We start from the raw sequence: 288,358 nt of genomic DNA on the forward strand, positions 1-288,358 counted from the left end.
CAAGATGCACTGCTGAGGCGAGGACACCAGCCCTTGTACTCCCGTGCAAGTCTCCCCTTCTTTTCCGTTGAAAAGGTCTGCTAGGAGAGAGTGGGAGAGAGCGCCCGCAACAATCGTGGCAGCCAACGCAAACTCGTGATGCAGGTGCCGGTTGGTTGTTTACAAGAACACCAAAGGCGCGTTTTGCGTGGAGTGGCGCGACGCGCACTTTAAACGTGATTTTAAATATGTTCTAGGCTATATTATCCGTTGATATTTCGTAGATGATGCGTGTGTGTCCACACAAATCGATCCCACAGGTTATCTCGCCTTCGAAATTTTGTGTCAGTGCTCCTTTAAATAACGACCGGAAGTCACGCAATGCGAATTTCGTAACTAGTGGGTCGTTTAAAGATTACAACCCATTACAAAGGACTCAGCCATAATTATTCATCGTCATCAGCCGTGGAATCAGCAAAGTGCACATAATGCCTCAAAGATGGTACCTCGCTTCTCCGCAGAATAACGAATAATGTCCTGGTGGGTGCTTCCCAACTTCACAAAAATTACGATTTGTGCCGTAGTGGGTACGTTGCTAGTGTACATTTATTAGTAGCCACAAGAGAGTTTATAACGGGCTCCAGAAATGCCGCTCATCCAGCTATCGCTGTGACTGTGCTGCGCTTTCCGCTTGCCGCGCAGGTCTGGAGTTTTTTCTGCGTCGACCCTGTGAGCTTATGCAAGTAGAATCTCACCCATGTCATGTGAGCTGTTGGCGTAGAAAATCCGCAGCCATGGGTTTCTTGGTATAGCGTGAGAAGTGCGGCTGTATACTTTGTGTGCACAGTAAAAATCTGCATGCCGTGTTCACCGTGTTCCCCTTTCTTCCTTAACGCTGTCTTTCTTTGTTTTTTTTTTAAATTTAATTTCAATGCGTGCACCAAGAACCTTCGCTGCTTCTCCAGAATACAAAGGTTTTCATTTTTCAAGCTTGTGAGCAGTGTCCTGAACTTCACTTTCAATGCAAAAGGATCTTAACTGCAACACAAATGCATTTATTGACACGCCTAAGAGAGCGGTCTAGAAAGGAGTACTGGTCTCAGGAATATCTCTTACTAACATCATTTCGGTAATCTCGAACAGCAGTTTTGCGAAAACGATTTAGATATTCGATCAATGCGCCGAAACTCGTTGTAATACGTAGATAAAAATCACGACTTACCGATCATTTGATACCTGCATCTTTGTGGAACGAACCCGAAACTGCAATACAGCAATATATTGGAAAGTAGAATTAGAGAGGTAATCGATTGAGAAATAGTTGATGATAAAGCACTGCGCATGTAGTACTTAATATATTTTATTCAGAGTAGTTCACGAGGGCTTCTCACAGGGGCGTAGCCAAGGAGGGGGGTTGGGGGGGTTCAAACCTCCCCCGAAATTTTTCAGTTTTGCTTGCATATATAGGCACGCACACATACAAACGCACGCACGAACATACATAAAGTATGGTTGAACCCCCCCCCCCGAAAAATATTTCTGGCTACGCCCCTCGCTTCTCAGCTTAACACGTGTGACCGACACCACGCACTGCTGCCAGCCGGTGCTACTGATTCTTTGTCTTTGATCTTAGCAATCACGTTTTCTCCGCCTGCTACTAAATTCTTCCAGGTGACCGTTGACGGCGAGCCGCTGATACCTGCCGGCGACGTCAACAATGTGGTAGACTTCACGGTTTTTTACACTAACAGCAACTTAGACTACGCCCCGTTCGTGTTATTTGAGACGCACTACAGTATGGACGATGTGGCAGCGATAATACAGGTACCTCATCATTTTCTCCACAATTCCTCTAGATTATTTTTTAGTCGGGTGTACACTTTTCAACGTGGTGCAAAGGTAGCAGCTTGCTTGACCAAGTGATTATAAGCTTCAGAAGCGCGAAACCACTTACTGCTCGAGATGTATTCAGATTCTGTAGTTTGTTCAGTGTAGGCCTAGTAGGCCTAGTAGTCACTACCGGTTACTTAAAGGGGCCATGACACGGTCGCCCAAAGATATGTGGTTTTGAGCGAAAACTAGAAGTAGAGAGTCTATTTGCCTATACAGATTTCAAAAGTGGGCCGTAAAAGGATACTTCAGTGCAAATCAAGCCCTAGAAGTCGCCGGCTGTAAACCTCGCCCATCGCCGGCGACCGCCATCTTTCAATGGCGCGTGTGACGTCATGTGCAGCACGGAACGGAACCGTCGTCTTCTACCAAAGTTTCAGCCGCTGCAAATCGTTCAATTTCAGTGCCAAGCTGAAGAAAGCTAAAATATCTCGATATCACGCGCAGCTGACCATGGAACAATATCGTTCGCCGCAATGCAGACGCTTGCGCAGCTAGCTGCTTGTTACGTCACGGCTCGCGAGTGCACCAGCGTGGCCTGACTCGCGGGCCGTTCGCGTGTTTATAAATATATTCGATTATAAATTAAGTGCTCGACCAAATGCGCTAAAATTTCGTCAGCTTTTTTTTTGTGAATGCAGAAGGATTAAGCCACATAACACAGATTATGGTCGAAAACTTGGTGTCATGGCCGCTTTAACAGTTCTCACCTATGTTAACCCTTTGCGGTCCGTTGTCGGGCAGCGCCCGACAACGCAACACGGCCGTAGCGGTCCGCTGTCGGGCCCCGCCCGACAAGGGTGTTCGTGGTTTAAATTTTGCTGTTTTCTCACCGCGAGTCGCGCGCATTTTTTGTATACATGAAGGGCCATCTCTTGAGGAATAAGTGAGCTTTGTTTGTTGAGGTTTTACTTTTTTGACACTAGGGTGCAGCACTATGATCAGCACGGGGCCTAGAGCGTACCCACTCGCGCGCGCGGTTCGCTGAGAAGCATGGCCACGTTTTCACCGCGTGCGTTTTACGGCGGTGCTTTTAGCGAAAGCGAGGATGACTTTAGTGAGGAAGAGAATTACGTGCCTCCACCAGACAGTGATGACAGTGATTCGACAGAAGTGAGTGACGAAGACGACGACGGCGGCGGTGGAAACCTGCAGTAATAACCCTGGCCTGCACACAGGGGAATGCTTTGAGCGGTATCATACGTTGCCCAAATATCACTAAAAGAGTTGCCTGCAGAATGCAGGAGCAAAAATAAATATCCTGTGCGTTTCTCTTCCACAGCTTGTGTTTTTATTCGCGGCGCCAGAAACTGGCGAAATAGTTTCGGACCGCTAGAGCCGGAAAGTGGGTAAAGGTTTTGGACCGCAAAGGGTTAAAACTGCGTTTGCAGCTGCAGTCAGTAGCGCTGATGCCAGTATTACTTCATAAAAAGAAAAGGTAGTAGCCGTTCCTAACTGAGACCTTGTAGGAATTACTTCTTTGTGCTGTCTGTTTTCTTCTGGTCACTTTTCCACCAGTAAGCTATATTGTAACATCGTGGGAAATCTTCTCTTGAACTATTTTGTCATTTCTGCAATAATCAACTAGACTAATTGATATAAGTTGAAGTTCGAATACATATCTGTGCGAATAAAGTTATTTTATACGTCGCTGTAATTTACTCCCACGCCAACCAGATTTCTTAATATGAACATAAAAAAAATTACGAAGCTCGCACTAAGTCGGCCAAGGTTTGAAAAACGAAGCTCGACGATTCTGCAGTCTAATCTTGTTGCTTGTAGGTTACTGCTAGGCTTTAGCTAGGTGATGCTAGGTTTTTTCTGGGTTGCTTCTAGGTTGTTGCTAAGCTTTAGCTACGTGATGTTAGGCGGTCTCTGTTGTCGTAACACAGACACACACTCGATGCCAACGAAGGAATGCCGCTTTATTCCCAGGACGCGCGCGTTTAAGTAGGTTTCCCTTTTGCCTGCGGTGGCGCTGCTGCGGCCGTTGATGTTGGCGCGTTGACACAGCACTCTTTTCTCCCCTCCTTTTTTTTTTAAATTGTAACCTACCGATCGGGCTGCCGTTGCTCTCGTGTGCTTCTCCGGAGAAAGACCAGTCGAGGGGGTTCCGTATCGCCTACGCCTGGTTCGCCGTGGTCTGGGCGTTGAGATGGGGCCGTCTTAGCTGCATCGCAAGCTGGGCTTGTTGCTCGCGGCGTTGCTGGCTCTGGCGCGCTGTCTTCGACAGGGGGAGGTGGTGCAGACTCGCGAGGTAGGTCCCGTTGGAGTTGAGTCAATGGGCCTGGCGTTCTCACTTGAAAGTGGCCACCGAGTTCTGGGCAGGGGCACTGGGTGGCGGATCTCCGGCTCTTCAGCGACAGGAAACGTTGCATCTACTATATGATCTGCGCGAACGAAACGCTCTTGCTTTTCTACTTTCACCACTTATGTCACAGCACTGATTCGTCTGATGATGACTCCAACCATCCATGCAGGGTCACGTGGTCTAGTTCCTTTCACCCGCACCCTGTCAACTTCGCTGGACTCGCGCCAGCGGGCAACCGGCGGCTGGGCTTGCCGTCACTCGCGATTCTCCAGGCTGTTGTGGAGCTCAGGGTGCAGCAAAGTCAGCCGTGTCCTAGGAGCCCATGACAAGAACAACTCGGCCGGGGTTTTTCCAGTTGCAGCACATGGTGTGTTCCGGTAGTGGAAGAGAAACTGGTCTACGCGATGTTGAATGGATTTTGAAACTCCCATTCGTTGTTCATCCCTCAACTGTTTTTCCAAGTTTCTCTTCACGGTCTGAACCAGGCGTTCTGCAGCTCCATTAGACGCCGGATGATACGGTGGTGTCGTCTTGTGGCGGATTCCGTTGGATGAGAGGAAAGCTGCAAATTCCGATGACACGAACTGCGGGCCGTTGTCGCTGACGACCTCTTGCGGCAGGCCAAAAGCCGCGAAAATAGTTCGTAATTTCTCCACCGTTTTGGCTACAGTTGTAACAGACGTGCAGATCGCCTGCAGCCATCTCGAGTAAGTGTCCACAAGAACAAGCAACCAGTGAGGATTGCAGTACGCAAAGTCAAGATGAAGTCTCTGCCATCGTCGTGTCGGCCACTGCTAGCAGTTAACTGGCAGCTCTCGCACTCCCTCACAGTTTTTTCAATGTCCTCGGTTTGATTAGGCCACCAGACATGGCTTCGTGCAAGCATTTTCATGCGCGTCTCTCCCAGATGCCCCTCATGCAAGAGTTTCAGTACCAAGCATTTCAAAGAATTTGGCACGAACACCCGGTTGCGCCATGTGATACAGTCTTTGTCAATAGACAGCTCATAACGTCTACACAAATAAGGCAGAAGAGGTTATTCTGTTACTTTAGAAGGCCATCCGTGCTTCGTGTACAGCAATACCTTCGACAATACTCGGTCCCGGCTAGTTTCCTTGCGGATATTATCAGGCGATACAGGCAGCTCGTCTGTCACGGAAAAGAACTGGACGTAGTCCAGTCCCACGCCAACCAAATTTCTTAATATCAACATAAAAAAATGAAGCTTGCACTAATTCGCCCAAGGCTTGAAACAACGAAACTCGACGATTCTGAAGTCTAATCTGGTTGCTTGTAGGTTGTTGCTAGGCTTTAGCTAGTTGATGTTAGGCGGTCTCTAGGTTGCTTCTAGGTCGTTTGTAGGCTTTAGGTAGGTGAGGTTGTTTCTAGGTTATTTGCAGGCTTTTAGCTAGGTGATGCTAGGTTGTTTCTAGGCAGCTGCTAGGCTCTTAGCTACGTTATTTTCTAGGTTGCTTCTAGGTCGTTCCTGGGCTTTGGCCAGTTGTTAGGTTCTTTCTAGGTTATTGGCTGTTTTGCTAGATTTCAGAATCGTCCAGATTTGCTCTTTCAAGCCTTGCGCGACTTAGCGCAAGCTTCGCCATTTTTGTCTCTTTCTTTCCATCGCTCTCTTTCTCTCTTTTACTTGTTTCAAATGCTCCCTTTCACCGAGCAGAGTTTTCGTTTAACGCTCGCACCTGCTGTACTCGGTAGTGGGGCTTGGCCGATTCCAGTGGCGCATACCCACCTGAGGAGTTTTTTCACGACGGAGCACAAGTTATCGATAGCTTAAACAACTTCTCTGTAAAGAGAATGAAGAGAGCGCGTGCCGGTTCATGGTGATGATAGTTTTTTTTGTACAAATTGTACACACCAAAGCTTTACGGCCGGCTTCAATAGCTTCGCTGTTGAAATTCGGCAATTCAGTAAAATAGTCTCTAACAAAACAGCTGTGGCTTAGTTTCCACGCGGTACTGAGCCTTAGAAGAAATCGACGCCGCTTGTATTACTTTCTTGAAATCACATTTCTTCTTTGAGTTAACCGCCGCTAAAATGACTTGGTCTGATCGCACGGACTGGTAGAACTCCTGGCGGGATTGGTCATAGTTTGCCTTTGCCAATATTTCGCCCTTTAGCAAGTTCACGCCACATCGGCTTCGTTCCCTGCTCCAAGCACCCTTCATGAGTGAGAAAAGTCAGTCGACGAAAGCGTTAGTCACTGGAATGCTCAACACAACTGACAGCTATGCAGTCGGAAGCATTCGTCGCTGCCGTGTACCGCGGGAACCTGCTGACATTTTCGGAAGCTGGAGTGCTTGCTGCTAACACATTCTCAAACAGGGTGTCCAGATGCTGCTGAACGCAACGCGTTGCCGAATAATAATAGCAGCTAAAGTACGAAATGTGGAACATTCTTTAACGTTTTTTGCCTGTCTTGCTGGACGCGGGACAACGTCCCTCAGTGAGAGACAGTAGACAGTTATAGTTAGCGGGCGTAGCGGAATAGCGAGACCGAAATGCCCATGCGCAGCCCGCTAACATACCCGTAGCGTTTACCGTACGCACACTATTTTTCACATTTAGCGTTACCGTGTTTGCGTGGTTATCGTAGTGTACGTAAAACATGGCCGCGGTTTTGCACGCCCTCTTCGAACTGAATTCAGCGATAATCTGGACGGATCCACGTCTTTCGTAGCAAACGACTGTGTAAAATGGCTTCGCTTGCCTTCAGGTAGCTTCGACGATCCAGTAGTACGGATAACTTAGCATAGTTTTTGAGATCGCTTCCCATTTCGAACGTCCCTATGCCTAACTAGAAGATCGGTGCAAACAAATCTGCAACATAAAAATTTTCGCTTTTGGTGCGTGGTTCATATTTCTTTACTTTTATTGTTACTAAAAAAAAGTAGTAATATTGCTGCGTACGGGAATACAGGCGAGCATTCTCGGTTTTTTCTTTCAACTTTTTTTTAACGCATTCACCCTCCTCTAGGTGGCACCACCGTCGAGCTTGGGCACATATATGCTATCCCGCTAAACTAAAACACGCTGTCCGCAAGCAACGTTTGCGGCCCGGTAACGCTATTCCCTTAACCCCCGCTATCACGCAACGCGAAACTATAACTGTCTAGTGTGGCGGGACGAGTGGTCACCCTACACTAAATGATCATACCTTTTGTATGAAAGCCCGAAAACGTACACGCTTTTTCTTTCCTGACAGATTCCAGCCTGGTACAACAAAAGCCAAGAGTACAATTTTCATCACACCGGTGTATCCGTCACTGTAGGAGGCTACGCACTATGGAACGGAACGTGGACGCCGGGAAGCAAGTGAGAACCAAACACAAAGAAGATAAAGCAGAAAGTACAGGACTCACCAGACAATTGCTTGGCGGCTTACATACCGAGTTCTAGCGCGTCTGGTGTTTTAGCATACGTAGGCCTTTTGCGTAATGCCGCGTTAAGAGTTGTTGAACGAAGCAGCGACATTCTGAGGCGCTTCCTTTCATATCAGCGCCGTCGGGCACAATTGCGTGTTCGATGATTGGTCTTGTAAAAAAAAAAACTGCGTTGAACTGCGTTGCAGTTATGGCGCTGCCAATTATGTACGCCAGAAGGGAACTAGAATGCACTTGGCAACTGCAACAAGAGCTTTGTGTCTGCCTGGTTCGTCACTGCTCCGCCGGACTATGCCACCCTCCCGGCCACTCACGTTTATGCCGCTGGTCAAACAGCAATCCACAAATGCTAAGAAGCCTGCGGAAAAACCAAATCTTTCTGCTGTATCTCTTTGGATCTGCAAAATGTCCAAGCAGCGAGGCAGTGACCAAAGTTCTGTTTTATAAGGGAGATACAGCGTTCGACCGGCCGTCGGCTTTTAAGTGTCAGTGAAGAAGGCGTGCTGTTACCGTGTTAACGAATATGCCGCGAACTTTCAATGCGATTTTAGCTATGCCAATTTTACTCCTTGCCAACTCTGCCAAATGTTAGTTCCACTTCGTTTATTGAAAGCCACTTTTATTGTGATAGCAATTATATAGACACTCTCGGTGGGTTCTTGCGGTAGCCGTCACCGTCATGTTCAGTATAACATCCAAATCGATAAGGTCGCACTGCGCGTCGTATGTTCTACGCATTAGTAAAAGCGCGCGTGCGCTGTGAACGAGCGCGGCTGAAGCAGAGAGGAAACAAACCGGCCATGTTCGTCGCACGAAGGGCAGATGCGATAACGTCGCCCGCGTGCTTGGCCTGGAGTCGACGACTCCTCAAGCAGAGAGGAAACGCCTCGCCCGTCTTTATTCGGGCGAAGGAGCGGGAAGGGAAGCCGGTGAGGGGGGGGGGGGGCGGTTTGCTGTGTCGCTCGACCAGCAACTGCGAACTTTATCATAAGGGCGTGGTCGCGAGCACTGGCGTGCCCGCTATCTCAGCAGACATCGGTAGACGGCTCGTATATGTGCTGTGCTCCCACCACTTCTCGTTGAGATGAGAGACAGCACGAAAACTGCTTAAATCTCAGGAGCGGCCGCATTCGCTTAAGCCAGCGTTTTGTACAGTTATGCAAGGTCGAATCCAGAAGAGTTCACTGCTTGTCATACTTTGTATAACATTCCAATTTGTCTCTATCGCATTCATTGCTTCGCCCTTGTGGCGAAACTGTGATTTTTAACAGCGAAGCCGTTTAAGTTATCGGCAACTCCGACGCGAAGTTGGTATGCCGCCTTTGGTTGGGCGTTGCATTCACAAAGGCGCACTATTTTCCCTTCGGTATGGCGGACTGCTCTACATGCGACACCTGCGGAACCGAAGAGACAATCGAACACGCCCTGTGCAGCTGCGCTTGCTATGAAGCCCAGTGATGTCCGCTCTGGATGCTTTTGGACCAACTGGACTCCAGACCGTTTTCTGTTGACAATATTCTAGGTCCTTGTACAGGTGCTTCGAGAGCACAGGAGGCAACTAAAGCGCTACTGAAGTACGTGAAACCAACAAATCTGAGCGACCTAGATTGCATGCGCTCCCCCAAGTGTGCTCGTGATTGTGTACATCCCTCTTCTCTTCTCTTCCTCTGTCTCTCCCCTCATCCCTCTCCCCCAGTGCAGGTTAGCAAACCGTACGTGAGTGTGGTTAACCTCCCTGTCTTTCCTTGCTTCTCTCTTTCTCTCTGTGTGTTCCGTCGCTCAAAACTCCTCAGGTGGGTATGCGCCACAGGAAGTGGGCAAGCCCCACTACCGAGTACAGCAGGTGCGAGCGTTAAACGAAAACTCTGCTCAGTGAAGTGGAGCACGTGAAACACGCGAACGAGAGAGAGAGAAAGAAATAAGGAGAAATAAAGACAAAATAAAGAGAGAGAGAGAAAGCGATAGAAAGAAAGAGAAAGAGAAAAATATAGTGAAATGAAGGGGTTAAAGACATAACAAGCTAGAAAGACAGAGAAATAGATTGAAAAAGAGAGAAGGAGATAGAAAGACAGATAAAAAAAGACAGAAATAGAGAGAAAGATAGAAAGACAGAGAATGACATTGAAAGAGAGAGAAAGAGATGGAAAGAGAGAGAGAGAGAGACATAAAAATAGAGAGAAAGAGATAGGAAGACAGATAGAAAAAAAGACATGGAGATAGAGAGAAATATAGAAAGACAGAGAAATACATAGAAATAGAGAGAAAGAGATAGAAAGACAGATAGAAAAAAAGACATAGAAATGGAGAGAATGACAGAAAGACAGAGAAACATATTGAAAGACAGAGAAAGAGATAGAAGAAAGAAGGAGAAAGACATAGAAATAGAGAAAAAGAGATAGAAAGAAAGATAGAAAGAAAGATAGAAAGAGAGAGACATAGAAATAGAGAGAAAGATAGAAAAATAGAAAGACAGAGAAAGGGATAGAAATAAAGATAAAGAGATAGAAAGAACGGTAGAAACACAGAGAAAGAGAGAGAAACAGAGAGCAAGACAGAAAGAGAAATAAAGAAGCAGAGAGAGAGAGACAAAGAAAGGGAAGATAGAGAAATAAAGACAGAAAGAACGAGAAAGAGAACGAAATATACATAAAGAAACAGAAAGGAACAGATACAGAAAAGAGATACAAGAAATACAGAGGAAGAGAACGAAAGAACAGATCACAGGGTCCCTTGTGCATTCACCTCAGACGGCTCAAAGGCGAAAGCCATCTTTTTCTTCTTAGTCGATGTATTAGGGAGCCTATATGAACGGCCGGTCACGTGGGCTCCCCAGATGTATTTATCCTGCCCGCCACCCTTCGAAGGCTTTGTGCATCTAGCGTGGCTTCGCACTGCCTCCAGGATATGAGGCGCCTCACCTGGTTTTGCATTGCCTCCGTGATCAGCCCACCTTTGACCAAGCTACGATGTCATGTGATGACGGTGTAGGCTCCTGCCACAGGAGTGAAGGAACGAGACGGCTGAACGAGAATGGACGCCAGCAGGGAACACGAGCCGTGGCTTCACGTGCCACCGTGAAGCGCCGTCTGCATTTTCTTCTCTTGAGGTCGCGTGCTCTCCGGTTTTGTTCGCCGCCCAAAAGAGGGCGCGAAAACGGCATTATGTGGGGTTACATCACATGACGTCACGCCAGAATTTGTGACATTACGATGAAGTCACATATATTTGCGACCTGTGACGTCACGATGACGTCATCACCTGATGATTTTTTGCACCGCTCGTCCCCGACGCCGCCGGGACGCGAGACACCAACGGTCAAATTTCTTGTTTAGGGAGGCATATAAGGCTATTGCCTTAAAAATACGGAGCAACAAGGAAGGCCACCCAGCTCCGCTCTTGCTTCAGCCTTGGCACCACTACTGCGACGCTGCCATAATTTTTTAATGAATAGAATTACATGGCGAGTGGGTCGATCAGTCCTGTGGGAACCGACTCGGACCCAGCACTTACGAGAGGAAATTCCGTGAAGGATGCAACACGAGACTCACGTAACAAGCAAAGAGAACACTAACAAGGTTCATCTGGTGAATGCTAAAAAATCCCTAAGACAGGTTCCTCAAGAAATGGAAGTGATTAGATTAAACATTGTCACGCCATGGTGACGGTGCCCAAAGAGTAACACAGGTACACTACGCACGTATTGAAACGCGGACATTTAGGACTAAGTTATACACGTACTTTCGTTTTCTGCGTCTGCAGTCCGTCGGCGCAATTTTCACTCGAACACATAGATCAGAGCCTCATTCATCGGCCATGTGCATTCGCAGTGACATACTTAAAAAATAAAAATAAAAACGAAGTCGCGTTTTTTTCCGTGAATACTGTACGCAGGTTTCGGCGAGCAATGAGCTGTCACTATTTATTGGGTGAATTGATGCTTGAACAAAAACTCAGCAGGAGCAAAAAAATTCGGGAAGTTTGCACTAAGTTGCGCAAAGCTTGGCATAGCGAAGCTGGTTTTTCCTCAGCTTGTCGTGCTGCAGCATGGTAATCACAACGCCGGCGACGATTGGATCCAGCGTGCTTGGCGAAAGAAGCGGCAGCCAAGAGACGGCGACGGACGGATCCGAAATACACGCAGAGCTTGCCACTATGAATGTGTTGAAATCGCTGTCTCTGAACCACGGTGTAAGAGACTGTGGCGGTTGCTATGGCGACGGTTCGGCGGCGGCTGCTCCTCGCGCGGGGACTTCTTGGCTATATTTAGCACATGTGGCGCGCAGCTGTGGCGGTTGCTATGACAACGGCGCAGCAGGGGTTTCTTGTTAACGGACGTCTTACTGCCAGCTTTAAAAAAAGCTTCGCTGTTAAAAAAGCAGGCAGATCCCACGCATTGTGGGAATCGATGTAATGCGAAGCATTACATCGATTGTCTTGTATGTCTCTAAGGAAAATGCGTTTCATGGTTTTCATGTTAACTCCTATTATTTATGTTCGTCACAAAGTAACGTCACGCTATACCAACTTCGGGGTAGATCAAGCTAGCGAAACGGCCGCCAGCGCACCATGAGCGTGGCACGTAAGTCATGCTGTACATGACATGCGTGTCATGATTTTCATGTTAAATCGTGTTATTTATGTTCGTCACACAGACACGTCCCAAGATACCAATTTAGGTGTATATCAAGCTAGCGAAACAGCCACCAGCGCCCCATGAGCGTGGCACGTAAGTCATGCTGTACATGACATGCGTGTCATGATTTTCATGTTAACTCGTGTTACGTTCGTCACACAGTCACGTCCCAAGATACCAATTTAGGTGTATATCAATCTAGTGAAACGGCCACCAGCACCCCATGAGCGTGGCACGTAAGTCATGCTGTACATGACATGCGTGTCATGATGTTCATGTTAAATCGTGTTATTTATGTTCGTCACACTGTCACGTCGCACGATACCAATTTTGGTATATATAAAGCTAGCGAAACGGCCACCAGCGCACCATGAGCGTGGCACGTAAGTCAGGCTGTACATGACATGCGTTTCATGATTTTCATGTTAACTCGTGTTATTTATGTTCGTTACACAGTCACGTCGCAAGGTACCAATTTTGGTGTATATAAAGCTAGTGAAACGGCCACCAGCGCACCATGAGCGTGGCACGTAAGTCATGCTGTACATGACATGCGTGTCATGATTTTCATGTTAACTCATGTGTTATTTATGTTCGTCACACAGTCACGTCACGCAATACCGATTTCAGGGTAGATCAAGCTAGCGAAACGGCCGCCAGCGCACCATGAGCGTGGCACGTAAGTCATGCTGTACATGACATGCGTGTCATGATTTTCATGTTAACTCGTGTCATTTATGTTCGTCACACAGTCACGTCACAAGATACCAATTTTGGTGTATATCAAGCTAGCGAAACGGCCGCCAGCGCACCATGAGCGTGGCACGTAAGTCATGCTGTACATGACATGCGTGTCATGATTTTCATGTTAACTCATGTGTTATTTATGTTCGTCACACAGTCACGTCACGCAATACCGATTTCAGGGTAGATCAAGCTAGCGAAACGGCCTCCAGCGCACCATGAGCGTGGCACGTAAGTCATGCTGTACATGACATGCGTGTCATGATTTTCATGTTAACTCGTGTCATTTATGTTCGTCACACAGTCACGTCACAAGATACCAATTTTGGTGTATATCAAGCTAGCGAAACGGCCGCCAGCGCACCATGAGTGTGGCATGTAAATCATGCTGTACATGACATGCGTGTCACGATTTTCATGTTATGACTTGTCATTTATGTTCGTCATACAGTCATGTTACGCCATACCAATTTTGGTGTACATTCGATTAACCAAGCGACCAGGAGAGCACAAAGTCGTAGGCGGCTAGATAGATAGATAGATAGATAGATAGATAGATAGATAGATAGATAGATAGATAGATAGATAGATAGATAGATAGATAGATAGATAGATAGATAGATAGATAGATAGATAGATAGATAGATAGATAGATACGCTCAAAGTCGCAGAAGTTCGCTAAGAAATGCTTCGCATTTAAAAAGAAAACGGTGGAGACGTGGAGACGAATTGATGTCCACCACACCATGACACTGCCCCCGGGGCTGTAAAGTGCACGAGTTTCAAAAGCTTCGAAGGTAACGTTCCTGCCCCCCGTCTCCGCTACAAATGTTATGCGCAGTGGAGCGTTCCACGTGCTTGCCATGGCTGGAATAGATGCCAGGCGCCACGCGCGCGAATGAGAGCGTACGTGGCGCTCTCATCCCCTCCTTCACTGTTTTTACAGTGGAGAGGGGGAGTGCATCATATTATCTACAGCAGTTAGCATTGGTTGGAGGCTCGAAGTGGTAATATCCGTATATATATATATATATATATATATATATATATATATATATATATATATATATATATATATATATATATATATATATATATAAGTGATGATTCTAATGCGGGCGACGCAAGAAAGCAGCTGCCCATAGGCACAAGCTATCGAGCTAATTGCAATGATGGTACCTGTGTCAAATAAGTTGTACTTATTCCATAAGCGAGCTTCCCTCATTCGCAGCTTACGAACAAACTTACTTTCTGAATCTTGACAATGGAATACCTCTTCTGAACATTTTCACCTCGTCAGCACTGTTTAAACAGATGGAATGAACTTCGATATTACTCGCTTTGCAGTTCGAGGCTGAACTTCGATGAAGTACTGTACTAGCGCGCTTCAGGGATATCTTTGTCATAATGTTCCCTAGAGGTGTGCACGGGCTCCGGGTAGCCCGAAAGCCCGAGCCCGACCCGGCCCGCGGGCCGGGCTCGGGCGGGCCGACGTACTTTCACCTCGGGCCCGGGCCGGGCTCGGGCTACTTGGAGCTTTATCGGGCCGGGCTCGGGCCCGGCGCCAAGCCCGACTCAAGCCCGAAATATAGAGAATGAGCGGGAATTGTTTTCCAGCACGCATACAGCGCCTTTTCCGCGACCGCCCTTTGCCGCTTTTCCTTTCCATTCAGTACTTTAAACAAAAGGGGAGCAGGTAAAGCACCGCCTCTGTTGCACTCCGACAAACAGAGAAGTAGCACCACCTGAGCTAGTGACGGCGCCACGCGACTGTTCCGCGTTAGATTTAAGGCCAAATCCCATATGAGTGAAAATGCACGCGACAGCGACGAGCGACCCAACGTAGATCGCCTTCGTGCAAGCTGACGCTTGCACTGGCATACCCCATACACGTGACGGCTTTGGCGAGCGAACTCCATTGTTGCTGGCATGAGGCCGTCTACTTGTATAGCAAAAGTGCCGCGAACAGTCTCTATTAGAGACTGTTTGTCGTGTGCTGTTTGATCATATTCGATATGCTCAATAAAATGCCAAATTACAGGAAAACGATGTCTTGTTTTCGCCGCGAACCTTCAAAAAGCCGGGTCGGGCCGGGCCGGGCCCGGGATTGTGTTTTCGTACGTCGGGCCGGACCGGGCGGGCTCGCAGCCCTTTGCTGTCGAGCTCGGGCGGGCCTTCGACAAAGTCAGCGGGCCCGGGCCGGGCTCGGGCTCGGAAATACGGCCCGTGCACAGCTCTAATGTGCCCCATTAGTTCCCGCTTGAGTTGTTCCCCAATTCCAAGCTTAGTTGGGCAGAAGTACATCGAATAATGACATTACACGTACCAAATAGTGCAACCTTTTATAATATTCTAAACCGACGGCACGCAATTTTCTTTCCCACATTTGTTTTTAAATGGATCCCGGCAGACACCACGCATTCTGAGAATCGACTTCATGCGACGCAGTCGGCGAGTATCAGCCTATGCCAGGTTTTTCGCTTCGAGTCAAGCTTTACGAAGCGGATTGACGTTTTTTGGGTAAATTTAGCAGTTGCACGAATATTGTGTACCTGCCAGGCACGTCGACTACACTGGCGTGTAGCCGACTTGCTCATTGTCCGATGTAGCGCCGGCACTCACGTTAAAGCAGCATCACTTATATCGCGACGAAGTACACGTTAAAGAATGATGAAGCTTATATCATAAGTAGTGGCCGTCGGTGAATTCGAGCAACGCTTGACTATATCTTTCGGAATCAATGTTTATTACAATATTATAAAAGCGGATAGCCAACACTACAGCCGCAGTTGGCGCTGCGCCGATAGGACGCTGGTACAGGGCCTTTTTACGAAGCAGCTTGAAGCACTAGCGTGGACAAGTGATACAATACTTGCAGCCATGCAGCATGCATGGATTCGATATCGTGAATCGTGTTCGCCCAGGCCCGTAGCCAGGGAAGGGGGGGTGCGCCCCCCCCCCCCCGAAATTTTATGATACATGGTTTTTTACCGAAAATAAATAATGAAAATGGGCGTTTTTCTCAAATAGTCAAGGCTTTCAGCAAGTGCCCCCCCCCCCCCCCCCCGAAAAAAATTCCTAGCTACGGGCCTGTGTTCGCCATACAGCGATCTCCTTCTGTGCCAACTTTGGTTCATACTAGGACAAGGAGACGACCACGAGAGCGCCCAGACATAGATAGATAGATAGATAGATAGATAGATAGATAGATAGATAGATAGATAGATAGATAGATAGATAGATAGATAGATAGATAGATAGATAGATAGATAGATAGATAGATAGATAGATAGATAGATAGATAGATAGATATAAACAGTCAAAGTGGCTTTGGTCGGCTAATAATCCTTCGCATTTAATAACAAACACTAGGTAGCCGATTCCATCTTCCAATGTCGCCTTTTCTAGAGCATTCGCATTCCACTTGATAGTGGAACACTTCTGTTCGACTACGCTTGTTGTATAACAGTAGAAACGAAGGCTAGTTTGTTTTGCATTGCTGATTCTTAACGTCGTGGACGCCGACAAATGTTTAGGCGCACATGAAATATAGATACATTTGTCGAATGTACAAAAAAAATTCAGCGCTTGTGTTTTTTTTTCTGGTGCCTATGCTTCCGTCCAGGTAGATGACGCTATTTCCACCGAAAAAACAAACAAACAATGGTATAACGCTGGAGTGAGCTTATTCTCTTTTCTTATTCTTTTTCTTCCAGGGTCATAGCAGTAAGCTCGTCATCCGGGGTCGGCGGCGAAGTGGAAGTGCCGCAGTCGGGGAAAATGGTGGCACTTCTGAAATTCTACAGGAACGGTTGCACTTTCGCTGACGCCAGGGACTCGTCGAAGACACCAACAGTGTCGAACGCGTTCTACAGTGTCCGCATGGCTGTACTGTACATACGGCCAAATCCGCAAACACTCGTGGAATTTAGAGCCGTGAGTATGACGCCTATTCGTACAGCCAGGGCTGGGCAAAGATACTTTGAAATTGTATCGCGATACGATAAGATACTCAGGCAAGAAGTATTGGAGATACAGATACAAGATACAGTCACAAAAAATGTATCCGATACGATACTTGGCAATTTTATCTTAAGATACTTCGATACATTCTCAAATGTTTTACTATAGATCCATATGATGTAGCAGCAAACGCCTATGCACGAAAATGCCTGCTTCAAAATTTCTTAACTGTGACCTATTTTGTTTCACTTGAATGTAATGTATCTCAAAAGTGTTGCCCTTCTTGCTCAAAGTACATTAGTTTCCTTCCAAAATAACTTATTGGGGTTTGTTTTAGCTTCTTCACAGGACAACTCTTTGTACACTTCGCTGACAGCGGTACTTGCTTTGCACAGCTTGCTGACCATCTAGCAGGTTGCCATGTAATCACAATAACTTCAATAAGAAGCCTTCTCACGACGGCGCAAATACCGGTGTGGACTTTTACCATGTCCGTAAAAGACAGCTTGCATAATACCGCATTCAGAACAGGTGTACAGCGGCAACAACGCTGGCAGCGACATTATTCTTCTTTTTTTTTTCGGGGGGGGGGAGGGGACGTATGGTGTATACTAGGGGTTTGAGACCTTTCGCTAGCCGCCCGGCCCGCACACATGATCGTCTTCGTCTCATTTGTTTTTATTTTCTAAATAAGTATGTTCGTGAGCTGCACAGACATGACTGATCTCAAGCATTCCTTTCGTGAGGAACATGTGGTCACCGTGTGCTAAAACATAACTGTGGAACAAAAACTCTTTCAGAATCCGCGTCCAGATATCCGTCATTCTGTACATCGGTATCGATGTTTCTCGAATCCTGACTCCAAATCCCCTTCAGAAATCACCTATTTATGAGATATGGGAAAGGTTTCCTTTCAAACGTCATTTTGTTGAAACTCTCTGCCACCATCTTCACTGTCCCGGCCCTTGCAACTAAATTTCGCGACTGCGGCCCGCTGGCTATAAGCTCAGTTTGAGACCCCTAGTGTATACGTAGATGACGTAAAACTGCAATGAACTGTCATATTCTACTTATCTGCTGGCCTAAAGGATTCTTTATTGATATACCCACTAACGTGCAATCCTTTCAGCAATTTTTCTTCAACGAGAGAACATGTGCAACACAGAAACGTCTCAGACGTATCGTATAGTTCCATAAAGTGTAGCAGGCACACCGCCGCTATTCGCGCAATTGCCACTTAGAGCTCCCATTACGTGGCGATTAGTAATACGAAAAATATATAAGAAGGCCTCAGACAGGAAAACAATTATAAGCAAAATAGAGGGGTGGTTGTGTATCAAACATTAACATTGAATGAGTACAGAAACACAATACAGAGGGCGCCCTTAATAGCTATGAGCATGAAGTATCGTCAACTTACCTGTTGAGACAATAGAAAATTCGGTGCCTATGGAAAATTGTCCGAAACGGCTCGTTGGGACGCTCATGAGCAAAACAGAGCATTCAGTAAAACAAAGTTTCTCGAATCCCCTTCCTACCATCTTTAAGGTGACTCCTAATGATTTGCATTATTATAATGCAAACTCAATTTCGCTATTTCCTAAGCGGTAAGCAGAATGTTTTGTACTGTTTACTCAAGGTACGCCCACATAATTATATATTTGTTTTCAAAATCGCCTTGGCGACGTGTAAATGTGTAAACAGTGGTGGAAATAAAGTACACAAAAGAATGAAGCAGAGATCTTATTTTGGGAGCGCGTTACAAAAGACATACTGCAGTGACCTGACCGGAAAAACAGTGCAGAGACTTAGGTAATGTAATGGATGCAAAATAACAGCTAAGAAAGCACTTGTGCTAATAATCAAATTATGATTTCCTAAATTCTTTGAATAAATGTAGCAAGGAGTGAAAAATACGGTACGCCAAGATATTTTCTGTTACGTAAACGCTTGCTGTTTTTAGAGTAGCGAGAAAGAGCAGAGGAAGGCAGGGAGGTTAACCATAAGTTTGCATCCGGTATGCTACCCTGCACTTGGGTTGGGGAATATGGGGTTGAAAGCGAGAGAGAGAAAATAAATAATAAGAAAAAAAACCAATCACAACCACACGCACACAAGAGCGTTCCGCTCAGAGGCGCTCTGACAGGCCAGTGGATCGCAGGAAGGCGAGTAGTGCTTGTAAAGCCTTCTTCTGCGACGTTATATCCGGACGATGGCGTAAAAGTCTTTCTTCTGATAGAGGCTGGTCGTCTAACTTGTTGAGAGCATGGCCAAGAGATTGTCTGTGTGTTCTATACTTCGGACAGTCACACAGAACATGCCGAATCGTTTCTTCGTCGCCGCAGTGCTCACAGGCGGTGGTGTCGGCCATCCCTATGCGAAATGCATACGCATGGGTAAACGCGACGCCCAGCCATAATCTACAGAGAACGGTAGCGTCACCTCGGCGAAGTCTTGATGGCAGTCGAAGGCTTAACGTGTGATCAAAGGAATGTAGTCGTGCATGCATGAAATGTGGCTAATTCCAATTTGACATGGTGCATTGGCGAGCGAGCATGCGGAGCTTCTGAGCAGCGTCTGTTCTAGAAAGAGGTATCGACAGGTCGCGGTCCTCTGTATGGACTGAACGGGCAGCTTGATCGGCCCGTTCATTGCCGATAATCCCACAGTGACTTGGTAGCCATTGAAATGTAATGCAGTGTCCTTTCTCGGTGAGGTGGTGGAACATCTCGGCAGTCTCAAATACCAACTGTTCGTGCGGACCGCGGCGTAAAGTCGACAGTAGAGACTGCAGTGCCGCCTTGGAGTCGCAGAAAATCGTCCACCTTTTTCTCATTTGGTCGTTAATGAAAAGCAGCCTGGCGCGAAGCGCTGTGAGCTCTGCTGCCGTCGATGTTGTTGGGTGAGCCGTCCTGAACTTGATAGTTGTGGCGATCGTTGGAATCACGACCGCCGCTGTTGAACTGCTCGGTAGGACGGAGCCGTCAGTGTAGACGTGAGTCGAGTCGTGATACTTCTCGTACAATAGAAGTAAAGCGAGCTGTATAAGAGCTGGTGCTGACAGATCTTGTTTTTTCTGGACGCCTGGTATTGTCAGGTTGATGACTGGTTGTTTCAGGCACCATGGAGGAACCGAAGGTCTCGCCGCCGGTGTGAAGCCAGTTGGTAGAGATTCGCCGTGTGTGGTTACTGCTCGGCAAAAGGAGGTGCGTGGTCTGTCCGCTGGTAGAGAGGCTAGGTGGTGGTGTGGTGTCCGGGCAAGATGCCTTATGTGGGTCCTCAGTGCTTCAACCTTAATATGAGTCTTTATGAGGTGGTCCTTGGCGATGGCTATGGTCGCCGCTGTTGAAGCACTTTGAGGCAGGCCTAAACAAATCCGGAGGGTCTGGGCCTGAACACTCTGTAGCATGCGTCGACTTGTCTTGTTTGCGTTAGTTAATGCAGGCAAACCGTATCGCAGGAAACCGAGAAACAGCACCCTGTACAGTTGTAACATAGCACTTGGCAACATTCCCCAAGTCTTTCCAGCGAAAAACTTGAAGAGGTGAGAAATGCCTGCCAACCGCTTTTTCAGGTACGAGACGTGAGGACTCCATGATAGTTCTCTGTCTATTATGACGCCCAGGAACTTGTGTGATCGACAATACGGTTTACTTTGACCATTGATTGATACACTGTAGTTAGACATTGGTTTGCGCGTAAGTGCCAGAAGAGCACACTTTCCGGTAGAAATTTCCAGGCCTCGATCACGGAGGTACAGAGCAACTTGAGTGGCTGCTCTCTGGATTCTCGCTCGCAGCTGCAGGCGAGTTACCGCAGATGTCCAGATGCAGATATCATCTGCGTAAGTTGACAAACAAACAGTGCTTGGCAGGTGTGCATGGAGAGCAATCAGCGTAAGATTGAACAGCACAGGGCTGAGCACACCGCCCCGGGGAACACCACGATAACTGTTGTCTCGACGTCAAAGGGGCCTATGACAACGTTACTCATGAAGCCGTCCTTGCCGCGCTAGAAGACGTCGGAGTGGGCGGTCGAATGTTCAAATGGATACGCAGCTACCTCTGCATGCGATCTTTTTTGTGATCACGGAGGACGGAGACATTTGCTGTTATAGATCTAGCATCAGTAACAGTGGTGGTAACGATGTTAGATTCTTATTTGTATATAAGTTAATTCATGGCATGCAAGTCAAACTTACATCCACGAGATCCTTCAAATCGCTGATATGTAAAATCTACGCGGCGAAAAGTAACCCCATTCTTGCGCGCATCACATTTCTTTACGGAGCAAGACGCAAGACGAAGAGAATCTTCAAGAACGACACGGTAGCAACATCAGAATTTGCCCGATAGATGCGGCGCAGAACAGTGGCTAAGAGCAAGTGTCGCGGCATTGGCGCAACTAAAAAGAAAATAAATCGAGCAAACAAAAGCTACGTGGGCTGGGCGTAGACATCCGCGCGCTTGTCTTCCTCATCTTCCGCTCTCACTGGGGTACTCTCGTGGAAAAATAAAATTGCGTCACTGCCGTAAGACTTATTCAGATGGCTTAGTGGCACCAGTACCAGCGATTATTGTTTCGTTGCGATAGAAGTATCTTGTATCTTAAGATACACGATACATTATCGAATGTATCGCAAATACAGATACAGATACTCGTCTTGTGAGAAGTATCGCGATGCAGATACAAGATACCCATAGAGTATCTAAGATAGTATCTAAGATACATGTATCTTCGATACTGCCCAGCACTGCGTACAGCTGCACCCCTTTGTGATAATAGCAGCACTTCGTTTACAACGAAGCACCGAATTGGGAGAGTTATTCGTTCATAACAGCTGCTTACGATCGCGGGACAGGACATACGCGAGATATAAGACAGGATGTCCGCTCATTTATTCATCCGTCCATTCATTCGTGAAAACGCGTGACGCGTGTTTCAGGAGTGCCAGCTATCACGTACCGATATATTTGAAGGTGAAGAGCCGAGCGGGGCGAGGGAGATTCATTTTACGCGAAGCAAACCTAGCACACATTTGAGATGCGAAGCAGCTTTTGCTTGGGGCTGTGTCCTTCGTCGGTGGTGGCGTCCGCGCTCCACTGCGCATGCGCCTACTCTCTCTCCCACTCTCCTTCTTTACGCAGGTGTTGGGTCCCCTTCTCTCCTCTCCTCCCCCGCGCTGCAGCCGCGGCGCAGCCAGGGGAGTGAAACTTCCTATACCATCCATCGAACGCGATATTCGCTCGCAGCGCCGGACGAACGCCTGGTGTTTGGGGGCGGTACTAAAACATGGCGGCGCATTGCAGACACGCATTGGGCGACGCCATCTTGATGAGGTCTGAGGATCCGAGTGGCCGGGGGGGGGGGGGGGGCGATTTAGCGCCAAATTCAATTGGGATGCAGCAGCAAGCCAAATTGAGCGAGTGGAAGGTATTCAGACGGCGAGAACGCGACCTTCTTCCTGTTGCACAACCCGCCACATGATCAAAACGGCAATCGTTGCGTTCTGATTGATGAAGGTTTGCCCATCCACCTATTTTTGCACCACTTATTCTAAGTAAGACTTTCTTTTTGTTTACGTGTACACATAAATTAGACAAGAATAAAGAGCAGAGTTTGTTTGAATGCTTTATTGCCTAAACGTACCATTCAAATAGTAAGAACAAAACTTGAGTGTTTTACGCTACTGCTGCAACCGCATCCTGAACGCCGTGCAAGCGCAGAAAAACAAAACGAGCAGCATGCAGATCGTACCTTTCGTCCGCCGTGATCCGAAAGAATTTTATGTCGGTGTGGCGTGAAGAATTTCGACACCACACAGCATAGTACGATTTGTGATGACGGCGCGAATCAGTTCATGCGTCTGTTTCGCTGAGGCTTGCAAGGGTTTCGCCAGTTTCGCTGAGACAAACCTTACGGTGGTGAAAGCGGCCTTTGGGACACCGTAGGCCGTAGCATACATGGGCGCAGGACAAGAAACGCCTCTTCTGCGCCGTGAGAGATAGGACGACGCAGTTCCCGTTTTCCTCTCCGGGTGGCGCTTTTATTTTCGCAATCTCGTACGGCAACCTCTAGGTTCACTTGCGTATTAAAAACTGCGGAATTAATAACTAACCTGGTAATAAATATAAAATGGAACAACAACGTTCATTTATGCTCGTAGGTAGTACAGCCCCCAAACATTAGTGTCGCTGCGGTCACGGGACAGAAAAACCGCGAAGTTTCATCCCCCTGGCGCAGCCTCTCCTCTCCCTCCCCCATTTCATGTGTATATAAGCGCGTGCGCTCGGTCGGCTTCCGTCATTCTCGCTTCGCTCCCGTTCAGATGAGTTGTAACGTCAACGTCGGCGCCACTCGTTCACTCGGCGCTAACGGAAAGCAACGCACAAACATAACGTAATGATAACACAAACACTAAATACAAACTTCATACACTAACGGAAACGCCGAGTGAACGTAACGGAAACTTGGTGTACGCCCCCAATTCTGCTTCGCATCCCCTCATGGTTCCCTTGAGTGGGAGATGGTGTAACTTTTTTTCCACTGGAGCGGTGGTAGTGTAAACTTATATTAACTGTACTTATCAAACTCACTTTCGCAGGTGACTGGCGAGATAAATTACTAGCACCGTCGAAGACCTCGGTACTCATCCAGAGGAAATGCAGCCACGCCAACTAATGTGCGCACGTTTCCGCCTCTGTTTGAAGTTCGACTGAAAGTGTTATTAAATTTGGTGTTGCAATTGCACTTGTTTTTCTACTTGGCTTTGTTCGTGATACAGGAAAGCATTAATGTAGTGTCTTACCAGCAGAAACCTTCTGCTAGAACTTTCTATTCATCTCTCGAATTGAGCCCAAAATATGGCGTCTCTGGAAAACAGAAGTCACCATGAGATACGCGCCTAGGCTCCCCAGTGCACTCTACAGCACTTGCAGGACTATTTGCTTCTATGCATAACTAAACTAAAACATAACTAGTAAAAATGCTTGTAATCTTTAGCAACTAAACTATGTACGCCGATTCTGAAACATGCAGTTTTTAAATGCGAAGCATTTCTTCGTGTACCTCACACACTTTGGCCGTTTCTATCTACGTATTTATCTATATATCTAGCCGCCTACATCTGGGCGCTTTCCTGGTCGTCTACATAACCTGTAGTATACCAAAATTGGCATTACAGGGGATCAGTGTATGATGAACACGATTCACTGGCTTTGACATGAATAACCCAAAACGCCTGTCGCGTACGTCATTAAATCCTTTCCCTCAGTCACGTGTGGCACATATCCGCATACCACGGTTCATGTTATGCTGGTATGTGCCACAAGTGATTCACAGTCTCAATCAGCACAGTAACCGCGAACATACACATTGAAACGCAAGGCAAGTGAGGGAATTGAAGGCAGAACTCCCCTGGAAGGCGCTCGGCTGCCATGCACTCGTCCATGTGGTCCGCCAGGATGACGCAGTGTTCTCTTCATTTCTTGTGAGGCTGAGCGATGGCCTCATGCTGACCGAGTATGACGTCAGATTGATTGAGAGCCGCTTTGTGAGACGCGAAGAAGCCGCCGCTCAGTGCCCCGACGGCATGCGGCTATACTACAGCAATGAGGACGTCGACCGCTATAACGCACGTTACCTCGACGCTGCGGACAACGTATTGTGTCATCCCACATCCGATAACATTACTGGCTATAAGAACGAGCAGGTACACAGCTGCACAGGGATGCTCTGACCATGTTGACCAACATCAACTCAAGGGGCATGAGTAGACTGCCGGCCTCAATTTATTTAACTGAGCATCGCCAAGCCATACATAATCACGGCCACCATCGTAGGAAGCGACGGCTGCGTTAATCGAATCATGGACACCTTGTGGTACATCGAGCGTGACGAACCCGGCAACCTCTTGCGACTGTGGCTTGAATTTCCAACGTCCACGGTAGGCATTGTCGTCCCAGCCAGGACCTAGCACATCACTACCGCGCACCCTCAATATAATTGAAATGAGTGCCCGTGGGACTGCGAACCACCACAAGCACGGCAAACGCCAGAAAAATATGTCGTGTTAGAGGGCACAATTTTCCCTTGCGCAAGGAAACGCCATAACTATATATCAGTCACAAAGGGCCACATACACCCAGGTAGTCTACGGATATGATATGCGCCAACCACTGAAGTTGGTCTACGTAGCACTCTCCAGGGCTACCAGCCTCGACGGCCTATACATCACCAACGCAAAAGGTGACTTCAGGTTCCGACATGTCGCCGGCTCTATCGACAGACAGTTTGTCGACCACATGACCCGGCTAGCAAACAGGCCTCTAGACATTGTCTTAGACCGGGCTACCACCTTGATTCGATACCACAGCCACAACAACCACCTTACGCTCGCCGCTCTCAACGTACAGTCTGTGCACGTGCATGACCTCAAGAGAGACGTTCTGCTCACAGAAACTGGCGTGTTAGCACTTTCTGAAACCGGAGCGATGAGCCCACTGCGTCGTCCACAGCAAGCGGCTTCGTTGCAAGTGCGGAGGCGTGGGCACACATAAAAACACGGCGATGCGCAACTTCAACGCAGGCCGCATCCCACTTTGCCGGCCGCCTGACGCAGAAAACGCACAGACAAGCAGTGGAATCGGCGAGGTCTGCGTTGCGCACATCAATTACAATAATAAAGAAATTCCGCGCGCCGCCATCTACCTGAGAACTCCCAAGAACCCCTTCCACACATGCACACGGGTTCATGAAAAGTGCGTGCGTTCTCCATCATAACGGATAAGTATAAGCACTACATATCGGCTTGCCACGTCTGGTGTTGTTAATACCCATGTTGCTGTTGGCATTGTTACGCAACTATAAACAACTGGTTATATAACACATGCGCGACTCTTCATATGTGTGTGAGTGTACTATTTGTGCCTATCTTTAGCGTCATTTGGTAACGTTTCGCTCAATGTAAAAAATTACGCCACAGTCGCCTTCCCGCGGCACGCTTTGAATTACATCGATTCCCACGGTACTTGGGATCTGCCGCATTTGTATGCATTGCTTCATATAATGCCTATGTGCTTACATTGTTGTCCTAGGCGATTGTTTCGTCTTGTTTGTTTTCTTTTCGTTTTCACGCCAAAACACGTATCGTAGGCGATCACATTTTTATATTATGTTCGTCGTCTCTTCCATTTGTCCTTGTTATGTTCCTGCATCCATGATCTCTTCCTTCCTCTTGCGCCAGCGCTCAGTACATCGCTCGAGAAGTCACCTCAGGCCACGCTCACTACACTTGTCATAATTTTGTTTCTCTATTTTTATGCGAGTTAACGTGAAGGTTCAAGCTAATTGGTACTCCACGCTCAAGCACAATAACTTTTGCACAGAGACGGTAACAAACACGGACGAGCGCTACGCGAGGATGCCAGTTTGATGTGTACAGTACTTTATGCGATAGGTGGTTCGTGCGCGGAGTTATGTATATTAAATCCTGCCGATGTGTCGCGAAATTATACTACGATTACAATTCGAAAGAATTCGCAGAAACGGAGCTCATTTTCTTTTTATTAATGTTGTAGTTCAATCACCAGACCGATTCCGTACTAAGAACAGCTCGCGAAAGAGATCGACATATGGCTGCACCAGGCGGAGCTAAATTGTGGGGCTCACCAAGAGCTCTCTGAAAAAAATTTTCATCATGAGCAGTGTCGCGGCATGCGCCGGGAAAGGCGCGGATCTCTTTTTATTTGTGTTTACCAAGAAATACAGTTGAGCACTTGGATTTCACGCGCATAAATACATCTTAAACATCTAACCGAAAACATTGAAATAAAAATAACATTGAAAAACCTGCTAAAAGGTCTTTTTCGACAAGAATCACAAATAATAATGAAAGAGAAAATATGACGCCGAAGAGAATAGCAGGCTCAGTAGCTAATGGCGAATATCACAGACACCTGTTGCCTGAAGCCTGTTCAATACTTCAAGCAAGTTTTCGTGCAGGAGCACTTAAATGCAGAACTGTGCAGGGCTTTCCGACAGCCTTTATTTAATATATAACGCCATCTCCTCGGAGCCCGTTTGCTTGGCATTATACTCGGCTACCGAAAGGCACAACATTCGACACCAGAAAAATCTTCATGGTAGAGTTCATGTGTCGCCTGGCGGTAAAGTGCTCCAAAATTTTGTAAAGCACAAAGTGGGTACTCAATAAACTCTCGATATATCAGCAAAACTGCAACGCAATCGTTGTCAATTATATTGCACAGCGTGTAGCTTATCTGCCGCTCTTCGCAAAGGAGAGATGTCGTCACCTTGTTGGTCTTCAGACTCACACCGGCTCGCAAAAATTCCGAACCAAGGTTTCTAAACTTCAGTGCTGACAAGAATATCATCATACATAAACAATGGGCGACAATCACTGGCTATGGAGCGAGCACTTTCAGACAATTGCGGCTCGGTAATAACGAAGAAAAAATGTAATCTAATTATGACAAATCTAATTATGATTTTACATCACCATGTCGTAATCTAATTATGACATGGTGATGTAAAGACGAAACGGTATTCTACGGAGCTAGTTCGTTCATAGCCAATACTGGTTCGAACAGTGAAAATGACAGCGAGGCACAAAGAGGACTTCGCTGTCCCTCGTTTTCAATTCCGCTGCTCGAACCAGCGTCAGGTGCAAAGATGTTCATATCCGTCTCGTATAAGAATATTTACCGTCGTCCAGTACACTCAGAACTGCTTACTGAATTGAGCAGGCGCACTTTTAAACAGTGTCTCTGTTCTTCAGCACTACGTTTGCGCCCATAGCTAAGTACGTTCGCATTTTAACTGAAACTTCACGAAGCGCACGTCGTGAGAGAATACACTATGGAATAACAAGTCGAGTTGAAAAATTCCACGAAGGCATGTATTCTACGGCAGGAATTAATAATGGTCTCCATACGTTGGGCAATGATGGAAATAGCGTGATTGGTTTTTTCGACACACCTTCATTGGGCAAATATGCTAAACACATGTCACACGAAATAATGTCACATACGATGCTATCAGCAACAAACCTGTCACTAAACATTCCCCAGTTTCCTTGTGGACTCTGCTGCTTTCCGTATATTGAGCATTGTTGAACAAATCATAGCTGTTTTCCGAACACCTTCATTGGGCCGTTATGCTGTTCTGCAAGTCACACACCATATTGTCTGCAAAGACTGCATACTATGGAGTGCATGGGCGTAAAAGTCTTGCCACTGGACGGTTAGAAAGAGCGCAGCACGCGGCAACAGCAGAAGTGCACCAGGAACTAAACACCAGCATTGCTTGTTTGCCATCTTCCGGTGCACTCTGGTGCCGGTGGTCAACACGCAGGGTCACCGCACTGGGCTGTTCGTTGTGTGGCGCCGCTGTCGATGTTTTTGAGGACAGATAGGGCCGCTGGCCTCGCGATGGGCCCGGTTCCTTCTACTCGTGCAGCAACCATTGATTGCTCCTGACGTCACGAGGCGTCCTTGGGCGAGGGACACGCGATGAACGTGGACGCGTAGCACGACGCGAGGGCGCACACTACGGCGACGGCGACGTAGGACGCCACCGTGTGGGTCGCCGAAAAGATGTAGCCCATGAATAGCGTAAGGATCACTTGGGACAAGTACTCGGCGGTGGCCAGCAGTGCTAGGCACTGTCCCACGCCGGGAGTGTACCGAGATCCCTTGAAGTACTCCTGCGAAAAGAAAAATGAAATAAACAAATTGAAAAGGGTACTGCTATAAGTTACTGAGACATTCTTGCGACAGAAAGCCCATTCTATGGACCTCTGTTGAACGGGCAGCTGAGGCACTCTTTTGTCATGTTGACGTTCGAGTGAATATCTGTACGCATGGGCCACTGCCGTACTTTATGCGATGCATTTAGGCAAGCATGACACCGAGAAAATGATGACCAGTAACACAAAAAGCCAAATAATGTGCATTTCGGTTTTTTCTGTCTGTACGTGTTTAGTGTTGTCGTTTGGTTTCATGCTAGCGAAATAGTTAGCTAAACGTGAAGAGGCACCAAATGGACCCTTTCTAGAGCTTGCGCATCCAAGTCGTTTCGTGAGAATTTTATCCACTCTTCCGTGGTCACGTTTACCGCTACAGTTGCCTGCCGAAGTGATAAAGACATTGCTCAATTGCTTTCTGCCGGAATGAAGCATTAGCTTGCTAAAGAGGATGAAGTGAACAAAACGAACGTTGGTTTCAAGTGGATTACAGACTACACGGATCATGTACCGTGTAGTCAATCAATTTCTTTTTCGTCCACCGAGTAGACCCAAACTCTTGCCTTTGAATACAATCTTCCAGTATTATCCGGTAACATTTTTATAGCATGATGAAATAGACAGTTGAAGGAAATCATCAACAAGAAAGAGAAAACATTTTAATGATCTGATGACAAGTGACGATATGCTACATTGTGTGATATCATTTTTATGGCCGAATACAGAAAACAATGTACAGTACGCGTCTTACCTGCGCATGGAGCACATGTTATTTCTCTAGAGAAGTCGCATTTGGAATTCGTTTCAAAAACAATAAGGAAACAACGAAAAAAGGCATCTATACGCGACGCGTCAATTGAAGGGCTCTAATTAACGTGACTTTTTTCTGATCAGTCAATCAATCAATAGCTATTATCCACAAAATACAAGCATAGACTACTTATTCAGGAGTGCTCTTAGCACATAGCTGAAGCCCCGGGGACCTTCTGCTAAAATCTTATTGGAGGCGAGAGTGAGAGACCGTATTAAATTTTATTTCGTAGATCAGGCTGTTCACGCCCGAAGGTGGATGGCCACCTCATTCCAGATAGCCGTGGACTTTGACGCATACTTTGTAGCTATAGCCCTGTTCACCAGCTCCAGCTGGTCTTTGGGGCGAATGCAATAATATAGCAAAAACAAAACACGCCTTTACTTAACTGTAACAGGAATATCGTACATACCGGTATGTAACATACATACCGGTCGTAATATCGGTATGCATAATACTTTCACTCTCCGTGCGACTTGAATTTACATCTAAAACAGGCTTAGCGAGAAAGAGCTGATCTCTACAAGCTGCAACGTCTAAAGGCAAAACGTAATGTAATAGTTTAACAGGAATTGGATTGTATGGTTTATGTTAACATACTGGTATGCAATAAACAAAAGAGTTCGTCCTTAAATGTCAAACGTCTTCTCACGTGTAACGACTGCTTAGCGCTTCGCACGTCTCCTTAACACGATCGCGGCCACATGCTCACCCGACCCCTCGTGTTGGTTACCCCTGTTATCGCGTTGCCCTGAAGTAATGCAACACGAACGCCATTACTAACCATACTGGTAGGCTCCGCAGTTGATATAATTCTATGATCTTGTGCCGGCGTCCCCTACAAGGGAACGTCGGCTCTCCCAGGCTAACTAATTATATTATGCTGACTAAATTATTCCAGGATAAAAGTCACTAGATCACGCCAACTGCGGCTCCGTTTCAGGCTAATTTCTCACCTGGCTGTTCTCGCAGTAGAGGCAAGCGAGTGCGTATGGAATGGAGTCGAGGGCGGCGGCCGCGATGCCCGTCATGGCGGACAGCGAAAGCATGCTGGCCAAGTCGGTGAAGACGAGCAAGCCGGGCATGGCGGCGGCGAATGTGCCCATGCCCAGCAGCAGGCCAAAGCGCTGGCCGAAACGACTCGTCACCCGCCACTGGATGGTCAACGAGTACACGGACGCTGCGAACGAAACAGGAAAATGAACAATGCGTACGCGATAGAACTCACACGTGTGGTCGGCGATAGGAGAGGGTCTGTTCCAGGACCAAATCCTGGCTCTACCAGAATGGGAGTATTGAAACAGCACGAAATCTTTGAGGCTAATACTACTAAAAATAGGCTTCCTTCGTCACGTCTAAAGGTGGTAGAGGCTGTAAACTGCAAAATTTATACTCAACCTTGGAAGGCACAGGCAAAACTCGCGCTCACAAATGCAAGAGCTCGTGTCTGTGTACGCGGCACAAAATATTTAGCTAGGAGCGATTAAAATGTCACTGAACTCTGCTTATACATTTGTACACAAAGTGTCACAGTAGAAGAGTTCAAACTAAGGTCTGTTGGGTATCCTTGTAGTCTGGTTGCTTTGCTTTCTTTACGGCTGCGAGAAACTGTGACGATAGCCGCTTCTGAATGCGTTGAAGCTCACCAAAATTCTTAGAATTGATCTTACACCGATTATGTGTACGAAACGAGTGACTCACAGGCAATGCAGTTGACTAGTAGCCCCCAAGAGCCAGCTCGAACGCCACGATCGTAGCGGGAACGGTCGTCATTACTGGCAGTCTCCTCGGGCCTTCCATGATAAACCACCTGGACGAAAAGAAAGCACCACTTAGCGAAATGCAAAGCATGTACCGAAATGATGCAGCAAAGTGTTCATCTAGGTTTCTCTCGTTTTACAGTCAGTCAATATACCTACGCGAGCCCAATGCCAGATACATCATTCTTATGGCCACTTCTAGCGCATGGTACAAGATGCTTGCTTCCTACCGGCGCACAAGACCTATTAAAAGTTGTTAAGGTCATCACACGCCAAACGTATCATTAATCTAATATATGTAATGTATTCAATCATTCACGAAGTTCGTGTCATGCATGCCATTCATGCACTTCATGTTTTGTACTCATAGCACCTCATGCTGTCAGTGCCTCGTCATTCATGCCGTGTTGTTCCTATGATGACAATTCGTTGCCTTCAATTGCCCTAAGACAACCCTCGCATGAGAGAGGTGGCTACCTCACAATATCGGAATGCAGCATGGACTACCTTTGCGAAACTGAGCGCTGCCACCACGTTGAAAGCGTCGCTTCTCAATGCGTGGGACTGAAATAATACATTCAACGTTCGCAGCGCCAAGGTTACTGCGCAAGCACTCAGACCACCGCGTAAACCTCAGTGTTGTGTGGTACGGACACAGCTGCGCACCAACGCTAGTGCAGAATCAACGTCAAAAGTTCAGGGACCACAAGACACAAGGAAACGCTGAATGTTTCCACTGCTTCAGCAGCCATCCTTGAAGTTAAAGGGGCCCTGCAACACTTTTTTAACAAGGTCAGAATACGCTGCCGATCGGTAGCCGAGGCTCCTGCGAACATGTGAGTCAGACATTATAGCGGAGCAGCACGTGGCCTGGAATTTACGATTGATTCTCAAAGGCAGCTAGAAATCGCCCGCTCTTCTCTCAACGTATCATGCCATAAACCCAAATAACCGCGCCATAAACCCAATGTCCGCGGCCATTGGCTGATTTGAGCTACGTTAGCTGCATAGTTACCGCGGGATGCCGCGATGTACCCGCGCCTGGCACGCGATCACACTGAAAGTAAGCCGCTCGTCCGAAGAAAAGAAAATTACACCATCTCCCACTAAAGGGGACCATGTGGGGATGCGAAGCAGCGCATGAGTCGACTTAAAGTTCCGCTCATCACGGGCACCTTGCCCGATGTTGACGTGTCCTTGCAAGTGGAGCACACCGTGGATTTACTGTAGTTGCTGTTGCTGTTACTCGTCCCGAACTCTTGTTGGAGCACGCCACGCGGGAGCACGTGCGTTCATCGCGCGTCTGCATAATATCGTTCCCCGACGCCATCACGTGATTGCTGAGAGAGTGTAAAGGGAAGAAGCCACAGCGTCTTACCCAGCCCCTTGCACAGGCCCGAACGCGCTAGCGCGTGCCAGCACACATGGCTCCCGAGCGGACGGTCGCCAATGGAAGGACGGACGCAGCCCCGAGCAAAAGCTGCTTCGCATCTAAAAAAAAAAGAAATGCTCAAGGTCATGATGCGTGCTGACGAACGGATTTGCCCTTTCGGGCCCTTGTTTGGCCACATTGTTGCACTTGCTCCTGCAGAGAGCGGCAGCCAGTCGTCTGCAGCTGGTCGTCAGCAGCTGGTGAAACGGGCGGTACAAGCAACCAGAGTAGTCTGGTAACACTGGTCTCCCCCTCCGTTCGCCTCGTCCGTGTGAGTGGGGGACATTTGTGCGGAATCCTACTCGCGAGCTGACGTCGCTAGGCTCCGCCTTTATCCCACGAGGATTTGTCCCCCGTGTGAATACCGCTTAAAGCTTGCGACAAGTCCCTATAACTCCGCCCGCACTTGACGGATCCTAAAATTTTGTGGCAGTCGATTCGTGAGGCAATGAACTCCTTTGTGAAGCCATTCGATGATTACTAAGAAAAGTGTTCCATGGCCCCTTTACATTTCAGGCCTGTGACGCGCTAACAACATGTACTGTGCAGTTCGACCAAATACAGTCACAAATTGTTGGAAAACTCGGAGTTTTCCCAGACCTAGTGGTCTCTAAACTTTTGACACCGACCGCACGTATCGGCCGCGCTTATGCCAGGAGTTAAAGACAGAAAGCTGGGGAAGGTTTTAACGAAATCAAGGCTCCTGCGGATCTGTACGCATTGCGAGAATCGGTCTAAGCGAAGCAGTGGTGAGCCGGAAAGACCACGCTCGGCATCTCGACAAGGCATGCGCTGTGGACATGGGATACGACCACCAACCGTAACTGTGCCGCTGAACAAATCTAAGTTTCATTATGCGCAATGGCACACTTAGGTGCCATTGCGCATAATGCTGCGCGTGCTAAGCGTCACTTCCCGACAATGGGCGCGAAGATGCCGCGCTTTCCTGCATGATTTCTCTCGATTCCACAGCGCATAGACGTGCGCACCGGCTGGATAGGGGAAGCAGTATTACAGTTCAACGCAATATAACCTCTCGCGAAACGTCCACGCAGATTTCGAAACAAATGCAAAATATGATAGTGTTTCACGGCAAAAGATTGGCATTATCACTCTAATATATAACACAGGATTGCTGACAACCATTCCTTGAGTAGACTGCGGCGAAGGCTCGGTAAATCATATCCCCAAGTTGTATGTAGAACACGTATTCGATCTCCAGCTCATTATGCAGAACTTAATAAATTAGGAGGCATATTAAATCTGAGGTGAGCAGCGCGACAAAAGGCTCATTACAACCAAAGAAAAGAGCACACTGCGCTGCGTTCGTCTTCCTCCGTCCTTATAGAGGGGTCATGAACTATACCTCTCGGGCTCGGTGAGAAACACATCTTGCGGATAGCAGACACTGCTACGAAAATCTCAGCCAAGTGTTGCAGTCGTCCACGGCAAAGAGAGTTTAAAAGAAGAGCGCGAAGCTGCCATTTGCTCAGGCACCCTTTTTTCTTGCACGGGCCTGTGCTCACTCTCTTCGGAGCTGCCGGCGCCTGCTGCTTGACGTCGAACAGCAGATAGCATGCTATGGGCCAATAACCGACATAAGTCAAGAGTGGCGTTTGGACCACGGGTTGCCGCCACGTGCCCACGGAGCCCTGCAAGGTCAGCTACTAACGTTACAGAGTAGCCACACTCGTGCGCACAGGAATCACAACGGGAGAGAGCAGCGAAGCGCTTGTCCTGTGAATCGGTGTTCTTCCTCTGTCCTGTGTTGAATCCGCGCTGTCCATTATCTAAGATTACGAAACAACTAGCCCAGCAACGGACTTTGTTAAGAGCTATTGTGTTTGATCACGTGCGCTCAAGGTCGCAACGCGCGCTGACGTAACTTATTGCCCCCGTGCCGTCCCTCCCTACTTAGTTTCCAGCGCGCTCGTCTCGCCTGGACGAGAGAAGACAGAAAACGCTCAAAGCGCGCGACAGACTCCTCTAACTCCGCGCGTTCACGATGAATTCGAGAAATTTTTGCGGCAATAATTTCGTGAGGCGATAAACTCCGATACAGAGGTCATCCGATGATTACATGGAACTGTGGATGATGGCCACTTTAATAAGCCTTTTTCTGTGCGCTGCCCGCCTCATGGATGGAACACCAAGTCTACCAGTAGGCCTTCTTCGTGATGCACTTTAACGATTTTCACAGGACTCTGGTATTTCGCTATGCCTTCGAAGTACCTTATAAATTTTGCGAAGAATATTGCAGTCCTAAATGTTATTATCTAGTACGCAGTTGGAAATAGGAAGTATTCACTAGAAGAGGAGAACAGAGTGAAGGAGAGAGAGATATATATATAGTTTGGATCAAGTGCAATTGGATTACCTCACCCGTGAAGTCAGTGAAGTAGACGTAGTGCGCAAACAGGGCCATCCAGGAGAGCAGTTGGAAGAGGAAGAGGCGACGCAGGCTGCTCGGGATGCGGCCCAGGAAGGAAGCGGCGCGCGCCGGAAGCATGACGAACACTCGGCAGAAGGCCTCGCACACGATCACCAGGAGGGCCGACGACAGCGCGCGCACAACCTTGGTCGGACTGGCCTTGGCCTTGCTGCTGCCCACGTGGTGCCACGTTATGAACACGCCGGCGCCGTGTAGCGGGCTGTGGTTGTGCGATGGTGTACCTGTGACGCAGAACACAGCTAAGGCGATGAATGAGAGGAAAAAGGAACGATCAAAAGTCACACTGTCCCTTGTTCATTTACCAAACACGACTAGAAGGCGAGAGCCATCTGTTACTTTTCTTCGCATTCGTTTGTATCGATACCCCACCCCTTCCCCGGCCGAAAGATTTCTGCACTCAACGTGGTTTTACACTTCCTCCGGGATCGGAGGCATTAGATGATTTCTGGACATCCCGTGGTTTTGCAGTGCGTCCGAGATCGGCCCACCATTCACCAAGCGACGACGTCATGTGGCGTTACGTTGGAGACTTCTTTCGGGTAATTTATGCTTGCAGGGGTCGGCAACCTGCGGCCCGCGCGGCATTATTATGCGACCCCGGCACGACGTCAGCACCACACCCCTCTCTTTGTCACTGCCTATCTCGAGGCCGACATGGCAGTTTTAACCACACCCCTCTCTTTGTCACTGCCTATCTCGAGGCCGACATGGCAGTTTTAACCACACCCCTCTCTTTGTCACTGCCTATCTCGAGGCCGACATGGCAGTTTTAACCACACCCCTCTCTTTGTCACTGCCTATCTCGAGGCCGACATGGCAGTTTTAACCACACCCCTCTCTTTGTCACTGCCATCTCGAGGCCGACATGGCAGTTTTAACGTCAAATGGGGTTACACAGGAACAAAGAACAATCTGCACACCCACTTAACCAGGTAGCGTCTTACGACTATTGATAATTCGCCTACTGTGCTGACTATAGATAACAATTATATTGACTGTTGATAAATATCTATAGCTACTGATTATAGATAACGATTATTGCCAGTTCGCCGATATTTCCTCCGTTTCCCTGCAGTGCCCCCGCCCCTTCCCCACCTCCGATTTCCCATGCGGCACCCGCCGTGTCGCCTTCATGCAACTCGGCCCTCCACCTCCAAATGTTGCCGACCCCTGCTCTAAAACATTTCGTAGTTTCCACGGAAGCAGGCAATGTAATCGAGGTTTTCCTGTACTCAAAACTCTCATTGATAAAGAGGTACTCGTGGTGCATGGCTGTGCACAGATCAAAATGACAGTGCCAAATTCAGCGGAGAGTGAAGACTGATTAAAAAAAAAAAGAGTACTGATGGCGAGCGCTTGGCTGACTCAGGCTGACGTGATGACGTCATGTGCATCGAATTGACGCCGCATTCGCTGTTAGGATGTAAGGACCAAGAAATTACGCGAATGTTCAGTTTAGTTTGGTGAACACGTGCGATTCTTTTGTATAACTCAGATTTGCCGCTCAACGAAGAACGTCGCTGGTAAGCTTTCGTACCTACATGGCTACTATGCCCAGGTAGTCATCCAGGCTCTCATTTGGAGCCTTATATATCCGTCTGCACGGCTTTCCATCCGTGTCATTATCTTTCTCTCTCTTAACATGGCGCATATCACTTTTTTTTTTCTGCTGCTCGTTGAACTGTCATTAGCTTCCTGCCAAGCTTTTGTTTCGTTCTCCGATGTTCAGGAAGTTTCGCAGTGCTGGGTAAACCGAATTACTCCTTTTTGAGATAGCGGGGCGCTGCCAGTCATGATTTAGTGGTGACTGGGATACCTCCTGCTGCACATTTTATTTTTTATAGTTTTATTTCCGCGGCCCACGTCCATCGCGACTACATCGCCTGGATAAGTGCACTTCTGTACTTTTACGGGCGCAGCACCTTAGGGTCTCGTTGTCACTCTTTTTATTTTTATTTCTCTTTCGACCCTTTCTTTCTCTCTTTTTCTTTCTTTTTGAAGAGGTTGGTCACCTTGCATGAACTCTTTCGCGCTTTTGTGAAGTAGAAAACTGTGCGAGTTGGAAATAACCCGCGTTTGTAAGAACGACCAAATTATACGGGAAGAAAAAAATAATGTAATATGAAAAGAGTCCAATATGCATATTCGATTTTTTTTTTTCATTTCATTGTGCCGCGTTTTCAATGAGTTACTGAAATTCTCTCTTGTCGGGATATAGATTATTGTCTTCGATTAACCATAAAGCATGCGCAATGACATACAAGGTTCTATGATCTCGATGAGCTGCTCACCTGGTTCACCAATGGCGGGACCATTGCCGTTGCAGGCGACAGGTAGACCGTTGCTGGTGACGCCACCTTGGGGTGTCTTGTCGAGAATGACGAGAGTGCACGTGGGCGGTGAACGCACGGCGTCCCCATTCGCCACACTCTCCGTGGCTTTGAGAGGTGGCAACGGCTTTTCCTTCGCCAGCACGGACGTCACCGCCAGGCAAGTGATGAGCGCCACCAGCATGAGTAAGAACACGGCACGTTCCTGCACGTTGAATGACAATGCGATGAACGAGGACACACAGAGACGGCATCTGTGCTCTTTGCCTTCAACATAGCGTTATTTAAGGCCTTAGATGCCTCGTCAAACACTAAAAGTGACCGTCGGCGTCAACGCAAGTGATGCAAAAAACATGGTTCATCCCTCCGTCTTAGGAATCGGTACAACACGAAAGTAAAACGTGTCTTTAAAGGAGTGGTTGAATGTTTACTGTACATTGATATAAGAGAGCTTGCACAATGTCTATTGGCGTTTGGTAGCTATTCGCCGCGAGATCGAGCAGAGTCGGTACCTAGCGGCGGGTGGACGAAACCCCGTGGTGTGGATGACTCCTTGCGTCGTCTGCTAGCCACACCGTGTTCGCTTGTGTGCGTACATCATGCACGTCCTCAGATTACAGCTTATAGGCTTCCCAAGCATCGCTTAGTGGCACTGCTGCTCTTGACAGGCAGCGCCATCTCTGGCAGAAACATAGAAACTGGGAGCATGCAACGAGCGTTCTCCGTTCTCGACGCCGCGCCGCCGCTCGCTTCTGCGCACGTGCAGAGCTCTCGCGGCACATTCGCGTCGCCTCACACACAATCTACCGCCTGCAGCGCGGCTTCAAAAAGATCTCCGAGCTGGACAGGCACTTCCGAAAAAGCGAACTAGGCTCGTCAATCACGTTTAAGGTGAAGAGCAGACGATCGACGACAACGACGCCCGACTCAACGCGAATTCCATTTTCAAAGTCGCGATAACACCCTGTAGGACGTATACCTCGATGTACGACTCATTCTGTCATGTTGATGATACGTAATGGTCCATATGAACTGCGAAGTGAAGCCGTGCACGCTATCGATGTTGTGCGTTGTGGAGTATGAAGCATATGATTCTTGTTTTGATATTGCATGCTTGCAGTAGCAGCCGTGTACTTTCGTGAAGAAATGTTTGCGGCGTGCGAAAAAAAGCAATTATACGGCCATGGTACTAGAAAAGCCTGAGAAAGTTAGAGTCAAGTCCTCTGTGCCGCTGGAGCATCACCAGCCGATATAGACGCGAGGCAGCCAGCTGAGCTTTAACCGCTGCGAGGAAAGTTGAACTGCTCGCCTCATTTTTTCGGCTCTCGCGTCATGCTTGCACTCTCTTTTTATGAGAGTATTGACTTTATAGGCGTATAAAACTTGCTACACGAACGCGTCCGTTCCGGCGTGATAAAGCAGCCTTCCCGAAGCGTAAATTGCAGGCGCCGAACTTTTGACAATGTGTCGAGTTCACTTGAATTCAACCAACCGCGCAACGCTAACCGCGGTATAACGCTAGTGTGAACGTTCGACAACGGCGGGTAGGTCTCACGAACACGGGGAATCAAAACACAAAGTTGTTTCAGCTGCAACCGTAACTGAACTTTCACAATGCGAGAAGACAGCGAGTAATCGTTACTGTAGTCGTTGTGTGCATGCGCCGCGTTACGTACTGATACAGGTAGTCGAAACGAACGAAAGCGATGAACTGAGACAGCCAAAACAGAAGGCGAGACAGTGCTATCAACAAGGACATACTTGATTCTCCTTACTGCGGTGATCCACGCTTGTCGCCTTTATTGCTCGTGCGACATGCCCGGGAACCGATACAGTTACACACGTGAATCGCCTGCCTTGGTGTTGTCTGCAATGTTGTGGCAGCCAACGACACAGCAATACTTCGGACCTCGCTTCCGCGGGGTCGCTTCTGTCAACGCGGAAATGCAGCTTTGCACAGCAAGCCTCTCGGTTCAGCGTACCAAGCTGCCGGCACGGCGCCCCAGTTCTCCGCACCGACTCAGAAGCGCGCGCGCGTGCGTGTTCCTGCTCCCGACAAACAGGCTGAGTCGGCCGCGCATGCCCCCAGTTGCACCAGAGCTTCTCCCCAGAGCCGCAGCGCGGCGCTGTCATCGCGCCGCAAACTTGAGCTTGGGTTCTCTATTCCGTTGTGCTAGCACTGTATCAAATGCTTGTACGTATGCCTACACGATATACATAAGCGTTTCGCCTTACGAGACTTGTATGCACTCTAATAAGTGAGTGCATGCAAGTGTCGGTATGGCGCTAGGTCCATTCGCCAATCGCCAAAATCATTTTAACGTGGGCACCACTTTGTCGTTCAAACACATCACATAGAGCATTTGGTGTCGTCCTAAACGAAAAAAAAAAAGTACTAAATGTCGAGGTGTGGCTGCAGAATTTTAGCGCCACCATCTCGTGAAGTGTTTGCGATTTGGAAATCCTTGTGATACCGCAAAGCATGAGCAGTAATAATAATTGCTGGCGTTTAACGTCCCAAAACCACGATATGATTATGAGAGACGCCGTAGTGGAAGGCTCCGGAAATTTCGACCACGTGGGGTTCTTTAACGTGCACCTAAATCTAGGTGCACGGGCCTCGAACATTTTCGCCTCCACCGAAAACGCGGCCGCCGCGGCCGGGATTCAATCCCGCTACAAAGCATGAACTAGCGTCCGCAGAGGACGGTTAGCGGTAAAAAAGACCTGAAGCCACGCATTTCTATAGCAGTACGCGTACTCATGCGAACAGAAAAGCAGAGTGCACAAAGTACTACTTCATCTAATTACGCAGAAATATAGGCTTTGCTCGAAAGTAAGAGGACGCCGACCAAAAACACTTAAAAATAACGAAGACGTTTCGGCTCCCATACGGGGGCCTTGTTCACAAATGAAGCAATGAAAGAACGGGGGTTGACTATGTACGTGCAAATAGATGGCGCAAACAGCGTGCGTAAACAGAAGGAAGGGTGCAGTCATTGCGATTTAGAGTGGTATCAGTGGTTTGGATTAGTAATGACTCGAGATGAAGTCGCGAGGTTAGATTTCTTTCAGTGGCTAGCACATGCGCACTGGCCCATGCAGTCAATGTCATGTCCCTTTGACACAGAATGCGCGAGTGCACTTGAAGACACTTTTTCTTTTTTAACGTCGTAACAATGTTCCTTCAGGCGCCTTTGAAAATCGCCTGTCTCGCCGATGTACACATGGTCACAGTCTGCACAGGGAATATTGTACACGACGCCTGGGAACTTGTCTTTAGGAAGCTTGTCCTTCACGACTGTCAGCATACTTTTCAGCTTTTTCACCGGCACATGCGACACGTGTACATCATAGGAACGGAGCACGCGTGCTAAGGCCTCACTGGTTCCGGGAGCATACGGTATCGCGGCACGGAGGAGGCACTAATAGGCGGACGGGATAATTGGCGCTGCACAGAATTAACAAACGAAGCAGGGTAGCCGTTGCCTGAAAGTTCAGCATGCACCAATTCCAGGTCTTTTTGCAAGTCGCCTGAAGAGCTACAGGTTTGATGCGCGCGTTGTATGAGTGAGGAGGCGACGGAGCGTTTGTGGCAAGCAGGATGAATTGAACTGAAGTTGAGGGAGCGACCTGTGTGTGTGTGTAGCCTTTCGATACACGGTAAAACGAAGTCCTGTCTTTTCACGCTGCACCAAAACGTCAAGGAATGGAAGGCGACAATCCTTCTCCAGTTCGACTGTGAAATTTATGGCCGGTTCAATTGAGTCTAAGTGCGACGAAAACGCATCAAGGGCATCCTTCTTTATAAGGGAGAAACAGTCATCCACATGCCGAAGAAAAATTCTTGGTTGAGGCATGAATGCTGCGATAGCCCGGCATTCGACTGATTCCATCGTTAAGTTTGTAGCGGTGACCGAGAGGGAGGCACCGATGGGCGTTCCTTGAAGTTGCTTATAGAAGCAGTCTTGAAAAACGAAGTACGTATTTTCGAGGCAGAACTGCAGGAGCTTGCGCAAGTCCTGAACCTCAAATGGTGTCCTCTCGGTAAGCAAGGCGTCGTCTTGGAGGGCAGTAGAGCATACTTCGACAGCGACGTCAACTGGGGCACACGTAAACAAGGACGTACCTTGTTTACACGACACCATAGCGTCGTCATCGTCAAGCTTGAGATCGCGCACTTTGTTAATAAAGTCGGACGAGTTGCGTAAGCGTGTTGGACTGCATCCCACAAGTGGCGATATGATGCGGTGCAAGTACTTTGAAAGGCTCAATAGTGGTGACCGTCTGTAATCCACGATTGGCCGCATCGGTACATCAGGCCTGTGTATCTTGGGCAGTCCGTAGGGAGCCGGAGCGGAGCCATTGCGGCAGAGGAGACGGTAGTACAGATGCTTATGCCTTCCTTCTGTTTACGCACGCTGTTTGCGCCATCTATTTGCACGTACATAGTCAACCACCGTTTTCTCATTGCTTCATTTGTCAACAAGGCCCCCGTACGGGAGCCGAAACGTCTGTTATTTTTAAATATTATTGGTCGGCGTCCTCTCACTTTTGACCATGATTGTTCCCGACCAGACTATGCTTCGTCGAACTCTTGATTTCAGAAATACAGACTCTCTTGTAGTCGCTAGAGCAAGAAGTAAATACTTAATTGGATCAGTCGCGCAACACAATTTATATTGTGGTATAGGCAAAACACAATTTGAACACGTGCAAATAAAGCAAGATAAAACATCGAGCACAGTGCAAAACACGAATGTGACCGAAGGCCAGTACCCCATTGATCGGCAGATTGCGCTTCTCTCACACGTAATAAGATCGTTAGGCCGGTTCCGTGCATTAATGTGGCAATGGAGGGCGTATACATCACCATTAGGCTGCAGTGAACGCGCTTTATTCGCCGACAATCGACTCAAACCGCCTACGACGAAGTGCCACTGCGTACATTTGTATACGCGCCGCCGACCGATTATCTACACAAATGCGGCGACGGTGCTGCCACTATAGCCCGTACTCGCGGCAAATAGCCCCGTTTAATGTGGATGCACCAACGTTGCCGCGTGGTGGTACATCTTCATCCCTACGACTAACGTCCATTCTCAGTTGATTCAAGAAACCTTTGTGGTAGCTGTAGCAGTCAACGGTGAAAGCATAATCCGAGAAAGCGGCGTGACAGCCAGAAGAGCGTCGCTGATTGGACGCAGAATCCGGGCTAAGGCCGCCATCCCGCCGCATGTTAAAGAGTTATTGAACACCACAGCGGGACTAGAGGGAAACGCAACGCGCGTCGAGTCTATCTAGCCCGGCCGTGATTTTGTAGCGTTAGCTACACTTGCCTAGCCGGAGCAGGTTTCGCGGGGGTCAGCATGAGCCGTGCTGCGCATGCGCTCGCGACTCGCCGCTGCTGCTCTGCGCATTCGAGTAAGGTGACGTCGTAGCCATGGCGCGCGCAGCTATTAGATGCGAAGTATCTTAAGGCGGAGCTCAATCCGGTGGTGGTGTGCGGCGTGACCACCCTTACTGTGCATGCGCATACCCTCTCCACACACCTCCTCTCCACTCCCCCTCTCCATTCCTCCTGTCATCTACCCTCTCCCATTTCCCCTCTCCACTCACTCTCCCCCTTCCCCTCTCCATTCACCCTCTCCCCTTCCCCTCTCCACTTCCCCTCTCCACTTCCCCTCTCCCCTCCCCCTTTCCACTCTTCCTCTGAAACGCGGGCTAGACATGCCGAAATTCTCTCCTGCGCAACGCCGCGATGAGCTCGAGCGCATGCGGCGTTGCCCCTTCTCTCTCCTTCTCTCTCCTCTCCTACGCTGCCCCCTCTCGCCCGCCTGTCGACCGCGTTCCCCGCTCGCCCTGTGAGAATTAACGGCCAGGCTAGATGGAAGATACGACGCGCGTAGCGTCGCTCTTCGCGTTCCACGACGCGAGCTCGGTAGCATGCCCAACGAACGCCAACGGAACGCGATCGTGCAAGTGCTCCGGCTACGCATCTACTCATGGTCCCCTTTAGCATGAAATGGTGTATTCGCCTTCGCTGTGCAGTCGCCGTCTGACAGTGCGCTGGTGCCGCTTGATAGCGCCTCTGACTGGCGTTTGCAGGTGGGTAACGCCATGGAGAAGGAAAGCGCAAATGCTGCTCAACGGCGCAGAAAAGCCGAGAAGCTTATGTCATGGGATCCCGAAGTAGTTGCCTGGCAATTAGCGCGTCAGCGTAAGAAGAATGAACAGAGGAACGCTAAACGTGCTGCGGAAAGCTAAACGTGCTGCGGAAATCTGGAAAGCTCAGAATAATCAGCTGAACCTTTGCTAACGCTACGTATATCCTGGCATAGCCGAGCTAAGCCACTGCAAATTTTTTATCGGAGCGAGTGTAAGCGGGGAACGCGGTATTACAGCCGGCTGAGGCAGGCGCGCGTCGCAAAGCTATTTTTGGTGTAGATGAATGCTATGAGCGAGGACGCCGCTTGGGGTAAGGTCGCCACCTCGCGGTATGTTAAGGCGTTGACATAATCGCACTTCTCTTGGAAACACGCCGAATGGGACGGACGCGCAGCAACGACGCGTTGCAGGAGCTAATCGTGGAGGCCACGGTCATGATGCATTACTTTACTTTACAGCTCCCAGAGGGCGACACCACCCCGTCGACCAAGAGCATTGTGGAGGAAAGTGCGAGATATAAAAGGCGCGTTTGTAAAGCCTCCAAAGTGCGTGACCGTGGCGCAGTGGACAGCGTGCCCGGTATCTGTTGTCACGGACCGAGAGGTCGTGGGTTCTATTGACGGAAGTTGTTTCTTTACCATCTGCTCATGTGCATTTTTTCTACGTCATTTCCGTGACAGAAATACGCCACTGAAATCTTGGTGGAACCCGGCATAAAACACTTTCGTGTTAAAAACTCACCTGTCCTGCGTTTCCCAGGGCCGTGTCGGTCCAGTCGAGTGCACTGAGCAGGTACCCGAACAGGCCGCCCAGCGAAAGCGAGAACGAGTACACCGAGAATCCGTAGTCCACATCCGCCACCAGATCGTACAGCAGCGACTGAGACGGGTTCAGCAGCGCCTGCAAATGCGCCGTTGGCATAAGAGCCTATAAAACGAGCATACATGCCCAAACCCTTACAGAAATAATGCACGATAGTGCAATGGCTCTCAAGCGACATTGTCAATTGAAACAACTCGACCTTTCATTCGAATAAGCATTGGGGATTAATCTCTTTTATGACTGAGATATTGGCTCGTTTGGCCAGTTGAAGCGATTCTCCAAAATCTACACAAGCCCAACAGAATCTTGCTGTTTTCCTTCATTATTTACTATGGTCTGCTATTCGCAAATCGCACGCATATTTCGCTCCGTGGCTAAAAAACTCACAGGGTCCCTTATGCATTCTCCAAAAACCGCTCGAAGGCGAAAGCCATCTTCTTTTTCTTCTTAGTCGATGCATTGATCCTCCCCGTCCCCCTGCGAAAGCTTTCTGCGCCTAACATGGTTTTGCCCTGCCTCCGGGATCGCAGAAATTGCAAGCTTTCTGCTCTTCAGCTGATTTTGCACTGCCTCCGTGATCGGCCACTTTTCACCACTCGAGATGTCATGTGATGACGTCCTCAGGTGACCTCACATTATGTAACGTCATGATGACGTCACAAATTAACGTGATCTGTGACGTCATTATGGCGTCATATGGTGACGTCATCACGTGATATTTTTTGCATCACCCGTCTTGACGCCGCCGACGTTGGAGGCCGACGCCGACGGTCAATTTTTGCGTTTGGTGAGGCATCTAGGCCTTAAAAATCAAGGAATTTTTTTTTTTCAGATTTTAAGGTATCCGCCGCGTTTCGCATTCGACTATAGTCTCTCACCTGCGTCGCGAAATCAAGGACAATGGTGGCCACCGCCAGCACGGGGCCGTGCGCAGACGGGCCGAAGATGAGGTCGGCGAACGCGATGGCCGCCAATGCCAGGCCGAGCAGCGCCCCGAGGCCGAGCAGGAAAGGGCGCCGGCGACCTAACCGCGAGCGACACCGGTCGCTCCAGGCTCCCACGAGCGGCACGCCCAGGATGCACAGGAAGGGGCCCATTCCCAGGATCACGCCGCGGGCCTGCAAAGGACGTGGGCGCAGTTCCGTCACTCTTTCATCAGGATCGCCACGCACACAAAGTAAGAAATCAAAAATAAAATTAAGCCGAAATAAAGGAAGCGATTGAATGACCGAGTGGCTAAAAGGACAAAGAGCTTGACAAACTGGTAATCGCACAATTTCATGTGGTATATTCTAGCGGTACCTATATTACCGAACCGCTAGCGCTACAGTATTACCGTTCGGTGTTATAGTGTACACGATACAAGGTTTGTAGTAGAGCGAGTGGCTCGATACGAACAGTAACGTGATGAGATGATTATTGCTGGTAATACAGGTCTTGCAGAATAAATTGTTACATGCCGACCTCGACAGTACAGTACGGCGCCGTACTTATCGAACGATAAACGAGCCCTACTAAAATTTATAATTGCGATGTCACCTTCTGCGACAGGGTATCAAGTCTTTCCATAGGCGCTGCACCCCCTCTCCCTCTCTGCTCCCCCTCACCCTTTCTCTATCTTTAAAACTCCCCGATCCCTTTCCGTGTAGCATACCAGCTTTTTCTAGGCTATTGTTAATGTTCCTGCCTTTCCTTTCTCTCCTGTTCCTTCCTTCCTTCAACAGGTGCTGAGAATTTCTGCACATATGTAGCTTTCGCCCAAGAGTCCATAAAGCAACTTACAGAAAAATCCTAGCAGTGGTTCAGTAGCACACTGACCTTAGTCGCCCTTATCGTAAAAAGAAAAGAAAAAACGCGTACCCATAACCCTGCACGCTAAAAAAAAGACATGAATGGCCCGACTATGTAAAGATATAAGGCAGAATTGGCGCCCCCCTTTGGATGATTAGAGGAGGTGGCTGTCACTCTTTGTCATCTTTTATTTGTAATCTTTATTTTACTGACGTATATCCGTGACGGAAATACGTCAGTGAAGTCTTGGTGGACATAAAACACTTTCGTCATAAAAAAACCCATCCTTGATCCCTCCGTCATAGGAATTGGTATAACACGAAAATGAGCCGTGTCTTCACAGAAGTAGTCGATTGTTAGATGCGAAGTATCTTAAGGCGGAGCTCAATCCGGTGGTGGTGGTGTGCGGCGTGACCACCCTTACTGCGCATGCGCATACCCTCTCCACACACCTCCTCTCCACTTTCCCTCTCCCCTTCCCCTCTCCCCTTTCCCTCTCTCCACTTTCCCTCTCCCATACCCCTCTCCCCTCCCCCTTTCCACTCTTCCTCTGAAACGCGGGCTAGACATGCCGAAATTCTCTCTGCGCAACGCCGCGATGAGCTCGAGCGCATGCGCGTCCCCTCCCATTCTCTCTCCTCTCCTACTCTGTCCCCCTCTCGCCCGCCTGTCGACCGCGTTCCCCGCTGGCCTGTGAGAATTAACGGCCAGGCTAGATGGAAGATACGACGCGCGTAGCGTCCCTCTTCGCGTTCCACGACGCGAGGTCGGTAGCATGCCCAACGAACGCCAACGGAACGCGATCGTGCAAGTGCTCCGGCTTCGCATCGCCTCATGGTCCCCTTTAGCGGAAGATGGTGTAATTTTTTTAGTGTACATTGATATAAGAGAGCTTGCACAATGCCTGTTGGTGTTTGGCAGTTACAGCACCATTTGAAGTGGATGCCCCTATGTTGACGCCTAGTAGCACTTCTCCAGCCTGACGACTAACGTCTAAGATCGTGATTAAACCTTTGTGGTAGCGGGGATAGTTAACAAACACCTAGACACAGCTGATGGTCAATTCTACGCAAAGGTGGCATGCACCGTACACTGACCAGAGGGAGCTGCGTTGCTCGCACTGGCCCGTCCCAAGTTCGCTGGCATTGGCCGTTAGGGGCACGCAGAAAACAGACGCGCGAACGCGTCCCCCGTGTACCCCGGCCGCATTCCGCCCACTCATTCAGAGAGGGAGACGAGCACTTCGCGTTCCATTTTGAGCAACCCCGTCTCATTATTGCGTTTTTTGTCCGCTAGGTTTTGCGTTCTGGCGCTGAAGTCGCACTGGAAAACTCGACTGTACGGTGCCTATAATAAACACTCGTAGTACTCGATATGCACTCATTCAAAGCGTCGTCATTTGAGGCTAGAAGTGCCAAGATGTGCGTTCACTAGGGTAATCTGCACCTGTGTCCACACAGCGATTCAGGAACGCGAGAGGCGGAATTGGAAGTTTAAGCCGTGAACGCGGAGGGCGTTAGGCTTTCCGCTGGCGCGTCTCTCGCTTCACCAAAGCACTCAATGCGCGACATTCGCCCGTCGAGGTGATGCATATAGACCACGGCCGCTACATAAAAAAAAACAGGTGTGCATAGACTTTCTAGGGCACTAATTGCAGCAGCTTTATTAGTCAGTCGGTGCTATCCCACTCGAAGCAGTAGGCGCCAGATAAACACTAGTGCGTCCGCTATTTGCTTGGGACGCTAAATGCTCGCTCAACTCTTTAGCGTGGAAAACATGGCAGTACCCTCGGAGTGACGGGTGCCCGCTGCGTGTCGTGCTTCTGCCTTCGAGAACTCGCAGGTTCACAATAAATGATGCTGCTGGTTCGCCCTTCAGGTATTCTTGCTTCGTTGATAGACTACGGACGGTAAGACAGCGTTGTTTTCGATACCGATGCTCAGGATAGCGCACTCCTATGTCTAACGAAAGCGTCCCTGAATTTCTGTAAACACTCGTGAGACTGCAGCAGACGCTAGTGCCGCACCATTTGTTTTCTTAAGAATTGTTTATGTGCTCTAATTGTTTTGAACCTAGAAGGAGGTTTAAAAAAGATGGTTGGTCCCTCCATCATAGGAATCGGAATAACACGAAAGTAAAGCGTGCCCTTATAGAAGTAACTGAATGTTTACTGTACATTGATATAAGAGAGTTTGCACAATGTATATTGATGTCTGGTAGCTATAGCACCGTTTAACGTGGATGTACCCACTTTGATGATTGGTGGTACATCCCCATCCCGACGACTAACGTCCATGTTAAATGATTAAACAAACTTTTGTGGTAGCTGTAGTAGTTAACGGTGAAAGTGTAATCAGACAACGAGGTGTGATAGCCAGAAGAGCGTCGCATATTGGACGCAGGACTTGGTCGCCATCCTGCGACATGTTAAAATGTGATTGAACACCACGGCCGGACTTGGAAACGCAAAGCGCGTCGTGCCGCCCCGGTAGCTCGGCCGCGATTTTTCTTGAGGCGAGCGCGTGAGCGGGGAACGCGGTGTTACAGCCAGGTGAGGCAGGCGCGCGTCGCAGAGCTATTTTTGGTTTGGATTAGCGTGATGCTATGAGCGAGGCCGACGCTTTTACGACGCTTGGGCTAAGATCGCCACCTCGCGGTGTGTTAAGGCATTGACAAAATTGAACTTCTATTGAAAACGCGCCGAATGGGAAGGACGTGTAACGCGTTGCAGTTGTTAATCGTGGAGGCCACAGTAACGACGAATTACTTTACTTTACCGCTCCCAGAGGGCAACACCACTTCGCCGACCGGGAGAGGGGTAGATATAAAAATCACAGCATATCCACGGAGTGAATGATGATGAGTGGGCGAAGCTGCGGAGGTTCATCGGTAAACCGTGAATCTTCCGTGAATTCTGCCCAGTACATCATCACCGACGTGAGATCGGGCGCGTTTATACTAAAGGTTCGATGAGTTATGACGACTTGCAGCTCACTTTAATTTTACATGTACGCTGTAATTTTCATTGTTTAAAAAAGCATTGCTTTAGAAAACATCTGGCGTCTTTCGTTAAGCAGCTGGCGTCTTTTCGTTTTGCTTTAGAAACATCTGGCGTTCTTTCGTTTTGCTTTTAGAAAACATCTGGCGTCTTTCGTTGGTTTATTTCATCAATCAACGGCGCTTTGAACAAATTTTTTATTGTTTAATCACGCACAGGAGAAATCTCGCCAAGCACAACCTTGGAGGTAAACAATGGCTGCTAATGGGAATGAGAGACAGAAGAAGTCGGCTTTTAGCTAACACTTACACTTCTACTTCTACTAACGTTTCCTACTGGAACATGCCAATGGCTGCTAATGGGGAATGAGAGACAGAAAAATTCGGCTTTTAGTTAACGCGCACGCTGCGAATTTTTTATTGTTCAACAACGCACAGGAAAAATCTCCCACCGGCACCACCTTGGTGGTCAAGATCTGGTACTAACGTTACGACTGGTTACGCACTACGAGGGACGAACGGGTGCCGCTTTAAGGAGCTTCGCCCCTAAAAGGCGCGTTTGTAAAGTCTCTAGAGTCTGTGACCGTGGCGCAGTGGATAGCGTGCCCGGCATCTGTTGTTGCGGACCGAGCGGTCGTTGGTTCGATGCCCGTTGACGGAACTTTTTTCTTTGCCATCTGATCGTGTAAACTTTTTCGACGTCATTTCCGTGACGGAAATGCGTCACTGAAGTCTTGGTGGAACCCGGCATAAAATACTTTCGTGTTAAAAAAAATTCTGGAGTGGAAGCTCTCGCAAAGGCTTGCCAACAAAAGTGAAGCCAGCTTTTGTCCACCAAAGAGCTCGGAAACATACTCTTTTCTGGTGATGCCTACTTATAGATCAAATGGCTTTGATGTGTTAGTGTAAACACTACGTTAATTATAAAATAAAACATCGTTCTTGCCAACAATAGTAACCCGTCGACAGGAGTAGTGGCGATTGATCTCCAATAAAATTTGCCATGAGTTTGTGGCTTATTTACAAAAACTAGTAACACAAAGACACACTTGGAGCAGTATCGGACCCGTAAAAGTTGCCATATTAAACTCGTCTGGCGTGCGAGGAAAACGCTCGCTTTCCTTTGCCAAACGCCGATGGTTTATCGTGCCCCTACTAAGATGGCGGGAGCAGCCGCCATCTTTTAGTGGGCACGGCTTTACTCTTGCGCAATAATCACCACTCCAACCCACTAACAGCGTACGGTGTACCGAGCCAATCCGTTTTTGGAGCTGTGACGATTGGCGCGCAGATGGCGCAGGGAAATTTAGCGCTTTGCTGCGCGTTTTTGTTCTACGTTGTACTAAAACTCTTTCGAATAGCGCGTTACGCTGTTTTTTTAGCTAGCGGAACACGCTAAGGTTAACGCAAGCGTTTTACGCTATACTAAAACTGTTTAATATTACACCGAAAGGCTGCGTTGCGCTAAACTACCGAAGCGCTCCCTGTCGGCGCTCGTTTGTGTCACGACGCAGTACTTTACTGCACCGCTCCCAGAAGGCGAAATGCAAAGACACCGGTGTTAGGTGCGCGTTAGGAAACCCCAGATGGCCAAAGTTTAATCTGGAGTCTTCCACTACGGTGTGCCGATAAGTCTCATTGCGTTCATGCACGTAAATTGTTTTTTTTTTTTTTGTTTTTTTTGGCGTCGTCGTTATCGTTGCTGCTGCTATAGAAATGCACTGCAATATATGCAAATCTTTACTTCATCACTGCATGACCTATGAGCATTCGAATTTCTTGCGCAATCTCTAGATGCTGTCGACTCGTACATGAGCAGAATAATTAAAAAAAAAAAGAAAATGGAAATAGAGGAAACGAAATTCTATCGCTAAAATTAGGAGCTCCGGAACCATGACAACGTCAGGTTCCTGCGCCTATCCCGCAGGCAGCCTGAATTCCAGCGTTTGTAAATGGTGACTGCATTGAGAAGTAGTCTGCATGTTTTCAACTGTATGCGTCGAAACGGTGGTGTGCGTTTACATCCTCGTGCAGCGTTGATGGTTACCAACTGAAAGGTCACAACCGGAGTTGCCAGATTCTACCGAGCTAACAAGCATATATTCCTCACAAAAGAAGCCGCCCCCCCCCCCCAAAAAAAAAAAGAAAAAGCGGCGCGACTTTCACGAAGAAGTTCAAAAGAAGCGGAAATTTAATGAATTTTCCCATTCTTGCAAATATTTTAAATTGTAGTAAAAAAATGACACTCATGTACGAAGGGGAGTTGCAAAATCACTAATTATTTTGTACAGCGAAAATATGTGCAGCTATGAACGAAAGTACATATTTACTTTTAACATTGTCTCCAGGGTAGTCTTCATTCGGTTGAATGCGCGTTTGCCAGTGGATGATTAACGTCACTTGTTGATTACCCGAACGTATGTTTGACTTCAACACTCAACTACTCAAAGTCATCGACAAACGCGCTATTATTGAACGACAAACGCGCTATTGGTGAACGTGCTGATCCACAAAATAACTACAGTTGTTCGAAAAATGCAGATAAGCCCAAAAAACGCAACAAGCGACAGCAGAATTCTGCAAGCGAATCGGCGAAAGAAGAAGCCCAAATCGGCTTATTTAGGCGAAACTGGCAACTCTGGTCACAACGTAATCATACGACATATTGTCACGACGTCAGAACAGAGGTCGCAACGCGCAGGTCGGTCTTTTTAATACCGCGCGCCAGAGACTTCTTTGCCCTTTGTGCCGTCTGTATAGAGCATATGCGTATTTGCGTTGCCTGTCTCGCAGCGTGCACGCGCCAATATTATGGTAACACGTCAGACTGTCCGCAAACGACGTCGAAATGCGAAAGAACAATGTGAAAGCTGTGTCTTCAGAAGTGCGTAGCACGGTCTGTATGAAAGCAAGGAAGTTTCGGTCACCTTTTCCGAGAATCCGGCCTTTCTCAGCATGGGCGGCAGGTAAACGAAGCATCCGCAGGCGCACAGGTGCGCCCCGAACGCCACCAGGTTGATGCCCACGGTCCAAGGCAGCTGTCGCCATGACCGGGAGCTCATCGCCTCCGGCGGCACGCTACCTTCACTGCTTGTGGTAGTGGCGGCGGTGGCGGTGGCCGTGCCGTTAGTGCTGCGCAAGAGGAATCGAAAAAAAAAAAAAAAACGTGTGTTATATGTCTCGTTGAACGGAGCGAACGCCACTCAGTCAGTGGACAGTATATTTGCGACGTGATCTCAATAAGTAAACAGTTCTTTGTACGTTTCATTGGCGAGGTTCTTTGAGTGATGCATAGTGTTCTCACGACGTCCGTTCGTTAAGTGAGCCACAACATTTAAAATCATGCAGATGTTCCTCGTTCCAATCACCACGATGCAGCTGTATGTTATGCATAACGCTTGAGCGTCAGGTGCGCGCCAGGTGTTCCGAGTTGAACGACCGCTTTTTCATTGACGAATGGTACATGTTGAAAGAAGTGCAAAAAAAAAAAAATAAAACGGCTATTTACGAGCGCTGAATAGAGTGTGGGGCCATCATGCATCACTGAGCATACGAATCGCTAACTTCACCAGCAAAGCCAGTAGTCTGTTTTGTTTTGTTTTTTGACATTGTGACTAGCAACCACTACAACTGTGTCCTTGTTCTAAATGTACGTCATAGCACGACGTGAAGGTCGTACTCCGTGTGCAGATAAAACGGAAGGAACGGGGTTCGTTAATGAGTACTTGAAATGCTTCCATCGCAATAAACGGCGCGAAAAACGAGAGGAGGCACAAAGACAGGATTGACAACAAGCGCTGACTTTGAACTAAGTGTTTTTTTTTAATCAGAAAAGACGGGCATATACACAAAGCACATGACCGTACAGCGCGTGGACCGAAACAAATTTGCCGACCCTCGCTGGCGCCAATTCCAGATCGCACTCATGGCACACTCTCCATGATATCCCAAGAGACGATATTTTTTTTTATCTTTATACTTATTGTCAAGCTTTTCTGTTTGCATCGTCTCGATATTTTTTTATTTTTTTTACCCGCTGTTTATTGCGATGGATTCATACTAACTAGCCCAGCTAACCAAATGCCTGTCATGCTTGTCAGGCGGCACAGCGAGTATGATACTCCAAGTGAGTATGTTGAGGAAAGAGGTGATATACAGACAGTCGGTCGCAAATACTGAATATACACGGAGCACGACACAACACTGAAGAAACTAACGTATAACAACTTCAGAAGTGCTTTTGCTGCGTGTAAAAGCATAGGCAGTATACTTCCATCGAGAGATAACGCTTCTTAGCCCAAGACATTATTTTATTTGGTGACTTCAGTTCGTAAAAAATGCGGAACACCTTACGTAACCACGTGTATGTTATCGCTAAAGAGCATATTTGCTGAGGTCTATCTTTCAGCTCAGTCTGTCTGCCCACGCAATGGTGAACGATATCCGTATTTCTTCATAAAGCATGCTGATCAGCATGAATCAAACGAGGCAACGCTACAGAACGAATGTTTCAGTTAAAGTGGCATCGTTATTGTCAGAAAAACTGCTTCTCTCGAAAGCGTTTACGTTGCTCTCTCTCCTCCACATACAAAGTTGGAGGAGAATGCGCGAGTGTGCGACTTCCAGATTACTCATACCATCATATTACGAATGTTCACCTTTATGCCTCCGTTAAGTGACCATACACGGTAAATGTACAGCAAACTGCGGTGAATTCAAGCTGCGGCCACAGACCGACGCTGCGCAGTACGCTGCATAGTAAATACAGTGCGTCTTGTCGTACGACGTGTCTTCTGGCGCGCACATGTAGGTAGCGAAATGCCTTTGCACGGAGCCGCCCTCGTCACCTGTACACCTCGCACATCGCGCATACAGGAGCTGATATTGTTGGGAGATAGACGTGAGCATAACGCGTACCCAAGCAAAAGAGAAGGCACATGAAAGCTTCGCTTTCGTACCAATTTTCGAGAGCGAAACTCTCTTGTCCCTTCCGATCAACAATGTTAATGACAGAGCGCTTTGTTATAGATTAGAGCTTAACTCTTTGTAGCTTACAGCCAACGAAGTTGCGCAAGTAAATGTTTCTTTTTTGCGTATATGCAATAATAATACATGCGAAAGTGTTAATGAACCGAAAACCTGGTAAATTTAGCTTTAGTTCTAGAAGGAAACAAGTGTCCACATATGTGGACGCTGGGAACACCGGTTACCACTAGGTCCATCATTCTTCTTCATTCGTACATGGGAACTCTGCTTGCAGACGGCTCTGTTTCAACCATTAATCGTTATCATCATCACTACTTACCATAATAAACGCCTTCATCATCAGTTCAACGCGTTCATAATTAATATCATCATCATCATCATAAACGTTCACGTGGCCGCTATTGCTAATGGCTTTGATTCAAGACTTTCATCATCGTCGTTCATTATCGCCGTCATCAACGCGTTAATCATGCTCAACGCTTTCATCATCGCCATTATTATCACCATTCAAGGCCCATTTGCTTACCCACAGCTATAATTCAGCGTGTACGTCATCATCTTTATCGTCGTTGATCATCATTACGAATGCGTTCACGGTTACGTTTCAAACGGAACGCTCTCATCATCAGCAGTAGCATTGTTCAAGAAGCCTTTTCTTGTTGATGGCTCTGCTCCAGCGCGCTAATTATCGGTGCTCTCCGAATCGGAACATTCACTTCCGCTAGTCAGCTCGAAAATTATGGCATGTATGACTTGGTCACTTAATCCGCGTCCCGAATAAAGCAAGTAAATTCTATACATAACTTCTAAAAGGCGTATTTAGCTATATTACAGATAGTGCTTTGTGCAGAGCAGCACGGCGACGAAGTGGGCCCTGCTGCCATGCTGCGTTCTATCAGCTTCTTACGCGAACTCGGTATGTCTGGCGCCCACAAACGTGGACGCCGCAGCGACAACTCAATTGACGAAACTTAGTCGGCCACAGTGCAACAGAACTCACACAAAAACAAGATATACCCCTACTTTTCTCGAATAAAGCCGAATAATTTAGAAACCCCTACGGATTTAGAGTGAATTTATCAAAAAAAAAATGTAGGCGTACACCTCTATACAGGTGACTTGAGAAGAACGTAAGTGTTCTGTGCGCACTTATCGCTGTTTGTTCACGGAAGCGGACACATATAGATGTTTTTGTGAAATGCTGAAGTAATATTGACATTTCAAATCGATTTTAAGCAAACGCGTTGGCTAGCTTGATCCCACTTCACTGATATGTTTTGTCCAGATATGTGGACGCTAGGATACGAAGGGCTAATTATTTTTTTGGTTGCAAGCAGCTGTATACGTCTTCTTCACAGCACGAAGAGTTATTTAACTTTGCCACTAAAAAAAATATTAATCTAAAAGGTATACAATATACTCTGGCATTAACAATGTTGTACGTCACAGCCGATGACAATATACATACTAAAATAATGGATAACGAGAGAAAAAAAAAACATTTCACGAAAGGTGCACATATTCTTCAGTGATTAGCATAAAGATACGCATTTCGTTCGAGATCATTCACTTACTATGACACGTGTGCTTGTTTGTGCGCAGGCGTTCGCTTGTTCTCGCATATTGAGTGTTTTCCTGAATAAACGATTATCCTCGTTATTCAGCGTCGACACTGTCGCTTTCGCGCGCGCGGGTGCGTCGACACGGTTTCGTTGCTCACGCTGCGTTAGGAAATTGAATCCGCAACAGCAAGCTCGCTCGAGCGTGTGCTCGTAATCATTACGTTTAACGACAGCACATCCGCAGTGAGGTCAAGGTGGACTTATTGCGCACATTGAAGCGCAACAATTGGAATATCACGAAAGCGCTAGATCGCCTAACGACACGGATAGAACGCTGCCTACATGAAACAATAAGAAAGTTTTCACCGCTTCATTGCTTTTTGCCGTTTCGCCACGGTTCTCTGGCTATTTTCTAAAGTACACGACAGTTTTATTAGCGGCGAAGCCAATAATAATATAATAACATCTGGGGTTTAACGTCCCAAAACCACGATATGATTACGAGAGACGCCCTAGTGGAGGGCTCCGGAAATTTCGACCACTTGGGGTTCTTTAACGTGCCCCTAAATCTAAGAACACGGGCCTCAGACATTTTCGCCTCCATCGAAAATGCAGCCGCCGCAGCCGGGATTGGATCCCGCGACCTTCGGCTCAGCAGTCGAGCGCCATAACCACTAAACCACCACGGCGGGGCAGCGGCGAAATCAAGTCGATATATAAAAGAGCTTAAGAAAATCGCAAGCAAAGCTTTATTTAGCCGACAGTAAGCTGGCGCTTGTGTAGCGTCAGCACGTACGCGCACAGTGTGAGTCTTGAAAGGCGATTGTATTCGAGAGGCCACCGACCCATTGCTCACATCACTTCTTCTCACTGATTCTGCGAATGCGTTTATATGCATGTACTCATTGTGACTGACTATATTATTGCGATAGCAATTATATGGACACTCGAGGCGCATCGCTACCATAACTTTCAACGTCATGCTTGGTATAATGTCCAAACCGATGACATCGCCACGCTAGTCGTATGAACCTCTGTCAGAGTGAAAACGTGAGAGAGTTGCCTACGCTCGCGGCTCAAGCGGAAATGAGACGCGCCGGTCGTCTCTGTTGCGCAAGAGGAGCATGGTGGGGTGCCCAGGGGAGGGGGCTGCGTGGATCCGGTAGGAAGCGCGTGCCTTTTTTAAGTGCGAAGCATTTCTTTTTTGTTGTTTATTCATATTGACTGATTGCATACACACAATAATGTCCGGACCCATAGCCTTGGCGGCTAGTTTGGGGTCCAATAAAAAAACGGACGTAAGAAGAACAGGGTACGTATTATTGTACGAGACAAATTAAACAAACGTGACAAACGAACTTTTAAGCAACCAGCTGAAGTTCTGTTCAGTATGGCACCATCTCCAGGGTTGGCAGACATCGTAGCCGGCGCGCCCACTGTGCGGACAGTTTCACAGCAATGTGGGCCGCTCCCGTACATAACGCGCGTGACGTGTTCCCAGTCTTCGCACCTGTACACGTTTATGAAATTCTTTTTAGCTGCGAAGCTGCTTAAGTGTTTCACATTTGCGCGTATGCTTACCAAAAAAAACACTATCATCATCACAAACGGCCTGGTAATGCATTGCAAAGCCTTAGGATGCTTCATGCGCAACAGACAGTGTGTACGCGACATGTAACGCGTAATCACCTGACATGTTCGCGCAAAATCACGTAACACTAGTCTCGTGAGGTGTTTCCGCCAAATTCACGTAACAGTAGTTACGTGACATCTCCTCGCCAAAGTCACGTAGCACTGACCACGTGACATGATCCCACCCGAAAAATCACGTAACACTAGTCGCGCGACATGTTCCCGCCAAACCTACGTCGTTTAAGCGGTGCAGAGCCACGGGCTTGTCGTGGCAGCTTCTTCCTCGGGAGTCCGAACACCAGCTCCACGGTTGGTTTTAGCTAGCACAATTAGTGCAAGCTGCGCGCATTTTCTTTTTGTTTGCACCGATAACCTTTTTGCACTACTTTTATTCTGTTTTTAACGCCTGTTCCAGTAATCTGCCCTATCCCATCTTCCACAGCGCTTCAAAATAAGCCATGCGAAGTTTTGATGACTACAAAGCAATAAACGGCCTTAAAAGAAAATACCTACATTCACCTTTATGGTGTGCAGTCTACATTTCTGCAGCATCAATAAAAAAAAAAAGAAACGCCAGCTGTTAGCGCCGTGTTGTGTGCACTCTTTGGGTATGTGATCAGATTGCTCAACGATATAATATACTCCCTCCAATGTCGCAAACTGTAGTTCACCTAGACGTAACTACATCGCCAGTGTAGCGGAACCAATCAACGCAATCAGTTTAACCGCAGTGACTGCTCAAAGGTTGCGTACAGTCGCTTCAACGTGCAACTTTCTTTTCGCTTTTTATTGCCTTCCGCAGTTTAGCAGAGGTCACTGCAGTTACATTCCATTGCGAGGAAAACAAGTTTTACGTCACATAACCATGGTATGACTGACAGACACGCCGTTGCGGTGGACTCCGGGTAAATGTTAACCAGCTGGGGTTATTTAACGCGTACCTAAATCAACGTACACGCGTGTTCTCGCATTCAGCTCTCATCAAAATGCGGGCCGCCATGGCCGGGGATCCGATCCGCATCCTCGGGCTCAGCAACGCAACGCGGTTCCTCTGTATGCTACCACGGCGACTCCATTGGGATGAGACGAAACGTGGTTACGTCCGTGCGCGGAGTTCAACGTGCACGTTGAAGCGACTGCACGCAACGAGAAATGACGAACTCCACGCATCCCAGCGAAGCTGTACACGGATGAAGTTTCGTGTATTTTTTTCGTGTCCATGGATCAAGAAGAAAAATTAAGGCAACTTTGCACCAAGCCTGAAGGAAGTGCGGAGCTGGGCAGCCTTGTTTGTTTCTCTTCGGCTTTCTCTTTCTTTCTTTCTTTCCTCCTCTCTTCCTCTTTTCTCTCTCTCTCTCTCTTAATCAGGAGCGAAACTGCTTAGGCCCGCACCCCGCCGTCGCCTTCGAAGCTCCCTGTTGGCAGCAATCCTGACTGTTGGCAGTAACGTTGGCAGTAATCCTGACGTCGCGAGAAGCTGGCATACATGCAAACTTCACAGGCGCGTATCCTCGTGTCTATCGGCTTTGTTTTCTCGCTGAGAATGCCTCCAGTGGCACCGAGCGTGATCCTCGCGTTACCAAAGCAAATTTATCTATTTTTATATTGCTATCCAACCACAACGTAAAAAGACGCCGCAAACGCATTAAATAATTTGGCACTGTGAACTACGGAGTCTGTAGATTGTGAACCATGTCTCTCCTTGTGGCGTTCCGCAAGACCGTCATTCAGTGCAACCTCCTTATGTCAGACTGACTATTTAGTTCCTAAGAAAAAAACCGAGTGGGCATTGCGTGCTTTGACGTTTTTCTTTCTTTTCTCTAATCTCTTTAAAAGACTGTAAAGCGAAACACGGTGAGTTTAAACCGATATACTATTTTTTTTTAGAATTACACTGCCACTAATTTCTACCTTGACTGTTTCGTCAATAGAAGACAAGACGAAGGTCAAAGTTTAATTGTTTATTTTGGCGCCCAAATCACTGCTGCACTTGAATGTCAGTGCGACGTGGGAGGTTTCAACGTTTCCTTCGTGTGTTGGCCACATGACTCAATAAAATTGCCTGAATCTTAGTATGTTAAGTCGATGGCTTCCCTAGAGCAAAACAACGTAATTCTTTACCACTAAACGATTACTATGTAGATCCTAGCAGACGACTTCGAAATCTACGACCTCAGGGCAAAGTCACCACTTGTTCTTTTTTTTTTTCTCGGCCACCAAACGTCTGCGAATTGCAAGAGTGGTATTACTGGTATTAAAAACGCCATCCGACTAATGCATGAAAAATTGTTTTCCTCTTTAGTGCGCTTTAAGATAACTTAATTAACAAACCCAAACACTCCTCCCCCCCCCCCCCTAAATTCGCTTCGTACCCTTCGAAATAATTCCATTCAAAGCTACGCTCAGATAAGAACATTCCTATGTGTGACAGAAATGGTTTTCTGCGCAATACACAGCGATCCAGCTCACATGAATGCTGCCGTGGTCATAAAAATGAGAACGTGGGTTACATTCTTGTGGAATGCGTAAAGTACGCAAATGAAAGAAAGAAGTTCGGGGAAAAAACTCGCAAGTTTGAACAGACGCACCCTCACATTACAGAAATTACTTTGATCGTGGCCTGGAAAGCATCTTCAGCAAAAGGCCAACATCTTCTCGAAAGACTTAGCAAACAATGGACTAGACAAACGCGTGTGATGAACTGCTATGATGAACTGCTATGGGAAGTGATTTGTTAGTCCGTATACTGTGGGCACAACTTGGACAGATATGCATGCGTGTGAACGTAATATTGCAAAGCGAACTCCTCCAAGCGAACTGTCCATTGCCATGTTATGTTCTTTTAATGACGAAGCTGTTTAGCAAATCGTTCCTTGTCCAACGAAAAAAAAACTATCATCATGATAAACGGGTATGTGTCACAGGAATTGGGTAAATCCCACTACTCGCCACTGGTCCACTAAAAATTCAGACGTGCACAGCTCGCGCCTAACCATGCGCAGCCATGGGTCGCCCGAAGCAAAATCGCATACTCCCGAGGAAAAAGCCGCGATCTGAGAAGAGAGGCTTTCCGCTACGCGAGAACGAAACCGATGGCGCCGAGAAGGCTGCGGTGGTGGTGGGTGGCACGACTTTGCATTCTGCCTTCAAACTGACCCGCTCTAGTACGCCCGATGGAGGTTTGAGCATAATAAGAGCAGCATTTTGGGCAAGTTGGTGATTCATAACTTCAGAACGACTGCGCAACGAAAAAAAAAAACCACGGACGTGTTTTTTTTTTCGTTTTTATTTTCGTTGCGCAGTCGTTCTGAAGGTTTGAGCAGCCGCGACTTGACTTCGTTCAGGCTCAACAACTTTGCAACCAAATTCAAGCCAAGTTCCACTACCAATACAGCGAAGTTCGAGGCAAGTTCAACCTCGCTACAGCCAAGTTCAAGCCAAGTTCAACCTCGCTACAGCCAAGTTCCTCCTAGATATAGCAATAAATCAGCATAGGAGCGGCGAGCTTCGCTGCGTATCGATATTTGCGCGGCATAATGCAAGCTTTGAGACATCTTTTATTTGTTTCAGTTTGCGATGTTTTTCTTGTTTGTTTTTTTTTTCGCTACTTGTTCATTTTTGTTTTTGCGTAACCTTTTTCTTTTTTGCGCTGCAGAACTTATTCAAATAGAGTAGCCGAGGGGACTTAAACCTTATCTCCACAGCAAGCCAGCTAGAACGAAACTGAACAGAACGGCCACTTCTTATTCTCCGTGACACGAGTAACGCACGCCATTTATGTAATGTCGTAATGGGAGGGCCTAACAAGTTGTTTACCACAGGGAATTGTTGTGACAACTGCGACGGCGCGCGTGAGCGAGGAAAACAAAAACGTCATAACGAGCTTGGAACTAGCTGTCACACAACAAATTCTGCGTCGACTCACTGGGTTGAGGCTGCAATGACTGGGACGTATACGCCAGGTTCTTTTCCTTGGAAAGTGAAGGAATCCTCCGGTATATTCTGACTCGTTTCAGTCGTCAACGGCTTAATTATGCAGCTAATTAGTGCGTACACGCTTTTAGTAGTGTAACGTCGGCAAATGACACCCTAGACGTTCTCGCTTCACATTTAAGCTGCGGCGCCTTGGAAGTGAAATAACTAGAAAAAAAAAGTGCAATGGGAGCTTCACAAAACGCGGGAAACAGCTTAGTGCACGATTTGCGCGATGCTCCGATTTGATGACGTCAATGCAACACGAACCACCAAAGTTGGGGAAAGTACGCACGAACACAAGCGCTCACTATGAACAAATAGAGTGTTCCGAAACCCACGTCATATATTGCACTGATGAGGCAACGATGGCGGCGCTGCGAGCGGCGCTCCGGTGACGTCAGCAGGAGGGAATCAGTGAATCTCATTCATTCAGAGCATCAGTCTAATTCATTGAGGTAGTTTTCTTTCAGCACACATTAACACATAAGCAAGTGCACGCGATTCGTGGGCTAGAAGGGGTGCAGAGTCGGTATTCGAAGAATAAACGCGACCGAACGACGACGGTTGCACGACACACACGCATCGCGACGCTCACCTCTTTTGTTAGGGTCAGTGGCTTTCATTGGTTCCGCGGCAACGCGCCAACAGGCAAGACCGAACGAATGTCAGCTGACATCGCCGCCGGGCCTCCGAAAACGGCACCAGAGGAGACGAATGTACATCAGAGACCCCACGTGACGGACTAGTTGGTCTCACTCGTGCACGCGCTCGAACATGCGAGCAACTGTTACGAGACCGCGTGGCGGTGACGCGCGAGCGTCATGCAAATGAGCAGCGCACGACTCAGAAGTAGCCAACGCACAGCCGAAGCGAGAGGCTGCATAGAAAAAAACGAGCGATGTCGCAGACGCGAACACGAAAGAGTCGCGAGCCGCCTCCTTTTGAATCTGGAGTAAAAAAAAAAAAAAAGAAAGCGTCGCAGAAGCAGGCGCGCGCGCTGTCCCCGCGTTCAAAGCGCCGGCGTCGGCGTCGCGCACACAGGCGAGCGACTGCGAAAGAGAAAGCGCGCGAGCAGAGCCAGCTGCTCGCGTTGGAAACGATTTTCATGCCGACGGTCGCCTCCATTCGTATCTCTTCACAGTTTCGGAAGCCGCAGCAGCAGCGAGTGGAGAAAACAGCGGCCGTTGCGAAGATTCCCTCTCCCAAGATGTACGGCTTCGTTCAGAAAAAAGAAAGTGCACCAGTTGTTCCCTGTCACGTGACGGTGAAATCTCGCTGCAGAATGCACCTTTCGGTATAGAGACTTCACGAAGCGTAAAGGCATACCGACTTCTACCTAAATTTGTAACTGAACGCGTCAGCAAAACTGAAGAAAGAAATACGAAGGCGTCCGCCGCGGTAGTGCAGTGCTCGGCTGCCGGCCCGAAACACGCGGGTTCGACACCGGCCTCAACGGTCGCAGTTCGATGTAAGCGAAATGCTAGAGACCCGTGCACTCAGATGTCAGTGCACGTTATACAAAACGAGGCCCTTGCAACCTCCGGAGCCTTCCATGCTCTACGGCGCGATTATGTCACATAAAACCCAGGATTTATTTGAAATACGAAGGCCCAAGGCAATCGGAATAGAAATAAACAACGCGTGAGAAAGCGCGGGTCATACGCGTTTCGCCGCTAAACAAATCGAGATGAAACATTTAAGTAACTCAGCTATGCATGCTCACTCCGCTCATCACTAGGCAAGCGTCGTAATCTATAAAACAAAGCTTGTATTTTTCTGCTTTGACATTTATCAGGGCGCACGCCCACATGATGTGGTGAAGATCGACAGTACCTGCGTGTAATTTACATTCTGCTGTATGTAGCGCTCCACAGAAGTGACCATGTACCACAGTGTTTGAAAATGCCGCCAAAAGCGCGAGGCCTGGCCGCCGCATAACGAAGAAGACGGGCCCTCCCACTCCCCGGCAAAGAAGAGAAGGGACCCGTACACTCCTCTCCTCCCTAAACACAATCTTGGACAAAAATAATGTTCTTCTTCTACTACTACTACTACTACTACTGCTACTACTACTTCTACCACTACCACTACTACTACTACTGTCAGCGGGGACTCGAGTTCACACGGTCGCTATGTTTACAACGGGCCTCGAGTTCCCGCGGTCGCTGTGTTTACAACGTGCGTCGAGTTCACGCGGCCGCTATGTTTACAACGTGCGTACATGGAGCCCAAACATAGACGATGGGCTAAGGTCCGGGAGGCGCTGGCTGCCGCTCGAATTCACCTGGAGCATTTCGGCCCCGCACAAGAAACAACAAAAAGTGTGACTGCGAGCCGGGAATGCGCAGCAACGCCTCACCCGAGAAGAGAGAGAACCGAGACACGAGCGGCGTCGGACGCAGCTGAACGAGCTCCAGCACCGAATCCCGTTTTGTCCTTTCGCATGTAACCCCGCCGTTTCACTTGTAATTTCAGTTCAATACAGCTTTCTTCTTTAAATCGAACTTGCCTTATATCCATCATTTGGTCACCGCTGACACTACTACCACTACTACTACTGTTTTGACAGTAATGCTTACAGCCATGTTTCGTGATCTTCCGCGCCTTTTTCATCTGAGACTCGCTTACGCCGTCTCAAGTTCGCGCTAAAGGGTAAAAACTTCGAGTACGCTATTACATTCGAATATTTCAAATACGAAGTATTAGCCTATTAGCCTTACATTCAGCACGAGGTCGTGCAACTTCAAGGAGACGTGAAACGCGGGAACCAAAATATCTGCCGTAATTGAGACCGCAACGTGCCCCCCAGCGCGTATACACAGTGCGGAGGCGGGCGACGTCGTACGAACACATATCCGCACGCGGTCCGGCGCCGCACAGTCCAACGTGGTCCTTAATATACGTTTCGCCCGCAATCCACGCCGCGAACCCGAGCGTGGGCGCCGCTTCAATCACGCCCAGACCATCGACTCCTAAAAGTTGGCTTTCACCGCATCTCCTCACCTTGCAAAAACTCGGGCCGACACGATAAGCTCCCTCTCCACTGCAGGCTCCGTGAGTATGATCTACGGGCGTCCCGTAGACTGCGTAATGCCGGTAAATGGGAGAGGTCTGCACGTCAAATGAAGTTCTTTGCCACGCGGCGGCCGAACGAGAACCGGTCGGTGCCTGAAGGCACTCGAAAAAAAAAAAGAGTAAAAGTGGTGTATCAAACTAGAAAGAGAGACACATACATATGAGTGCACCGCGTGCGCCTTTGCTATCCATTAATACTTGTCCCCGGTCGAGTTGGAGCAGCTGCTACTGTACTGTCGACGCTGCCATCCCACACGATAAAGAAGTGCGTGGGCAAAGCTATGCGAGCGTGGCCGCCCTGCACGAACTGACCGGCCGTAGATCATGCGGGCCATGGTCAGGCATGGACACTGTCTCTATATGTTTGCCGCAATGGAACCGTGGTTACGGTGTTGTGCTGCTGACTTTTCCGTTTTTCTTCTATTTCCCCACCATATTACATGACCCCAAGGTTGTTGGTTCGATCCCGGCCGCGGTGGTCGCATTTCGATGGCGGCGAATTGCTAAGGCCTGTGAACTGTGCGATGTCTGTGCACGCAAAGAACATCACATGGTCGAAATTTCCACTGCGGCGTGCTTCATGATCGTATCGTGTTTTTGGCACGTAGGGCCGCAGATATTATTATTATTGAACTGTCACTTTATTGTCCTGGTCGCCAGAACTGAAAGGCACGTAGAGTGTTCGGCAAATTCACCACGCTGTACGAAAATCATCACGTTATCAGAGCACCTTATCTGCTTTTGCCGTTGCGTTCGCAAATCGGCCTGCAATCAGTGTTATTTCGTATCAAGATAAAAGGGCCAGCTGTCATCAGTGACTGCTTACTTGGTCTTTTTCCTCAGAGCGTAAGAAAACGGAACGCACACAGACACACACAAAAGATGAAGATTCGGACACAACAAGATACTGAATAACGCAATCACGTGTCGTTAACACGTCTGAATGCTTGGCCTCACACTAAGCAGCTAAGATGCTCGCTTTGGTGAATTGGCCTATAAATTAGCGGAAATGAATTCAATTGAATGAATGAATGACTGAATAGACAGTACCTTTATGCATAGTGGGGTATAACAAACGATTCCAGTTTTGCCACTGGAAAGCTTAGATCCCGCTTTGAAAGAGACGCGCCGCAATGTGCTAAGTAATCGAAACGGAACATGTCCTTTACAAGCATCTCTTGCCGAGCAGTGTGCACGATACGGCGTGTCCTAGATCCTCCTTGTCGTAGATACGCCTTGCGTGTATGCAGCTACGCTGACGTCGGAGGCACTATTCCAAAATTGCGTCATAAAATTCACCCGCGTTCTGTCGAGCTATACTCACTTTCACGCAGAAGCACGCCGGAATTGCATCACACACACACACACACGCGAGACAGGTAACGGGCATAAATAATCGAGGGTGGTATGCAAATACTGCCAAATGCATAAGAGCGCAGCGAGACAGCTTTCATGCAATCGCTTTCGTGCCGGCGCGAACGGCACCCGATGCTTTTTTTTTTCGACAACGAGCTAAGGCATACACGTTGTGCCTCGAAGAAATAAAATGTGAAAACACACTTCCATGTGAACGTTAGCAATGTACAAAGACATGACAGTAACGAGGGCGTGTAATGTATCTATAAAGATGAGCGAGGTGGGAAATTTCAAGTCTCCTATAGGTTAGACAGCAACATTGCAAAGCTTGCGCTATACTTACACAGAATACCTCAATGGGGACGGATAAACAAAGAAGCACACTGTGTCGTGCCGCACGACAGTTCCTGTACTATTAATGCCGTTTACCTTTTATTTTTATTTTTATTTTTCTGCCAGGACGCTAGGTAAGAAAAGAGTTGATTCGCGTTTTTGTGCGCACCTGCGAACTTGTTAATCTGACTGAGGTCTTTCGCAGAGGCAAGCCGCAACAGCTAACGAGCGAAAAATGTTTATCAGCAGTGGCAACCGTTCCATACCGAGACCGGCCGGTGACTTCTATAAAACCCGTTGCATGCGGCTCATCGTGTTCGTTAGCGAAATTCCCCAGCCGTAAGACTGGCGCCTCTGTAGTGTCACAAAAAAAAACAAAAAAACACTATATTGGGTTGACATCGTGTCAGCACGTGTTCAAAGGAGTGAGTACAAGCTTTCTTTCTTTTTCATGCCACATCTAAGCAACTTTTCCTGCCAAGAACACAATACTTCGTTTCTATGCGGTCATACGACGCACTCGTTAGCCCGCTCCAAAAGCTTCAGCTTCCGAAAATCAGCACTTCATTACGGCGCACATGAAAGCTAGAAAGTTCACTGTTGCCTTCACACGGGATGTATAGTTACGGTTCGGGGCCGTTGTTCTATGTACCGCTGAAAAGCTACTACAAATTTTGTTTGGCTGCTTCATTCTCCCAGAAAAATTGTCAAGGGTATCACGTCCCTCCATGCTAACAACGGTGTCGCAACTTGGGTTTGATCCACAAAATATCTCCCGCTCTTCAAATCAGTATCCACACGCGCGCCTATATACGCAGCTGCACGCTTTGTTGACGCTTTTGCTGATGATAATGGCTAATTATGCCTGAGCGCTTTGTAATGGGTGGGTCCTCGAACCACCCGCTCGTGGCGCAGTACATACGGTGTGACGACTGGCGCGATTCTATAGGCTGCTGACACGCAATACTGCATGTTCTAACGCGAGTCCTCACACTATATAAGACCTGTACAGCGATATTTTTCCGAAAAAAGTTATAAGCATTGGTGCGGCTCTGTGGTAGAACACTCGCGCAGAAGGCGTGGTTTTGATTCCGGTTGGAATCAAAAATCAAATCAAAAATCTTTTTTTGTCGCAAAAAAAAAATATATATATATATATACACGCATTGGGGTTAGTATATACAGAAGGAGGTCCCATAGCACAAGGCTGAAAATCCCACGATTTTTATTATCTGCATCTATACCGCAATTTTCCGCTCACAACCAACGATGTTTACACCGACGCTGACACCGGAATTTCTGCGAAGCGAGCTCTTTATTGTATGGCCAAAAGAGATCATCAGCTGTAGCATCTTTATTTATCTACGTTTATTTAGCAACAAAAAAAGAAAATCTTTTATGAATGTTCGTACATGACATTGAGTAACAATAAGAATACAGAGACAAAAATGAAGAAAGAAAACATTGTCGCGTGCGCTAACGAAGGAAACGCGCTAAAGAGCCGAGAGCGTCTTTCTTTTGACCTGCGCGCGAGGGTGTGCCCTTACGTAATTAGCTACGTCCCCAAGGGCACGTAACGCGAAAGTAGAGCGACACAATATATGTGAGAGCGCGATAATGCAGCCGCCTGTGTACGAAGCCTACGCGACAGCAAAGTCAAGAAAGGCAACCCCTTTTGGTCGTGCGTGTTTTGACAGGCCCGACTCGTATATATACTTTGCGGAGTCACGACACAAGTGATTCTGGGAAGAAATTCATTCGCACCGGGCGTTTCTTGGCGAGGAAGTCTGATTGGAACAGTCGTACGTAGCCTCGTATAGCTGGTCGATTAAGTCGTCGCTCAAAAATGAAGCAACAGGAACGTCCTTACCGTCACGTGTTGTGAAAAGGCGCGCGCTATAACGGTATACGCAGGCGATTCCGAGTGCGCTTAAAATGCTCGCTTCGGCTTGCAAGCATTCCGCGGCTTTACGCGCATTTATTGATTTCTTTTTTTTTCGCTCCCCCCTCTCTCTCTGTCTCTCCCATCTTTCCACTCCCCTTCCCTTTCCCCCGCTGTAGGGTAGCCAACCGGACTGCTGTCTGGTTAACCTCCCTGCCTTCTCCTTTTCGTATTCCTTCCTTCCTTCCTACGCGCACTCCTGTTCAACGACTGTCCGTTGAAATGTCGCGATAAATCACGCATGTACGCAGTGACGTAGCTATTTCTTCCTTTACATTGCCTTCATGGAAAATCAGCGAACAACAAATGACAATTGCGTGTCACGGTGCACCGTTGTTGTGCGCGTTTATCTTGCATGTACTACATGAACTGTGTGCGTGGACACCATGTCTTGATACAGGCTGTGACAGCGTCCACTGGCTTCAATAACTGTGCATCGTTTATACTCTATTTTGGTGCCCCTTCTTTCTCCCTCTCCAGTATGGATGGGGTAGCCAACCGTAGCGAACCTAAGGTTTTAGCTCCTATTGAAATTTCATAACCACACGCAATGACGTTCCTGCGACGAAACGTGGTACAGAATTTGCTGAATTCTTCCTTCGTGTAGTTGATGCGCGAGTACGTCCGAAATGTGACAAAGTTAGGAGGGCAGGTGACGTTAAGAAGTTTTCGGGGATGGTGTGGCCGCAGCAAGCACAGGACCGGGTTAATTGGCTGAACGTGGGCTTCCACTCGCCACTTCACGTGGGCATTTGCCTTGCATTGGGCGTAGTCAGGCTGATGATGACAGAAACTGGAAGCTTAAGACGTGCGCGCCGATCACAATATAATCCTTCGGAGTGATGGATGGCTTCTTTCCGAAGCAAAACACACTCATAACGTAACGACAATCAGAAAAATAATTACACCCTCCCGTCTAACTGGAATAACTGTGCGGGAGTCAGCCCCCGTTCAATTATGAGCCAAGAGAGTCTCTCGGTGGTCTCACCTGAGCGCTTGTAACGCATGAGGTGCACTGACGTGTAACCGGTAAGTCCACGTCACTGGCCGAGAGATGCGGGAGGCTGCAGTTGACGGTGACACCGTGTGCATTGAAACTAAAATGACGGATGTCTTTTCTTTGGAGAACATCATTACTGCAGACATTCGGAAACAGTGTAGGTGATACGCGCAGTCTTCCGACAATGCCGTGATTGACGTGCATGACGCAGCGCTGCGTGAGACGGCTTCAGTTGCAGACAAAGATGTGAGTTGTGCTTGTCGCTCACAACGGGGGTCAACGCGAGGGAGGAGCTGCGCGGTTGGCAGGGGTGGGAGCAGTCATGGGTTGCAGCAGCAACAAACCATTTTACGCATGATGACGTCTAAAGCATTTTTTTAAAGAAACTCCGTGCATGAGCATGTACAGGGGAAGAAAAACGAACAAGTACACATCCTTGGCCACAGTGGCTGCTCTGTGCCGTCGAATGGAATGTCGACTCCTCATGACACCGCGAGTAGACAGAAAGTTATCCGACTAGCTAATGACTACAGGCTTCGGTGGAATGACACAGGCGTCTGTATTTATGGTCTACTTATTTCATTCATTTATTACTATTGCTCTGACAATGCATGGGATTTCACGACTCCCATGGCACTGGAAATCAGCGCGAAGAAACACGCGTGATTAGGATCCAAGCGCCGTAGTTGCACTTGAACGACAGCCAGAAGTAAAGTAGCCATAGCAAAATAAGTAGCCATAGCCATAGCAAATACAGGGTGAACGGCATACAGCAACTTTTCGGAACACGTCAACGTCTTCGGCTAACGACCTCAGAACAACAGTTTTTCGCAGCAGCCTTCGATAGTTCTAACTTTTTGTTCTCGCTGGTCGGCGCGTGGTTTTGATGTCCTTGATAGTATTTTATCAAGTTATTATTACAGCACTCTTAAGTTCGTATCCCCGAAATATCGTCGATGCGAAGCTATTCCTCCACTTCATGATAACGATCGTTGTTAGCATCGAACTCGCCACCTAGCCTGTTGAGCATAATTGAGCACAGCGCTGCCATACGACTGAAGACAGACTTCCGTGTTTTTTTAACTCGCCGTGGAGGATCAGCGAATGGCAGTGACGAATTCTGCAAGACGCTAGCAGCCGCCTTTGTGTGAAGCTGCACTCTTAAAAAAAAGAGAGTCAAAAGGGAGTCACGTCTGCTTGACTCTCTTTGTGGCAGCCGATGACCACCTTTTTTTCTAAGGGGAGTCACAATGCTCTGGTCGACGCTCCTGAATGAAATAGATGACTCCCTTGCTCCAAGGGAGTCAGTGATGGTTCTGCATATACAGGGTGGGTTTTTTTTAAAAAGAAAGCTTCACTGGCTGCGACCAAGATACAGTTCGCTTCTTTGGCTTGTGGTATACCGAAAAATTTTGGTTGAGAATATATAACATGGATTCGTAAAATGTGGAATTACGCACGTATTGTGTTATGGCTTCAGTTACGATATTGCTGAAACGGCGCTTCGAAAACGTCTACAAGTAAACAGGGTTCTTAAAAAATCTTGCCCCCAAGCGAAACATTCAGAGTTATGACAACGTTTAACAATGGCAGCGCTGACAAATTTGCGAATCTTCGCACGTTTGCAAGCGAGGTTTGTAGATTCCTACGACAGTATGTATGGCAGAAAACATACATTTATTGGTGAAATGGACGTGCATGGTGTTGAACGCACTGGCGATCGGGAACACATCTAACTCGACGGCCGTAAAAACATGTGCCGCAAAGCTGGCATGATAACCGCGCAGACCGGTTATCAAGGCGACGCTTTACCGCGTCTCCTAAAGAGCGACAATACTACCAGAATTATAGCTCGCGTGGTCATCATTTCTGCCCGCCACAGCTAAACTATATCTTCACGATAATCCGCGCGGGCCACCAAATCGCTCAGCAAACGTTGAGCACAGCTAGGCACGCACACACGGCCTCACCGCACTCTCCCTAGCCCCTAGAGCAGGGGATGCACGTTCACCTGCGCCCCCTCCCACCGTACAGCCCTTACAGACACACACAGGGCACGCTTCGCCTCCTCCACCCTGATATTATTCAATAGAGCTTTAACTATGCATGGATGTGTGTTCTATAGCACCAAAACAAAACCGAAACCATTTAGGCGTTCGTGGAGGCTACTTTAATCCAAAGCCGAAGCCATCAATACGAGACAGCCATTTTGGCCTGGCGTCGTTAGACCGCATTGTTCGTGATCCGTCTCGTTGTGGTCGTTCTTTAGTCCGCCAGAATAATCTGTGTCGTCAGGCGTGATTGCAAGTGATTGTTTTGCGTGACTTTCTTCGTGCTATGCATTCGTGGCATAGTATCGTATCGTCGGCTCGCTCTTGCCGTGTCTGGCTGATCGTTTTGCGTGACTTTCCTTCCGTGCTATGCATTCGTGGCGTAGTATCGTGTCGTCGGCTCACGCTTGCCGTGACTGGCTGAAGCAGTGTCACTCAGTGTTTGGGAAAAGCAGCCTCCGGACGGAGAAGTCCCTGCAGTAAGCTTCGTTTCGTCGTGAACTTGCCTGAGCAAGATGGCAGCGCATGACGGATCCCAGTGGCACCGACAGACGAAGCCTGTGGACGACGCTCCTACGGTCGTTATAGATTTCAGGTGAGTTCTGCCGGCTTCTGCCTACAACTCTTTTATTCGCTTCACACGTAGCTTTGCCACTTGTCTTTCTGATGTTCCAGTTGCACGGATTTTGCTATCGTGTTTCAATGGCTTGGCAACGACGAAAACCGCACTGGACTATCCAGTAGCGGGTAAAACGGAGTGGTGCGCGCCAATATCGTGTTTCCTTATTCCATACATGCCAGAAAAACATGAAATTGCGAGTTGAAATCTCGGTTGCAAGTCGAGTGTGGTGACACGTAGAGCAACGTTGCACCGATATATATTTGAAGGGTAAGTAAGATCAGCTGATCAAAATCAATCTAATGCACCCGGCCCGAACATGCCTGATATCCAGATCATGATTTTGGCTCGTGAAACTCTAGAATTTAGTGTTTCTTTCCTTTGCTACCCAGACGTTGAAACACGTTTAATACGTATTTATTCGCTGCATATTCGAACTTCTCGCCGTGTTTGCTTGTTTGTTTGTTTGTGTGTGCGTGCGTGTGTGTGTGTGTGTGTGTGTGTGTGTGTGTGTGTGTGTGTGTGTGTGTGCGCGTCCGTGCGTGCGTGCGTGCGTAACTGCTATAAAACTTTGATGCAATAGCTTTTGTAGCACGGTTTCATTTAATTGAAACAGTGGTGACTTGATCTTATGATGCTAAAAATTATCATGCATCAAACGTAAATGTGAGTTCACTTCAAAGTTGTAGTTTTTTTTTTTTTTTGTCCACAAACTGCATACGAGCATAACCTCATCCTCCTGTGATACTTGCTTTGTCTAATGTGGTGTGGTGCTAGTACCTAATAGTAAACACAACACCGGCTAGTAATAATGGCAGTAAACATACTGCTCAAACGCTGTGTTTCGTGGATATTGGATGCCTTTGTTATACCAGCCGTGGTTCAGTTCGTTATTATTTTCAACACAAAGATACAGTCTACAGTGATGTTGTGGGCAGTGGACAAAAATCCTTTAAAATGGACTTGGAAGCGTTACGCTGCGAAGCCCAAGGACGCGGGTTCTATTCCTTACCCCGGCAGCTGCATTTAGAAGGGGGCGAGATACAGAAACTCCCATGCCCTCTGATTTGTGCACGTTGAAGAACTCCAGGTAGTTGAAATTAATCCGTGATCTCCCACTATGTAGCACCGCTTAATCGCATTGTGCTTTTCGCTCATAAATCTCTAGCAATTATTGCTTCGTCATTATACCTCGAAACACTCGCTGTATCCTATTTGAATTCTATTCGCCATAGTCTGCAATGAATATTTAGCACTTTTTACAGCAGGGTACCTCATTTGACATTCTTTTACAATGCACCTTAATTGTCCCAATTTCGTGCCATAATCAGCTGTTGTTTTTAATATGTATATAAGTCACTTCAGCACTGTTCCTTTTTGTTTGACCGCTTCTCATCACCTCGATTGTTTGCGGTTTGAGGTGATGTTTGTGCTGCACAGTTTGCCCGAGTTTGCTCCCAACCCTCTATACTGGTCAACGCTGGCTGGTGGGTTGTCCTTCCAGACAAACGGAAAAACGAGACCTTTGCCTGTTGATATAGATCTGAAGAAAAAATGGCACATTAGGCCTTTAGAATAGCTGCACCTTCGTGCAGCTGTTCTGAAGCCAGGCACTAGAAGGGCACGCTCACAATGATGCGACAGAAAGAAGGCAGTGAAGGCAAGCCTAGTCTTGTCGTACATTCGCCATATTTCGTGTAGCTGTATACACATTTTGCCGTTTTCTTCGTTAAACTAATAATAACATTTGGCGTTTAACATCCCAAAACCACGATATGATTGAGAGACGCCGTAGTAGAGGGCTCTGGAAATTTCGACTACCTGGGGTTCTTTAACGTGCAGCTAAATCTAAGTACACGGGCCTCAAACATTTTCGCCTCCAACGAAAATGCAGCCGCCGAGGACGGGACTCGATCCCGCGACCTACAGGTCTTCGTTAAAATACTGCTAGTCTAGTGGTTATGGTGCTCTACTGCTGACCCGCAGGTTGCGGGATCGAATCCTGGCTGCCGCGGCCGCATTTTCGATGGAGGCGAAAATGGTTTAGACCCGTGTGCTTAGATTTAGGTGCACGTTAAAGAACTCCAGGTGGTCGAAACTTCCGAAGCCCTCCACTACGGCGTCTCTCATAATCTTATCGTGGTTTTGGGACGTCAAACCCCAACAATTATTATTATTATTAAAATACTGCTGCCATGCTATACAGGGTGATTTTTTTTCAGACAGTACATATCTTTTATAAAAAAACTCTATGGCAGTCACGCTCCAGTAGTACTCTAGTTCGAGGCGGAAATATTCTGCCGCAACAAAAAATGCGTTGACGGGACTAATTAACAAAAACCCGTTAACTAATTTTTATTTATTGACTTCAGGGCAGTTTATATTAGAAATTTGTAGTGCGTGCCGCTTTATGGTATACCCATTTTTCAGAAATCATGAAAGCTTTACATAACTCGAGATATTTATTGTGAATTTTTAAGGGCTAAATCAAAACTGATCGTGTCCGGCACACAGAAAACGCGGTGTTTCTGTTACGTCAGACCGGAGCTGCCCGCGACAAGGGAGTGACGAAATTTGAATGAAGGCGCGTCGTGGTCGTACCTTTTCGTGAAAACTGGCAAGTCATCTAACTTGCGTCAGCGGATCGCCTTAACTTTGCATGTGGCGTTTGGTGCTCATTTGTTTCTTTCGAGATGCGCGCATCCGAAACGGCAGTAATATCAACCTTTTCTTTCTATGTTTACAGATAAGTACCACACATCGCACCCAAATAATAAGCTGTTTACTTGTGTATTTCTGAATGCTTGCAGATTTTCCTGATCACATTCTGCTTCGGCCCACCTTCATTAAGCTATCATCACCTTCTTTTCACGTGTAGCTCCGAGCTTACGTAATAGAGAAGCGACGTTTCCTGCACGTCAGGCGCTATCAGTTTCGATTTCGTCCTTGAAATTCAAGGATGAATATCACGAATTACGTGTAACTTTCGCGATTAAAAAAATGTGTATGCCATAAATTGGCACGCGATACAACTTTCTAATATAAACAACTACCTCCAGGTCAGGAATTAAAAGTTAATTAATGAGTTTTTGTTAATTAATCTCTTCATTGCCATTTTAGTTGCAGCAAACTATTTCCTTCTTGACATAGAGTGTGTGCGCGAAAACATCTTGAGCGTGACTATTATACAATTTTGATAAGAAATATGCGTTCTCTAAAAAAACATCGTTCTAATTGTACGGAGGTCATGCAGCGGAAACAGTTGCAGCTGGCTAAGGGAGTAACAGACCCTCAAAGTACAGCAAAGTTAATGAGTATCCCTGGTTTTGTTCATTGCCATGACACTTCATGGAATCTGGTGTGTGAGCGCTGCCCTTGTCAGATTAAAAGGTGATCGATCTGTCTGTCATCATGTGTTTATTTTTGTGCACTTGACTATTTCAGGTTGCTTCAAGACTGCACATTGAAGCTCTACAGCTGCATTTGACCAGGAAGCCTCCTTGGAAACTTCGTGTCTCGAGGTAGTCAAGATGTGTCCAAGAATTCGGAATAGCCACGCTTAAGGTCTGGCCGTGAGTGGTCTCGAATCAGTGCAACCTGCTGTCCTTTTCGCCAGAATGCCACCTGACCCTGACATGGTCTGGGAACACGACACTGCCAAGCTCATGCACGCAAGCTGTGTCACCTATTGGGGTCCTGTATCTCAGATGACTACATGAGAATCCTGTACTACATGAGAACTACACATGTTGCATGTTTTGCGCTGTATGCCACATAAAATATGTAATGGATGTCGCAAAGAAGTGCTTGATGGCTGGCCATTGATTCCTATTCATAAAAACTGACTGCTGGCTATGCTAATGTTTATGCCAGGTCTAGTATATTGCCGCATTTGACAGTAATGAACGATGTTAGCGAAACTATTGCTTTTCATGTCTCACTCATTCTGACAGTAATGTGTCTCGCTGTATTTCTGGACGGTGTTTCTGTATTTCAGTTTTGTACAGAACTCTCCATACCACCGCTAAATATATATATTTATATATATCATACCTTATATATATAAGGTACTTGACACACGACGTACGTTTTAGCATTAGCATAGTGCTAAAACGTACGTCGTGTGTCAAATGCCTTCCTACAGTATCAGGACCTTCGTGATCTTTCTGTAGCTCTTATATTTAAGGGTCATTCCATGCCAAGTGTCCCAGACGTGGCGCTCGCACATCGCAGCTTTTGCTGATAAAATTTGTGCCTTTTTCCTGTGCCACATGGAGTATTGTGGTAAAACATTCTTGCTCGAAAAAATTTTTGACGGTCCTGGCACCCCCTCGAATTTCGCTTCTATTTATTAAACTGTACCTAATAGAAAAATGTGTATAAAATCTACTTTTGTGTGTTGAGCTTCTAAACTGCGCTTGCGCTATCGCAGAGGTTCTGTTTAGTTGTCCCATTCATTATTTCCGAATTTTTGTGTTTCACTACCAGCTACGTAGCTTCAAAAAATTCAAAAATCTTCAAAGTTCGTGAATTTTTCTTGAGCTATCTGGAACTCACCCTAACCAATATTAATAATAGCCTGATTTCCAGGAAAGTGTATTTTAGTACTGAAATGTTTAGGGGTAAAATAGACTTCAGATCTTTCCGAAAAAAAATTGTGAAATTAGAGAAAATGTACGATTTGTTGCATGTTTGACCATATTTTTCATACTGATGCGGTCAAAGTAAAAATCCTCGTCATGCGGCGTTTGATAAAAGACTTCATCGTTAAGTAATGAAAAAAGTCTTATCAAATCATTTTTTTCTTTTAAGGAAGAAAATAATTTTTGAATTTGGCCCTCCGAACGCGCCGTGCATTTCATTTTGTTGCCACTTCGCCGCAAAGCACGTGGTAGCCCTTGCAGCTGACACTCGTCACAGGCAACGGCCAGATGCGAGATGTATGTCAGTGGCTCGTGAGTGGTCGAAAGTCTTGTCACGTTGATGTCAGGGCGACGAGTAATGAATTCGCGTTACAATGTGAGCTTGCTTGGCGGGCCCAATGGGAAGTATGGACGCCCGAGAGCAGCCTATGGCGTCGTTGGCACATTGTGCTAGAGGCCGTCTGTACAACATGTATACCCTGAGAAAGAAGTGTGTACAGTGTGCATTATTTCTTTCAGTATGTGTATGCTAGTTGTGCAGACGTCCCTCTAGGACATTGTGCCAACGACTCCACATGCTGCTCTCGGGCGTCATTATTTCCCATTGGGCCCGTCTAGCAAATGCTCATTGTAACGCAAATTCATTACTCGTCGCCCTGACAGCGCGACAAGACTTTCGACCACTCACGAGCCGCTGACATACATCTCGCATCTGGCCGCTGCCTGTGACGACTGTCAGCTGTAAGGGCGACCACGTGCTTTGCGGCGAAGTGGCAGCAAAATGAAATGCACTGCGCGATCGGAGGGCCAAATTCAAAAATTATTTTCTTCCTTAAAACAAAAAAAAATGATTTGATTAGACTTTCTTCGTTACTTAACGATGAAGTCTTCTATCAAACGCCACATGACGAGGATTTTTACTTTGACCGCATCAGTATGAAAAATACGGTCAAACATGTGACAAATCGTACATTTTCTCAAATATCACAATTTTTTCGGAAAGATTTGAAGTCTATTTTACCCCTAAACATTTCTGTACTAAAATACACTTTCCTGGAAATCAGGCTATGATTAATATTGGTTAGGGTGAGTTGCAAATAGCTCAAGAAAAATTCACGAACATTGAAGATTTTTGTAGTTTTTGAAGCTACGTAGCTGGTAGTGAAACACAAAAAAAATCGAAAATAATGAATGGGACAACTAAACAGAACCTCTGTGATAGCGCAAGCGCGGTTTCGTAGCTCAACACAAAAAAATAGATTTTATACACATTTTTCTATTAGGTACAGTTTAATAAATAGAAGCGAATTTCGAGGGGGTGCCATGATTGTCAAAATTTTTTTCGAACAAAAGTGTTTTGCCACAATACTCCATGTGGCACAGGAAAAAGGCACAAATTTTATCAGCAAAATCTGTGATGTGCGAGCGCCGTCTGGGACACTTGGCATGGAATGACACACACACACACACACACACACACACACACACACACACACACACACACACACACACACACACATATTGAGAGAGCGTAGGCATCGGCAAGTTGGTAATTCATGTTTGACTTTTTGAGCGCGCAACAAAACAGGGACGAAAAACGACGCAGACACAGCGCTGACTTCCAACATATTTTTTATTTTCTACAGTGGTACATATAGATATATAGACAACAAAAAGCAACGCACGCAGGTGCATTGTACAGGAAGGCTTCATTTAAAACCACAAATAAGTATGCATGATAAGCAATCAAACAACCTGATACCGGATTTTTTTCTTCTTTAAGAGATCAAGCGGTCATTCCTGACTACCACTATCGTCTAGTCACCCTGTGGGCCTTGCTTAGAAAGTCTAGTTCTTTTTGGATAGGTCAATTGAAGGTGCACTAATGCACATGTCTCCCAAACTTGCAATCTTCGCCGCTTCAATTATCTCGCGTGTTGTTTGTGCCTGGCTCCTTCCTGTCGCAGTGCACTGCGAATACATGTGATCGCACCCACACTTCCTGCAGTGGAAAGCCAAATGTCCCACACCTCCAGTTCGCACGTTATTTGCGTGCTCACGCAGCCTGTCATTGGCACACCGTCCCGTCTGCGCTATGTATTTCTTGCCACAGGACAGCAGTAACTCATAACGATGTTGTTCTCACATTTAACAAAGCTTTCTTTGTGCTTTTTTTGGCACCTGGGTTTTTCAGAACCACTGTAGGAGGCCTTGCACAGATTATAAAGCTTGTTTGGTGCTGAAAGGACGACTCTTACGTTGGCGTTGTTTCCTATCTTTTTCAGCCTATGTGAGACATCGTGAAGGTACGGTATGACGGCGCATTTCTGCTTGACAGGCTCCGTTTCTGGTGAAGCCTGCTCCTCACCCTTGCGAGCATGTTTGACAGTCTTGAGAAGACCCTCCGCCACAGATGTGACGACATACTGAGGAAACCCCGCCTTTTTCAGGCAGTCAGCTTGCGCCTGGAAACTACACGAACACTTGTGAGGACATGAGCGGCGAAGCGCATTCATTAGGGTTAATTTTGCAATACCCCTTTTAACTAGCTTGGAGTGGCCCGAAGAAAACGGCAGAAGCGGCTTATTGGCCCTAGGCTCGTACGACCAGCAGACCTGGTCTCGCTCGAAGAACATTCGTAAGTCAAGAAAACGCAAGGCGTTGTTTTGCGGCATTTCATGCGTGACTGCGAGCGGTTGCAGGAAACGCGTGAACAGATCAAGTACGTTTGAAGAATCATTGCCAAATTCGCCTGGACTTGATTCTAGAAAGACAACGTAGTCGTCTACATATCTAAACACCTTCTTTACATTTGTGCCTGTTACTAGAAACTAGAAACAGAGCTAACAGGCACAAATGTAAAGAAGGTGTTTAGATATGTAGACGACTACGTTGTCTTTCTAGAATCAAGTCCAGGCGAATTTGGCAATGACTCTTCAAACGTACTTGATCTGTTCACGCGTTTCCTGCAACCGCTCGCAGTCACGCATGAAATGCCGCAAAACAACGCCTTGCGTTTTCTTGACTTACGAATGTTCTTCGAGCGAGACCAGGTCTGCTGGTCGTACGAGCCTAGGGCCAATAAGCCGCTTCTGCCGTTTTCTTCGGGCCACTCCAAGCTAGTTAAAAGGGGTATTGCAAAATTAACCCTAATGAATGCGCTTCGCCGCTCATGTCCTCACAAGTGTTCGTGTAGTTTCCAGGCGCAAGCTGACTGCCTGAAAAAGGCGGGGTTTCCTCAGTATGTCGTCACATCTGTGGCGGAGGGTCTTCTCAAGACTGTCAAACATGCTCGCAAGGGTGAGGAGCAGGCTTCACCAGAAACGGAGCCTGTCAAGCAGAAATGCGCCGTCATACCGTACCTTCACGATGTCTCACATAGGCTGAAAAAGATAGGAAACAACGCCAACGTAAGAGTCGTCCTTTCAGCACGAAACAAGCTTTATAATCTGTGCAAGGCCTCCTACAGTGGTTCTGAAAAACCCAGGTGCCAAAAAAAGCACAAAGAAAGCTTTGTTAAATGTGAGAACAACATCGTTATGAGTTACTGCTGTCCTGTGGCAAGAAATACATAGCGCAGACGGGACGGTGTGCCAATGACAGGCTGCGTGAGCACGCAAATAACGTGCGAACTGGAGGTGTGGGACATTTGGCTTTCCACTGCAGGAAGTGTGGGTGCGATCACATGTATTCGCAGTGCACTGCGACAGGAAGGAGCCAGGCACAAACAACACGCGAGATAATTGAAGCGGCGAAGATTGCAAGTTTGGGAGACATGTGCATTAGTGCACCTTCAATTGACCTATCCAAAAAGAACTAGACTTTCTAAGCAAGGCCCACAGGGTGACTAGACGATAGTGGTAGTCGGGAATGACCGCTTGATCTCTTAAAGAAGAAAAAAATCCGGTATCAGGTTGTTTGATTGCTTATCATGCATACTTATTTGTGGTTTTACATGAAGCCTTCCTGTACAATGCACCTGCGTGCGTTGCTTTTTGTCGTCTATATATATATATGTACCACTGTAGAAAATAAAGCATATGTTGGAAGTCAGCGCTGTGTCCGCGTCGTTTTTCGTCCCTGTTCTTTTGCGCGCTCAAAAATGTCAAACACACACACACACAGATATATATATATATATATATATATATATATATATATATATATATATATATATATATATAAAATGCTTAACAATTGTGGTGACGTGGCTAAGGACTACGCATTATTCGCAGGATGTTGTGCCTATAGTTTAGGTGCTTACTGATAAAACAGTAGGTTGTCATTACAATGTGAACATGTATGAAATGGCATGAAGTGTTTAAAACCGATTCAAAGAATAATTTTACGAATCGTAGAAATTTCAGTTTGTTTATACGATGAAGGCATGCAGACGTGAAAGAGAAGACACAGACAAACCAAACGCTAGCGTTTGAGCTGTCCGCATCTCTTCTGTTTCCGTGTTGCATGGCTTACTTTCTTCTAGAATCAACATTTTTTGTTGTTTTACGCGAGCGGAAATTGTTCTGAGACTCATCTATATAAACTTCGAGTAGTATTTTATTTCCCCCAGAGGAATCGAGTGCAGCACTGTAAAGTTGCTACAAAAACTTGTCGCGGCTGTCATGCATCCACCACAGTGTTCCTGTTTGAGTAAACCCGGTGGAAGTGCCTTGTTGAGTAACAAGAGGTAGCGGCACCAACTTTCGTCGATTGTCAGATAAAAACCCTAATGGTGTTCGCTCTGATTTGAAGTTCTTTTGAAATTCTTGATCAATCTCTATAAAACTTGTTTAGTTTATGTGTATTTGTACGCTGATTTTGAAAATGCAAATATTTTTCTACTATTATATGTCGTGTTAAGTATATCAAACATTTCATGTGCCATGTTAGGCCTGCACGAGTTACAAAGTAAGCATATCACAATAATATGAAATGGGAACTGTATGCAACATAACCAGAATGCATGTCCTAAACCCACTTAACAATAGTCATAGTATGCTGAACATTGACCAGTAAGTGTATGTCTAGCTGGTGATTCGCTCAAGAGAGTTCAATATTACGTAACTTTTAACTCAAATGGGTTTAAAACGCGAGTTCGTATGTGGGCTAGTGGGTTCATGAACATTATGCCAGAACAGCGCAGTAAACTCCTTTAAAACTATTGCATACAGTTTTTATCCCCTAACTATAGCGATATGTCGATTTACTTTGTAACTCCAAGTTTGGAAAGGCTTGCTCATCAAGACACATGAAATTTTTATGTGTAAAAACTGCGTTTTCTTCCAGATAATTGCATATTTGAAATCGCCACATAAGTAAACCTAAACTCAGCAAGTTTCATCAATATCGACCAAGAAGAAAAATAAACGCATTATTTGTTGCAGAGTGTCTCATTGAGTACCACGAAGTGGTCACACTGACTCTTGCCAGGGGAGTCATGTACACCACTGTCCTTAAGGACAACGGAGTCAAAGGAACGCTCCAGTGGGGGTCAGCGTTACCATGGCAAAGGGGTCACCCTGACTACCTAGAGGTACTAGCGGGAAATAAAAGGTAGTCACGTAGACTCCAGCGTTGGGAGTAACGTAGACTCTCTGCTTGTGAAGAAGGGAGTCGTTGGTCTGAAGAACGAAGGGAGTCGTTTGACACCCCAAAAGGTCATCATATGTGTAGCGAGGCGATTACCACCCAAAGGTAGTCAGTACAGACACCCTTTTTTTTAAGAGTGTGAAGTGCGAACGGAGGAACATTCTGTAGCGTACGCATTGCTTCTCTCCGATGATGGCAGTGAAATAGACATACTTTAATGACCAACTCAGCTGTTCTTATATCCGTGGTATATCTGTACAAGGATTAATTACCGAAATTCAAGGTACTACAGCATGGCTTCTTCTTCTTCTTCAGTGGTTATTCAGGAAAGGAAAAAGGCACCTAATTTCTGTCTGCCTATAGGCGACACGGCGCAGTGCCTTGTAGGGGTGGGGGTAAGGAGGGAATAAAAGAATAGTAGGAAAATAGAGAGAAAAGTGAGAGGAGCACATCCATCCAACGAAGAGAAAAGAGGACAGGAAAGATTGGGAAACGGTCACGGGAGTTCAGGGACGGGTCCGCGAAACACAGCTAGAGGCACAGTGCACAACATCGACGAAACGGAGAAGGTCCCGACGATGAGCGGCGCACGGCATAGCGGGCGAGGAGTCCGTCACGGGGCGCCGGCCAGCGAGAGGTACGAGGAGTAATCCAGGACATCGCGGCCGGCACGTCCGTCTTGCTTGAAATCAAGCGAGCGAATTCCTACAGCATGGCTGAATAGGACATGCGCGGCTTGCTAGCATTGCTATGGTAATCGAGGTGAGAGGTTTGTATATTCTCCAGTTCTATCTTATAGAGAACATACAGTCAGTAAGAAAACAAGAAAGTTATCTGGTTCACTATGTCCCACGACGACATTATGTGTGTCTCTTCCGCTACGCGGGGATAGCGCGCAGAAAAAAAAAAAAATCTTGCGGAACGGTAGACTTTGCCGCTGGTTTTTTAGATGTCTCGCACACTACGAGGACATGCAAAGTTATGTAAGTCGCGGCTTCGGCTTTCACCCATGTAAGCGATTGCGTGGCCATCAACACGACACGAAGGGGCTGGCAGCCATGTATTGAAAGAAGTCTTCAGGATCAGAAGGTAATGTGCATGCCTTTGTCGATGCGCAGCATAGCGATTGTCCGTCACTCTGAACCGAGCGATGTATCTTTCGTACCGAGCTACTTACGCTAGAGACGCCTGTGGAATCCACTGCTTAGAGGACCCGGTTTGGTCGTCGATGTACGCTCCGAGCACGCCGTTATGAGGCAGTTCGCTGAGCACAGTGGCCCGTGCGGTAGTCATCTTACGCGGACGAAATCGTGCTGGCGCTAATAAAGCCAGCCACCTGGACGCGACGGACCTTGCGAGGGGAAACGCAGACGTTCTGCGGCGGCTAGAAGACATAAACGGGTGCGGTCACCCCGAGCGAACCGCGGCCAACAAGAATCTCTGTGTTCCGTTGTGCAACTCACCTATAACGACATAGTGTAGGATGATCAGCGCAAACTTGACTCCCGCAAACACTCACACAAACACTCACTCATCCACCCGAGGAACACACACGACACTCAGCACTATGTCGAATAACCAACTAGCCCAACAAAAAGTTTTATTGAGTTATTCACCTATAACGATCCGCGATCCTGGTTTCCCGGGTCCGGTCCGTAAGTATCCCGCGCTCCGGCAGTATCGACGAACAAGCCTCTTGATAACACACGTCGCGCGAATGGTTTTCGATCTTTGGGTAAACACTACACCGGAGCGACCATATCGCGGGAAAGTGATCGAGCACACGCGAAAGATGGCAGTGTGCCGAAGTGTACGCTTACTGCTATTGCCTACCTGTCCGCACTCATTACCAGGTCTGGAGCAAACAGTTCAGAGTTCGCCGGTGTACCGCGTCGGCTTGCCGAGCATTCTAGCGGCTCATGAGCCGCTTTGTAAGTAAACCGCTTTGTAAGCTCTATCTCTCTTCTGTTCTCCAATGTAGATGAAAAGTATTTAACGTATACGTATAAGCACGGAAGAATATGCATAACTTACTCGTTACATCTTTCTAATCCCATATTTCCCCACCCCAGTGCAGGGTAGCATACAAGATACTACCATCTGGTTGACCTCCCGGCCTTCCTCTTCTCTCTCTCCACTCGTGACATACTGATTCTGACCTAACATCAAGAAACTAAACAATCGCAGCCAGCGGAACGTGCTAATTATGGGCAAGGAAAGTCCATTGGGCTTTGATAACATCGAGGCAGGTATCAGCGCTTCCTGCCACAGTGGTGGCGCACGCCCGAGCCTCTCATGAGTTGATAGCAGCAGCGTGTGACGTTGACCGGCGCCGTGTCTCGCATGAAGGCAATCAGCAGTTGTTGAACTCTCTTCCTGATTGCCGCGGGCCCTCCGAGGAAAAATACGTTTTTAGAGGTCCAGTGCGTAAAACCGTATTTTTGGGTGCTGTGAGAACCACTGCTGTTCTTTCCATTTTTTTCGCGCTCAGCGCACGAATTGGCTGCTACATCAGCGTGCGGCTGTCCCACTCGTACATTACAATCAAGATAACGAATGTGTAGATTCGCAAAAGCCCACAACAAACCCTTGCGACAACAATGAAAACAACAGCTTTAGAACGACCTATGCTGCACTACACTATATATCGGGGAGGAACATTACTAAGGTGGCGTCAACACAACACATGAAGACACGCGCATCGCTTTAGAAGTTTCAAAAGCAAAATATCGGATTTAGAGTACTTCTACGGCAGCCGAGGCTGAAAGGTCACGTGTAATTCAGCCAAATTGGGGAGACACGCAAAACCGAAAAATAAGAGCAAAGGGAAAGACCACGCTGTGAGCTGGCTTGGAAAAGCCTGGTTGCGTGACGTCATGCTCCTTTGTGTCTATTTTCTTGCGCTCATACTACCAGGGCTGGCCTCACACCGTGAAGCGCCTTGTGCGGCTTCACACCAACCCTGTCAGGCAGCACGTCAGTAGTGACCCAAATTGAATTAATCGTTCAGCTCGTTCAGCTAATAACCGCATTTCAAAAGCGAACGGTGACTAAGCATATTGCCACGCGCGCTTAGTTCTCTCATTTTTTGTGGGTGAAGTGCCATCACCTAAAAATAAAGGAATAAGCGCGCGTGGCACGAAGTCTCACGTTTGCGCTCGCCTCTATCGGTTGTACTTTAACTTCTTGGAACATGTTCACCCAATAAGTCTTTGCGACATGGCGTCTTCATCAGAAGACGCGACTTACTGTTGCCATTTCTGTGCACTAATTGGCAAGAAAGAGGCCGTAAACACTGAGCTAGTGGTTAATTAACCATTTCTCTTGCCTGAAGGACCTCCAAGTCACATCCGGTTGAGATATCTTGCTACACAAGATCGCTTTGGTGAAGGCACTTGCATGTTTAATGAGACGTTGGACGTGGGGCGTTTCGGCAAGAATTTGAAGATATATTATTTTTTTTCTTCACTTTTTGTAAATGCTCACCGCCCGCAGATAACTATCGCACGTAATTTAAGTGAGTCATCAAATTCGGTTTATGAAAAAATATAGCATGAATGACTGTACAATAAATAGACAATTATTTACGTTCTAATTACAATTAGCTGCTGTAAAGTATATTGTAACACTCTAACACTTCGATTTGTCTTCAATTTGGTCTCCAGGACATTGGCATCAAATTATATGATTTTCACGCATTTATACACAGTCGATCAACGGCTAGTGTCGTAATGGGATCAAAAGTTTAACATTTACTTGCTTGAGTTTTGCGTCCGTCACCGTCACAGCCACGTGACAATACGAAGCACCGTATATGGGCCTGTGTTCACAATGATTAGATTCACAATGATCAGATTCAAGATTGCTCAATGCGCCTTCATTCCCCAAGTTCAGTCTTGTGCGGCAGAACTTGAGATGTGTGAAACAAATATATGTTATATAGAAACATTTACTAATACATTCACAAATATGGCCCGAAATATAACGTTAAACAGCATGACTACGATGTGCCGAGCGCTGCCGCGTAGAAGCTGAGATTTGAGCGCGTGTTCAAACCTTTCCGTTATAAGAGTTGAACCGCAAAAATGTGTTGCTTTGTTGAGCCACCCACTGCTCCCATCCTTACTTATAATTTCTGTATGCATGGGAGTACAGGGCGCCACACTAGCTTTTTATCAGCCAAGGACCCCATTTCCAAAATGACCGGTAATAGGCAACATAGCCACACATCAGGCGCTGCCTTCCAATCAGAGAGCAAGAAAATGAGATGAATATACAATAAATAGTTATCAAGGCCCGCCGTGCCAATCGCTCTTGAGGGTGCCCTGAGACCGCCCTAGCAGCCCAGTGCTACAAGGCCAGCATTCGAAACTGATCAGCTGAAATGGAGGTTGATGCCAGCGTCTGAAGCACCCGGACGAATTGCGTCCGAGTGGTTGAAACAAGTGCCCCAGTCAAAGTACATACGTGTATAAAATTTCCTCGACGTAGAGTAGACTTCGACGCAAGTCACGCGAAATGTAGACTTGGCTTGCGTGCGCTAAATGTGAACCGAACATCGCAGGTTCGCGAGCTCACCGACTTAATCCACGATGTTCATCGATCACCTCTCATTGCTTCTCCAGCGCAGCAAGAGGCGCTGAGTGATTCTTTTCGTTTTCGAAGATTGCGTCGCTCTGTGAAGACTGAGACTAAACGCAAGTATGGCAGCTACATTCCTCCAAAAAGGATCTCTACAAATTCGATATGCTTTGAAAAAGACTGAATAAATGCCTGATCTTCAGAGAGCTACAAAAGAACAATATGCCGAAGATTCGTCCACATTTTCGGACATTACCAGAATAGAATGTAATTGAGACGCAGATACGATACTTGTAACGACAACAAGAGCGATGTGGCCTACAGGATTTAAAATGTCCATAATTTTCGCATTGTCACTCTGATAGCTGGCTGCTCAGCGCGATGGCATGGGCTCCTAGGAAGTGATAGGAAAGAGCTTGCACTGGACATACATTACCTTGCACAAATAATTACAATAATAACAATAATAATTCCTGGGGTTTTACTTCCCAAAACCACGATATGATTATGAGGGACGCCGCAGAGGAGGGCTCTGGAAATTTCGACCACCTGGGCTTCTTTAACGTGCACCTAAATCTGAGTGCAGGGGCCTCTAGCATTTTCCCTCGGTCGAAATACGGTCGCCGCGGCCGGGATTCGATACCGCGACCTTCGGGTCAGCAGTGGAGCACCACAACCATTAGGCCACCGTGGCGGGTGCATCTTGCACAAAGCATAACAGACAGCGTACAGACAGGAATAAGGAAGAAACTCTAGGAACGCTGATGTCCTAGCGCTGCGCTCGAAAACTACGACGAGTCCTACGCGAGCTTACATTTTCTCAATAAAACGCTCCCAACAGAATACCCTGCACGCTGCCCATGGTGCTCTGAGAAACCAACGCAAGTGCACACTACTTGGACATTCCGGGCCATCCCCGGCCTGTTCCCCATTGACCAAGCGAGTGTGGGAGCAGTTGCTGGCCAGCGATAGCCTTGACGATCAGTTTGACCGACGGGGCACGCAGGGCGGCAACTGCCTGTGGCGTCCTGAACTGAGGGCAGCCAGCACTGCTAGATGGGGCTTGCGTACCAAACAGGCCCCGCACCACCAACCCCTTTCTGTCAACAAAAGTGTTTCGTCTACATCCACGGCATGATAAACGCAGCACTTAATTCTAACGGTCGCAACCGTGCTCCCAGCTGGTCTCCAAGGTAGAGCCGGTGAATAGTTTGCTGTAAGCAAAGAAATTTACGAAATAACAGTTTTCAAAAGCGTATGTATGTTTGTTCTACTTTGTAGTAGGGCACGCACAAGGCATCTCTTAATTTAATATGGATGATCATAATGTATCACGGCAATATAAGGCTTCAAAGCACGCTGCATTACATGCATCTACGGTCGATACATCGACCGTGCCGCAACACGTCGTCATACAGGTATGTTTACTCAGGGAGTACCATCGCGGTACACCTCCTTCGGTACACCCTTACGCAAAAATGATCCATGTTCTTGCGTATCTCAGTAGGCCACAACATAGACGAATTGAATCAGGATCGTAACCAAATCTCGGCCAACGTAGCGTGTTTAAGAGTGCAGTCGGTCAATAACAAAGAAATTCTACTGAAGAAAAGAAATAACGGAGCAATCTATGAATTCGGCCGTACGTATCTACGAAAACGTTATTCTATTGCTGGCACCGGCGCATATACTATATCGCGTGCAGCCTTCGCTATGCCACGGCCGCTGAATAAATAAATCATTGAGCGGCCCTGGCTATCCAATCTATCGCTGGAAATGAGTGAACTTAAGAATGGAAAGAAAAAGAAAGCTCGAAAATACACGTACTAGTCACTTATTTTTTACGGCGTCTCAGAAAATAAACGCTCTAATAGTGCATACAAAAAAAAAAGAAAAGCTCCGAATGCTTTTTTTTTTCTTTTCTTTTTTACAACGGAAGCAATGAATAATGCATGAGCGCCGTTAACGTCAAAGCGGGTCTCGGAGACGTTGCCTGCGTACGCCTCCCACGCCAAACTGCGCTCCTATAGTGGGCACATACCATTCTACAGGATTGCTCACGTATTTTTCCCTACGGAATACTTGCAGAAAAAAAGACCGGTTTACTATACAGCGGTTTCGTACCACGCTTTTAGCGCCATGGCCTGCACATACTTTAGCGCGAGTTGCTACACAGACGTTGCTATGTAGACACCGGATTGAAGGCACTCATTGTGAGTTTTCGTTGGAGTGTTTTGCGCGTAAGTCGGCCATTGACATCGTCTTGTATGACCTCGTGGCGTTTCCACAGACTAATTTTTCAAGCGAAGCTTGATAAAAGTTACAGATTTTGGTTGTGGCGGCGGGGTCATACGCGACGGGGGCATTCCTATTAAAGAAATCCTGCTGCCGCCCCTGCACGTCAGTCAATGGATTACGCTGTCATTGATTTCCTTTTAGTTGAGACAGAGTGAAGTCAAGTTACCGGGAATCGTACATTTGTTTACGTACTTCTTCCACGAGAGCTATCCTTAGCGGCACACTTGTTATGCATGTGCATATTAGATTATTTCATTTCAGCGTTTAACTTCATCCTCAGCTCTTTATATACGTAAGCAAAAGTACAACTCATTCGAACGGACGGCGACGCAGCAGTTCCAATGGTGGCAGCTTGGGCGAGTTCGCATCGCATGATGCCTGGGTGTTTTAGCACAGATTGAATAAAGAATAAACGGAAGAAGGAAGCAGCAGTAACCTCGTCCTGCTGTCGTTTAGTTCTTGCATCTTTATCTCGTTTTTTGCTTCACTCAAACTCACGTGCAGACCTAAGCATCTCCTAGACAACGCAAATAGCACGTCCGTCGGAAATCCAAGTGATGCAGGTATCATGCTAATATTGCCACTGTCTTAAAAAACCAGGAATGCGTAGACGATTTTACATGAGACACATGGGCGCCGCCACCTTGGACCGTTAAGCGAATGCTTTCTTATTTTTGTGTATCGCGACGCGAACTGATATACGGTCAGGAAACGGCGAATGCGCCATCCCAACCGTCTTCATTCGCATGCTTCTACCGTAGCACTGTTCGTTTAGTTGTTAAAGATACGAAACTGCAGAGCTGCAGCCCGATATGAGTTAACTTTTTCTTTATATTGACATGATGTAAGGAATATGTTGGTGCACAAATAGGGCACCGGCTACTCCTGAGCTCTCAGATGTGTCGAACGTAGAAAACATATGGTCCAAAATTTCAGAGCACAACAATTAGTAGGCTCCCCCTTTGAGGCGCTGCTGCTTGGTAAGCAGATAAAAAAAATTGCGGCGTATCAATATAAAGTTGGAAAAGCTTGGTGTGCACTTATATATCCATATAGCATCTCGAGCGATGCAGTCAGTGGCATTACAAGAGAAAACTATGCGGCAAAACGTGCACCCGCCGTGACCACGCTCCATGCTTATGACGCAAAGCGATCTGTTTTTCTCTTTCTCATCTTGAGGCGTACAGAGATGCGACAGGCTAAGGTGCGCGCGGCCGCCTTTCGGATTACCGCCGCGCAGCCAAACCCGCCTAGTGAGTCCTGCTCGAAGCCGTTCAGCGACATCGGCTGGTTGGACTTTCTTTTTCTTAAAGAAAAAAGAAAAATCGCGAGTAGTAGAGGCAGACAGCATTCGCGGCATACACGAACGGCCAATGTCCCCTTGCTCGCGAGGAGTCAGAAAAGACGACGACGACCCGCATACCTCGTCGCGGTCCTTCCGTCCTTCCTTCCTTCCTTGGGCGACGGGGCGGTGACCGGGTCCGGAGCAAACGACAACACGACGCGATGTGAAGAGGCGACGGATCTCCGCTAGCGTAGTCATGTTACGAGCAGTCGGAGCTAAAAGCGGGAGAGTTAAGTGGGAGAGAGGGCAAAACAACAAAGAAAAAACGAAACTAAGCAGTTTCAGCCACTGCCGTTTGCTTATACGCATCGCTGAGTGAGAAAGGGGCGGTAACGGTACCCCTGTACTATATCGGGCCAGATTCCTGAGCTGTCTCCACTTGCACCCACGGCGGATCGTGTATTACACGAGCAGCAAGCTATGGCTCGACAGGCGTTATGGCTGCTGCGTTTCTGCACAGCGCAGCGCTTCAGTTACGCATGACGTGGTCGGGGCCAACCGATGCATCACCCCCTGTTTTCATTTATTTTTCGTTTGCGGTGGATGTCTATTCTGCTTAGTAGGGAAACACGGCACGAGGCACTTTGCGATTCACGCAACCACCATAGATCACGACGTCTGCGGAGTTCTCCGAAGAGCCAGGCGCGCCCTGTAGCCTTGCCACGACGACCAAGGCCTCCTCACGCTGGCTCACTTAACTGCGTGACAGATTGCGTCAGCGAGCCTTCTTCTTCCGACGGACGCACTCTACGAACCCTTCACCTTCGGTGTGTGATCCCTTTCGCGCTCACTTACGCGCCCGCTTTAAGAGTCAAGGTCGCGAATGTGTCGCCGATATTTCAAACGCGCGGACCGTGGCGGTTCGTTCTTATTCGAGAGACGAGACCTTGTAGGATGCACGGGTTAGCAAAGCACCGTCGTATGCATTTTATCACGACGCGTGCCAGACAAAGTGCGCGCGTTGCACGTTGCACAGACACTGGAGGCGCGCGCATAGTGTGTGGGATACGCGGTCCGGGAAGGTAAACCTAACATGCACCTCATCGGGAGCAATCACTGTGCTGTGCTCTTGCACGCGAGCGAGCTACGGTGGTGTTTGTGCCAAGCAGTAGCGTAGGCAGAAATTTTTTAGGGGGGGGGGGGGTTAGTGGGGTTCAACGACACTTTATGTACGTTCGTGCTTGCGTTTGTATGTGTGCGTGTATGTATACACATGCAAAGCTGAAAAATTTCGGAGGGGAGGGGGTGTTAGAACCTCGTCAGCCCCTCCGCCCCCCCCCCCCCACCCCCACCCCGGAGCGTTGCCTAGGACGGCAAAGGGTTAAGCGGAGCGATGAACAGAACAAGTTTGCTGGCATAACATATAATCAGAACGCGCAGGACAAGGTAAGTAACGTAGGATATGCTGACAATGCTGATGATGATGACATTCTGAGCGGATATTTGGAAGCACGAGCATTTACTCACCAATGCGAGGGAAGCCCGTGCCGACTATCAAACCTGACGAAGCATCATTACGCGCGGCGGTAGACCGTAGAACACCCTTAGCGAACGCTGCGGTATTTCTAAACGAACGACGACACTTTGTACATGTACCTACGTAGTGTTAATATTTGTCCGCCAGATAGCCGACGTGTACAGACACTCCGCTCACTAGAGTCTGTCTTACGAAACTATCAGCGCGAAGACCTCAAGCAGCAGGTGTTTCCAGGAGAGGCGTGGTCGGCGAATAAAGGTGTACTTGCTACAACAGCAAGGAATGAGGGCAAGATAAATCGGAACTTAAACATCCGATTAAAATATAACGGCTGCATACGCGGCACACCCGTCGCCGTTTTACACATTTCGAAATTTTGATCTATTCGCCTTCTGTAGGTAGTAGGATGGTTTTGACAGAAGCGTTGAAATCCCTATTTACTGCACGCCGCTGCTTTAATTAAGACCCATCGGTTTCATTCGACGGCAGCCCCACTCAGCTTCATTGCTCCTCACGCTGTTGCTAAATCTCATCCGAGATTGCTTACTGGAGCTCACATATTGTGATTGCTCTGTGAGGTGAGCACATCTGCACCTGTAGTTGTAGTGCTGCGCGAATGCGTCTCCAAATATTAGCTGCGTGCCCTTCTTGTTTTTCTTGTTTTTTTTTTAAATAATACTGGCAATATTTTATTCTTAAATGTTACTGGGAACGTTAAATAATAATTTATTGAACTTGCCCAGTAACGACCGTAAAGTCTTTGCGCTGGCGCACGCCTGATGTTTACTGATAATAAACAATGCAATAAACAGTCTACAGGAGAAAGTACAAACAAAAAGAGCAAGCATGTATACAAACAAGGAGCCAGGATGACAAGGCAGGAATACAATAACACAGCACGACGAATATATACGAACAATGATAAATAAAATCGCACGCAGCAAGACGCAAGGTGGGCTGAAAAAGAAAAGACGACTTTAAGGGCTCGCTTTTCTTTGTTGGGCGTACAATTAATTCGAAGGTCGCAGGTTCGGTCCCTGCCGGCGGCAAGTTACCTTATCGTCCACGTTTACTTTGTTCACATTTATATCCTATTTACTGCAAATAACATCTATAATTTCATTGGCATTATTGTCTGTTAGTTCTCATTAATATTAGGTAGGCTGAAAGAAAGAGGAAAAAATTATTTGTGCAACGCTTGACATTACGTTACAAGAGCGCAAAGCTCGGGGGAAAACAGTGACTGCAGTCTATGAAAAACACCGAGGCCAAGAAAATAAGCATTATCGAGACTTCGTATCCTGTGGACAGTTTGCTGTTGGTGGAGGTAGGCACGCACATGGAACGCTCTACGTTCTCTGGTTATCCTTCGCAGAATTCGAAAATTAATTCAAACTTGAGAATTCAGGGCTGGTTATAACAAAGGGAACGAGTTTGAAGAGAAATAGAAGATCAGTGCGGCTTCGTCGGCGGTGAAGGGATGGCAATAACGATAATCCAACAATGCCAGAACAAGATCCAGAGTGATTTCTGACGAAGCCGAGATTACATGTTCAGTAAATCACCCCATTGGGCTAGCTGGTACAGGTTGAACAAAGGTTTGGGAACAATGCTTTGCATATGTGGTTGAAGAAAAAAAAAACACTTACGGAAGGTACGAAAAACACAGCATGAACGGGTGGGCGAAAACTAAAACGTGTTTAATATTTTTTGATACTCCACCTGAGGCCGCGCTCCAAAAAAAGGAGGAGGAGAAACGAGGGAAGGGGTAAAAGTACGTACGGGGAAAAATATCGAAACATAAAAATCAAACTGCTTATCATGAATGGTGCGCATAACAGGGTTGTGCAGCATTCTTCGGCGCACACGTTCGCACAAGTGCCGGAACATGTCATTCTAAAAATTCATTGTCAACTTTGCTTAGCGATAATGTTGGAGTGCTTATATGCATGCGCCGAATCCTATTGTTAGCTGTTTTGACATGACATACAAGAGCTAAGTCGGCTCAAACAGCGCCTGACCTCCGCACTTTCTGAAATGTGCAGCCGCATTCCGGGGTCCACTAATGTGTCCGCACGCGTAGCGGTGCTCTCGCTGCCTGGTGTTAAGGCTAGGAGGCCAGGGCGTAGCTGTTGCTGCAGGTCAGATGAATTATGGTTACGACTACGGAGCACTCGAGAAATTTTGTTTGGTGTTTTACTGTGTGTCTAGCTTTCGACGTACACGTGTTATTGAAGTATAATTCACTGCGCGGCAGTCACATTGAGCATTTATTTCATCCAGTGGTAGAGCTCCTTCATAAAGAGCGTCGAAATACTATCCTCTAAACGATTCGGTGTAACGCAGCCGCGGCGATGTTCTTGATTTTATTTAAGTGTTACGTAGCCGCATTGCCTCTGGGTCTATTGTAGGAGCGGAAGCATTACACAAGAACTTCAATAAAAAAACACGGCTTGACGGCAGTGCACGAACTGATCTACATAGACAAAGAATTCCAAATGTTCAAATGTTAAGGGAACGAAATTCACATGCCTATTTTACGCTCAAAGGCTCACGAGTACGGGAAATATCTGCAAGCCTAACAAGTTGCAAGCATAACAGCGCAAAGTCCTTTCTGTCTTTCTTGTCCCGATTGCCTGCGCTGTTTTCTATGATCTAACAAGTTTCACGAAAGAGATACGGCGAGCCCAGTTAATTACAGAGCGCATAAAGTCTACATTTTCAGTCTGACGACGCCTAAATATGCAGTCTTAGAATGGGGTACGCAACGCTTTGCGCTCGAGTTTGTCGCCACTCGCATGCGTCATGCGCTATCCTCTTGGGTACCCACGTTAAATATCGAAAATAGCATATCGTACGCAACGAACGCTAACGCTACGAACCCTATTCTATATACTGTTAAATAAAAATTACACCATTTCCCGCTAAAGGGGACCATGAGGCGATGCGAAGCCGGAGCACTCGCACGATCGCGTTCCGTTGGAGTTCTTTGGGCATGCTACCGACCTCGCGTCGTGGAACGCTACGCGCGTCTTGTCTTCCCTCTAGCCTGGCCGTTAAATCTCACAGGGCGAGTGGGGAACGCGGTCGGCAGCCGTGCGAGAGGGGGGCAGCGTAGGAGAGGATAGAGAGGGGGAGGGGACGCGCATGCGCTGGTGCTCATCGCGGCGTTGCGCAGGAGAGAATTTCGGCATGTCTAGCCCGCGTTTCAGAGGAAGAGTGGAAAGGGTGAGGGGAGAGGGGAAATGGAGAGGGGGAGGGGAGAGGGAAATTGGAGATGGGGAAGGGGAGAGGGGAGGGGAGAGGGTATGCGCATGCGTAGAAAGGGTGGTCACGCCGCACACCACCACCACCACCGGATTGAACTCCGCCATAAGATACTTCGCATCTCATAATTTCTGGGGTTTTAGGTGCCAAAACAGTGATTATGATGCACGCCGTAGTGAAGGGCTCCGGGAATTTCGACTTCCTCGGGTTCTGTAACGTGCACCTAAATGAAAGTACACGAGCCTCTAGCATTTCGCCCCTGTCAAAATGCCACCGCCGCGGCCGGGATCGAGCCCGCGACCTTCGGGTCATCAGCCGAGCAACTCTGAAGACTTGTCAAGAAAGGGGTAAGATTAGGACTAGATGGGCTAGGGGAAGCTACAAACGTGAGTATGTACCTGTCTTATCTACGGCATCAACAACGCAACGATTTACTCTGTATAAGACGGAGTCGTGTTAATATAATAATTTTTCTCTTAAAAAAAAGGATTCTAGGGTAAAGAAGCACATTGAAGAATTGGGTGGGTCGCTGTTTTGTATGATAACAACCAGGGGCGTAGCCAGAAATTTTTTTCGGGGGGGGGGGGGGTTCAACCATACTTCATGTATGTTCGTGCGTGCGTTTGTATGTGTGCGTGTATATATACGCAAGCAAAATTGAAAAATTTCGGGGGGGGGGGGTTGAACCCCCCCAACCCCCCCATTGGCTACGCCCCTGATAACAACTGAGCCTTAACTTGAAGAGCCGCACGAGCCTTCTTCTGCCGAAGCTTGAATGACAGGATACGCAGCTGCACACAGGCGGCAAAAAGCGGGCACGAAATTTGAAGTCGTGTTAGAAGCAAGGATGAAAACAGAAATTCCAACACCCATGCAGATTCCCAAGCCGTTAGATGGTTTTCCGACGCCAGTTAGCTTGCGCAAATGAAGATTCAAGTCCTTTAAGCGCGCTTGTCGGCGTCTTGCAAGGCCACTTTGCATTTTATTTGTTTTAGCGCTTTCAGCACCGAGAAAGGCAGCCGCGTGAAACGTGTGAATACCTTGAGCCGGTGCAAAATGACTGTTCGTATTTGCAAAGATTAAACGCACCATGTGCAACGTGGTTCCGAAGCAACTAGACCTCAGCAAACTATGTGGTATGCTTTTCTCAGAAATTTGAATCTGAGAATCGTTATCCGACGCATATTTTAGTAACATCTGTTGTCAGTTTACCTGAGGTTTACGGCTCTTGTTGCTGCGTAAAAGTCGGCTTGTTTTCCGCCAGAAGTGTTTTAATTGACAACATTTGCGGTAGGAGAACTCGGAAATTGGATTAGTGAGTTGATTATGCAAACAATTTATATCAGCGGGTATAATATCGTTGTGGTGACATGTGTCCTAACCGAGATAACACCATTGTCCTTGAACTAATAATATAAAGCTGACCCTTGAAAACTAAGTGTGTATTTATCAAGAACAATGAAATTGCGGCAATGCGCGTATGTGTGACACCACTAGCAAACTCAGAGCTTAGCGAATACCTTCTATAACGAGGACGAAAAAAATATCTATTACTCAGTTTTGCGGAGGCCTATACGTGATAAGCCCCGCAAACAATAGGCTTTTCCCTGACAGCCATGGCATCCACTATTTCTTAAGCTTGCAGGTTTAGTAACGGAGTAAGGGCTTTCGGATTTTCAGTGCCAGTTCTTTTTATTGAAGTGATGTATAGGAGAGGTTGGCGCCCGTATGGCGGCACCAGCTGGTCCTTTTCGATTAGGGAATGTCATTATTCGAATGAGGTTTACATGTGTTAATAATTGACACGTGTCTTTTTCTCGGCGGACCGCTTGAAGCAAACCAAAGATATTGGAGAAACCAGAACACATATACACTATGCCGAAGATAGAAGTAAAGACACGAAACAGATAAAGGACTCGATGGGAAATCAGTAAATGAGGACGGAGTGCGTGATAAGACGCGCATTGACCATGAGCTGCCACAACGAGGGGCGCAAGTTAAAGCGACATGTCGTAAAACGTGCACAGAGGCTTCATTGCGGCACTGAAGTTTGAATTGACATCGGGTTGCCTGACGAAGACATTGCTCACAGGCAAGTGGTGCGCGGTGGGTGCTGTGTTTTCTTGTATCAAGATACATGATAGAATATTCGATTATCTTTTCTTCAGGCACTCCGTGCAGGTGGTCCAAGAGCCAAGCTGAAGTGTGCGGCCTCGCTGTTTATCACTGGGTTCATACCGACGGTTAATTAAAGTCAGTTTGGTTACATCTGTCCACAAATCTTAATTGTCGTTTGCCGCCCATCTGTTGCCTTCGTCACTGTTAGTGGACCAGTGGTGAGTAGTGAGATTTGCCCAATACAATTTTGCCAGCGGAAGACACGTTAATCAGTTTTAGTGGACCAGTGGTGAGTAGTGGAATGTGCCCAATTTTTATGGCACACACGCGCTAGGAGTTTCTGCACACGTATAGGATGGCAAATTTCGCTTTCGCTAAAGCAACGGGAGGCACGGAATGGCAACGGGTATGGGAAATGAGGCTTCGTGGCATTCTGGGCTCCTCGAGGCCGCAGCTGGGAAGTGTTTGCGGTCTGCACCGCCTCACTACCTCCTCCATCACGCCACGCAGAGCAAGCGAGAACGGAAGCGCTCCGTTTCTCGCCCGCCGTCGTCGCCCCGGCGGCGTTGTTCGCTCCCACGGAGCCCCCAGCATGCGCTCTGGTGGCCGCGCGCTCTCACCAGCTGGGAAAGCTCTCCGGTTGCGAGCCTCGGAACTCGAAGCACGCCTTTTATGCCTGCACCGAGCTCCGGCTCTATTTGCATTTTCGTCGTCTCGAAATGACAGAGAGCAGAGCTAGCTGGTGGCGATACGTCATAAAATAAAAGAAGAAGAAAGAAAAGATTCAGCGTGCAGATGCGAACAACGAACAAACCTGCCTTTTGCGCATAGAGTTTCCTACAATTACCTAGAGGGAACTCTGGCGCTGCGATCGTTCAGCCACCATGGGAATGATGGGTTGTACACGGATTTGCCTAATGTTCGTACTTACGGCTTCGAACGCACTTGCGGCTTTGTTTATTGCTGTGTTTTGGCGTTCGTTTCGGACTAAAGAATGGACCGTTGTGAACTTCGCGACCAGATTTGAATTGGTGAGCTTAAAAAGGTTAAAGTGGTGAAGTGGAACTGTTGACTTTTGCTGAACTTTGTCTTGCGACAAAGCGGATGCAGGCGACGCGGAGCCAAACGGAGCCGAAAGAACGAAGTTCATACAAATCCGTGTACTATACCCATCATTCATTCCCATGCTGGCTGAAGCGTCATGCGTTGCTGCTCCGATAGGCACTAGCGCCAGATTTCCCTCTAGTGTATCTACAGGAAACTCTATGCACTAGCGTACCTTCAAACAGTGCCTGTAATTCGAAAATTCCTCTACGATGAATTCGTCAGCCCATTGGAATCTTCCGTGCGTCAGTAGCACCCCGCACTTGTACGTCAAAAATGTTTTAATGATGTCTTGTCTCCTCGAAACTCATTCTGGCATTTGAGGGCGCGCTGCTTACCCACTACCGAAATATGGGAGTGTCCGTTAACGGCGACGTTAAAAAGCGAGACAAAATCACTTTTTGTTCGTAAAGTGTTCTATCGCGGTCGTATTATGAGGCTGAACGCGCAGCGCGGTACAGACGAGGAACAAAGGTTGGACAACACGAGCGCGAACACACAGCTAAAGTTCGCAGGCATACTATACATTAAGATGGCGCATACCAGATAAACAAGATAGCTAGAAAAACAAGTCATTCAAGAATTCTCTTTATTTTGATCTAATGTCACTGATTCGTCGCTAAACATGCGGCAGAATCTGCGTGCATGTGACACGCCGCGAATATCTCCCTGGTCTGTGCCGCGCTGCACGTTCAGCCACATATTTTAACGTACCAACTCGCCAAGCTTGTGGTGTTGGCCCTTATTATGAGGTAGTCGTAGGCGTTTCCAAAGGACAAGCCGCGTTTTCCCTTCGGATCCAGTAATTTATTTATTTAAGATTAATTTTCACACACTCGTGCTCTGTTACGTTATCCTCGCCACCGTCATCGCTCTTGCGAGCGCAGCCCCCCTGAGGGCTCCCAGGAGGGCTAAGAATAATATAGCTGTTATCTCATTTTAATCTGCTATTTTCTTTTCGGTAGAAAACACAACGCGGTAAGATCACGTCGTGTTTTCCACTGAGCAATCGCTTTCGTCTTCCGTTCTTTGACAGCCTTGCCATTTCCAGACATAAGTGTGTTGTTAATAAAGCAACTTAACAGCGAAAACCCGATCGAAATGTACGCCTGGATCCGCTAATGTTTCGAGGGTGTGGAATCGCAGGTGATTATGATTAATCGGGACGTTCAGGCCGCGGCTTTTGTGGGGTTCCCTCGTTATGAGGCGCGCTGTAGTCGTGCCTTTTAACCCGGGGTATATTTTCGGGCCTGACGAAATGCCGACGCTATACGTTACAATGTACATACGCGCAGTGGCCTAAGCTTTCGAGCAGACTACCGAAAACGTGAGACGAAGGAAGGGACAAGAACCGAGGGAGCAAGCTGATAGCGCGTGGCCGCGCCTGCTCGTCGCTTGCAGCGAAAAGTCGACGACGCGCGCCGCGCTGAAACTGCCGAGTTTAGGGAAAGAGCGCTTCAAAATCTGGCTAGCGAGCTCTTCGTCCTAATGACACAATCGTCCTTCTAACTTCAGCTCGTTATTTCAGAAAACCAAAGTGTCAGTTACATTGGAAAAAGTCAGATGTGCCCTGCCTGACGGGACCCCAGCACCCGACTGCACACGCCATGCAGCAACCTAAAAGAAAAAAAAAATTATACGCTATCACGCCTACAGCAGTTTAACGCGAATTAAACAAAGGAAAAGGGCGTAGACATTGCAATCATAAATGAAGAATAAAAAAAAATACGAATCAGTAACGAAAGCCTCAGGAACGTAAAATTTGTTCATACACAAATTATTAATCGTCAGTACAGGAATAGAGATAAGCTTGAACGTTCTTGAAAGAGGCAGGGGACATGCATTTCTGCATAATTTTCATGGCTTGTGTATCCCTGTTCAGTAGAGTGGGGATTAAGTTAGCATTTTAGTCACTCAGTTGGTCCGCACAAGTGGGATTCTGCAATTCTGTGAAACTGCGACAAATGGGACAGAAATCAACCAGCCATGGTAAACCCACTATTTAAGAACATTATAGACCAGTTCTGCTTCGAAGTTTACGTGCGAGAAAAAAACAACAACACAGAAAGTGTAGCAATCACGTACTCAGAGTTGCCACGGATCGTTTTCTGGTGTACTTGAACGAGAGGATCGCAGCGACGAAAGTATCGAGAACAGTCGCCTGAAAATTAAGCTTCATACGCGGCAGAGGGGACAGTCGATGACACCCACGAGTGACTCCAATGTCGCTCTTCCGATCCCTCAACACTGTCACGTTCTCAGTAACTGATCAATTACGCTAAGCCTGTCAAGAAGGCTTACGAAACATACATTATGGATTATAGCATTGAATTTTCGGTCGATGAAGTACGCCTGGCTCACTGCCGACATGCACCGCCCACTGTGCATGTCGGCAGTGCACTATGCATATATCGCACTGTCCATATATATATATATATATATATATATATATATATATATATATATATATATATATATATATATATATATATATATTGTTGCGAATATATTTATAACTTATTTACAGTGTAGGATGGTCCAGCAGTCAAGATGGCGGTTGTTACTTCCAGCATACCGACACGTCGTCTGCCTCTTCTTCGCACACCTCACCATAGTCATAGCTGCAACCCCGCTACATCGACCTCCGGCGGCGAAAGCGCCGACTCGGCGCCTGTTAGCAGGTAGTGGGCGAAAGGTACGGCTTCAGGCGAGCGACGTGGACGACGTTTGAAGACGTAGAGGGCGCCGTAGGGTCCAGAGGGGCGATGTCATAGGTAACCTCAGTCACCTGGCGTAGCACACGGTAGGGGCCGGAGTATTTGGGCAGAAGTTTTTCGGCCAGGCCAACATGCCGAGACGGAGACCACAGGAGAACGAGGTCACCCGGATTGAAGCGAACGTTCCGGTGGCAACTGTCGTATCTATGTTTCTGGCTGAGTTGCGAGTCCGAAAGGCGTCGATGGGCGATCTGACGGGCCTTTTCGGCTGTGCTGATAGCGTGGCGAGCATATTGGGTGGAAATGTGGTCAGGGATGGGTACGAGCGTGTCGAACGGCAAGGTCGGTTCTCTTCCATACAAAAGGTAAAAGGGAGAATATCCAGCAGTGTCGTGGCGCGAGCTGTTGTAAGCGAAAGTGACAATATGTTGTGGCAGCATTGCGTGCTACTAGGGATATACATAGCCAGCTTACATTGCTTAACGTATTTGCAGTTAGCGTGTTCACACTCCAGGACGACAGGAAATCGATAGCGTAGAACGCGCTCGTAATAAAAAAGGAAACGTAGAGGATGAAAGAGAGAAAGAAGGAAAGAAAAAGAAAGAAAGAAAGAAAGAAAGAAAGAAAGAAAGAAGAAAGAAAGAAAGAAAGAAAGAAAGAAAGAAAGAAAGAAAGAAAGAGAAAACACGCTCTATGAAAAAAAATGAAAAAAGAAAACCCAACGTGCTCTGCTCATATCTTAACCATCGGACCATCTGAAGAGTTTAAGTACATTTACACCCGTATGAGCGTAAATTTACTCTTAAGGTTGTTACTTGTGGAACACCACAACGCCCTTATGGTTGTTCTTGTGTCCTAGCAGAACACGTCTTTTTTCCGTAGCGCGTATTCATTCATTCATTCATTCTTTCTTTCTTTCTTTCTTTCTTTCTTTCTTTCTTTCTTTCTTTCTTTCTTTCTTTCTTTCTTTCTTTCTTTCTTTCTTTCTTTCTTTCTTTCTTTCTTTCTTTCTTTCTTTCTTTCTTTCTTTCTTTCTTTCTTTCTTTCTTTCTTTCTTTTTTTCTTTCTTTCTTAGATTTACAGCCATGAAAAACAACTTTATTAGACGAGAGAGCGAGCTCTAAATTAATCTACTATGAACAAAGGCGTCATTAGGTGCAATGTAGCGATTCTAACCACCTTGTACCCACAGGAATATTTGGTAATAGATCTTGGCAGCGCCAGCTCCGAAAATCAGTTTAGTGCATATATAGCTTATTGCAGTCATCAGCATTCTTTTTGGCAGTTAAAAGCCGACAGGCACAAAATGATGTGCGCTACATCCTACAATTTCATTTTACCCCATAAATATGAAGGTGACAGCCATGACACAACCAAACATAATATACTCACAAAGATGCTAAAAACTTTGGCTATAGTTGATTTGGACTTCACAGCGGGCTGTGTAATAGTGCGAGCAATATTTTTAAGAATATCAGTATGGCAGTTCTATCACATGGAACAAGGAACACACCCTCCTCTGGGTGAAGTGAACGCGCGCCCGGTAGTAAAATAAAGTTTAAGCCTCCTATCACATACATAGGCCTGCGCATTTCTCAACGATCGTAGTCGGCACACGAACACGTACGTTAGAGCTTAAATGTAACGTATAGGTAACATTCCTGACAGGGAGAATCATGCCTGTTGTCCAGCTTTCTGTAGTAAAAATCTACTGTGCTTCCAATTTCACGCTATACTGCCGTAATACATGGGACGCTTCATATAGGCTAATAATAAGAAAGCTGAACTCCCGAGGAAAGGAGCCTTACAGTTCAGATAAAACAGTTTCAGACTGTAATTACTGCATGCGAACTTAAGCCTCTCATACTAAAGGCTAAACTTTTTTCTAGTACTATTGTACCATTTAAATAAAAGTCCGCCGCTCTAACGCTGGTTCGCACTATAGAATATGTTTGCTTTTCGCTATAGGTCATTTGTGACGTCAGAGAGATCTCCTAAAAGGAGCACCTTTGCGATAATATGTTTAGAATGAAAAAATTGGCTGAAGTTTAACTCCTTTTAAACCTAGTTACCACGAGCGAACGGTGCACACATTCGCTGCTCTTTCTCCTTGCACGGCTAGGAAAAGCACTCGGAGATGTGGAGAGAGGAGCCGACGAACGGAGCGTTTGCGAGCAAAAGAATAAACGAGCAAGAGCAGCGTTTCGATTAGCAAACGCGTGTAACTCCGCTAGACTCGTGCACAACTGAGACGCCACAACTAAATTTGACCCTCTGCGTGGTTTAGGAACCCTTTTAAACCACCGCCTGGTCACGTGGTACCACTGCGGAGAGGCTCCGAGCGAGCGCAGCTGCAACGTCTCTAAGCAGCGGATGACGTTGCGTGACGTCACGCCTGCCGCACTTGCGCTCCGGCGGCGCAAGGTCATTGCGACGCGATGAATAGCCTGGGAGACATAGGGCAGTGGAGCTTTCGCTCTAACAGTGACCGAATCGGAGTACTAGGTCCTCTACCGTGGGAGACCTGCATGCACCTGTCCCTAACCAATCACTACGCGTGGACTACGCAACTTTGCATAGCGAGTGAATGTGTTGCATTGCCTGACGTATCTCTCCGCTTCTTCCCTCATTAAAGATTATACTTCGTTGTAATAGCGCAGTTGCTTAAGTAAGTTTTCTCTGGGTATTACTGACTATGTTTACCCACTTTAAGAATATCGCTTATCCTATGGTTGGTACTGGGGCACACTGCATTGCAATTTCCCGGTAAAATGCATGCACGCCTGCTAGGAATACTACAGTGAACCCTGTACTGCAACGAAAATATTGCTATTATGAGCTGTAATATTATTACTCTTGCCTAAAATCTTGCTAATGCTGAAACAAAATAGGTTTACAATCGATCGAGACTGTTTCTTCAGAATTTGTTTTTTTTGTTATTCCCTCCTATGTACAACAAAAGCTCATCCTCACTGCGGCCTAAAGCCGTTCGTGAGCACTTTCAGAAATGAATGAATGAATGAATGAATGAATGAATGAATGAATGAATGAATGAATGAATGAATGAATGAATGAATGAATGAGAACTATGTTCTGAAACTCTTTAAAATTATTACAACGTTGCTAAAGAATGTTCATTCGAATACTACGTTTAAGAAATCGCATCCGCACACACCTTGGTCTAAAGAAACCTCGCGCACGGTGAATGGGGGCGTTTTTTGAAAACCATAACTCACTCGGCTGCCCGCGTGTAAAGGTGGAGGACACATGCAAGCAGCCGCTGAAAAGTTGCCAGTGAGCACGAAAGTGCGTTCAGCAATGGCGAGCCGTTTATCACGGTCAACGCATTCGCGGTGACGATGCACTATGTTAATTTTTCCTCGCGTGACATACATATCCGTTAGTCACGAAGTACGGCGCGAAAAAAAAAAAGAACCTCGTGCGGCCCGCATAAGCGACCTCATAGAACCGTGCAGGCTCCTTTCCGAATCATATAACGCGTGCGCAGACGCGCACAAAAAGGCGTCGATTCCCGAGCTACATCGGACTATACACGCGCAGGCACGAAGGCGGCCACGCGCACGCGCCACAAAGAAACTCCGAAAACGTGTACGCGCTCAGTACGGACGCACGTGACCAAGAGCTTCTCGCAAAACAAACGTTCACCGAGAAGGACAGTTGCTTCTCGCTCTGTACCTGCCTGATGACGGTACAAATTGCTCTATCATTATTAATTGTTGGGGTTTTGCGTCACAAAACCACGATATGATTATGAGGGACACCGTAGTGAAGAGCTCCGAAAATTTCGACAACCTGCGCTTCTTTAAAGGGAAGCTGAAGTCATATTAGAATTCGGCAAAACCTTGTGGTTAACAAAGTTCGACATTATTGTTGGTGATGTAAAATAAAACTGGAACAATTGGATCACAATAAATCCTGCCCCCCCCCCCCTCACCTCCCTTCGCCTCGAGGCGACCTAGGCCTGTGCCAGTTCGCAATAACATTCTCTCTCTCTCTCCACGAGAAGTACACTTGTACAACGAACAACTGCAATTGGAGTATCGTAATAAGTTAACCGCGATTTGATTGTTGAACTATCCTCAACCAACGTTACTAGAACCAATTGGTTCTAAAAACGTTGTCCACAACGGAAAACACCTTCAGCAGTACAAGAAACGTTACTTTAGACTACGCGATAAATTACTGGGGACGTAGACAGAGTAAAGACTCAAACGAAAGGAAACCTCCTGCCGTCTGACCGCACTTTCATCTCGACACCAGTACCAACAGTTTTCTTAATTCCTTTATGCATGAATAGCGCGCTTGAGTTCCTGTTTTCAAACTAATAAGTGCAGCTCGTACAACGACACAACCAGAATATTTGTGTACGTGCGTGCACGCTTTTGCAACTGAGTGTGCAATACGGAAGACTTAGAAATACCACAAATTTGCAGCCAGTTTCGGTCACAACGCTCACACGACCATGAAGCACGAGCGCGTCACCGAGAGGCGGGCCGGAACTCACGGACCGGTAGAGTTGCTGCCGCTTTCACTTTCACCTTCATTCAGGCGCGGCCGCCTTGCGTAGCTATTCAAAGACGGAGATGAGCCCTTCCCAACAGCACTCTCGGGGCGAGCTCGTTTAATTGCCTATACCGTCCAGAGCATGCATCAATAGACGCAGGCAAATACGGCGCGCACACGTGGAGACAGTGATCAGCTTCACGCATTTTAGCATTGGTACCGATGAAATGATGGCCCGAGTTAAGAAAGGATCTGCTACGGCGGGGGAATATATGGGAAATGTGTGCCTTCCTAATGTCAGCTAAGTATCAAGTACTCAAAGAGAGAAACACTTTTGGCGTACCAAGCAATTAACCACAACTGCGATTGCTGTATATAGGCGAAACTTTCAAGAGCCATCAAAGTGAATTGATGCCGCCGCGGTCGTACAGTGGTTACGGTGCTCGACTGCCGATACGGAAGTCGCGGGTTCCATCCCGGCAGCGGCGGTCTCATTTCGATGTAGGCGGAATGCTACAGGCCCGTGTACTTGGATTAGGTGCTCGTTAAAGAACCTCAGGTGATCGGAACTCCCGGAGCCCTCCATTATAACGTCTCTCATAATCACATCGTGGTTTTGTGACGTTAAACCCCGAGAGAGAGAGAGAGAAAAAACTTTATTTTTAAAATCAGTCAATTACGTCAGGCATTGCCCGTCGCCCCTAGCCGTCGGCCGGAATCCCTTGAGACACGGCAGCAGCAAGGGCTTGACTGATGAGGTCCCGCTGGACGTTGAGGTCTGGGTTGCGGAGCAGGGCCTCCCAGAATTCTAGTGTGTGGGAACCATCGTTCTGACTCGGACATGTCCACACCATGTGGACCAAATTCGCTGCCTCATCACAAAATTTGCACTGGGACCGGAAAACTTCTGGGTGCCACTTGCTGTAAAGTACGGGGTTTGGAAAAACCCCCGTCTGCAACTTTCGCCACATAACCTCGTCTTTCTTATTGAGCGATCTATCCGCACCTGGGTATACTTGCCGATTCAGCCTGTACTGTGTTACGATTTCATGATATGCGAGCATATCCTCACTTCTTTTTCGAAGTTCGGTAACTGGTGAGGTTCCGGGGGTCGACCGGTAAGTGAGACCTCGGGCGACCGAATGAGCCTCCTCGTTCCCTCTAAGTCCCTGGTGAGCTGGTGCCTAGACGAGCAGAATAATCTCTCTGGGTCTTCCTAACGTGTTTAATATACGGACGGCAGTCTCCGTCACCCTTCCCGATTCATAATTCCTCACGGCGTTCTTGGAGTCGCTGATGACCACCCTGACCCCCTTTTGGCTGATGGCCAAGGCTATGGCCACTTCCTCAGCCTCTACAGTCTCAACACCACTGACTGTGCAGCACGCCATCAGGGCGCCGTTATCCCTGACTGCCACTGCCGTGTGTGCCGCTTTGTTCTCATATTCCGCTGCGTCTGTATACAGGACGTCCTGTCGACCGGTGTACTTGGCTTGTAATGCCTCTGCCCTGGCTTTACGTCTGCCTTCGTGAAAGGCAGGGTTCATGTTTCTGGGTAGCGGAGGTATCTTTATTCTCTCCCTGATCTGTCCCGGTATGTCTTTTGAGCGCACTTGCTCACGCTTAGGCTCGTAACCCAATCTCTCTAATATTGCTCTCCCCGTTTTAGATCCGAGTAGCCTTTGATGCTGTGCGGTAACGGTAGCCTCAATCAGCTCATCGAGTGTGTTCGATACGCCTAATTTCATGAGTCTGTCAGTGGACGTGTTCGGGGGAAGTCCGAGCGCGACTTTCACACTTTTTCTGATAATGGTATCGAGCTTGTTCCGCTCCGCTTGGTTTAATTTGAGGTAAGGTGCCACGTACACTATCCTACTTATTATGAAGGTTTCCACGAGCCTAAGAAGGTTCGCCTCTTTCATCCCAGCGTGCCTGTTCGCTATTCGTCTGATGAGACGACATGTCTGATTTGAACTGGCTTCTAACCTGGCAAGCATTTCATGATTCTTCCGGTTAGCCTGAATCCTCAGCCCGAGAACGCGGATACTGTCGACCGCGGGGATCTCTGCGCCATTAATATACAAGTGGATGCCCACTTCAGGCTGCATGTGGAGCCGCCGTTGTCCGGGCGGCATGAGGAACAGTGCTTCCGACTTTTCGGCTGAACATTTAAGTCCTTTGGGTTTCAGGTACTCTACGATTTTATCAATGGCGTTTTGCAGGGAACTTTCAATTTGCCCGTCACTGCCCTTGTTAATCCATAATGTTAAGTCGTCCGCATAAATGGTGTGATTTAGATTCTCAATATCTCTTAACTGTTCAGGCAGTTTCAACATCACAATGTTGAAAAGGGTTGGTGATAACACCGAGCCCTGCGGCGTCCCCCTGTTACCTAATTTAATGTCCTCGATGGCTTCTTCCCCTATCTTTAAGGTGGCTTTCCTGTTCGAAAGGAAGTCCTTGATGTAGTGGTAAACTCTCTTCCCGACGTTCAGTGAGGTCAGATTCTCTAAGATCGACACGTGCCTCACGTTGTCAAATGCCTTTGCCACATCTAACCCCACGATCACTTTTGTGTCTCGCGTTGGCTTCTCTATAATTTGGTCCTTGAGCTGTAGCATGACGTCACATGCCGATAGTTTTGGTCGAAAACCGATCATGGTGTCAGGATACAAACCATTTTCTTCCATGTACCTATTGAGCCGCGTCTGAACGACATGCTCCATAAGCTTACCCACGCAAGACGTTAGCGATATCGGTCTGAGGGTTAAACCCCGAGAATTATAATCGAGTAGCTCATAGATTCCGGTTGTACAGACTTTTTTGCATGTCTGTGCTCTTCAATAATCCAGCTACACCTACATTATTCAGAAATCTCCAGGTATTTTTTTTTTTCAAATAACGCATCGCTTTAAGCTTAGTCAACTGAGCCGCCGGTGTCGCGTCATGTTTGCTGCTATGTCTTAATAGCGCTAGTGGTACGTCTTGGAACACTCCAGATCGGCGAGAAGAATTTAGGAGGAGCCGAGGCGAAACTTACTCGATGGTAGCGGAGGATGACGCGAGCACGTCTTCGTACATATATATACAGCCACTCAAATCCTTAACTAGCGTGCGCGAGCGGTGACTTTTCTATATATGCGTCAGCGCCATATGACGGAGCGAAGTTGCAAACAAGGCGAAGGTTGCCCTGTTTGCTTTGTGGGCGAGGGATGCCCACTGAGCGTGCTCAGCTGGGTCCATCGTCTGCTAAGCTGTTCCTTCTTGGGTAGGAAGAAACAGCGCAAAAATCTAGGGGGCGTCACCTCATTCGATTTTTCACAGAGCAAGGAGCGAGGACAGCATTGAAAGACACACACAGCGCTGACACACACAGACCTTCAATGTCCTACTCATTCATTGCGCTGTGAAACATCAAATTATGCTGCACCATGCAACTAGCCCAACGCTCAGCCTTAGTGCACGTCGTCCCATTTTATCGCACTTCAGACGAACAGGTAGCGTGAGTAGGCGAATGGTTTTGCTCGCATTTTAGGTTCTGAAGATGAACGCTGCAGCAAGCAATCGAAGAAATGAAATTTAACGACGCGCTGTACACATCAATACTCACGAGATGTGCTAAAGAAAATGGTTTGTCAGAAGTGCGCTAATACGGGGGTGACGTATTTAAAGGGCCCTGCAGCCATTTTCCAAGTAACCATCGAATGTCTTCACTAGACGAGTTTATGCCTCACGAATCGAAAGCCTCATGAATTTTTATAATCCACCAAGCACAAGCGGAGTTGGAGATTTGTTGGACGCTGTAGTTGGTTTCTCTCTTCTCTCGTCGCGACGAACGTGCTGGAAGCTAAGCAGGGAGGGATGGCACGGGGGAAAGATGTTCCGTCACGTGCGCATCATGAGCATTTTCCCGAACTGTGCAATTCCTGATATCGACCTTAAGCGTTTTCCAGCAGATCGCTTTTAGTCCGCCTACACGAAATATTGCAACGAAGCGCCCGTAGCATGTGTCGTGCTCCCCAATTGTTTGTTGCATCATCGGTATAACGCAGTCATGTGCTTCAGTTCAGTTCACACACGGCCGGACTGGAGAGACGTGCGGGCGTTTCTTCTAGGAAGGGACACCTGCGCGCTTCTCCAGTTCGGGCATGGTTCACATTGGGCTAGTATGGGCGCATGGCCTAGTGTTCAAGGCATTTGCTATGGGACCGGGAAGACCCGGGTTCAATCCCCAGCCCCGGAAAGGAAATTTATTTTGTTTTATTGATTATTTCATTGGTGCGCGCCAGCTGTCACCAGCTACACAGGAACACCATCAGGGGGATGAAACTTCGCGGTTTTTCTGTCCCGTGACCGCAGCGATCCTAATGTTTGGGGGCTGTACTACCTACGAGCATAAATGAACGTTGTTGTTCCATTTTATATTTATTGCCAGGTTACTTATTAACTCTGGAGTTTTTAGTACGCAAGTGAACCTAAAGGTTGCAGTTCGAGATTGCGAAAATACGAGCGCCACCCGGAGTGCAAAACGGGAACTGTGCCGTCCTATCTCTCACAGCGAAAAAGGGGCGTTTCTTGTCGCGCGCCCATGTATGCTACGGCCTACGGTGTCTCAATGGCCGCTTTTACCACCGTAAAGTTTGTTTCAGCGAAACCCTTGCAAGCTTCAGCGAAACAGACGCATGAATGGATTCGCGCCGTCATCACAAATTGTGCTGTGCTGAGTGGTGTCGAAATTTTTCACGCCACATCAGCATAAAATTCTTTCGGATCCCGGTGGACGAAAGGTACGATCTGCATGCTGCCCGTTTTGTTTTTCTACGCTTGCACGGCATATCAGGATGCGACTTTTGTATGCGACTAAAAACGTAAAATATTCAAGTTGTGTTTTTACTGTATGATTGGTATGTTTAGGCAATAAAACATTCAAACAAACTGTGGTCTTTCTTCGAGTCTAATTTATGTGTACACGTAAACAAAAACAAAGTCTTACTTAAAATAAGTGGTGCAAAAATAGGTGGATGGGCAAACCTTCATCAGTTAGAACTGAACGATTGCCGTTTTGATCATGTGGCGGGTTGCGCAACAGGAAGAAGGTCGCGCGCTGACCATATCAATTCCTTCCACTCGCTCAATTTGGCTTGCTGGGGCATCCCAATTGAATTTGGTGCTAAATCGCCCCCCCCCCCCGCCACTCGGATCCTCAGTCCTCATCAAGATGGCGTCCCCCAGTGCGTGTCTGCAACGCGCAGCCATGTTTTAGTACCGCCCCCAAACACCAGGCGTTCGTCCGGCGCTGCAAGCGAATATCGCGTTCCATGGATGGTATAGGAAGTTTCACTCCCCTGACACCATCCCCTGACACAGGTCAGTCAATACAAGCTTGCCTTGAAAACTTGCAGCAGATCTGCCGCGCCTTTCTGTAATCCGCACGCGGCGAAGGTACCTCGCATCTTCGTCTTTTATCCAACGCTGAGATGCGCGCGACAAAGCCTGTCCTCCCTGGGTCACTTCCACCTACTTCCCGTAACGGGGTATCGTGTTCGTGGTGTCGAGAATCATCTGTGAAGGAACATGTCTCAGGCTTTCCTTATAGTTATGCTGTAACCGGAAGGGAACTTAAGTGAAGATCGGAAGTTAGTACACGAACGTGCAGTCGTGAGTACTCTAAGCGTCATCGCGGGAGCGCGTGCCACATGCTGCTATCAGCGACGCCTACCGAAAGAAACCCCAGGCTTGGCACATGCGCAGTGCATTAGCGGCAAGACTATTTCTGAAATTGTCTCGCGAAGGTGAAATAGTGTTTCACCTTCGCACGCGCCGCGTCATCTGAGCTCACCATCGTCGAAAGCGCTCACTGATGACGCAGTGCGCGCCATAGTAAATAACCACGCCACAAACTAAATGCGCATGTACCGAGCCTCGCTTTGGCGTTGCGGCTAGCAACGTGCGGCACGCGCTCGCTTGTTCACGGCAAGAGTGCTCACGACTGTACTTGGCTGACTGGAAGCGGCATAACGGTAGTTAGGCATGGCCATCTATGAGTATACGGCTAGCAAGCCTTTAGGCCGTAGTTAGTGCGTACTGTTTGACAGGACAGCAGCGGCGAGCAGCAGAAGGCACTGTCGCGAAAGCCGGGCAATGATTACAAAGAAAGCCTCGCTTTAATAATCGCGTGTTGAAAGTCAGTGCAGCGTTTTGCATCGGTGTCACATTCCGAAGTTGCGCGGTGGACAATGCGAGGCGTCAAAGATTATAGGATATCACCTGCTTAATTTGGAAAAGCTGCTCTACTTAATGGGCACGCAGAGCGCTTTGCATGAGAATTGTTCAAAAACAAGCTACAAACGCAGCCGCCGCCTCTTGGAATCGAGCGCGTGATCAGCAATTCAACAGCACGGCGCCATAGCAAAGTCACAAGTTAACTACACAAGTTCACCGTGATATACCGATTACCCCTGCGTGTTTCGCGGCTTGGGTCTGCAGTGCGTTTTGTATACTGTGAATGCCCCGCACAAGCTGTACTTTAACGACAAACAACCAACGAATGCACAGCGCGGCACTTGCCTGGCAATGCAGCTTGGGGGTACGACGGCGGTGGTCGCATGGCTTCTCCCGGACGTCGAGCCGTTAAGCGGTCGTGCTCTTCCCGGAGTTGAAACCTCGCGTCTTCACAACCACCTCCGCGACTATAGCGGTCCGAGCACACCGAACCACACACTCGTCGAGAAAAAAAAAAAATGATAGGTGCCGCAACCTGTCCTACAAGGCAGGGCAGTCGTAGCAATAAGCTCTTATTCCGGTAACGGGCGACGCATTGCACCGATCTTGCTCGAACACACGCACGAACGGAGACGAAACGTGCGTACTACAATTTCTTCCTTACATTGACAAGATCGCAAAGCACCCGCGCATGTGCGCGAGTGCGCAATCAAAACAGTAAACTAACCGTAACAGTCAACAGTTGTGCTGTATTTACGTTTAATTTCTTTTCCCTCGCCTTGCCTCTTGGTCAACAACGTGTTATCTTCGTTTCTTCTTCTGTTTTTTTTATGAGCCTCTCTATTTCTCTGTTACCTTTAGAAAAACACTTTCCGAAACAGCACATGCAAGCAATCAAATTCGGTACAACGGTTCGTTGGGCGCGTGTCTCTTTACTACTTGTTTGAAGTCATTCGTCAGCGTTTTATTTTTTTTCGTTGCCGTATTCGCCCGTTTCCTTCGAGAAATGCGGAAGAGCGTACGCAGCTGTTGCTTTTCAGAATTTCCCTTTGCGGAGGGCCAGGGGAGGAGGCAACACCCAGTTAGAAGGCCTGTCATAAACGCTATACCTTTCAGAGCCACAGCGCGTGCGGCTTGTACGCGGAGATCTCCGGGCCGTTAACAGGCATCCAAATGTTAGTGCCGCGTATAAGGAACGAAAGAGTGACATTAAAACTACGCAGGAAAAGGCGTGCAAGAAACGGAAGAGCGATATAAAACAACAAAAGAGGACGGGCGTGTGAGCACTATAGTTCGTGCTGGTGTTGATATTACTGCAACGACGTGCCAGTTGTTGAAGACCACTTGCCTCACATAAACGACAAATGTTTTCGTTCACCGAGCCGCTGCAATGTATAGAACCGTAACTACAGAAAAAAAAAACTAAATGTGCACGAGCTAAGTGAGCTACAACTCCGGAATGAAGAGCTGTGACGTCATTAAGTATGTTTTCAGCACGGAATGTTTTCGTTCTCTGCTATTCGCTTGTCACGGAGATGAAAGCATGACATTAATCAAGCCACGACAACAACAAAAAGAAAAGCTGCAACGCAAGCATCGTTAATTCATGCGTAAATGTCATGAGAAAATGGCGAGGAATATGAGGGAGGGATGACTGCAGCTTTGGTTTATGATTCCAGTTGCGATCTTTCGAACGTTCTCTGCTGCTCGCTGGATTTAATCAGGCGCTCGCGGAGCGACGATGACGTAAGCGCAGATGAGTAAACAGAGGCATTAATTACAAGAGTCGTATCTGAGTGGATTTCATCTCTGAATAAGCGTCGTTGATGTGACCCTTGTCTTTTCGCAGCCGTTTGAAAACAAAACTCGTGAGGAGACAAAATGGTTGACCCTTCTTTCATAGGAATCGGTCATAACACGAATGTGAGTGGGCGAGCGAAGTGGTATGTAGGGTCCCTTTGTCCTATGGTGCTTGTTACATCGGACAGTCTGGCATGTGCATAAATGACTGCCTTCGAGAACACGCTAACAATATGCGGGACAAAAACATCCACCGTCACGTATGCGGCTGCACTACAGAATCTAATCATACCACTGTAATCTATGAGCACAATGATGTACATAATCGGGTTATCGTCAGAGCTGCTCAAATCAAAAGGGAGGAGTGCGCAGGTGTCAGAAAACCTTCTGTTTCATTATCTGGCAAGGAGCTGAACTTCTTGGAAGGAGTGGGCTAGTGTGATAGGCCTGATATCAATCCCCGCGCCATGTTCTCATTTAATGGTTTGTTGACTACGTGTTACACATGTGGCGTTATCTGTTTTTTATCTCCTGTTCGCGACAGTGCCTTCGTGAAGCCTGTATAATTCCATCGTTCTTCACGAATCAAACTCTGTTGGACGTAAGCACTTAATGTCTGCGACCCCCTATTCTCGCGTTTTTCACGTTGAAGTATGGAGTACCAATTAGCCCAATCCTCCAACCTTCGACGAATATGAAACGTGTGTTTATATAGAAGGGTTCGCACATTTTTTGGTCGTTAAGAAATAGCACGCACTCTTTTGGAATATATACATACAGCGGCAGGAACGTAGCCAGTGAGGGGGGGGGGGTGTTGGGGGTTCAAACCCTCCCCCCCCCCGAAAATTTTCAGTTTTGCTTGCGCTTATAGTATACACGCGCGCACACAAATGCACGCAGGAACATACATAAAGTATGGTTGCACCCCCCCCCCCCCCCCCCCCCCCGGGCGCTCGAAAAAAATTTCTGGCTACGCCCCTGTACAGCGGAGCTCCTGCACGTCTTCGTATTTCACCTGCACTGCTCTGATGCGCACCACGCTACGTGTCTTACTGGGCGTGCTGAACCCACTGCTGTAACGAGGTATGATGCACGTCGATGAGCACTTCTGACCAAACTCGTCTCGGAGGCCTTACTTATCAGGCTATGCGTAACGGAAAGTGAAGTGCAAACTGCAGTGAATCAAGAGGCCGGAGGCGGAAGCAGAAAGTGCACCCCAAAAAAAAAAAGGAAGTAGTTAAGAGACCGGATGTGAAAACCAGAAGGGAATTAGGATATATTTCACGCGGATGCTGGAAACATACAGTTTAGTGAAATTCTTCGTGGAGCCCGGCGCAAGACATTCCGTGTTAAAACAAAGGCAATGTCATTACGTTATCGCACATACGCATCGCATGACTCCATTCTGCCGCCTTCCACCAACGGTGGATAGCGGTGCCGTATGAAAAAATTCGGCAGATCCCACGCACTGTGGGAATCGATGTAATGCGAAGCAGCCAGCAAAGAGCTGCATACATCGCCTTGTTTTGTCTTTGAGCCAAATGAAATCATTCATGCCATGGCATCTAGTCCACCATATATCGCATGTTTGCCATGCATGCATGCATGCACAATCTAGTATACACCATGCCAATGGAACGCATATTTTGGTATATACAATGCATGACCTGTCGTTTATGTTCATCACGCACTCGTGTATGCCATACCAATTTTGGTATATATCCAGTTAACAAAACGGCCGGAAGCGCACCATGACAGTGGCATGTAAATCATAACGTATATGACATGCATAACATGATTCGCACGTTAAGACCTCTCATTTATGTTCGTCATACAGTCACATCGCGCAATACCAATTTTGGTGTATATCAAACGAGCGAAATGGCCGCGAGTGCACCATGAGTATAGCATGTAAATCATGCCATACATGACATGCATATCATGGTTTTTCATGTTACCACCTGTCACTAATGTTCATCATAGAGTCACATCGCGCAATACCAGTTTTGGTGTATATCAAGCTAGCGAAACGGCCGCGAATGCACCATAAGCGTGGCATGTAAATCATGACATGCATGTCATGGTTTTCATGATTTTCCTGTTAACACGTCTCATTTACGTTCGTCATACAGGCGCTTCGCGCAATACCAATTTTGGTGTATATCAAGCTAGCGAAACGGCCGCGAATGCACCATAAGCGTGGCATGTAAATCATGACATGCATGTCATGGTTTTCATGATTTTCCTGTTAACACGTCTCATTTACGTTCGTCATACAGGCGCTTCGCGCAATACCAGTTTTGGTGTATATCAAGCTAGCGAAACGGCCGCGAATGCACCATGAGCGTGGCATGTAAATCATGACATACATGTCATGGATGATATGGTTTTCATGCTACCACCTGTTATTCATGTTCTTCATACAGTCACATCGCACAAAGCAATTTTGGTGTATATCAATCTAGCGAAACGACCGCGAGTGCGCCATGAGCGTTGCATGTAAATCATGTCGTACATGACATGCATGTCATGATTTTCATGTTACCACGTGTCAGTTATGCTCTTCATACAGAAATGTCTCGTCATACCAGTTTTCGTATATATCCCTTCATTTAAACGGCCGCGAGCGCCCAGAGACCATGTCATGTAAATCATGCTGCACATGACATGCGCGTCATGATTTGCATGTTAGGTGCTGTCATTATGTTCGTCATGAATTCTTGTCACGCCGTACCAATTTTGGTGTATATGAAATTAACGGAACGGCCGCAATAGCCTAAGGCCGTGGAATGTAAATCATGCTGTTCATGACATGCGTGTCATGATTTTCATGATATGACCTGTCATTTATGTTCGTAATACGGCCATGTTATGACACACCAATTTTGGTATACATCCGATTAACGAAACGGCCAGGAGAGCACAAAGTCGTAGGCGGCTAGATAGATAGATAGATAGATAGATAGATAGATAGATAGATAGATAGATAGATAGATAGATAGATAGATAGATAGATAGATAGATAGATAGATAGATAGATAGATAGATAGATAGATAGATAGATAGATAGATAGATAGATAGATAGATAGATACGCTCAAAGTCGCAGAAGTTCGCTAAGAAATGCTTCGCATTTAAAAACTAAACCCGCGGTAGGCCTGCCCTATCTGAAAGTGCGACAGTTTGCCAGAGCAATGAAAACGCGGAAGCGGAGACAGGTTGGCGACGCATGCGTTGCAAACATCACAGCTGGACGAAGCACGTGTCTAACCTTGTTTTAATCAAATCGCATCTGACACAAAATAACTTTAGACACTTTTCCTTTTCGTGACCCTTCTGTGAATTCCGCGCCCACCCTTCTGACCCGAAGGTCGCGGGATCGAATCCCGGCCGCGGCGGCTGCATTTTCGATGGAGGCGAAAATGTCTGAGGCCCGTGTACTTAGATTTAGGTGCACGTTAAAGAACCCCAGGTGGTCGACAGCCCTCCACTACGACGTCTCTGATAATCATATAGTGGTTTTGCGACGTTAAACCCCAGATAATAATAATAATAATAATAATAATAATAATAATAATAATAATAATATTATTATTATTATTATTATTATTATTATTATTATTATTATTATTATTATTATTATTATTATTATTACATAACATAACTCAGTCGTCAATTCCAGTGGCAACGTCTTAGACCTGTGTGTGTCAAACGATCAACCCCTTGAAGTTTCCCGCTCCAGCATCTCTCTTGTACGTCCTGACAAATTCCACCCACCACTTAACGTAAGATTATCCGCATCAGCCAAAACAACGAGCTACAGCAGTTATGTAAACAGATCTCCAAGATTTGCTTTCAAGCGAGGTGATTACACGGGCCTGTATCATTACTTGTCCACCGTTGACTGGTCACAGGTTACTGACAAACCAAATGTTGATGACCAGGTTGATCAGTTTGCGGAGCTTGTACTGAGCAGCATGCGTAATTTTATTCCCCAATACACACATAAACAACGTAAATATCCCCACTGGTTCTCATCTGAACTTATCAGTGCACTGAAGCATAAAGATCGCGCACACAGGAAAGCTAAATGTTCTCCATCGAGCGAGTGGAAGGAAGAGTTCAGCTTTTTTCGAACTCTCGCTAAACGCCTATATAAACGGGATCATAGTTCGTATATTGAATTCTTAGAAAAAAGCGCTTCTGACAGGCCAGCTGAGTTTTGGAAGTATGTACGTAAACGGTCCAGCAAAAGCGGAGAGTCTTTCAGACTACTAGACTCAAATGGGGTAGAAGTGCATGCCGTCGCTGACTGTTTTGCCGCACATTTCTCATCCGTTTATAAGGCCTCAGACTCTAGCACTGATATCAGACCGCCTAAGGCAGTTCGCTCACCCAGTGCTTTGTCGCTGGATGAAAATCTTATCTGCGAATGCATTAAGTGCTTAAAACCATCCTTATCATGTGGCCCAGATGGCATCCCCTCCGCCATACTAAAAGCTTATAGTAGTATATTTGTCCCAGTACTGACTACGATATTTAATAACTGCCTGGACACTTCCACATTTCCTAGCATGTGGAAAACTGCTCGTGTTTTCCCAGTATTTAAGTCGGGCTCTAAAACAGATGTTTCTAATTATCGCCCGATTTCTCTACTATGTGCCACATCAAAGATCTTCGAGCTGGCTCTTCACAAAATATTGTCTTTTAGTGTTAAAAGCTCATTGATTCCTAATCAACATGGTTTTCTCGCTGGCCGCTCAACTACCACAAATCTTGCTAGTTTCATGACGCAGATCTCCACACCTATTTCTCAGAGAGGACAGGTTGACGTACTCTACTGTGACCTGAGCAAGGCTTTTGACGTAGTCAGCCACACACTGATTATGGTTAAACTTGCGCAATTTGATGTTGACTTGTCGGTTGTGAATCTCCTGCAGAGCTATCTGCTCAATAGATATTGTTATGTAGCGGTAAATGGCCAATCATCTTCTTTGTATAAAGTGACTAGTGGGGTCCCTCAAGGGTCAGTATTAGGCCCACTCCTATTTTTAATTTACGTTAATGATGTTTCTTTTGCCATTCGTAATTCTTCTTTCCTCTTGTATGCCGATGACATCAAGATTTTTAAGGAAATTCATTCAGTTAACGACTGTCGCTTGCTGCAGTCAGATTTGCGCTCTTTTTCCGAATGGTGCAACGCTAATAACCTTTCTCTGAATGCCTCGAAGACAAAATTCATGTCTATCACTCGCAAAACATCTAGCGTGTCATTTCAATACTCTGTCAATTCTGTGTCCTTATGCAAGGTTTATGAGATCAGTGATCTTGGTGTTGTTGTTGATAGCACGTTAAACTTTTCTGCTCACGCTAAGCGTGTTGCTTTGCGGGGTCTTCGCACCCTAGGCTGTGTTTGCAGATTGTCTAGAGAATTCCGTTCTCCTATGCCCTTCCGAAAATTGTACACCGCGCTATGTCTTCCTCAACTGGAGTATGCGTCCGTGATATGGAATGGCATTGCTCAATCCAGCGGTAACACCATTGAACGAGTCCAGAAAAAATTCCTTAGCATATATAACCATCGCTTTGCTAAAAAATCTTGTTCAAATACTGCTGAATTATTATCATTGCCATCACTTCACTGCCGACGAAATCGTTCTGATCTCTTGTTTCTTTACAAGCTAGTCCACGGTATCATATCCTGCCCTGTACTTCTCAATTGTGTTAATTTTCGAATTCCGCGTAAGTTAACCAGAGAGAACAGACCGTTTCATGTACCCGCCTGCTTCTTCCAACACTCTACCGTTCACAGAATACAAAGTCTCTATAATGTTAATTTTCTTGATCTTGACATTTTTCATAGTCCACAATCATTGTTTTTATCCGAGCTTTGTACTGTTTTGACATAGTATGGCACAATGTACAAAGTCTTCCCTTCTCCGTCTTTCCGCATAGTTGTATATATGCAATCTAATTTTTCGTTCCCCTTCAATATTTGTCGTGTTGTCTTATTTTACTCCTCCCCTTTTGTGTTCATTTCTCTTTGTCTACGTGTATTTGCTCTTTTTATTTCTGAAGACTGTCTGTATTGTATAGTTTATTTTTATTGTTTTTTTTGCGTGCGCCTGCACAAAGACCTTACGGTTGTTCCTGGGCACGTTAAATAAATGATTGATTGATTGATTATCGTACACCCTTCATGTTCGTTTATTTGTGTCTTATCTGCCTCAAGATTTTTTCTACTTCCTTTCCGTTGCTGGCATACTACATCCCTACCATGTACGAACACGCTTAACAAGCCGACCTTTTGGATGCCGCTCATTTGCCAAAATGTCTTCGTTATACATAATATTCGTTATAAAGCCACATATGTTATTACAATAGCGGTAAGAGCTTTCACGTATCATTTGTTTTAGCTGTGTAACATAGAAGAATTGCTTTTATACAGGCTTGAATGTAAACCAGTGCAGCCCCCCCCCCCCCCCCCCCGACGTTTGAAACCATGCCAACAACAAAATGTTTCACCAGGCACGTGGCCAGAAATCTAGCCACCGGTCGAGCTTTCGCTGCGCAGGTTGAAGCGCCACAAGTAGAGGATTGGAAAGATGGCAAGTTGTCTACGGGAGGGCCGAGCCTGTCGCTTACAAAGATCTATCTCAACAGTCCATAGACTGTCTAAACCCATTTTTAGACAATCTATAGACTGTCTAAACATATTTTTGAAGGGGCACCGACAATTGATCTGTGCGATTGTCTCACATCAAGGTGCGTGCTTAGATACCACGCTGGTTTTCCTAGAATATCACTTATGCACGCAGACAAACCAGTTCATTGCAGCTATATACACACGTAGAACGGTGCACCACCCGAACGAGTTCACCGTTAATGAAACTCTTCGTAATGACAATATCCACAGCATCAAACAATTTGGGAGCTTCAGCGCACTTGCTAAACGTTAGCTTTTGTTTCGTAGATCAGTATCACGAAGAATCTCCGAGAGTCGACGAACCTATCTCCCGAAGATTTAGCGTGCTTGACGAAACATGCTTCGGTCGCTGGAGGGGCGACATTTAAAGGGATGCATGGGGTGAAACACTAAATCAGTTTAAACTGATAAATTATTACTTGAGAACTTATCCGGCGTTGTTGGCTGTCAGTATGGATGTATTGCCACAAGGGTATATCGAAGGCAAATAATGATTTTTTGAATTTTGCGCCGAAGCTTCAGCACCTGAATGGCAGCGTGACGTCACATATATGAATGTCCTTTCTTCGCGTTGGCTCGATAACAGTTCCTGTAATGTACTGTGTTAATCCATTTTGGAACAATGTAATTCGATTTAACCGATAAATAATTACGTAGGGCCTGGCAGACGCCGTCAAAATCTATGACGTCACGGAGAGTTGGTGCTGGAACAACAGGGCGGCGTCGCCACCTGTAATTTCTCTTCGCGCGTTTTCTCGCTCGTCAAGCGTCTTATAGCGGCATGATTGGTGCTATTGGTATTGTGAACGGGTAATTTACTAAAGCGAGAAGAAAAGCATTTGTGTATTTACTGTCTCTATAAGGTGACAGGACCAGGTTATGCGCTACACCATGATGATTAAAACAAGAAACACGTTGAATTTGTCTGCTTGACAGATTTCACTGAATTGTGGCTTGCCCCGATGTCTGTAGACGATGTTTAAGCTCAGAAAAAATACTCTGGAAATCATTCCTTGACGCACGCGTGTGAGAAAGGCGGAGCGCAAGCTTTTCGAATGCGACCAATCAGTAACACTCTACAAACCCAGTCACGGCGCCTTCTCTCCCTGTGACGTCCCCAGGCACGACGTCACAGCCGTTCTTCATGAGTTTCCCTCATAACTCCCGTGTGTATCCAAGAAATGGGGCAGCGTCGAAAGACGAAAGTATATGAGCCAAGGTCTCTAGAAAACTCGAGTTCGCCGAACTTCTAGTTATGACGTCACGAGAGAACGCGCGAAGGCATGAATTTCAATGGGTGACTCAGGCAACGCGTACGAAGCAGCATGACCTTTGAAATCTTGCGTATTAAGCTAAGTAATATTGCAGCGCTAGCATTCATTCCCGAACATCATTGTCTGCGTCATCGCCAGCCTTCCTCGATTCCGTATAGCAGCCGGAGCCCGTAGAACTGCTATTTGCCGTTCTGTCTTGACTTCAATTACAACGGTGTTATTCCAAATGGCTCGAGGGCAGCGTAATTACCGTAATTATTCGTACACAGTCGGCTTCAGTGCAATGTCGTGCCATGGCTGCCGCTCGGCTGAAGGTGAAACAACGCACGTGTCTTTAATTAGGAGAGTCCTAATTTCATAAAGAGCGTACCGCAGAGAAGCAGAACAAAGGAACTATTCTTAAGCAACTGCTTAAATAGCGGCTGCAGTCTAACCTGCAATGCGAAGCGGGTTTTTTCTATGCAGCTCTGGTAGAGCGCGTCCCCGTCGGCATGCAGGAGTCGAACTATGTAGTACCTTGCACCCAGCTGTGCGTGATTGAGGCGGCTCAGCCGCGTGTGTCGCGTCTGAATGAGGGGAGGCATTAGCCGCTAACGCCTCCAACGGGGATAACGTGCCAGGCAGCGCTGGTTAAGTAAAAAATAGTAATAATAATTAATAATAACAGCGCGCGTTTTGCCAGCCTTCCCCTAACGAGTGCGTCTCAGCCGGCTCCGTGACTTTAATGACCCGCGGCGTCATTGTTTGCGGGAGAGAGACAAAGAACGGCAACACGCTGCGCAGCAGCAAGAAGCGCGACGCCCTGTAAGGGGGCCTTCGCCACACAGCACTTGGCCCAAAGACAAAAGGCCCGCAGATGAACGGAGAGATTTACAGATGTACGCGTGCACGAGCTGCACGCGCTTTTCTCATATGACTCAGCAGCTGTTTCTGCCTCAGGGGAATGTGTGGTCCGGGAAGGCAGAGGGCCACAGGGTCGCCTTAAGTGTCTCGACACGATCTTACTGCAGAAAATGTGACCGAGTGACAGGCAAGGAAGACCCAATGCAATTATCAACGATTCATGCATTACACAAGAAGGGAAATCTGCACTAGACGGTGAAGGTTCATTTTTAACAGCTTACAGCGCTAAACAGGGGAGGACAAAGTTCAAGGAAGGTTCAAACACGAGCGCTGACTAACGCACTGTATAGTTCTAAGAAACTGTAGTTGTGAGTCAGCGCTCGTGCGTCATCTTCTTTGAACTTCGTGCTCGCCTGCTTAGCGCTGTAATCTGTTAAAAATGATCAATGTACTTCACAGCTGCGAATGAGAAGACATTATCGAGTCACAAACGAGCAAGAGTTGACAGGCGTGTACAGGAAGCCTGTGCAGGCGCGAGTCGACATTTGCAGGCTGCTTAACCACAGGCCGGGGTTATCTCACTGTTTCACACTCTACAGCTGACCCTACGCCTACCTCATCTACAGTTATTACCATCAAAGCCACGAGTATTTTGAGAGATCGTATTCTCGTACCGTAGCAGCATGCAAGCTTCAGAGAAAAAAAAAACTGACCAACCCCTCCCATACCACGAGGGGAGGCGGGGGGGGAAGGCACACGAAGCTTGTCAAACCCTGTGAAGCCCGTGAAGATGCACAAACAACTTGCTTTAGTCATCATCCTTTGCGTCATTGCTGGTGGTTATCATACAGCGACAATTGGAGGGCACGTACTCCCCAAATCTATTAACAGTCTCGCATCAACAAAAAACTGGTTAAATACATTCTCTTAATTAAATATAATGACGATGCAGGCAGTATCAAAATACGCGATGATTACACAATTATACATATTAACAGGGTTGTGTATAGCGCTTGCAGTGATTATAGTCGTCTACATTTGTTTACCCGAATTCGCGCCTCGGGCGCTCCACAGCGCCGATCTACAGCACTCAAAACACACAAGGATGGCGTGAAAGAGAGAGAGAGAGAGAGAGAAAGAAAGGTGGGGTTGGGGGGGGGGGGTATACTGTGAAAGTAGGCAGTACTGAATCTGACTGGCATTCACGAGAGAGCCCTACAATAATACGCAATTTACGCCTTTGTCATTCCATTTCTCTGCCGCACGCGGAGTGAAACCGCTCTTTACAACGTCAAAGAAATCCTCGACTGGCGCGCCGGCGTAATAACACACATCAGTGAGAGAGCGAACGCCAACGACATTGTTGTGTCAGTGGAAACGAATTAACCAAATCTCGAATATACAGAAAATTTCGACGAGAGCAGAGGCACGCCGCACGGCCGATAGTGCCAGCGGCGCGTGGACAGTTTTCCGAACTCCTGACAAATGGCCTTCTAATGACAACCGCTTCGGGTAAGGAGATCAAACGTGTAAAGCATACATTAGCGTCCACGCGACTCACGCCGTGGAAGGAGAGGAGGTGAGAGTGAGGGAGGGACCCGCACGACGGATCAGAAGCCGATTATACAGACGACGGCGGGGCTGGCCGAAACGTGCAATCAAGTTCGGTGCATTTCGCTTAATACCCCCCCTCCGCCTTTCCACTCATGCTTATACCCGTGGATCAAAGGAGCCGGTCGGGACCCTTCGTGGCTTACCTCCTCGGAACGTATGCCACACACCCCAGAAGAACCCGTCACGCAGACAACGATGTTTCTCAGACCTGTCCGTGTACGCGTCGTGTCAACGAACGGAAACATTGAGAGGGAAAGGAGGAGATCGCGGGGGAAAGGGCTGCTGCGATTCGCAAACAAATGCTAGCTGCCCGACTTCGTGATGCTGGGGAAGTGCGTACTCGCCTTTTGGAGCCGTTTTTTTTCGTGTAGGATCACGGGGATATACAAACAACAGGGTGTCAGGGAGAAGCACGAAGTCTTTTAAAATGTGGCCAGGCGGCTTATTTAAATCATGCGAGGTTGAGTCGTTACGAAGCGAAGACGAAACATTGGGCATATGCAGAAACTGATGGACGCATCCATTTTAGTTTGTTATTAACATTCTCCGCAACGTATGTGTTTGTCGCAACGGCATTCAACACGAAAAAACAATGCAAACGTGTTCAGCGAGGAAGGTTACGTTTACTTTGACGGCTGGGAAGGCAGGGGCGCACTAGCGTTACCTTTGGGGATCAGCCGTGTAAAAAGTACGAACAGTACGCCCGTTTAGGCTTCTTTTTAACGAAGGCTTATTGAAGCTTCCACAAAAGAAGCTGCGGAGTGCACGCGGTGTCACCGCGTGCGGTCGCTTTCGAACATAAGTCAAGCGAGCTGCCTACACAACAGGGGCTCTCTGACAGCTGTCGCGACGGTGTTTGTTAAACGACAAAGAGGTCATCAAGAGTTCCCAATTGCGCCAATCAAGCTCTAAAGAAATCCCCTACATACGTGGGCTCAGAGCCCCTGCTGCGGGGAGTCCAGGAGCCGCAGGTTGTGTTCGTACCGCCTTCAACGAACAGTGCGAGATTGCTGTCCGACCTTGAAACCTGTTTCGGCTCACTTTGACTGCGCATTGATGCTAGTCTCAGCGGCAATGAAAAGCCGGGCATTTACAAGCACTTTCACTTCCTATTGTCTTCATAAAATATATCAGTAATTAAAAGGGCAACCTTTACCCTGTGCTGTGCCTCAACAAACTGTCACATGCAGTGCCGACGTGTCGTTGTTGCAGATCGTGGTACGTTCAGCACATCGCCTTTGGAAGCTTTCTTGAGTTTACCTGCGGGGCCGATGTGGGCTCGTTCCCCTGTCACGTAGCAAGCAGGGGGAGTGCGCGCTGAGCGGTCAAGTGGAGCTGAACGATTTTTTAAATTAAACGTGCCATGTTCGTCTTGAATCGCACTCGTATAAAGTGGTGCAACAACCCGCTGCTAGACCGCTGTAAGACAAATGCCGAGTGATCAGCAATTTAAACGTGATGGCCGTTTTTTTTGTTTGTTTGTTTTTCGCCACCTCTGAGCGCTGGGTGGTCCCGTTGGGGTCCGGCGGTGCCACAATGCGGAACAGAGGCTATCGATTTCGTTTTATGCTAAAATGAGCCAGCCGGGTTGCCCCAGAACTCACAGGGGGCGCAAGAAATGCTGGGCATACTGTATACGTACCGGTACTAAGAACCACTATAAGAACCAATAAGAAATGCCGTCGAACGAAAAGATTGAGAGCCTGGAGAGCGACGTAAACGGAGCGGCTAAAGAAGGAATATTTGCAGATGAAAAGAGCAAGTCTAGGCATTAATTAGGACCCCCTCACAACAGCATCTCTCATTAGGTGCACACCTATTTGAGCCAACAAACAAATGTGACAAGTTTTACAAAGGGGAACTGTCGTGTGCGCGTAGCAAGTGCGGCTTATTACATACACCAGTCAACACTAATCTACAGTAAGTTACAGATAAGCAATATTACACATCCATTGGCCAATATTAGGCGGCGCTGCCATTATATGCGCCCAGGAGCACTTCACTCCCAACTTAAAATTTCTAAACGCTCTCCTGTTGAATTTCTTTCACTTTAAAATTGCGCGTGTCAATTTCTCACGCCATGCTTTGCTTCTCTAGCGCATTTCGTTCGAATTTTACCTCCGGGAATCGCGTTTTCTTTTTTTCGATGAACCCAGGTGCTACTTGTAAAACCGCACTTGACTCCCCATAGGAGGCTCCGAATTATGAAATCGCGTCTATCGGGCACGCACTCTTCATATATATGCGCGCACGGCCCCCCCCCTGCCGGACGATACCCCGAGCACGAAGTCTTCTCACGGGTTCGCTGCTCCCGGCTATGTTTACAGTCCCCGTCAGTCTGAATAAGGAGAAGGGGTCGACGAAGAAAGGCCCATATTAAGGCCCCGACCGAAGCAAGAGCGGTACCCGAAGCACGATGGCCCACGCGTCCGCCGCCGTGATGATGCCATGCAACCCTGAGCTGCACATACGTATATAATAGCACGGTGCCTCCACTATATAGTCTGTGACCGAACGGCCAATAGGCTGCGTTATATACACGGCCACGCGGATGTATACGTTCGTCTCTTCTGGTCGCTTCATTGTTTCCATTTCTCGCTTTGGGATTTCATATATCTGCTCACCCTTTTAACGAAGTAAATATAGCAAGAAAGAGACGGAGACGCCTAGCTTTGTAAGATGAGCAAGATGTCCAACGGGGGCGAGCAAAATGTCACCTAACGTTGCCACTTGAAATAACGCATTTCCCGCGTCTCATATATGGATCATTTCTGAACGGGACTCGGCGTCAGGATTCGAGAACCATATCGATACGCACCTCCAGAACGACTCATATCTGGATGCCGGTTGTGAAATATACGGATTTTGTTCCGCGGTCATCTTTCAACACATTCATTAATGACCGCATGGGATGCCTAACGAAAAAAAAAATGCTTGAGATCAGTGCCGTCTCTGTAGCTTACTCGAGCAAAGCGTTATGAATCGCGATAGGCGAGTAAATAATGCGAGTACCATTTAGCCAAGTCAGAAACATTTTATTTCTTCTGTAGCCGCGGGCCGCTAGCGAAACGTCCCCAGGCCGCATGCGACTCGAGGGTCGCGCGCTTGAGACTCTTGCTCTATAATGTGCACGAGTATCAGTTACACGTGCATTTTTTTTAATGTACATCGGTAAGGACGAAATCAACTGCTAGAGCCACTCAGGTCTAATATAGAGCAAGGACCACTTATTTAAACATTACTGGTAATTCTAGAGAGTATATGTGACTAAATGCTAACGTCCGACATACACAGACTTGTGGTGTCAATTGCGTGTGACTCGTGTTTTTCTGTTTTACGGACGTGCGTGATTACTAAATGTAGGCATCGTAAGGAAAATGTACTCTGGTGAATAGTTCCTAATCAGTGGCACGCGAATTCGCTCACAGCGTTTGGCAAGTAAAATGCGAGTTACGGCTGTTGATGGAGCGCAGTCCTAAAAGGACGGAGATCATAAATGGAATGATCTGCTTTGGTAAAGTACGCGCCTGCCTTGCGACTCTCCAGAAAAAAAAGGAAAAAATGCCGCTAGTGTCACTCAGCCGGGGAATGCACCGAGAACAGCTATGTATATTAGACGAACTTATATTTTATTCGCGCGTGCCGCCATCTGGGCCTATCACGCGAGTCATTTCTCAGTTATGTCTGTCGTGACGTCAAATTAGCTAGGTCACGAGCCACCGAATGCATGCGCACAGCTGGTTTCACGCATATTAGTACGTATTGTAGTACCGTTCATGTAGCTTTTCATATATTCAAAACGGCAACGTCAGCCGCCCAAGACGACGGTACTTTAACGCATCCGTTAAATCGCCTGCAGAGAATGCGAAGACCGAAAACCTGCCAGAAATAGCCATGACGTTATCTGGAATGCACAGATTTGCCAGGTGATGTAGCAGCACTTAAAAATGCGCGACATACTGCGAAACAGCTCCACTAAATTCCCCTCTTCCAGCATGACAAGTGCGATTATGGAAACGAAATAACGTACTGTTTTTCCACGTTCGATATGGCACCCGTCAAAATATCGCTATTCACACTCGTAGTACACCGCGCTTTCGGAACGCGAAAAGTTAGCGAACGCCTGTGATGACGTAGTAAGAGCTTTCTAGATTTCTCTTGCATTCCATTCGCGCTTCACTTCATCAGTTTTGTCGAGCAGCAGCGCTTGCTTGTATACCCGTGATAAACGACTCTTGGATCGCCCTGCCATGTGTATACTCGGAGTCTCCGTCGAGTCCCCACGTTAAGGCTGTGCGTGTATCGAAGCATCGTGTTCGACAGTCTCCCGGCCGTTCCAGGGAATCCTCTTGACGTCTGAAGAGCGCGTTTATATATGTACTGGGTTCTGAGGGCCCAGCAGCGCGCTTTTCTTCCCAGCGGGAAACTTCGACGACGCTGCCGTACCAGTTCAATACTCCATCAGCTGAGGGACCTGTGCAGGCTCTCTCGCCCTGCGCTGCCTGCTCGTGCAGCTGGCAGATCGAAAAAAAAGCGTGCCGCTCCTGGAAGCGGCCTCGCCTACCGGTTCTCACTGCTAGACTCGCGAAAAAACGAAAGCACCACTATGGCAGCGCAAGTGCCGCCGCGTCGCGTGACGGGGGAGATGGGCTAAACGCACTTGGGACTCGAGCACCGCGCGGCGCCGGCTAATCGGTCAATTATATCGTCACAACACCTGCACTCGTCCCGGCGTTTTCTTTTTCTTCTCCTATCCGATCGAGTAAGGTTCGAAATCAAACGCGCATCGTTTCTTTAGTCTTTCCTTTTTTTCTTCAAAGACCATCTGTACAAGCGTTGTTCCCGGCACCGCTTTCGTATCCTTTCGTTGGATGGACACATATATCTTTACACACAAACCTGGACGTGTAGAACAAAAAAAAAAACAAAAAAAAGAAGACATTCCGCTCCAGCACGCCCTCCATAACGGAGCCGGCTAAATCCAACACGTGAGAACACACACACACACACACACACACACACACACACACACACACACACACACACACACACACACACACACACACACACACACACACACACACACACACACACACACACACACACACACACACACACACACCACACCATGAGCTGTTTCGCATTCTTCCTTCATTCAAATGGCGCCGCATTCGCGCCCGGTAAACGAACCGGCGACCACAAGCTCAGCATCACAACCCCTTCAAATCACGGAGGCTATTGAGAATTGTACAGGTTTTCTTCGCGTAACGATGCGACAAAGCATATGTCAAGATTCACGAGTTTGTATTTGCTCCTCCACTTTTATTCAAAGCTCCGTCCTTCGAGGTTGCAGGCGTTTCGGGCAGAAAGGGAGCGGAGGAGTGGACGACTGAACAGCAGACGACGGCCACTCTTGCAAGTGCTTCAGGATCTAAGGAAGTTATATCCTGCACTACTACTAATAAGTAAAAGAAAGCTACGGTACACCCCATCGAATTGTACCTTGCTAAGCTAACGAGCATCGGTGAGCAACAGCGGCATCGCGACGCGTGTTTCGCTATGCGAGATCAAAGCGAGCGGACGGGTTTTCTTAGCCACCTAGGAAGCAGCCTCGGTACGCGCGTGCGTTTATTGTCCTCGTGTACGGTATGCCTACTGCGCACGACTCTTGGAGCACAAAATGGTTTTCAAGGAAACCACGCAGTTCCGCAGAGCGCACCTCGGTGGAGAACCACTGTTCTCCGCTGAAGTGCGTAAAACCGTTCAAGTTCCTAGACACCGTTGCAAGCTACAGCCTTTTCAGAATACTATAATAATAGAAGCACTAAATCAATTTAGACCCCCATGTTATTCTTTCAACGCTCTAGTTTTTGTTATTCCGACGTCAGAGGTTAACTACTACGAAAGAGGAAGAAGTCAATGCGGAACGTTCACTGTCCTTTGCGCTGCTTCCTCAGCAACAATTAATGTTTAAGTTTAATTAATATTCAGCAAAATCTTAAACTGCTCAAGGAAGACAGGACGAAAACAGGAACGCAGATGCACGCACGTTCCTGTTTTCATCCTGTCTTCCTTGCTCAGTTTAAAACTTCTGCTGAATCTATATATGACCCGGCTAGCCCAACAACATGGCTTGCTTCAGTCTAGTTGATATATATGTTTGTGTAGAAGCACAGGTACACAGGTGTCACGTGAAAGATTTCTAAATTACCGTTCGAGGTCCCCGCTATGACGCACTAGGCAACTTCAAAGCTTGATAAGCCGACGCTGTGACTTTCCTAGAGTAGAGTGCACTGGCAGTACTTTATCGAAAGACAATTCATCATAACTGCGAGTACGTATACGACCTCCTGGCTTCTTCGCCATGCCTCTTTTGGTTTGACGTCTGGTGTGACCTTACCGGGCGGGAAGGATATAAAAGAGTCATTGAAGAATGTCATTGTTCTAATAAAGTTCAGATTATTTCTCCTTTTAGAGCACCTTTAATGTCTGGAACTCTGCCACAAAATAGAAAATCGCCAGATGCGCATACTTCTGAGGCGAGATAATAGCTGTAAATCATAGATTTCTGCAGACGCTAGTTTGAAAGCTATAATATAAACCGGCTGCACGAGGAAAATTTGCTCCACTCACTCATAATACCTCGTAGTTTACGTACCAAAACTGCGATATGATTATGAGGCACGCCGTATAGTGAAGAGCTCCAGAACTTTCCACCACCTGGCGTTCTTTAACGCGCACTGACATCGCACAGGCACACAGGCCTCTAGCTCTTCGCCTCCATCGAAATTCGACTGTCGCGGCCGGGATCGAACCCGCAACCTACGGGTTAGCAGTCGAACACCGTAATCACTCTATCGCCGCGGCGGACGCCGCTCACTGTTCAGCGAAGGGGAAAATTCCAGTCCCAAAGAGCAGGCGACAGCGCGCACGCAGTTTTTACGTTGAGATGATGTTGAGGACCACCGGACTTCACCAGCTCCTGTGAACTAACAGCGTGAGATCGTGTTGCGTAGTTTCAAGCTAACTGTTCATCCATGTCTTTCTTACTCTTCTTCTTTCTTCTCTACCGTTTCTTTTCTATTATTCCCCCCTCCCCCTCCAAGTGTAGGGTAGCCAACCAAGCCACAGCTTGGTTAACCTCCCTTCCTTTCCTCTTCGTTTCTCTCTCTCTCACGTTGAGATGAAGAAAATGACATGCCTGCGATAAATGAAGAACATATTATGGAAACCAAATGTTAACATTTCATCAGCCTTCTAAACCGCATAATAAAGGAACATAACATTAAGATATCTAATGCATCGCCAAAAGGACCGCGATTAGTGTTTGTATAATGATGTGATGTGACGACTACCTCCTCACTATGCCTGCTTAGTGATCTCCCCTGTTTTGTAACGACGTTCTGCAACTCATACATATTTCTTAGCAGTTTGTACTTGCTTATCCGCACGCTTCTTTGCTGTCCGGTGTACTATAGGGATCAGGGCCCCTTAATCTGGTAAACAGCTTTTACCTGTCCTCCTCGTGACATACTCTTGTTGCAAAATAAAATTGCAAATAAAATTGTTGCAAATAAAATAAACAGATAATAATGCCAAGGAAAGTATAGGGGATGTTATTTGTAATATTGGGATATAAATGTGTAGAAAGTAAAGTGGACGAAAAGATAACTTTTCGTCCACTTTACTGTCTTCACATTTATATCCCAATATTACAAATAACACCCCTATACTTTCCTTGGCATTATTGTCTGCTAGTTCTCATTAATGTTGTGTCTAACAAAGCAAAAACGAGCCCTGAAAAGTCATCTTCTTTCCTTCATTCACAGCGAGGGTCTCGTTCTGGCAGACTTGGTGCCTTCAGGTAGTATGCGAGGGATTATTGGTCAGCTGCCAGCTCGCAAAAAAGATCACGTGCTACGTGACGCCAAAAGGCTGAAAAACAGTGTTCCACACTAGCCGCCATGGCTGCGATTGGCGCTGGCTAACACTCCTAGGTTTAAGTTCTCATATATACCCCATAAAGTGGACGGGGGCATGACCGCCGCCGTAGCTCAGTGGTAGAGCATCGGACGCGTTATTCGAAGGTCGCAGGTTCGGTCCTTGCCAGCGGCAAGTTATCTTTTCTTCCACTTTACTTTCTTCACATTTATATCCCAATATTACAAATAACATCCCCTATACTTGGCATTATTGTTTGGTAGTTCTGATTAATATGGTTTTTGTACACGACAATTTTCGCGGAGATTCTGACATCTGCGCTAAGTCAGAAATAATATTTTATTCAGAAAACACATACTCTTCTTTACCCTGGTTATGCGGGTGTAGCATGTGTTTATCCTCATGTTATAAACGTGGTTGCAGTATCATATATGAATCACAGTGACGCAACATTAGCGGTGTTTCAGTGCGGGCAACTGTACGACTTTCCGATTTGCAGGTTCTTAAAGAGCGCTGAAAGAGACGACGTGTGCGTTTCGTGGTTAGCGGCTATGACGCAAGTCCCAGTACGTCTACTACATAAGAGTTGTTATTTACTTATTTATTTATTCTTTCAGCAGGAAGCCATAACGAGTACTAATATCCCGATTGTCATCATAGGTGTGTGCAGGGAGAGCGAATTTCACCACAGCGCGTCACTCCCTCCCCCATCTCATTATATCGAGTCTGAAAGAAAGACACTTCGAAGTTGATGCAAAAATGAAAATGAAGCCATGACGCGCTGCTCGCAACGACCTTCCATTGGTCCGCGGCTTTCCGGGGGTAAAGGTTGGAAGTAAGCAGTTCCTGGAACTGTTTCTTTGGAATCAGGGTTGCTCGGCCGCCATTGTCGTCAAAAACGTGCATGGCCATAACCCTGCAAATTAAACAATAACGGTATAGCAGGCCTGGCTCCCCCCTTGGATGAAGAGGGGAGGGGTCCCTGCATAGAGTTAGAGTTCCCAACGAGCATAGAGTTCCACGAGCATAGAGTTCCCAACAACTGTCACTGGAGGGAACTGTGATAATTAAGTGTGTATACCGGTTCTGCAAGTTCACAGGCTGGTTCAGCCAGCATCGGAATGATGGGCAGGACTTGGCTCGACTTTGCCTTTCTGGCTCGATACGGTTTCGTGAAATAAACAATTGATTGTCTTCCACACAACGCTGCGTTGCAAACTGAAACAACTTCTTGTAATTGCGCATGAACGCAGAGCATTTCTGGCGTCTGCGTTAACGAAAGTAGCACATCTTCGATGTCTGAGCCAACATAGGAAAGCGCAACGAAGCCGTGAATAACATAGTGAATAAGTTTGAGAGGGGAAGCGCGAAAGTGAAAAAGTTGGTGAGGGAATTTTTCACATGGGGACAGATGCCTACAGCTCTCCGCTATTATAGTACACTGTACCCTGAATTGTCCGGCGTTTGCTCTAAACCAGATATGTACACGTTACAGAAAGTAAGTAACCGGTTACGATTACAATTTACTTCCTTTAATATGTAATTGATTACTGTGGTCAATCACAGCCCCAGAGAAGTAACTGAGCAATTACAGAAATGTAATCGATTGCTTTTGCGCTACTTTCCTTCAAAATGTTATTGCCCTAATACAATAATATAATTACAAGTTTACTCAAACAACGAACTACTGTGGCTTGCATGGTATGGAGAAGGCTGGAGGCTTGCGTGAAGGCTGGGAGGCTTGCTATGGCTTCTCTGATATTCTCCCCGAGATCGAGCGGTGTCACCGCCTGGAGGCTACTGGCTGAAGCGCACCTAGTGTGGATAGCTCCTTGCGTCGTCTGCTAGCCGCGGTGTGTTTGGATATAGGCACGTACGTCATGCACGTCTTCAAAAGGTAGTCTTTGCGTTAGCGCACTCTTAAATGCTTGCACGTGTACCTACCACGATGTACAAAAGCATTTGGCCTTTCTAGGCTGTATATGCATTCTAAAGAGATCAGTGAGTGCAGTTGTCGAAGTGCTCTGTGTGGTCATCGTACCTTGCCTTCGCCAGGATCATTTCAGTGTGGGTGCCGCTTTGTGCTTCAAGCACATCGTCAATTGCAGTTGGCGTCGTCCTAAACAAGAGAAGCATTGGCTATCGTGTGAATGCAGCGCTTTAGCGACTCATTGGTAAACAAAAACAAGGCTCTAAGCCATGCACTCGCGTGTCACACTTGTTGCTGGGCTTATAATTGAGTGACTGTCTTTTATGAGATACGTGACGAGCTTTAGTTGTGCCTAAGTTGTGCTTTTATTGTACGGTCCTGGTCCCACTACAGAGTGATATTTTTAACAAGTGAAGTCTGACGCTTCGGCCCTTCGGCAATGGAATGACACCGAAGTGATAAAACTGAGTTGCCGGCGCTGTTTTAACTTGGGGCGAAATGTGTCCTAAAATACTGGTGTACTTTGATTTAGGTTCGCGTTACAGAACGCAGAAAGACAAAAATTAATCCATATATGTACGGCGTGCCAGGCATCACAGGCAAGTGTTTCTTCAGTTATTGAACGCATCAGATTCTACGTCACCAAACGCGATACTATCGCCTTTTGCGATCGTTTGAGAATACGGGCCCTGCTTGCACAGAGCTGGTCCGAAAATACCTCCTACGTAATATATCTGCAATAAGCCGGAGAGAATCTATGACTTCTTTTACAGCGAAGCCGCATATGGCTAGGCCATGTCCGTCGTCCGGCGGCAAAACCCAGAGTTTCCTAATAATACTGTAGAGGGAACTCCGGCGCTAGCGTCTATGGGAGCTGCAACGCATGGCCCTTCAGGCAGCATGGAAATGATGGGTAGTACACGGATTTGTCTAAGCTTCGTTCTTTCGGCTCCGTTTGGCTCCGTGTGGCCTGAAGCCAAGTTCAGCAAACGTTCAGCATTTTCACTGCACCACCTTGATCTTTTTAGGTTCACCAATTCAAATCGGGTCATGAAGTTCACAATGGTGCATTCTTTTGTTCTAAACGAACGTCTAACACAGCAATAAACAAAGCCACAAGTGCGTTCGAAGCAACAAGGGAGATTAGGCAAATCCGTGTACTACCTATCATTCCCATGGTGGCTGAACGATCGCAGCGCCAGAGTTCCCTCTAGTAAATATTATAGGGAACTCTATGGCAAAAACATGCGTGCCACAGAAATTGGGCAAACCGCACTACTACGCACCACTGGTCCACTACATATGAAGAAGGGAACACACAAACGCCAAAACGCATGCGGCAAGCCAGATAAGAGGACGCAAAAGGCGTATGCTGCTCAGATGGAAAAACTTAGAAGAACCATACGCTAAGTTCAAGAGGGACTTTTAGGGGCGAAGCTCCTTAGGGTGTGGGTCTGTCCCTCCTCTGTAGTATGTAGTAGTAGTAGTAGGTAGCCACCTCTAGTTCTTGGAGTGTTCACTAGATGGTACTGTCGTAACCACCTCTAGTTCTCAGAACGATCCCTAGATGGCACGGAGGCGCTCGCTGCGTTGCAGATGCGTGCTCTAGTCCACCCCCCTCTCTCTCTCGCCTCGCGAAGCTGACGCAGGCAGCGTCTGCTAGAGAGTTTCTTGATTGAAAAAACCGACTGCTCGCGCTGCACAGCCGTTCACTGACCACCCCGTATATATAGGCACTGGATTTTAACGCGATAGCGTTAAAGAGCTCGTATCGCAGAAATTCCGCCGTCGGCGTCGGCACCGTTGGTTGTGAGCGAAAAATCATCATCTTGTCCGTCATCGAAAAATCGAAAAAGCTGCAAATAAAATAAATAATAAAAATGTTGGGTCCGAGTGAGAATCGAACCCAGGCCATCTACGTGGCAAGCAGGTGTTCTACCACACAGCCACGCCTCTGCTTGAAAGCTGCACTGAAAGTAACTTTGATGCTTCCCAAAAATACGCGTCCTGTATACAGGTGTCACAGTACGAGATGTAATATGACAGTAATATTGCGTGGTACAAGCGTACATTGCCATCGGGCGTCACACCACGTCAATATCATAATGACATGGTGGTTTAAAGACAGCCAACCATTACAAAAGGCACGCATATTACTGCGCGTATTCCCTAAGACCCCGTAGTGGGTGCATCGCAGCTTCGAAAAAGGTTCTCGCGCATAATTGCTCCTGGATGTTACCCATTACATAAGGCACACACCTTATTGCGCGCATTCTGTTAAACACTCGTAGTGTTCGAAGTACGCACTAGGGGCAGGATATTGCTATCGCGTTCAACTCTTAAAGGCGAAGCTTAAGCGTCCCCCAATTTTTGACCTCCATGGTAGGGCCTGTGTGAGATTTCTCCTGTGCGTGATTAAACAATAAAAATCCACAGTGTACATGTAAAATTAAAGTGAGCTGCAAGTCGCCATGACTTTCATCGACCCTTTAGTATAAACGCGCCCGATCTCACGTCGTTGATGACGTACTGGGCAGAATTCACGGAAGATTCACATATGGCGCGTGTCATTGGTGGAAGGCAATCGTTCGATTTAGTGCGGCGACGTACGCTAGGGGGACCGTTGTAATGAAGGGACCAAGTAAACCAACAGTACAATAAAAGTTTGATGTTTAATATATACACGGTGTTTCTCACGTGTTTACTTGATCATGTACTGGGCGAATTACTCGGAGTATTCACGGTTTACCGATGATTCTCTCCGCAGCTTCGCCCCACTCATCATCATTCACCCCGTGGATACGCTGTGGATTTTTAAACAGACATTTCGAATTTAGTTGGAGGATGAATTTTCGTAAAAAGACACAGAACATTTTTGATTCAGCGAATGCTTCTGTAAAGCACTTCCACCTTGATTTGGCTGGGCCAGAAGCGCAGCGTGCAGGTTTTTGTGTATTTCCGCATTACGCGGGTTCGAATCTCGCCTCAGGAAGAATGTTTTTCACCGGGAATTTCTCTTTTTCTCTACCTTACCTTCGTTCCTCTCTTCCTGTATTCGTTGTCCCATCCATCAGAAATATTGCATCCGGCGCCGGAGCAATCGGCGCACGTGTTTTGAAACTGTGCTCTGATGTTCATTGTATATATGGCGATTTTTATTTATTGTTTTTCTATTATGCTGGTCGTTTTCGTTTACAATGTGTACAACTGTGTGAAATCCACGGTATGTGCTGCCGTCTGTAGACCCCCAGGTCCTGTCAAGCTGTTTGCACAGGTTTCTGCCTGGGGGACCCCAACAAATGTGTTGGAATCAAAGTGGATTCTGATGACGACCACGACGACGAAGAAGTGGACGAAGAGAATGCGTGCCGCTCTAGTGCAGCAGGTGCGGCGCTGCTGTGGCATTAGCGGTTGCTATAGGACACGCGAGGCGCTCCACGGGGCTTTTGTACACACCAAAGTTTTTATGACCGGCTTAAACAGATTCGCTGTCAAAGGTGCATGCGTTTCTCTGAGTGCCTAATGTGCCCGTTACGTGTAGCTTTATATTTGAAAATATTAAGAGAATGTCATTTGATGAAAAGTTGGTCTCGCTGCATTCTTCTGGGGAGCTTCTGTTTCGAGACACTCACCATGAGATTCGACATTGGTTCAGCTATTTTGGCATTCAGGGGCATAGATTACAAAGAACAAGTAGCCCCCCTTTTAACAGCGAAGCCGTTCTAGCTCGGCGTAATATGTGTAGCCGTGCCCGAAAAGTATCATCATTATGAACGGGTATGTGCCACAGAATTCGGGCAAATTAATCACCGCTATGGCGTGGCCTGTAAGAAGCCTGAGAGCGAGTACAGAAAGAAAGAAAGAAGAAGAAAGAAAGAAGAAAGAAAGAAAGAAAGAAAGAAAGAAAGAAGGAAAGAAAGAAAGAAAGAAAGAAAGAAAGAAAGAAAGAAAGAAAGAAAGAAAGAAACAAACAAACAAACACAGAGACGGAAAGAAAGATAAAGAGAAAGAGAACAATTCTTGCCGAAGAAGAATTCTTCACGAGGCGCCATTCGAACCCACGTACCCTCGATCCGAAGGAGAGCTTCCTAACCATTCGGCTATCCAGGCACGCTAGCCTTGTGAGCCTCGTGTAAAAGCCATGTGTAATATAGTGTAGCACAGAGTAGGGAAAGGGAAGTGAGCGTGAGAAGGAGAGATATGATGGTGAGAAGGAGGGAAAGGAGGAGGAGAGATAGAGTAAAGCATAGCACCGAAGTTAGCTCCACCAGTACTTTGGTTTGGGCTAGTTGGTGTATGATACTTGTTTAGAAAAGGCAGGCCAAGGACACAGGGACGAAGAAACAGAGTAGACGCCACGTCTACTCACGTCTAGACGCCACATCTACTATTACGTCATTATGTTGAGGTTGGTTTCTTGGCTTCCAGTATTGCAATCATGGTATGAAGCACGGTGTCGCGGTGCGTATAATGTGAGATTCGTGTAGTTACGTGGACACTTTTGCTGATGTCTTACTGCCCAGTGTGCCTAAATGGTAGTTTACGATTCGATTTGAAATCGCACTCACCGTCAAAGCCAGGGGCGTTGCCAGGGGGGGGGGGGGGGGATTCAACCCCCGCCCCCCGAATTTGTTCAGTTTTGCTTGCGTATATATACACGCGCACATACAAACGCGCGCACGAACATACATAAAGTATGGTTGAACCCCCCCCCCCCCCCCCGAAAAAATTTCCGGCTACGCCCCTGGTCAAAGCGGCATCGAATTAGATAGAATACGGAGTCAAGAAATACGCACAAGCTCTGTTTTCGAAAAAGCGCCGAGAAGGACAAGCGTCGAACAAGGAACGTGAACCTTTGGCATTACACGACGGCGTGCGCCGAGCATTCCTCGTAAGTGAGCCTTGATCTGTCCTATCCATCCGACTAGGAGCGCACCGGTTGATATATATAGAAAAGAATACTGTCGCGAAGTGCACTAACGCAAACGTATCATTCGGCGTTGTCTACTTAGTTTTGGTTCTTGTAGTAACAAGAGAAAAAAATACCTGCGTTAAATAGTACGAATATCATCAGTAGGCTTCAGTGATCAACGGCGTTTAACTGGTTAAGATGTGGTCTCAGGGCAAAAGCTAAAAAAATTACACCATCTCCCACTAAAGGGAACCATGTGGGGATGCCAAGGAGCGCATGTGTCGACTTAAAGTTCCGTTCATCACGGGCACCTTGCCCGATGTTAACGCGTCCTTGCATGTGGAGCACACCATGAATTCACTGTAGTTGCTGTCACTGTTACTCGTCCCGAACTCTTGTTGGAGCACGCCACGCGGGCTCATCGCGCGTCCCCAGAATCTCGTTCCCCGACGCCATCACGTGATTGCTGAGAGAGTGTAAGGGGCAGAGGCCCTGCAGCGTTTTACCCAGCCCCTTACACAAGCCCGAACGCGCTAGAGCGTGCCAGCACACGTGGTTTTGTCTGCGTTACGCTAAGACAGCATACGGCAGCCCGGGCCCCTAAAGTGCTCTGCACGCAACATCATCAAGGCGATCGAAGAAAAATACGAAGAAGACTTCTCCTTGGCGCGAGCGAGCGCTCAATATGTTACAGATGGCTATGGTAGGTTTTAGAAAGCGGACGGTCGCCAATGGAACTACGGAAAAAGCCCAGCGCACAAGCTGTTTCGCATCTAAAAATTATCTTCCTCTTGCAATCCTTTTGAGAAATTGCTCTGTCTTTGCTCTGTCTTTCTCAAACTGCGCGAGAAGACGAAGGTACAAGCAAGAAAACATTCAGAACACCACGAACAATCTGAATGTTTCCTTACTTGTGTCTCCATCTTCTCGCGCAGTGTAAGAAAGTTTATCGCAATGAACCAACTAGCCTGCCAGAACGTATTGCTCTGTCTGGCAGCTAGTTTGACGTCGACTATATCGTTGCTGAATCTCGCTGAACTACTGTACTTGAGGTGTCGTCATTGCCTACCTGACGTTGCTTACCTCTGCGATTACTGGCATAGAGTATACTGCGGTAAAACTGTCGCGCTAACAGTGCTCGCAACCATAATTACTCGCTACAACGATGAAATATATATCGCGCGATGCCATATTTTCCAAGATCGGAAGTAAAGACGTCTACATTTCCTGCTAAATAACTTTCTATCGGTGCTATGTCGTTGACCCGGCGTTATTTAGGCCAGCTATTCGCATTTCCCCGGCGCTGCATGCTTTCGCGCACACGTTTAAAAGCTCGCCGAAGTTTAAGATTAACTCAATGATCTTAATGCCTTTAGTATTTGCGCGACCTTCCCGAGGAATGTTGTTTTTAAATACGCCCTTTTCTTTAGCAATGAATTTTCCGTATGCCATTTTTTTCAATCTTCATATTTAAAAGGTCTTCCATTGTTTCTGGTACATTTCCCGTACACCTTCATGTGCATGTCCTTATTTTTTGCCACGTTTCTGGCGCTTATAAAACGCATTCTTCAGCGGTTCGGGAGGCCCAGTGGCGTAGCCAGGGGCGAAAATGACAGTCGATCACATCTGCCTCCCCGGACCACACGTCAGATAAAGGAGGTGACCCTCCGAAAAAAAATTCTGCCTACGCCCCTGGGGAGGCCGGAAGCTCTTGCAGTGAAACTATAATGGAGCTTCTTTCTTTAGTATCTCCGACAATTGGGCGAGTTGGTATGAATGCATGGATTTAGAACGAATTTAGTATCACTTAATGATACGAAAGCGTCGAATGCCTCCTTGGGCGAGAAATACGGCGCTTGTCCCAGCGAAAGGGCGCCTGAATTCCCCTTGGCTGAGACAAAACGTCAAGAGCGCGCTTCCACGAAGCTTAAGGGGGAAAGGGAACATATGCTGGCGCCACGCTTGTTGCGTGAGGGCATCACCTTCGCCTTCGAAAGTCTGTGTTATCAGCATGCTCACTGCCCTCAAAGCTCTCGCTTGCGTTGCAGCCTCGTCTTGCTGATCGATACAAATAAAATGATGTGCGAAAAAAGAACCGATTCGATAGGAGAAACGTTGGAGAGATCGAGTTTCGAATATGCGATCCCACGCTCAGGAGCCGGGAGTCTTACTCATTGGGGTAAAAAGCACCTCCTAGCAAGCCTGTAGGCAGGTAGGCGGGGGGGGGGGGGGGGCTAGGGGCCCAGCACCCCCCCCCCGGAATTTTGATGGAAGGCGTGTTTTATCGAAAATAATTAATGAAAATAGGTGTTTTTCTAAAATAGTCAAGACGTTCCACAAGCGCCCCCCTCCCCGCAAAAAATTCCTGGCTGCGGGCCTGCCTTCTATGGATGGCATGCATGCGCTCTCTGCTTTAAGACATCATTCTACTTGCATCGAAATTTAGACGTCGCCGCTGTCGTCATGCCTGTTTTGGCAATCAGAATTTCGATCCAAGTAGCATGAGGTGATAAAAGAGAATGCACAGGCCTGCTACCTCGGAGGTGTTGCGAACTTGGAGGTGTCTACGTGCTACCTGGAGGTGTCTCTCTCACATCCACTGGGCATGACTGCTGCCTGCGCCTGCCGGCCTCTGTGGCCGCTGCTGCTTCCTAGAGGTCTCGCGTGGCGCAGGATGTCGGTGGCATGAGCTGATGCCACTTGCGGGCTCGGGCGCTCAATCGGACATTAAAGCTTTCATATTCACAACTCCAAGGACCGAACAGGATTTCATACAGGCTACTCGACAATAGACCATATTCACACCATCAATCAGGCGACAGAGAAATGTGTGGGCTTTAACTAAACCCTATATACAGCCTTCATAGATTACGTGAAAGGATTTGATTCAAACGAAATCTCGGCGGTCATGCAGGCATTACGGTATCATGGTGTATAAAAATGTGAAATAACGGATATAAATACTAGAATTAATCTGCCGTGACTCCACAGCCAGCGTGCTTCTTCAAAAGAATTCAATAAAATTTTTACAAAGAAGGGTGTAAGGCGGGAATATAAGGTCTCCCCAACGCTATTCACCGCGTGTTTACAGGAGGTTGTCAGAGCCCTGTATTGGGAACAGTTAGGGATGAGAGTTAATGGAGGGTACCTTAGTAACCAGTGATTCACTGATGACATTACCTTAACTCAGGGGACGAATTGCAGAGCGTGATAACTGAATTGAACAGGCAAAGAAGTAGAACTGTGCGTCTAAAAATTAACGTGCAGAAAACTAATGTTCAACAGTTTCGGAAGAGCACAACACTTTGCGATAGGTAGCGCGTCCCAGGAAGTGGTAAAGGAATGCGTCTACTTAAAACAGGTAGTGACCGCAGATCCGAACCATGAGTCTGAAGTAACTAGAAAAACAAGAACGCGGTGGAACGCATTTCGCAGGTATCCTCATGAACCCTGCCAATGATCATGAATGGCAGCTTACCAGTATCCCTCACGAGAAAACTGCATAACAGCTGCATCTTACCACTACTTACTTACGGAGCGGAAACCTGGAGGCTTACGAAAATGGTTCAATTTACGCTAAGGGCGACGCGGCGAGCCATGTAATAGAAAATGATGTGTGTAACGTTAAGAGAGAAGAGGAGAACAGAGTGGGTCAGAAAACAAACATGTGGTGAGAACACCTCGGTCGAAATCACAAATAAATGGGCATGAGCAGGGCACGTAGCGAAAAGATAAGACAACTGCTGGCCATTAGGAGTAACAGACTGGATTCCAAGAGAAAGCATGCGTGCCAGGGAAAGGCTGACAGTTAGGTAGGCCGATGATACGAAGAAGTTAGCGGAGAAAACGGGGCCGCAGCAAGCACAGGACCGGGTCAATTGAAGGAACATGGGACAGGCATTTGCCCTACAGTCAGGATGATGTTAGGCTGATGATAATGATGATGAAATACCAAGAACAAGTGCTTACGGGTCCTAGTATCTTCATTGTTCAACTAAAAACAGATGGCGTCACTGTCAGACTCACACCTGTGCCACTGTATGCTAAAAAGGCTCCACGAAGGGTAATATAAAAAGAGAAAAAGTGTCGCAGCTGGTCCCACACTTCTCAGCTAATTAAATGGGAAAAGAATGAAATGAAAAGAGAGAACGTAAAGACAGACAAATATAGGCGGTTAAAGTCATGCAGCGTGATGCATGACGCACGCCTTATTGGCTGACAAAGGAAGCGTTACTGGAAGCACTGAGGAGGTTTCCATAAACACGAGCTCGTAATTCATACGCGCAGTTGTCATTACCGAACGTCCTTTATATAGAAGGTCCCGGCTTGAAATGGCAGATCACTTTTAATTCTTTTCGAAGACAATGCCTTTCACGGCTTCTTCCATCCACATTCTAGTAACGAGGTGTGATTACGGACGGATATGGGCCTATACCAAAGGAATTACAGCCTAACAGAGCGTTTTAATACATTGCACGACTAAAATTAACTTATTTAATTTCATACTGACTGAGATTGTTATGGCACTGGCTAATGATGGCATGTATGTAAATGCGTACGTCGAAATTAGAGCGGCACTCCCGCGAGAGACGAAAAATAGTGCCGTGCTTGTCCCTCCTGTGGGAATCGTTGATGTTTCAATGTGCGCTGCCACGTTCCCGACATGATTAACCAACTCTATCCCAGCAGTACGTCTCAAGCGAACCGGTTGACTTGCGGCTGATGTTTGCTATAGTGCCGACGAAGGGAGACTCTTAACATTACAAGAAGGCGAGCGCGACTTCACGCACATACAGGAGCCGCATAATGACCCTAGGCTAATGCACTCCGCGTCCCGCTGGGTTATCAAGACGAGCGAGCGGCGGTGACTTCTCTGTTGCTGGGTTCTCTTATCGGCAGGCTCTCAACGAGCACACACTCAGGAAGAGAAGGGGCCCGCCGTCTCAGACAGATAGCCAAGTGACCCCCCCCCCCTTCCCACTGGAAATGAAGACCTTCTATTCCGGTAGACGCCAGGCAATGCGCGTCATTTACGACACCTGTACTGAATTTCATACATCAGGTGCAAGGTTACGGAAGATAGCGAGACTTCTTGCAGCTGATGCGTTTGCACCAAGAAATAGTTTAATGGTTTTACCACCCGTAATGTGATTGAGTTTTTTCGTTTTTAGATTGAGTAATAAATGAAGAGGCTTTGTGCTTGAGAAATAAGTAATAATAATAATAATAATAATAATAATAATAATAATAATAATAATAATAATAATAATAATAATAATAATAATAATAATAATAATAATAATAATAATAATAATAATAATATCTAGGGTTTAACGTCCTAAAACCACGAGATGATTATGAGAGACGCCGTAGTGGAGAACGCCGGAAATTTCGACCACCTGAGGTTCTTCGAAGTGCACCTAAATCTAAGTACACGAGCTCTAACATTTTCGCCTCCATCGAAAATGGAGCCGCCGCGGCCGGGATTCAATCCCGCGACCTTCCGGTCAGCATTCGAGCGCCATAACTACTAGACCACCGTGGCGGGGCCTTGAGAAATAAAGAGGAGGAGCCTATAAACGTTTATTGTGCGAAACGGTATCGAGGTGCTAGTCCCGATTCAACCCCAAGTGGGAGGTCTCCTAATTCCAGGAACCCTCTGGCCTTCGCTGCCTCCTTGGCTCTGGCGACGAGACATCGTTGTTGGTCCAGGTCTTCTAGAAACCCCGTTATTTATACGGTTAACAACAGGTTGTACTGGATCACTTAGCGTCTCTTTGTTTTCGTATCGTGGCTTCCGCGATCGCTACCCGGTAGCACGCAGCCGGAGCAAATCGCGGAGGGCACGTTGACGACGAAGAAATCCAAGCGCGAGACGAGCGGACTTACGTATTTCCGTGACCGAACTTTTTGCATAGCTTCCACAGCGGTGCACCTGATGTATGGAACAAAAAAAAAATTAAAAATAGCAGACTGCTTATATAGCTCGTCTAGGGAGAGCAATCCGATTCACCGCAAAAAAAAAGAAAAGAAAAGAAAAACTATGTGTACACACTCGAGCAAAATATTTTAGACAATAGCATAACCAATAATGAAAATGACGATTAATAAGAGTAAAAAAATTACAATTTTCTTCTGTAGAACCACCCACTGACAATGTTAAATTGCTTCAACGCGATGCATCCTTGGAACGCGCGCTCGTTGGCACTACTTCAGCCTACGTTGCTGAGACTGAGAAACATTAGACATAAAATTTGCCATAAAGTTAGTCGTCACAACTGTCGACGAGGTAATTGGATGCGCGGTAATGTAAGGGGTAATGCAAGCCCAGCAGAACATGGTGAGCGGGAATAATAGCCTCGATTTTCTGGTCGGAAGCAACACGCGTGGCAAGAATGATTAAACTGAACGCTCGAATGACGACTATACAAACGTGGGTGATAAGAATTGCTTTGCAAAAGGATGGAGTTTTGCGCAACACATTAGCTATACTATCGCCGCCTCTATGAAAAGAAACACGTGAGGAGACGCCGCACGTCGCTGTTTCCTCGAAACACCACTAGAGCCTACTATGCAGCTATGGAGCTTGTGCATAGGCGTGCGCAGGGTTCTTTATTAGAGGAGGGGGAGGGGGGGGGGGCTAGTTTTATCGCAGCGCCCCCCCCTCCTTATTCCCAAATGCAAAAAAGAAAATGAAGCGATGTCGGGCTTTTCACAGCAGCCTGCTATTGGCTTCCTGCTTTTCGAGAGTTAAGGCGGGAAATAAGCCGTTATTGGAATGCGATATCAGAGGTCCCCGGCCGTCATTATCGTCAAAAACATGCGTGCATTGACGGGACAGGTCCGACTAAGTAAAGGTGTGGCGCAAAATTACAGCCCCCCCCCCCCCCCCCCCCCGCCCCCCGCGCACACACACACACTTTCGCAAGCCTGTGAGCATGTATCTGCTGAAGATGCAAGTAGGAAGTGCGGTAGTTTATTCCGCACGAGAAACACGGGTAACGGATGAATTTGCGTAAAGTTTGGTCGTATAAGTTAAACCGACACCATGAGCTTGCTTATTAACAAGCCACACGTGGTCCCTGCGTCAGACCGCTCACAACGCAACTGTCATACGCTCCAATTGGCACGGCCACGATCGCATAAACATTTTCAGCCGCGTTTTTTTTTTTTTTTTGCCCAATATCAGTACATTGGAATGCACTTCGTCATCAGGTCTCTTCCATCGTCTGCCCACCAAAATATGCTCGATATGTAACAACGTTTTATGCTATTGAAAGCACTAGTAACATCTTTCTTGGATGTGTCATGTACCCGCTCTTTATGGAATACATGTAAAGGGTTTTAAAGACAAAGTGACTTGATGTGATTACCAAGGTTAACGACATATTGATTAGTAATGCAGAAGTTTGCAATGATTACGCTTGCACGCAATACATATAAGTTGGTGTCATATCTATAAACCATGCACATTGACAGCTTTATCGGTGTAACGGTCTGGAATCTAGAAGGCCCTGCTTTTGAGCACTGCAAAGGTCGGAACCGACTACCGAAACCGCAGACACGTTGTCGTCTAAAAAGAGAAAAAAAAAAAACACAGCATATCCACGGAGTGAATGATGATGAGTGGGCGAAGCTGCGGAGGTTCATCGGTAAACCGTGAATCTTCCGTGAATTCTGCTCAGTACATCATCACCGACGTGAGATCGGGCGCGTTTATACTAAAGGTTCGATGAGTTATGACGACTTGCAGCTGACTTTAATTTTACATGTACACTGTGAATTTTCATTGTTTAGAAAACCATTGCTTTCGAAAACATCTGGCGTCTTTCGTTAAGCAGCTGGCGTCTTTTCGTTTTGCTTTAGAAACATCTGGCGTTCTTTCGTTTTGCTTTTAGAAAACATCTGGCGTCTTTCGTTGGTTTATTTCATCAATCAACGGCGTTTTGAACAAAAATTTCATTGTTTAATCACGCACAGGAGAAATCTCACCAGGCACTACTTTGGAGGTAAACAATGGCTGCTAATGGGAATGAGAGACAGAAGAAGTCGGCTTTTAGCTAACACTTACACTTCTACTTCCACTAACGTTTCCTACTGGAACATGCCAATGGCTGCTAATGGGGAATCAGAGACAGAAGAATTCGGCTTTTAGTTAACGCGCACGCTGCGAATTTTTTATTGTTCAACAACGCACCGAAAAAATCTCCCACCGGCACCACCTTGGAGGTCAAGATCTGGTACTAGCGTTACGACTGGTTACGCAGTACGACTACGACAACTACGAGGGACGAACGGGTGCCGCCTTAAGGAGCTTCGCCCCTAAAAAATGTCGATTACAACCTAAGATATGAACTCCGCCCACAGAACAGCGTCGCAGCTGCTCTTCATCTGGGAAAGACGGTCGTGCTAGCTGGTTTCTGCTCGAACCGCTTGTCCCTCTTCTCGGCTAATTTAAATACTGCGCATGTTAAGAGTTAAGAGGTTTGTCGTTACTGCCTAAAACACTACGTTTGGCTGAGAAGCGACGTCAGAATCCCCGACGAAATTTACCGGAATGTTGTAGTTTCCGAACAAAAACCAGCCGCACATACTTGTGTCTGCATGGAAGAGTGAACTATCCGAAACACCCGAGATTCGCCTGATGTCACAAATACGAGTGATCGCTATTGGATGGAGTATTTATGCAAATTCCTTCTGGGAGGGACTGCTAGAGCTGTGGGCGGAGCTGGCATTTTTTCTTAGGTTATGACCGAGTTTGGATGCCACCTATTTGCCTTGCTGTATTTCGAAAACGACGACTGTTCAGATCCGTTTCTATTGGTGGCTTCCCTCGACGCCGTGAACGTGTCAGGAGGGCGATAAAAATTAATTCCATTAAAGAGTGAGCCATGACTTTAGCTTTTTCGTCTGGAAAATGACGACGGCAGTCGCGACCCAGTCAGTTTAGTGAAGTCGTAGGAATATTGTGCGAACAAAAATAATACGAAGGTTCTGTCATATCGAATGCCATACGTACTCATTTCTTTCTTTACGAAAAGAAATTTTACGATCTGCCTTTATACTATGCGTGCTCAATCACATATGCATTCAGCAGGTTTATGAAGACCCCAGATAGCAGTGCACCTATTTTCATGCAGCGCAAACAGAGCGGGAATCGCGCCACTAGAGGCGCTAGCTTCTTCTAAGTCTACGCTCATGCGGCAGATGCTGCCATGATGTCGACACCATTGCGTTTTTTGAAGCAAGTTGCTGACAGAAGGCTTGCACAAAATAAATATCAGCGGCGACGACATCGTAAGAGGCTCAACTCTCATATTGCCAAACGGCAGACGGAAGTCGCCGAAAGAAATCAGGCGGCACGATAACCATCCTTTGCTCGTATCTGGTTGCAAAGGCCCTTCGTCGTTCACGCCATTGCAACATCCAAGGACGGACGGGATCATAAAGTTTCACCGACGCAACACTTTCACTTTCTGGGACTGTGGCGAGATATAGCGTTATCGTGATTCTTGCGACATCTTCCGAGTGCCGTCACTGCAGAACCCATGGGGACGGCAAGCGTGAAGGAACCAGAAACCTTACTGGTGAAGAAAAGCGAAGACAGCAGGCAGACTACGACTGCAAGAATCACGCACCCTCTATCAACTTACGAGTATGAAACTGCGAGTATCATGGGTGTCAAGGATGGCACTCCCTGTGTCATGTAAATGGAGAGAGAAGAGAGGAATTTTCTTACGGAACCACTGGAATCAAGCCAGTAGGTATGGGAACCCCAAGTAAAGCATAGGGGAACTTATTTGTGGCTATAAACGAAATTTAGAAGTGGTAAGGTTAGTGGAAAATCAAAGTGAAGACATTCAGCAAGCAATAAAAAAAACAAAAACAAATTGATTGTCTGTGATTTCCGTGAACTGCCGTGATTGTTAGTTTTCATTGTATGTTCATTTAAAGTTTCTTATAGTCGTATTTTGTGTTACGTAATTCCACTACTGTCTATATATCATTAGTACTGTTTCTATAGCAGTGTTCTCAGTATTAATTACGCATCTGTACGTTATGTATTATACTCATGCGATTATTCTGTGCGACTGAACGCGTGTATGGTGCCGGAAGTCTAGCCAGGTGACGTTTTTTTTTTTTTTTTAAGGTGACATTTTCTCGCAGGCACCATCGCAATCTTGTATTGTTGCACAAATAAACAAAGCAAGCATCACAGCATATCCACGTGGTGAATGATGATGAGTGGGGCGAAGCGAACTCGCGCTGCAACACGGCGATTGCACTGGCGCGAGCGTGGTCCTTCTTGATGGACGATATTGTGACTAGATTGTTTGAGAACCACAATCTGTTGCACACACCGCAACTATGGCCGAAACTGTTATCAAGGAAGTCCCGCTGGAAGCCCGCGTCGGCGCCTTCGGGCAGAGCCCGCCTGATGCGTTTTGCAGCCACTTCACGTGCTCGCACAGCTCGGGCTCTGCGTGCCGGTACGCGCGCTTTCTCGCAGCTTCACGGTCCTTCACATTTTGAAGATCCGATTCGCGCCGCAGCCATGCAGCTTGTCGAGCAGCTTCGGCCTCGCGGGCTCGAACGGCGGGGTCTTCGCGCCGCAGCCGTGCAGCTTGTCGAGCAGCTTTGGCCTCGCGGGCTCGAATGGCGGGGTCTTCTCGCAGCAGCCCTGCAGCTTGTCGAGCAGCTTCGGCCTCGCGGGCTCGAACGGCGGGGCCTTCTCGCCGCAGCCGTGCAGCTTGTCGAGCAGCTTCAGCTTCGCGGGCTCGAACGGCGGAATCTGCTTCGCGGCGTCGACGTGCAGCTTCGGCCTCGCGGGCTCTCACCTCAGGATTCTGTCTGCGAGCGCGCGCTGCCGCCGCCTTCCGTGCCCTCCGTTCCGCAGCCTTGTCTTCCATCTGGCGACTCCGAGCTAAAGAGAAAGTTTGCCAAGAGGGAGCCTCATGGCGCGTTACTTCTGAAATGTTGTCTTCGGGTGTCGTTGAAAACACGAGACGTAGTAAAGAAGAACGAACGCCATACAGGCGAACACGCACGAGAGTCTCACTCGTCAACGTCGTCTTCTTCTTCTACTGCATACCATAACGCGCGCTTCTCACAAGCTAGAGGTGGCTACTACAACGCTACAAACAACGGAGGATGGACAGACCTACGGCATAAGGAGCTTCGCCCCTAAAAGCAACCTAAAGCCAGTGGGAGCCAGATCTACATCTTTCGGATTATGCGCGCGATGCTCCTACCGATTGTACTACCCCAGGCAGCACAGCACATTGGTCCAATATTGTTTATACGTTGGCAAATGATGGCCCAATGATGGCCCATAGAAACCACTATAAAACCAATGTTGGCAAGCCAGCCTACAAGGATGCCAATAATGGTCCATCTTTGCCAGCCAACATACAATATTGGTCGTGCTATTCTTTGAGGTTGGCAACAACGGCCCATGGTTCCCGATGTAAATACGATATTGGCAGAACCAGGCCGTATGGATGGCAATATTGGGCCAGCTTATCCGTTGGTAAAACAATATTGGTTAAGTAATGTCAGTAGATTGGATATATTGTCCAGTCAATCTGACTGGTTAAACAATATTGGACGGCCAATGCTACGCGCCGGACAATATTGTCCAGACTTACACGTTGTCGCTCCAATGTCTTAAACACTGGCAAGCATATGCATGATTAATCGGCAAGAATGTTTTTCCCCTTTTACCATCACTGAGGGAAGGTTAGCCCGAATCGAGCCACCACCTGCATGCACGCTATTATGAAAATCACTTTGTCCGGCATCCAGCGCACCTCAAAGAAGATTTCTGGTTACTTATCACCATAGGCGTGCGCAGGGTTCCCCATTAGGGGGGGGGGGGGCAAAGGTTCGTCGCAGCGTCCCCCATCCTACTAAGAGGTTCGTCCGAATTAACCGGGTTGCGGACAGGTATGGCCGAATTAACGAGAGTGTGATGCCGTTAAACAATAAACATGCTTGCAGGGACCAGAGAACGCGTCCTAATTATCCGACTTTCCGAATTAATAAGTGTGGAATTAACGAGCTTTTACTGTATAAAGATGGCAAAAACAGTCCATCGTTGTCAGCCAACAAACAAAACTGCAAATTCCAATCTATAAGAAAGGGAACAATGGCGCACACAGGGTTTCGATTTTTAGGTTGGCATTTAGTGTGGCACAAAATATATGCAAAATAGTTGGACAAAATTCGTTTTACAGATGCTGAGCAATGTAAAATAAGTACCAAGTTCTCAACTGAGTTTTGCGCGCTGTTGGAAATACATCTATGAGAAAGGAAACACAAAACAAAATCTCACTTTGCAATGCTTGTTGAAAGTTAACGTTAATTGTGTGATACAGCCAGCGTATACATCGCAACTGTATAAAAACAACCAAAAAAACCCTACTTTTACATTGATTGAAGCTGTACATAGCGTTGACGAGTTAATGGAGTAGAATAGAAGTCATCTGCTTCGCAATGGGCCTCTGCGCTGGTGCGCCTTCTGCGCACCGCACACGCACCGAAATTATTCTCACGGCTTCATTAGCGGCAAACAATCAAAACATTTCATGTGACTTCAACCACGCTGTGTATTTTCGTGTTTGCTACACGACTGGTCGAATTACAGGATTGTAACTTCTTTGTGTGCGCGCTACAGCGACGTGCTGTCCAAGACTACGGTATCGCCCGCGGAACCTTTAAATGATCGATGAGTTATGTTTGCACTTTCAACGCTTCACACAACCAGACGTGTTCACTTTGAATAAATGTTCTCGGTGATCGGGAGGCCGGAGAAGCAGCGCGGCGCCATGTTTTGCTCCGGAATTCGTCCTCTCCTCGCGGCAGTGGGTCTAGTGGGGCAGCGCGGTGGTCGCTGGTCATAAAACACTTGTCACTTGACGGCTGCTCCGCCCACGACGGTGCGCTTTCAATGCCTGTGACAACGAGGGGGGGGGGGTGTTGAGGGAGATGGCGGGAGACAACGGCAGCTCGGAAGATGCGTACGCGTTTCGGCCCCTTCTGGCCGGCGGCTATTCTTCGTCAGTCAGTGGCGGTTACTTTCCCTCGTTCGGGCTCCCAGCTTCGGCGGGCGCGCGCCCCTCGGTATTCAGTCGAGTCGAGAGTCATCGGGAAAAAACGGAGTCGGATACCGAGACAGGATGCCACGATTCTACGGATACCGAGATTCGACGGCGATGCCACAGTGAGAAGGCAGCTGCCCTGTTCTTCATCGGACCTGACTGTTTTGACTTTTGAAGAGCGATCCGCAGATGAGCGCCGATGTGTTCTGACAACTCGCAAACTTTCCGCCGGATTTTTGTGTTCGTATCGCGTTCAGTAAGTCGTTTTTCTCCTTCGTCGCATGTTACTTTCCGTGTTGTTCGTAAGTGAAATGTGTGCTGCGTTTATTATTGTCTACATTACCGCGTAAGTTTTTTTTAAATTTGCTAGTTTGTGAATACCGATGTGGGGGGCTTTATTGTGCGCTTCGAAGTAGGTTGGTAGAGTTCTCGCCCTCAGCGATGTTGTCAGCATTTGCGTGTGCTATTTTGTTCCTTTCTCGCGTTGTAGTGCGTCAGCTTAACACCCTTTTTTCATTTGCCCTTCGCCGCTGGATTCGCGCAAAGAAATGATGGATTTGTAACACACAAATTTTTATTAGTTGTGAAGTTGTCGCAGACTTTCAAGCTCTTGCCGCAGTCACCTTTTAATTAATAAATAGGCGATGAACTTTCTGGTAGTTGAAGGTGGTTATGGATCTCGGCTGTATCGAATGTCTGTTCACGTGTACATGTTCATTTATTTCATTTTGTATCACGCTTCGCTTTTCACTGACTTCCTTTTGAACCTTCGGTGAACTGACAAATCAAATAAGCGCTAACACCTAGGGAGGCTGTGTGTGTTTGTGAGTGGTCCCGTTTCCCCGATTTTTAATATAAGGACGTTATTGAAGGTAATTAGTGTAGGTTCTGTGCAGCTGTTATCTGCCAGCAAGCGGTCAGCAGAACAAAGCGCGAAATGCGAAATTATTTTCAAAACTTGCAGTATCTTTGCCATATGTATACATGCAGAATAAACTTGTGTGTACTCTCAGCTTTTGTACGCTGATTATCCCTGCTGCTTGCCTAAAAGCAAAAGCGTGGGCAACATGCATTTATTTACGTGCACAAAAATCTACCTCACGTTAAACTACACATTCAGTGGAAAATGTTTTCATTTCCAGCGTTAAACGCTGGAAATGAAAGAACGATGGTGCAGCCAACGATAAAGGCTGGCAAAAAATATTGGAGCTGCCAATATTTATACAATGTTGGCGATACGTACGACGAACAATGTTGGCTACAGCCATCCTTGCCATTATTGGCGATATGTTGGACGGACAATGTTGGCTACAACCATCCTTGCCATTATTGGAAAATCATTGGCATCCAATATTGGACCAATGCACATTTAGGTGTAGCAAACCCCCAAAAGCCAACGCAGGACCAATATTTCTGCCAATGTTTACCAACATTGTTCCGAGATTGGTCCAATGCCGGCGTGCTGCCTGGGACAGCGGCTGTTTCGATGTCCACAATCTTGGGTATAATTGTGTACAAGACCTCACCCGATAATATAAGCGAGCGTCAGTCATGGCCATGGCTGCGGATATGGCACAAGCTTGTGACTACATGTTTTCCCGTAGTACGCGAGCATTTAACGGCAAGGGGCTCTACACCAGCAGTTCTTTAGCTACGAAGTCTTGGCAGGCAACTGCCAGATCCTGTCTGCACCGTGATGACCATAGGCTGTGCAACATTCGCTCATATGGCCATCAGTGGGCTGAATACTTCCACCTAGATCACATGCTGTACGCATACAACAGCGGCGTAGCGAAAATTCTTTTCGGGGTGGGGATGGGGGTTGCGGGAGTCACTGAAATGACGTTGAAGCAGCATGACGCGCACTCGTAAGAACTATGGTTCACCATTAGTACGTTGTTGAAAATAGTGCAGTTAGATGTCACTTGAACATGCCTATATATGCCTCATTGACATTTTGATAATTAGGAGAGCACTTGTCGAGTTACAAATATAATTATGACTAATTAATTGAACTTCATTACCGAAAATAGTAGTGGTGGCTGTTCCAGTGTACGAGGAACATTATGAACCAGGTTTGCTTTGTGTAACACCGTTCCTCTTTTTTTTTTAATTGTGCTGCGTAATAGTTGGGACACCCTGTATATGTCTCACCTTGATAATAAATTCAGTTGGAAGTTTGCGCCTGTCTGTGTCTGTTTCGTCCTTTGTCTAGGCAAATTTTTTTCGCGCGAGAAGTAGTAGAGCATGGAGTACCAGCCAGCTCGAACCCACACCTTGCTATCATCGTAACATATCACAAAACGAGCCTCTAGCATTTCGCCTCCATCGAATGCTACCTCCTCGGCCGGGATCGCACCTGTCGCGTCTTTCGGTTCAGCGGACGAACACCGATACACCACCACGGCGACGCCATACACCGTGAAGCGCCGTTGCATAGCCAACGTGGTCGCACATGCAAGCCCGCCCGCGCATGCCCAGCGATAGACGAAGTCATGGCCTCAGTGTCATCAGCAACTGCCTTTGGTGTCGTCATGAAAGTTTTGAAGACAGTATAATTCCTCTTCGATAGCTCATAGCTGTCGTTTGTGGAAATCACGTCAAACGGCCAGTTCACCACCTCGCGCCTTTATGAATGTGATATGCATAAGGTTAAATTGACTGTTCCCTCGCGGAAAATAAAAATAAACTAAAAACAGTTTGCTTCTCTCATTTGAACTTCCAGCTGTCCACGAAAGAAGTCGGATCACTTTCCCTTTACAGAATGAAGTTTCTCGAGAATCGATTAAGTTCGTTTGGCTCAAGATGGGGCCAGGGTTGACAGGGGAAGAAATAGCCAAGAAATTGGAAGAACTAGCCATAAAGTAGTCAACTGCAGCCTAGGGCAGTAAAACTAGCTAAAGGTAGCCACGCTTGTGTGATAACTACTGCGACGTTGTTACTTAAATGACTAAATGCAAGAGAATTTTGGTTGAAATGTCAATAAGTAGAGCAACAACTTTTCAAAATCACAGTTGTTGAGATTAAAGCATGAATTGTTGACTTTAGCAGTAATTTTGTACAGGGCTAAGAAGTTTCTTGCGCTGTTGCAGAAGTGCGCGCGCATTGCACGACTTTTTTAAAAGGGACTAGAAGTACCAGCCCTGTGGCTACAATAAAAATGAATATTGTATTACTGTGCCGAAAATCACAGTTTTTGGGATAGAAACATAAATTGTAGCCACTTCCGCAAGCGTTTCTCGTACACGATATTGATCATCATCGTTATCATCATTATCAAGAGCAGCAGCGGCAGCAGCAACAGCGTGACTATACGCCCACTGAGGGTCAAAGGCCTGTTCCATGTTTCGCCAGTCAACCCGGTCCTGTACTCGCTAATTAATATAGATATTTTAATCAATATAGACGACAATGTTCTTTCATTGGGGGAGGGGTGGGCTCCCTTCCGTGCCTACCCCCGTTGGCACCGCCATCATCAAAATGCCGTGAGAGAAAAACGGCACACAAATTACGTCATCTGCGCGTTGTGCACGTGGTTGGGCTCTGCCTGTACAGGACAATTCACAAGACGGCGTTTCAGCTCGCTCTACCTTTCGCGTAGTCGGAGACTTTAGTGGTGAACGTCGTATAGCAGCTGGCTTCTGACGTAGTTGCATTCTGATGGTCTCGCAATTCGTCCACCATGAACTCAGACACAAGTGATGCTCTGGCATTTACACGTCATCAGAATGGCTTATGTGTCCCCAAGAGAGAGAGAGAAAAAAAAGAAATATTAGAGAAGGAAAGGCAGGGAGGTTAACCAGTTTAAGCAAACCGGTTTGCTACCCTACACATGGGAACAGGGTGGGGGAGATTTAAAGATGGAGAGGAAACAGTGAGAGAAAGACAAAATAACACAGCACACACAGCGCGCTCTGCGCGCTGTACTTTACTTGGTCAATCGGGAACCACCTCAACAATGGTCTATCTTCAGCGACTGAAAGGCAGCCCTACGTACGACCTGTGCTATCTGCTCTGCGTCGCGGGCCATACGAACAGCTCGTATTAGAAATTCGATGTCTGCCCATACTTCACATTTGTCCCCAAACTTTTCATTATGCCTTTGTGATGCCCCGTTGTCCCAATTTTATGATGTCCCACTTGAGGAACTGAAGTACCTATGGGTGCAATGTGGGCAATCTCAGTGCATACAAATGAGCTTCTTCTCTGCGTGCAACAGCACCTGTGGCGAGGGTTGTAAGGGTGTGTATTTTTAAACGCACAAGGCACCTCATTACGTCTTATGGAGCCGTCACCAAACACCTGCCTTGACTCGGAGCAAGCGTTGGAGCATTGTTAACATTTTTCTAGGAATCCCATCCTTTCTAATCCACAAAATATGAGCATCACCTCAGTGTAGGGCATCAGTATTTCGGTTTCGCGAAGTGGAAACACTGCTACTTCTGCTGGGCAAGGCAACAATAAGTAGTAGATTGTCAGCAACGGCCTACATCGTGTATTATCACGCGCGTTTCAAACATGTGTTGTTAATTAAGCAGGACTAGTGGGGAAAGAAGCTCCACTGCCGCATAAAATCGAGATTGAAAACCATGGTCTCTTTTTGTGACACCGCGCTCTTGCATTGGAGAAACAGGAAGCATGCAGCACATTTATTTTTCAGCAAGTACCGCTAAGACTCATTTACGGCGATGCGCAAATGATACGCTAATGTAATAAGTGGACTCCGGCGTTCCGCAAGTTACCGCACCTAAGCTATACGCGTTGATCGGTCATTCGTAATTGCGTACCCCCTGCTAAATGCACGCAAACAAACACGCACGGCATGCCTTCTTCAGTAGGTGTAATTGATCAGCATACTCACTCGGCACCGTGGAATCCGACGCCCGAGTGCAGATGATGTCGTTCCTCGAAGTCAAAATCCAATCCGAATTTCCTAAGACACAGTAGTCGTCCTGTCCATGCTTCTGTCACAGCTGTAGGGATCACTGCCAACAGACACACAACAGGACGCCTGTAGAGAAAGAAGCACAGCGTACAGTATCGGCGGCGACGCGCCTCTGTTTCACACGCCGCGGATATCCATCGCCGGTCCGTCGGGGGATAAAATAGCGGCACCTTTTTCTTTTGTACGAGAGTGTGGCTGCTGACTTTCTTCGCTATCGACAGCTGCCGAAGGAACAATTAGCGCCGGCGCGACGACAGTGCATCCGAGGGGACGACGTCACCCGGGAACGCCCACGCAGTCGGCACAAGTGAAAAGTGTGTATTAGCAGCCGGTGTTGTTTTCGCCGGTTTAAGACACACGGCCTGGAAGAACGGCACGCCGGGGAGCGCGCCGACGGAGCCGCAACCGCCGAGAGAAGAAACAGAGGCAGGGCGACCCCTGCTCTCGAGCACGCGTGTGCCGGCGGCGCAGGAACGACGCCGACTGCTCTCTCTCTCTCTCTCTCTCTATTGCTCTTCATCTTCTTTCTCAAGCTTCTCTCCTCTTCTTCCTCCGCCAGGCCCCTTCGCTCCACGACGGAGCCCGAGCCACGACTTGCCCTTCTCCACTCCGCCAAAAAGAGAGAGAGAGAAGACGTCAGTTGTCTGTTGATGCTGCCAAGCTGCCGCCACCCTCTCCACCGCTGTTCGCAAAATAACACAACTCTCCCTCTCACTCACGCATCCAACCTGCTCCGTTTCCTTCCTCACCTCCGCCAGGCGAGAGTTCCGCAGGGCTCTTTTGTATTAGACACGTGATTTTCTTTCGTTTTGGTCCTTATTCGCGCACTCCCGCTCCCTTCCTGTTGTTATTTGGGCGCGCCCTCGGCTGTCGCACCACTTTCTCCTTCGCCCCGCGGCTGAAGTGTCTTCCTCCCGCTGTTTTCGGTCTCGTCTTTCTCCTGTCTCGGCGGCCGCTCGGGGATACCGCTCGCTGATGCAATGCCGTTCGAGGACGATGCGAAAGAAGGAGGATAGCGATGTCCAGGAAGATTGTCCCGATCAAGGGCACGGCCAAGGAGGGGTCATGGCCTGGTCGGTGACCCTGATACACGAAGACGGAGCTGTAGTTGCAGCAGAACTTAAAGTTGGTGTCTTAATTCGCGGTGGAATCACCGGGCGTAATAATAAGCGGGACACGATGGAGTGAACAAACTGGCGCTGACTTCGCGACCGTTTATTTTTCCATACATTATTATTATTATTATTATTATTATTATTATTATTATTATTATTATTATTATTATTAAATGCGAAGCATTGCTTAGCGAACTTCTGCGACTTTGGCCGTATCTATCTATCTATCTATCTATCTATCTATCTATCTATCTATCTATCTATCTATCTATCTATCTATCTATCTATCTATCTATCTATCTATCTATCTATCTATCTATCTATCTAGCCGCCTACGACCTTTGTGCTCTCCTGGTCGCTTGGTTCATCGAATGTGCACCAAAATTGGTATGGCGTAACATGACTGTATGACGAACATAAATGACAAGTCATAACATGAAAATCGTGACACGCATGTCATGTACAGCATGATTTACATGCTACGCTCATGGTGCGCTGGCGGCCGTTCGCTAGTTTGATATACACCAAAATTGGTATCTTGCGATGTGACTGTGTGGCGAACATAAATAACACGAGATAACATGAAAATCATGACACGCATGTCATGTACAGCATGACTTCCGTGCCACGCTCATGGAGCGCTGGCGGCCGTTTCGCTAGCTTGATCTACCCCGAAATTGGTTTTGCGCGACGTGACTGTGTGACGAACATAAACACACGAGTTAACATGAAAATCATGACACGCATGTCATGTACAGCATGACTTACGTGCCACGCTCATGAGGTGCTGGCGGCGGTTTCGCTAGATTTATATACACCAAAATTGGTATGTTGTGACGTGACTGTGTAACGAACATAAATAACACGAGTTAACATGAAAATCACGACACGCATGTCATGTACAGCATGACTTACGTGCCACGATCATGGCGCACTGGCGGCCGTTTCGCTAGCTTGATCTACCCCGGAATTGGTTTTGCGCGAAGTGACTGTGCGACGAACATAAAAACACGAGTTAACATGAAAATCATGACACACATGTCATGTACAGCATGACTTACGTGCCACGCTCAAGGGGGGCTAGCGGCCGTTTCGCTAGATTTATATACACCAAAATTGGTATGTTGTGACGTGACTGTGTAACGAACATAAATAACACGAGTTAACATGAAAATCACGACACGCATGTCATGTACAGCATGACTTACGTGCCACGATCATGGCGCACTGGCGGCCGTTTCGCTAGCTTGATCTACCCCGGAATTGGTTTTGCGCGAAGTGACTGTGCGACGAACATAAAACACGAGTTAACATGAAAATCATGACACACCATGTCATGTACAGCATGACTTACGTGCCCCGCTCAAGGGGTGCTAGCGGCCGTTTCGCTAGATTTATATACACCAAAATTGGTATGTTGTGACGTGACTGTGTAACGAACATAAATAACACGAGTTAACATGAAATCACGACACGCATGTCATGTACAGCATGACTTACGTGCCACGATCATGGCGCACTGGCGGCCGTTTCGCTAGCTTGATCTACCCCGAATTGGTTTTGCGCGAAGTGACTGTGCGACGAACATAAAAACACGAGTTAACATGAAAATCATGACACACATGTCATGTACAGCATGACTTACGTGCCACGCTCATGAGGTGCTGGCGGCGGTTTCGCTAGATTTATATACACCAAAATTGGTATGTTGTGACGTGACTGTGTAACGAACATAAATAACACGAGTTAACATGAAAATCACGACACGCATGTCATGTACAGCATGACTTACGTGCCACGATCATGGCGCACTGGCGGCCGTTTCGCTAGCTTGATCTACCCCGGAATTGGTTTTGCGCGAAGTGACTGTGCGACGAACATAAAAACACGAGTTAACATGAAAATCATGACACACATGTCATGTACAGCATGACTTACGTGCCACGCTCAAGGGGTGCTAGCGGCGGTTTCGCTAGATTTATATACACCAAAATTGGTATGTTGTGACGTGACTGTGTAACGAACATAAATAACACGAGTTAACATGAAAATCACGACACGCATGTCATGTACAGCATGACTTACGTGCCACGATCATGGCGCACTGGCGGCCGTTTCGCTAGCTTGATCTACCCCGGAATTGGTTTTGCGCGAAGTGACTGTGCGACGAACATAAAAACACGAGTTAACATGAAAATCATGACACACATGTCATGTACAGCATGACTTACGTGCCACGCTCATGAGGTGCTGGCGGCGGTTTCGCTAGATTTATATACACCAAAATTGGTATGTTGTGACGTGACTGTGTAACGAACATAAATAACACGAGTTAACATGAAAATCACGACACGCATGTCATGTACAGCATGACTTACGTGCCACGATCATGGCGCACTGGCGGCCGTTTCGCTAGCTTGATCTACCCCGGAATTGGTTTTGCGCGAAGTGACTGTGCGACGAACATAAAAACACGAGTTAACATGAAAATCATGACACACATGTCATGTACAGCATGACTTACGTGCCACGCTCAAGGGGTGCTAGCGGCCGTTTCGCTAGCTTGATATACACCAAAATTGGTATCTTGCGACGTGACCGTGTGAGGAACATAAATAACACGAATTAACATGAAAGTCATGACACGTATGTCATGTACAGCATGACTTACGTGCCACGCTCATGGGGCGCAGGCGGCCGTTTCTCTAGCTTGATTGACCCTGAAGTTGGTATTACGCGACGTTACTGTGTGACGAACATAAATAATAGGAGTTAACATGAAAACCATGAGACGCATTTTCCTCAATGACATACAAGACGATGTATGCAGCTCTTTGCTGGCTGCTTCGCATTACATCGATTCCCACAATGCGTGGGATCTGCCGGCTTTTTATTATTATTATTATCTTGCAAAATACAGTACATATTTGCTCCTTATTCGGTTTTTTAAACACCGAGCGAAATTTCGTTGTCGCTTTCTACTCCTGTAACTTTCCAGACTCATAATGCACATGCCATAAAGACATGAGCGCCCTGTATGTTTTGGACTGCGCTTATAGAGATACTTTGTGCACGTTGGCGATGGTATGTGCACACCCGGTATCAAAAGTTTCCGGGACATGGGCACCACAGCAAATGCGTGTTTCTGCTTTGTTTGTGCATGACGCTTCTAATATAGCGGGCCATTTCAGAGAGAAAGAGAGCCCCTTACTGAAATGCAGAGTATTTCGCCGGCGTATAGAAATCGCCGACATGCTAATCTGATTGGAGAAGGGAAACGTCGAGAGAAAGACGGGTGGAGAAAGGCGCACAAAAAATTTGGCTGAGGTTTAACTCTTGTAAACGTAGCTATCACGAGCGAACAGTATGTTTAACAGCTTGGTTTTGCGAAGACTGTGCACAGAGTGTTTCGTTGCAGTTAAGTTTTTCAGCAAATATGATGGCGAAACCACACAGAGGAAGACATTTAGTTGTGTCGATGCAGTTGCGCTCGAGTGTACAGCGAATGCTAGCGGAGTTACAGGCGCTTCATAACCGAAACGCACCCCTGGCTCATTTCGCTGTTTCCATCGCTACGCTCCTTTCGTCGGCTCGTCCAAGAGTGCTCGTCCACTCGCCAGCGTTTGTTGCTCGTGACAGCACCTAATCAGACAGGCGACGTCACGGGGGCCGCTGGGAATAGCGGAAAGGCACTAAGAGGAGCATGTTAGCGTCTGTTGATGCTTCACCAGTTCCCCTAGTCATGTGGCGCCGCAGCGGCGAGAATCCATGCATGCTGCTGCGACACCTCTTCGCAGCGGATCACGTGGCGTGGCGACATGCCTGCCACACTTCTGCTCCGGCAGCTCACAGTCATTGCGACGCAATGAATAACCTATGGAGGCCTGGCGTAGTACAGCTTTCGTTCTAAGAATGTTAAAAGAAAACAAAATGAAGGCAGCTTCGCAATAGTGCTGCCAAACCTGAAGTGCGGTCCTGGGCGGCCTGCCTTGTTTCTTTTTATTTTTCTCTTTCTTTCTGTATTTCTCTTTTTTTTTTGTCAATGCTTATTTCTATTACTCTATTTCACTCGCTATGTATTTCTCTTTCTCGCTCTTTTTATCTTCCTTTCTCTCCTTGCTCCTCTCTCTTTATTTCTATCTCTTTCTCTGATTCTCTGCCTATTCTTCTTTCTCTTTTTCTTCGCTTTCTTTCTTTCTCTTTATCTTCCTTTATATGCTATGCATCGTTCTTCCTTTATTCTCTTCTTCCTCTCTTTCTTTCTCCTTTTACCCTTCCTTCACTTTCTTTCTCTCTATTCCTCTCTCTTTCTTTCTATGCCATGATTTACTCTCTCCCCTCCTCCTAACCCTCACTTCTCTTTCCAATGCCCTTGCTATACTCATTATATGCTCTTCTAGCGTGCCTGGATAGCCGAGAGGTTACGACGCTCCCTTCGGAATATGGATTCAGGGGTTCAAATCCCTCCTCGCCTAGAACTTCTCTCTTTCATTCCCTTTCTATCTCTTTCTCTCTGTCCGTAATCGTTCTCTCGCTCTTCAGGGTTATTGCACCCCACGCCGGACAGGTCGGCGCAGGTTTTCTGAGAGCGAAGAAGAATATGAAGAAGAGGACGTAGATGAAGAGAGGATGAAAGAGCGCCTGCAGGTTCATCATGATGGTACGAAAGAACGTGTTGCAGGGCAAGTTGGTGCTGGCGATAAGACATTTTGTAGCGCTCAGGCACAATCACAAAAAAAAAAAAACAGAAACACAGGACGACAGGACAGGCGCTAACTCAACTTTATTAGATGCTAGGAATGTGTGGTTTATTAATCCATCCATTCCCAATGCACGGACGCATCGTCAGCATCGCACAGGACATAGGGAGCGTACCAGACCAAAGATGTAAAGAAACTGGGTTCCTTGTCATGCAATGAAACGGACGTTTCACTGACACAATAAAAGTTCTTACCTTCTATGTGGAATGCCTCCAGAAGTTCACTTGCTGTTTTATCTTTACCTTTGCCAAGGATCCTTACATCGTGGAATCTCGGCTCACAAGAGCAGTTCTTGCAATGCGCCGAAAGGTGCGCAGTAAAAATCCTTTTTTAATTCGTTCGCGTGTTGCCTCATGCCGTGATTTGCGCATCTGCCCGTTCGTCCTACATAGGACATCCCACAGGTTAGGGCTAAGACTGACTTGGCAGCCAGTCTTAGAGGTGCCTATGATGCGGGGGCAGAGTTGGGCCAGCTCGATGGGTGCGGAAATCACAGGTATGATGTACAACAAGTACATTATACCTGTGAGCCACATTTTTTTTTTCAAATTATGGCTCATCTTATGTACATAAGGCACGGCTATCTGCCGTTGGCCGCTCCGATAACCAGCTGTATCCTCTTTTTCCAGCGCCCCTGCTTTAAGCTGCGTTGCAGGAAAACCGCCACAGACGCAATGACTTGCGTGTCTTCTTTTTGTTATTGTACTTGAGCGCTACAAAATGGCGTACATGGTGATGATAGTTTTCTGTTCGCTCTGCGCCTAGGAACGGTCGGCTTAAGCAGCTCCGCTCTTCAAAGTATAAATCGGCCCTGAGGTTTATAGGTCGCAAGAACTACTACAGGTTCGTACATTTAATTGGAACCTATGTTCCAAGATCAAGCGGGACTACAGATTCCTCGCAAGTTTGACGTCCTGCAAACTTTAGCTGCAAGGTGTACACAAGGCCTTTCCTTTTCCTCCTTTTTTTAAGCACGAGAAAGCTTTATGCCACGCTCGACCAAAATTTCACAGACATGATTTCCTTCATGGAAATTACGCGACGTCAGCAAAAGAACCTCGGCATTTAGAAAAAATCACGCCACATCCACGAAGTGAATGATGATTTAGGAGTTGGCTCTGAGATAATCGGATAGACCGTAAATGCTCCGTACAGTTCCTATACTGTCATATAAAGACGTCACACGTTGTTATAGTAGCGATTGTGGTCTGGCTGTTGTCGAACCACAAGCGGTCGCAGACCTTGCAGCTGTGGCCGAACGTGTGGCCGAAGAAATCGCGCTCGAAGCGCGCGTCGGCGCCACGAACTTCAGGTAGCGACCGCTTTCGGCGCTTTGCCGCTGCATCCCACGCCTGTACCTTTTCGAGGTTCTCTTGCCGCCGCTTCCGCGCTGCTTCGGCTCCGCGGGCTTGTATCTCGGGGTCCGCACGACGCTGACGTCTCTCTGCGGCCTCGCGAGCTCTCACCGCAGGGTCTTGGCGGCGAACCCGCGTTGCTGCTGCCTTGCGAGCCCCCGCTCCGCCGCCTTGTCTTCTTCGTTCATGTTATTAATATCGAAGCGCACTGCCGGAGTGGAGTGAGTGCCGCATGCTACAGTTGTCTATGCTACATGTGGTTTTGCCTGCGTTATTATCATCATCAAGGCTCTCGAAGAACAAGAGGAAGAAGGCTTCTTTTTCGCGCGAGCGTGCGCATGCTACAGTTGGCTATGCTATATGTGGTTTTGCCTGCGTTAAAACCTGGCGAGCCAGCTCCTAAAAACGCGAAAGACGCCGAGTGCTCTGACATTGTAGGGCTGCATGCAGCTGCCACTGAATTAATCCGCCAACACATGAGACACTGCACTTTCAGGAAAAATGAATAATGATACACACTAGGATATACTCGCACTATATGGGTGTGTTTAGCAAAAGTTTATTAGGGGCGAAGCTCCTTATAGCGGCACCCGTTCGTCCCTCGTAGCGTAGTATGTAACCAGTCTTACGCTTTGACCTGCAAGGTGGTGCCGGTGGGAGAATTTTCCTGTGCGTTGTTGAACAATAAAAAATTCGCAGCATTAGCTAAAAGCCGACTTCTGTCTCTCATTCCCATTAGCAGCCATTCTTTACCTCCAAGGGTAGTGCCTGGTGAGATTTCTCCTGTGCGTGATTAAACAATAAAAATTTTGTTCAAAACGCCGTTGATTGATGAAATAAACCAACAAAAGACGCCAGATGTTTTGTAAAAGCAAAACGAAAGAACGCCAGATGTTTCTAAAGCAAAACGAAAAGACGCCAGCTGCTTAAAGGGCCCCTCACTAGGTTTGACAATTTTGAGCTAACGAGCGCAATGCATGCACTGGACGTTCACGATTACGTCTGCCAAAATTTGCAACGCTACGCACCATGTAAATGGGTCAAATTTCAAGCTGAACGCTGCTTTCCCTTCTTCTCGCGTCCGCGCGCCCAGAGAATGAGGGGATGACGTACATGAGAGAATGGCCCTACGTATATGGTAGTGCTGTGACGTCGCTCCTCTACGTAGACGAATGTGCTCTGACGTCACCAACAGTAGCACGTGACACTGCGATAATTATTTGACATGACGTGTAGTTTGTGTAATTTGTTGCTTGAATGGATTAATAAAACTTGAGAGCAATAATAAAACACACAAACGAAATGTACGCGTTTTCTTTTTTTAATTTTTACTGCGAATCGCAGCGAGATTCGAGACTAATCTACCTCCGTTTCGCACGCGTTCGTGTTGTCGCGCTTTGCGCATCGTGCAGACGCCATCCTTTGCAAAGAAACTAATTTTCTACCGCGTTCCAGCGCTCATTAGGCTCATTTATCCTCCCGCGTCTAACTAGATGTTCATGCGGCACACCGCTAGTCTCGCGTCTGTACAAATGTTGCAGCTCTCGTGCTCAGTAATAGGTTAAAAGCCAAGTGATCGGCGAGGGCGCATTCGGCATAACTTGCAGAGATGAAGCACAGAGAACGCCGCCACAACACCGCTCGCGTCTCGGGCTGGTTCGGGCACGTCATGCGCTCGTGACATTTTGTGCGCATGACGTGTTCATGCGTATAGACCCTTTCGCTGTTTACAAACAAAGCTGCTGCATAGCTTCCGATTTTGTGCGCCGGAGTAGCCGAGTAGCGTTGGCGAGGAACAAAAGCCTTAGCGAGTAACCGGCACATTTTCAACACTTTTCTCCCTGTGTCTGGCCAAATATTTTATATATATATATATTTTCTAAGCTGCACACACAACATTATAAGAGTTAGTCCTTCACTTTAAGGCGCCTTCTTTTTACCTGAACGCGGAAAAAGAGTCTTTCCTTACTCTGGCACAACTTCAAAAGCACGCTTTCTGCTTCAGCGTTAGAGAGTGATAATTGAAGCGACCGGAAGTTTCATGGGTGCAACACCTGCTGCTGCTATCGCAATCTTGAAGCCGCCTGATCCTTCTGCTCACGTGCCGAAGGGGGCAGGGAAGGGATTTGGCTTGCGAAGGCTACACGGGGCGAGGGGCAAGGGTTTGCAGCTCGCCTCCTCGCATCATGGTTTCGCGCCGCTACAAATTATTGTTTTTCTCAGCTTCTAACCGACCGATTAGAAAAATTCTTGTGGCAAAATGATCTTTATTGGGATCGCAACAACTTGCAATGTCTAACTAAAATTCGATAGGTCACCTGGTGAGGGGCCCTTTAACGAAAGACGCCAGATGTTTTCTAAGCAATGGTTTTCTAAACAATGAAAATTCACAGCGTACATGTAAAATTAAAGTGCGCTGCAAGTCGTCATAACTCGTCGAACCTTTAGTATAAACGCGCCCGATCTCACGTCGGTGATGATGTACTGGGCAGAATTCACGGAAGATTCACGGTTTACCGATGAACCTCCGCAGCTTCGCCCACTCATCATCATTCACTCCGTGGATATGCTGTGATTTTTTTCATCGTAGGACACTACGAACACTTGGAAACAGTGTCCGTGCACTGGACAATAACGTTCGAGAAAAGCATTACGTCGTTGCACAGAAAGTAGGTCACATTTTCTACATGCCACATCACACATCCTTCACAAACGAGACAGGCACATTGGTCAACTTCGCTAACATATTGTGTCTAATTATAACTAGGTTTAGATTTCGTGAAGGTATTTTAGGGGTGTTTAATCGCTGCATCTGACTTTTATCTGAGACTAAGGAATGTTGCAGGCGGACAGGAGATAAATTTATAATTGGCTCATGAATTTCGGTGAACTAAGCTGAATTAAAAAGATGGCTGATCCCTCTGTCATAGGAATCGGTACAACCCGAAAGTGAGACGTGTCGTCACAGAAGTAGTTGAATGTTTATAGTGCATTGGTATTGACCTTATGCAAAATTGCTGCCATCTGTCGGAGGTTTGACGAAGCTACCGACTAGGCACCATGTTGGAGGCTTGTGTCCGATTCGTATTGCTGTCGCTGCTATTTCTTCCTGCTTCTATCTGCTTTGATAGTCGGCAATTGGGGCATAAAAACGTCAGACGGGCCTGTGCACGTTACCGGCGTTTCCTCGTTTTTACGTTGACAATTATTACGTGTGACGAACTGCCTCGCAAAGACAAGGAGTCACAAGTTTGTCACCGAGTCACATGTAAGCCTGTCGTCGTTGAGAATGGACCGTTTTGCTTGGTTATAAATTTTGTCTGTTTTCAGTGTAGCGAATGAAGCGTTGATAACTGTCGGAATATCACGCGTGTAGAGAGGATGGTTGGGAGGAGGCATTAGCGCGCTACGCGGCTGGGCACAGCGATGACGGTAAGAAAGTGTTGTTGACCCATTTCAAAGTGTATTTCATAAGAGGCAGCCTACGTCAACCTAATGTATTGTGCACCTTATTTTAAATAAAACGTTGACATGTTTGTTATTTTTGAAACAAGAAATATTTCGCTGCTGTAGTCACCGACGTACGTTTTGCATAGAATTACCGCACGGTTAAAATATAAGAGAGGCCCCCTCCCACGCACGTGAAAAGTAAACAGGAAAAGCGTTAGTTGCTCCAAGGAGTAGGCGCGGATCAGCTGGTATTTCACTGAATACCCTTCCGACATGTACTCGTAAACAGCACCATCCGCCAAGAAGATTCGCGTTCACATTGTCGCTTTCGGGGCCTGCTGGCGCCTTACAATTTTAACCCGTTGCAGCAAGGCAGTTTTGCGTCGCCGACTGAACTGCGAAACCACCTCTGCGCGTAACCAATGGTAGCGCACCCACGGTCGAATGTAACACACCTGCGGTAACAGCATTTTTTTTTCAGTTTCGTGCCAGACAGAAGCATCTGTTAACATTTCATAGCACACAGGGGTGGATACAGGATTTTTCCGAAGGGTCAACAGTTAGGAGAACCTCATATGTGCTCTTCTTGGGGTATGAATAAAAAAGAAAGTAGGGGGAGGGGGCGAGTGGTCAGGCCATCCGGGCCGCCCCTCTGAAGTTGGCACATGAAGTGCTTGAAAAATAGGCATAGGGAAGCAGTAGGCGCGAAGCATCCCACCAAATGCTACCTGTAAACTTCACAATCGAAAACAAACTATGAACAACACGCTCCAGCACAATCGGTCCGTTCGCTGAGAATCGATGACGCACACGAGGTGTCAACAACTGGGCAGGTATGCGCGAGTAGCGGCGACGGAGCTTTGGAGCTTGTACACGAAGCCGGTTTGTCTGTGCCTGCGGCGCGAAAACACGGCGCGAAAACTGTCTCGTTCAGGCATGACACGAAAAAGTGTTCTCTGATGAGTGCCGATGCTGCGACATACCGCATCTATTAAGAACGGCGAGCGTAAACACGCGTTAATGGTAAGCAGTAGCCGGAGCAACGGAACGATCTGCCGCTTCTCGTCGGCCGCAAGGAAATCTAATAACATATGGAGGCTAGTTTCTTGCAAATCTTTTTTCAACATCCCAATTTCCTCAATCTCAACAACACAGCACACGAAAATATGTCGGCATTGCCGTTCCTATCGGTCGCCACACGTCGATATGTACGCTCCGTGTGTGCACATGCGGAGCGCGCTTAGCCTTCAACATGGCGGAAATGCGCACGGCGGCCGCTAGATGGCAGCAGATTTTGCAAGACGGTTTCAAGATTGCGATAGCAGGAGCACGTGGTGTACTCCGAGAAACTTCCGGTCACCTCATTTATTATTCTGCAACACCGAAGCGTAAAGCGTTTTTTTTTTGAGATTTGTCAGAGTAAGGGAATACTCTTTTTCCAGTTTCACATAACAGAAATGTGCTTATAGTTAAAGACTAACTCTTTTAGTGTTGTGTGTAGCGTAGAAGAATATTTAATTCAAATATTTTGCTAGACACAGGGAGGAAAGTGTTGAAACTCTGCGGGCTACTCGCCAAGGCTTTTGTTCCCCGCCATTTCTGCTAGCCAACGCCAGCGCAGGAAACCGGAAGCGGTCCAGGGCCTGTGTTAGTAAACAGTGAAACCCTCTATATGAGGGCTTGTACAATGTCTCTTGTTGTTTGGCAGGTATAGCACCGCTTGATGAGGACGCACCCACATTGACGCCTAGGTGGCACATCTCGGTACCGACGACTAACACCCATGATCATGATTTCACCCTTGCGGTAGCTGAAGTTCTTAACATGTACGTGGACACCGCATATGGTGAATCCCGCGCAAAAATGACATCAACACGCACATATTAAACACTGATACTCGATATGCACTCCTTCTAAATGTCATGAAACGCGAAGAAAAACGCTACGTGCGTCATGTCTTCCCTCTAGCAGGCCTTTAATTCTCACAGGGCGAGCGGGAGACGCTGTGCGACAGCCAAGCGAGCGCCAGAGAGCTATTTTTCGATATGGATGGATGCTATGAGCGAGGCTTGGGCTAAAGCCACCACCTCGGGGTGGCTTTAAATCATTCAGGGAATCATTAAGGAAATTGCACTTCTATTGGAAACGCGCCGAATGGGATGGTCGTAGAAACGGCGCGTTTTTTTTTTTTCGACCCTGGTAGCGCACATGTCACCGCCCCGTTATAAAGGGGACGCTCCCAGCATCCATCCATCCATCCATCCATCCATCCATCCATCCATCCATCCATCCATCCAACCATCCATCCATCCATCCATCCATCCATCCATCCATCCATCCATCCATCCAGGAGCACTGCGAGAGGAAAGTGTGAAAAATGCGCGTTCATGTACCATCCACCACGTGTTTGGCGGTAGCTCAATGCGCTAAACGCCCGCCAACTATGCTCGCGGACCGAGATGTCATGGGTTCGATTCCTTTCAACGGCACTTTTACTTAGTTTTTTTTGCCACCTGATGGCGTTCATTGTGCTGACGTATTTCCGTGACGGAAGTACGTCATGAAAGTCTTGATGGACCCCGGCATAAAACACTTTCGTGTTAAAAAATAGGGGAGGCGCTGGTTGAGTAGAAGAAAGTTGCAGCGTGCAGTCTGGCAGTCTGGTCGGGATGGGAGCGTAGTCATCGTAGTCCTGTATATATATATATATATATATATATATATATATATATATATAATAACATATGGGACTACGGTGACTTCGCTCCCACCCGCAAAGGGTGGGAGCGTAGTCTTGTTACCTAAAGGTGATGCTGTTTGAGGGGGCTGTTTCCTCGTGCGCGCTGCAGTATGGTCACGTGTCCTTTTTCAGATTTCGCGGGCCTTCATTATCAGGCAAAAAAGCGAGCACGCAATTAATACGTACTTGAAAATAGCGCAGTTACATGCATTTGGACATGCCTACATATGCCTCATTGACATTTTAATGATTAGGTGAATATTTGTCGAGTTAGAAACATAATTAGGATTATTTATGTACTTAGATTTATGTGCACGTTAAGGAACCCCCATAGGGTTCCTTAACGTGCCCCTAAATATAAGTACACGGTCCTCAGGCATTTCACCTCCTTTGAAATGCGGCCGCCGCGGCCGGGGTTCTATGTATAGGACACCAGGGCTTAGTGTTTGTAAACTGAAATTAATCGAATTTCAGTACTGTTATTTAATTGCGCCCTGTTACCACGTGTGATTGCAGGGAAGCTAGCAGGCCAGCAACCATACATTAATTAGTGCGTCTGAAAGTGCGAAATCATGTTTTTGCGCTCTTGACACAGAGCTTGTACTTGTGAAATTTACACTTCTGAAGAAGTGTTAATTTGGTCTTGTTGGAACCACCGTGCCAGGTGATAAGAGGACAAATAGATATGCTGTCATACATTGTGTAAAGTTTCAACGTCGACGTTCTTTTTTCCTCGAACCTAGGCATGGAAAAGCATGTGCTGCAATCCGCCTCTTTCTTTGTCTTGTGCTGTCCTCTGCCGTTTTGGTAGGGTTCTGGTAGGGGCTGGGACAACCGGTATTGCCAGAAGCATAGCCTCCGAGATGAAAAGACGTTTCGCGACTTTTCCGCTAGAGGAAGGGCGCATGCACCGGGGCACGCGAAAAAGGTGGATTGAGAGAAAGGTTTGGGCAGGGGTTGGCAACCTTGTATGACGGCAACCTTGAACGGCCAAATTGCATGAGTGGGGGCCGGACGGCAAGGGGGGCTGGGAGTGGGGGGTGTCTTTTCTGGCAAAGAGAGAAAATCGGCGAATTGTCAATAATGTACCTAACTCGCAAAGTTTTGGCTAAATCCTGCCCAAGTGTGAAGATGGGGGATAACGCCAAGCCAAGTCGAACCGATATTTCTTTGTTCCTGTCTAATCCGGTCTGAGGACAAAACCGCCATGTCGGCCTTCAAATAGGGAGTGACGAGGGGAGGGGGGGGGGAGTTCTGACGTCGTACCGGGGAGCCACATAATACTGCCCCGTGGGCCGCAGGCTGCCTACCGCTGGGCTAGAGGGACAGCAGTTGCTGAATTCTCGGTGAAGCATCTAAGCCCGCTGTTTCCTGTGCCGTTGGTGATGTTTACAGAATCCCCCTCTCCTGGGGAAAGGCGCACATATACGGTAAGACAACTGCATCTACGAACGACTTCACCAGCACAGAATCACCTTAAAAGGAACGCCGACTTCACACCAATCAGCTCATTGCAGGTCTTGTGGGTGTAATCCGTTTTTTGACAACGCTGTCATCATCTTGAAGCACAAGCATAAAATGGCTCTGGAACTCGCGGAAGCCTTCTGCGTCAAAATGATTGTATATCTGAGCCTTCCGTTTCTTTGCTAGATTGCGAGGTAGGCATGCTTAGCAAATTTTTCCACGCGACCTAGAATCCTGCGGACGCGCGGTGTTGTTTTTTTGTATGTTCACCCTAGTTTAATAAATTTGAGTTGTTAGATAGCGCCCGTCCCGTGTCCTTCTTTTTTCTGTCTGTTTACCGTCGTTTTCGTGCTGCGTTTTCGAGTATACAGACCTTTTTGCTGCACTTGAATGGCCGCCGTATAATTGTTGGGCGATTTGTAATACCTAACATCATAATTATTATTTCGGCGCAGTAAGGGAGGATTCGGCAATCTGTTGTGACATAATAGATTGCCGAATTCTCCCTTACTGGGCCGAAATTATTTTGTCCATGCTTGCAAGGGCCAGCTGACGAAATTTATCGTCATTTTATTCTAGCTCCCTCACGCGCCATTCATATCGGGCAGCAAGTGCATTCAGATCCGTCATGCACAATCTCGCCATTGGAGTCCCTGCAAATTAGCAAAGAAACCCAGGCTGATTTTCTGAAGAGGATAACAAGAAATCGGAAGCCGACACAAGCGTTAGATGTCTCTGTATCAACACGCAATGCATTCAGAGCTCTGACAACCACTGAGCCCTTGTGTCCTGTATTTAGGGCATGAAGGTTGTGCATGGCTGAGAGCGACGCGTAAACGTCAGGGAAGACCGCCGTTGTAAAGAAGCCGTTCAACATCTTAGAAACAACAGAGAAAATTACGATAGCTACCGAGAGGATAGCTAATCAGCAAAATGTTGTCCGATATTCGGTTGCCGCGTTTGTCGCTTGTTTCCCCTTCCGCCATCTTGCTTTGAACTTTGTAGATTTCCGAGGAAGATGATGATGAAAAAAGACGGTTGATCCCTCCATCATAGGGATCGGAATAACACGAAAGTACAGCGTGCCCTTACAGAAGTAACTGAATGTTTACTGTATACATTGATATAAGAGAGTTTGCACAATGTATATTGATGTCGGGCAGCTATAGCACCATTTAACGTGGATGCACCCACTTTGATGATTGGTGGTACATCTCCATCCCGACGACTAACGTCCATGTTAAATGATTAAACAAACTTTTGTGGTAGCTGTAGTAGTTAACGGTGAAATCGTAATCAGAGAACGAGGTGTGATAGCCAGAAGAGCGTCGCATATTGGATGCAGGACTTGGTCGCCATCCCGCGACATGTTAAAATGTGATTGAACACCAATACAGGACTTGGTCGCCATCCCGCGACATGTTAAAATGTGATTGAACACCATGGACGGCCGGACTTGAGGGAAACGCAAAGCGCGTCGTGCCGCCCCGGTAGCTCGGCCGCGATTTTTCTTGGGGCGAGCGCGTGAGCGGGGAACGCGGTGTTACAGCCAGGTGAGGCAGACGCGCGTCGCAAAGCTATTTTTGGTTTCGATTAGCGTGGTGCTATGAGCGAGGCCGACGCTTTTACGACGCTTGGGCTAAGATCGACACCTCGCGGTGTGTTAAGGCATTGACAAGCTTCTATTGAAAACGCGCCGATTGGGACGGTTATGTAACGCGTTGCAGGTGTTAGTCGCGGAGGCCACAGTAATGACAACTTACTTTACTTTACGGCTTCCAGAGGGCAACACCACCCCGCCGACCGGGAGAGTGTTAGATATAAAAGGAGCGTTTGTAAAGCTTCTAGAGTCTGTGACCGTGGTGCCGTGGATAGCGTGCCCGGCATCTGTTGTTGCGGACGAAGTGGTCGTGGGTTCGATGCCCGTTGACGGAACTTCTTTTCTTTGCCATCTGTTCGTGTAAACTTTTTTGGCGTCATTTCCGTGACGGAATTGCATCACTGAAGTCTTGGTTGACCCCGGCATAAAACGCTTTCGTGTTAAAAACTACTACCTGGGTTCGCGCAGGTGTATTCAGGGTACACCTATGCAACCAGTACGAAAGCAGGCTTCACTCTTGAGTTATGACCGATTCCTACAAAAGAGGCATCAGTCATCTTTTCTTTTATTGTATGTTTGTGTTAATTCAACGTCAATTTCGTGTCATGTCGGAGTAGCGGGTTCTAATGTAGCCTACTTTCGCGTTTTCACACCCAAAAAAAAAAGAACATGCAGATAACCGAATCTTGTGTTTATTGCCATTAGCAAACAAATGAAACATTTGCGAGCGTGTACCCTGTTTGGCGCGCTTCACTGTGCCTTTGTTCTTTGCGCGCTCTGCGATTTCAGCGTACGAGAGAGGCAGCTTTTGTGACGCTGGCTTCTCGTCTCTTTCAGATATACAGTTTCTTTCGCCTTCCGGAGACACGTGCGCTGCGTTGTTTATTTTAAGCTTCGCGTGAGAAGGGCCGTAGTGCCGCCCTTTGAAAACCGAGGCAGGCTTTTTCTTTCTTTCTTTCTTTTTGTGACTAAGAATTTCCGGCGCCGTTAAGCGTTTTAAAGCGTCCGCTCTGTACGATGCGTCTGTGTGCCTCCACAGATGTCGGGAGTGTCACCAGGGTGTGGTCGGGGCTCCACTGGCGGACCGTTTATAAAGTTCAAGGTCTTAAAGTGGCACCCCGGTGACTAACTTTTCAGCGGAAATATTATCATTAATCTTTGTGTCACTGCAGAGAACTTAAGGAGAAACGAAAATTATGTCCCAGACTCATGGACCTTTATATACTTCAATCAATCAATCAATCAATCAATCAATCAATCAATCAATCAATCAATCAATCAATCAATCAATCAATCAATCAATCAATCAATCAATCAATCAATCAATCTCGTTATTTTCTATTTACGTTGAAACGACGAGACCGGGAAAGGGCCGATACAGCGTCTCGGAGATCATGACATCTTGTGGAGTCGGCCGCACGCGCGCCAAACATCTTACTTAAAACAACCTGGAAGATTTACAGTGAGTACTTGCGGGTGCATATGAACTTCTAGCTTCTAACGAAGAATGTGCAGTTTATTTCTTGCCCACACTGCATATTCGGCCGATACGTCCGAGAAACACCAGACTCGAAGACACCACACGTTAAGATAACAGCTAGCTTACGTCAAAATGCGACTTCATTTCACGAAGTGTCTCATTCGGCCGCTCTCTTTCCTTCTCTGATTTTTATTTTTTAGTGCGTTCAGGAAGTGTTAAAGGAACGTCGCGGCCACTGCCAGCGTATATCGTTTCCTCTAGTGGATTTATGAGAGACAAGAGCTTCTTGCATGTGAAATATTATTATCAAATGTTAATATCAAATAAATAATTTAATTTATAAGCATTGTAAAATTAGCGCGTTTGTTGAAATCGTGAAAGTGAATCCGAACAACTGTGAAACCATCTGTGGTCACTGGAGATTCGGCTTTATCATATCGTGCAAATGTTGTGCGCCCAATCAGGTGCCTACCTGAGCATGCTGGCCAAATTCTGCTACATGTTTTGAGCATGAAAACAAAATCGCAATCTGCTCAAGCCAAAACACACGCGCGCGCGCACACACACACACCACACACGCACACACACACACACACCACACACACACACACACACACACACACACACACACACACCCACACACACATATATATATATATATATATATATATATATATATATATAGATATATATATATATATATATATATATATATATATATATATATATATATATATATATATATATATATATATATATATATATATATATATATATACCGGGTGTCCCAGCTATCTTTAGCCAAGGGTTAAAAATACGATATTAGAGGCAGGCGAGTGAAATCAGTTGCAAATTGCTGACAGCCACCTTGCCCGCTACAGACAATTTTTTGTTCTGTAATTAACTAATTTGTTAATTAGGACGATTTAACTAATTTGCTAAATATTGACTTTAGGCAAGAAATCCTGCTTGCAAAGTTCGAGAGCGTCCTCGAAAACCCCAACTGCATTATTTGCGATAAAGAAAGTCTCACGTATACCATTTTTTCCAAGCTGTAAAGAAAGCCCGCGAAATACAAAAAGAACCACGTGACTAGCGCGCTCGCGCGCCGCGAGAATGCTGCCCTCAGCCGAGGTTTGAGGGAACGAAATCACCTGCGGCCGGGACTCGCCGGCTCCGTTGCAGCGGTAGGCCTATAAGTGGGCGGTGGTTTCTTGGCCCGTTGCCAGCCAGCTGCGCGCGTGACGGTGCAAGTTGTAGCGAGCGCGTGCCAAGAAACCACCTTTAACTTATCGGCCTACCGCTGCAACGGAGACGCCGAGTTACGGGCGCAGCTGATTTCGTTCGCTCAAACCACGGCTGAGGGCAGCATCCTCGCGGCGCGCAAGCGCGCTAGTCACGTGGTTCTTTTTGTATTTCGCGGGCTTTCTTTACAGCTTGGAAAAAATGGTATACGTGAGACTTTCTTTATCGCAAATGATGCGATTGGGGTTTCTGAAGACGCTCTCGAACTTTGCAAGCGCCATTTCTTGCCTAAAGTCAATATTTAGCAATTTAGTTAAATCGTCCTAATTAACAAATTAGTTAATTACAAAACAAAAAATTGTCCGTAGCGCGCAAGGTGGCTGTCAGCAATTTGCATGTCATTTCACTCGCCTGCCTCTAAAATTGTATTTTTTAACCCTTGGCTAAAGATAGCTGGGACACCCTGTATATATATATATATGACACACGCGGTCATTTAAAGAAAGACATATGTTTGCAAAGTATTCAGGCTAATAATACCACGCATGGCGTAAAACTATAAGGAAGACAGAACGCACTGTCTTTCCAGAAAAAAAAAAGTAAACAGGGCACTAAAACACCTGTCTAGCGGGCTAATGAATGCCTCAAAATATTAGTGCTTTTCTTTCGTTCCCCCGTTTGGTGCCCGTTGTTGTGTCCTATGCGTTGAAATGTTTTCGGCAGACATGTCAGACCTTGAATAATGAGCTATGAATTGTTCTGCCGCACAACTGTGCTAGGGACTTTGCAATTTCCGTTGCATATTGCAATTTCCGTTGCCGATTTTCGCTCGAACAAACGCTCACAAGTACGGTTTTTTTCCCTCGAAAGGTGAGCGAGCAGAATTCCCTTCCTATTCATGTATTTCAATCGAATGATTTCATGGCTGCCTTGACAAACCATTTTCCTTGTGAATTTTAGTGATGTCGAGGTGTGATTGTTGCTTCTTTTTACGAACTGTACATTTCATATGGCATTGTTCGCGCATGTTGTACTTTCTTTTTTTTTTGCTTTTTTTGTTTTCTCTCTTGCTGTAGTGCCCCTCCTGCTTGTGCCAAAGCATTTGCCTGCAGTATTTCTAAAGAAATAAACAAAATAAGTACGACTGGGTCTGCAGCGTCTGCAATAAATTTTGCAATAATCTTGCCACAACTGATCCGCATTACATGCCTACCTTCTAACACACTATTAAGGTGTGAGAGATCCTTGGGCAGAGAATGTCTTTGGAGCCAGCGTATCGAAAGGTGGACCTGTCTTTGTCGAGGCTACCTTGACAAATAGATATATGTGCACTTGTGGAAAAGTTGTTCCGACGACATACCCTGTTAAGCAATCTTCAGTTGCTGCAAGCCTCTGTCTTCCCCTGAACATCTATCTCGTTGGGATTGCTGTTAAGGCAAGGAGTGTTAAGGTGTGTTATAAGTGAAATCGTGGCTTCCTTGACAAGAATTGAACCAGGAACGTTCTAGACATCAACTGAAGCAGCGTGCCAACAATTGTGGAATCTGTATTCTTGTGCAAGAAGGGAAATGACAGAATTAAAGGGGTACTGACACCTTTTTTCGAAGGCGAGTTTACTCTGCCATACAAATCTCGTGTATGCAGAGACGGCTCTGAGCAAGTGTGAAGCTCAGCAAACGCTGATAAGATATCTTATTTCGATAATAAGGTCAATTTTCCTATGGCGCACCTACCGACATCGACACTAGCTTGACGTCAGGTTACAGTACTAATTCTGGTGACTTCACGCAGCAGTCTGGCTAATTGTGATGACGTCAGGCACCAAAACTTCCAAGATGGCCGCATATACGTCGCCAAAACATTCTAAATGGCCGCTTGTGCGTCACCAACGAAGCCACGGCGCGGAGCTGCCGTAGAAACGTCACTATATATTGTGCGAGCACGTGACAAGAAGCTCATACCGTGTTGTGACGTCAGGGTACAGTAGGAACCGAAACTGGCTTTTAAAAACATACTGTAATTACTTTTTCAGGGTGCACTCGCGCTTAGCACTACCTTTTCTATGCTCTTGAGGGCTTGTACTTTCATTTGACGCAAAAAAAAAAATAATAATCAACGACGGCTCAAAATTTTCGTGTCTGTACCACTGTAACGGTGCGTGCACATGAATGCAATAATCAACTTAGGAGCTCTCTTAACTGCAAAATTTCTCATTGGAAAATTTGGAGAGGCTTAACTTGTGCTGATGAAATAAGATAATTTGAAGACACACCGTAAATTGGCTGATCACGGATTTATTTATCATGGAGATAAATAAATCTGGAGGAGTAAAATAAACGGGTGCCGCCTGAGGATCGTCGTTTTTTAGAGCGCAGATCATGTTATAATAATCAGCATATTTGTGTGCATTGCGACCTTGACCGCGGAACCGGCACGCGGTGGAGCACAAACACCACGCGCGCGCGACAACAGCGCCGCGGAGCGAGGGGGAGGCGAGACGCACACTACGGGAGTGACGTTCGCCCTTCCCTCACCCGTTACTAAGATGTACTTGTACACTATGAGTCAACTGATGACTCAGCAGTTCGAAATGTTATAACACCTCCAAACGTCATCCTCCTAACTCTATTGGGAACCTAACAATGGCATTTCTGCAGTCTAATTGGGCGCTGCCCTATTGGAAAACCCAGTGTCACTGTCCCAGTGCCATACCTGATTATTGGACCACTGTGGCGCTGGATACTGGGACGCTGGGCGCTGGTGTGCAGCGCGGCACGCTGGACGCTGGGGCGCTGCACACTGGGACACCCGTTACGGGCCGAAATCGGGCTTTTGAATTGTTTTTAAAATCTGTGGTCATGCCCAGATCGTCATTAGGGCTGAAACACGAGCGCTGCGACAAAAAAAAAGCACCTAAAAAAAAAAAAACGAGTGAGCGGGAGTCAACCCACCACCTCGACGCACCGTGCATCCTGAGTCGGACACGTTACCGCTACGCCACAGCTGAAAGACGTCCGTCAACCTCTTATTTCTTCATGTTTTAACTACTTCCGGTAGCCAGTATTTTCATTTCCTCGTTTAGGAACGCAGATTTCAGTCTCTTCGTGCTCACAAGAACCTAACAGAAGATAGTTAATTTGTTTGTTATGTGCTGCCTAGCATCAGAACGTCTATCTGGCACGTTTTGCCGCAAAAAATGCTAGCGTAACCGCAGATGTGTTGCGGCGGTCGCACTGAATCGCTAAGCAGTTAGTGATACCTATGTAGAAAACAATGCTTATCTGAACTGCACAATGAACCCTTTAGTTTTCATCACCCTTTTGAACATATTCTCCGTCCTCTTTCTTTACTTTCCGCGTAATATACAGCCGCAGTAGTTCACGCTAGCCGAACCAACCGTCAGGCTTAGAGCTGTACTCCGTGCGCCGCGATCGCTGTGAAGGACGTGCATAGTCAATTACGAAGAATCTAATAACCGTTCAAATGTAGTTTCGATCATACCTGACTGAAGCGAGGCCATATTTGCACCTTCGATTACACAAATCAAAAGCTAAAAACGCCGAAACTGAGCTTTACATTGTTTCACTGTTGCCGGTGACGTGCGGCGATGGTGCGGCTTTCAGCGGTTCGAGCCTACATGGAAAGACTGACTGGTAAGGTGGGTTGATGTTATTATCAGACTAATACCTTACTTCAGACTAATACTAATATCATATATTGTGTTGCGAATGATAAGTTCTTTCCATGCATTTATATGAACTACATTCACGACACTCGTTCACACACTTCAGCGAAAGCGCGCGCGCTCGACAGATTGCTTTAGCGTATACGTACGTCCGTCGCTTAACAAGAGCTAAGGCTAGATATGCGTAGGGCAGAGAATAGAATAATATTTCGAAAATATTCAATAAGTTTTTGTTTCGACTTCTCGTCACTCAATACCAAATTTTGTACGAATTCCACCCAGCGCGCCCAGTTTTTTTTTCCAAATTGTTGCCAGTGTTCCCAGTGTGCGGGCAGACACTGTACAGCGTGCCCAGTGCCTCCCAGTGCGCCGTAAGACACTGGGCCACACTGTACAGTATTCCCAGCGTCTTTCAGCGCACTGGGCGACACTGGCCACGCTGTACAGTGTGTCCCAGTGCGTCCCAGCGCGCTGTAGTACACTGGGACACACTGTACAGCGTTTCCAGTGCCACCCAGTGCGCTGAAAGGCACTGGGAGACACTGGAAACGCTGTTTTTTCCGATAGGGTGATTTGCGTTAATTAACTATTCGAGGTGCGTTACGTCGCTCTACGCTTAGGTACTACGTATCCAACAAACATCAGTTTCCTATGTTCCCTCATGGCGAACCAATATTGTCACGGGGTCGTGACGTCGACGAATGTTGGAATGCGGGGAATGTTGGTGACGTCGACGGCAATATGTTGCGTTCTGTAGTTCCCATGCACTCATATCGCCATTCAATTAAATTTAGGTAATTATACTTGCGGTCAATTGGCCCTTTACTGTTGTAAACATAGGCTGCTGTATCATATCTACCACATACAACTCTTAACATATTTTTATAATGCGTTTTATTTTTGTTTGGGGTTATTGTGGAATTCACGGACAACTCCAATGCGAACCTAACACAATTTAATTAACTAAATTAATTACGCAGTTGGTTTACTCGCCCTTTCATTTAATATGGTCCTTTATTATGTATATCGTTTAATAACATCGACACTTCCTTATTTACGTTGTTTTATCTATCTTTGGGGTTTTCCGGGAAACTTACGGGCAAATACATTCGGTGGTGTACCTGGGGTGCTCCCGGGGTTATCTAAGGCGTGTCTGGAGTGCTAGCCTCATAAAATAAAAACAAAGAGAAACGCTGGTTTCCTGGCTGCAATCGAGTGGTCGCTCACTCGCTTTCCGGACAAGGCCGGCGCCTTCCAGCGGCTTCACATCCGCGCGTTCGAAGGGCGAACTAGCTCCCTCTAGTAGAGATCAGTGGTACAAAGCGGACCATCGGGGAAGGCATGAATGCAAGTGATGCAGCTTGACCGACGTTGCCGAAGTCACAGCCAGATGCAGGTTCACAAGTGCACACTGGCAGCACTGAACGGTGAACATCTGACAGACACGCTGACTGAAGTAGACTAAGCTATGATCATAGTTCCTTAATCATTGTTAGACACTTCGCGTGTTCATCAGCAAGCTCAAATCACAGTACGCTGAGTTTGCACAACAGGTACTGGATGCTCCAAGTGCAGTACTCGCAAGGCTTCAGTCACCATAGCCCGTCTAATACTGCCGTTGTGTAAGGAGGTTAGACATATGTGTCAACTTCTACAGTAGAACGTCACGCGCCTTCGGTCTTATATCTATTACGGTAAACTGTCAAGGTACGGACAATCTATTTTCGATATGCATGGAACGCAGCGGTGATGTTTAGCCTGACACGGATTTTCTTCGTATGCTCTCCACTTCCTTCAACCTTTTCATATTTTCTTACTAAGATTGACATGGGGGTTGACAGCTCGGTTTCATGTGCGTCTCGATGCAAACACTGACACGTCACATAAAAAAAAACTAGAATGCGACATCTACGCAACTTCATAGAGACAAAAAGAAAAGGCTGGCGTCGCTATACTTCATGAATAAAGCAAGCATATTCATTTTACAGTATGACAACGCACCGTGTAAAACTTGCAATATATATATATATATATATATATATATATATATATATATATATATATATATATATATATATATATATATATATATATATATATATATATATAGATAGATATATATGAATGATAGCGTCACATACGGACTTATAAGCCGATAACCACACGCGCGATGCCTGCCGCTGTTCCATTGAGCGCTGTGATCCAGGCTTCAGAGGGCACATTTTCTTGTCGTTAAAATGCAAAACCGATTATGCACTTAACTAGGCGCACGTTAAGTAACCCCACTTTATTCCGACGTCCCCACTATATCAAGTGTCTTTCAACCAGATCGCAGTTTTGCCTTGCGCAGTTCCAGAACCTTAATGAAACTATTTTAAAATGCCGAATTGCGTTACTAAACCGACACAATAAGTGTATTCATAATGTGTATTAAGAAGCTGACCATTCGGTTGAGGTAGTGAGAAGTAGTAATCCAGGCACAGTACACAATGTGCCCAGGTGACGAGATGGCCAGCTGATGTGTGGAAGCCAGCAGAACCTGTTTTCGGGTAGGCTGCGCGTCGGATAGGTCAAACTATACAGTGTGCGACAGTAGACTTACAGCACCAGTACACAAAGACGAATGAGAAGACGACACACTGTGCTGCTCTTACAACACAGCGCAGTGTGTCGTTTTCTAACTTGTCTTCGTGTCCTCGCGCTTTAAGTCTACTGTCATGAATTTCCCACGAGCCCAAGCCTCCACCCTTGTTACAGTATGCGACAGCACGTTCACAAGGAAAGCGTGTATATCAGTGGCAACGTAATAGCGCGCATCGCCTTCGCCTGCTACGTCGCAGTTGATGGGAGATCAAGGTTCGTAGCCCTCCAACGGCGCACCCTCGGCGGCGGGCCATGCGATTCGCAGTATCGGGACGAGTTGCCGCACTAATGGCCCCTCTTGATGGCAGCCGGTCTTGTGCGCCTAATGCTATACAAGCTCCGCTATAGCAAAGGAGACGGAGCGGACCGTAAAGCGACCGGTCTCACAGATGTCAGCGTCTGCGCAACCACCCGTATATAGGTGCAGTCCCGTGTTGTTTACACGCGCACGTGATGTTTTCCCGGTAAATTGCTGCCTCCCGGACCGCCCTCCGTGCAGAGCCTCCTTCGTGTGACCTTGATCTGTTGGTGCGTTCACTTTCGGGACGACTCTCACCGTCTGACATCCCTGCGTACGCTGTGGTATAAATTTGTTATTCAGTGACTGCTAAATTAAGTTAAAACCACGATATGTTTACCAGGCATAGAGAGAGAGAGAGAGAGAGAGAGAGAGAGAGAAATGTTTTATAGAAAAGCTGGAGCTGTTTGCCTGGCTATTCGCCTGACATGCTACTCCAGGTGCTGGGTGACGATTATGATATATACAGTGATAACCACACATTCGAACAGGAATTGTGGCCCGCAAGAAAGTCAGCAGCGTTTTCGTGGCGCGTAACGCACAGGCGCTGCTTTGCCATGGGCCCAGAATGTGCGGCAGTTATAAACACGAGTCCCGTTGAAGGTACAAGTGTCCCTCATGATCAAATCCTGGTTTTGACAAGCTAAATCCCAGAATGTAATTTTCTTATTGTGAGTCTTTGTTCTTACCAGCCTACAAAAAGGTGGCCGGCTGTTGCCAGCTTTTCTTCCACCTTGCAAACTATATTTAGCACGCAGCACTCCTGTCTGGGGGGCTTTATATTAAGTCGAGATCTGCGCCCAGAGATCTGCGCAGAAATGCGGGATGCGGAATTGTCCGATTTAATCATGAAATTCAAGTCCAATACATTCAACTAGCGCTCCAGTAGAAGCAAACGAAGTGTACACTTCAGATACGGTTACCTTGTAGTTTCAAGGGGTCATGAACCACTTCTCAAGTTAATCATCGAATGACCTCAGTATCGGTGTTCATTTCACCAGGAGTCGATTGTCCCAAAAGTTTCTCGAATCCGTCAAGCACGAGCGGTGTTAAAGGGTAGCAGAGGATGCTTTAAGCAGAAGGGAGTGCACACTCGTCGGGACGTGAGAAGAGAGTGGTTTCAGCAATCTCGGCTTTCGTCCCGACGAGCGCGTTGGAAGCTATACAGGGAGGGATGACACGGAGAAAAGAAGCTGCGTCAGCGCCCATCATGACCTTGAGCGCGTCTTGAAACGCGATTGCTCTCTCCCGCATTGATTCCTGTGCGTGCTAGTTTTACTACTGTGTATCTTTAACAGCGAAGCTGTTGAAGCTCGAGGTAAAAAGGATGACCGCAAAAAACTATCATCATCACGAACGGGTATGTGACACACAGAAATTGGGAACACTGTCCCCCCCCCCCCCCCCCACCGCTGGTTAACTATAAATGAAGAAGGCAAATAAAGACATAAGTAGAAAGAAAGGGCAGAAAGAGAGAAAGATAGAGAATAAAAGAAAGACAGACAGGGTTCGATTCTCAATCGAACCGAAGTTCTTTATTTATTTGCATCCGTCTCGAATTTTCGCTCACGGCGAACGCTGATTCTTCGCTCACAACCAACGACGCCGACACCGACACCGGAACTTCTGCGAAAAGAGCTCTTCAGCGCTATCGCACTACAATTTGGTCGAACTGTTCACAGCAGTGCTTGCTGTTGGTTTCACCAGCACCAAGCCTCAGGGGTGGTTCAGGACCGCTTTCAAATAGAAACATATCTATACCATAATCGAGAAAATACGGTGAAATATTTCAAAAAGTAGCTGATAATTACGCACTTGATGCCTCGGATGCTTAGCGAAAACTGAGTCCTCCTGAGTGCAAAAACCGTCTCCGCAAGATCTTCCGTATATCTTTAAAACATTGCTTGTTTTATTGAAGTGACTGTTACTTCAATTTTTAAGACCCTGTACCTATACACACTCGAGAGCGTGTTCTCCTCGCAGTTCATGACGTTTCCTTGCGCAGAAATGTGTTTCCGCTGTTTACGGTGTACCCGTAGCTTGAGCGAGTACTTAAGACTCCGCCCGTGTTGTGAACTGCTTGCCCAGCGAGTCCTTTTTTATGGCCACCAAGCAATGTGAGAACGAAGCGCGCGCCTGCGTCGTAGATGATTTACGTTGCTCGTTTCTTCCGTTTTTAACATTCACTCCGACCATCCGTACTCGAGCTGGAAGCGAAAGAAAACGACGATACAGAAGGAAAAACATCAGACTCATTCTGGCGTCGTTTTTAGTGCTTCTATTTTAAGTATCAACTCCCACGAACCAGCCCAAGTCTCAGTTCTTGTACGCCGGCCATTTACTCGGTGTTCATTCACACACAGTGTTTGCTCTAGAAGATCCTTCCGGGTTCGATTCCGGCCGCGGAGGTCGCATTTCGGTGGAGGCGAAATGCTAGAAGCCTGTGTAAATGCTAGAGACCACCGCCACGGTGGTCTAGTGGTTATGGCGCTCGACTGCTGACCCGTAGGTCGCGGGATCGAATCCCGGCCGCGGCGGCTGCATTTTCGATGGAGGCGAAAATGTTTGAGGCCCGGGTACTTAGATTTAGGTGCACGTTAAAGAACCCCAGGTGGTCGAAATTTCCGGAGCTCTCCGCTACGGCGTATCTCACAATCAAATCGTGGTTTTGGGACGTTAAACCCCAGATATTAATTAATTTAATTCGTAGTTGTGCGATGTCACTGCACGTTAAAAACACCAGATGATCGAAATTTGCGGAGACTTCTACTACGGCGTGTCTTATTGTCATATCGTGGTTTTTGCATGTAATACGCTAGATAATATCATTAGATCCTTCCACCCAACGGCTACGTCAGTGATGGTAATCTTATGACAACACTTGGTCATGAAAGCAACGCGCTGGTATTGGGAATGTACGATGAGTTTTATAGGTATCACCAGGGCACATTAGGTAAGTATAAGTGGCTTTTCCGTCTATAGTTCCAAGAGCTAAGAGCCCACGACTGTAAATGCCCAGCTCTCATTTTGCGGCAGCTCCCCATGTGAAGGCAGAAACAATATCATTTGCTGACTCGTCGACCAGTGTCAAAATGATAAGCGTAGGAACTGGGCACGTACGAAAACTGCAGCTACCACTTCTTCGCAAATCATGTATAGTGGGATGGAGATGAGTAAAAAGATATTAAACACCAACCGGGGCAAGCATGGGCGTAACCAGCCAGACATTTTTTTAGGGGAGAGGGGGAGTTCAACCATCCTTTATATATGTTCAAGCGTGTGCTTGAATGTGTACCTATATTTATACACATGCAAAATTGAAAAATTGTGAGAGCAAGGCACGTACAAGGGTAGAAGCCGTCTACTGATGTACGTCGAGATAGTGGCGTGACAGCACCCGTTTGATCAAAGTTCGCAGTTGCCCGAGCGATGCCGCCCGCCACCGGCACCCCTTCATGCTCCTTCGCCGGACGGAGCCAACGGCGCATTTCATCTTTGCTTGAGCCGCGCCCGTCTGCAGCCCTTGCAGGCTTTCGCTCGTACATAAACATACGACGCGTTGGGTAATGCTATAGATTTGGACTTCATACGGAACATGACGGCGACGGCTACGCTAAGAAGTCGCCTCGAGTATCAATATAATTTCTATAGCAATAAAAAAGTCACAGTTTCGCCGCCACGGCGAAGCAATGAATGCGATAGCAATAAATTGGAATGTAACGCGAAGAACGGAAAGCAGCTCGAAATCGCCACCGCGTCACTCGAGCCCAAAGGACGCACGAAAAGAACGCACACAGGACGAGCGCGAACTATCATGCGTCACAGCTGGACACTTCAAGCGCACAGCTCAAACATAGAGCAGGACACACAAAACGAACGAACAGGTACACACAGGACGAGCGCGAACTAACTGTCACAGTTGTTACTTATTTCTGTTTGAACAGCGCGCTCCTTTCGCAAACGCGGCTGCTGCAGCAAGCAAAGTGACCTTCGTACGCTCTGTTATTTCAGCGCGGACATCGCGGGGAAAGCACAAGACATACAACCCTCCGCTTTATCCCCCCCCCTGCCCCCTTCTTTCCTCGAGGAAAGCGCACGAAGGTGACCACGCCCTGTGGTGGTGGTGGTGGTGGTAAACATTTTATTCAAGAAATTCACAAGAGAACTGCTGTGTGCCTGAGTGGCAGTCCCTAGTCCGGGACGCCATTGGAGATGGCCGCTGCCCGGGCGCGTGCCACCAAGGAGCGTTGCGCATCCAAGGTGGAGCAGCCGAGCAGGTACTTCTCCCAAGCCTCTCTAGTTGGGATGGGGAAGGGGGATGAGAAAGAAAGTGGAGTTGCAGGACACGAAGCCACAACGTGAAAGGTGTCGGCGAGGACCTGACAAGTCGGGCACGTGCCAGAGATTTCCGGGATGAAGATGCCGGGCGACCGCCGGACTAAGGAAAGTATTAGTCTGAAGGCGGCGTAGTATTCGTTCGTCTGCTTTCGCCAGACCGCGAGCAGGGCCAGGGTAAAGTCGACGCGAAGTGCGATAATAATCCAGAATATCACGGTAGCGTGTGAGTCTCGAGTTTCCAGGATCCGACTCAGGACATGGAAGGGCAGCGGCGTTCGCAGGAGCGGGGCAACAATCTTTAAAGCGCGCCACGCGCGCACTTCGCGCCATCTTTGTGGTGACCAAGAAAGCACGCTGAAGTAAATGGTGTATATAAATAGCTCGCCGTTAGCAGGCTGAAAGACGGTGCTGTTGGTGGCCTAACTGTCTAACGCAGCGCGCTGCAATGCGAGAGGTTGCCCGTTCGATTCCGTGCGTCGGAAAGTTTCTCTGAATTATTTTTCGTTGTGGCTTATAAATATATAAATATATAAATATATATATATATATATATACACACACTGTGCATGGCGTCGTCGACGGCAAGAATCCGCCGAGACTGTCCATATAATTGCTATCACAATAAAAAGAATGATCCCACTGGCGCACAGGTTCTACTCATGTCTTAATCTTAAAAAGGAAAGATCATCAAGGCTGTCGCTCTATCACGTGCCGGTCATAAGTGCGTCGGCTACCGTCCTGCGAAAAAAACAATTGCTGTCCTTCCTTGATAAGAATGCCAATCTGTGGTTGTGATAGGAGGAATGTGCGCAGGTGTGATTGTCATGTGTGTGTCTCAGGTGTTCAGTGTAACTGTGCATGCACGTGCAAAGTAAACGCAACACTCCGTTTGTCCACTCTTTGTGCCTCAGCTCAACACCGCCGGTATCCGCGCTGTTGCCCTCCAGCACGTTCAACTAACAAGCCAGATAGGTCACTCTGCTCAATGAAACAGGTTCGGGCAAATTTTTCAGTGCACAAGAGTAAGTTATCGAATGCACCGCCCATGTCATTTCATCAGAAAAATGAATAAAGAAAAAATTCGAATGTGTTCGCGCGCTCGTGCTTTAGGTCAAATTTTAAACGCCCGCATTACGTTCGGTCTTTGCGTAGGCATTTAATCCTCTTTCTTTTTTTTTGCCTAAACATGTCGGCCACGTCAACTGTCCTCCGATTCTCCGTAATTTCGTCTCTTCGCATCCAGGTTCCTTGAATAACGTGTTGTGCATCGTCTAACGTGCTTTGAGTATGATACCATATAACGACATTGACTCGCAGCTGCCAGAACTGCTTCACCCCGCGGAGAGGGCATAACACGGAAACACATTTGCTTGCGTCACACGATGACAGCAAGTGACAAAAATCTATGAAAATGCTTCCGAGGGGAAGCTCGAAAAAAAAAGACAAAAAAGAAAAACTACATGTTTTCTTTTTTATTGTAGCGGGGAGTCCCGGCCGGCGGTGTACACACGCAATAAGGAAATTCCAGAGATGGCGCCCAACTTTCCTCCTGAGTTTCGCTTTCATCGCCCTCCCCAGCGATCGCTCAAACGAACCCCGCGGCCTTGATATATAAAAGCATGGATACCACTCGGTTCGAGGTTATGTTTCACTTATATAGTGTTACCTAAATATTTTTCCTCTTTTCTCTTTCGCCATCTCTCGCCCTTTCATTTATGCATCTCTTCCTGCAGAGTCACTGCTGAGCGCCCCTCAGGTGTCAGAGGCTCACGCTGGATAGTCACGGTGTGTTCACAGGTAGAATTTTTTTTTGTAGTCCGAACTCCAATTTGGTAATGTGCATGAAACAGTGGTAGCACAAAGAGTTTGAACAGTCACAATTGTTTTAATATGAAAAAAAAAACATTCCTTACCTGTCGGGTAGTGTATATAGTTCGACAGCTCCATAACTATTACTCAGTGATCGCACCTAACTCGCACCGTATTACTCTCTCAGTCGACTTTTATATGACATATAAATCAGTATATTTAATTGCAGAGCTGTGACAAGTACCGTAACCGGATTATAGGCTACGACACTCCCGACACCTAAGTGCAGCTCCGGCTGTCTCATGTAATCGGTCGAAGGATTCACTCACGGATAGAGCTCCTAATTTAATGCGGGGGAAAATTTCTAATTCTGCAAATCCAGATAGCGGAATCTGCAAAATGCCGCGGCGTGAATGAACAGACATCAGGTAATGGTAACAGCTTACTTATGAAACACATTCAGCCTCCGAACGCGCTTGGGCTAACTTAAAACTGAAGGAAAATGTTGTAGCTGTGCATGAGGCGATGCTATGCGCTTTCTTCACTAAGAGAATGCCGCTTGTGGGTCTCAATGACACCGTCTGTATGATCTTCCCGCGTCAACAGAGTTGGTCCACACTGACAGCTATTGAAAGGGCAACAGAAGAAAGCGTTGAAGTCAGTTGTGTCATCCCTGCCCAGAAAGTTGCACAACATGAAAATCTACACCTGACTTTTCTTGCTTGGAAAGAAATGGTGCTAAGTGCCTGTGACTGTACTCGCGGACAACTTTTCCTGGCAATGAAGGGAAGGCCGCAGAGCCGAACTACGCGTGAGCCACCGCTGAACAATACAGTCCCACAATAGCGTCCGTGTTTTCTGCGTGAGAATAAAAAACAACAACATTACTTTATTTTCTACGGGGCGCTGTTTGAAAAGAGGTCAGCGCGCACCAAGGAGATATTCATATTTGTTTTACTTGATGCAGTTTCATTACGCGTTTTTGCGCCTCTGAAAACGTTGCACCTTTTACGTGCACCTCGCAATCAAAATGGCGTCTTCATCTTCAGGTGAGCACTCCTCACCCTCCAGTTTTTCCGGCGACTCGCCGAAGAAACTTGTGACGAATTTCACTGACAAATGGCTGTCTAAGCCTGTGACGGCCGCTCGAATAATCAAACGGCCGTCACAGGAGATACGGAAGGTTCGAAAACCAAGATTAAGTTCGTTACGCGCGTCGAACCGGTCTACTTCGCGGAGCAGTACAAGTGCAGTAGCTCCGCCCCCGTAGCCGGCCTTTCGTTGCCAAGAAAAGTTGTCCGCGAGCATAGCATCGTTCAACAGGGCTGTTAGACTTCAATGCAAGTTTTCAATTTTTGAACCGGTAGCTCGGCAGTGGTGGCTGTAGCGTGACCAAATTTTCACATGTGACGTCAAGCGCCGACGTTTTCGCACGCCATAGAATCGTAAATTTTGGGGACGAACTTCAAAGCCGGCAAGGCCTGGGCATCGCATCCCGTGAAGAAGGCTGTCTTGACGAGGACTAAGGCCCTAGTAGCTTTCTGCGATTCCGCTGAGAGTGCGGAAGAAGCACGGACAAAGTAGGAACACGGGACAAGCGCTGCCGTGTATACACATATTATGGTTTATTGTACTTACCTTCGAAAGGGCTTTTTTTTTTTGGAAGTCAATGCTTCTCAGTGATCACTTTGCGCTGTTTCTTTCCGCAATGAATTGTTATTAATTAGCGCGCATTCAGACCATTTATGCTCGCCTATGAGTCAATTCACTCACAGTCAGACCGACCCACGAGTCTGAGCGAGTCCGCTTGTGTAAAATGCTGGTAAGTAAGAGTACGAGTGAAGAAATGAAATATCTGAGTGAGCACGAGTCATGTTTATGTTGCTGACTAATGACCATAAATTCAGTTTCTATAAAAATGTACCTGGACGAGCATACATTCAGCGCACTTTGGTCACACCCGTTCCTCTCAATCCGCCTTACGCGATTGTCATGTCGAAACTTTGTGGCACGTTTCACAATACTGGGCTCGTATTTCGATAGTGTTTAGTTGCTAAAACACGCCATCACTGGAACTGCCGTAATGCGTCATCTGTTGATAGCAAAAGAGTGATCCCAAAAGGAATCCGTTTCTCGAACCACTCGACAGCAGATTAAGGGTCGAAGTGCTATTTTATTATGAGCACGAGGATTGGACTAGCGATACAATGCTTGTCTCAGTTACGGAAGATCTCATTGCTCCATTTGAAGGCATTCACAAACGCGAAAAAAGAAACACAGAAAAATAAATACCGTGTTACGTTGTGTACATTACGGCTTTGTATCTCCATGTGCTTGTCGTTAAGTAGTTATTATTAACTACTTGACGACACCTTTGCTTCCATATGTTCTCACCCATTTCGTGTCCTCAGCGTACTATAAAGCGGATAAATTAACTACTCAATTTGTCGTTCAATTATATCAGTAATAATTTGACGATATGGTGAGTTTGTAGGGTCTTGTGAATACGGAACTCATTTCGTTAGGTCTGTTAAAATCATTATCGCAATATTAAATTTCAAGTTGATATCCAGAGAGATTCCAATCATCAGATGCAGTCGACACTCACCCTTCCTCAACTGTCGCGGTCGGTGTCGTCATGATGATAGTCCGGTGCACTTTTTCTGCTGTTCACGGTGCACGCGATCTGACCGAAATCCTTGTTGGCACTGAAATTACAATTATACCATTAGCGCAACGACGGTTAGAAGCGTTGGGGCGTTAACGCGTCCATCACGCCGTCGCACGCTGTTCTGGCTCTGCTAGCTGCGCGCTCGCTGCATGCACTAAACGTATCCTTGTTTTGTTGTGCCCCGCGAGGGGGGAATCGCTCCTCTAGCAGAATTTTTTTTTGCTTTCTTTTCTACTGCAGCTGATCCTTCTTGCGTTCTCACATCGCTTAGCTTGACGCCACGTGCCGTCATTTGCCTTCTTTTTCTCTCCCTCTCTTTCACATTATGCTCATGTACTCGCGACCTCGCCCTTTTCTCTCCCTCTCTCCCAAAAAAACACGACTCCATTACTTACTTTCCTTCGTTTCGGCCTCGACCACGTCTTGAATCGCAGCAATCGTACTTTCGGGACATGCAGATGCACACAAGATCGGGCATTCCCCGTTTGTGGGCAAGGGCGAGTGCCTGTTGTGTAGTCGTTTCCTGTAAAACGTCAAGATGAACGCGGTGACGGCGGCGTGCCTCGGAGACGAGGAGAAACAGTGCTCATCGCACATCGACGACATCGATGACGCGATGTCTAATATAATTTGTGAGGTGTTTGCGCAAATACGCACACACCGTCACGATTAGAGCCATGCAGTGACTACAAAATCGAAGTAACCGACGTCGACAAAGGGAAGGTCGAAATCGCCGTATATCAATAAACCAGCCCCGCACGATGGACGTGTTAGTAAACCATGATAACTTAGAGGAAAAGAGCGTGCACGCAGCTAACAGAGCTTGTGTGCATATCGGTGCAGTCATTTGCCCTTAGTTATTTTGTACGCGTTCCTCAATCTAGGGTTACTGGGTCCGACTTGCGTCTTTGCGGGTGTGTAAACAGTCGCCTCTACTTTATCTCTCCCTGCCATTTAGTCCTCCGCTCTAACTCCCACTTCTCACCACCGCTGATGTTTAAGCAGCTCACACCAGGTAGTTTTTTTTTAATATATTGTCACGTCGCTTCAGAGGTCCAGGCAGGGTTTATTTAACGTAGAGTAACAGGGCTCTTGCCAGGCGCGTCGGTTCAGCTTGTTCGCCAAAAGGGACAGCGCGCGCACTTCTTCCTTTCGTGGCCTGTGCCTCTGCCTTTGCGTATAACCCACTACTACAGGTGGCATTATTCCCTCCTCCGCGAAAAAGAGCATCGGCTCGATGCTGCAAGGTAGTTGTAAGAGAGAAAAAAAAAACAAAGCAGCTTACACAACGCGAATGGACAATGGTGAAATGTTACGCGCGCAGTCAATGAACGGTGAGGCGATGCTAGTGGCACAAATAAAGGAAACAAAAAAAATGAACGGTAGGAAAATTATGAACGCGCAAAATAAGGCTTCATGCGCACGACATGAACTATGTCGGAGCTCGGTTGTCTTCGTTGTGTTCCAGTTGACGACGCAGTGTCCGGAACCACTTCGTAGTTTACGTCGCTCACGCGGCGTAACACCTTATACGGACCGAAGTATCTGCTCAGCAACTTTTCGGAGAGGCCACGGCGACGAACAGGAGTCCACACCCAAACTTTGTCTCCTGGACTGTAGGATACGTCTCTGTGGCGAACGTTGTAGCGTCGTGCATCTGCCTGTTGCTGCAGACCGATGTGTAGTCGCGCGAGCTGGCGAGCTTCCTCTGCACGCTCTGCAAATTCTTCGGCGTCAGTTGTTAACTGATCAGCGTCTTGACAAGGAAGCATAGCGTCCAACATCGTCTGAACCTCGCGGCCGTAGAGAAGGCGAAATGGTGTGAATCGCGTTGTCTCTTGCACGGCGGTGTTATAAGCGAACGTCACGTAAGGTAAAATCCGATCCCATGTTTTGTGTTTGACGTCGATATACATGGAGATCATGTCTGTGACGGTCTTATTTAACCGCTCGGTAAGTCCGTTGCTCTGCGGATGGTAGGCAGTCGTCTTTCGATGTTTAGTGTTGCTTAATCGAAAAACTTCATCCATGAGCTGCGCAGTGAACGCTGTGCCTCTATCGGTTATGACTGCAGAGGGAGCACCGTGACGCAGTACGACGTGGCACATGAAGAACTGTGCTACCTCGGAAGCTGTGGCTCGTGGGACCGCCTCCGTCTCGGCATACCGTGTCAGATAGTCAGTTGCGACAATCACCCATTTGTTGCCGTCGGTAGACAGAGGGAAAGGGCCGAGAAGGTCCATGCCAACTTGGTCAAATGGCTTATGAGGAGGGTCAATTGGTTGAAGTAGTCCAGCCGGTTTACGGGATGATGTCTTCCGGCGCTGGCATTCACGACAGCCTTGGATGTACTGCTTGACGCTTGCCGAAAGTCCGGGCCAATAGTAAGTCTCGCCTACTCTAGCGAAGGTTCGTGAGTAGCCTAGGTGGCCAGATGTGGGCTCGTCATGACAAGCGAAGAGGACGTCGTCCCGCATGTCCCTTGGAACCACGAGGAGGTAAGCGCGGCTCGTAGAACGAGTGTTTTTCTTGTACAGGACATTGTCTCGGAGGCAGAATGATGTCAACACGCGGGATAGATGGCGTGGTATAACTGCGCTACGACCCTCTAAATAATCGATGACCGGTCGAATTTCTTCATCGTCTCGCTGCCGTCTGCTCAAGTCCGATGAGCTAAGGGCGCCCAGGAAACCGTCATCGTCCTCTGCTTCTTGGTTGACGAGATGAATGGGTGCACGCGACAGTGTATCAGCGTCTTCGTGCTTCCGGCCAGACTTATAGACGATGGTTACATCAAATTCCTGTAGGCGCAAGCTCCACCGGGCCAGTCGTCCTGAGGGATCACGTATGTTTGCCAACCAGCACAGGGCATGGTGGTCTGTCACCACTTTGAATGGACGACCATAGAGGTAAGGGCGAAACTTGGTGATCGCCCATACGACTGCGAGGCATTCTTTCTCTGTGGTCGAGTAATTCGCCTCGGCACGGGACAGGGAGCGGCTGGCATAGGCTATTACTCTCTCCTCTCCGTGTTGATGCTGGACGAGCACTGCGCCGAGGCCGATGTTGCTGGCGTCAGTATGCACCTCGGTGTCAGCATCATCGTCAAAATGTGCAAGAACGGGTGCTGACTGCATGCGCTGTCGTAGTTCGGCAAAAGCAGCCTGTTGCTCGTTATCCCAAACAAATGGCGTGTCATCTCTTGTAAGGCGAGTCAAGGGTTCCGCTATCTTGGAAAAGCCTTCAATAAACCGTCGATAATAGGCGCACATGCCCAGGAAGCGCCGGACAGCCTTCTTGTCGGTAGGAGCCGGAAATGTTGCTACAGCGGTAAGCTTGTCAGGATCGGGTCGGACTCCTCTGGCGCTCACTACATGGCCGAGGAACTTGAGCTCTTCGTAACCAAAGTGACACTTTTCTGGTTTGAGTGTGAGGTCTGCCGATCGAATAGCCTCTAGGACACTACGCAGGCGGTGGAGATGTTGCTCGAACGTTTCAGAAAAGACGACTACATCATCGAGGTACACGAGACAAGTCTGCCACTTCAGTCCAGAAAGTACAGTGTCCATCATTCGCTGGAAAGTTGCCGGTGCTGAACACAAACCGAAAGGAAGTACTCGAAATTCATAGAGGCCGTCGGGGGTCACAAATGCCGTTTTCTCGCGGTCCCTCTCGTCTACCTCGATCTGCCAATACCCGCTTTTTAAATCCAGGGAGGAAAAATACTGGGCACGGCGTAGCCTATCTAATGAGTCGTCGATACGTGGCAGCGGGTACACGTCTTTTTTAGTCACGTTGTTCAACTTCCGGTAGTCGACGCAAAAACGTAGCGTTCCGTCTTTTTTTTTGACTAGGACGACCGGAGATGACCGGAGAAGGACAGCTAACAGAGCTTGTGTGCATATCGGTGCAGTCATTTGCCCTTAGTTATTTTGTACGCGTTCCTCAATCTAGGGTTACTGGGTCCGACTTGCGTCTTTGCGGGAGTGTAAACAGTCGCCTCTACTTTATCTCTCCCTGCCATTTAGTCCTCCGCTCTAACTCCCACTTCTCACCACCGCTGATGTTTAAGCAGCTCACACCAGGTAGTTTTTTTTAAATATATATTGATATAAGGCTTGCATTTAAGGCATAATACTTTGAGTGTATATGCGTGCTGGAAGGCCTGTGTTGAGCAGTGGCGTAGCCGAGGGGGGGGGGGGGGCACACCAGGCCCATGCCCTCCCCCCCCCCCCCGAAATTTTTTCCCCATGGGATACAGAGCACAAAATGACACTCGACCCCACTTATCTGCCCAGACCCTATGTCTATTCCAGGAGGTGCCTTCCCCCCCCCCGAAATAAATTTCTGCCTACGCCCCTCGTGTAGCGTATGAATTGAAGCAGTGTCTTGAAGAATCTGTTATCATGTATTCAGGGGTCATAGCTCGTCGTGAGACTGTAGCGAATACCGGCTTGCAGTAGGCACCGTTCCGATTGTAAGCCATTACATGCTCATATTGGATGGTACACTTTCTGCATCTATAACTGAGACGGAGCAGTGTAAACATGTGACACCCTGTGGTAAATGTGACCAGGTCCACGTCGAGATGACAGCCGGTATAAGGGCCACCCCGGCCGCAAGCATCCTGTGCACAACTTCCTCCGCCCTGGTAGTGTGTAGGGGAGGGGGGGGGAGCAGATGCATGGCGGGATAACCGTGCGTGTGTCCTGCCGGAGGAGAAATGTTACACGGGTGTTCAACAGTACAATTTCCATTTCCTTCCCTGTATTCTTCTATATGCGCATTTACTCAACGACTAACCCCACGGTCTCCTTTGCCGTTGGGAATTCGATCGTGGTGCCCCTAGAAAGTTGCTTTTGCAGAGCCGTAGGTTGCTTAATAAAGCGCCTTGTATATAGAGTTACTGCACGTGGCTCCCAGAAAGAAGCCAAGGTCGCGCATTCAATTTCCACGCGCCGTTCTTCGGCCATTCACCGAGCGCAATCACGCGAAATTCTACGATGTTAAAGCGACTGTTTGGTCACGTTGGCCATACATGAATGACACTTCTAATGCAGAAGAGAAGGACAAAACAAGCGACATGAGACAGTGTTCGTGCGCCTCATGTAGCTTCTCTGGCATCCTATTGAGCGCTGAAGTTTCATTCATGTCTACATTGCTGCAGAGAAGCCATTTGCCACATTTCTTGTCACAACACTCCGAATCCCCCTCGCGCGCATGTCACGTCATGTACATCGACTCAGTGTACATCATTTCTGTCATATTATGGTAGTGGCGTAGCAGAAGAGGGCAGGGGCCCGGTGTGCCACTCCCTGTCTACGCCACTGTGTCGTGGCATGACATGTGATCTTAATTATGCTGTGTGTACATCACTGACGTTTTTGGTACAAGAATTTCATGCATTGGAATATCATGCCTATCATGTCAGGTCATGGACCTCGAGTCATGTCGTCCTTGTCATGCATTCTGTGAAATTCGTTCGATTCTTCAGGTCATATAGATGCCTGTCCTTCAAGTTCAATCGCGTTATCCGTGTCTTGTCGTCCATGCCAATTTCTCTATGTTGCCACTTACATCACGCATGCCTCCAACTGCGATATTATGCCATGCTATATCATTGCTCCTAATACCTTGAGTGTAAACTGCACAAACAAGAGATAGCTTTAGCTTGCAATATCGCCAATATCGCATGCAATATCGCACGCCTTTACGCAATGATGGCTTCCTTGGATAGTCATATGATAACTGTACCACTTTATTCGCCGTGGTGGTAGACTAATTACGGTGCTCGACTGCTGGCACGAAGATCCCCGTTCGCTTCCGGACGCGGCCGCCGCATTTCGATGGAGACGAAATGCCAGAGGCTGGTGTACTGTTCGATGTTGGTGCACGTTAAAGAACACCAAGTGTTCGAAATTTTCGGATCCCTCCACTACGGCGTTCGTCATAATCGTATCCTTGTTTTGGCACGCAAAATCGCTGACATCAGATTAACTGATTAACTCTAGCATCTTCTACCGGCCACGCCGGTTAAAAGCCTCCTTTGTCCACCCAGCGCCGCTGACAATGGCTGCTAGGAGTGCCAAGAAAACAAGACGATGATAGAAACAGAGACCGACGCTTCATCGCTCGTTTGAGTGTTATGTACGAGGAATTTACAAGATGAAACTTCTAATCTAAGCTTTCAATCTCAACAGCAGTTACGCCGTGTCAGGCTTACCACGTGTAGTTGGTTGCACAGATGCAGAGTTCCGGGCACTCTCGCATCGTAATAAGCGACGATCCATGAGGTGTATCGGCGAATGTCGGCTGCGTCCCTGCTGTTTTGCTTCACGACTCCCAGAACAAATTCTGGGCAGCCGACTGGCAACCTTGGACCAGGCCCGGCGAGCCGCTATAGCCAGTGGAGCCTTGGCCGAAGAGTCCCACCCGCCTTAGGTCTGAACAACTGTTGATTAAATATAGAAACTTTTATTCTCTCTCTTTCGGCGCCCGCTATAGTCTCTCTTGTGGCGCTGCAGTCATCTCTGAACTAAGGTCCCTAGATAAAACAAGTTTTCAAGGTAGCGACACCCTTCCTTTTCCTCCTCGCTTATTTGCCTGGAGCGCCCCCAAGAAGGGTCAAAGCGTGCATAAAAAAGTGAATGTTTGTGTTCAGTTATTATGGCGGATAGAAATATTTATAGCAAATGAAAAGTAAATGAGACGTAGGATAAAAGGTTACTTAGTTGAATATAAGCGGTACAACATAAGAAGAAGCGTGATGTGTGTTACCCAACTGGCAACGTTGTTATAGTTTTATATTTCACACCATTATCCATGGCGTCTCGCATCGTACGTCGTAGTTCGTCCCGGTTCGTCCAGTTCTCCGAATGTGTTTTGCTCGTGCATATGATGTGGCACAGTTAACGTGCTTCTTGCTGGATCCTGTGATCCTGACTGACCACAGGGCAGCACCTTGTTGTCACGTTGTGACGAGTGATCATAGCCGCTTGTGCGCACACAGGCAAAAGCCGTGGCCAGACTAGAACGAACGCTTGACTAGCAGCATTGCGATGACAGTTTTTTCTGGAAAAATACATCCATTTTCGCAATCATGATGCCAGGTAATCGTGGTGCATGTTTTATTATCTGGGTGACTACGGAAGAGACCGCGGCACCGCAATGCGGGTGCACGCAACTTAACGACAAGTGGGGTTCTACCAGTTTGGTGTCCCGAAGTGATGAACATTGCGACGATGTCGTCGCCCTACCATCAGCGGCAAGTACCAGAAACAGACTTAAAAAGCGTTGGCACAGCGTCGCGTTTGAGCCTGTTTACGCCGCGTTCAAGAGCAAGTGACTCGAACTGGTCTGGCATGAAATGTCCCTGAAAGTGCAGCCACTTCAGCTGTATTCAACTGTACGTGCATACGCACAAATATTTGTAACGAATTTCACGTACTAGACGCGCGTTGGACGTGCGTTCTGTAGCGTTTCAACAAAAGGCGACAAATAAACTCGCCTCGCAAAGCCGCGTCTACGGCGTTGCACGGAAGTCCTCGCGTCAAATGTTTTGTAGCCACACTTCACGGCGTGTCCTATTCCGGATACCAAGAGGTATGTTGTAGAGGGAAAAAACCGCCTTCTGTTTTGTTGCTGCAGCCGACAGCACAGTACTTGACATATTCAAAATTCACGGCGAAGCATGTTCGGCCGACTTGGCGTCAACTGGAACGCTCCTCTTCTACAGCTTGTCTTGGATACGATTTCGTCTTTCGTCGCGGCAAGAATCCGACTGGAACCATATGCACATGCGCACTCGTTTTGAACCTTTTGCTTTATAATAAATATCACCACCATCCACTAACAGCATCACGTGCAACGAATTCACCAATCACAGACGCAAATGATGGAGAAAAGGAGGGGTAGGCGCGAGAGTGAGGAGGAAGGCGCAAAGAGCAATGAGTGTCGCTACCTTGAAAACTTTTTTATCTAGGGACCTTACTCTGAACAACGTCAGCCCAAGACACTAACAGCTCAGTGCATCTACTGTTCTTGCAGCGAAGCTGTGTAGGGCTAGTAGGTGGGAAAATGCCGTGAGTGCGCAGGAACCACGATGAAGAAGCAATGCTAGGGCACCCTACCTCGAAGGGTCTTCCCGCTTGCCCTAGTTCCTCTTTAGTTTTTGTCATCACATAGAGCTATGGATGGTACCCGCTGCAGCACGAGATCGCTGCCCATAAAATCCTTTTAGCTGTTCTTAATATACTTTAAGCTAACGTCATCAAATACAAAGCTTGATGCGCGCATCTCTTAAAGAATGTGGTGACAGCGAAATCAAAGGCTACAACAAAATGCACTTCGACAGATCCTAGTTCGTGATAAACGCCGGGGCGGCACGCTTCAGCTTTGCTGGGTAATCATATGTACAGAGTCCTTGGGTGGTTAATTTTAGGGGCGAAGCTCCTTAAGGCGGCACCCGTTCGTCCCTCGTCGTGCTCGTAGTAGTGAGTAACAAGTCTTACCCTTTGACCTCCAAGGTGGTGCCGGTGGGAGATTTCTCCTGTGCGTTGTTGAACAATAAAAAATTCGCAGCGTGCGCGTTAACTAAAAGCCGAATTCTTCTGTCTCTGTAGAAGTGTAAGTGTTAGCTAAAAGCCGACTTCTTCTGTCTCTCATTCCCATTAGCAGCCATTGTTTACCTCCAAGGTAGTGCCTGGTGAGATTTCTCCTGTGCGTGATTAAACAATAAAAATTTGTTCAAAACGCCGTTGATTGATGAAATAAACCAACGAAAGACGCCAGATGTTTTGTAAAAACAAAACGAAAGAACGCCAGATGTTTCTAAAGCAAAACGAAAAAGACGCCAGCTGCTTAACGAAAGACGCAAGGTGTTTTCTAAAGCAATGGTTTTCTAAACAATGAAAATTCACAGCGTACATGTAAAATTAAAGTGAGCTGCAAGTCGTCATAACTCATCGAACCTTTAGTATAAACGCGCCCGATCTCACGTCGGTGATGATGTACTGGGCAGAATTCACGGAAGATTCACGGTTTACCGATGAACCTCCGCAGCTTCGCCCACTCATCATCATTCACTCCGTGGATATGCTGTTTAATTTTTTTCTGCAATTCGGGAAACTCCGTAACGCTCACGTGTCTGCGAATTCGGCTCCCGGATGGACGATTTCGCGCTACGAGCCGCAACGCTGCACGCTTTTGCAAAACGCAATTTTCGTACGCATTTGGTTACGTGACGTAATCCACGGCGCACTTAGCGCACGGCAACCGACAAGAAGGCGATCGAGCGCTCGCTCGTGATCGAGAGCGGCGCGGGTTTTCCTGACGAGGAAATCACGCGCGCGACCACACCACCGTGGACAGAGAGAGAGCTGTGCGCGGCGTGTCGTGCCGAACTTGACGCCACCCTCTCGCTTTTCTCGGTAATAATGCGCAGGCGTCGTTTCACCGTAACTGGCTTTCCGCGAGCTTTTTCTCTTCCTGCTCGTGTGCCATTTGCGCGTAACCTTGGATCGACTTTGTTTCATCCAAACCACATCTCGAAAGCTCCCCCGTGTATCTGGTCTCGCCGATCAAGAGCCCGCAGTGCTATATATACATTCGCTTCTTGCTCTTTCGTGTATATCTAGCGTTTGCTTTTCTTTATTGCTTATTTTTTTTGTGGTAGCGAAGCGTAACTTTTACTGATTGCCTACTGCGCCTTCCTCCTCGGTAATTAATCAGTACGCTCACGCTTTTTGCTGCGAAGAGCCGGATATGTAAGGAAGCCGGTTGCAGCATAATTTGCGTAAGGATTCCCACTGTCTTTCTTCCTTTCTTTCTTTCTTTCTTTCTTTCTTTCTTTCTTTCTTTCTTTCTTTCTTTCTTTCTTTCTTTCTTTCTTTCTTTCTTTCTTTCTTTCTTTCTTTCTTTCTTCCTTTCTTTCTTTCTTTCTTTCTTTTTTTCTTTTTAATGTGTAGCAGCTCGGTGGGCGCGTATATCTTGACGCGCACGAGTGGAATCTATTATTACGCCGAGCTGAATGCTGCACGTATTGTATGCAGCATATATCACGATGCATTCGGCATGCGAAAAAGGATGCGAGTTTTATAGGAGCGTACCCAATTTCGTATTCCTCCGTGTAAACGCCCGCACACTGTGTGCGGCGTTAGCGTCTGGCATGCCCTGCTTTATTGTTATAATTTTTTACTGAACTTACGTAGTTTTCGCTACATGTCTATATGGAAGCTACAGTTATAGAAACCTCAGGTGTTCCTGTAGGACCCCTAACGCGACACCTGGTTGGGCGTGCAATCACGATTAGTTCGCACGGCTGTCTTAAGTTAAGGTCGCCTTTTTAAAACGAAAAATAAGAACGTGTGGGATGGAGCGCTTTTATTATTCAGCGATAGAACGGGGCCTACCCCGTTCTATCGCTGATATGACCTCATCATCTGCTGAAAAGATTAAGCACTAATTTATTCTTATTTCTATATGTGGCTACTAGTTGTATGCATATGTGGTTATTGTGCATATTTTATGAATGTATATATTATTCCTATGTATATATGTCGCTGCAATTGCAAACCCACCCCTTATGTAATACCCCCCTTGAGGGGGTCCTTAAGGATATAAAAGTGAAGTGAAGTGAAAGGACTACCACGAGAGCCCTTTATACAGATTCAACTTACATCGTAAATATAATGGCTGTATTTGTATGCAAGAGAGCTATTGCGTAACTTGTATGATTGCACGACTGCGTGAGTGCACGATGATATCTAGGCATAGATTAGGACAATCGTACATCATTAGCCGTTTCAACAGATCAAAACACGAAAAAATTGTTAAGGTGGTTGCCGTTAGGGGCTGCATTCTGTGACACGGTCAGTTTGGTGGATGACAGTCTCGCTTCGCATGACGTAGAATAATCGCGCGTGGCCAACCTTTGAAGCGTCCATAGACTTGCGAACTATTCCATGACCAGCCAGTCGGTGTGCACTTAAAAGAAATATCGGAAAAGTGATCGTCTCAGAATACCGCCCTAGACTTTGTGTTCTCAGTGCACTTGGTTGACACACACCAGCGCGTACGCTAGGACTTCCTGTAATTTACCGACGCGGGAAATGAAGTTGTTTAATGACGAGAAAGGAGGACAGGTCGGCCTGGAAAGCGGGTTTCTAGCCTGCTACTCCTCACGGGGGTAAGGGGAAAGGGGAGAGAAAGAGGGAGGTATGATGATAGGTTACTATGGATACGTTGTGAGGCGAAGGGCACGATAAAAATCACTTCTGACCCGAGCTAAATTTGCGAATCGTCAGTGCTGAAAGTACTTTGCTGCAGCTCAAAATTACTATTTTTTACTTGCGGAAGGAAATGGACATGTAGACCGACAACCACTACTTTAAAGACGAAACAAAGGTGTAGTATTTCGAGTGACGTTACTGCATCACTTTAATGCGACTGTGAAGTGAATAGTAATGTTAAATAAGTGCAGACAGCAAAACATTCAATGAACGTTTCAATATTTTATGTGGAAGGCCGTTTATCGGGGGCCTGTGCGTGTTCGATAATGTCCCCAGTAATTTAATATTGCACAATTTACATGGCGCGTATTAGGTTTTCAAAAATTCCCGACAAGGGACACGATATCTCCTATACAGAATACGCGGTACAGAACAAATTGTGAGCGATATCAAACCGTGGGAGAGGGGGAATGTGATTTGCCATTAAAGCATGACCAGGTGAGGAGGGGACAGCCACTAAAAAATAAAAAAAACAGCTTTCAATAAACATCCCAACAAGCTTTGTTTCAATGAAACAGAAGATTATTTATAGGTATACTTTAAATAGATGTTAAGCGCGAAGAGATGATAGGTTTTGTTTGAGTGTTATTAATACATGTCCGTTTACTAGCGCAGCTTATTAGAAAAAAAGTCACAGTTTCACCGCAAGGGAGAAGCAATGAATGCGATAGCAACAAATTGTAATGTTATACTAAGTGAGGCTGGCAGCTAACTGTTTTGTATCCGATCTCGCGTAACTAAAAAACGCTCGTGCAAGAGAATACGGCCGCTCAAGGGAGAGATGCTCTCCGAAGTCACTTCGCCTTGAGAGCGCAGCACGTAGAAGGGTATACGAGCCGCCCGCTGTGATGGCAGTCGAGATAGCGCGCGCGCCAGCGATCGCGACCGCACCCTTAGGTTCAAAGTTTAAAGTTGCTGCCCACGCGACAACCCCCCCACCCCTCCCCCCTCCGAGCGAATGTACCCTCCGAGCGACGGAGGGTGCATGCGTTTTTTCATGCTCGGTAAAGAAGGGCGTAGCGTTTCCTGTCTGCTTCGACGGCAGGCTTCCCGAGCGGGGTGATGTTATCGCATGCACCCTCCGAGCGACGGAAATGGGCCGGCTCGTTTGATCTCTGCTTCAGCCGAGTTCGTCACCACCGGTCGCGCGCTTTTACCCCTGGTAGAACGTACGATGCGCGGGGGGATCTCATCAGTTTTGACTTCATACGGGAGGCGCATGACGGCGACGGCAAAAACCCGTGGAGACTGTCCATATAATTGCTATCGCAATAAAAATACGAGGGCGATCAAGCCACTGCAGAAAAGCACGCTCGCAGAGTTAGCTTGGAGTTAGTCTGAGATGATACGCCCGCTTCAATTGTTCTCGCGTTTTACTTCTCCGTGCATTATCTGAATTCCGGTGGCTCGACGGTTGCGCTTGCGGAGTCCACTGTTTCCGAAGCGCGTTACGGCGTCAGCGAACGCATTCACTAAAAAGAGAACCAAGTTAAAAGAAACAAACAGGGGTCGGCTGTGGCGGTTTGTGAAGCCGTGGTGACCGGAGGGACGACGTGTGCGGCCTCGAATGTTGAACATTTTCCTCTGTATCGGTCCCAACGATGTTCTTTTCCAGGATGCAAGGAATTGTGAAGGTATTAAGTGATTGATTGTCTTGTTACTTTCCACAACAAAGTTCTAAAACGCACTTCCACTAGCATGTTCAACGCGAGATTACTTTTGCTCGCGCCAAGCTTCACGCGCATGCATCTTCCCTGCAATCTTGAAGTCGCCGAATATAAAGTGTTTCAGTTTGTTCGAAACATACGACCCTTCTTTGTGAAAAATTGGGAAGCCATCTGGATCATGCGTTGCCCGTAAACATATATATCTGGATCGTCCACATCGGCCACTAAATGAAAAATTAAAATGGAGCTCGTGCGTAAAGGTCGACTCCTGAAATTTGCGCAGTAGCTTATCACTCAAACACTGTGACAAGTTCTGCGTCGCTATGTTGATCACGCCTTGCGATTTTGTTCGCGTAAGGCGCGCATACAGTATATATGCTGGGCGTGTGTTTCTGGCGCCACACTTGGTGCCAACTGTATCATCTGTGGCATTCGTGTTTGATGGTGCTCAGCCAAGAAATGCAAACTGCTTCCAGAAATTTTGGCATCAGTCCAAATAACTTTCGTTTCAACGCAAACACCCTAACACTGTGCATCGTCACTCTGCAATCAGGGGTCAACTGGGTTATTGAAATACTATGAAGAGAGAGAGAAGGAATGTAGGAAACGCAGGGAGGTTAACTAGACTATGCCTCCAGTTTACTACCCTACATATGGGGAGAGAAATAAGGGAGTAAAAGAGAGAGAAAGAAAGAGAGACACATTGCACAACACACACACAGTGCATCGTATCACAGGCGGTCGCTCGATGCTGTTGCCTTCAAGTTCTGCAGGAGGGCTCCTGTGGCTCTCAGAGCCTGAAACAACGCAAAGCTCAAGGCACCTGGCCGGATGTGCTAGTGGAATGCGAAACATGCAATGTGAGACTACGCTAATAATACGCACACGGAGGTAGTGTACGGATAATTTTGAGAGCAGGGCACATGGCAAGGGTCCACGGTCCTAGCGATGAGGTTTTAATCTTGAAAACCGGCGCCGCATGTGCCGCACAACGAGATGAGCTCTACGTGTTTAATGCCTAATCACCTCGATCCCCAGCCTCCAAAAAAAATAGAGAAAATCAAATGTCTCTCCATGTACAACAAACGTGACGTCACCATTTTTTAAAAACCGATTGTGCAGTCACTTACGCTTTAGCTTTGCTTTTGTTGTAAGCACGGAGGGAGGAAAAATCTAGGAGGGAGCGTCGCGTGATTCCACTAGTCTCTGCAAGCAAGCCTCCTCGGACGCCACCCCTTCCGACAAGTGCTCGGTGCCTCCTGGGTAGAATTAGGCCCCCGCATTGCCCGCAGCAGACGCAACCAAAGTCAGCCGACCAACAGTAACGTTTGCCTGTCACGTGACCGGGGCCTATTTCTCAATTAAATTTTTATGATTTGCCTTCAAGATTGAAACGTGGCGCTACTCCCTACCTTTCTTCCTTCCTTTATGGCCTTAGGTGTTCCCCCTAACAGACCCGCAGCCAGGAAAAACACCCCTCTCCATCAAAATATCGAGGGGGTGGGGGAGGCCAAGCCCCATGGCATCCCCCTCCCCTTCCCTGGCTTCGGGATTGCCTCCTAACACAGATAGCCTTGAGCTCCAAAAACAGAGTTACTGTATATGGTATATCTTTAGGAGCTGTATAGAGTAACTCTAAAGACAGCCTATGAACCACCATTTTTTTGAAAGCCTGGCTCATATCGAAGCTTTCCTACCATGTATACATATACCTTGCAGCAAGTGCTTAAATGCAACCCCTGGTGCTTCAACATCGCGCCTCCAATTTTCACGAGAAACCGCTATCAGGTGATGTACTGCGTCGCTTTGTTACAGAGCCTCAAGAACATATTTGAAGCTTATTCATGCATCAAAGTCCTGCGCACATAGCGTAGTAGTTAAGAGGATCGCCTCTAGGGCTCGAGGTCCAATAGGTGGTACTGAGAAAATAAGCAACTTCCGGAAGTGTGAGTCGTTAGGTTTGAGGCAAATTATGAGCCCTTTCCCTAAAGGGAAAATGGGGGCACGCGAAGCTTGGCGTGTGCGTGCCTGTCGTGACGTATGCTACTTCTCTTTCTTTCTTTCTTTCTTTCTTTCTTTCTTTCTTTCTTTCTTTCTTTCTTTCTTTCTTTCTTTCTTTCTTTCTTTCTTTTTTCTTTCTTTCTTTCTTTCTTTCTTTTTTTCTTTCTTTCCTTCTTTCTTTTTTCTTTCTTTCTTCCTTCCTTTCTTTCTTTCTTTCTTTCTCTCTTTCGTTCTTTGTTTCTTTCTTTCTTTCCTTCTTTCTTTTTTCTTTCTTTCTTCCTTTCTTTCTTTCTTTCTTTCTTTCTCTCTTTCGTTCTTTGTTTCTTTCTTTCTTTTTTCTTTCGTTCTTTCTTTTTTTCTTTTTTCTTCCTTTCTTTCTTTGTTTCTTTCTTCATTTTTTCTTTCTTTCTTTCTTTCCTTCTTTCCTTTTTCTTTCTTTCTTTCTTCCTTTGTTTCTTTGTTTCTTTCTTTCTTTTTTCTTTCTTACTGTGTTTCTTTTCCTTCCTTCTTTCTTTCTTTCTTTGTTTCTTTTTTCTTTCTTTTTTGTTTCTTTCTTACCTTCTTTCTTTCTTCTTTCTTTCTTTCTTCCTTCCTTTCTTTTTCTTCGTTTGTTTGTTTCTTTCTTTCTTTTTTCTTTCTTTCCTTCTTCCTTTCTTTCTTTCTTTTTCTTTTTCATGGCACAGTGCTCCCTTCTAACCTCCTTCCTCCATGCCGGGAATTGGACCTCCACCCACGTGCTTAGCAGCGCAAGCGTGCTTTTGCTACCGTTACAACGATGGTGATGCATGAAACAATGAAAGACAGCAATGAAATGTGGCAGCGTGAAGTGACAAGTGACCTTGATGAATGATCAGATTGCAATAACAGAAACGGCTGATCGCCGACAATCCCACGATCGAGAGAACATCAATTATTCGGAAACGGCGCATACAAGTACGCATTTGACCGGCGAACCTTCAAGGGCCGCATTTCTTTACACCCTTATTTCTGTACACCCGCATTTCTGGCCACTCGCCGGCGCCGGGCTCTTGACTAACTATGCCGCCTCTGGCACTGCAATCTGATATTCATTAAAGCTTTGCTTAAAAATACTTTAAACTACATTTCAAGCCGGTGAAACAGAACTTGCTGCGCAAGAAGACACGGCTGATGCTGCTAACGTTGGCATACTTTCACGCTTTTTGTCAACATTCCTCCGTTAATGGCTTCCTCATTATACGACCAAGATCGGCAGGCGTCTCACACCGCGCTGGGTGTTTCCATACGTACGCCAGAGCGAATCAATAAAAACAAGGTATTGGGTAGGCGATAATCCGCATAAGTAGAAAAGGACGGCGCTGGCAGCGTTCGCATTTACATGGATTTCGTCTAAGCCAGCTGGTTTTCGCAGCTGAATCGTATGTAGAGAGCCCGATTAAAAAAATTGGCCGCGTATCTGCGTGCTTCGCTGCAAATGTCGTGTAAAGACAATAGAAGAGGCGCTGTGTGAGATATGGACGCCATCTGGCAATACGTCGGGAAACATGAGTGCTGTGTTGCGTGCTGGTAGTCCCGGCGCAGCAGCAGGCGAAGACCGCCGGTGACCAACGCGACCGGCGGGGACGCCAGCCAGCCCGAAAACGCGGTTTGGCGCGAAGCGCTGAAGCAGAGAAACGTCCGCACTCAACGAGTACTCTCCACACACTCTTTTATTTACACGTCGCCTGGGTAAAACAGGAACGCCAGAGCGGCGCCCACAACCGGCAGCCTGAAGGCCGCCCACAACGCTGCTTTTTCATTTTTTAAATATTTTTTTTCACCTTCTTGGCCTTCTCAAAACTAAAGTTTTTCAACACCAACCCATGGCATTCGTACAGTGCAATACTGAACCGAAACCGAAACACAACAATGAGCTCGTGCGAAGGGCACGGAGGAAGGCAAATTTCAGCGCAGTCGCATTTTCAGCTTTGTTGAAACAGTGCTCACTAGACGACGACGAAGTAAAAGAAGGCACAGGACAGGCGCTGCCTGTCCTGTGCCTTTTAGAGAGCCTTTTACTTCGTCGTCGTCTAGTGAGCGCTGTTTCATCAAAGATGAACGCATACCAACTCGCTCAAGCTTCCATTCTTATGCATTTTCAGCGCAGCTTAAGAAACTAGGGTCCTTAAAATTACGTATGTATGCATTTTCTATTAAAGGAACATGCCACCTAATACTTACCTAGTGATGTTGCACCTCAGATATGCATGATATTTAATTTTTGATCGACAACGTTCACAAGTATGAACAGCCGTACCAGTTCAAGACGGCTGGCCCTTGGGCAAGTGGTTCAACTTTGGCCGAGTGGCTGAATCGAGGGACGTGCCGACAAACAGATAGACAGAAAGACAGACCAAAATTTCTGCGTTTAAGTTCCCCAAGAAAGACTATCGTCTTTAAAAACAGTGAAGCGTCCGCTTGCGCCCTTGTGTAAAACCACGTTACGGCCTCACTGCGAAGCAACAGCTGGAACTGTTTGAACACACACACACACACACACACACACACACACACACACACACACACACACACACACACACACACACACACACACACACACACACACACACACACAACACGCACACACACACACACACACGCACACACACACACAGCACACACACACACACACGCACACACACACCACACACACCACACACACACACCACACACACACACACACACACACACACACACACACACACACACACACACACACACACACATGTAGTAACCATGAAGAAAACGGCAGAAAATGAGCTGAAGAGCAGCATCGATTATGATGCAACTCGGTACGCACTGTAGACGTTTGTGAAGTTCACAAGAGTAACAATGGCAAGTTGGCATACCATGACGTTTTGAGTGTTTGGCGCAACTCAATAGCGCTCACGCTGCCGTCTTGTTCTCGCTTCTACCCGTACCCTTGTTATCTTTTACTCTGATTGAGTTGCGATAAACTCTCAAAACAGTTTGTGAGTTGTGACATCCCAGTGAAGGCCCACATGGATTCGGAAGCACGTCAATGCGGGGAGGAAAAAAAAAAGTGTGCTTTCTTTCAAGCTACCTGTAAAAATAAAAGAGAAAGAAACCGAGAGGCGTTCGTTCCCTTGAAGAATAACGCTTTAGCATAACGAAGGGTTTTCTTTAACAGCTGTAGCTGCGGCTGATGTCTCGACGTCGCTTTCTAACGCTAGCTGAAATTTCGAGTACTTGCGGTGAGGGCTATAGAGGTGCCGCCGTTTTAAAGGGACACTAAAGAGCAAAACGATTTTTCTCGTATTAATAAAGCAGTCTTCCACGATACCAAAAACACCACGCTTTCTGCGCGAAGACGCTTAATAAGCGAGAAAACGCGCAACAAGAAAATACAGGTGGCGACGCCACCTTGGAATTCCCGCACCATTTGCCGTGACTTCATATATTTTTGACGGCGCCTGCTTGGGCCTACGTAGATACTAATCGGTTAAATCGAAGGACATTGTCCTCTGAGGGGGCCAGAGACTTGACATAACGAGTTTGTAGGAATTTCGTCGAGCCAGTGGCGCCAAAATACGTTAAATGCTCTTTGAAGTCTTTTACGTCACGAATTACAAAGTTCGGCGCGAAATTTAAAAATAGAACTTTGAACTTGATTTTCTCCTCTAATAATAACCCTATGGTGGTGAAATATACCACACAAGAGTTCTCCGAGCACACTTTATCAATCTAAACCAATTCATAGTTTCTCTTTAGTGCCCCTTAAAACGTCATCAGCATTCTTGTTAAAATTTACTTTAAATTTAACTATTTTCTTTCCTGCCTTCCTCTCTCTTTCGTCTTTATATTACCATCTCCCTATCCACAGGCGTAGGGTAACCAACCGAACGCTTTTCTGGTTAACCTTCCTGTCTTCTGCATTTATGTTTCTTTTAATTCTTCGTTCCACTTCAACGAGGCCGGGGAAAGTTAGAATGTGTATCACTAGCAAATTTCATCTCTATGCGTTGCCTCATCACCTGTTGGCAAATTACAGTTCTAAATGCGAAGCATTTCTTAGCGAACCCAAGGCACTTTGAGCGTTTCTATCTGTCTAGCCGCCTACGTCTGCCTGCTCTTGTGTTCGTCTTGGTGTAGACCAAAATTGGCATGGGGGGGTTTGAAGAATACGACTGTCTGGGCATGACATGAATAACGTGAAAATGATGTCGCGTACATCGTCAGACCCTTTCCTCCAGACACGTGTGGCACATAGCCGTATACCATGGGACACGGTAAGCGGGTAGGTGCGCCACAGGTGATTGACATTCTATCTCTTCCCAGGGAACGGCGAGAACAGACAGCGGGAATTTAAATGTGAGAGAGTAAAGAAAAACCGACATCGGCAACGTTGACCCGACGAATGCAAAGAATAAAAAAAACAGGATTGTAGTTCCAGTGTTGGCTCCGCTGTTATAGAAGTCTAATAAACATTACATTTGTATTTCTATGACTCAGCAAGCTACATTCAAGCGTTGCTCGACCTCGGAGGAATACGCCAACGAAAGTTTCATATGATATTCACATCATCATACCGTAAAGTGCACTTCGTTTCGATAATACTGACGTCTGTGCTCTAAAGTGAGCGCTGACGTTACGTCAGACCATATGTTACCCTTTAAACGCCAGTGTAGACCACGATGTGCACACAACGTTTACTAAAACACGTCGATGCACCTTGTAACACTTGACTCAAAGCAAAAAGTACTGCATATACAACTACTCGCTCACTGCTTCGCGCGAAACCAATTCGCACAAGGTGTGGGATCTGCCACATTCGTGGCTTTTTCCTTTTACGGAAAGCATCTGTAGGAACCGAATACATTCTTGCAGTGTTTGGCCTAGACAGAACGGGAAATGAAATGGAACAACTCCGCTCTCTATATAATGATTGCGGTGTTTTACTGCAAATTGGGCTCATATAAACATCCCCCTGCAGAGTGCTAAGCCTTCCAGGTTATATTCTAGGATCAATTTTTGATCACATTTTTAAGTGGCACACGTATGCCCGTTGTAGCGGTAAAATGTCTCTAGAAATAAAACTCGCGATGGGCGCATCTATGTTTATACTACGTGGCGGCGGCGGGTTATAAATTTTCGTTTCTTAGAGGGCACAAGAATACCGATCGTAACATGTTTAAGTTCCATTTTATTGAATATGCACCTTACAGACGTCAGCAAGCGTGTGTGGATCAGGTTCTCCCCATGGTACAAGGCGGATAATACAGAGGAGCCTAAAACAGGATAACAGAGGAGCCTAAAACATTACCGAGTTGCGAGATGGATTAGTGGAGGCATCGTTGTTAACTAAGCCTCTTATGGTGCATACTCCTGACAGTGCAAAGGAAAAGAGTCCATGTCCTATTTTAGCACCGTTAAAGGGCCCCTGCAACACTCTTCCAAGTCGAGTAGCCTGCATCACTATCGGAATCTACTGCCTCATGAATCGACTGCCGGAATATTTTTAGAAGCCTTCAGATACAAGATGAGTAACAGGGATTTGTAGCATTTTCTATAAGCGCTTTCCCTCTCCTTTCGTCCCAGTGAGCGCGCTGAAAAGTACAAAGCGCGGGGGGGGGGGGGGGGACAAGGGGGCAAGAAGCTACGCCTGTACGTCAGCGTGCGTCGTGTCTGTGAGCACTTTCTTTTCTAGCTTTCTCTGAACGCGCGCCTCAATTTCAGTGTGACAAGGGGTGCACGTCGCGGCACACCGCGGCTGCAGCGATAACTTTGAAGCTCACGATGCTCCGATCAGCCAATGGCCGTGTCCATCTGCCTTTGGGTGTGCCTTTGTATGACGTCATTTTCTGAGAGAAGAGCGAGCGATTTCTAGCTGGCATTGCAGTTTTACTTTTTTTGTAAATTACATGTCGCATGCTGCGCTATATTGTTTCACTGACATGTTTGCAGAAGCCTCGACTACCATTCGGCAGCATTTTTTGACAATGTTAAAAAAGTGTTGCCGTGCCCCCTGAAGTGGGGCTGCGCAAGCAGATGTGTCGCGTGTACCTTTATGATGTTTGTCCTATGCTGGACAGAAATTTAGGCAGGAACATGTGTGTCACCGTGTGTGTGACACACATGGCTTTAATGAAGGAAAGAAGATGACTCTTAAGGGCTCGTTTTTGTTTGTTAAACACAATGTTAATGAGAACTAAGAGACAATGCAAGGGAAAGTATAGGGGATGTCATGTGTAGTAATTCGGATATAAATGTGAAGAAAGTAAAGTTGACAAAAAGACAACTTGCCGCCGGCAGGGACCGAACCTACGACCTCAGAACAACGTGTCGGATGCTCTACCACTGAGTTACGGTGGCGGTCGTCCTCCCGTCCACTTTATGGGGTATATACGTGTATTTGGACCTGGGAGTGTTAGTCAGCGCCGATCGCAGCCATGGCGGCGAGTGTGGAACACTGTTTTTTCTGCCTGTTGGTGTCACTGAGCACGTGATCTTTTTAAGAACTGGCAGCTGACCAATAATCTCTCGCATACTACCTGAAGGCATCAAGTTTGCCAGAACGACGGGAGGATGACCCCGCCGTAGCTCAGTGGTAGAGCATCGGTCGCGTTATTCAAAGGTCGCAGGTTCGGTCCCTGTCGGCGGCAAGTTCTCTTTTCGTCCACTTTAATTTCTTCACATTTATATTCTAATTACTACACATAACATCCCCTATACTTTCCCTGGCATTATTGTCTGTTAGTTCTCATTAACACATGGCTTTAGTGTGTCACCGACCTGCTGATATCGCAGCAGCTGTGCTCTTTTATTTCTTACTTGATGCGGAGCCCTTCTTCGAAAAAGCGTGATCGTCAGGTCGTTATAGTATTTGAGGGCACGTAATGTTATGGCGCTTCACTACGGCATGCCGCCAGATTCTCACGATACTGGCGAGCGTCTTGAAGTAATATCATCATCATCATCATCATCATCATCATCATCATCATCATCATCATCAGCCTGTCTACGCCCACTGCAGGGCAAAGGCCTCTCCCATGTTCCGCCAATCAACCCGGTCCTGTGCTTTCTGCTGCCACGTTATACCTACGAACTTCTTAATCTCATCTACCCACCTAATTTTCTGTCTTCCCCTCGCGCGTTTGCCCTCTCTTGGAATCCAGTCAGTTACCCTTAATGACCACCGGTTATCCTGCCGACGTGCTACGTGCCCGGCCCATATCCATTTCTTCTTCTTAATTTCAACTATGATATCCTTAACCCCCGTTTGTTCCCTGACCCACTCTGCTCTCTTCCTGTCTCTTAAGGTTACGTCTATCATTTTCCTTTCCATCGCTCGCTGCGTCGATGGGATGGGATGGGATGGGGCTCGTTCGGCAAGCATTATCAAATCATGAATGGTAGTCTACCACTATCTCTCAAGAGGAAGGTATATAACAGCTGCATCTTACCGGTACTTACCTACGGAGCAGAAACCTGGAGACTTACAAAGAGGGTTCAACTTAAATTGAGGACGACGCAGCGAGCGATGGAAAGAAAAATGAAGTAATATACGAGCATAATTAACGGTGACGGCATCATAGGTCGGCAAACTCTCATGAGTCGACTCACTCAGACTCAGATCGAGCTGTGAGTCTGAGTCAGAATGAGTCAGGCTGAGTAGTATTTCCGTGAGTCTGAGTACGAGTGAGTCCGTTTGAGAAAAATTTCAGTGACTCTGAGTCCGGGCGAGTCCGAATGAAAAAAAAAATTTGGTGAGTCTGAGTCCGAGTGAGCCCGAAGGGCAAAATATATTTCATGAGTGAGTCTGAGTGAGCTCCAAATTTTTTTGCCGACCTATCGTCCTACCTGCTCAACTGCAGCATTACTATCAGTCTTATGATGACCCACGTTTATACTCACGTCTACTCAAACTTACTTAAAAGCGCTAGCATTCATACGCCATCTCAGTATTTATTGATTAGAGGCGTGAGCTACGGATGGGGGCGAGAGGATGGGGTTTGACCTCCCTCTGGCAAAATCTTTAACGGGCAGTTCTTGATAAAAATACCTCGCGTGAGTCATCTCTTTCGATAAAAATGCCCTTACTTGCTTGTAACCATCGATAAATCGTATTTGAAGGTATGAGATCAAAACACGCCCAGCAGAACACCATTTATATGGGATATTGATGTTAAAGAGCATTGACACTATTGTCGGAAAAGTTAATTATAGGCTAAAGGACTCATGAGTCGACTCATTCAAGCTCATTCAGACTCAGATCGAGCAGTGAATCTCAGTAAGAGGGAGTCCGAGCAAAAATATTTTGGTGCGTTTGAGTCCGAGTGAGTTCAAATGAGGAAAATTTTGGCGAGTCTGAGTTTCAGTGAGCCCTAAAGGCAAAATATATTTCATGAGTGAATCTGAGTGAGCTCCACATTTTTTCTCATGGTCGATCGAGCTGTTCATAATCGACCGGACCTGGTCACCTTCGGCAAGGAGAACAGTTGTTCGCGCAAGTAGATACTTCCGAACATGGCGATGGTCCTAGCAGCCTGTCCACGTATAGCGCCGGGCCATGGCGGGCGACTGGCGAAAGGTCCGCGGGCCGCGTGTTTGAGACCCCAGCTCTAGATGATTGGAGGGGGGGGGGGGCGACCCCCTCCCCCCATGACCGCTACGTGCGCTCGCCTATGAGAGCGCAAGCCAAAGCTGGCGCCGTCTGTTGCGGCTACAACAGACATTGAACAATTATGGCATAGATTCAAGGAAATTGTAATCTTTTGTTTAACGAATTTTGTACCTATGAAAACAAAGAAGGCAAGGAAAAATAATCTATGGATTAATCGCGACGTCATTCATGCTAAACGTAAGGTAAAACGTTTAAGGAAGAAATGGAAAGCTAATCACGACAGCACATCTTGAGAAGCCATTTCCACTGCCATTCGTAAAATGAAAGGTCAAATAAAGGCGTCTAAAGCGAATTACTTTAACAATACCCTTTCCAACTTCCTAAAGGCTTCCCCTAAGAAGTTCTCGAACTATTTTCAACCTAAAAACCAAAGCGAGCACCTAGCTTCCTCAGAAGACAACCTCTGCAGAGCGAATCTTTTTAATGAATATTTCCAATCAGTTTTTACCGTCGATGATGGAAACATTCCACATGTTAACCCAAGCAACCGAACACGCTTAGAAGCACCTGTTGTAACCAAACCTGGTCTGCTCAGACTCTTACTCAATATTGACACTAAAAAAGGACTGGGACCGGATAACATACCTAATATATTCCTAAAGAGATATACTGAATGGTTAGCAAAGTACCTGTGTTTACTTTTTAATAAATCCTTATCCAGCTGTACACTACCGCAAGATTGGAAAGTTGCAAAAATCATTCCAGTACATAAATCCGGTGTCAAAGCGGAGGTCTCTAATTATAGGCCCATCTCCCTAACGAGCCTAGTCAGTAAACTCCTTGAACACATAGTGCTTAAAAGCATCAAAATATACCTCGAAGAAAATAACATCATTTCACCTTACCAACACGGATTCCGAGAAGGTCTATCTACTGTCACCCAGCTTGTAGAGCTAATCCACGACATATCATCCAGCATCGATAACCAAAAACAAATGGATCTTCTCCTACTAGACTTTTCGAAAGCTCTCGATCGTGTCTCACACAATAAACTCATGACTAAAATTGAATCAACTCTAGGAAAAGGACCCATGATTTCCTGCATACAAGATTACCTTAGCAACCGTCTACAGTTTGTAGAAATTAACCATCAGGCATCCACTCTTTCTCCCGTCACATCTGGTGTGCCTCAAGGCTGTGTACTGGCTCCAGTTCTTCTCCTCATTTTTATCAATGATCTGCCATCTAACGTAGGAGTTAAAATTAGATTGTTTGCAGACGATTGTATACCTTATCATGAAATTAACTCTGCCGAGGACCACGTAACTTCAAATGAAGCCCTACACTCAGTTTCTAAAGGGTGTACTGATTGGCAAATGACCCTTAACGTTAAAGAATCAGCTGCCCTAACAATTACCAGAAAAAGACACATGTCTGAGTTCGCATACACCGCAAATAACATTCAGCTAGCTCGAGTTCAAGAACACAAATAACTTGGTTTGTTACTTACACACGACCTTAGATGGGACTCCCACATTAACACCATTACATCAACTGCCTTAAAAAAGCTCTTTTTCCTCAGAAGACACCTCCGTCTTGCGCCATCCGACATCAAGCTTTTGGCATATAAAACTTTTATCCGAACAGTTCTCGAGTATGCTAAATTTGCATGGTTTCCGTACACGAAACATAACATTGATAAACTAGAAAATATCCAAAGAAAGGCCATTAGGTTTGTATTTAACAAATACAAAATTTCAGACTCACCTACGGATTTGCTAAAACGCGCTGGCCTTCTTACACTTGAAAATCGAGCCAAAGTAGCGAGATTGAAATTCATGCACCAACTCCTTCATAACCAGCTAAACATCGACACTACTACATATATCTCGATAAACACAGCAAGACCTACATGTAGCAAACACTCCTTAACGCTAACTGAATATACACACCAATCTAACTGCTTTAAGTTCTCTTACTTCCCAAGAGCGATAACAGACTGGAATGAACTTGACCCCTCAATTGCTAACACTCTCTCACTAGACAGGTTCTCCACGGCAATCGAGGAAGCTTTACTAACATAGCACGGTTAAGCTACTTTATCACCTTACTTATTTTGTGATCACAACAATTTATCTACTAGTGTGTTCTGCTTACCTCTTACGTTTCTATTGGAATAGACCTTATATTGTATAACGTGTATTTAACTATGCTTGTATTTATGTATTTGTTGCCTATTGTTGTACTACCTGCTGTAATCTGTTGCTGTTCTATGTATTACTATTTAAGTTATCACTTTATGTTACTTTGTGAACGATTGTTATTGATTTCATTTTCTTATTGTTCCTGTTGCTGTAACCTCCCTTTCCCTGCCTTGATCTCATATGAGATTGGCAGTATTTCTAAATAAAAATAAATAAATAATTCAACACCGTGTTTGTAGTGGAGCCTTGGAGGATGGCTCCACTATTCCATTGCTGCAGACGACGCGAATACGGTCTTATAACTGATGGGAAATTTTGTGCGCAAAATTTCTCGTCAGCTATCCGTCCTGACTCTCTCGTTCTGGTGAATTGTCTTCTTTTTGCGCACAAAATTTCTCATCAGCTATGCACCATAACGCCGAATTTCAAGTCTTGTTGAGCGGGCTTATAACGTGCATTATACCATCAACATTATATCATCATCCATAGAGGTATACATAAGCGTGTGCCTCTCTGTGCATTTTCCGTCGAAAATGTTTTTTTTTTCGAGCGCATGCTCTTAGGCGCCCGTTCCTGCGTTGAGCAGCGTCGTCGTTGCCATCGCTGCTGTAACCGACAGACAAGATAAAGCAACCAAAAGACATGAAAAAGTAAAATGAGAAAAAAGAAATAGCCGTAATCAAACGGGATTTGAACCCGGGCCCTCTGCGTGGCAGTCGAGTATTCTAGCACATAGCCACGCTGGTTTTTTTTTTATTGCCTACGTACATACATACAGCAGTGACTTTTTTCGGTATATATTTGTTTGTCACAGAGCCACGCTGGTGCTTCAAGCTCACTTGCAAAAAGACCCTATGCAGGCGTCATCTCGGGCAAGGAATCGCGTTAACCTACGTAATATAGCGTGGCAGAAGAGTAAAATAACAACCAGTCATCTCACAATACCAGCTGCGCAACGAGAGTGTGGTTAAATGCTTCCCACTCTGTGCTCAGTCATAATTCTACACCGTCATCAGCTACATGCAGCATCAACAAAGTGCACATAATACCTTAAAGATGTGTAACGGGTACCTCGCTTATCCACAGAAAGACGAATAATGGCATAGTGGGTGCTGCCCAGGGTTGCCAGATGTTACCGAGCTAACAAGGAAGCAATCATCGCAAAAGAAGCCCGAAAGAAGCGCAAATTTAATAAATTTTCCCATTGTTGAAAATATTTTTTGTTTATAATAAAGAAATGTCACTCAAATACGAAGGGGAGTTGAAAAACTAACTTTAATTATTTTGTACAGCGAAAATATGCGTACTTACGGAGGAAAGCACATATTTACTTTTTAACATTGTCTGCAGGTAGCCTCCATTCGGTTGAATGCGCGTTTGGCAGTGCGTGATTAACGTTACTTGTTGATTCCGCCAGGTATGTTTGACTTCAACACTCAACTACACAAAGTCAACACAAACGCGCTATTGGTGAACGTGATGATCACTAAAATAACAATATTTGCTGGAAAAATGCAAATAAGCCCAACAAATTGCGACAAGCGACTCGGCGAAAAAAGAAGCCCAAATTGGCTCATTATAAGCTAAACTGGCATCTCTGGTGCTGTCCCACTTAACAAAAATTAGGATTTATGGCGTCGTCGTACCTTGAGGAAAGCCAAAACTTCAAACACAGTTGGCCCTGCCCGAACGTGAAGCTGCGCTCAGAATTCGCATTAGGCGGTATCGTAATCGTCGCTGATTTTTTTTTAATACGGTGCTTGTCTGTTGTGAGGCGAGAAACGGGAACACGAAACACTTGAAGAGGAAGGTGACTGTTACAGAGCGAAAAGCCACCAAGTAGCCTCGTTCGAAAAACTCTTTAATGTCAAAAGGTACAGGTTATCAATTAAGATTAACTCAAACCTTGTCGTTACCGTTCGTTTGCTGTTTCTTTTTTCACATGTAAACAACCTGATATGCTGCGTAGAACTTTCGGAAAAGGAATTCTGAGAGGATGCGGAAGCTTCTGTATGCGTTTGTAATTTTTAAGAGGGGCTTCGCCTAACTGGCTGCTCTCAAAATTGGCAAAGACCAGACTTTCGCAGATTTCAATGTGACGCAACGCAGCCGAATTTCGGTGTGCGCTAAGTATTGTGAAACCTGTAGGTGCTGTATCGGCTAGATGCTTCGGCTAGGCACTTGAATCTGCTGGCTTATCATTTGCACATCCTTGACTATCTCCACTGCCTGTTTGGCATGAAACTTCCGTTGACGCACCCTCCTTGTATACATTATAGAGGATGATAAGTGCCATCGTTAACCGTCGAGACCACCCGGAAGCCAGGGCAACATCTTATAAAGGTACAATAAATTGATGCGTTACGCCATCCTCTTCCAGTTTTTGAGCTTACTAACCTCTGTACAATATGAATTATACGGGTAGAGTTTAAAGTTTAAATGGCAATTGCAACACTCTTTGAACTCGCTAAATACAACGAAAATATTCATACTTTAGTCCATTACATTTACGCTGTAGGATTGATCATCAACAACAGCTAGGAAATCAGCGGAATTCTAGCGCCGTGTTTGAGAAATTCTAGCGCTACAAACGCTTGCTGCTGAGAAAAAACGATCCTTTGCTCGAATGACGACAGCTATCTTTTTTTTTTTTCTCGTAGCCTGCGTATTTTTGAGACGTCAAAGCGGGCGCAAACAAAAATAACAAAACCGTGACACAGGAAAACGAAACAGGAAAACAAGCTTTATGAAATTTCGTTTCGCTTTAGGCGAAGCAGTACAATTCCATGATTTCAGCGTTCTCACATGCATACGGCTTATGCGGACCGAGAAGTTCGCAGAGCAGGCCGAACAGGTCCTTGCTGGCTCTCTTGGCCATCGTTTCGTTGTGCACGCCGTTGATCTCGATCCACGGAACGTAGTCGATGGTCGGCTGATGTCCGCGGGTTCGATTTCCCATCGCCCACAGTAGCTCAGTGCCCTCCGGTCCTCGGCTGCACTTGTCCAGCACGGGCCAGTCCGTGTCCACTTTCCGCGCGCAAGGCTCACCCGCCTTGGTGGGATCTGTGCTTTGAAACATGCAGGCGACGAGGCCCAGAAGCTTCCTGGTCGGGTGCACGTACTTGACAGCGCAAGTCTGGACTTCGTTCACGTAGCATTCTTCCTTGCCGTGCTGGCAAGTGAAGGTAACCGTGCCGTTGTCGACCTTCATGTGGGCGTTGCCGAATGGAAGCAGGTCGAGGGTGACGTAGTCTTCCAGCTTGCCATAGGTGGGCCAGAGTTGATGCAGAATGAAGCGATGGCAAGCGGGACAGAGGCCTTCGTAGAAGAGAGTGACGTTGATTGGAGGTGGAGACCACGCTGGTCTTAGGAACAGTCGTGGTGGTGACACTGCACATACTGTCAGCACGGCACAGGCCACGATGACGGCGGTCGAGTATTTCATAGTGGAGCTTTCGAGGAATCAGATATGTTGGAGCAAAACCGCATGAACGTGCCAGGCGAGGGCCGTGGCTAATGCTCGTCTGCGAGGCGTTTCGCTGTTTAAGAGATGCGGACTTTTGTTATCATTGCTCACGTGGCGTGTCTAGAGGCCGTTCCACAGTTGGATACGCCGAAGCCTACGTCGGCTAGAGATAAGTAGCAATGACATCTTCATATCTAGGGGCGTATCTGCGTATCGTTTCGGCTTAGCCTGCGCTGTACTAATCTAAACTTCTCTGGGTTATACTTGGACGGAAATTGGCGAGAGAGAAAGATAATAAACGTCTTCATTCCGAGATTATATATCTTCTAAGGAGCGTCGTTAGTCCAGGATGCCTTGAGCTCTGACTGCGTTCTGTGCCCTCGCGACCAGCCTTAGCCCATCTTCGAGGTTGGAGCTGGTCAAAGCTCGTTGGTGTAGTAAGGGTGGGGAGGTTTTAGTGGGGAATGTCTGCAGCCTCCTACAAGACACACTCACTTGAGGAAAATAACGTTTTAGGCAAATATATATATTGAACGGATTAACTAACTTGCCGTAAGATTTGTGCCCGCCTCGCTTTCTGAACATATTAGATTTTTCATTAGCTCAATGTTGTTGTGAAGCATGCAGATGGAAGCATGTTAAAGGAAAATATTATTCATTCATTCATTCATTCATTCATTCATTCATTCATTCATTCATTCTCATTCATTCATTTATTGAAAATACCTCAAGGGCCCTGTAAATGAGGGGGGCGGGGGTGAAAAAAATATAGTTGAAGTTGACTTAAAGTGACGCGACTGCGGCTTTCAAGAGAACAGAATTGACATGAAGGATGACGTTTGACGGTAAATTGTTCCTGTCGATGGCTGTCTTGATCAGGAACGAATGCAGGTGCGTTGCTGTGCGGGCACGTGGAGGGAGCTTTAACATGACTGATGCGCTGAGAGATGCGGTGAGCTGGATTTATAGGATAATAGTTAGGCAAAACATGAAAAAGTCGTACGATATAATGAAAGCCTTGCCACTTTTCGGCGTGTCTGAAGACTTTCTAGTAGTGCTTTTTCTATTAATTTGGTTACGCTACTAGGGTAAGAGTAATCAGAACGTACAAATCTGACTTCGCGGCTTTGTGTCGACGAGAACGCGTTCGGAGGATCCCGAATAGAGCTAGCATATTATAAATTGTGCCGGAATAGATTTTGTAAGGTGCTAGCTCTACTGAAGGGGAGGCATGTGTTAGATTCCGCTTGAGGTAACATAACGTACGGTTAGCGTACGTCATTAGTAATGTTGGTTATTGTGTTGCCCACGTTGAGTCACTAGATAGAGTAACGCCTAGGTATTTTGCACAATATTCTGAAGTCCATGGTGTTATTGCCGTTAATAGACTATCCAAATTGTGGGTGCTCATGCCTATGAAAGGAAACCACGGACATTTCGTTAGCATTCACAAGCATTAACCAGTCATTGCATCATCTATCCAATGTTAATAAATCGTGTTGAAGTTCCACGTCAACGGTTACGTCAATGATTGGGCGATAAATGGCGCTGTCATTTGCAAACAGACCTATGTATGAAGAGATATGACTGGTTAGGTCCTTAATATAAATTGGGAAAAGAAGTTCCCAAAACAGTGCCTTGTGTCACGCCAGATAACACAGGACATGAACAAGTGTTATTTGAGTCCACTAATTGCTGCCGGTTAGTCAGGAAATCTTTAATTAAACCACTCTGGGTCAAGGGGATGTAGGTCAAGTCGCGAGTTTCAAGAGCAAGAACTTATGTGGGACTTTGTCGAAGGATTTTTAGAATTGAATAAAGAGCGTGTCAACAGGAATGTTTCGATCAGTATTAGTACGAATATTGTGAAGAAAAAGATGGAATTGTGTTTCACACCTAGAGAAGCATTTTTTTAAACCCGTGTCGACTGGGGTTGAAAAAGCTAACGGTATTTAGAAAGTTGATGGTATGAGTTTAAATGGCTAGTTACATCATTTTCGAGCACGCACTGGTTAGCGAGATTGGGCGGTAGTTGGAGAGGTTTTTCTGAGAAACTGGAACAACCTTTCTCAACTTCCAATCGCGAGGCAGGTTGCTGCATGACAATGACTGTTGAAAGAATGTGAGACAGAATAACATTTGTTATGCATTTAGTATTTCTAGGCACTTTTGAGTTGATACCATCATGACATGCGGATGATGATGATGAAATAAACATTTATTTTTTGAAACAGTGTTTTCCTAAACCAGCGGAGGAGGTTAACTTTAAGGAATCAATTTATTCTGGCATTACCTTCGGCAGAAAATGTGACATCTGACATAACGGGGTGATAAAAGGGTGGAAAAACTGGAAGGCCATATCAGGTTCTTTTGTAAAACCGAACAGAACATAGAACTTAGTGTTTGCGCTACTGCATTAAAATAATTGTTGGGGTATAACGTCCCAAAACCAAGATATGATTATGCGAGACGCCGTAGTGGAGGGCCTCGGAAATTTCGACCACCTGCACGGGATTCTTTAACGTGCACCTAAATCTAAGTACACGGGCCTCAAGGATTTTCGCCTCCATCGAAAATGCGGCCGCCGCGGCCGGGATTCGATCCCGAGACCTGTGGGTCAGCAGTCGAGCACCATAACCACTCGACCACCGTGGCGGGTGCGCTACTGCATTATTGAATGGGTTTAACGGCACCGTCTTCAAGCTATACAGCTGTTTTACGTTGTTCTGAATTGATAATTTTCCAAAATTGTTTTGTGTTAGTAGGCAAGAAATTAGGCAGTGGGAATTTGAAGAAGGAGCGCATAGTCCTGGCTAACCTGGCGTCATATACCTTAGCTGCAGTGCAACATTTCTCCCTAGCACGCGAGCTCCATCGGAACTTTTTGCTTGCTTGAAATGCCTAATTTTCTTTTATTTTTATTCTTGAGCCTCTGTAACTTCCGGTCAAACCGGAGTGACGTTACACGTTCTTTTATGGAGGCTCTGGGAATGTATTTTTGATAAGCCCATGCATCTTGGATTTAAATAGTGACCAGTTTGATTCAAGAGAGCCTTAATACTTTTATCCTATGCTGCTCTAACGGAAACTTACTCGCAGTCTGTACTGCTGTGAGAGTGCTGGTGAATACTGGTTAGGTGCATCGGTAACTATTAATAACTCATCCGCCTCTGTTGTACAGTGGTTACAGTGCTCGGATGCTGACCTGAAAGGCGCGGGTTCGATCCCGGCCGCGGTGGTCGCACTTCGGTGGAGGCGAAATGCAAGAGGCCCGTGTACTGCGCGGTGCCAGTGCACGTTAAAGAACACCAGATGCTCAAAATTTCCGGAGCGCTCCACTATACGGTGTGCCTCATAATGATATCGTGATTTTGGCACGTAAAGCCCCGGATATTATTATTACATATTAATGACTCTGAATTGTAAACCACGAAAACGTTTCCATGCATATCGTCCATATTGTACCTTTCCGGCTCTGAGCATGGAAATCTGACTATTCAACGTTGCAGAACCACTTTTGCGATCGCAGTATTCCATTCACGAAGCGGACATCTGAGGATGTATTCACAAAAACGCCTCACGCTAAAATTGTCCGTCAGAAGGTAGTTCAACGAATGGATATATCATTAGCGAAGATTGCTGACCAATCGTATCGGCACACGCTTGGCGGCTCCAGCGATCCCTCTGGACAGATGCTAATCACCAGTATGGACCACTTTACAAGATTGACCCCTTGTGTAACTTTGATATGCCGCGAGACCTAAACAGGCAAGATGAAACATGCTTGCACCGCATCAGACTGAACGTCGCATACACCAACTACTTCAGGAGCAAGATTAAGCTGGCGGACTCACCAATGTGCGTCCAATGCAACGTCCAAGAAGATTTACATCATGTTCTTTGTGAATGCAAGCGATACGCATCAGAGAGACAGTCTCTGAAGTCAGCCTTGCATCTTCAACGGGGATCGTGCTTAGAGTTGCGACATGTTCTGGGCCCATGGCAAAGCAGCACCTGTGCGCTACGTGCCACGAAAGCGCTGTTGAATTTCTTGCGGGCCACGAGCCTGAACCAAACTTTGTAAACTTGTGTGACTGTATGTGTTATGTGGTTATCACTGTATATATCATAATCGTCACCCACCTCTCTCTGACCAATAACTAAAAACACTTACGGAAGCGAAGTTTTGTGAATTTGACCCTAGTTTTTGTCCGTTACCATTTGTACGCGTTGCTTCGTCCTGCGATTTTATTCAGCGGTTTCGAGATGCATTATCTCAATCACGCATAGCTCCCCCAGATGTTTTTCTATAATGAATGCTTTTGGCTATTTCATTAGGGCTGCGTAATTATATATTGTTGTGGGTTTTCATATTTACATGGAGGTGATGTTCGAGCACTGAGCAGTACTTGGATATTAGCGAGGGACGAAGAAAACTGCGAATGTTTCAGGCGCAAGCGCACAGCTGGTTAAAAAGAAAAGAGAAGAGATGAGTAGAGAACAGTGGCACGAATGTTAGCTGCTCTTTTTTGTCTGAACGTTTAGTGTAGCATACCCTGTTGAGTGTAGCATACCGCAAGGAGTTCGGCGTTCCATATCAAGGAGATAGTTCCATATCTTGCTTTACCAAAGAACGCGGCCAACAGAGCGTCCCCGAAAGCCTACGTGTAGCTGTCGGAGGCCGAAGCACGTCCGCCAACCTCGTTTATCATTCAAATGCCTTTATGTATACGTCCTCCAGTATCTGATCCTGTATAGCCAGAGAAGAAAGTAATCTGGTGCATTTCCAGAGACTATATACGTAACGTCATGTATATCTCCCGCAAATACTACGGGGGGCTCCTTACCAAATGAGAAATGCGCATTGGATTTTTTTCGTAATTGGAATGGAGGTACTTTTCACGGTGACCGCGATTCAGTTCTCAAGCCCCGACGTATAGAAAAAGTGGCGTTTAATCAAAGGGTCTAATCTCTAATCTTTTCTGAATACACACAGGAGAGAAAAGCGCGTCTGCGTTGAATAAGTTCATCGTTTTGCTCGACTTTGCATTCTTCCTGTAGTTCCATTCAACTCGAAGAAATTAGAATATGAAAGACCCGACTTTCAGGATGCAGCTGCGACAGTTCACGTGGATCGTGGGTCAGGGAGGTCTCACAGCTCAATACGGGCCTGGCCTACACGTGCCTTCGCCGATTGTTGACTCACGGGACAAATGGAGATACGCTGTCGAACAAACACGACAACGCGGCAATCGGAAATACACACTACAAACGGCTTTTGTCTTCAATACGCATTGTTCTCCTGTTTACTATTCCTGTCGTTCAGCTGTATTTTGACCTCTTACGGAAACGCTTGTCAAATCCGGCAGGACACTCGCTTTAGTTCCACATTTGTCGGATGACTTCTCCAAACAAAATATTGACGACGTCTTTGATTGCGTCTCCCTTAAAGGACCCCTGACACCAAAATTGAAACCTCGAGATGTTTGTGTTGTTTGACTTTCCTGTACACGGGGGCACATCTGACGGATTATTAGTGGCGAACGTTGCCTTTAAGATATCTTAATTTGGTTTTAAAGTAAGCGTGAGTGCTCACTTGAGTTGGCTGCACCTCGCGACATCCTGGTATGACGTAGATCGAGGCCCCGCATGACGTTTCACGAGTAAAGCAAGTATTGTAGCGTTTTGAAGTAACGCTAAAATGGTCACAATTGACTACGCTAGAATTATTAGCGAGTTTTAGTATAGCGGATAACAGCAAACGCAAGGCTTTAGCGTTAGCGTTAGCGTTACGTGCTCCTAACTGCGCATGAGCAGAACGTAAACGTAGCCCGAGCTCTTACGTACGAACGCTATTTCTGGAATATAGCGTTCAACGCTAACGCACGCAAGAGATCCCGTACGTAGGGCAAGATGGCGGTGCCTGTTGAAGCGATAGCCGTCCACTTCGAATCTTTGTAGCCGTCGTCCTGCATTACTAAACTTATTCATTCCCTAATAATGTTCGCATTTGATTTAGATTTGAGTAATGAGGCTTCGCCAACCATGTACCGCCGATAAAATAGCTCCGTTTTTGAGATAGAAAGTGGATTTGCGCTGCAGAAGGCTTAGCAAGATTTGTTTGCAAGGTTCGCTCATGTTTTCTGTAGCAGCGCAGAGATGGCGACGCTGTCTTTAGTCGCCTCTTTCCAAGATACGGCCGCAAGTCAAGCAGATGCGTCGTTTCCCTTCATGCCTTTCGCGGCAGTGCATGAATGTGACGCGTGACGCGTGCCAGCTTAAAAAGGCCAGGTAATAGGGGTCTTGAAGGATTCTCGAACGCGGCATGTCGACAGAAACAAATGTGTCAGAACTGAACACTTCTGCTAACGCGACATGGAGACGCAACAGTGGTGACTTTGGATCAGCTCGACTTGGTGGCGCTTTTTGTGGATTCTACAGTGCATTTAGTGTTTTTATGTCTAGATGGCGCCGTATGTGCTTGCGTTAGCGTAAGCGGGAATGCCTTCCGCTGTACTAAAAGACCATCAGTTGACACGTAGCGCGTTCAGTTTTAGCGTTAGCGTTGAGACGCACGCTAACGCTAACGTAAACGTTTCCCGCTATACTAAAACTCGCTATTTATACGATACGCTAGAGCATTTAAGATTCAGCTTAGCGATTACCAGACACAAAGCTACAAATTAGAGTAAAAAAGTCACCAACAAAAATTTTGCTGTCAGGGGTCCTTTAAGTGTTGCTTTTTCAAGCGAGGCGTGTATTCACGGACCTGTAAAGCTGCTGGTGGTGGTGTTCCAAAAAACCCGCTGCCTCTGCAAACACAACTGGACGCGCTCAACCAAGAACACGCCTCACCCACAGCTGGCGTGCACAAAAGAAATGAAGAGAACTAAGTAAAACTTTCTTTCAGGCCTGAGTTTTAAACCGGGTTTCCCTGTCCCAAAGAGAGTTCCTTCACCACTAGGCCACGCGCCCAAGCTTGACCAGTGTGAGCTTAACTGAAGCATACGAATGCGTTCTACCGGTGATGCAAAGAAGAATTAGGAAGTACCCTTGCTATGGGCTTAGTAAAGTGAAGCTTTGGGCTAGTTGGTTTTGCATTATGAAATAGTATCGGCGCCATATTCTACACGGGAACACACAAGATACGCGACACAGAAAAGCGCTTGTCCGTGTAGCGTCTCTTGTGCGTTGCCTTGTAGAATATTGCGCCGTTACCGTTTCACTTGCTATGGGTGTTTCATTGAAATATTCGGTGTTGGCGGACTAAAAGCGATCTGCTGGACGATGCGCATGGTCGACATCAGGAATTGCACATTTCAAGAAAATTCCCACTTCGAGAAAATTGGATTCCTTACCCGCTTTTACAAGAACGCGTGATGGTCCTTTGGTTGGGCCGTTCTAGAGGTTCACGATCGCTGGCAAGAACATGAAATACGCCATGCTGATTCCGGCCGAAAACAGCGTTCTGGGGCGGCCGCTACATATATAAAACTGAACGCTTACGTTAGGAGGGAGCATTGCGCAATGCGAAAGAAAGAAAGAAAGAAAGAAAGAAAGAAGAAAGAAAGAAAGAAAGAAAGAAAGAAAGAAAGAAAGAAAGAAAGAGCGAAAGAAAGAGAAGTACGTCAGGGACGCCCCCACCAAGCTTCGCTTGCCCCAATTTCCCCGATTGGGGAAGGGATCATGAATTTGTCTAGAGAGTGACGAAAGAACGCCTTCCTTACAGAAGACCTTGCAGAAGACCATGGGGAAAAAAAAGTCGAGCGGTCTCTTATGCATTCAGCTAAGACGACTCGAAGGCGAAAGCCATCTTCTTCTTCTTCTTCTTTTTATTCTCCCCTCGATTGTATTGATCTTTGAGATGGCAGTGGCTCCGAGATCGGAGGCATAGCCACCCTTCTGAACCTCACGTGGTTTTACCCTGCCACCGGGATCGGTCAACCTTTGACGAAGCGACGTTGTCGTGTGATGAAGTCACCATTTAACGTGATGTGACATTGATGTCACGTGACTGTTGTTACGGCGACGCACACATATTCACTCGATCAACTTCTATTAGTTTATTTTTGCCATTCGTGAAGTCTCGAGAAGTATCGTCAGGTCTCACCGACGCCTAGGACCTCGGAATATGTTCCTCGAACGGTGGACTCCCTGGCAGCCTAGCCCCGGGCACAGTAACGACCGTTGGGCAAATATAGTTTATTAAACTCAACTCAACTCACCAAATCTGGAAAACTTCTTGACTCATGAGACATATAAGGCTTTTTTTTTTGCCTTCATAAATTTCAAAGAGAAATTGTTGGTGGTGGTGAGCTAATTGCGCATAATAGGACATGTTTACTAGCGAAACATGTCCTATTATGCTAGTAAACATGTCCTATTATTCATGTTACCAACTAGCCCAACTTTCCGCCTTAAATGTAACTAATTGCGCACGCTCAGGAACCTAATGTCTTATCCACAGGTTCAAATACCCACACCTAAAAAGGTGGATGCTAGCATGTGGAACTTTGCGAATGGGGTGCAGCAATGGCAGAGTGCAAATGTAAAAACAGAACACATTCTACGAAAGGAGTTTCTGAAAGATTTTGTAATAATGAAATAAAAGCCCTCTCTGTGAAGACATGTGAAGGCGGCTCAGGGCTATTTGTACGCCAGGAATATTCTAGCTTTGCAAGAAATTAATGCCAAACCTGCTAGATACGCGAGACACTTCGGTGGTCACGAGATGTGCCTTGTGTTAAGGGCGTGCGCCATCAATCTAACTTGAAACTACATGTCAAGTCTTGCGGCATTTGGAATGGTTTGAGCTCATATCTTGTTTACTATCGGGGCGGCTTACTGCCAGTGGAGTGACATACCCATAGGGCCAATGGGGACGTTTTTCCGCTTCCGGCGACGGTAGCGGTGCCTGGGAGCGGCGGTACTTGACTGGATTTCTAAAATCTGCTGGAGGCGAGCCAATCCGAAAGGGAAAAAAAATCACAGCATATCCACGGAGTGAATGATGATGAGTGGGCGAAGCTGCGGAGGTTCATCGGTAAACCGTGAATCTTCCGTGAATTCTGCCCAGTACATCATCACCGACGTGAGATCGGGCGCGTTTTATACTAAAGGTTCGATGAGTTATGACGACTTGCAGCTCACTTTAATTTTACATGTACGCTGTGAATTTTCATTGTTTAGAAAACCATTGCTTTAGAAAACATCTGGCGTCTTTCGTTAAGCAGCTGGCGTCTTTTCGTTTTGCTTTAGAAACATCTGGCGTTCTTTCGTTTTGCTTTTAGAAAACATCTGGCGTCTTTCGTTGGTTTATTTCATCAATCAACGGCGTTTTGAACAAAATTTTTATTGTTTAATCACGCACAGGAGAAATCTCACCAGGCACTACCTTGGAAGTAAACAATGGCTGCTAATGTGAATGAGAGACAGAAGAAGTCGGCTTTTAGCTAACACTTACACTTCTACTAACGTTTCCTACTGGAACATGCCAATGGCTGCTAATGGGGAATGAGAGACAGAAGAATTCGGCTTTTAGTTAACGCGCACGCTGCGAATTTTTTATTGTTCAACAACGCACAGGAAAAATCTCCCACCGGCACCACCTTGGAGGTCAAGATCTGGTACTAGCGTTACGACTGGTTGCGCACTACGACTACGATAACTACGAGGGACGAACGGGTGCCGCTTTAAGAAGCTTCGCCCCTAAAAATCCAATATGGCCGCGCCCCTCTGCGGTCGCTTGCTTGCTCGTGGTGCCGCCGGCCCCACGGACGCGACGTCGGTTCGAGCGTTTGCGCACTAATTGCTACTGCACTGTCTTCCCTCTTTATTGCCTATGTAAGTACGCCGTCGCGGCTGCATTGCAGCCGCTTTCGGCGCTCGCTCGAGAAGCAAAAAGCGCATATAACTTTCTTCACGTGACATTTTTTTGAAGGAAACGTCGATTGCTGCACGTTTAGGCAATATTTGGGCTATAATATCAGTAATAATCCCAAAAGAAAATGAAAAAGATTCGAAATACTGCTGTGGTAAAACCTGAACACAGGAATGCGTACATCGAGCACGCGTACAATATAAATAGGATACGAAAACGCATAATACAATCACATAAGCAGGCTAAGCATATAAAGCAATGCTACATCAGCATAAATAATTGTACAAATACGAATTGTATATTATGATTAACATAATGAAGCGAAACAATTCCGCGCGTTGAAATATATCATGACAAAACAAGTTGTTCGAATGGTTGGTTCATACTGTGCAAAAGATAATGACGCAACGCAAGCCGAGCCAACGCAAACCGGTTCATCATGCTTAACCAACACGCCCAAGTTCACTCTATTGTGTCATTGCCTTTTGCATATATACACACACGCACACATACTTTTGCATATATGTACACAGAACGTTCGCCTAACAGTCATACCTTTTGGCTCATGTGGACGAACCCATGGAACATAAATAGATCAACGTCATAATATGCTGCAGTTCTACAGCATATTATTTTGTAAAAGCAATGAGACAAATCTACCATTTGGCTCAGCTATCCCTGATAATGTTTTCCTCCAGGTAAATGTGTTGCAGGCAAGCTAACGTGATGTGAACAGGACGCGCAATGCTTTAATTTTCATGTAGCAAAGGGAAAAAAAACGCAACAAAGAGTGGTCTAGACTCGGTTGCAGAGGTGACCTTTGAAACTTGTGGAAACATTGTGGTTGTGACTGGTGCACAACAGAAATGATCACAGGTCATTAGTTAAGTTCGAAGCTGTGCGAAATACTCAATGTAACATGCAATATACATGAATATAAGCATCTTATCAAAGAAATAAGTAGAGTAAAGTGCAAAGTTGAACGCAGCTTCCCTATTATTTTTCTGCCAGGTATCGTGTTGGATCCTTCACAGTGTAAGAAGATTTTCTTAGCTGTACTTAAATTGCAAATGGGGAACGCTGCATAGTTTCATCATAATGTGTCACCAACAAGAACTGCATCCATTGTCATTCGTTGGTTCAGGAAGTGGAATGTCACAGTTTGCAAAGTTTACTTAAACAAGAAACACAGTTGCTCTACACAAACAGTACATTGTGAATAGTTTCAGTGAGTATGGATGCATGTTTTTATTTCAAGCTAACATGCATGTCAACCGAGTCGCAGCTTCTGCACACACCCCTCTGGAATCCTCAGAGCTGAGCACTTCATCAATGTATCTTTTATGCCTGTGAATAGCTGACACCATCAGTTCTTTGCAATGACACAACAGTCATGACCAGATGTTTGTAACTGAAAAGTCACATAGAGCCCCTGGGTGCTGAAAATCTTTGGACTTTGTGAGCACCTGAATCCATGCATGCTTCAACCTTCATGGCCCGTCGCAGTGGTCTAGTGGTTACGGTGCTCAACTGCTGGCCCGAACGTAGTGGGATTGAATCCCGGCTGCATATCAATGGATGCAATATGCTTGATGCCCATCTGCAAGATTTAGGTGCACGTTAAAAAAACCCCAGGTGCTCAAAATATCTGAAGCGCTCCACTATTGCATGCCTAATATTTGTATCATGGTTTTTGGACATAAAACCCCTACATTGTTTATTAATAAACCTATTTTTGCAACGTTCATTGTGAATTATTCACACTGTTACTGTTTATAAGGACTGCTTATAAAAAACCAGTCAGCATTATATAAATTTTGGCATTTTTGGGGACCCTGGATGTTTGATTGCCTTCCAAACCATGTCAAGCAACCAGAAAGAAAGCAGAACGAGCTGGGTTTTCCAGTGCCTTTTGGGAAGTGTTGGCATTTCCCAATACTAAAGCAATCCAGAACCTCTGGTCATAATACTCATGCTGATAAGGGCACACAAGGCTTCAAAAAATACAAGTTAGCCGGTTAAACTTCTATAATACAAAAGTAATGCAGCAGGAGCAAAAGTAGTCAATGCATTACATACAACCATAGCGGAATTATAAATACACATATATAAATATATACATAAAAATATATGCATAAAATATACATATATACATAAAATATGTACATATATACATAAAAAGAAATAGTGCAACACATCTAAAAAATGGATAGGAAATGGGTGCAGAAGGCTGCACTAAAAATATAATTTACATAATCATGATCTAGAAAGGCACAGGATAAATTTAGCCTGCTACTTTACGTTTTTTCCTGGCAGCAGCACTGTGCCTTGACTTTGTTTCTTGTGTGTTCCTGTTTACAAATGTAATGAGCCAATGTAGCCTTGTGCGGCAGAATATTTAAAGAAATTTCTCAGTGCAGCCATCTGAACAGAAAATAGCTTGCCGGATTAGCATCTTTTCCACCAGATTTTTGCACACATTGGAAAAATGTGCACAATAGTTGATTTTATGTCTGAAGGCCGAATCCAATTCCTTTATGTAATTCAGACATGATTCAGAGGCTGCTGCAATGGAACCGAGGTGTTTCTCGGGTACACCACTTTCCTTGAGTAGTGCAAAGAATTGTGTCGTCCATGGAGAGAGCCACCATCCGCTTCAAGGAGTGTTCTCTCGCATGTGCACTCACTAGTCCTCAGTTCAAGAAAGCTCTTCAGAAGAGTACCAGTGACATGGTACACAACATTTTCTTATACCATGTCAGTGGCATCGTCTGTGAAGATGCCTGCAGATCGGATGAATCTGCAGATCGGATGAAGCAGATCGGAGGCCTGCTTCGTGCTGTGGCTTATGGTTGGTGTGTGCTAGGTGACAACAATGCAGATGCACTCTTCAAGTTGGTGAGGAAACCAATTGTTGTCATCTCACTGTTTCCTTGAGAAAGCTTGAAGAGCTTGCCAATCCAAATATGTTTTAGAGCCGCCACGAATTGGTACACATTTGGTGTCTCATTGCAGCCATGTTTTTGACAAATGATTCCAAAAAAGTTTTCTAGGGGATCTTGCTGCAATCAACGTGTGAAAAGATGAGTGAAATCAAAGTCCTCTTTTAAACCAGTCCACAGCAACAACAAGGCTTTGATTCTAATCTGCCAACCTTTAACAGTGCGCGGCTGCTTGTCCCGAGCACTACCAAAGTGCCATTGGGCAATCCAACTGATGCATGACTCAAGAGAAGCACGGTGTTCCGACCCATCAATCATTGCATACCGCAACTTATCATCCTGATTTTTTGGGGTCGAACTGTTCTGGCTGCCAAAAATCTTATCCATTCTTTCTGTGAACAGAGCTGTAAATTTAGCATCAAGAGGAAGCTCTTGAATGGCAATGAGAGTGGGGAGTGCGACAGAGACAGATTCACAAAATACTTGTGTGGCATACTTTATTCTTATTTCAGCAAAGGGCGTCCTGTAGATATGTTGCTCTTTGAGCTTCTTTGTCAATCTTGTTTTTAGATGTTCAGTTGGTGTGTTAGAGGCGTGATCTATGTTGCAAGTATTTTTGTAAAAGGTTTCAATGTACGCCCAGTCAACAACCTCGGAGCCAATCGTGAGCTTGTGTTTTCTCAAATTATTCCGCGTGCATTTTATCAGGTGTGGGATGTCAAACAAGAAGTGTAGTTTGCAGTTGTTGACAGTAAAACACATGGTTCCTGGAAAGAATGGATCAGCCTTCTTGACATGCTGACATTGTTTGACCCTTGATCACAGATAACCACTTTTACCAAAAGACCTTTTTTTCAAGCTGCATAATTACATCTGATAGTTGCTTGTGCATGGCAAGAGCTGACGTTGCATTGCAGGACATTGCAAAGGCTACTGGCTGCATCCAAATTCTCGATATACCAAACACAGCCATTAGAACGGCTGTATTTGCCACACGAGAAGTCCTTGTGTTTCCATCATATGTGTAGCCAATCACTATATCTTTTGATTGATCGTACATCAAATGTCTTTTCAAGGCTATTTCATCGAATAAAAACAGCATGCTTTGCCTTGCAGAGGCCAATCTTTAATGATTGATTCTATTGCATCCATGGCACCTGGAATGGTACCAGGTGTCATTGGGATGTCTGCCAGCCAGCGCCTGAGTGTCCGCACATGTGGCAAGTGAAGCATTTCTCTGAGGAAGCGGAGGCCTTTGGAGAATTAAAGAACAACTTGAGAGTGATTTGTTTCATCCGTTTGGACCAATATATATTTTTATTTTGGAAATGTACCAAGCCTGATTTGTGCTTTAAGCAGTTCAAAAAGGTCCTTTGGCAAATCCGGTTCAAGCTTGTTTAAAGCCTCCTGCTGTGTTACGCGCCTCGCCTCGTGCCTTTTTTTCATACGACCGAGTGCCTTGCGGTACCTTTCACTTCGTGAGTGAAGTGTTAGCAGCTTCTTTTTGGTGCGAGGGGTGTGCACAGAGCTGCGTTTTCTTCGCCCACTTTTCGGCGTTTCTTGTGTCTGCTCCGCGCTGCTGCCCTCCTTGGAAAATTGGAGGCCTCTCGGACCAGGCTCAGCTGAAAAAAAAAAGAAGACATGGAAGAATACGAAGGTATAGGCTTTCATCAGTCTTGTAGAGAAAGAAAAAAAAATCACAAGTAAGCTATCAGGGTGCAATGACAGGGCTACTAATATACGGACCACTATGTGCTGCCATGTCATTTTTCGTTGGAAGCGATGTGTATTCTGCGACTGAGAGAGGAATAATAATTGATTTTTACATTCCAAGCATTTTATCTTCAAGGAATCATCCATGACCAAAATATCACAGAAAGCATTGCAAAAATGAACATTTCATGAAATGCTGAACAGAGGCAATGACATTTACAAAGTGGAGGATTTTGAATTATTCATTTCATAAATAGCCATCCGGGCTACATAAGCCACATTTACAAGAATGCACACCTTGTGCATCATATTCCGCTGGCCTATCTCGCAGAGCTACACTCATCACAACAAATCGGACAGCCCAATTTTCAGTGTGGACCATGTAGGTCCAACTGCACCCACCTTATATTTGAAATATAAATAATTGTGTGAACCAAATCACTGGTTGCAGGCCCTTAACTATAGCAATGGTTTTGTCAACATTATAGGTTGCGACAATATTACACAGGCTTAGGTGTCCATATCTATCAGGAAAACATCAAGACTACTGGTCCATATTTCTTTATGCAGATGCTGGATGTGTACTTTGCAATAATTCTCTCTCTCACTTTTTGCACTTACCATCACTTGGTGAAACCTGTGACGGTGGTGTGGGCCTTCTTGTGGGTGTGCTTGGTGAAGCGGCTGTTGAAAAATAAATAAAAATGCTATAAAAGCCTTGCAAGCAGGTATTTTGATAACCTCACTTTGCATTGCACGTGTGAATACTGAGCAACACACTTGTGGAGCAGTTTTCAAATGTGCCTGAGAAAAACTACTCAGCGTTTTCATCACTATGGAATGAGCTCAACAAAGAAAGCACTGAGTTCATGCATTGATGTACAAAAATAAAAGATATCTATACCACGGAACAAAGCTTTCTTGCAGGGAGGTTGGTTTGTTGTGAACTCATACCGAACTCCACAAACACTAGAGGAGTAAGGACGGAAACAGGACCGAGTACAAACTATTTATACTGTGAGATGCCAAAAGCCATTTTCGCTGCTCTATCTCCCTGTGTCTACATTTTGCGTTTGTGCAGCATGCTATCAGTTCATCCATACCATGTAAACGGTGCGCTCAGACATTCTTACTGGAAAGCATGCAAAATGCTACTCTATGAGCGCAAGCTAACATTTTTTTCCCCTAGAGTACATTTCCTGCATTTAAGGTTTTCATACAGCAATTGTTATCATGGCACTGGTAATTGAAAAAAGAGCTGTGGCATTTCTACGTACTGTTCTAATTTCAGAGAACAATCTGCTCGAGTGTGCAGGTGTAGAATACAAAATAGTATCGCTGTTCATTTTTTTTAATTTTTTGGAAGCTATTCGTGCAGTATTACAGTGGCACCACCAACCAAATATTTTGTACCCTTTCATTCCAAGCAGAAAGGTGAAACAAATCCTTGTTCGGTACACCTACCTTCCACTCTAGGGGGGGCAGTCTCAGCAGCGGGGACGGCAGCTCGCTTGCAGTAAACTGGTTGTCTGCAATTAAAGTACTCGAACTTAGTCACCCTACGGTGAAAAAACAGCTGGTAGAACAAATACACTTGCAAGCTTTTAAAGGCATGGCACTAAGCATAATAAATGTGCTTGTTTTTAATCTCCACTAAATTACAATTACAGATAATAACATATCCCGACAATATTATCTTAATTAAAACTTGATATACGAAACACAACTCGATCGAGTTCTTGTTTTTCCACTGCTTTTATATTGTAAGCTTATAAGGAATTATGGTGTGTAAACGCTAAGCGGAAACAGCACACTGAAAAAAAAAAGAATACAAAAAAGTGAAAGGGCGGCGGTGGGGATGGGTCCAGATTAGAGAGCAAAAAAAAGTGGCCCCGCGCGATAAGCGCTGCCTGTTTCATGAACATCCAAAACCGAGCTTGGCCATGCCTTCGCCCGTTGGAAGCATCACGAGGGAGTAATGAAGAGATAAGCGAAACTGTTTCCGGGAGCTTCCCGAGAGCGAAAAGGGGCAGGGGGGTATCACGTTTGGTTCAAAGTCCCTCGTCGAGCAGCGCGGCAAGGTGCGCCGAAGGGAAGGAATGAGGACAATTTACGGCGACAAAACTCCGAGCAGGCGGTCGGTACGTAAACAGACACACAGATGAGGAACGCGGTGGTTTTCGCTTGTGCAACACCGCAGCACACATTCGAATCTAAGGGCAGTGTCCCAAGTTAGCTACTGGGGCCTCCGCAATAACTTTGCGAGCGATACTTTCGTCGGCTGCGAACACCACCCATAAACTACACGGACGTGATGTATACGCACGCATTAAAGCACTCAAAAAACAGCTGCAGCGAGCACAACAACTATCCCACTAATGTTACTAGCACGCATAAGTTAAAGTAACACGTAACAAAACACTCTGAAGACACGGTTGTATGACACGCTAATCCGAGTTGGTTAGCTTTCATAAGATAGTTGACGTAACGTCAGGCAGTGAGGCACGCACATATATACTCACGTGAGCAACCATAACTAGCGAACAGCTCCGCTTTTGAGAGGTGACGCCGCGTCGACCCACAAACTGCAGCCCGCCCACTAATATAAACTTATTATCGTAACCATTTCTCAAACAGATAGCCGCAGCAACGAATGGCAGCAAGGAAATCAGCTGTTCATTCAGCAGTTTCAAATCATAACGGTCAACGACAGCTAGTCAAATCAAAACTTTGTGAACATCTTGGGAAATATATAATAGTGAACGTATAAATACCTGTGGTCAGCAGGGATTCATAAGAAGTGTTCGCCTTCATTCCCCAAGGAATCGCACCACTTCGCGCAGCAACGAAAGTGCGACATCGCTGCTCCTCGCTGCGGTGGTAAAGTTTGCGTTTCTATCCGCTTTCGTGCTTGCGCGTCGTCTGCTTGTGCGCTGCGCAGACGTGATGGCGGCGGTACCTAGCGGAGCCACGCACAGTCATGTTTACAAAACTTCTTTAAAACTTTGCCTTGTAATACTCGTGGCTGGTTATAGTTTAATGCAGAAGCACGTTTTCGTTTACTACTGTGTACTACCGTGGCCGCGTTATTTCATTTTTATTAGGCTTACTGAGGCCTTCAATTACCGGCCCTACCAGGGTCGCTGCAATCGTTTGGACGGCAGCGACGCCCCATGGCCCGGACGCCAAACTGCCATCATGCCTCGGGCCTGTTACTGCTGTCATGTAGCATATGGGACGTAGAGCACCCTAAATGCCTAACTGTTCACAATTTGTACAAAACGAAACGGCCAAGAACTTGATGAACAGCTACGCACGACCTGCCCACAATACTCTGCACGGTGATCGGAACTGTTCATTCTGTTCTAGGTGAAACTGCTCTAGGCGAAAACACTAAGTCTCTATGTATTCGCCCCGAGATCGGGCTACAGGTGGCAGCACCGCCGTCGCGTTAGGATGAATAGGCGGTTGGCGGCACGCATGCAAATGTACAAAACGGCGCTTCGCTGTGAGCGATTGGAGCCTATACGCTTCATTCCCAATAGAGGGAACGCCTTAATTGGCAATGTCCAATCACAAACGTGCATGCCTTTGAAGCTGCATAACTAGCAAACGTCCAATCACAAGCATGCATGCCTTTGGAGGGTCCGTCTCTTCGACACATAGGTCACCGCCCCCAGGATGGCACGCCAGGGACCACTGCACTCTCACTCTCCACGTCCGACCAGTTCGGAAGAAAAAGGGGGGGGGGGAGGGAGACAATGCCACCTCCGGGAACTGATAATCCTTTTACGAGCAAAGGCACCAGCCTTAGCCAAAAGCACACTCGATGCAAATACGCGTCCCACGGAGGGGACCCGCTTGTAGCAGCCAGCTTCCCGCCGAAGCGCTCAGTTCAGGGAAAAGACAGCAGGTGTAGGTAAATCCGTTCTCCGAAATGAGGGGGGGGGTGTCCAAGAAGCAGGAAAACTCGCTTGGAGACAGCTGGCCCAGGACCTTCGTATCTGCTTTGTAACATCGGTGAATAAAACGTGCTGACTGCATCCAATTGGTAACATATACGCTCTCCACAGCCACATTAACGCATGAAGCCGGCCTAACGCTCCTGTAACGTCTGAGAGAAGCGCAATCTGCCAATGAATGGGGTGCTGGCTTTCGGCGACGGTCATGAGTTTTCGCACCGTGCTCGATGTTTTTTCTTGTTTTATTTTACGTATACTACGATAGGAGTGCTGTTGAGTGACTAAAGCAAGTAAGTATTTACTTCTTGCTTATGCGGCTAGAAAAAAAGAAAAAGAAGCATGCCTGTATTTCTGCGTAATGAGTTCAAGTAGAAATTTGTGCACTTTGATTTTCTGTTTACACCAATACGTATGAGCAATTGTTTTCTTTTTAAATATGCATAAAATGTAGCGCAGTTTATAAGCTTAGACAGACAATATACGGTGCTGACAACGCGATAGCGCTATGAAGATGTTTCGCGAGCGCTCGTTCATTCCAGTAACAGTATAAGAAGATACACGTAAAAGTTCAGCACGATGGTTTTCTTCTGTGATTACTTGCGGGACAATGCCGCACCAATGCGGTGGCTATTGTGTGCGACAAAAGCTTTTTTTTTTTTCAAGAAATAATATTCGCTACCTTCCTACATTCTATAACAACGCTACACAGAAGCCCAAGTTACAATATGCATACAAAAAAAAAAGGTGAGATTTGCGTCAGTATCACGGTATCGATGTGAGGCGCGCCGTCACGATTAATTTTGACCACCTGGTATTCTTTATAATGTACCCAAATCTAAGTAAACGATTGCTTTTTTATACTAATTTCCCCCAGGCTATAGCAGCCACGGGCAACTCGGTTTTATGACTTCCACGTCATGCACAATCATCATGTAATACTGATTCACACGTTCTGTTCTTTCTAGCAGGCAATAGATGAACAAAAGCGCCAGACTTCACTTGCGCAGATAAAACATTTCTCTGTAGTGGGACAGGAACCGTACAATAAAAGGACACAGCTTAACCTCATTGCGTAACCGCTAAACGACATTCACGGAATTATGCTCCTCACGACAACTGTGCCGATATAGATGTAGGGGTTTGAAGTCATTCTTTTTAAATGCGAAGCATTTCTTAGTGAACCTCAGGCCCTTTGGCCGTTTCTATCTATCTATCTATCTATCTATCTATCTATCTATCTATCTATCTATCTATCTATCTATCTATCTATCTATCTATCTATCTATCTATCTATCTATCCGCCTACGTCTGGGCGCTCTCCCGGTCGTCTCCATAACTTGTAATACACCAAAATTGGCATAGCAGGAGATCAGTGTATACGCTGAACACTATTCCCTGGTCATGACATGAATAACGCAAAATACCTGTCGCGTAAGTCATGAAACCCTTTCTCTCAGCCACGTGTGGCACATACCCGTAAACCAGAGTTAATGTTATGCGGGTATGTGCCACAGGTGATACAGAGTCTCAAACAGCACAGTAACCGCGAACACACACATTGGTACGCAAGCAAAGTGATAATAATAATAATAATTGTTGGGGTTTTGTGTCCGAGAACCACGATATGATATGAGAGACGCCGTAGCGAAGGGCTCCGGAAATTTTGACCATCGGGTATTTTTTAACGTGCACCGAGATCGCACAGAACACGGGCATCTAGCATTTTGCCTCCAACGAAATGCGACTGCCGCGGCCGGGATCGAACCCTCGGCCTTCGGGTCAGCAGCCGAGCACCTTAACCGCTACACCACCGTGGTGGATGCAAGGAAAGTGAGGAAACTGAAGACAGAAAACCCCTGAAAGACGCTCAGCTACCGTGCACTCGTCCACGTGGTCCGCAACGTGGACCACGTTGATTACGCAAAAGCCGGCGTCACTGCTTCCTACAATAAATCTGCTGAGAGAACCAGGCCTCTCACTATTACCGGTGACTTCAAGATTGATTTATCAAGACCCAACAACGCTTGGTCCTTACACTGAGTGAAAGACGGATAGGATGTGGAGAGGGTGTCAAAAGAACCCGCTGCCACGTCCACGACAGGAGGCATCATAGATCATTTCATCGTAAGAGGCATCCAGGATTTTCACCAGCTGCACTAACCTCGCACTTCACTACATTTATACTACTCATAGCCGCGATAACGAACGGATCCGATTAACAAGTCCGGTCCAGCTTTTCGTGCTCACTGGTCACGGTGATGATAACCTTGTTCAAGAACTGTCAATAACGCTTCCTACACATACACACGGGTTCGCGAAACGTGCGTGCGTTCTCCGTCATAACGGACAAGTATAAGCATAACAACTGTAACTGTGACTGTAACGTACGTGCAGTGCCCCTGCACGTGCCACTCGGCTGTGTATATGTCTAGGGAAACTTTCGTGAATGAAGCTCAGTTGCGAGTAACTCCTGTCCTGTGCATCTGTGTTCCTTCATTGTCCTGTTCGCATTCGCGCTATCCGTTAATGAAGAATATAAGCATTACATATCAGCTTACCGCGTCTGTTTTGGTAACAACCATGTTGCTGTAGCCATCGTTACGCAACTCTTAAGTGGTTATATAATACACATGCGACTCTTCAACATATGAGTTTGCGTATACCACTTCCATATTTCTCTAGCGTCATTCCGTAACGTTTCGCTCAATGTTAAAAATTACGCCACAGTCACCATCCCGGGTATGCTTCGCATAACATCGATTTCCACGGTACGTGGGATCTGCTAATTTTTTGTTTTATTTTGTTTACCGCTAGACGGCCTTTGCAGACGCTACTTCATGTTTTGCGATACCACAATGATATCGAAACCAGCAAAACTTTACGAAATTGTGTTGCTAAAATTCGGCATTCACACCTTGACATTTAATACTTATTTTGTTTATAACGACGCCAAGTGCACTGTGTGATGCGCTTCAACGGCAAAGCGGCACCCACATTGAAATAATTTTGCGAATGGACGGTACGATGATCATGCCTAGCGCTATCGACACGTGGGTGCACTTGTAACCAGTGTGTCGGAACGGAACGAAAACCGAAAACGAAAAACGAAAAAAAAAAAACGATATTTTTGACAGGAACGAAAACGTAACCGAAACTTTATGCATTATTTCGTTCCGGAGTGAAACCGAAATTTTTTCAATCGTTTTTCGGTTCACGAGAAAACTTGGCAATCGGGAACTACTGACGTCATGCAACGCGAGCATTTATGCATATCTCAGGGCACAGTATAAGCCCGTACCTAACGCAGGAATTCCAAAGTAAACATATGTTGGAATTTTGCGAAAAACTATAACAGTGGCAACCATAGATGTTTATATTAACGCAAGTGGACTTTTGCGCGCCTGTCACGCAGGCGAGCGTAGAGAGAGCATTGTTGGCGCTGAAGTTTGTTACAGCGAAAGCTGTTATGAGATGACAGCAGCCGATTTTGGCGCCATAGTTGTCCGCCGCCGCCGGTGTGCGTAACCACTATCGCGTGAAATAAGAACAAAAATGAAATGAGGAACAAATTTCCAGGATCGGATGGGATTTGAACCCGCGCCCTCTGCGTGGCACTCGAGTATTCCACCACAGTGCCACGTTGGTGCTTGTAACTCCCAAGCAAAAATACTCTATACAGGCGCAACGTCGGGCAAGGAATCCTGTTAACGTATGTAATTTAGCGTGGCAGACGAGTAAAATAACAACCTGGCATCACACAATGCGAATTGCGCAACGCGTCGGTCGTTGAATGATTCCAACCCGTTACAAAGGGCTCAGCCATAATTCTTCATCGTCATCAGCCACAGCACAATGTGCACATAATGCCCTAAAGTTGTGTAGCGAGTACCACAATGCTCCGAAGAATGACGAAAAAGGGCATATTGGGTGCTTCGCTACTTCAGAAAAATTAGGATGATTCATGGTCTAGTGGGTACATTGCATGTGCACTTGTATTAGTTGCCCCAAGAGAGTCTACAACGGGATCTGGAAAGGCCGCTCTTCCTTCGCTGTGACTGTGCTGCTTGTTTCGCGGAGGCCTGGCGATTTTTTATCGAAACAGCGCTCTCGCACATCAGAGAGTACACTCAATGACGTGCTGCTTCTGAGATCGTGCTCACTCTCTTGACACAAAGCATTGAGCCCGCTAAAAAAATCGTAATGGACTTTTGAGAAAATAAGTACTATGGCTTTGAAAGGTATACTGGTTTGTGCTAGTTGGTAGAAATTTGCGGTACAGTTACTTCCGCTCCTCTGAAGAACGTGGAAAGAACGTGTTTTATCCCAGTCCCACTTTCTTAAAAGGAGGGCAAGTAACTATATCACAAATCCAATACTTTTTATGATTACCTTACTTCAAATTTTCGCATACAAAACAAAACGTTACGAACCGTTACGGAACATTTTATTTTCGTTCCGGAACAGAAACGGAACGGAACTTTTTGCGGTGGAACGAAACAAAAACCAAAACGAAAAACATTTCGTTCCGACACCCTGCTTATAACATCGGAGCGCATATGAGCCTCAGAAAGCAAATTACTAGTGTACATCGCGTGGGCCTTACGTACAAGCATTTGACTATGCTAATACAGCGGAATGAGCTGCCCTCTGAGGACGTACATGATGTTCGCACACATGTGAACACGTTGTGGCTGGCAGACGACGCAGGGCGCCACCCACACTACGGGGTTTCCTCCGCTCGCCGCTAGGTGCCGACTCTGTTAGATCGTGAAACCAATAGAAGTCGCATTCTGAGGTGCGAAAAATATTGCGTTAGCGCGAGCTGCGCGTCCCTTTTCTCCGAGAAGTTTGGGTAAGTAACAAAGAAAAAATAAACACGTGAGCGCTCTAGGCGCGCCTTCACTTCGTCTTTGCGGCGCTGGCATGACAAAGAAATTTTGAGCCATTCCACTCTGTGAAGGTTGTTGACTAGCGAAGCTGTTCAGCACATGGCACAGACGTGACACGGCGGAAGAGAGTTCGGCATGAAAGGCCAGGTTGCGAATATGGCCATCAGCGTTCCGACCACTGTGTAGAGTCTACTGCGGCACATCGACGACGACACCGCCATCGAGGTTATGAGTAAGCTTCACTGCAACACGCAATCTGGGAAAGCCACCTTACAAAGGCCGACAGAACAGCTTGAGTATGGCCTAGTTGATGTTTACTGTTTGACATCTTGACCGCACACGAAAGACGAGGACAGAGCGAGGTACGTTGACCCGTGTCGTCGTGCCTCCCTCTGTCCTCGTCTCTTGTGTGCAGTCAAGGTGTCAAACAATACACAGGCCAAGCTTACGCAGACCCCCTTAAGGTCGGCTTCGCTTCTAAACAAACTGCATTGCTGGGAAGACGTTTTCCCAGTGGCAATATAAGCCGTCTTACATCAAAAACTTGCCGTGGTCTAGCGCGGACAAACCACGTTTTTTGAGCGATAGCTCCGTTTTTTCTTGTTTTGGTAAAGGACGCGACCATCGGTTTGCAGATATTTACCTTAATTGCGTGTCATGGTTAAGCAAGTACGAGTAGAAGTCTACAGGCTTCTGCTACACGCCGCGACAAGGGAGTCAACGTGCTGCACTACAAGACAACACACAGATGCTGCTGAGCGCCGTGGGCGCTCTTCCCCCGTTCCATAAGAAGTCTACAGGCTTCTGCTACACGCCCCGACAAGGGAGTCAAGGTGCTGCACTACAAGACAACACACAGATGCTGCTGAGCGCCGTGGGCGCTCTTCCCCCGTTCCATAATGCTGTTGTGTGAAATGTTACACGATGTTTCAGTTTCTCTGAAATATTTACTGCTTCTCGGTGGCGACATCGAAACAAATTTGGGTCCTACAATAGCAGAGCAGCTAAAGCTGATAGCTGAAGACATTCAGGAAATTAAGAAAGGGAAAACTGAAATCAACGAAAAGTTGAATACAATAGATAAAAAGCTCGAGAAAATTGGTGGGCTTGAAAAACAAATCGTATACTGGCCGAAAAATCAAACATCTGAATATTTGCTCGATGTGGTTGTGAAGGGTATATTCCGGGATATACTAGAATTTACTACCACAGGAATAGAGAGAAGTCATAGACTCGGCGCTCGGGTACCAGGTAATGAACACAAAGCGAGAACAGTAATCTTAAAGTTATTGAACTACCGTGACAAAATTAATTAGCATCTTAAAACAGTGTTCAAACCTGAACGACATAGGCTACTCGATAAGCGAATACTTTTCCCAACCTATTCGTGATGTCCGAAGAAAGCTAGGGCAAAAAACAAAAGAAAGTCGTGACCGCCAGGAGAGGGTTACATTAACTTACGATAAAGTTCGCATAAACGGCCGCTTCTTCATCTGGGGCAATGACCGAAATTACATCGGTGAGGCTGAAAAAAAAAACGAAGAGCCAAGAGTGCAAAAATGCACCCTACTCGAAACCGTCCGCGTCAACAATTTTGAATGTGAGTTTTCGCAATATTATCAATAAAACACTCGAACTCGAAGCTGTACTACTCTGCTATCAGCCGGATATTGTAGCGCTCAGTGAAACGTGGCTGCACTCCGGTATTTTAGACTGCGAGATAGTACAGCCAGGGTATGCGATTGTGCCCAAGGACAGAATATCAAGAGGTGGAGGAGTAGCCCTATTAATTAGGCACGGAATTCCCTACACAATTATGCCCATAGCTTCTGATATGAAGCAGTATGGTGTAAATTCTACCTTAAAAATGAAATAACCTACATTAGCGCCGTCTACAGACAACCTGATGCTGAAGTATCATTTCTAGAAGCACTTTATGATTAGCTTCTTACACACTTACCTTGCGGCAGAAAAATTATTATAGCCGGTAACTTTAATCTACCTGAAGTGAAATGGGACTCGCTGAATCCGGCGACGAAGACTGTTGAGATGCTTAAGGATATCATGCTCACATTTAACGTCGCACAAGTCGTTACAGTTCCAACTCGTAATCAAGGCTCTTTCATCGCTGTTCTAGATCTCGTTTTTATAAGTGATCACTTTTCAAAATGTCCCTTCAACGTAGAGGCATTGAAACGCTTGTCCGATCACAAAATGGTTTCATGATCTTTGCAATATTTAAGTCCAATTCATACAGAAGCCACAACAAAACGGGTGCTTTGCATTTAAGGCATACCTTGCTCATGAATTTCCTAACTTCTTGGACCTCTTCTCAGACGAACACTCGGCGGTAAATATCATATGGACAACATTTAGAAATATTGCTAACACTAAAAAAAAGTCAGAAAACAATCCATGGATCACGCGTGAAATAATTCATACGCAGCGTAAAATAAAGGGGCTCAGAAGAGCCAAGAAAGTTCACCCACACAGTAGTGTTGTGTCGCAAATCTCAGCACTGTCAAGGTCCCTTAAAGGGTCGTGAAAAGAAACTGAAGCTGCCCGGTTGTAACTGTCCCTGCTTCAACAAGGATTAGACATGGCGATTCTGAAATATTTCGGAGCTCTATTCAGTCTATAATTAATGAGGCTCGTTTGAAATCGCAGTTTTCTTGCGCTCCTCAACGACTATACGGTACTACTGGCAGCCATAGACACTAACGTGTGACGTCATGCTAAGGGAAGTTCTAAATACAGCGTAAGCTTTCTTTTGCTCTAAAATAATAGATTTATGGAAACCTAGAAAAGAAACAAATAACACAGCAACTTTTACGCTCTGAGTTGTATACTGTGCATATACAGCACTTAATCTGCTTGCTTCCGCTTTCAAGTACATCCGGGCTCCGTCATGTGTGTATTCTCTTGCCTTCGCTCGCAGGGTGCAGCGTCCCAGTTTTTTTTCTTTCTGGTTGCGTTAGGTTGCGTTTTACGGCGTGTTTTTGGTGGCTTCGTCCTCGCTATGCCAACCGTGTGCGTCGTCAGACAGTGCCGTACAAGATGTCGAAGTAGAAACAACGTTCGCTTTCACAAGCTGCCGGTGTCACAATCGAAACGGTATGATGCTACGAACCTCGGCCAACTATGGCTCAGCAAACATCGCTGCGTCGCCATGTTTTTCGACGACAGAGACTTTTCATTGGCTGACTTAAAGTGACGTCAGCTATACAGTTGAGGGGAACGTGAGCTGGGAAATCGTAATTGTGATTTTATAGTTAATAAATGAACCGGTACGGTGAAACGAGTCGAGGTATATTACTAAATGGACGGCCAGGATTCCGCACACACATGTAGTTGAAAATTTTCGGAAAACGTTTCACGACCCCCTTAAGATTAAAGTGAGCATGGAGAAAAAACGCTTCCTCAGTCACCCTGTGTACAGATTTATTAAAACAGCTCCTCATAAGTTCTGGCGATACATAAATCTAAAGCGTACTAACAAAGCGCATACTCCTACCTCAGGTAGAAAAGAGACAGCCGATCTTTTTGACAGCTACTTTCAGTTCGTTTGCGCTGCTGATAACGGCTTTCTTCAACGCTGCCCATCAAGATCCAATAATGGAGGTAAATCTTTACGCACTCCCTTCATATCGCAGGGGCATAGATGAAAATGAAAGCACTGGTCCAGATGGCATTCCAAATGCCTTCTCAAAGCGGTACTCTGAACCCGTAAGCAAATTCCTTCAGCTTATATATTCACAATCACTTCGCTTGGGACGTCTTCCAGATGGCTGGAAAAGTGATAACATATTGCCTGTGCATAAATCAGGGGACACCTTTTCCCCTGCTAACTACAAGCCCATCTGACTAGCATGTACATCTTGCAAAATACTAGAACAGACCATCCTTAAATACCTGACTGAATTTGTCGAATCTAACAACATATTACACTCCAATCAGCATGGGTATCGTTGTGGTCTATCGACTGTCACCCAATTAGCAGAAACACTTCATGACTTTGCCAAAGACATTAACAGCCAACTACAAATTGATGTAGTCTTAATGGACTTTGCCAAGGCTTTCGATCGCGTTTCCTACCTTAAACTTAACTATAAATTAAAATGTCTCACAGGACAAGGCCCGCTCACGCGCTGGATTCAAGATTATCTTTTAGACCGTTACCAGTACGTGTAGTATAATGACTATGTGTCTGATACCGTTACCGTTTTGTCTGGTGTACCACGCGGTTCTGTAATGGTCCCGTTGTTCTTCTTATTGTACAGCCGCCCAAATATTTATCGTTCGCGAGCGCCGACTTTTTTTCTGCGTCAGCGCCGTACGACGGAGCCAAGTTGCAAACAGGGTGAGAGTAAACGCATGCCCACGAAGCGCGCTCAGCTGGGCCCATCGTCTCCTTGGCTGTTCCTTCGGGGGAACGTCACCCTGCATTAACTCAATTCAGACGAACAGGCAGCGCGTCTTGCTCGTATCTTATATTCCAAAGATCAGCAAGCGACCGAGAAAATGAAATCCGCAGACGTCACACGCCCGCGCGCATGAGATAAGCTGACAAATGCGGATCGTTCATTTGTTATCTGGCCATGCGCGTCTTTCCAGTCCGGCCGTGATCTGGCGACGCAAATGCTTTTTTTTTTTGCGCTTACTCTCGCCCTGTTTGCAACTTGGCTCCGTTGTATACGGCGCTGACGCACAAAAACGTCGGCGCTCGCGCACGATAGTTGAAGATTTGGGCGGCTGTACATAAACGATATAACTAATAACGTCGACGTAAACATTAGACTACTTGCAGATGACTGCGTACTGCGCCACACAATTAAAAGGCAAGATGACCAAATAAAATTTAATAATTATCTGTACGAAGTGGCTCAGTGGTGCTCAAACTGGCAATTGGTGTTAAACGAAGAAAAAAAAACGATTTTTATAAACATAACAAACAATGACTCTGTTCCTTTTCTTACAGTATCAACGGTATCCTGCTACGGAGCATTTCACAGTATAAATACTTAGGTGTCGTGATAAGCAGCGACCTTAGCTGGAACGCGCATGTGCAACAAATTTCTAAAGAAGCACCGAATAAATTATTCTTCCTTAAACGATCGCTTACCGGTTCTACCTTTGAAACACGATATATTGTTTAGACAAGCTTTACCGACCAATATTGGAATATGCCAGCGTTGCATGGTTTCCGCCAGGGCTGGGCAAAGATACTTTGAAATTGTATCGCGATACGATACAAGATACTCAGGCAAAAAGTATTGGAGATACAGATACAAAATACTGCCGCAATAATTGTATCCGATACGATACTTGGCAATTGTACCTTAAGATACTTCGATACATTCTCAAATTTGTCATTATAGATCCATATAATGTAGCAGCAAACGCCTATGCACGAAAATGTCTGCTGGAAACTTTCTTAACTGTGACCTATTTTGTTTCACTTGAATGAAATGTCTTCTTATCTCAAAAGTTCTGCCCTTCTTGCTCAAAGTGAATTAGTTTCCTTCCAAAACAACTTATTGGGGCTTGTTTTAGCTTCTTCATAGGACAACTCTTTATACACTTCGCTGACAGCGGTTCTTGCTTGTCATTTCTGCATTTGATGGGAGTCGCTGCTCAGCTTGCCGACCAGTAGCGGGTTGCCATATAATCACATAACGTCAATAGGAAGCCTTCGCACGACGGCGCAAATACCGGTGTGGACTTTTACCTTGTCCGTAAAAGAAAGTTTGTACAATACCGTATATCCGAACAGGCGTACAGCAGCAACAACGCTGGTAACGGCTTTTTTTTTTTTTTTTTTTGAGCGGGGGAGGAGGGGGGAACGCATGGTGTATACGGGGTTTGAGACCGTTCGCTAGCGGCCCGGACGGCACACATGACCGTCTCCGTCCCATTTGTTTTTATTTTCTAATTAAGTATGTTCGTGAGCTACACAGACATGACTGGTCTCAAGCATTTCTTTCGTGAGGAACATGTGGTCACCATGTGCTGAAACATAACCTTGGAACAAAAAATCTACATTTCAATCTGCGTCCAGATTTCACTCGTTGTGTACATCGGTATCGATGTTTCTCGAATCCTGACTCCAAATCCCCTTCAGAAATGACCTATATATGAGATACCGGATCTTTTCAAATGGCAATGTCATTTTGTTCGAACTCTCTCCGACCCCACCATCTTCACTGTCCCGGCCCTTGGAGCTAAATTTCGCGACTGCGGCCCGCCGGCTATAAGCTGAGTGTGAGACCCCTGGTGTATACGTAGATGACGTAAAACTGCAATGAATTTCCATGATTCTACTTAGCTGCTGGCGTAAGGGATTCTTTGTTGATACATGCTCACTAACCTGCAATCTTTCAGCAATATTTCTTCAACGAGAGAACATGTGCAACATAGAAATGTCTCAGACGTGTTGTATAGAATTGCACAAAGCGTCGCAGGACACTGCCGCTATTCGCACTATTGCCGCTTATAGCTCCCATTTCCTCCTCTCTAACTTTCCTTCCCCCTCCCCCGTTCCCCAGTGCAGGGTAGCCTACCGGGCTCAGCCCTGGTTAACCTCCTCGCCCTTCTTTTAATCTTATTCTATCTCTTATTACGTGGCGATTAGTGATAGGAAAAATGTTTAGGACTGCCTAAAACAGAAAAAAAACAAATATAAGTAAAAAAGAGAGGTGGTTGTGTATCAAACATTCACATTGAATGAGTACAGAAACACAATACATACGACGCCCTTAATAGCTATGAGCATGAAGTATTGTGAACTTACCTGTTAAGAGAATAGAAAATTCAGTGCCTACGGAAAATTGCCTGAAACGGCTCGTTGGGACGCTCATGAATAAATCGGAGCATTCAGTAAAACAACGTTTCTCGAATCCCCTTCCTAACAAATTTAAGATGGCTCCTAAATATTTCCATTATTGTAATGCAAACTAAATTTCGCTATTTTCTTAAGCGGTAAGCAGAATATTTTGTACTGTATACTCAAGGCACGCCCACATAATAATACATTTGTTTTCAAAATCGCCTTGGCAACCTGTAAATGTGTAAACAGTAGTAGAAATAAAGCAGACAGAAGAACAAAGCAGAAATCTTATCTTGGGAGCGCGTTACAAAATACATATTGCAGTGACCAGACCAGAAAAAACAGTGCAGAGACCTAGGTAATCTATGTGATCCAAAATGACAGCTAAGAAAGCGCTTGTGCCAGTAAACAAATTATGATTTCATAAATTTTTTGAATAAATATAGATGGAAGTGAAAAATACGGCACGCTAAGATTTTTTCTGTTAGGTAAACGCTTGCTGTATTAGATCTAGCATCAGTACCGGTGGTGCTAAAGTTGTTAGAATCTTATTTGCATATAAGTTAATTGATTGCACGCAAGTCAAACTTACATCCACGAGATCCTTCAAATCGCTGATATGTAAAATCCACGGGACGCAAAGCAACCCCATTCTTGCACGCATCACACTTCGTTACGGAGCAAGACGCAAGAGAATCTTCCATAACTACACTGTTGCAACATCGGAATTTGGGCGATAGACGCCGCACGCAGTACGCGGCGCAGGACAGTGGCTAAGAGCAAGTGTCGCTGCATTGGCGCAACTAAAAAGAAAAGAAATCGAGAAAACATGAGGTACGTGGGCTGGGCGTAGACGTCCGCGTGCTTGTCTTTCTCATTTTCTACCCTCACTGGATGACTCTGGCGTAAAAATAAAATAACGCCACTGCCCTTAGACTTTTTCAGATGGCTTAGTGGCACCAGTACCAGCTTGAGAAGCGGAGCTTGGCCAGCGATTATTGTTTCGCACGTTTGTGTTGCGATAGAAGTATCTTGTATCTTAAGATACACGATACATTATCGAATGTATCGGAAATACAGATACAGATACTCATCTTTCGAGACGTATCGCGATACAGATACAACATACCCATAGAGTATCTAAGATAGTATCTAAGATACATGTATCTTCGATACTGCCCAGCACTGGTTTCCGCAAACAAAAAACAACATTCTTATACTTGAAAGGATACAAAGGAAAGTTGTGCGTTTTATTTTCAATCGTTACAGGCGTAACGATTGCCCGACTGAACTTCGTCTCGCTGGCCTCACTACTTTGTCTAGCCGAGCCAAAGTGCGCAGATTAAAGTTCTTGTATTTGCTGCTACACGATAGCTTCAAGCTAAGTCCCACGTCATTTGTCACATATAACTCTTCTGAGAAACGCGACACAAACATAGGTTCACCTTAGAGGAATTTTATTCTGCTAACAATGTATTTCGCTCCTCATATTTTTCCACAAGCATTTAGAGAGTGGGATTCCTTAGGTGAATTCATTGTTGCTCAGCCTACGATAGAGCTGTTCACAGAACTCGTGGAAGAAGCTGTTTGATGCGGTCGTGTAACGCTCTGTTGATTGTCTTTTTTTTTTCTTGCTGTCGCTGTAGTCTGCTTGTAGACAGTATTAGCTGTGTGTAAGTATTGCACATTTTTGTCTACATATGTAATTTTTTGTCTTTTCATACTGAGCGTATATATTCTGTTCGCATTACTTTTTATATGTACTTTATGGATCAATATACTCCGATGTACCCCTGCAATGATCTCTTTGAGGGATTGACAGAGTTTGACAATAAAAATAAATAAGTATACAGCTACGCTGTAAGAACGGCGAGAGCGTAAAGGCGCGAGGAGGAGAGTAGAGTGTGGCGAAAGGATGAGGAGGAAAGCAGAAGGCCGCACAAGAGTATGTGAAGGCGCCAGTAGCCCGCGTCGGTAGGAAGGTATGTCGGTGGCGGCTGCTGTGAACAGTACCCACCCTCGCGACCTCGAGATTAGCGAGGCAGTCGCGCCGCACCTCGCTCCGATCGCAATGCGCCGCATGAGACAGATTTCATGCGCCAGCCAGTATATCGCGAAATGAAAGCACTTGAACAGATGCGCTGAAATTTCGCATTAGGGTGTGTCTTAATCGTCGGCGAAATTTTTGGGGACCCAGCCATATGCGATTAGTATCGAAAACAAATCGATTATTAATTCTTAAATGTCGGATCTAAAAAGAATCTATCATATGGTTTTCACGTCATGGTGCTGACAACATTGCAAGGTTTCTATCAGTGCCCACTGTAAACACGTTTTATTAAAGGGGCCCTGCATATATTTTCCAAGTAATCATCGAACGACCACACTACCGGAGCTTATTGCCTCACGAGGCACACGTACGCCAGTGACGTGTGTAGACGTGCGTGAAGGAGAGAGCTACCGCGGCTCACATCCTTTGGGACTGTAGCGTAAAGCCAGTGAGAAAACGAATCGACTGCCGCCAAAATTTGCTGAATTCGTCAAGTAGGTACAAGCGTAGTTACAGGGGTTTGTCGCAGGCTCTTAGCGCTTTCTCTCTCCTTTCGTCCCAGCTAGCGCACTGAAAGCTACACGCTGGGGATGACAAGCGGGCAAGTCCGCACGTGCGCGTGCGTCGTGACCTCGAGCACTTTCTTGTTTTATTTGAACGCGCGGCTCACTTCAGTGTGGTCACGAACGCGTTGGTGTAGAGCGCTGCACGGGCACGTTGACTGATTTGAGCACCGCAGCACTATGCAGCTCGCGATGCTCAAATCAGTCAATGGTCATGTCCATGTTGTTTTAGGTATATGACGCAGTTGGTTTTGGGTATATGTCAACAGAGAAGAGCTGACTGAAATTTAATTCTAAATTCCCTGCCGCGTGCTGCGCTATAATTTTTGGCTCACGTGTCGGCAGCAGCCTCAACTAGCAATCGGCAGCATTTTCTGGCCATGTTCAGACAGCGTGGCAGGGCCCCTTTGCAACCTTAAAGGGAGCATCACAGAGCTCTAAACTACGCAGTTGCTTTACTAAATGACTGCGTTGAGAACACGTTCGTAATTCTAATATATAAAACTTAGAAAAGAACCCTTATTAGCTAATTGATATTCACGCATACTCAAACATCCGCAACGAAGTCTGAAACACGAGCAGTCGGCTACGACGGAAGAGCGAGCAGTAAGCGTCTTTACGTCTCCACCGGTCACGATAAATGATGTCTCGCTATGGCACAAAGTTTCTTGCAGTGAAGTATTTCTAATACTTCATTCATTGAGGGGACACAGTTTCTGCATTTATAAACATCACCTAACAAAGCTTTCTGCCAAACAACGCTTCTGACCAGCAGTTTTCTTTGAGTGAGTAGCATGCCGTCCGAGCGACGTAACAAGCAGCGATTGTTATAGCACTCTGAATGGGATGGAACAACGCAATAGTGCTTGAATTTCATGACCGATTGTACACTATTGCTAGGCTCAAAGCATTCGACACTTATTCGAATATTGAACAGTGACCACTGAATTCACTGGACGAGGTTCAGGGTTTTAACCGCCCCGCCCCCCAATTTGTACAAACGCAGGTATGCACATAAATGTAGTATGATTGAACCTCCCCTCCCCCACACCAAAAACATTTCAGGCAACACTACGCTCTAAGGCAATATTACCCGAACGAGGAGTAACGGAGCCCAATAGGCGCGTGCGACGAACGTATAGCCTGTTGAAGGAGCAACCACGGAGGGACGCGTGCCGTGTGCAAACCCCTTAGTCTGCAAAAGGAGGAACGGCACGGGAGATGCAGGCCGTGTGCAGAGATACGTTCCGTAGGCAAACCGTTGTCCAGGGAACTAACCGTCCTCCTCGCTCTTGGGTCAGTCTTCCCACTTGTGTTCGTGGTGGCGTGTGGGCGGTTGTGTCGCCCTCGACAATTATAGTTCGACCATGTAGGAACTATGCCGCGGCGCCTTGGATGTACACGTATGCGTGGATGAGCATGTAGTGACGCTTTTACGTTTCGTCGCACCCATGAAGGCTGAAGCTGGTGTCGACACGTCGCGCTGTATTTCTCCGGCGTAGTCACGGCACTGCGTCGCTACCGGCTGGGAGTGGCGACCGAGAAGGCAGTAGGCCTACCGTATCTATGATTTAAATCTGTCTCTGGGAAGAAATCGGCGCTGGATCCTTTCAAAAGTAAGGGATCACTCTTTATTCTGCCTTACCGGTTGCGTACTCGAAGCGCGTACCGATTGCCGCCAACGGTTTGATCGTGTTGGATATCGCGCGCGGAATGTACCGCGAGGGTGAGCTTATGCGTCAGCTCACCTGTGCTTTATGACCGCCTATAGCTGCCATTGCTGTCGGCCGCCCGGGCGCTCGCTCACCGAGGGCTCGCCGTGGGGATGAGCTGCGAGCTCGCGATATTGGGCAGACAGGGGCGTAGCCAGAAATTTTTTTCGGGGGGGCTTCAACCATACTTTATGTATGTTCGTGCGTGCGTTTGTATGTGTACGTGTATATATATGCAAGCAAAACTGAAAAATTCGGGGGGGGGGGTGGTTGAACCCCCCCAACACCCCCCCCCCTTGGCTACGCCCCTGCCTCGGCGTGATGGCTGCGGCCCGCCGCACTTGAGCTTTGGCGCTGTGTCGATTGAAATGCGTCTTTGATTATGTCATGGTGCAATTATTTGATGTCATATTTTAAATTGGTTGGTAACAACTTTATTGATGGTCCGGCAGAGCTTTCGCCGACTGGGCTTTAGGTCTCCCACGAGGGGACGTCGAGGCCTTGCCTCACCCGCCGCCTCGCGGGCCTGCTGGACAGCCCAAAGTTGGTCGCCGAGGCTGGGGCTGCGCAAGGCAGCGGCCCACCGCGGCGGAAGGGGTTCCGGAGTTAGCACCTTCCGGATTTTTGTCACAGTCCCAGAGCATGTGATTTAATGTGGCGACCTCAGTGTGGCAGACCTTGCATATATTTGTCGGGTATGTACTCGGGTAGAGCCTGTTACACTGTGCGGGGTTGGGGTACGTGTACGTCTGCAGTTGTCTGAGGGCCGCCGCCTGCGTCCTGTTCAGCTTGTCGCTGGGCGGAGGAAAGGTTCGGCGGGCCAGGCAGAAGGCCTTGGTAATTTCATTATAGCTGGTCAAGCGGTCTTTGGTGTTGCCCCATAGACGACGGTCGCCGGTGCGGTTTGTGAGCTCGCGCGCCTTGGCGTGTGCCGTCTCGTTTAGGTTGCGTTGAGTCTCTGATACCTCTCCCATGTGAGCCGGAAACCAGATGAGCCTGGTTTGACAATCTACCGCTCGATGGACTTGGCTATTGCGTAGGATTCGGGCCGCTCGTCGCGAGATCCATCCTTTGGCGAAGTTTCTGATTGCTTGTCTCGAGTCGCAGATGACCGTCGTGCACGTCGTATCCGTGAGTGCGAGCGCCACCGCCACTTCCTCCGCTTCTTGTGCGTGCTCGCACGGTATACTTGCCGATATTCTCGTTTGGCCTTTCCAATCGACGACCGCGACCGCGAATCGTGAGCGTTCTGCGTATTCAGCGGCGTCAACGAACCACGCCCCCATTTCGTCTCCGTAAGTGTGGAGGAGAACTCTGGCCCTGGCCACTCTTATATGTGTGTTTTTATTTCCCCTTGCACGTATTTGCCATGTGCGCACGTCTTAATCCTCTCTGTCGCGAGTGACTAACTATTTGCAATATTTTTGTGCTTTGCAGGACGCAGCCGTTGCCCACAACGTGCAGACTTGTGTGCGCTGGCGCGTGCAATGCCAGTCATCTATCGCTTCCGTTGGAGCAGCTTCACAAAGATATGACAACGCGGGTGGAACCTGTATTTGACATTTGATAGTGAATTCACTGAAAGAAAGCATAAACTTGATATGTATATAGAAAAATAGAACATTTCATTGTGTTATGTCTTTCGTTGTCGCATTGACTGCGAAAGCAGTGAAACATGCATTACTAAATATTTTTTGGCGTGTTCTTTTCAGCGCAATTTGTTGTTCCCCGCGGAAAAAAAAACACGCGAGAAATAAATTAAGCCTTGCGGAGAGTAACTGTAGAAAATAATCTCTGGAGATTAACGGATTATTCGAAGTGGGGATAAAATGTTCATCCGAATGGTGTATTTGAGTGGACCGACCATTTGTCCGGCGAGGTGCAACTCTGGGGATTAACAGTTGCCCGGTAAAGTGTAAATGTGAGGACTAAATGTTAGTCCATTTAGGTGATCTGTGGGGACTAACTGTCAGACCCTGTGTCGTTAGTCCTTAAAGGGATTAATGGTTGTGGCAGCCCCAATAGTCTCCAAAAGGACAAACCAGACATCCTTTTAACACCATTTTGCCGTTGAGTGTCCTGAGTGGATTCAAATATCGCATCGAAATTCAATACTACGTTAACCAATTCGTTGCTTTAAATCTCAGAATATTCGCACACACTTGATAATAACAAGCTCGTGCGTACATTTCTCCTCAACGCTTGATAGGTAAGGTATTTCCAGGATTGTGATTGTCTTGTCATTAAGTCGAAAGCCTTAAGTGACTAAGTTGGCGCTCTCGTCCGCGAGACCGCAAGGGCTGGCAAAGGTCTCGTAAAGTCTCGCCAAAAATCCACGTGACCTTGGCCGAAAGATGACGTCGCAGAATGACGTCACAGATCATCCAAATTATGAAGTCATCGTGATGTCGTTGCGTGACGCCACATGATGACGTCAGCACACGACATCGTCGTTTGGTCGAAGGTGGGCGGATCGTGGAAGCACTGCGCATCCATGATCTCCTCCATTTGGTCACCGCATCAACAATACCTAATTAACATGTTAGACTTTATCCAGAACCGAGCCAGACGATTTATTACGCGTAATTAAAGCTACCCATCTAGCATAATCCAAAAAACGGCAGGAAGTGGAAGATGGAAGCTGCGATGAAAAAATCCGTAAAACAGGTGGTGGATGCTCGAGCCAACGTTTCGACAAGTGGACTTGTCTTCTTCAAGGCTGGAACTAGCACTTCAAGGCTGTTATCTAGCATAACACAGATTAAACAAGGCCTTGCACTCGAGCCACTCGAGTCGTGACATTTCCCTTTTATCACTATTCCACAAACTCATACACACCAGCATGATGCCATCTGTTCACCTTAATCTAGCTCATCGAACTTCACGCCGATTACATAACAAGCTTAGCTTATCACGCATGTACGGTGAAACTGATGCTTTCAACCTTTCGGCTCTTCCACGAGCGATTCGTTTGTGGAATGGCCTGCCAGATGATCTCGCATCACAGCGAGATCACGGAACGTTCTTAAACAACCTCAAAAAATATTTATGCACCGAAATTTGATGTATGGCGTTGCAATACTGTTACCGGTATGTCCCCCCCCCCTCCCCCGTTTTACAGCGAAAGCTGTTATGAGATCATTTCACCGGCCGTTTTTGGCGCCGTAGTTGTCCACCGCCGCCGCCGCCGGTGTCCGTAACCAGTATCGATCGAAATAAGAAAAAAAAACGAAATAAGAGAAAAATTCCAGGATGGAACGAGGTTCGAACCTGGGCCCTCTGCGTGGGAGCCCAGTATTCAACCTCTGAGCCATGCCGGTGCTTGAAACTGCTTTGCAAAAAGGTCCTATACAGGCTTCATGTCGGGAAGGAACCACATTAGCATATGCAATATAGCGTGGTAGAAGAGTAAAATAAGCACCAAGCGTCGCACAACGCGAACTCTGTAACCAGGCGTCACACAATGCGAATTGCGCAACGAGTAGGTTGTTGAATGCTTCCAACCCATTACAAAGGGCTCTGCCATAATTCTTCGTCGTCATCAGGCACAGCATCAACAAAGTGCGCATAATACCTTGTTGAATTTCCCGCGTTCAGCCTGCTGGAAGAAGAAGACGAGCTTTGGCCCAGCGGGCGCGTGAGCTCGTTCTACCAGCGAGGAAGGAGCCATCTTTACGTTCTGGGCTCATGCGGACGCTAATAAACGTCTGTTTGAGCTTGTAAGTCCGCGTCGGCTGGTTTTTGTGCCACATATTTTACATTTGGTGCCGTTAAACCCGGGAGGCGACAGCCGGGAGCTACCGTCAAGGGTTTCGGCACCAAATGTAAAATATGTGGCACAAAAACCAGCCGACGCGGACTTACAAGCTCAAACAGACGTTTATTAGCGTCCGCATGAGCCCAGAACGTCAAGATGGCTCCTTCGTTCCTGGTAGAACGAGCGCACGCGCTCGCTGGCCCAAAGCTCGTCTTCTTCGTCCAGCAAGCTGAACGCGGGAAATTCAACAACCTTACATGCGTTTAGCATGGTACCACGGATCTCCATAAAATGACGAAAAATGGTACAGTGCCTGCTGCCCTACTTCTCAAAACTTAGAATGATTTAGAGAGTAGTGGGTTCCTCGCAAGTGCACTTGTATTGGTTGCCAAGGAAGCCTATAAGCGCAGATCCATTTCCTCGGGGTCTCAGTAAAATTACATTGCTTTATAGCGTAGTGGTTTCCTCGCAAGTGCACTTGGATTGGTTGCCAAGGAAGCCCATGAGCGCATGATCCATTTCCTCAGGGTCTCAGTAAAGTTCTTCCCCCCCCCCCTTCTCTCTCCCACGTCAACGTATGTTATACAGCATGACGGGAGAGGGAAATAGCGACCGGGCCTCACCCAATGCAAATTACATAACTGGTGGGCCGTTTAAAGCTTCCAACCCATTACAAAGGGCTGAGCCATAATTCTTCATCGTCATCAGTCGTCACGTCAACAAAGTGCACACAATGCCTTACAGACGTGTTGCGGGTGACTCGCTTCTCCGCAGAATGACGAATAATGGTTAGTAGGTGCTTCCCAACTTCACAAAAATTCTGATTTATGGCGGAGTGGATACCTTTCTAGTCTACTTGTATTGTAGCCCCAAGAGAGCTTACAACGGGCTCTAGAAACGCCGCTCTTCCAGCTTTCGCTGTGACTGTGCTGCGGTTTCAGCGCAGGCCTGGCGTTTTTTATTTTATCCTCTGTGTTCAGTTATTTGCGAAAAACTCTTTCGGCAGTTATCATATCTTGTTAAACTGTTGGTGTTTAAATAGTTACTTTATATTATCTTTTGTGTAATGCCTTTAGACACTACGTTTTGCTGTTTCAGTATATTTTGAATTTCTATGTTCGTGTGTTCAGTTACAACTGTAATAATCAGTATTTCACCTATGTATATTTATCTCTTTTTTGTACATGCTGTATTGCCCCCCTTACACAATGCCCCACGAGGGCGCTGTAAGGTACTCATAAATAAATTAATGAGGTGCAGAAAGCTTGGAATGTCTCCGATCTAGGAGGCAGTGCGAAACCACGTTATGTGCAGAAATATTTCGGTGGGGTGGGCAGAAGAATGAATGCAATCGACTGAGGAAGAAAAAAAGAACTACGACGACTTTTGCCTTCGAGTCATCTTACGTAAACGCATAAGGGTCCGTGTTAATTTTTTCTTTATTAGCGAATGCTTCGAGATGGTTCTCTTATAATCGGTGCCTTACGTAATCTAACTAGAGAAGTCTTCTTGGAGAAGACGAAGCAGATGTTGGCGTGGTTAATCGTTAGCGGCAGGCGCGCTGAGCGCAGACGTTCGGGGAGAAAACGCGAACGATTGAGTTACGTATGCGCGCGAACTTTAGACGAAATATATCTTCATGTTGTAATGCTATTTCTCTCAGGAAACTGTGCGGCCGTTCGTCCGTCCACAACGAGTAGCCATGCTAATTTTTGTTGCGTTATTGTTTCATTTCTGAAAACATCTGCGACAGATTGAGATGCTCAGCGGCCTGCGTGCCAAACAGTATTTAGGAGCAGAGGCCCCATGTCACGCTATATAGCCTTTAGCCTCTGCTCCCGATCCTGTAAGAATTCAGGACAAGTAAACTTCAATTCAATTCGATTCAAATACCGGGTTACGGTACACAAGATTATATAGGTTCTTACTTTGGTTTTCGTATGACAGTGGCGCATTAGTGGACAACAGTACGGCACTCCTGGACAAAGCTGGACAGTGCAGTTGTCGCAGCAAGAAACCGTACCGCACAATCGGTGCAGAGAGAAAATAGGCCATTACAATTGCCGCAGCAAGTAGCCATACCATGCACACTATACGGAATCCTGTCTTGGGTAATGGAAAATGTTGGCTAGCGCTGATTAATAAGGGTTAATGTCGGTGACCGTTGACTAGTGTTTGTTACGGGCGGCAAGTGTCGACTGATGTTTCCATGTGTTGGATAAATAATGGAACTCCAAGTGAATTCTACCGCACTGACAGTACTCAACTCTAGAGTTTCTGCTACAAATTTCTTGACACGTATACCTTTAGATTACCCGCACCTGTGGTTGTCAATACTCAATCACTATGGAGTGCTTGGCTGCTGGAGTGCGCAGCATAACGTGGTTCGTAAAGTTTCACTATGTTGCTGCAGGTTGAATCCCATTTGATCTGACCGCCAATTATACTGCTTGAAGGTGCTAAGGCCATACTTTGCCGAAAGTGAGAAAACAAAGGGACAGCGACAGTGCTGAATTGCATACTATATCTTAGTTTTTGTGGCTGGCTTTACCTGCTGAATAGGGCGCGTTTTCGCACATAGGTTAGACATATTATTACATAGTTAATCAGGATTCAGCTTAGCAAGACTCATTTTTCGCATGACTTGATTTAGGGTTTACACACGCAGCAAACCTAACGACATTCGAGCGTTGTGTGCATTTCTTGGCCTGCATTAATTAAACGGCACATATTCTGAGGGGCGTAGCTCAGAATAGCATATCAGGGAGCGAAAGCTATTTACTTCGAACAAGTGATGACTTGTCGCCGACAGTGTCCTCATTTCTGCACACAAACTCAATTGTTCCGCGAGTAGGAGAACAATGGGCAGCTTCGGTGATATTTTCGACGTACGCTGGATCTCCTGACAAACTCGAGAACAATAGACAATGTTGACCGCACATTGCACGTTCAGTGAGCTAACTAGAGTACCATGAGTCACCTTACTATTGCGTAACGGTGGTCCAGGCTCCGGGACGAGGTGTAACATCACCTTTGCGCCCGCTCACTCTGGCTCTGCGAAAGGTCACGTACTACTTGCCCGTGTGCTTTAGTACACAGCTTTCCTACTGGGATACGTTCATTTTTTTTTTTCGACCCGTACGTTTCAATATTCATGAAACACTTCTTTAACATAGTCAGAAAACGTTATCTATCGGTGCACAAGGCTCCCTCGAACATGTGAGCCAAATATTCATTGCGCTGCATGTCGCAGGAAACTTAGAGTTTCGTGCCAGAAACAGCCAAATATCGCTCGCTATTTTCTTCGCACTTCCGTCGCCATCTGCTCATTCTGACTACGCAGCAAACGGGCACGATAGGTGGTAGACAATTTCATTAATGGCGCGTCAGCGTGCAATGTCAGGCGCCACGTACCACGTATACTGCTAGCGTGACCGTTATTGGCGGCTGTCACTGTGCCGGCGCCGCGCACGTCTGAACAAAAAACCCGCATTTCCCCGAAGGGGAGTATGAGGAAGTGCGAAGCACGTGGTGATACTATGAGGGGGCGCGCGCGACTAAACTGCAGAGCCGAGCGAAGGAGACGGCAGCGAGAGAGCACGCGCCAGCCGACCCACGGAGGTCTGGCCGTTTTTAAGTGCAAAGCACATTTACTGATGATGATGATGATCTGTCTTCCGAACTCGTTCCAAAGAACCCGCAACGCGTTCAACTTGTTGGCGGCGTTGCGCACGCCCGAGATGGGGCTCAGGTTGTTGTCGAACCACAGTCGATCGCACACCGCGCAGCTATATCCGAAGCTGCGGTCCAGGAAGTCTCGCTTGAAGCGCGCGTCCGGCCGATCGAATTCGAGGGCCCGCGCTCGCTCACGCATCGCGCGTCCCCGAGCCAGATCGGCTTCGGGGTGCTCGGCTCGCTTCGCACGCTTTCTTTCGGCGTCTCGCCGCCGGCCTTCATCACCACTGGCAATGCGCGGGGCGCGCGTAGCCACGGAGCGGAGGGCGGAGCGCGCGCAGTCACGTGGGGCGTGACGTTGCTGCGCCGTTGCTACAGACGCTCCTCTCCGCTCCTCGCGCCGTTGCTATGGGACGGCGGATTCAGGGTCGCTTATAAAGTGCATTCGCACTTAAAAGTAGCGCCAATACCAAGGTATATGTAAACTGGTAGCATAACTTCCGTAGAAGCCCACGTGTCAAGCCGGTGGCTAGTTGTTGCAACAGTCGCCATCTATGTGAGGAGGGGACAAACAGAATTAAAAAAAAAAAAGAAAAAGATGACGTCACGACCGGAAGCGGAAATGACGTCACGTTTTAACGCGATGGGCGCGAAATTATGAAATTTTTTGACAGGGCGCCGCTGCTTACTTTTTTATAGCTGCATGTTCTTTTTCTTATCACTATGACGGATATAATGGAAGCCTGCAAGATAACGGGACGACGAAAAAGACAGATTTCATAAATAAGGTGCATTTTATTGGCGAAATATTGCAGTTGAACAGGATATTACCCCAAAATATATAACACAGAAATCAGAAGTAGCATAACAATTCAACGTTCACACTGTGATGGTGTAATGTGGGCCCAGGATCCGAAATAATTCAACCGGATGTCAGGTGATTCTGTACACACAACACAGACTTTAACACAACCGATAACTCTGACGATTCACACACAACACACTACAGCATTCCTTATTTACATCCTAAACGTCCTACGCGCCTCGCACACAAACTGTCCTACTCGCCGTTATGAACTGTTGCCGCTGCGGCGAGGTCGGTCGTCACCGGTACTCCTTGGGCAGTCAACAGTCACGCTGCCTTGACCGTGGCGAGGTGGTAGTGGTGGTGATGATGGCACTGCAGGCCTGTAGATCACCAGGCCACTGCAGCGCAGGTTAGCTGCCCGTCGCCAACATGAGCCGCGGCCACCTCGTGACACCAGTCGGGCCCCAGGACTTCAGGCCAGGAACCGACTAGGCTGCCGGTCTCCGTGTCAGCAACGGGCACAGAGCGGGAATCAGGCTCACCAGGTCCACATGGCTGCCGGACGCCTGGTTAAGCGATGTCGCGACCCGAACCGCCGACCAGCGGCTGCCGTTCCAACCGTGCCGCGCTCCAACTCCTCAAGCCGAACGCCCCGCTCGCGCTTCCTTTTCGTCGTCTTCCCCTCCAAGGCGTACAGCAGAGCAGAACTGTCGTTCCCTCTTCGCCCCGTCACGGGCCACACAATCCACATCATCACACACACAAACCTTGCACACGTGTTGCTCTTGCATCCGTAGACAGCGCAGCGTTTCTTCGCGTAGCGTGGCGGACTCATCGTCCCGAAGGGCGACAGCACGCCGGCCGTGCGCTGGCAAAACAGTCACTGAAACGGTTCCCGATGGCTGCGATGGGCTATATTACCTTCTGCCAAGTACCACGACTACAAAACAACGGTTATGCGAGCAAATATCTACGGACGACAGGCACAAACCTACTGCGCAAAAACGAGCGACGCCATTTGCATCTCAAAATGCGCAAAACCGTTGGCCCATGTTACCAGACCGACCAGACTGCCTGCATGTGCCCGCTGTTTCTGAAAATAAACGAAAAAAATTGGCCACTCAACCACATACCCAAGACTAAAGTTTGATTGAAGTAATCTACTAATTTAATTCGTGACAAATAAATTTAAAACTAATGAAAATAAACGCTTAATTAATTTTTTGTTTTCATTATTTGTCCCCCCCTCACCTAGTAGCGCTTTAATCGTCACGCGGGTGTTGATGTTTGTCGCAATAGGTTTCCGACCACTTTTCGTTCCGACTTTCGCGACCTATTTAGATTGACCTTGCCAATACTCTCAAAGAAAATAAAATTTCGGCAGATCCCACGCACTGCGGGAATCAATTTCCAAAGAGGTTAAAAAAATTGCTGGAGTGGCAAATAATGCTCAAGAGTGAAGCCGTGCCCACCAAAAGATGGTGGCTGGTGGAAAGGATTTCATGACATACGCGACAAGGACGTCACGCTATTCATGTCATGAGCTGCGAATCGTGTTCGTCGTACGCTCACGTCCGCCTATGCCAATTGGGGTATATGCCAAATGGCGGGGACAATCACGAGAGCGCCAAGAAGTAGACGGATAGATAGATAGATAGATAGATAGATAGATAGATAGATAGATAGATAGATAGATAGATAGATAGATAGATAGATAGATAGATAGATAGATAGATAGATAGATAGATAGATAGATAGATAGATAGATAGATAGATAGATAGATAGATAGATAGATAGATAGATAGATAGATAGATAGATAGATGTGCTCAAAGTGCGTTAGGTTCGCTAGAAATGCGTCGCATTTAAAAAGTTGCGACGTTTCAGTACGGCTCTATATACACCACAGACATACAGCTTGGAGGAAGCTTTTACGATGATTACACTGAGACAAAATTTTCAGGATTATGTCGCATGTGACCAGGGTGTCGGAACGAAATGTTTTTCGTTTCGGTTTTAGTTTCGTTTCACCGTAAAAAGTTCCGTTTCGTTTCTGTTCCGGAACGAAAAAAAAAAAACGTTCCGTAACGGTTCGTAACGGTTTTTTTTCTTTGTATAAAAAAAGAAAGTATGAAAAAGGTGAGGCAATCATTAAAAAAAAAAAAAACATTGGATTTGTGGTGTAGTTGCTTGCCCGCCTCTTAAGAAAGTGGGACAAGGGTAAAACACGTTCTTCAAAGGAGCGGAAGTAGCTGTACCACGTGTTCCTAACAACTAGCACAAACCAGTATTCATTTAAAAGTCATAGTATTTATTTTCTAACAAGGCAATTACGAATTTTTTTAGTTGGCTTAATTCTTTGTGTCAAGGGAGTGAGCACGATCTCAGAAGCAGCACGTCATTGAGTGTACTCTCTGATGTGCGAGACCGCTGTTCTGATAAAAAGATCGCCAGGCCTGCGTGAAACAAGCAGCAAGTCACAGCAAAAGCTAGAAGAGCGCTTTGTAGAGCCCGTTGTTATCTCTGGGAGCAACTAATACAAGTAAACATGCAACGTACCACCTACGTCATAAATCGTCGCAATTTTTCTGAAGTAGCGAAGTTCCCACTACGCTATTTTTCTTCATTCTTCGGAGAATCGCGGTACCCGCAACACATCTGTAAGGCATTATCTGCACTTTGCGCTGTCGCTGATAATGAAGAATTATGGCTGAGCACTTTGCAGTGGGTGGGAAGGAGCGTTGCGGAATGGGCGCCTCCATTCGATTCCAATTCGATTCCGGGGAATTAGAAGTTGCCGCAATTCCACTCCTTTCAATTCCTCGGAATGAAAAAAACTTAGCTTATTGGCACTCAGGGAATGGCCTGGCAGCCCGATTCCATTCCTGTAATTCCTCAACGTAGGAAAGGCATCTTGATAATTTTATCGAGTTAAGAATGAACGCCCCCTAAAGCTGATGTCATCAAATGCATTAATAACTGCAATAGTAGGCAAAACACGTTGCCAAGGTTGAGGAATAGTAGCTTGGTGACATATCTCGTGCAGTACAACCACCCTACTAATTCGCATAGGGGCAGTTTTCCCGCTACCGATAGTATTTGCGTGGTCAACATGTTTGAACGAATGGTTGTGTTTCAATATTTTTTAAGCTTAAATCTGTTAATGCTAAAATGACGACATAGCGTATTTTTCTGCTGGCAAAAGCGCCTTTGCATCGAATACAGAACACTGCGCCGCACTGCCCGTCAGCACTCACGCTTGTCAAGCGCGCCTCGTCAGCATGGATGGGGTGAGGAGAACTTTCTGTGTTCGCCTGTGCGCAGGTATGCAATGTCTTTCTTGTCGCAAAGGTTATTTACGTGTGTCAGGTACTAAACTGCTCGTGAGATAAAGATCAGGCTATGCATACAGTATTCGTCACTTTCGGGTAGGGGTATCAATGGGAACCAACGCGCAGGGGTAATTTGTTTCTCCCTTCGGTATCTGCTGGGATAATGCATTTGTTTGTACACTAACTTATGCCTCCGTTTGTAGTAGGCGCGTTGCTTATAAATGTACCGTGCTTGTAATCAGCTAAGCCATTTTAAAAATACTGCTTTAGTGTTAACTTGCGAGGCTCTGACTTACTAACGTTTGAAGCTTGAAAAACAGCACGTAGACGAAAACGTTCTGTATTTTCGGAAAAAGACGTAATTCCATTCCCATTCCATTCCGGGGTGTCGCGAAAATGTGGAATGATTCCGGAGTCATTCCAATTCAGTAGTGGTAACTCCGCAACACTGGTGGGAAGCATTAAACCACACACTCTTTGCGCTATTAGCATTGTGTGATGACTGGTTGTTATTTTACTCTTCTGCCACGCTATATTACATATGTTAACGCGATTCCTTGCGCGACATGACGCCTGTGTAGAGTATTTTTGCGATTGAGTTATAAGCACCAGCGTGACACTGTGGTGGAAGACCCGACTGCCACGCAGAGGGCCCGGATCCTAGAAATTTTTTTTCTCTTTTTTTTTTCTTATACCACGCGATAGCGGTCACGTACACCGGCGGCCGCGGACAGCTATGGAGCCAAAATCGGCTGTTGTGATCTCATAACAGCTTTCGCTGTAACAAACTTTAGCGCCGACAATGCCCTCTCCACTTTGGCCTGCTTGACAGGCGCGCAAAAGTCCACTTGCGTTAATACAAACATCTCTGGATGCCACTGTTCTCGTTTTTCGCACAATTTCAACATATCTTTACTTTGGATTTCCTGTCTGAGGTACGCGCTAATACTATACCCTGAGATATGCTCACATTGCATGAGCTCAGTTGTTCCGGATTGCGAAATTTTCTCGTGAACCGAAAAACGATTGAAAAAATTTCGGTTTCACTCCGGAACGAAACAATAAATAACGTTTTGGTTACGTTTTCGTTCCGGTCAAAAATATCGTTTTTATCGTTTTCCGTTTTCAGTTTTCGTTCCGTTCCGACACCCTGCATGTGACCAAGTAAGAATATATTGCATTTATTATGTATAGGGCAGTATATCAAGGTGTATTTTTTATACAATACAGATGTATAAAATGCTACGGCAGTCAGGCCCCTGTCGTTGTCTACCGCGAGGCAGAAATGCTTTGCCGCACATACGGTTACATTGAAGTTACTAATTACCAAATACTCGTTCATTAACTTTTAGTTATGAACTTGAGAGCAGTTGCTTACATGGAAAAAAGTTGTAGGTTGTGACAATTTATGGCATACCGAGGTTTTATAAATCCCCGAAAAGGCACACATAATTTGATGTATTAATCGTTGGAACTGAAGGACCCGATCCGGCGATATCAAAACTGAGCGCGCCGGGTGCGCAGGAAATGCGGCCGCTGTTTTACGCAAGACCGGAACTTCACGCGACGAACTTTGAAAAACAGGCGTATCGCAGCAAGGTCTGGTCAGGAAAACGGCAAGTCGTCTGAAATACTGAAGTGGACCGCTTATTATTTTACTGACTAAGTGGTGCTTTCCAGCGGCTTATGCTCCTCTAAAAAGTGCATTCAACAAAAGTGCTATCATTCGACCATGAACGGACATAAAGCTTTCGTGTTAAAAAGTGGTGATTAAATTTAGTTGCAAGACAACGTAAAGCTTGCTTGACAATATCTAAACCTGATCGAACATAACGTAACTAGAGTTTGACATGAACGGCGTGACATTGAGATTATGCGATTTCTATTACCCGCAGAAGCGTTATATATGCAACACCAGTTGAGTAGAATTGTGAGTCAAAAGTGAAACATGCCTTCAGATGTACACTCTTAAAAAAAAGGGTGTCTGTACTGACTACCTTTGGGTGGTAATCGCCTCGCTACACATATGATGACCTTTTGGGGTGTCAAACGACTCCCTTCGTTCTTCAGACCAACGACTCCCTTCTTCACAATTTGGGGTGTCAAACGACTTCCTTCGTTCTTCAGACCAACGACTCCCTTCTTCACAAGCAGAGAGAGTATGTATTACTCCCAACGCAGGAGTCTACGTGACTACCTTTTATTTCCCGCTAGTACCTCTAGGTAGTCAGGGTGACCCCTTTGCCATGGTAACGCTGACCCCCACTGGAGCGTTCCTTTGACTCCGTTGTCCTTAAGGACAGTGGTGTACATGACTCCCCTGGCAAGAGTCAGTGTGACCACTTCGTGGTACTCAATGAGACACTCTGCAACAAATAATGCGTTTATTTTTCTTCTTGGTCGATATTGATGAAACTTGCCGAGTTTAGGTTTACTTATGTGGCGATTTCAAATATGCAATTATCTGGAAGAAAACGCAGTTTTTACACATAAAAATTTCATGTGTCTTGATGAGCAAGCCTTTCCAAACTCGGAGTTACAAAGTAAATCGACATATCGCTATAGTTAGGGGATAAAAACTGTATGCAATAGTTTTAAAGGAGTTTACTGCGCTGTTCTGGCATAATGTTCATGAACCCACTAGCCCACATACGAACTCGCGTTTTAAACCCATTTGAGTTAAAAGTTACGTAATATTGAACTCTCGTGAGCGAATCACCAGCTAGACATACACTTACTGGTCAATGTTCAGCATACTATGACTATTGTTAAGTGGGTTTAGGACATGCATTCTGGTTATGTTGCATACAGTTCCCATTTCATATTATTGTGATATGCTTACTTTGTAACTCGTGCAGGCCTAACATGGCACATGAAATGTTTGATATACTTAACACGACATATAATAGTAGAAAAATATTTGCATTTTCAAAATCAGCGTACAAATACACATAAACTAAACAAGTTTTATAGAGATTGATCAAGAATTTCAAAAGAACTTCAAATCAGAGCGAACACCATTAGGGTTTTTATCTGACAATCGACGAAAGTTGGTGCCGCTACCTCTTGTTACTCAACAAGGCACTTCCACCGGGTTTACTCAAACAGGAACACTGTGGTGGATGCATGACAGCCGCAACAAGTTTTTTAGCAACTTTACAGTGCTGCACTCGATTCCTCTGGGGGAAATAAAATACTACTCGAAGTTTATATAGATGAGTCTCAGAACAATTTCCGCTCGCGTAAAACAACAAAAAATGTTGATTCTAGAAGAAAGTAAGCCATGCAACACAGAAACAGAAGAGATGCGGACAGCTCAAACGCTAGCGTTTGGTTTGTCTGTGTCTTCTCTTTCACGTCTGCATGCCTTCATCCTATAAACAAACTGAAATTTCTGCGATTCGTAAAATTATTCTTTGAATCGGTTTTAAACACTTCATGCCATTTCATACATGTTCACATTGTAATGACAACCTACTGTTTTATCAGTAAGCACCTAAACTATAGGCACAACATCCTGCGAATAATGCGTAGTCCTTAGCCACCCCTTATGAAAATGTGAGACGAGTTCAAAAAGAAAGTCTAATGACTTCTGACATTTCAGTCATTTGACGCTCTAATGTGTCCCTTTAGAATTTTGTAATGTATTTGAAATGCCATTCAAAAACATATTGGCCGATCATTCTGATGCGTATTAACATGTGATAGTCTGATGCGGATTAACATGTGATAGTCCGATGCGTATTAACATGTGATAGTCTAGTGAGCATGAAACGACCTTTCACATCAACACTCATTTGATTCTCTAATGTATTTCTTCAGAATTGTTTTAATGTACTCATAATGTCATTCAAAAACATATTGGCCACCGTCATTCTAATGTGTCCTTATGAGTGACTTTCTTGTGAGTATGAAACATCCTGTTTGCAATGACCCTCGGCCAAGCTTGTGCTTGGTGGCCAATGACATTCATAACATTCCTGAAACAGAACTATTACAGTGCATGATAAGATTTATGATATGTCCGGATGATAGTACGGAATTACACATTAGTTGTGCCTGACAATGTGTTTGCTGGTTGATACACATGCAGCCAAGCATCATACAAAAGTGCACGTATGCACCTTCTACGACACTTGTGCTGTACAAAGACATTTCTCAACGAAAGAAAATGGATAAAAACATTTATTTACTGGGAAACATGCAGAGGTTAAATGGAAGAAAAATATGGTGTACACCTGTCACATCTTCGTTTCGTTTAATCTGTCTACTTAACATTGATGACAGATTGCTTTTGATGCGCAGGGCCCTTGTAGGGAATCCATGTATGTGTATCCATGCATGTGTATCCTGCACGAAAGATCGCAGTAAATATATAAGAGTTGCAAAGAAAACTTTATCCAACACATCGTGCACCTTAGAACACTTAGATGTACTGCCAAGGCCCCGTGCAGGTAGTTGACAAAAAACACTTTTGTGAAGTTAGAGTTAGCCAAAATTGCATCTTATATCGCATTTCCAATCGAAACTTTCAGCAAATCCTGTAAGAAAACAGGAAAACAACACAGAAGGTCAAGTCTAGCATCAAGTATACATTAATGGAGTTACGTCTAGGGTCTTGTTTCTTTGATCTTAGAATTCCCTCAAAAAAGGTGCAATAGGTTCATGAGCAGGCGCAACATGTCGAAGCTTTTTGTAAAGATTGAAACAAATGCCTACCATAAAATATACACACAGCACACATGCACATCTTTTGTCCGGTGGTGATCCGCCCAAGTGTGAGAGATGTGGAGAAGCACTTACGGTGCTTCACGTCCTCATTCAATGCAAAGAGTTAGACGTTATGAGAAAGAAGCACTTTTTACTACCCTACCGACAGCAATTTCCACTGCATCCTTCCATGTTCGTCAGTAGGGATCCGCTCTTTAAATATGATTCATTGCTCGCATTTTTTAACGACGTGCGTAGTTTTCATGTGATCTACCCACGCAATCCGCAGCACGACCTCTGAATAGAGGTCGCAGCTGTGGTAGCTACACACAAAAGCACCTGCCTCGCGGCCCTTGGACTCAAGGGCGTTGACGAGGCACTCGTGCTTATGCCATATATCTTCACCATAGTTTGATCACCACGAGCAGAGCCATGCATTCCATTTACACACATTTCACGTCACCCCCATGATTTTAATACTTTATGTTTTACCCACCTTAGAGTGTGGTATTTTAGGCCTCTATACAGCCACGAAACACTATCATAGCCCACATCCCTTATGTAACGTAAAACACGGGTCATTGTGACTTTTTCACCACTGTTCATGGCGCTCTTTGGCCAAGCATGGCCCTTGCGCCATTAAAACCCACATATCATCATCATCAAAATATAAGCTCGACCAGGCTCACAGGTAGAACGCTCCCATCTTCGTCTGCAAGCTGTCGTCTGCTTCAGTTCCACGAACAGGTGAGATCACCGGGTACATATGTTAAGGATACCAGAAAACATTCATGAGTTGGCGCACCACACAGACCTTACAGCTCACACACAATACATACAATGTATTCAGGCAAGTCTATGTTTATATACCAGCAAGGGCCTTGAATGATGGACTCAGATTGCGCTATAAGAACAGGTATAACCTGAGCAACGGCTCATGGCAGACAACTGTAATGGTGCCATTGCAAGCCGAACTTTCAGCAACTTATGTACTTAGTAAACACTATGTGGTTGGAGAACGCAGATTACGATATAGGTCATTTAAATGACGAAAATTACATCAGCTCTGCTACACAATAGAAAATGCATAAATTGATAAAATAAGAGTATGTGTGGCCCATGTGCACACTCCATAATGCCGAGCTTTACATATTGTATTATATGATGAATTTGAGCCGTTTAGGAAAGTAATTCTAGTCGTGTTAAAGCCAATCAATGCCTGGAATATCGGTTTCAATTTGTAGTGCTGCAAGCCATAAAAAAAACCGTTAACCACTTTTGTCAGCCTTCTCTGAACTTCTGCACACATAGTTACATATGAGAATTTAGATTTGTTTCCCCTAATAATTACTTCATAAAATTAAAGTAGCACTCTCACAATGAATGCTACGTCTTAGTCGCACAACCTGCAAATAAGAGCGCTTTTTCAGTTTCATGCTGCCTTAAGAAAAGCTCACAAAAGAAACATGAACTTTAGATAAGCACATAATTGAGGTGTGCTTTTGCCACCCCAGCACAGTGGATAAAACGCTCTTGGAACAGTGCTGCTTAACCATTACAACAACTCCTGTTAATATAAACCAGTATGCTTCAGGAAACAATATAACGACGGGAAAAATATTTCACATCATTTTTCTCAAACACAAATATTGCAACAAAAGGCACCTTGCCAAACGCAACTGGCATATTTGTCTAGAATTGATAATTATATACATCTTGTGCTCTTTCACATTACTGTACACATGGTGTTAGTACCAGAATATAACGTAATTCACTGACTTGTATTATCTTCAAGTGGGTTCACCCAACGCAAGTTCGTTTCTCGTAGCAACGACCTTGCACAGTCAGATTAAAATCCTAACCATAGTGCAACTAACTTCTAACAAAAACAAGCGCGGTGCAGTAGTCGCGGAGAAAGCCACAAACACACGCCACTGCACCGCGCTCGCATGTGCAGCCGCAGCGTGTTTTTATATCTTCCTCCCCGCGTACTACATGCCAATTATTACTGAGTTTCCTGAAAAGTTACTTCATTTCTACCTGCATCATGAGAAGGCTAGGCGATGAACGTTATGTTTAAAGCAGTTCTATTTCCGAAGTGATAAGCCATCGTACAAGTGATCTCGTGCAGTATACAGCTGTAGTCGATTTCAATAACTTTCGACCACGCTAAGAAGTTTATTTACAGAATCACAACTCGGCTACAAAAAATCTTGCAAATTATTCTTCCTTCGGTTTACGATCGTTTCTGAGCGGCAGAATGCCAAGAGCGGGCCACTTTCTCTCTCTCCTCGGTCGCGACCCGTCCCCTCTCCGGGAAAGAGCCATGCTCTCAGTCCTTCCCTCCTACCTCACCTCCCCCCTCCGGTCCCCTACGCCCAAAAGGGCGAGTGTTGCCCTCCCTGCGACACATACATCGCGCAGGCGTCCCCAAGGTCAACCAGTTCCCGAGTAGAGAAGCAGCAGCGGGAAGCGGGCGGGCCGAGCGACAGGCATTCTTGGAATCGAAAAACAGCCAAGGAAGAAGAGCGCCATGACAAGAAACGCTTGCGTTACAGAAGCGAGCGGAGTATCGCGCAAAGCAACGCGCCTTCATCCACCCGTTGCAGTTGTAGGTAGTGAACGCACATGGTGAGTGCTTCATCATCATCATCATCATCATCATCAGCCTGTCTACGCCCACTGCAGGGCAAAGGCCTCTCCCATGTTCCGCCAATCAACCCGGTCCTGTGCTTTCTGCTGCCACGTAATACCTGCAAACTTCTTAATCTCATCTACCCACCTAATTTTCTGTCTCCCCCTCACGCGTTTGCCATCTCTTGGAATCCAGTCAGTTACCCTTAATGACCACCGGTTATCCTGCCGACGTGCTACGTGCCCGGCCCATATCCATTTCTTCTTCTTGATTTCAACTATGATGTCATTAACCCCCGTTTGTTCCCTGACCCACTCTGCTCTCTTCCTGTCTCTTAAGGTTACACCTATCATTTTCCTTTCCATCGCTCGCTGCGTCGTCCTCAATTTAAGTTGAACCCTCTTTGTAAGTCTCCAGGTTTCTGCTCCGTAGGTAAGTACCGGTAAGATGCAGCTGTTATATACCTTCCTCTTGAGGGATAGTGGTAGATTACCATTCATGATTTGATAATGCTTGCCGAATGAGCCCCAACCCATCCTTATTCTTCTAGTTATTTCACTCTCATGGTTCGGCTTTGCGGTTACTACCTGTCCTAAGTAGACGTACTCCTTTACAACTTTCAGTGTCTCGCCACCAATCGCGAAGCGCTGTTCTCTGCCAAGATTGTTCCACATTACTTTAGTTTTATGCATATTAATTTTCAGACCTACTCTTCTACTTTCCATATCCAGTTCAGTAATCATGAGCTGCAATTCGTCTCCCGCGTTACTCATCAATGCAATGTCATCAGCGAATCGTAGGTTACTGAGATACTCTCCATTAACTCTTATCCCTAGCTCTTCCCAATCTAGGGCCCTGAAAACCTCCTGTAAACACGCGGTGAATAACATTGGAGAGATCGTGTCTCCCTGCCGTACGCCCTTCTTTATTGGGATTCTGTCGCTTTCTTTATGGAGGACTATAGTGGCTGTGGATCCGCTGTAGATTTCTTCCATTATGTTTATATAGGCTTCGTCGAGGCCTTGATTCCGCAGTGCCTGCATGACTGCTGATGTCTCCACCGAATCAAATGCCTTCTCGTAATCTATGAAGGCTATGTATAGGGGTTGGTTGTATTCCGCGCATTTCTCTATCACCTGATTGATAGTATGAATATGGTCTATTGTTGAGAATCCTGTACGAAATCCTGCCTGGTCCCTTGGTTGATTGAACTCCAATGTCGTATTAATTCTGTTAGCAATTACTTTTGTAAATAGCTTGTAGACAACCGACAGTAAGCTTATGGGCCTGTAATTTTTCAGGTCTTTGACGTCCCCTTTCTTATGGATCAAGATGATGTTGGCATTCTTCCAAGATTCTGGTATCCTCCCCGTCGAGAGGCACTTCGTATACAGGGTGGCCAGTTTCTCTAACATAATCTCTCCACCGTCTTTCAACAGGTCTGATGTTACCTGATCCTCACCAGCTGCTTTGCCTCTTTGCATTCCCTTTAGGGCTTTCTTTACTTCTCCTGTCAATACTGGTGGGATGTCAGATTCCTCTGCGCTATTACTCCTTCTTACGTTATCATCCTGAATGGCTCGGCTGCTGTACAGATCTCTGTAGAACTCTTCCGCTACCTCAACTATTTATCCATATTGTTTGTGACCTTGCCTTCCTTATCCCTTAATGCATACATCTGATTTTTGCCTATGCACAGTTTTGTCTTCATAGCTTTGAGGCTTCTTCCGTTCTTTAGAGCATGCTCAATTCTCTCCATATTATACTTTCTTATGTCGGCTACTTTACGCCTATTGATTAACTTCGAAAGCTCCGCCAGCTCTATTTTGTCTGTTGCATTTGAGGCTTTCATAGCTTGACGTTTCTTAATGAGGTTTTTCGTCTCTTGGGATAGCTTACCAGTGTCCTGTCTAACAACTGTACCCCCGACTTCCACTGCACACTCCTTGATGATACTAGTCAGATTATCATTCATTGCGTCAACGCTAAGGTCGGTTTCCTCGGTTAAAGCCGCGTACCTATTCTGAAGTGAAACTCTGAATTCCTCAACTTTCCCTCTCAGAGCTAGTTCATTAATCGGCTTCCTGCGTATCAGTTTCTGCCGTTCCTTCCTCACGTCAAGTTGAATTCTAGATCTTACCATTCTATGGTCACTGCATCGGATCTTGTTAACTACTTCCACATCCTGTACAATGCCCGGGTGGCCGCACATTATGAAGTCTATTTCATTTTTAGTTTCGCCATTAGGACTCCTCCACGTCCACTTACGAGTAGCCCGTTTTCTGTAGAAGGTATTCAAGATGCGTAAATTATTGCGTTCTGCAAACTCTACTAGTAACTCCCCTCTGGCGTTTCTAGAGCCGATGCCATATTCCCCAACTGCATGATCTCCAGCCTGCTTCTTGCCTACCTTTGCATTAAAGTCGCCCATCAGTACAGTATACTGTGTCTTTACCTTACTCATTGCTGATTCTACGTCTTCGTAAAAGCGTTCAACCATTTGATCATCATGGCTGGATGTAGGCGCGTAGGCCTGTACCACCTTCATCTTGTACCTCTTATTAAACTTAATTACGATACATATCACCCTCTCATTAATGCTATAGTATTCCTCTATATTGCCAGCTATATCTTTATGAATAAGGAACCCCACTCCTAGTTCTCTTCTGTCAGCTAAGCCACGATAGCATAGGACGTGTCCGTTCTTCAGCACTGTATAAGCCTCCTGTGGCCTCCTAACCTCACTGAGCCCTATTACATCCCATTTAACACCCTCCAATTCCTCAGCTAGACTCGCCTCACTAGATAAAGTTCTAGCGTTATACGTAGCCAAATTCAGATTCCAATGGCGGCCTGTCCGTACCCAGAGATTCTTAGCACCCTCTGCTGCGTCGCAGGTCTGACCGCCGCCTTGGTCAGTTGCTTCGCAGCCGCTGGGGACTGAGGGCCGAGGGTTAATTGGTGTATTCATGTGGGAGGTAGTGGCCAAGTACTACACCAGGGTGGCCAATCCTGCTCTGGTGAGGGAGTGCATTGCTGGCTGTGGTCGCCAGTGAGGCTGCACCCCAGGCCTTTTTACACAATTCCATCATCACGCGGATTTTTTTTTTTAATCCGGTTGGGAATTGTCCGGCACCGGGATTCGAACCACGGACCTCTTGCATGCGAAGCTGATGCTCTACCACTACGCCATCGCTGCATCATCGCTACAATAAATCACTAGTAATCAAACTAGCAGCAATAAAAAAAGAACCTTCCGTGCATCAAAAGACGTGATAAAATGCTGTTTGTTCGTTTCCGTTTGATTCATGGAAAAAAGAACCTCTGTGGCGTTGCCATGGGGAACAGCGCGCGTGGTTCAAAGGTTCCGTTTTTGCTACAACCTACAACCGTATAAAGTGCACAGAAAGCATTGAGCATAGCGTAAAACATACCTGTCTATCATCCTTCCTCTGGCCATCATCCCCGCAGAGTGAACACACCGCACAGACGATCACACTCGGTTCCTGCGTAAAAGACGTCATGTAATGAAGTAACCTAGCTGTGTAATTCAGAAATATTCTAGAACTTACCAAAATCAGGCATCCACTGTGCACTCTTCAGTTTTACAGTCCACAATGTACCGTACACTCGGCGACAGTCTTGTCAAAAGGCTGCTGTACGTCTGCACTCGCCGTCAGTCACGAGACTAGGACCTAGATCGTCTTGGAAGGTACACTTGACATTGAATCACGCAACCAACGTGCATAATCGATAAACGTGGTAACGAAGCATTGCAGAACACAGCATGGCACACACACACGCACAAACCGAACGCACCGCGCACCCGTCAAACAACTAAAGCGCCCCCAAGGACAACTTTTCTTGGCAGTGAAGGTGGTGAAGGGAGGGAAGGCTGAGGACGGAGCTACTGCACATGTACTGCTCCGCGAAATAGTCCGGTTCGGCGCGCGTTTCGAATTTAGTTTTGGTTTGTGAACCTTCCGTACCTCATGTGACGGCCATTTCATTGTTCGAGCGGCCGTCTCAGGCTTATACAGCCATTTGCTAGTGAAATTCGTCAGAAGCTCCCTAGGCGAGTCGTCGGGAAAGCTGGAGGGTGACGAGCGCTCACTTGAAGACGAAGGCGCTATTTTGACTGTGAGGTGCACGTAAAAGGTGCGACGTTTTCACAAGTGCAAAAACGCGAAATGACGCTGCATAAATCAAAACAAATATAAATATCTCCTTGGTGCGCGCTGACCCTCTCTTCAAACAGCGCTCCGTAGAAAATAAAGCAATGTTGTTGTTTTTATTTGTCACTGTATATAAAAAAAGCGTATTTATGGCTTTTTTTACACCCGTGTGTGCATGTTGGGAATGTGTTATGGATGTTCGATTTTGTTATGCAACTATACATTTTGTTTTGGGGAAATGAAAGTTAGAAATGGGCAGTTTTCAAACTCGCATCCCAGACGACGGTCATCTCTGAGTCCTTACTCAAAAGAAACGCTTTTTTGTTTCAAGTTACTGCCCTCTCCCGTGGATAGAAAGAGGTAGGGAATATGATGGGAGGAGGAAATGGGTAGGGTGTGATAGGCGACACCCAACGTTGCACACAGAGGAGGTGAATGGGACAAGGAAGGAGTGAAGGGAGAGAGGAGTTGACGCCGTGGAGAACGGAAGAGAGTCGCGTGGAGACGACATTACGAGGAGGCGGGGCGGGAGAAGGATGTACGCGACGTTGGGCCAAATCGAACTTTGGTTGTCGGCTGCTTCTAACCAGCGTTGCAACAGCGAGGAGAGATAGAGACAGTAGTTTGAGGTTGGGAAAAACGCTTGTCCGCGTATCTTTGCAACCAACAACATTCTGTTTTGGACATATATGTAAGTGCACCATGCATAAGAACAGTCCCTAATTTTTATCACAACAATAACGAACTTTTTTTCTGTACGTCACCCATTGTCCACAGTTCCAATTCTTCTCCGCCCCCCAAAATCCTTCGCGACGCCGTGCGGGTAATCCCCACTCTCCTCCGTTAATTTCTACTGGACAAATGGGCAACACGGGCCCCTGAGCGAGTGTTCGCAGTGTCACTTGATCATATCTGTTCATATTTGCATATGTGATCGACTCGTGCCTTTTAAAAATAAGGAAATGCTTACTTCTATATATACGGCAGGTAATATAATGAACCTTGCTGCGGTCGTCCGCAATTCTTCGATCGCCGGTGCATGGGCGATATATGTAAAACATTTACGCATTCTACTGAAACACGATATTTGTGTACATTGCAACACAAATTGTTTATTGCGTGTAGTCTCTGAAAGACGAACTTGTCTATTGTGATAAACTGATTTTACGGAGGCGATTAAGGCTATTTAACTTCTTTGTTGTGATGCGCGTTTTGACATTAGGAACGGCAACTGAAAGTCTGAACACTTCAGTCACCAGAAATTAAAGTGCACATGGTCATTTGACTCTCCGATGTACACTTAATGTTAAACGACATTAGGCTTTGCATGTCTAATGTCTGTCTAGTGACTCATTAGGAGCGCACTTAGTCGACACTAGACACTCAAGACTCATTTTCATAAGACGTCACCACAATTGTTAAGCATTTTATATATATATATATATGTGTGTGTGTGTGTGTGTGTGTGTGTGTGTTTGACATTTTTGAGCGCGCAAAAGAACAGGGACGAAAAACGACGCGGACACAGCGCTGACTTCCAACATATGCTTTATTTTCTACAGTGGTACATATATATATATATATATATATATATATATAGACAACAAAAAGCAACGCACGCAGGCGCATTGTACAGGAAGGCTTCATGTAAAACCACAAATAAGTATGCATGATAAGCAATCAAACAACCTGATACCGGATTTTTTTCTTCTTTAAGAGATCAAGCGGTCATTCCTGACTACCACTATCGTCTAGTCACCCTGTGGGCCTTGCTTAGAAAGTCTAGTTCTTTTTGGATAGGTCAATTGAAGGTGCACTAATGCACATGTCTCCCGAGCTTGCAATCTTCGCCGCTTCAATTATCTCGCGTGTTGTTTGTGCCTGGCTCCTTCCTGTCGCAGTGCACTGCGAATACATGTGATCGCACCCACACTTCCTGCAGTGGAAAGCCACATGTCCTACACCTCCAGTTCGCACGTTATTTGCGTGCTCACGCAGCCTGTCATTGGCACACCGTCCCGTCTGCCCTATGTATTTCTTGCCACAGGACAGCAGTAACTCATAAACGATGTTGTTCTCACATTTAACAAAGCTTTCTTTGTGCTTTTTTGGCACCTGGGTTTTTCAGAACCACTGTAGGAGGCCTTGCACAGATTATAAAGCTTGTTTGGTGCTGAAAGGACGACTCTTACGTTGGCGTTGTTTCCTATCTTTTTCAGCCTATGTGAGACATCGTGAAGGTACGGTATGACGGCGCATTTCTGCTTGACAGGCTCCGTTTCTGGTGAAGCCTGCTCCTCACCCTCGCGAGCATGTTTGACAGTCTTGAGAAGACCCTCCGCCACAGATGTGACGACATACTGAGGAAACCCCGCCTTTTTCAGGCGGTCAGCTTGCGCCTGGAAACTACACGAACACTTGTGAGGACATGAGCGGCGAAGCGCATTCATTAGGGTTAATTTTGCAATACCCCTTTTAACTAGCTTGGAGTGGGCCGAAGAAAACCGCAGAAGCGGCTTATTGGCCCTAGGCTCGTACGACCAGCAGACCTGGTCTCGCTCGAAGAACATTCGTAAGTCAAGAAAACGCAAGGCGTTGTTTTGCGGCATTTCATGCGTGACTGCGAGCGGTTGCAGGAAACGCGTGAACAGATCAAGTACGTTTGAATAATCATTGCCAAATTCGCCTGGACTTGATTCTAGAAAGACAACGTAGTCGTCTACATATCTAAACACCTTCTTTACATTTGTGCCTGTTAGCTCTGTTTCTAGTTTCTAGTAACAGGCACAAATGTAAAGAAGGTGTTTAGATATGTAGACGACTACGTTGTCTTTCTAGAATCAAGTCCAGGCGAATTTGGCAATGATTCTTCAAACGTACTTGATCTGTTCACGCGTTTCCTGCAACCGCTCGCAGTCACGCATGAAATGCCGCAAAACAACGCCTTGCGTTTTCTTGACTTACGAATGTTCTTCGAGCGAGACCAGGTCTGCTGGTCGTACGAGCCTAGGGCCAATAAGCCGCTTCTGCCGTTTTCTTCGGGCCACTCCAAGCTAGTTAAAAGAGGTATTGCAAAATTAACCCTAATGAATGCGCTTCGCCGCTCATGTCCTCACAAGTGTTCGTGTAGTTTCCAGGCGCAAGCTGACTGCCTGAAAAAGGCGGGGTTTCCTCAGTATGTCGTCACATCTGTGGCGGAGGGTCTTCTCAAGACTGTCAAACATGCTCGCGAGGGTGAGGAGCAGGCTTCACCAGAAACGGAGCCTGTCAAGCAGAAATGCGCCGTCATACCGTACCTTCACGATGTCTCACATAGGCTGAAAAAGATAGGAAACAACGCCAACGTAAGAGTCGTCCTTTCAGCACCAAACAAGCTTTATAATCTGTGCAAGGCCTCCTACAGTGGTTCTGAAAAACCCAGGTGCCAAAAAAAGCACAAAGAAAGCTTTGTTAAATGTGAGAACAACATCGTTTATGAGTTACTGCTGTCCTGTGGCAAGAAATACATAGGGCAGACGGGACGGTGTGCCAATGACAGGCTGCGTGAGCACGCAAATAACGTGCGAACTGGAGGTGTGGGACATGTGGCTTTCCACTGCAGGAAGTGTGGGTGCGATCACATCTATTCGCAGTGCACTGCGACAGGAAGGAGCCAGGCACAAACAACACGCGAGATAATTGAAGCGGCGAAGATTGCAAGCTCGGGAGACATGTGCATTAGTGCACGTTCAATTGACCTATCAAAAAAGAACTAGACTTTCTAAGCAAGGCCCACAGGGTGACTAGACGATAGTGGTAGTCAGGAATGACCGCTTGATCTCTTAAAGAAGAAAAAAATCCGGTATCAGGTTGTTTGATTGCTTATCATGCATACTTATTTGTGGTTTTACATGAAGCCTTCCTGTACAATGCGCCTGCGTGCGTTGCTTTTTGTTGTCTATATATATATGTACCACTGTAGAAAATAAAGCATATGTTGGAAGTCAGCGCTGTGTCGGCGTCGTTTTTCGTCCCTCTTCTTTTGCGCGCTCAAAAAGTCAAACATGAATTGCCAACTTGCCGATGCCTACGCTCTCTCAATATATGTGTGTGTGTGTGTGTGTGTGTGTGTGTGTGTGTGTGTGTGTGTGTGTGTGTGTGTGCGTGCGTGCGTGCGTGCGTGCGTGCGTGCGTGCGTGCGTGCGTGCGTGTCATTCCATGCCAAGTGTCCCAGACGTGGCGCTCGCACATCGCAGCTTTTGCTGATAAAATTTGTGCCTTTTTCCTGTGCCACATGGAGTATTGTGGCAAAACATTCTTGCTCGAAAAAATTTTTGACGGTCCTGGCACCCCCTCGAATTTCGCTTCTATTTATTAAACTGTACCTAATAGAAAAATGTGTATAAAATCTACTTTTGTGTGTTGAGCTTCTAAACTGCGCTTGCGCTATCGCAGAGGTTCTGTTTAGTTGTCCCATTCATTATTTCCGAATTTTTGTGTTTCACTACCAGCTACGTAGCTTCAAAAACTACAAAAATCTTCAAAGTTCGTGAATTTTTCTTGAGCTATCTGGAACTCACCCTAACCAACATTAATAATAGCCTGATTTCCAGGAAAGTGTATTTTAGTACAGAAATGTTTAGGGGTAAAATAGACTTCAGATCTTTCCGAAAAAAAATTGTGAAATTAGAGAAAATGTACGATTTGTTGCATGTTTGACCATATTTTTCATACTGATGCGGTCAAAGTAAAAATCCTCGTCATGCGGCGTTTGATAAAAGACTTCATCGTTAAGTAACGAAGAAAGTCTAATCAAATCATTTTTTTGTTTTAAGGAAGAAAATAAGTTTTGAATTTGGCCCTCCGAACGCGCAGTGCATTTCATTTTGTTGCCACTTCGCCGCAAAGCACGTGGTAGCCCTTGCAGCTGACACTCGTCACAGGCAATGGCCAGATGCGAGATGTATGTCAGTGGCTCGTGAGTGGTCGAAAGTCTTGTCGCGCTGTCAGGGCGACGAGTAATGAATTTGCGTTACAATGAGCATTTGCTAGGCGGGCCCAATGGGAAATATGGACGCCCGAGAGCAGCATGTGGAGTCGTTGGCACAATGTCCTAGAGGGACGTCTGCACAACTAGCATACACATACTGAAAGAAATAATGCACACTGTACACACTTCTTTCTCAGGGTATACATGTTGTACAGACGGCCTCTAGCACATTGTGCCAACGACGCCATAGGCTGCTCTCGGGCGTCCATACTTCCCATTGGGCCCGCCAAGCAAGCTCACATTGTAACGCGAATTCATTACTCGTCGCCCTGACATCAACGTGACAAGACTTTCGACCACTCACGAGCCACTGACATACATCTCGCATCTGGCCGTTGCCTGTGACGAGTGTCAGCTGCAAGGGCTACCACGTGCTTTGCGGCGAAGTGGCAACAAAATGAAATGCACTGCGCGTTCGGAGGGCCAAATTCAAAAATTATTTTCTTCCTTAAAAGAAAAAAATGATTTGATAAGACTTTTTTCATTACTTAACGATGAAGTCTTTTATCAAACGCCGCATGACGAGGATTTTTACTTTGACCGCATCAGTATGAAAAATATGGTCAAACATGCAACAAATCGTACATTTTCTCTAATTTCACAATTTTTTTTCGGAAAGATCTGAAGTCTATTTTACCCCTAAACATTTCTGTACTAAAATACACTTTCCTGGAAATCAGGCTATTATTAATGTTGGTTAGGGTGAGTTCCAGATAGCTCAAGAAAAATTCACGAACTTTGAAGATTTTTGTAGTTTTTGAAGCTACGTAGCTGGTAGTGAAACACAAAAATTCGGAAATAATGAATGGGACAACTAAACAGAACCTCTGCGATAGCGCAAGCGCAGTTTAGAAGCTCAACACACAAAAGTAGATTTTATACACATTTTTCTATTAGCTACAGTTTAATAAATAGAAGCGAAATTCGAGGGGGTGCCAGGACCGTCAAAAATTTTTTCGAGCAAGAATGTTTTGCCACAATACTCCATGTGGCACAGGAAAAAGGCACAAATTTTATCAGCAAAAGCTGCGATGTGCGAGCGCCACGTCTGGGACACTTGGCATGGAATGACCCTTAAATATAAGAGCTACAGAAAGATCACGAAGGCCCTGATACTGTAGGAAGGCATTTGACACACGACGTACGTTTTACCACTATGCTAATGCTAAAACGTACGTCGTGTGTCAAGTACCTTATATATATAAGGTATGATATATATAAATATATATATTTAGCGGTGGTATGGAGAGTTCTGTACAGAACTGAAATACAGAAACACCGTCCAGAAATACAGCGAGACACATTACTGTCAGAATGAGTGAGATATGAAAAGCAATAGCTTCGCTAACATCGTTCATTACTGTCAAATGCGGCAATATACTAGACCTGGCATAAACATTAGCATAGCCAGCAGTCAGTTTTTATGAATAGGAATCAATGGCCAGCCATCAAGCACTTCTTTGCGACATCCATTACATATCTTATGTGGCATACAGCGCAAAACATGCAACATGTGTAGTTCTCATGTAGTACAGGATTCTCATGTAGTCATCTGAGATACAGGACCCCAATAGGTGACACAGCTTGCGTGCATGAGCTTGGCAGTGTCGTGTTCCCAGACCATGTCAGGGTCAGGTGGCATTCTGGCGAAAAGGACAGCAGGTTGCACTGATTCGAGACCACTCACGGCCAGACCTTAAGCGTGGCTATTCCGAATTCTTGGACACGTCTTGACTACCTCGAGACACGAAGTTTCCAAGGAGGCTTCCTGGTCAAATGCAGCTGTAGAGCTTCAATGTGCAGTCTTGAAGCAACCTGAAATAGTCAAGTGCACAAAAATAAACACATGATGACAGACAGATCGATCACCTTTTAATCTGACAAGGGCAGCGCTCACACACCAGATTCCATGAAGTGTCATGGCAATGAACAAAACCAGGGATACTCATTAACTTTGCTGTACTTTGAGGGTCTGTTACTCCCTTAGCCAGCTGCAACTGTTTCCGCTGCATGACCTCCGTACAATTTGAAGGATGTTTTTTTAGAGAACGCATATTTCTTATCAAAATTGTATAATAGTCACGCTCAAGATGTTTTCGCGCACACACTCTATGTCAAGAAGGAAATAGTTTGCTGCAACTAAAATGGCAATGAAGAGATTAATTAACAAAAACTCATTAATTAACTTTCAATTCCTGACCTGGAGGTAGTTGTTTATATTAGAAATTTGTATCGCGTGCCAATTTATGGCATACACATTTTTTTTAATCGCGAAAGTTACACGTAATTCGTGATATTCATCCTTGAATTTCAAGGACGAAATCGAAACTGATAGCGCCTGACGTGCAGGAAACGTCGCTTCTCTGTTACGTAAGCTCGGAGCTACACGTGAAAAGAAGGTGAGGATAGTTTAATGAAGGTGGGCCGAAGCAGAATGTGATCAGGAAAATCTGCAAGCATTCAGAAATACACAAGTAAACAGCTTATTATTTGGGTGCGATGTGTGGTACTTATCTGTAAACATAGAAAGAAAAGGTTGATATTACTGCCGTTTCGGATGCGCGCATTTCGGAAGAAACAAATGAGCACCAAACGCCACATGCAAAGGTAAGGCGATCCGCTGACGCAAGTTAGATGACTTGCCAGTTTTCACGAAAAGGTACGACCACGACGCGCCTTCATTCAAATTTCGTCCCTCCCTTGTCGCGGGCAGCTCCGGTCTGACGTAACAGAAAAACTGCGTTTTCTGTGTGCCGGACACGATCAGTTTTGATTTAGCCCTTAAAATTTCACAATAAATATCTCGAGTTACGTAAAACTTTCATGATTTCTGAGAAATGGGTATACCATAAAGCGGCACGCACTACAAATTTCTAATATAAACAACTGCCCTCAAGTCAATAAATAAAAATTAGTTAACGGGTTTTTGTTAATTAGTCCCGTCAACGAATTTTTTGTTGCGGCAGAATATTTCCGCCTCGAACTAGAGTACTACTGGAGCGTGACTCTCATAGAGTTTTTTATAAAAGATATGTACTGTCTGAAAAAAAATCACCCTGTATAGCATGGCAGCAGTATTTTAATAATAATAATAATAAGTGTTGGGGTTTGACGTCCCAAAACCAGGATAAGATTATGAGAGACGCCGTAGTGGAGGGCTTCGGAAGTTTCGACCACCTGGAGTTCTTTAACGTGCACCTAAATCTAAGCACACGGGTCTAAACCATTTTCGCCTCCATCGAAAATGCGGCCGCGGCGGCCAGGATTCGATCCCGCAACCTGCGGGTCAGCAGTAGAGCACCATAACCACTAGACTAGCAGTATTTTAACGAAGACCTGTAGGTCGCGGGATCGAGTCCCGGCCTCGGCGGCTGCATTTTCGTTGGAGGCGAAAATGTTTGAGGCCCGTGTACTTAGATTTAGCTGCACGTTAAAGAACCCCAGGTAGTCGAAATTTCCAGAGCCCTCTACTACGGCGTCTCTCAATCATATCGTGGTTTTGGGATGTTAAACGCCAAATGTTATTATTAGTTTAACGAAGAAAACGGCAAAATGTGTATACAGCTACACGAAATATGGCGAATGTACGACAAGACTAGGCTTGCCTTCACTGCCTTCTTTCTGTCGCATCATTGTGAGCGTGCCCTTCTAGTGCCTGGCTTCAGAACAGCTGCACGAAGGTGCAGCTATTCTAAAGGCCTAATGTGCCATTTTTTCTTCAGATCTATATCAACAGGCAAAGGTCTCGTTTTTCCGTTTGTCTGGAAGGACAACCCACCAGCCAGCGTTGACCAGTATAGAGGGTTGGGAGCAAACTCGGGCAAACTGTGCAGCACAAACATCACCTCAAACCTCAAACAATCGAGGTGATGAGAAGCGGTCAAACAAAAAGGAACAGCGCTGAAGTGACTTATATACATATTAAAAACAACAGCTGATTATGGCACGAAATTGGGACAATTAAGGTGCATTGTAAAAGAATGTCAAATGAGGTACCCTGCTGTAAAAAGTGCTAAATATTCATTGCAGACTATGGCGAATAGAATTCAAATAGGATACAGCGAGTTTTCGAGGTATAATGACGAAGCAATAATTGCTAGAGATTTATGAGCGAAAAGCACAATGCGATTAAGCGGTGCTACATAGTGGGAGATCACGGATTAATTTCAACTACCTGGAGTTCTTCAACGTGCACAAATCAGAGGGCATGGGAGTTTCTGTATCTCGCCCCCTTCGGGGGTTGTCTGATCGGGGTTCTCCAGGACCAAATAAAGTTCATTTCATCATCATCATCGCCCCCTTCTAAAATGCAGCTGCCGGGGTCAGGAATAGAACCCGCGTCCTTGGGCTTCGCAGCGTAACGCTTCCAAGTCCATTTTAAAGGATTTTTGTCCACTGCCCACAACATCACTGTAGACTGTATCTTTGTGTTGAAAATAATAACGAACTGAACCACGGCTGGTATAACAAAGGCATCCAATATCCACGAAACACAGCGTTTGAGCAGTATGTTTACTGCCATTATTACTAGCCGGTGTTGTGTTTACTATTAGGTACTAGCACCACACCACATTAGACAAAGCAAGTATCACAGGAGGATGAGGTTATGCTCGTATGCAGTTTGTGGACAAAAAAAAAAAACTACAACTTTGAAGTGAACTCACATTTACCTTTGTTGCATGATAATTTTTAGCATCATAAGATCAAGTCACCACTGTTTCAATTAAATGAAACCGTGCTACAAAAGCTATTGCATCAAAGCTTTATAGCAGTTACGCACGCACGCACGCACGGACGCGCGCGCACGCGCGCACACACACACAAACACACACACAACACACACACACAAACAAGCAAACACGGCGAGAAGTTCGAATATGCAGCGAATAAATACGTATTAAACGTGTTTCAACGTCTGGGTAGCAAAGGAAAGAAATACTAAATTCTAGAGTTTCACGAGCCAAAATTATGATCTGGATATCAGGCATGTTCGGGCCGGGTGCATTAGATTGATTTTGATCAGCTGATCTTACTTACCCTTCAAATATATATCGGTGCAACGTTGCTCTACGTGTCACCACACTCGACTTGCAAC

The 288,358-nt window shown here is 46.5% G+C and overlaps 2 protein-coding genes across 4 annotated transcripts; both read right to left on the bottom strand.

Annotated features, from left to right (window-relative positions):
* Nucleotides 1–26,615: 26,615 nt before the first annotated feature.
* LOC119383724 (solute carrier family 45 member 3) lies at nt 26,616–157,170 on the bottom strand. 3 transcript variants are annotated; one of them, XM_049412638.1, is made up of 9 exons: nt 156,642–157,170; nt 52,170–52,374; nt 45,333–45,572; nt 44,374–44,532; nt 37,426–37,669; nt 35,060–35,355; nt 31,192–31,300; nt 30,447–30,670; nt 26,616–28,640 (listed from the first exon to the last, which is right to left on the bottom strand). In XM_049412638.1, the coding sequence occupies exons 2-9, from the start codon at nt 52,302–52,304 to the stop codon at nt 28,416–28,418; spliced, it is 1,632 nt and encodes a 543-aa protein (XP_049268595.1). In that variant the 5' UTR covers nt 52,305–52,374; nt 156,642–157,170; the 3' UTR covers nt 26,616–28,415. The 3 variants fall into 3 exon arrangements, with proteins under 3 accessions (XP_049268595.1, XP_049268596.1, XP_049268597.1); XM_049412639.1 differs by lacking the exon at nt 156,642–157,170 and adding an exon at nt 90,311–90,411; XM_049412640.1 differs by lacking the exon at nt 156,642–157,170 and adding an exon at nt 61,993–62,011.
* Nucleotides 157,171–219,903: 62,733 nt separating this feature from the next.
* Nucleotides 219,904–220,644, bottom strand: LOC119383725 (gamma-interferon-inducible lysosomal thiol reductase). The gene has a single exon (XM_037651999.2). The coding sequence runs from the start codon at nt 220,583–220,585 to the stop codon at nt 219,905–219,907; it is 681 nt and encodes a 226-aa protein (XP_037507927.1). The 5' UTR covers nt 220,586–220,644; the 3' UTR covers nt 219,904.
* Nucleotides 220,645–288,358: the final 67,714 nt, after the last annotated feature.

Source organism: Rhipicephalus sanguineus, chromosome 2, assembly GCF_013339695.2.
Source record: "Rhipicephalus sanguineus isolate Rsan-2018 chromosome 2, BIME_Rsan_1.4, whole genome shotgun sequence".
In the NCBI taxonomy this organism is placed as follows: Eukaryota; Metazoa; Arthropoda; class Arachnida; order Ixodida; family Ixodidae; genus Rhipicephalus; species Rhipicephalus sanguineus.

Excerpts from the sequence above, each read along its gene's own strand:
- LOC119383725 (XM_037651999.2), bottom strand. The coding sequence starts at position 220,585 with ATGAAATACTCGACCGCCGTCATCGTGGCCTGTGCCGTGCTGACAGTA.
- LOC119383724 (XM_049412638.1), bottom strand. The coding sequence starts at position 52,304 with ATGAGCTCCCGGTCATGGCGACAGCTGCCTTGGACCGTGGGCATCAAC. Across the intron at positions 44,533-45,332 it reads TCCTTGATTTCGCGACGCAG|GCGCTGCTGAACCCGTCTCA; the intron begins GTGAGAGACTAT and ends GCGCATTTGCAG. Across the intron at positions 28,641-30,446 it reads TCTACTGCGAGAACAGCCAG|GAGTACTTCAAGGGATCTCG; the intron begins GTGAGAAATTAG and ends TTCTTTTCGCAG.